Here is a 228,938-nt window from a genome sequence, read left to right as displayed (position 1 = left end):
AACCGTTCGTGCATACATAGTTTTTAGCCCGAGCGAAGACTTATTGCATCATCATGTCCGTCTGTGACATGTTAGCGGACGAACCTATGTTCACCAAGTTAGAATAAGTCTTAAAAGTCGTATCTAAATAAGATTGGTTCGGACTCGGGCAGTATAAAGTCTGAACTTTAAGCTACATCATGCAACCTGATTGTCATGAATTGAGTTCACATTGCGTCTCATGGCTCAACCATCGTAAGCGTGCCCAAATTTCAGGGTGCCTGCAAGAGATTCAACCCTTAGATGCAAAGAAGTACGTAAGCTGATGTATGCATGTCTATCTATTAGTAAGCGTCTGAAATGTCGTGGTGGCTAACTTCTGGAGAGACTGAAAAAGAAGGTGAAACAGAATCTCACGAAAGTCCTTTAAACTTTAAAGACCCTCTTGTGAGCAGGGGTTTAGGTTTAGGAAGCGTAAAAGAAACAAGTTATTACCCATTATGCCAACCAGCATGTCGTTAAAATTTTTTGGTGCCTTTCTTCGTTCTTCCATTCATTACAAGGGCTAATCGTAAATGTTGATCTTTGCATTTTCTCAACTGACATCAACTCAGTTTGTCCCAAGTGTATTGGGGAAGGCAACACCACGTCCCGAGTCAACTCAAGAATAGAATAGGAAAGGAAGAAAAGAATAATGAACAATGGTCAGAATGCATTTTATTTCTTATTTTTAAGTGAATGGCATAAGGACAATCTTCAGGGAATACAGTTGTCGGTTAAATATTTTCAAGACACTTTGTCTTTCATACAGCAAACTATGAATGTACAACGATACGAGCTAGACTGATACCTATATATTTAGATATTAAGAAATGCATGCAAATGGAGGATTAAACTATGCAGAATTTCCTATAAATTACTTATCGATTGGATATTTACTATAGATAAGTCGTCTCATCATTACTCCTCGTGTAACCAAAGAGCTTTCTAGATTGGTTGAGAAGGGTTGCACATTTTGTCGAACATGCTCATTCTTTAAGATCTCACAAGAAGATCTCTCAACCTTAAACTTGAGATTCAAGAGGTCTTCTTGGTTCAATCTTTCACTCGGAACGTGGAAGCTCACTGATGAAATTTGAGCTCTTTTTGAAGGTTGTAATATTGAAGTAGACATATTTTGTTTTACAAACATGATTTAATTTTGTCAATTTTATAGTAGCAGGTTTACCGTTGAAATTACTAAATATTTAAAAGAAGGATAAAATAGTGATTGTGATTACTCTTCAGATTGGTGGTTGCGGGCATATTGGACTTTTCCTTAACCTTTCCATGTTGCGAGCTTTATTGGTCTGTACATGTTGTTTGAGAGTCCACGTTGTTGGCTGGGATGCCTTCTGTGTATGTCATCAACTCATTAAGAATAATGACAGAGTTATGTAAATTCGAGGTGGGATGAAAGGAGGAGAGATTTGTTGACTGAGGGAAGGTAAGATGAGGAAGAAAGAAGGAAGGAGGAGAATGAGGGGATAATTTGAGAAAGTCGGTCGTAATTGCTCTGCACGATGATTATTCTTTGAAGTGGGACTCCTTTCCTTAAATTAGTAGCAACTTTGTCTTTTATCTAATGAACTTACAAGAGACTCATTATTCTCGCAACTCAGCTATATGATTCTACAAAACAAGGTCTCGATTCCAAGTGTGCTGCAGTTATACGTACGTACAAAATAAAACTGACTGCCTTCCGGTGGCCCTGCTTATGTAACTTTCGTACACGTATATTGGTGGTATAGTTACATATATATTGGTTCATCCTTGCAGACTTTCTCCCTTCCCCACTACTTTTCGTCAGGGTGTCCAACTTTCACATTGTGTATAAATGCATTTCATTTGGGAACAGTATTTTACTATTAACTGTATATTATTGTGAATGGATGGCACACCCTGCAATCAAAGTATGCAGTTGAGTGGTATCAGTGGTATAGATGCATATGGACGCTCCAGCCATATAATTAGGTGTCTCTTTAATCTTTCTTTTCTCCAGAGAAGGAGGAAGGAAACTCTATCTTCATGTTTAAGGTAAGTTCGGAGAAGGTTTCATAGTTGCTGCTAATTGCTTCTAAGTTGACTCAGTTCTTTAAACTCCTTCAGGCTCAACAACATTTTTACTTTCACGTTATCAAATCTGCTTCATCTTGTTTTCACCAAGTCAGCTCATTTCGTAGATATTCCAACCCAACTTTCCTCCTAACATTGAGCTTGTGGAGGAAAAGTTGAGTAGTTTGAGTCACTTATTGGTGAGCGTAGTTATGCACTCAAAATTTGGTTTAACTTTTCTTCGTTTAATCGTGTATTTTCAAATGATGGGATAAAGTATCTTGTAAAGTATCTAGGTAAGTAACTGGTGGGATTTGTCATGGCTTCGTGGAATTGATACTGCCAAATATTTTCTTCCTTGCTCTCCATCTTTTGTTTCGTGTCACGAATATTTTCGAGTTAACTTGTAGAAATTGTCGCACTATTCCTAATAAAATCAATAATCACTCATTTTTAATCAATTTGGGTATCACATATCCTAGAGAGCATTAATTGTATTCTATTGGTCTGTCACACATTTAATATAATTATTTAACGATTATTAGTCGGTTGCATAATTACTTAAAATAAACTATTTATTCAATCAGTGTAAATATGCATTTTACATCAGTCAGGTTGTCTCTGTTGTACTTCTTTATTTCATATTTGGTGTGACCCTAAATGAGCATATCCCACCACGCCTTCCTTATCCAGACTGTGTCTGAGAAAAAGTTGGTGGGTATAAAAGAGTGGTTGAACCCTACTCATGTTTATGCAAAAGCAGTGAAACAAAAGACCTTTTGCCATGAAATCTGAGTCTAATGAGTCCTCATTTTATTTTATCCCCAGTCGTAGAGAAAATACTTTATGCTTTATACTTTAGTCAGAGAAAAGTCCAAGTGGAAGAGAAAAAGGAGGAACAAGGCGTTCCAACGAGGAGCACGATGCTCGCAGTGCCTTTTAAAAGTTGAGTAGTCGAGTTTCAATAAGTTGACTTTATTTCCAAGAGAGCACAAGAGTCTAACATAAGACAAAACAGTTTTCCTCCTCCGTTACGCTCTAATTGACTTATTTCTGCGTAATTTGTTTGTCTAAGCTCATAAAGACTTTGCCCTCTCATCAACGAATTAATGAATTTTATTTTATGAGCTGCAAACAAAATTATTTTTCTTTGAAATAAACTGTTCTCATTATTGATCATAAAGAAGCCCTTTCATTCACTCTTAAAAAAAATTCCACGCAATAAGTTATTATCTTACTGAGGCACATCTGCGTAAAATATTTAGTCTAACTTATTTACATTCTAACACAAAAACATAATTTATAATTACTTATAACCAATTATATACAAAGTAATTTTACATTAGAAAACGTCGAGCTTCTGCCATCCGCTCCTTCCGGTCTGATCTTTTTTCTTTGTACTCTAAACCTGATGCCAATGCCGCCACCAGAGCTATAATGCCAATAAGAACCCCAAATGTTTGCAGAACTGCGTCCCCTGGAGTTAAGAAAAGCTTGACTCTCCAGGTCATGGTGGTTTCGTGAGAGTCTTGCAAAATAGGATAGCTCGGAATCGCATAGATTTGAGAGTTTGGAATGATTTGACGCGAGTCGTGGGAGAAGGATTGGTTGGAGGTGAGACTAAAGCAGTATCCGAGGTAGAAATGGAAATGGTCAACGAAGTTGGGGGAGTGTCCGATGCCGAAAATTGTGTACGGCACGTCCTAATAATGTATGTAAATAGAAAGAATATTTAAACCAAACTTTGACATTTTACACGATTACGAAAATGATTTACCAGCGTGGTATAACCGGAACGATAACCCTGTGTAGCAATTGATGTCTGTGTCTGTCCCTCCACGTCTTTCATCCTGCATGGTTCAGATTAATTCAACTTTTCAGCATTGATGTGCACAAAATCAGAAAATGGAAATAAATTGTTTTAATATATAATGTCGCAATGTTCCTCACGTGTATCCGACAAGGGCTCCCGGAATCAGATTGCCGTAAGGCACATCCTTTTCTAAGCATTGCGAACAAGGTCTACCAGAAAGAACTAATGCTTTAATGAAATAAGAATCTGCGTTTGAACTGGTTTCGAACGCACGGACAATGTAATTTGGGTTTTTAACGTCAGGATGCTTTTGATCGACTGATTCCTGCACAATCAGAACATCCAGTATACCATTCTCCTTGAGATCAAAGAAACTTGCAAAAGTGACATTTTCGTATTCTTGTAAAAATTTAAAGTTTGGTTCAAATGTTCTTGTAAATGGACATCCTAAATTGAATCCCTCCGTATTGCAAGGAACATTTTCAAAAATTACAGCCTTCTTGAGAATCTCAGCTTTTAATTTTGACTCTAGAACCACTAGCAGATCCGGATATCCGTCAAGATTATAATCACCTGCTTGCATTACTATGCTCCTGGAATAAAAATTCTGTGTCTGACTCTCAAAATTACCATTTACAGTCATGTTCATTAGTTGATCTTGTTGTCCAGGCTGGCTTGCTGGCTGGTTTATAAAATTTATTTCGATTTGTGGATTTATCGTATCCTGGAAGTGAATGGGTTCAATAATTCTCCATTCATTGCCACCAAAGTTGATAGGACCAAGCTCAATTTTATGAAACTCTCCGCTCTTATCATCTACAAGAATCCCCCATTTTGTCGAACAATCTTTTTTAGCACAAAATGGAATGATGTGAACCAGATTTGAATTTCTTTCCAAATCGATGAATAATGGTTGGCCTAATATTTCAACAGTCTCATTTTTAAGAAGAATTGGTTTTCTTGGACTCTTGACATGAAGACTAAGATTTGAAGAACTCGAGTCATATATCACACTGTAAATTTCTCGAGAAAAATTGGCATGAGATTCTGTTTGTGATTGGTTTGTTATTAAAATTAGTTCTGGAATAAAATCTCCATCGATGTCCACATACGCATTTGACGATGGGTGGGACATCGGAAAATTCAGATGGTCGGTCGATCCTAGAACGAAAGTAATCAAGAATTGACAAAATTGAGAAAATTATTTAACCATAACATTCACATATAGACACGTTTTTTTAGCTTACTTTTTCCATCAAATATTCCTTCCTTATATTTTGCTGCTGGTCTTCCTTCCTCAGATAACCATACTGCCTTTACTTTAACCAGCATTGGATTTGGGGCGCACATATATGTTTTATTATCGATAGTGTAATTCGTCTTAGTATTATTATTTTCCATTCCCCATATTTCTCCCACCAAATCTAAAATCATGTCTCTGTTTAAATCGACTATTAGTGGCTCTTGAACCAATGGTTTTGATTTCTCATGGTTCGAACAATTGATAGATTTCCCATTTCCAATACAAAATATCAACTCGATAGCAGGAACTTTGTAAGTAAAGTGTAACGTAGCATTTGTGTCAACGGGATTATCTTCAATGTGACTTAGATTGTGACACGAAATGCTGAAATTTTGCGTAATATTGACACGTGCGCTTGTTGTAATCATTAGGTCTATTAAACCGTCGCCCGTAAAATCGCCCATCGTCACAGAGTTGATTTTTTCAAATTTGCTGTCATGTTCCTGATGTTCCGTGAAATTCCACGATGGTCCAAGTTTCATGTATGGAACTTCCTTACTTGCTAAATAAATTGTCACTGTGGTTCTGTTATTATCAATGGTCACAATATCAGTTAACTTGTCCCCATTAAAATCACCGTAAGCGGCGGGGAGTATATCAATATTTTGACCAGTTTTAAACACTTTGTTTGTAATATCTTGTCCGGATGGGGGACTGGGTATTGATTTAAGAGATATAAAATCGCTCCTTACTTTAGAGGAGAGACCAATTAGGAGGGTAACTAACAATGAAATTTGCTGCCACATTTTTTAATAAATACAAGTCTAGAATAAAATAATATTAGTTAACTTTGAATGTATGTATGCATGATATTTCTAGGTGAACTGGCCAAAGTGACAATTGAATGCTAACAAATATGTCATTAACAAATCCTTCAAACATAAAATACACACACGCTATCTGGCTCAGATAATGAAAATGGGCGATAAAGGTTGCAGTTGAACATATAATATAAATAGTAGATACGACATTATGCTTGAGTTACCTTTGCTCAGGATAAACTGTACAAAACATTTTTAAATCCAGACGATTCTGTCACCTTCAACTGATACTAACAAGTTCACTGCATATTAAAATGAACATTAAATGGATATCGTAGATCCAATTATGATCGACAACATAAATATTGTCCATAAATATTTAGAGGAAATGACTATTTGACAATGTGGACCAGCAAGTGGTGAAGGCACTCATAAAGATTTTTAGTTTACATATTGCGGATTGAGAAATACTTTACGGCATTCATTTTTGTGAACGCCGATTTAGCTTATCAACTTGTGTGTAAGAAGATAATGTTTAACTCTGTGCATGCAAGTATTAGTCAAGATATTCATGGTTATTTCTCATCCCGCCCAAACAAAACCCATTGTATTCATTCATTAACTTCTTCCTTCCACTCCGATGAAAGTGATAACCAGTGATTAAATGAGATGATGGTGGTAGAAAGGTACCAAGCAGATACGCAAATCTATGGGCATGATATATGTAATGGACGAGCTGCTACTGAATAATCCTTCCCAATTAATGAAATGTGATCCAACATAGAAGTCACTCAACTTCATAAAGAAGAACTGAACACAATAGTTCTTGTGGCCCGTTATTGCTTACCAACTCGCCCCGCGGATGCCCGACTCGTCGGATGGTGTGGTAAAGATAATCATAAAGTAATTAGAGAAGACAGCACACAGAGTCTCCATGTGTCTTGAAGACACAGGGAGAGAAAACCATTAATGGAATTAAAAGGCTTGGCAGGTGGGCAGAACTCGTCTAATTGATTGCAAATTCATTAAGGAAATCCATTTCTTGCTCGTTTAAGTAATTAACAAGTGCAAAGGTGGAGGTGGAGGGAAGGAAATTGCACTTGGGATTCACACTCTGCTTCAAAAACAGATAATAAAAGCATTGGACACGCAAACACCATTATCGAAGCACGGCGCAATAAGAGACAAAACTCATCACTTAAGTAATTCATGTATGCTTTCCTTAAAATGGTCTCATCTTCTTCAGTTTGTTTGCATTGCCTTATTTTGAAGGTGATGATTTTCACTAATTAATGATTGTTATTGGATAATATGCTCATCATCAGCGACTAAAAGGCTCAAAAATTACAAATGCCTAACTTACGTAATCTCTTTACCAATGTTAAAACCGTAATATGTTAATATCAGTGCATACAGAGACATCCTTATGCGACTGGAGCACAAAATCAGGAGAAAATGTCAAATTATCTTCTTTGCGAAATTCATGCTTTTCAATATACCAAGTCTGAGGTAGAAATAAAATGAGTCAAGGCCCATGCAAAATGAACTCACCAAAGACATAAAATAGTATTGACGATGGATGAAGAGAGGGAAAAGGTCAGTCTGTCTCTTTTGGCATATAAAATACACATTTTATGAGGCATATCAAAGACTTCTTCTTCCACCCATTCACTATGCGAACCAAGTCAAGACTTACACGTGTGTGTGGCATTCTATCACAATCGTAAATTCGAATCGAGCTGCTGCTGCTGACCCCAACACTGGGTTTTCTAACCCTGAACACAACACTTGTTTGCAACAACGTCGCCGTCCCTCTAATAAAACATTCATTTGTCTTCTTATACTTTCTCCGAATCCGCAGTAGAACAAAGCTGGCAACAACCAAGCCAAAATGTGATGACTCTGAAACCACCCTCCCCGTGCTCCGTACTGTATGCACATATATACGCCAAGATATACCTATATATTCATCATTATTATGTTGTACCGGACAGGGATAAAGTTCCTTTTATTTGCAAAATAAATTGCCTGCTACGTCCGTCTTGCTACGATTTAAGGTGTTTGCATTCTATACGATGAAATGTATCAGTCTCAGGTTGGGTACATTCTGACATGATGTCTCACCATAATAATTTAGTTACCACCATCAAACCCCGTTTTGAACTGGTAGAATTTTTTGCAGGCTGATGCAGCATAATGTTGTCGTGTAATTCATGAACAGAGTTTCGGATTGTGTGTATTTTTCCTATCCGAATTATTACTTGATTCTGTATTAAAATTCACCAAATAATTGATGAATTGCCCTTTCTCCAGTTTCATTCGAGAGGAAGTTAAGGTTGGGAGGAAATACCAGATAGCTAGGTAAACATCGTATTCTTACCCTTACTTGTGAATTTGTTATTGCTTTGCCATGTCCACCCATATCCCAATGATAGATTGCACTTGATCGATATCAGAAACTAAGCTGAACAAAGTAAACATGGGATCACCGCCTAGTGATGTTACATGCATAGTGAGTGCTGCTTGTGTCCCATTAAAATGACAAACCAAGTCCAAGTTAAGATATGGTGCATACATAGAAACAGTAACAGAGTATGTGTCAGCTTTAAAAGCTTGGAATCCAATAAATTTTACAACGTTTCAACGACCACGGTCACCGCCCGCCGCCCTGACTGATGAACGAAGTTGGCAAAATGCGAATTTCGCATGGTTCGTATGCCACAGAAAGTAAATGCTTTCCCTCGCATTGATGGGATTTTTATGCTGCTTCTCCCTTCTTTTATGGCAGATGGATGATACAAATGGTCACTAAAATTGAGAAGTTGTATTGGGATACGTATAAAGGGAGCGATGGTCTGATGAAGTCAGGTTGCAAAATACTCGGAAATGTTGAAGCGAAAGTTAAAAAAATCTTGTGCCAGAATACACAAGAAGTTAAATATGAGTAAGGGATTCACGTTATATTTTCGCAATATTTTCGTATGTACGTATGCACGAGTACATAAAGATTTCATACATACATACCTAACATACTATAAAATATAGTAGTATCACTGTGAAGCAATTAAACTTTGTAATCAATTTATGCACTCAGCGCCAGTACAAGATGTTCCATTGTACTTGCTATTTTTTAGGACGTCAAAACTTTTCATGTTACGATTCTGCATACATTGTTAGCATTTAATTGAAGAAACTGAATTAATTTTGTAATCTTGGTTAGTCAAATTGCAGAGAAATAATAACCAACAGTGCAGTTTTCATTTAGCCCGAGTCAGAGACAGAGTCCACCTCTAAATTTTTGTCAGAATTGACCGGACTCAGTGATGGTCGCAGCTTTGTTAAATATTTTCTCTTATTTGGTTTTACACCAAATAAGTTTTTAAGTATGTACAAATCCTGAACTTTCAAAATTGTATTTGCTACGCAGAAGCCATTGTTAGCCTCCACACCAAGTTTCAGCTAAAAATAGTAAATTTTAAAACCGGTATGGGTCGCCCTCCAGGTCCACTCTGATTGTACTTTGCTCTCTTTTAACTTCTACCGTTCCAAATTTCAACTTTTTAAGACTGAAAATCGATATGGGTCATCCCGTAGCCATCAGAAATCTGTGAAAAATTTCAGCTTACTACTTTGAAATTTTGAGCATGATACCCACGCATATACATGACCCCCATCGGTCAACCATTTGACCGATTTTGCTCATCTTCGAAATTAACTTTGCCTAACATTGATATGTTCCAAGCTTGAACTCAATCGGTTCAGCCGTCGTGGCTCTATCAAGTCTCGGATGGACAAACATGCCGATTCCATAAGTCCTGACTCGGGCTAAAAACTCGCCATCAATTTCGAATCGTGAGATAATTCAATTTCCATCCATCCATCCCAGGTGAGTTGTTTCACCTTTTCCCTTTAATTATTAAAGAGTATTAAGGCAGTAGTCGTCGGAGTAAGGAAGGAAGGAAGCAACGGTGGCACATTAGCTTTCACCCATCTGCAGAAGGGGAACCCATGCATACATTATTATCATTGTAGCTAAAGAAGCAACAGTTACCGAGCAAAACTACACATTTGCATTTGCTTGGTTATAGTGCTTCTGGTCCGAGGTCTGGTTATCTAGTGATTGACGAGTGATGGTGAATGGGGCTATAATGAGACACAGTGAACGACGGGGAGAAGAAGACAAGACACGCACGCAACCCGTAAAAATTTGTTTCTCTTGGTCGTACTCAGACATTATTCAGAAATTTATGAAACAAAAGACAAGGAAATTATTCCGTTTTAGCTAATGAACATTCACAGCTCCTGGACAGGGCAGGCCAGACCATCACCACCTGGGATGAGGCGGATGGCATAATTATTTTCATGTTCCTCTTCCACGTACTGTACTACGTACGGTTATAGTTATGTCAAAGTGGGAATACAAATTGGGTGTGGTCCTCCAAAGCTACTGCTTAAGTCAAACTTGGGTATTGCAAGACAAAATGAGAGTAATTTTTATTGCAGACATTGTCGTTACTTTCACCGCCATTAGCTCATCATCATCCAACTCTTTTCGGCCCGAAGCTCTTTTACTTTATCACGTTCACGAAAAAGATTATGATTGGCAACTGTCGGCAAAATTAATTAATCTTGGCCTGCTTTGTTTGGTTCAATAATGCTCATGAACGTGGATGTTTTGTTTGCCCTGGTTTTAGTAGTTATTTATACCAAATAATATTTCTGGTAAATTGTTCTTCTGGTTTTTTAGCTACTAGACAAATTTTCAAGAACTTCACTGTGAAAACCTATAATACACATTAAAAGTCGAATCAGGACACAATTTTATATTTCATCAATCCATCCAATTTTTTGCTCCAAGTCTTACCTTAATTACTTAAATGTCAAAGCTAGTTTTGGGTTGTCCATACTAACATTTTCATTAAATTATTAAACCAAAAGGGCTCAGTCTTGATCAAACAATTTCAGACGATAGATTGATTTTAAGGGACGCCTACATCTGAATTGCTCACTTTCTAACTTGACTCCTAATTTGACTTGTATTTCGGGTATGTCTATTTCTAGTCAATCGTTTGAGCTCAGACAGACCTTTTGATTACATAAGCTCTGGCTTCCTACCAACAATTTATTAATAATGAACAACCAGTAGAAAGACAAAACTTTTCAGAGAGTAAAAAACTAAGGTATTATTCTTGTTAAAAACTATTCTTGGATAATATTAGCATTTCCCCTTTTTCTTGCATGTCAAAGGCCATTTTATTATGGTCTCCGTCAAATAAGAACACCATTTACCCTTCGACTATACTTAGCTATTCCGCTGCACGTTCTTGCCTACGTAATGAAGCGTTAAGTAATTGAATTGATACTGCGGTTGGTCAACTGAATTAAAAAGAAGAGCACTTAAATGCTTGTCCAACAGGTATCCATACGATGCCGTGCATGAAATTAAAGGGTTTATTTATGTTTTTGTCCTAATTGAATTAATTCCTTAATTGTTGGGTCCTAGTGCATTTAAATTATAAGATAGATCTTGTACCTCAGATACATATGGATTAATTTACTTGCACTAAAACTACATAATCTACATTTACATATTTTATGGGATTTCTCCGTATAAAATTCTGTATTGTGCATCAATCACGAGTGCACAAACGAATGTATACGAACTACGCATCACCCCATTTTCAGGACATATTGTCGATCATGCAAAACTAATTAACAACTTTAGCTATTACTGTGAGCAAGTCTATTGGAATTATGTAGAAAAGACTTTCTTTGTGGTTTGCATATTGCACACACAGGCAGATAATATTTGTTGTTGCGGAAAAGCTGGCTGGTGGCAGACAAGATTTCTTGACTTCTTTGAGAGAGAGAAAGAAGAAGGGAAAGCGAGTTGAAGTGGCCGCAGTCATCTCACATGTGAAGCAAATACCCAGCAGGGGTTCTCCTACCGAGTGAAACTTCACCACACCCTTATTCACATCACCACCACCAGCCAGCCAGCATTATTTCTCTCCCTCTTTGTCTCATTTTCTCAGAACTTGTAATACTTATCTATGTTGTATTCCTCCATGTGTGGCAGATATGTAGGTACATACGCGACTGACTTTAACTCAAAGTCAAACATCTTTTACTCGCCGTTTTCTGTTTGGAACTAACCTCAGCATGATGAGAGAAGGAAATCTGATTTGATTAAGTGATTTCGATCCCAGGAGTATGGATAAGATGCTTATGACATAATAAGTAGTGGATGGAAACCCCTATGTGCATGTGCCCCCTGCCGTAATCCTGTGTTTGCCGTCTCTCCAATTAAACATTAGGAATTAATGCACATGCTTTATGCATGAGTGATATGACAAGTTGTACGTGTGCAGATGTGGAGGAAGGTTTGAAGAAGATGTGAAGCAAAGGAAAGTAAAGTGGAAAGTTTTTTTGCTCAGGGAGAGGCACCGAAGGTATAAAGTAAAGTTTCGGAAGAGTTGAACTGAGATTGGAGAAATTATTCCTCCCTTTTGCCCATTCTACCGACAACTCATTAATGACGACAAAGTCAAAGTAAAAACTCATTTCTGGATTGAAACACACCGTCGTGTGTGTCATCATGCAAGAATATCTCCCCATTTTCACTTGTTAATTAGTAGTCCACACCTACTTATTATTATTAAGATGACGCAGATTCTTTAATTTTATGAGAGACATGAATTATTATGTATGTATGCAGGGAGAGACGTTGGGTGATTATGCTTTTTATACAATTATACAATGCATTGGAGTTACGCAATTTTAGAATTTTTGCCGACAACTAACATCTCTTGTTATTTTGGGAATACCATTGATTGCAATTACCTTAAACGGGATACGATGGCATCCTAAATTTCGGCTTAATGTTTGAGACACTAATTGGTAAGACGTGATTCATAATAATGTATTCCTTTGATTTTAATTATAAACCATGATCAGAGGATGACGAAGCATTCCGAGTCACATTCATACCACTCTCCTCTTTCTATTCTATTCTATTTAGATATGAATGCGTGCATATTAGAAAACGGTATCAAATTCCATGTAAACTTTGATCGTCGTCTCAATTCAATCCAATGTTTAATCTCTCTCGTCTTCCTCGTCGTCGTTCCTTGATATCGGTTGTCGGAGGAAGGAAGGACGGAAGCAGGGAATTAAGTAGTGGGAACAAGGACAAGAAGAACAAGATGTATTTGGCCTTTGATGCTGCCTACAACTTCCTCCATGTACAATATTTAGTGGCGACGAGTTGCTACACCAGGACTGCTTTGGCTGCTTACTTGACAGCCAGTGCGGTTTCAGGTTTCCATCCGTCGTCGAGGAATCAAATGGGGCTAATAATATAATTCCTGGAGGCGTCTCCCCATAAAGCCTCAAGACGAGAAAGGCAAGTCTCTGCACAATTAATTAATTCTTAACATCAAAGACAATCTGGAAGACGACCGCAGTAATCTCTTCTGTCCGCCTCTCGCAATTAAAATTTGCTTCTCCCACTTACCACTCACTAACCGGCAGCCAGGCCGAGTCGGATGAAATCCTCTCCTTCCTTCCGTTCTTATTTACGTATATTCTCACTGCCTGCTGCTGCTTACTCCGAAAGATGGGTTGGCATTTTGTATGCAAAGTCAGAGAGAAAGGAGTACACGCTATAAAGACAAGACAAGCACAAGAACATAATAATAATCCTTCTAATTGTGCCTTCAAGCTCAACAACCGCCAACAACTAAAATGAAGCCAAATGGCTTTGTTCAGCCCTATGCACATAGCTCGCTACTTGTGCGACTACATCCCTCTCACTCTCTCCTATTTGAATTTTGAATGCTCTTGTTCCAGAGAAGAGCATCCGGATTGAAGGAATAATTTGAGATTTTCAGAGAACATGCAGACACTAGCAAGTTCCTTCTCAAACATTGCTGCTGATGATGGTCGTTCAACACGATGACGATGATTTAGACAGAAGATGCAGCCTGGAATTAGGGGAAAGAGAAAATGAGACTCGGGAAAGAAAGTGTGGAGACTAATAACGTAAAATGGTAACGAATTGAAAATATGTGATCCGTCTCCATCTAGGGAGCGGAGGAGCAACGAAAAAATCTAATTTTTCTGAAATGCTTTCTCCTTAACTTTCTCTTTTCTTTTGTTCATCTCTAGATAAGATTTTTAACATTTCTCAGATTTATTTGTGAGACTGAATATCATGATTTATTTGAACCAAGATAATTGATTAGAGTCATATGAGGAACGTGGAGAAAGCGGTTTATTCTGTTCGTGGAAGAGAGTTTGATTTAATATAATACTCAGTTTCAACTGTCTCGTCCAGTTGAACAGCATTGTGTCCGTCCATCAGACTGGAAGCTTAGGAAAGTAGTTGAGATTTTAGTTTGGTTGTGGTGTACATACATACATACTTGACAGGAGAAACTGATTTGGGTAGCAACCGTATGCCCCACATATATACATCTACATGTACATTTGTATGTATATACGTGGAGGCATAATGGGCTACCTATAGAGCAAGTTCGGATTTGAATTTAAATTTGAAACACGAGCATGTATGTGTGTGCATATGAAGTAACGGACAGAGGAGTAATGACCAATACCACCGCCAAGCCAAGAGAGAGAAAGCTTTGAGTTAGAATTTCGTTAGAATTTTGGTCAGCTTCTCTTTCAACTTTCACTGTCCAGCCAACACAAACCAACATCCTTCTAAATTATAGATAAGAGTCCAGCTAAACTCTCTCTCTAATAAATGAGGAGTGGTCGAGGAGACTACACAGTCTAACATAATGAAGCCTATATGTGCATGCATACATATGTTCATGTAGGCACGTGTATACTTTAGAAGTTTGTAGTCTCTTTCTTCTCAGGAATGGGGGGGACTTGCATGAAACCTTACAGCGTCATGGCAAATGATGACATTGCAAGGCGGCTTTTTGAGACGACTTTCACTCGAAATGGAAAAAGAGCAATGCCGAGATTGGATTTTTAGCTGAAATAACTAATGTGGATGGTGTGAAGCACCCCTCGGCTCTCCTGGTGGTCACTTTCTACTCATTGTCAGCCTCAGCGTCCAGTTTGCCACCAAGCACACTGCTCTGTGTGGGCTGCTGATTCGTTAGAAATTTAGACTTTGGAAGCAACGAAGCGATGGTGGTTTGGTGGTGGGCAGTTGGTTGTTGGTCGGTTGGAGAATATACGTTCGTATATGTGTGTGATGTGATGTGAAGCGAAGCTTAAGTTTCATTAGTGAACTCTTTGGCTGGACATTTAGTAGTGCAAAGCACTTTCTCTCTCTTTGTACTTTAAAACCTCAAAATCTCTCCAGGCTCCCGATCGATAAGACACACACGTTCGAACAAACTTCCACTCTCTCCTCCACATTATATTATTATGCCACCAAACAATACTTGAATGCCATGCCTGTTGTTGGGTGAGATGTGCGATGTCCAGTCCAGAAATCCACTGCCTCCACGGGAAAGATGCAATAGTTGATTTCATTTATGTACTTTCTAATGAATTACGAACTTTGCTCGGTGTATGGTCATTCAAACAAACGATTTTCATTTATTGCTTGACATTGTCGTATAGAAATTTCGGTTATAAAGTTGAAGATTGCGTAATTCCAAATTGACCAAATTGAGTACAAGCGGTTCTAATTTTTTATCGTTAACCTGAGCTACACATGGCGATAGTGAAATCATGAATACCTTGAAAGATTTCGTTGTTGATTTTGTGGTATGTACATTAAAAAACACTCATGAAAGTTACCTATGTAATTTCAAAAAAATGCCAGGATAAAAAGTATTAGAGGTTAAATTCTTCAAGGCAAATAAACTATGTGTGTGTGCACATGAGAATGTATTCGAAAGATTGTTTCTCAGCTCGTCAAATCTTCTCCGTGGAGTAGAAGGGACAATATTGGATTTCTCTGCAGATGAAATGGCGTCTAATTAAGCTTCAAGCTTAGTCATTCCCTTTGACTGGGAGCAATTGCGATTGGATTGTTCTTGGTTTACTGCCTGTCCAACTTTCATTCCCTTCACATATTCTCATGTACATATGTACAGTATGCATATACAACGCTCGAGCAGCTACATGCACACATTCATGAGATTTCTAATGCAAACTGAGACAGAGCATGCGTTCGTATGTGGCTGGCACTGCTCACATCAACTTCTTCACTTATTTATACCTCTTCTAAGAGCAGGATATTTCGACTACTATCAAAGTGCAAAGTCAAAAGAAATGCATATTCATGTTTATTTACTCCATTTCGTCTTTTTAAATTAAAGAAGTGGTTGTTGAGATTTTTTTTCGAAAGTTTGGCAGAATATGCTCGATTGCTTTAAACTTATACCTACCTAAATATATCATTTCTCAAAAGGACTAGACAGGTAAATTCGCAGGTATTTAGCTTATTTTTAACATTGTGAGGATGAAAGGAAATCCGTAATAATAAAATTTAGATTAGATGCACGCGGTTTAATGAAAGTGTGAGCACATAATCAAAGCGAATTCTAAAAGTAAATGGCTTGGTTGTCATCATCTCCTCGTCCTGCTCATTTATAGAATGCTGACTGTAAGTAACTACTCAATTCCCTAACCTCAACCTCCTAATACTAACTGTTAATGGTAACTATTATAAGGTTTCATGTCCCACATATCTGTGATACTAACTTCTCGTCATACATACATGAATGAGCCTACGTCTCATTTCAAATCTCCACTCAATCCTTCCATCTCTAAGTGCTTAATCTCTGAATCAAGTTTACGGACCTACACGAGTTTCATATCATGCAGACATATGTACATGGATGTGTCGACATCTTATGCAAGTATACATATAAGCAGTCAAGTATAGAATGGGAGAAAGTGTGTACGCATTAATTTCTCATCAACAATAGAATCAATTTCTCTGCGTTAAAATTGATTAAAGCTACAACACTTGCCCAACATTTATCAATGCAACCCGCGCAAGTAAGTATATGTGCATGTAAGGTGTGTCGCAGGTCGCCACGAGGTATCCGCATCACCCATGCTCACAGTTCTCACAGTCTCAGAAGATGAATGAGCAAAAGTGAAACAGAATTGAAAATTTGAAAAGGTCTCCAACTCCAAGAGGAGTTCGCATTAGATTACTTTACATATTAAATCAAGCACACACGTAGAATAACAGCCTTCATGTGACTGAAGCAAGTAATGAAAGGAGAGCTGTTCATGCTAGTTTGCTGATGACTTGAAGATTTATCGATTCTCTTCTTGTGTTGATATCATGAAATAGAGAATAAGCATATGTGGCCTGAACAAAGACGGCGAGTGCGGAGTGTGCTTGGATTGAGGGAGAGAAACGACGGCGACGAGATGACATTTTCCTTTCGTCGTCGTCGTCGTCGAGTTTGTACTTGCACCAAAGTTTCTGAAAGTGCCAACTTCCAAGAGAATAGAAAAGAGACATTTATCAACCAGCCAGCCGAATCTCCTGAGCTTATTGCAAACAAATTCTCCTCATATGAATGGAAACCTTTTGATTTCACTCACATACTTAGATATCAAGTGATGAAGTATTGTTTTATCCTCCCAGTCGTCCTGCTATCCGTGAATGCTATGGAGAATAGTGAAAGTTGTTTTCATACATGTGCCCTGCAAATTTCCTATTCTCGTCAAGTTGAATTTGCCTTGAATGCTTGTGCTTTGTTTTGTGCCTCCACACGAGGGAAGGAATCAAACAAATTCCAAAATAGTTTTCAATTAGCAACCTTAATCAAGTCCCAGATTCTCATATAACTCACAACTCCTAAGACAATAACAGATTGCGTGCCATTACTTTCTAGCCTATCTAGCTGAACGAAACTGTATGTATCTTTGTTTTAAATTCCAAACATAAAACAGGATTCCTTCGTGAGCTATAAAGTTGCAGACTTGAGTTGATTTCAGGCCATCATTATGATTTCATTAAGCTATTCCTCCAAACAGAATGAGTGAGGATAAGTAAATATGTTGGTGACACACTTTTTCCCCATCTGACAAGGAAATAAGTTGAATGGGAGTAAAAGGGGTAGTAAAAGTTCTTTTTTCTGAATGAATGCACCGACCGAGTACAGGAATAAAGAAGGGAGGATTTTCCCCAGAGCCAAAAACTCACCCCATCATCATGTACCTAATCTTGAAAGCTGGAAAGATTTATTATAAAACTTTCCCCTCCTGCGTATACCAACCTTGGCCTTCCCACTTTTTCAGTCCCAACCTGTTTGGGTCTAATTTTATGGAAAAGAAAGCACTTCACCTTACCAAAAATAGCATAGAATGATTTACCATATTACCTACATATTACATATTAAATATTAGGCTGGCTCGATTAATTGGTTATGTAGCAAATATTAAATATCTTAATTGTAGTACTTAAGGTACAAGTAGTTGTCGCATCCAAATTCCAACTACGAATTATGCTTGTCAACCTCATCGCATTATTGAGTTGCTCATCTCTAAGAGACACAAGAGTCCGTGGATGGCTGGGACGACTACTGGGGCGACTGTTATTCGGGCGATGAGGGGAAAAGGAGTAAAATTCGACGCATGGCAGAGTTTTTCCTTTTTCACTTTCACCCCAACAGCCACCCTTCTTTCCATCCGCAGTACTTATGTATAATACGTACCATACTTTTGGTTCGCTGCTATTCCAATCATCACACCGCTTCCCAGCAGCAGCCCTGCATGCAATGGATGGAAAAGTGAATGGATGAATTTTGTTCAGCAGTTGTACCATTCTTTCAGTTTTTATCTGACTCTCTCCGCACTCGGTTCAACCGGATTTTTCTCTCTTTTCACTTTTTTCCCATCCAAAAAATCTCTCGTGTTCTGCTCTGATCTCGTGAAAGTGAAAGTGAGTGCATTCTACACGTTCATCCGCCTCCTTCAGTTTTGGCCAGTTGGTGTTGGTCAGCCGCCAACTTGGTCGAGCGAATTTTGGGTTGGGCTTTGCTGGTCAGCATCCTCCTCCATCCAGTCCGAGAGGATCTCTTCTTCTTCTACCAAGGTGCTGCATGGAAGTGAGTGTTTTCGTTAATTTCGGACTTTACTCGGGTGACGCATATGCAATCAAATGAAGCACATGTGAATTACCACCACCACCACCACCTCCACTATTACCAACTCGTGTCATGTCCAGCAGACAGCGGAGAATTAGTTTGTTCATATATACCGATCTCCTGTCTCCGGGTCTGGCTGGACCATGCATGCTGCTCCCTACATCCTAATGGACATCTTGGATTCGCGTCCATCTCTTCCTCCACACCAGCAATCTCCTCTGTTCTGCTCATGCATATTCACCCGAGAAACGAGAAACTTTCTCATTTTAATTGATCCCCAGCCTCCCACCCACCCTGCTTGCAAGGGGGTAAGTAAGTGGACGAGCTTAGCTGTAACATAAAGAAATGAAAGGCATGGAGGAAAACGGCTTTAATTTTGGATGGGACCATCCGCCTGAACTGTGTATATGCATACATACATATGCATGTCCATGCTCCGACCAGTTTTCACCCCTCATTCCTACGAATTTAAATTATAAAGTTGAGTGGTTGCTGCTGTTGGGTAGTGGACCACATACGTACTCGATAGCCACTCTTGCTTAGATTTTGAATTTAGAATTTGGATCGAATCTTCACCTCCATCATCGTCATGAGCAGGCAGGATTCCTCCCCTTTCTCCCATACGCTCTAAGTTAAGCTTAAATTTACATGTGCGTTGACCATTCCGTGGGGAGTTTGGGCAAAGAACAATCCTGAACTTATTGGAAGAAGACCAACCTCATCGATCCATGTGATTCGGTTGTCTTTAAACTCGATTTATTCCCAACGTAATCTCGGAGGAGGAAAATCACTTCCATTTTGAATTCGATTCTAAATTTTGTCTAAGTGATTAAGAGACATTGGTGTGGAAAAATTGACAAACTAACGAGATATGTGGCCATCATTTAACTCATCATATTCATTGAACAATATTATAATCTATTTATATACCTACGCATGATACATATGCATGTACGTACTTACATGTGTACGTTAAATAATATTTGCGTGTTGACCACGTATATACTTTCATGAAGACCTATTTTTTTCAGGATTTGTCTTACCACTGACTAATCGCAAGCTGATGAATGTATGCATGCACGAGTCTGGCTTTCCCTGCACCGTCTTTGTATTCTCACACTACTAAAATCGCATATCAACTCCCTGCACTGCCCAACATCGCTCGAGGGATCCATTATTCTCTTTCTTATCTGAGAAAATCCATATTCAAATTTCTGATTCACTCAAAACCCAAAGTTCTCTCCTCTGCTATCTACTTTCTCCCCGTTCCACGCACACTTACTTCTGCAAGCAATCTACAATAAACAAACAAACCGCAACACAATTACTCTGCTATTCTCTCGTCTAATGTGGACTTGTGCGGATCTCAAATCTAAATTGCACTCCATTATCCATTATTAAAGGAGTAGGGTGGTGGGTGGGTGGATGGACACTGCGAGTCCAACAACACTAATATTATATTTAGGAATGAGTTCCTCCTTCCTCCTCGTGTGCATATGTAAACCTTTCCTTTGATATTTGCCCTATTCATCTGAAACGTAAAACAGACACAATTTCTAATTCTCAGCATCGGTCTTGTGGTATAATTGCAATCCCATGGGCTCCCGATGATGCGTCCTATACATGGTCCAAGTTAACTTATAAACTTGTATACTTGCACAGGTCTCGTTTTGCTCATCAAACTCGAACAAGTACGTATACTTATATAACATACATATACGACATTCAGAACGATATAATCTTTAAGGAAACACAACCTTCGGAGTATTCATACATTAACCAAAGTATAGAGAATCAAGAGATGCATGCAATACGCCTTTCACAGAGAACGTTATTACTTCTTGCATGATCAGAAAGTGTGATTATGATTATTGTTCTGGTACACTGGCACTGGGATGGAAGGTATGCAACTTTAGATTTGAGATAGAATTTCCTTTACAAATCTGTTCCTTTTGTTTGGCCAGATCTCTTGAAATGTTGCAATTCGACATTTCAATATGTTTCATTTCCACTGCCATCACCATATTCACATCCGTCCTGCAAATCAACAATTCATAAAAGATTTCATTCCACACTTCACTCACACTCTCATTCGCATATTATAACCTGAGAGCTCGAGACAATAAGAGAGTATTATTACTGAGATTTCTGGAGAAAGCATCCAATCATTCCTTTTCACATGTCTACATGCAGTATCGTGCATTCTACTTACATGGATTTGTCTTCCCTTTTGTGCCTCATTCCAAAAATTTATGCATCCAAGTAACGTCAGACATCATGGCCATATTTATTTAAACTATTAAATATCCCATTCAGATGTGGCAACATAATAGCAGCAGAGATCATAAATGTAACTAATACGTTTATGAGTCGCGACGACGATAACAGAGAATAAAACATCTTCTTACATACTTAAGTTGAACGAATCCATACCCACTCTTCTCATACTTAAACATGTATGGATGCACTATTTGTACTACATGCACACATAACTGAGAGCATGTTTAATTTCCCCTTCTTTATGATTACGATTGCTTTAATGTCTTCACATGTGAGGTGCATATAAATATAAACTATATCGGATCTGAGTGTTGGTGGGTAATGGCACACGACTTAATGCAATGCATTTAAATTGAATTGGTCGTTCTGCTCCTCGTTGCCTAGATTAACTTGGTTGCTGCTGAAGAAGGAGAGAGATCTTTTAACCGTGTAGAAATTTGATTACTTTGGCTGTGATCGTGTCGTAGGTGATTATTTTGAGTGATAGCACATGATATGTGAGAAGCAATTCTGCTTCGTACATATGCATACTTGTGCCTTATTATTTACTCGGATACTACCCACTTGGGGGAGGAAGAGGCGAGTAAATGCAAATCGTCATCAGCACAACATACCACTTATTGCATGCACTTTGTTTTACTTAACTTTGAATGCAAGAACGGGGCACACCGCCGTCGTCTCCTCATCCTTCTCGTCATCTGAGGAGGGCTGCTCATGATGAGGAGAAGATTATTGAGATTGCGTTGACAAGAGGAGACTTTCTCTTTGTGTAAGAGACGAGTTACTTGAGTTGAGTGGTGAATTTCTCCCGAAGGAATGAAGACAGAGGGGAGTGAAGCGAACTAAAGTTTCCAGTCCACGTGTGCTGTCGTCTAATAACGAGGAGAAACAGGCATACATGCAATCAAATGGAATCGAATGGAGCAAGATTATTAAAAGGGTGAGATGAAAGATGGTGTTGTATTTTCGATCCATATACGAGATATACAAGGTATCGAGTAAAGGAATACTAAATAGGAGGAATAAGGTGTGATTAAAATACTCATTCTAAGTGATGGAACTTGAGGTGATGCTTATTTAAGTTATTTCTCTCTCAGTAACACTAATAGGGTGATTTTTTTTCATTGATCGCTCTTCAGCTATATATATGTATGTATATACGCAATGAAATATAAATATGCACATATGCAAATAATACAAGATTGTGAAGTATCAATAAAATTTCTACAACATTTTTTACGTGAAGGATGGCCTTGGCGAATAATTATTTTCGTCTTTGACAAATACTTAAGAGAGTATTTACAATAATGGACAAAGCTGTTTGGTGAAAGATACGGCAGCCTTATTTATAGGAAAGGGAAACCATGCTCAGAAACGCACTGCGGTTTTCCACGGATAAACCAAAACATTTCAACCACCGCATTACCAAAATTCGTATTAAACCCAAGGATTTTGGTGTTCCAGGATCTCCGGATTTCTAAGTTCCGGGTTAATTCTCCTCCAGCTTTCTCCAGATCATTTAGGATCTCATTCCAAGCAGCAGATTTATGGACTTGGTTGGCAGATTCATCCACCTTATTTTGCATTTCATTTCGTTATACCATCGTAACCAAAACAGGCAATCTGTCCCCCATAATTCTCTCGAAACTCACTAAATACTCCTTCAATCGAAATTAACCAAGCGCTGCATTGACCGATGCTGCAGAAAGATAAATCCACCCAGAGACAAACCTTGAGAGGATAAACTGATTCAAATCCAAATCTGAGTTTAAGGCTTTCCACAAGTTCTCAGACATTTCTCACTCTTCGGCGTGTGCCAAGCAGGCTCAGCATGAATCTGGTTTAGTCGCGTTGGTTGGGTACTTGAGAACGCTCGGGCAGAATAAGCTTTCCACAAATGAGCCAAGAGTCACTTTGTCAAACTAAAAGATAGAAAATAAGAGAAAGGTGTTGTAGCAAATCACACAATGTGATGCGGGTTGTTCCGAACATTCATCAATGACTAAATAGTCCTTCCCACCTTTAATATGACAATTTCAGAATAATATAGTCTTAACCCAAATAAGTACTTGCTGCTCTTAAGAAGATTATTCTTTTAATTCCTGCAATTGTGCTAATCATATTCTCCTATTAGCAACTTTTGCCATCATGAAATGTCTGATTGACTCCCGTAGAGCAGTAGAGGAGGTAATGCAAGTTGAATAGATGGATAGATTGGACAAAGTCGTGGGTTGATTTATTGAATAGATCTTCTCCAGTCTCCAGCCAACCAAGTCGTTCTGCTTGCTTATGGCTAAGCTGAATTCCTTAATAAATCAGTCAGGAGAGAAGTCACCACAAATGTTATTTCCTCCTGGTTTAGCAGCCCGTCCTCGCTCCATCATCTTCTCAATTTGCTATTTACACACCGAGTTGACTCCCTGCAAGACGTGTACGGATTGCCAAATGATTTATCCGCACTGACAGCAAATCTCAATTCATCTTTACCTCTGGTCTCCTACTTCTGCCGCTATGTATTTCCTCCAGATACACTTTCTCCATCGCAAATTCCTCACATTTATTTAATTTCACCACTATTACATGCAATAATAATAGGAATAATAATTAATAGATTGGTTACCCAAAATTGAATCCTGGAACAAATGTAGAATGGAGGAAGCAAGTAAAATTTATGTCAATTTCTTGGGAGCAATTGTATATAGCAATACCTCATCAATATCTACAGACCGTTAGTTTCGACCACAAAACGCGTACATTAATCCATTCATCTTTCTTGTGACACGGAGCGTAAACTGAGACGATGATGGTATATGAGTGTGCATAGTTATGAAATATAATAATTGGGCAGGAGTGGTGTAATTTGTACCGATCAGTGATTAGATGAGATTAGACTGAGACGTAGTCGACCCTTGCTGCAGTGCGGAGAAGAAGCAATAAATCATGGTAGCACACTAATTACATCTTCTCCGACAGTCACCCATAATTCCTCAATTAATCCGCTTCCGTTTGACAGCTCTTGCTTATTCTATCCTTCACTTTGTGAAATCTTGTGCACATTCTGTCCATTCATTCCGTGGAAGTGGACCTGCATTCTGATGTTCCTTCACAATAATGAATCCATGATAAGTGCAATCCTGATAACCAATATGCATGATGAAGACTAGCTTATCTGTTGAAGTACTTATATGCAAATATGTACATACATATAGTCTGGTTATATAAGCAAAATTATATAACAAACTAAAACACGTTATATTCAATATTCACAAAAACGTCATCGCTATAATGTATAAATTTATGTGCAAAGTGAATGTGAAAGTTTTAACTCTTATTTATGCAGGAAATCTTATTTATGCAGTGAAAGCTAAAATCGTGACTAATTTATAGGAAATGAGGGTACATTGGCATCGTCCAACACTTTAGCTTCCAGAACATCCTTTTAAGGTTGTCCCCCTCCTTCTGGTCAATCAAAAATGCCACACGTGTGGGTGATTTTGCATCTTCCTCCTTCATGCCCTCCGTTTCTGTAAAGGGTTTCTGATTCTACGCCAACTGCAACAACTCTCCCCTCTCACAACTTATTGTTCTGGACATTACTGATAATACTTGAATACATTTGCTCTCGCCTCTGATGCACATCTAACTTAATAACAATACAAATTAAATTGAGTATGTAGTTCATGAATATTTTAAAAATCCCATTTGTAACAACTACTACAATAGGAACGAATGATTGCAATGTGCATGTCTACCTTCGTAAGGTTATAAAGGTTTTTGCATTTGGGGATTAATTTAAACTCATTTCGCCACCTTTTCGCTTCAAAAATTGGCGATTTCTTTAGTGAACATGAAATTATTATCCATAAATTAATGCACAAGCATTCTTATGTAATACTTCGTAATCACGATGCGAGTTTATTTTCGAATTATTATACAATTGGCCAATCTTGAACAAAGAAGAAAAATTCCAACTTATTGTTGACAGTGCTTGCCATCCGGAGTAACGACATATCCAGCTTCACACACGCATTTGCTGTTGGTTAATTTAATGCATTGTTTAATGGGGACGAGTAATTTACTGCACACTGTAAAAGTAAATGTTAATTACCTGGTCAGCAAATTACATGTTGCATGCTCAGTGCAGTGAGGTACAAGTCCTGTAAAAAAATCAAAGAAACTTAACGTTTCCCACAAATTTATTTCAGATGGTGATTTTTTTTCTGTCAGACCTGTGCATAGCTGTCCTACGAATCCTCCACATACTCCTTTCGAAGGGACATAATCCCCATTTTCCTGATAAACCCCATCGCCACAGTTTCTTGTGCACTGGCATCTTCCAAGGTCTACCTGTGAGAGAGATTATTGAGTGGGGTATATGACTGGCTGGAAAACAGGCATGTGTGATGTATAACATACTCCAGCTCCAGTTTCACAATTGTCTGGGGCCCCTGTTTCGTTGGAAGGGGTACGACGCATGCAGGCGACAGTGTTCGATTTACGGTCGCATTGGAGGAGCAAACCGTTGCAAAGGCCACCGTAGTCAACACCACTTGGAGGCTGAGTCGTGGGCTCTTGGGCGTAAATAGCTGCCACAAGGACGGCGAAGGCGAGGACGGCAAAAGATTTCATTTTGTTGAAATTATGTATCACAAGTGCTGAGAGAAAAAGAGAGACAGAGAAAGGGAACAATTAGTTATGACCCATTGCACTCTCGATTTATATCCTAATTTGAGAATTTTAATCAGAATTTATTTAATCTGTACGTTATTGTACCATTATCATTATCAGGATGGCGGCTGGTAAATCCCCTGTCACCTGTCGTGTGAAGTACATTACGTACATACAAACATATGTAATATGAATATGAGTATGTAGTTTCTATATACTATTTTAAGCATTGTTGATCGATCGGGTGATACTTCTGACACTTCGACAAATATAGCAAGAGATTCAAAATTCCAGCATGAATTACATATGGAGGTATTTGGCAGTTTACATCGATCGAACTGGATCAAGTTGCAATATAAGTTATCACCTCCTCATACATTGAATAAGTACTTATATGTTGTAAATCAAGATAAAATGCAGCATTACATACGCAGGTAACGCCATTTTGACAGAATATGATTGATTGAAATCACCAAATACACGGTCATCATGAACAAATCCTTGTATTTTAATGTCATTGACGATTCCATTGAAACATAATTACATACTTTTTTGGGAACGACAAACACTTTAAATTCATGGAGTAAAGCCCAAAAACCACAACTGCAATTTCAATAAACCGAACTCAATATGTAAAAATACGGAAACTTCCTCCGTTGATTTAATCTCTCTTTCCTTATACAAACCGCAATTGAAATGAAAACGGCATAATAAGAATGCCACATCTATTTATGACCATTGCATTCTGGAAATGTAACTTAAAAGAATGAATCCTTTTCCTCGTATTTCATATCCAGTGGAAAGCCCATGTACGTATTTGGATATTTCATGAATGTACATACTGTTTTTCAGCAACTTAGTTTAAATTTCTAACTCCAACAGTATTTCATCAACATTATCTTATTCTGCATACCAGGGTCAGCAAATATGTCGGTTCTAATTACATCCTCTTTGTTGTGTCTTGTTACAGGGACCATTATTGGTCAAACTGAAGCTCGTTATGCAAATTCTGACGGCGAAAATGGTTATTTTGACCGTAATCAACGTCCCAAAAGTTGCAACGAGTGCAATTGTGGGGCCAATTACCAACCTTTTTGTGGGTCCAATGGAGTAACGTACTCAAATCTTTGCAGCCTCGAATGCGCAGAGAATTGCAATCCAGGTAACTTAGCATAGTCTTCACCTCTCCGACATGTATACATGTGCATAATTTTATAAGGTTTTGAAAAGTGCTGTCGCATCTACACATGTCAATATTGTAGGGCTCCGGATTAAATTCGAAGGAGTCTGTCCGGTTCCGTACAACTGGAGAGAGGAGAAAGTCCATCACCACCAAAAGGGAGAGCGTCGTCCAGTAAAATCACCAGCTTTTTATGAAAATAACTTCCCCACGACAAGACGACCCTTTTTTCCCCCAAGCACGCCCGCCCCTGCTCCTCCTCCTACTCGTAGGACTACCCTGCGATCGCCAACATTCAAACCAACCGTTAACCCGTAAGGTTTCATGAATTTAAATATCAACATGGACATAGCAAAAAGATTATTCCTGATTTATAAAAAAATAATTAAATTTTTACATTCGAGCAGAAATTTGGGTAATGACCGATGTATTGGTTGTGCTTGTACTTATGACTACACCCCCATTTGTGCTAGTGATGGCGTAATTTATGGCAACGAGTGTCAATTCAGATGTGCAAAAAATTGTTATCCAGGTAATTACATAGACCCGTCAACGAAATTCTAAGTTAATAAATCACAGCATATTATTTTCAGGTCTAACTCGTCAACCACCAACCCAATGTTGGGAGTGGGCAGAATCACCAACAACTTCGCAAAGGACATTTGTTCCCCGTCCGACAACGATTCCACGCAGATATCGCCAATATGGATAAGATTATAGATTTTGGGGGGCTGTTGGATAATCTAAACTATAAACTAAGTGTCCAGTCTTTGCATATTTTTTAAATGGGGTGCCAACCGCATATTTATAACCAAAACTTAATTTTAATGCAATAAATTACACCTGCTAACGCTTGAAACAAGAAATACTATACAATATTATTGAATCGTACATTTCTACTTCTTTGACTCCTTATTAAAATGAGGACGGCTGGGATATTCAAAAACTACAAGTTTTATTCAATTTTTTTTTATTATCAGTCTTTGACGTGGTTTTTAAGTAACATTTTATAAATTTCGGTATATAAAATAGGGTCAATTTTATACCATCCAACGAAAATTTAGTTTATTCCAACCAAAATTGCTGGAAATTGGTGGAAATGCCTTGATTGTTGACTAAATATTTATACCTTCTTATTTATCGTAAAATTTGAAGTACTTAAGGACAAGGAATTCGTTTATTTCTTATTTGGAAATTTAATTATTTTGTTGTGCATTTTAATGAAAGTTGTTGCAAAATAAATCAATTCGTTGCCCATTTCATAATTGGCGAAATTATTAATTTTGGTTGGATAAAGCTATATTTTCGTTGGACGGTTAAATTGGCACCCTATAAAATATTGTATAAATTAGGAATTAAGATTCATTATCCTCTGCCATTATAATTTGCATACTATGCAAATATACAATAAGCAAGCACAACAATAATATTATGACAAATTACTAAATAATGCATACATAAATAGTATACAAATTATGAAATGATGGTAGAGAGTAGTATTTACTAATATATGTATAGTACTAGCATGAAAGTTAGAAGGAACAATTTTTTAGCAAGCTGTTTTAACCTTGCTGTATAAAAGTAATAACAGTCTATCTATAAGTACGAAATACGATTGATTGATTTGATAATCGCTCTCCAATAAGTAGTTGTAGCATCATGATAATGATTGCATCCCCAATAATTATGCATTTCATCCAAATGTATAACATTCCAAATATTTTGCTGAAATAGCAACAAAAACAAAAATTCAACAAACTATATAATTGGGTTCGTATCTACAAGCAGGTAGAAATTATAGGTTAAAACTGGCGTCGATACATGTTTGGAGGATTTGGGGATGGTTTGGGATTGGTAATGTTCATAGTTCTATCCCAATTTGGAGGAATTTGAAACGTTTTTCCACGTCCAGGAACAAATCGTCCTCCTCGTCCTCCTTGTTGAGCTAGCGGAAGTTGTTGTTGTGCAGGTGGTTGCTGTTGTTGAAATTCCTTTTGATATTGAGTCAGGGGGGGTTGCTGCTGAGGTTGAGGGGTGTTGAACAAATTTGAGCCACTACGTTGTCCACCACCCATAGCTGAGTACATGCTGCTATTCCCTGAGGGTTGCTGGTATCGACTACCAATTTCATAATCACCACTCCCAACGCTAGGTCGGTTAAGTGGTGGTGGCGGCGGAGGAACAGTGGAAGCAGCCCAACTGGTAGCTTGAAACTCTGTCATCTTTTTTTGTTTTTTCTTTTCAGCTCGTTTCAGACGACGAAGTCCTCGTCTTTGCTTTTTTGACAGAGTCTTCCCACTTTCAATATTCTGATGTTTGAGGAGCATACATTTCTGTTCCGCAGTTTTCATATCAAAATCAATACAGGAAGCTAGAGAACAAAGTAAAAATAAATTATTGATTTGCCCCGATGTAGATACATGGGAATATGGGAGATATTAATTTGTAAATAATTATTGTATAAACACTCAAATCAATAACTTACCAAGCCACCGTTTGAAGCAGTATGTTAAAAATTGGGTGCCCATTTTATTGTAGAGTTTTCTAGAAAACAACCAAATTCATACGTATTAAAAATGTCATTTATGTATTATTGTCTGGAGGTATGCACAGCATACATCAATTATATAACGGAGTTTTTGCCTACCCAAAAAATTGGAATAATACAAGCGTTTCATTTTGAGTTGATAATCCCTTGTCGAACGACATTTTTACATAAGGACGACATTGTTTGTTCAAATTGGTGTAGTCAAGAACAATAGAAACTTCCACTTTGAATCGTAAGTTTTGACTTGAACAAACCAAATGTGCAGGCACTTCATCCATCAATACTTTAAGCATCGGAGTGGATTGTTTTCGAATAAATTTCGTATTCCTGAGATCACTTGGCTGCGCATGGGTTAATAGAGTAGATAGTTTCCCAGTACTTTGACAGAAAAAGGTTGTAGTGAAGTTCTCTTCAAAGCATGGAACAGAATTAAGTAAATCGGTCATTTTTGCAGATTTCTTATCCCCAAACTTTGCATAATCTGCGGGGCTAGTATCTTGATAGGTTGGATCCAATTCAATTTCAAACCCAAAACATTTTTTCCAAAATCTGCGTATATGCAAAAGATAGATTATTTCACCAAGTTCGAAAACAAATTTTACCTTTTTACCCTTTCGCAATATATGGTTTCTTACCTGTTGTTAAATTCCTTCATAAATTGAAGGAATAATGTTTGTAATTTTCCTCGAATTCCATAAGCAAAGTCATTCGATTCAATAGCTTCACAAAACAAGTTTTTTATGAAAGGGCACAACGTCATTTTTGGAACTGGATATGGATTGAGAAGTCTGCTATTTTCAATAGGCTACAAAAGAAAATAATCAATATACAAGTTGAAACTTTACAAGTATGTTTAATGTTTGAATATAAAAATAAAAACATTTTAATGGTACAATGTACCATTTCATAACCATCCTCTTCTTGCTCGTCTTCTGAGGATGAGCTATCGTCGGAAGTTTCTGAGTCCAGAAACTCTGTACTTTGTCGTCTTGTAGATTTACCATGGCTTGCGTCCTCTTGGCTAAAGGCAGTACCATCCTCATAACGTAATGGGCCTTTCGTAGCAGTCACGCCCAATGATAAATGATCAACAACATAATCCGATACTCCTCCTCCCTGAGTAAATAAATAAAGAAATAAAAAATATCAATTGGCTCACAGCTATGAAATTACTAGATAAATTGGTAATGATTTATGACTCTCGTGTTGATTGTAGGAAAGTACAAACCGCTCATTACAAACCCCGCATTACAAACCGCTCCTTTAAAACCCGGCTCCTTACAAACCGCTTATTACAAACCTGCTTACTACAAACCCTGCTCATTACAAACCCTGGACACTATAAACCCGAAAAGGTGATTGGTGAGTTGTAAAATAATCAAATATTCAAGATATGTTTTTACAAATCTGATTGCATGAATTAATTTTTATATAAAACATGAAATTTTGCGCAAACTTTTTATAAACTAGTATGTCCCAAAAATATAAATCAATGGAAGTACACTCGTAGGAAACTGAGATTAAATTATTACTGGCCGAAGTATATGTACATACATACATAGACCGGTATGGTATGGTAATAACGAGCGTTACCGTTTGAAAATTTTACCATTCAGAAACAGACTACCACCAACTCGATAGGAAATTACCAATCCAGTATGGAGGATAAACGTACATAGACGGTAAAACATATGGTAGCGTCATATACGTACTCCGGCCAGTGATGAGCCTAAGAGCGTACATATGTGAATATCCCGGATTTTTTACAGTACCTACATATATGTTTTTTAAAAATAATTATTACTAATAAAAATAATTATTATTACTACAAATTTTTCAGAGGTCTTTTGACCTGGTTCCGCAGAAACCCAAAAAATTTTACGAGGCTAAGAGGCCTCCTCGCACAGCAATGCAAAGTTTCCAAGGAGGCCAATAAGCCTCCGTACGTTTTAAAAGGTTAATTTGTACTTGAAATCACAGTATGAAAATATGAAGAGTGCACAGTGTGAGGTATATTTATTGTTATTCCGTAATCTATTTAGCTCTATGTCCGTAACACTTCATTTCATTTAGGAGTACGCTCCTTTGAGAAGTCTAAAATCTAATTTTTAAAATGAAATGAAATCCTATTTTAAAAAAACATTGGGAACACTTGTTTGAATATTTAGACATTTTACTAACTTAATTTTTGGGATTATGTGCCCTGGGTTTATAATTAGCAGGGTTTGTAATGATCCGGGTTTGTATTGAGCGGGTTTGTAATAAGCGGTTTGTAAGGAGCCGGGTTTGTAATGAGCGGTTTGAAACGAGGGGTTTGTAACAAGCGGTTTGTACTTTCCGCCGACCCTCGTGTTCATCAGCATCACATTTTTCTTAATCTTACATAATGCTGCATGCGTGGATACTTTGGAGGAGGAGGAGGTGGTGGTTCTTCAGAATATATTGACAGATTTGGGTTTCGAAGAATTGGCATTTTCTGTGACGGGGCTACAGGTGCAATGGGTTTCTTTTGAGCATAGTTGAGAAATGAAGAAGGGGGCTGCAATGTCGGTTGCTCCAGACTATAATTACAATAATAATAATTTATTATTTTATTTGACCTTATTTTATTTAATGATAATTTGTTATGTTACTTAACTTTTGCTAAATTCTTCCCACTCTGTGTTAAGCCAATCCTAAAGGTTTCAAAAATAGTGTGTGAGAATATTTACTCTTTCAGTATCACTGTGGATAAAGTAATAACTTACATCTTGGTCCATCTTTTTCGCATCCTTTGGTGTAGTAATAATTGCATTACTTGTGTTATTACTAATAATCCCCCCAGGTTCACGAATCGGGTCTCTTCTAGTAACTTGGTTTGATGGAAGTGTCTTGTAACGATCATCGTAACGATCATCATTATTAGCGTTATTCTGATTTGTATTATATCCATTAATCTCCTGCCTAATTAAACTGGCGGTGTTTGTTGAAAGATTACGTCGTGGTCCAAGTGGAAAAAGATTTGGATTCGTGCTACTGTCCCCAAACGCCGTACGAGTGTTTGCTTTGCTGAAAGTTGGACCTGAATTATTCTGGGGCGCTACTTGAGGTGCATTCCATTGATCTTTTTGAAACGGTTTGTGTCGCAATCTTTCTGTTCGATCATGTTCTCCTTTCAATCTCTGGTTTTGAATTGGTTGTTGTTGCTGTTTTTCCAGCTCTCGTTGTCTTTGGAATTTCTGTTCTTCTTGTTGTTTTTGAATGAAAAGCCGTTGTTCCATCTCCTCATTTTTGATAAACCGTTGTCTCTCTTCCTCCCTTTCCCGTTGAAGGCGACGCCTCCGGTCATCGTCCTCTTTTTGAAGCCTTTGCGTTCGCTCTTCCTCTTCACGAATTTTACGGCGTTGCTGCAGCAGCTCCACGTGTTCTCTTTCACGCTGACGTTGAATCCTTTCCTCTTCTTGTTGACGATCTTTACGCTGCTTTTCTTCCAACTCTTTTGCATTTTTTATCTGAAGTAAACGTTGCTGCTCTTGCTGAACTAATTTGTGCATTTCCTGAAATTGTCTCTGCTTTTCGGCTTCCCTTTCTTGCTCAATTCTTTCATCTTCAGCAGTTGTAAGGAACATGTTCATCAAAGATGGTTTGCTAGAGTTCAATACACGTTCAAGTTTTTCACCGGTTTTCCACGCTGTTATTTGAAATTTCTTCATTCCATCATTGTCAATATTAAGGGAAAGGTTTAAACTTGGATCAAACAAATCTTGAACACAAAATTGATGTTCTGAATCTCCAAAGTTAAGGCTCTTTTTACAAATATCTCCATCTGGACCTATTCTTAGCTTTGTTGCAAAATCGTCGGGTAAATTTTTTTGATTTTGTGGAGTTAAATCGGCCTTCTTAATAAACTTGCCATACCATAATGACAATGCATTGTCTTTTAAACTTGCTATTCCAAATCGTTGGAAAAAATCTTGCATCAAGCTCATTGTGCTCAAAGCCATGATAGACTTATCCTGTAAAATGAGTGTATTTGGAGCAGGAAGTTTTGACGTATCGGTAGAAAAAGACAGATCTATTCCTTCATGAATAATTTTCCTATCAGGTTTCTCGCTCTGAAGCTTAGCCAAAGTAGGAATTACATTTCGATTGGACAAGTGGAATAGCATGAGCAACACTAAAATTCGCCCATTGGTATTTTCAGGAAGCGAGTCCAGAATTGTATTTGTCGAAGACCAATATCGTATTAATACCAATAATGGTCGAACTCGGGGATCGATAGTACAATAAAATTTCAGCAGGGAGGCTTCTTGGACAAGTGCATATCTTGGCGACGAGATGTTCAAAGTGACAATGATTCCTGACTCTACATGTACAAAATTTATAATGTCTTCAGTTTTGGAAACTTTGGAGCAAAACCTCGAATTATCCTGTTCCACTTTGAGAATTTGAAACAGATTATTCCAATGTTGAGATGAATTTATTTCCCAAGGTTGTTTCTGAACGGATAGCACATTGTCTGAAAGTGACAATGACATTATTAATATGCATACTGACATATGTATATACATATACATATAGTATACGCATGAATAAAGTCAAATTGAGGAGCCGACTAACTTACCAAACAAATCAACAAAAACATGGACTGGATCAGCATTATTGCCAATTCCTACATGATCCATCCCGAACGGAAAAAGGGTGCATTTAGGATACCTGGATTTGATTAAGGCTGACAATTCTTGCAAAATTTTATGTCGTCCTTCCAAAAATGGCTCAGAGAGTATGATATTCTTGCAAAAGGTTTCCAACTGATCTTCGAGTGTCATATCTGATAAAACTTTGGATAAATGCTCAATCATCTTTGTACTGAATAAATCATGGTCGTCCTCCTCAGTTTTCTTTTGTTCCTTTTCATCCGTTCCTCTTTCTTCGTGGATCCCTGGGTCAGGTGGATCCGCAGCCACCGATTCTTGATCTAGGTTAGTCTCACTCTGTGGGCTTTTCAAAAGTTCTTCTTCCTCCTCCTCAGTGTACATGGTCTGAAGAGACTCCAATGCCGTCGGATCATCGTCATCATTGGACTCCCAATATTCTGACGCCAAAAGTCCAATACTCGACACTGCTGGCCCATTTGCATCACCGGTTGCACTATTATTCAAATCCTGGGCTTGATTTGATCGTTTCGCTAGACTCGCCAACTCTGGCATCCCTTGGGCGTATTCATACTTTCGACGGAAAAATATTTGCTTCCCTTGAATTTGATGAGCTACTTTCTTTTGACCCGTCAAAATTTTATTGACTGGTTCTCTAGAAAATAATTACAATTAATTAAAACAGGTGACATTTTCAGAGTTTCAAATAGCTGATAATATAGTCAGATAAACTAACAAATAACTAAGGTCAATAACTTACTGAGAATCATACTTTACGAAATAAAATTCCGTCCTTCTTTCATCTTGTTGTCTAACGAGGTCAATTATTGTTCCAAATTTTGCAAGATATGCAATTAACGACTGAGTGCTAATGTCCTTTACTTCAGTCACTTGGAGGCAGCAATCCTTGTCCTCAATCCAGGCCTCGTGACCGTTGTCCAAGGACCCAACCTGGGCCTGATGTGATTCCGAGCTGAGATGGCTCAGCCAGTATTCGTAACTACTAGACCAGAGGTCACACGGTACGCACTTCAAGGGACGACCTGCACCTCCACTCCCCAACAGCATCTGTCATATTACAAAATAAACAATAATTCCATGTTTTTAAATTTAAATCCAATGGTTTGTTTTCAAAAATATACTAACCTTGCAAGAAATGCAATTTTTTACGGCAAATCAATTTAACGTGCAGCCTTATTATGTAACTAACCCTAAGTCACATCCACAAACTTCACTTGTAATATTGTGCAAATTAACGTGATATTTGATAAACACAGTTTTAAGTTTTTTTTACAAATAATCAACTCGGCCGGACTCGAGTGCATGGAATAAGATATACTAAACTTCTCCCCAACTCACAAGTCGCACATCGCCCTAAATGTAATGCAATAACGATGTAAATAAATACTTGCTTGCTAGATTAGCATGAGCAATATCGATAAGACAATACCAGAAAGAACGATTTCGTTCAAAAAACCTTTATTCAACGAATCATTGCTGCTAATTTACATTTAATTCAAAAGATTCAGTATTAAGATTTGCGTTGATCACAACTATTCACAACCACCCCTCGTGGTGAAGTTCGCCATTCTTAAACGAGTCCAAATGGGAAGATATGTTGAAAGGGTCTTCAGGATATTGATACTCTGGCTCATCTTCTCCCTTGCAATAAGTTCCACGAGTTTTGATCATCAACTCCCTCTCAATGTGGGGTGTGGCATGGTGAATAAAAACCTCCCATGCAACCTCTCCCTGCATGTTTAAATAGCATGGTCAATAATTACGTAATTTGTAATTTGCATACACGTAAGTAAATCTGCATGAACTTACGGATGAAAGCACGGTTCGTTGCTGAAAGTCGACCAGCACGTCCTTATTGTAGATGAAGTCCAGTAGCATGGATCGGTCTTCCAGGGTCCATCCCTCATCTTCATTGAAGTAATCGGTCCTCGTTGTTCCATCCGAATTGAGAGTCACGAGGGGATTGTAGGAGGGTCCAAGGCATAAGGTGCATCGAATCCCTGTGCCTATCAGGGCAGCGACGTGGTCGGAGCGCAGAGGACGGATATCCTTGAGAGCGACGCTAATGATGTCACCGTAGTCTACCAGCTTGACCTTATAAAATACGATACACAATAGCATTTTTTAGGCATGTAACATGTTATAAATTGGCATATATACATATGAAAGATGTATAAAAAGTACCACTTACCACAAAAAGATCACGGCCAGACGAGTCGTGGTTAAGGAAAACTGCCCGGTGCCAGGCTCGGTCCAGTGGACGCAAGACAGCCAACGGTTGACCCTTCTCCATTCTGTCCAAGTCCCCAGGTCTCTGTTCCATATGATCATAAACCGACCTAAACAAAATGATAAAATACACGAGCATTGAATGAATTATTTTAATAATCATAATCATGCAATTGTATAAATATATAATTTTTCACTGAAACTTACTGCATTTCCTCCATCAAGTGCTCCAAATTATTCCATTCCGATTGTAAAACTACGTAAAAGTTTCCAGGAGAGATGACCTCGCCAAGGACGCAGACAAGTTTGGCTCCGGGTTGGACCAAATCGTCATAGTATGTAAACTTGCTCATGTTCCTAAAAATATCTAGTAAATATCTCGTAAATATCTAGTAAAATACTAGTTTGGAATTTCACTGGTTTTCGCCCGAAATTTACTGAACATGAGATTACAAGACAAAAATAATATTTACCTTGTCACAGTTAGGACTGACTATTAAAATGTTTTAATGACGTATTTTTACTTTTTGAAGTATTATTATTGTTATTATTATTAAATATGTCCAACTCAACGTTTCCGGAGCAGAAGTCAGAGTGGTAATGAATTACGAACTCCACAATAGCTGAGAGTCCAAAACCAGATGTAACCTGAGTGGTCGACTGTGCGACGCTGCTAGTGGAGCACGACAGTGTTACGTATGTAAGAAAGAATGCGTATTTATCACTCGGGTGCAATCTTTCCTTATTATTATTATTATTATTATTTATGCAAATAAACTAATGAAAATCCCACTCTCTCGAAGAAATCTAATTTCTCAGAAGTATTTTTTCCAGTTTTGTCATATTTTTTAACAATGAAAATTATCTTTTTCATACAAATCAAAGCCTGATTTTGACAGGATATGGAATCGATAAACTTAATTTGGCCGTGAAACTTTAGTACTGGCAAACACTATTGTTAGTTTTAATAATGCCGTTAATATAAAGCACAATTGTTGCATTCTGATGTCATAAAACTAGCAGTCTGTTAATGCACTTTCAATTTCATACTAGTGCAAGACTAGTTATATCCAGAATGTACAGGAATTTATCGCCTTCTTTGAGAGCCCCACATTTGGGGTGGTTCTCAGTTGTGGTTAACATAATTATAACTATAATTACAACTGTAGACTGCAATGATGATGTGCCAAATCAAGGTTAGTAATAATGTTAATTAAAAAAAAGTATATCCACAAATATTTTAATTCATTTAACTAATTTGATTCCAACAGTCTCAAATCTGGATTTTGAAGCAATTCAAGACAAAGTATCAGATTTAAAACGAATAATATTGGATGGACTGGAATCAATAAAAGAGGATGCATTAGCTGATGAACATGTAGGCACTGGTAGGACAATTGCTCGTCTTGTCGACAACGCAATCGCCACTGTAAATGAAGCTTGCGAAATCATAGGTGGGGAGATAAGGGACAAGAGTTTGACAAAAATCTCAGCAAGGACACAAATTCACAAGGTGGAGAGAGAGCTGCTTAATTTGAAGAGTCGAGTCGTTAAAGAAATACAAAACTTAAATTCAAATACAGTCGTCAGAATTATTAACAAAGCAATTACATGTTATCAAACTGTTGTAAAAGTTGTCCATGAACTAGATGACCTATTGGATAATTAATTTGATACCTATGAATGTATATATGTAGGTTAGGTGTATACGAAGTAATTATAATTACTGCGTAATAATTGCTCAAGTAGGAATATTAAATCTGGCATGCATTATAAAGTATTTAGTTACAATGTTTACAATCCATGAGTTTTATTAGTTTCATCGCTTACACCATTTTTTAAGGTATCTTTCTCCTCAACTAAATTTGCAATTTGATTTGGTGCAACCCATTTCCAAAGTGTTAAAAAATACTCATTTAAGCATTCTTTTTTGACTGGTTTATCCCTGTCTAAATTGCTCAGTTTTATTGTCAAACTAAAGAATAATCCAAAGAAAACGGAGCCGAGCACACCAATTCCGTGGAACAAGAGATAAGATGTGGAAACGAGCTTAATGTAAGGAGAATCATTTTCATGGCGTTCCTTCCAATCAAAACCTGGAGCATATGAATGGTTCACATGTTTGATGTTCTCCAAGTCTATTCCCGACAAGTAGGCGGAACAATTTTCTGTAGAAACTGAGAGTGACTGGTCTGGTAAAAGTTTATTCATTCCAGCGATTGATGAACCGATTGTTAATAATCCTGTGAACATGAAAGAAGAAACCACCCCGAGGAAAGCACCCTGTACACACGGAAAAAAATAATCAGATCATATATTATTGTCATAATTTTGCTGTGTATTACAACGTCGTGTATTTACCCACGAATTTGCGAACGGAAAAATAATTCCTAGCGTAAAGAGGCCTGTTGTTGGACCCATAACCATCCCCCCAATCGAAATTGCTACCTAGTTTAATTAATTATTTGTAGAAACTTAAGCATTACGGGTTAAATATTTGTGACATTAGATATAATAAATTACAGGATAAATATTTCCCATATTCATTGCAATGAAGACAAATCCAAACGAGAGAATCCCTGACACAATAGAAACAATCCTGGAAACGTTCAGGAGCACTGCGTCCGATATATCGGGTTTAAACTTTCTCACATAATCTTCCTAAGATTTATTTAATATTGAGTTCAATAAATTTTTAAGACTTTAATATTATTAAAAAAAGTTATTACTGTGATTATAGCTGCTAGTGAATTTAGTCCACTGGAAACTGTACTAAATTATTGGAACATGGAATGATTTATACAATTAGGGAAATCAGTAGAAAATTCGCCCTTCACCTGTAGATAAGCTAGCACACGTAATTCCAGCGACAAACACTCCACTCAATCCGGGATAGTCGCCCAATATGTCCATCACCAAGAATGGAATTGTTTGATCAGAGGACTCGATCAACTGAAAATATTCTCATCTCTTAATAATTATCTAAGCAGTCAAATATATGTAAATACATATATATATATTAGCATTTATGGTCATCGTACTTTCGCTGAATATGGGTCACAATGAAAGTACTTTCCAAGAATAATTAGTCCGCTCATGACCACGCACGTCATCATTACAGTTAATGCCACGTAATTGATTAGAATCGCTCTGCCAGATTTGAATATTTAAGTTAAATATTCCAAATGTGCGTTAAATAATTTAACACGCCATTTTTCATCCATAAATAAGAGTAGCAATAAATAAGTACAGGGTGGTTTAAATGTCAGAGTACAATGGAAAATTTTTCAATGGGAAAAATTCGTAAATTTCCATTAGTTACAGATTTGGGATTGAGATTTTTATTAATTTTTATCAAAACTTATGGAACACTGATGATAAAATTATTAAAATATTGGATTTCAGGTGCAAAATTTCGGTAACTAATGGAGATTTGCGAATTTTTCCCATTGAAAAATTTTCCATTGTAACCTGACATTTAAACCACCCTGTATATTTGAATGACTCACTTCCTCACAGTCTTCAAATCAGGCATGGATGAGTACCGTTGAATATTTGCCTGCGTTCCGGCGAAAAAATTCAGGTACCTTAAAATTTTAAGGTACCTTAAAAAAAGGTACTTAAAAAGGTACTTTATTAAAGTACCTTAAGAAAGGTACTTAAAAATGTACTTAATTAAGGTACTTAAAAAGGTACTTAATTAAGGTACTTAAAAAATTAAGGTACATGAAAAATCCTCCAAAAACAATGGACCAAACTGTGTGCCTCGTCCTAGGGTCAGTGTCAAATCGAAAAAATTCTATACGGCGTGTTTCCTCCAGTTTCTCCCATATTGATTGAAATCCTTCATCCGAGAAACCTTTGATATTAATTGCCAACATTGACCCAATCATAATTATTGCTTGCAATGCATCCGTCATCAAAACGGCACGAAATCCTCCAATTGACGCGTAAAATATGCAAACGGCGAATATAATGGCAACCGATAAATTAATGTCGAATCCAGTCACTGTTTAAATTAATTTATCATGACATAATTATAAAGCTGAGTATTTTCTGCATGTATTCAAATTTATGTATCCAACCTTGGTTCAGCGCAAGACTTGGGCCATACACCACAAGAGAACAATACATTATCTGTAATATAGAGTAAAAATAATATGGTTTTCAATTTTATGTCTTATCCACAAAATTAGCACTTTAAATTTAAACTTACCAAGTAAAGAATATTAATGATGGAAACAAGGTACCGAACTGCAGAATTAAAGCGAATTTCCAGGTACTGTTGCAAATAAATGAATTTCTTACGCTTTTGAAGGGGTTGCGAATTACTAAGCCTACAAGTATTACCGTAGCCACCTAAGGTAGGGCAGGCCAGAGACCAAATTTACGGTCCATGGTTTTTGTTTCTCGTAAGATGAGACAGCCCTACCTTAGGTGGCTACGGTAATACATAATGTTACTATACCTCGTATGATGAAGTCAACTGCATTTTGAAATACACGTTGGCATACACGTAAATGAGCACAAAGGTCATTGGGATGAACGAAATAATAACGGTTAAGTATTGTGTTCCATATAAATACACTTCCATAGGATTTCCCAGCATCGCGATAGCAGAAATAAAACTGGACATCAAGGATAAGGCAACGGGGACTGCTGACATTTGTCTGCTACCTAATTTTGTATGTAAATTTTAAGAGAATTTTTCAATCGTTGATTTTTTTTTCATATGTATCCTATATGTATTACATGTATCTTTATCATAGGTATTAAATATTGCAGTTTACCCATGAGATATTCGTCTTTGCTTTGCTCTTTGCGTTTATATACTCCATAGAAAAGACCAATCCCTGTTGATAACACTAGTACAATGGAAAATACCGTATATTCCTCCCAACCAAACTTGTCCTTAAGGGTCTCAGAGTAATTTGATTCTTTATTCATGTTTCTAATTTTTGTTAAAAGTAAATTGACACTAAAACAAACGAATTGAATTTGAAAGACTGTTGTCTGATGGTGATTGAATTGTATTTTGATTATGAGATAAGTATAATCTAGAGATACATACATATGCACATATGTATGCATATAATTATTATGCTCATAAAGTATATATCCACATATGCAAATGGGATGAAATCTGACGTGCTCGTGATAAAACAATGGGGATTTATCGATACATAAAAGAATGCACAATGGGAATATGATTGACTTTAATTTAAAATAAAATTCAGTTTCCACATGATTAAAACATTTAGGAAGTCAAGTGTGTATAATTTTAAGGTTAATCATTGAAATCATTTTACAAATTCTACAATTTTAGGCACGTATGTACATACGTATTATATGTATGTACATACATATGCAATATGTGTGCTATTTGTACATATTTATATTAATAAAGGTTACAACGGCTATAGTACAACTACTGGTGCGAAAACATCATTAACTGTCATATATAATTCATAGCGTTTTTACGTGGTTGTTGTTGATGTCAGGTTGTCAATTTGTCACAAGTTATATTTATGTAGGTTAACAATAATGTCTCGAGACCGATGTTTGTAAACTAGTTTTGGAGGTGTAAACAGTAGTAATTATTTCAATTGCAGTGGGCAAATAATCAATTTTCTCAATTTTTACTTCAAGAATGGAACAGGCGGACCCATACACAGGTTCAGATATATTTAGAGATGTTGATATCAAATTTGTCAGTCTTGAACCACCATTCAATTGTGCACTATAGCGCTCCCGAATTGTTAGAATGTCAAGAACTCTTTGCATTGCATTGTATTTTCATAATGATGAATAAACTGCATAGTTTTCATAACTTTATTGGCATTGCATAATGCTTCCGTCATGCATTTTCCATTTCAAACCAACGTTTATTAGACACACCGTCCAAGTAAAATCCAGGAGTTGTTTGTACACATTCGAAAATGGGTGTTCTACACATTGCTCTATTTTTTATTGCAACACTTTTTGAAGCACATTTTGCCGCAAGCAATAACAGCTTCAATAATAATGTTAACTTGTTTATTGGTATTTCTGCCAACATTAGTCTTGAATCGGAAAGTTTAATTGTACAATTTAGTACAATGTGCAACGACAAAAACGACGACAATAACAGGAAAAGCTATCAATCACTTACACTACAATCAACGAGTCTACAGTATACGAGGCTTCAGTTTGTCCATCAAAGATTTTTGAATGGGTCCATCATCATTTTTATGTCCTTAAATTTGGGCGAGTTTTCAAAATTTTGGAGAATATCTTTCCCAATGATGCAATATTCTCGTGGAATACTTGTCGTAGACCAGTCTTTGAATAACAAATCTAAAGGTGAAGAGGATACCTTGCAGCAGATACAAAAAATCCAGCCTTATGAACAGTTTCTACCACTTATCATAGTCCTGTTACAAGGCGTACATTGGGCCGTTTCTTGTTATCAAATTTCCTGTAATTTAGGAGCATCTACTGACGGCACAAAACCAATCACTATCCCTTTGAATCAGTCAAATATAATAGTCCAATTAATCATTTCGTCATTTTGTTCGTCATCACCAAATTCGTACCTTCCTGGGAAGGACAAAACAAGGTCAGATTTCATGGGAGCTGAAGTTTTGGTTCAAGCTGGGGTGGACGTCGTGTGGGAGAACATACTTGAAAAGTCACTTCAAGACTTATCTCAAACAATTGGATTGGCTACAATAGAGGAACGAACCATTAGAGGAAAATATCAACCAGCCGGCTCACGTCTCTTTTTTATTTGGGCCATTCTTCAAAAGAAACTAAATTTTACATCACTTCTACTGGAACGAGCTGTATACTTATTAAAGATCAAGACAAATTTGACAAAAACTCAAAAAATGGAGTCAAAAATACACGAAGACAATTTTGCGTTAATTACTGACTTTCGAGGTTTATTTCTTTGTATTCATTGCGCTTTACCTTACGAAGCAAAACCACGGTTTGTGCAAGGTCTTAAATTAGTGACCACGCTTACAAACTCGTTCCAATTTCTGTACTGTAGAAGCTCATTTGAAATTGGGAGAATAGGCATGTTTGACATTTTTAAGAACAGTTTCAAATTGTCAGTGTGGCTCATACTGTTAGGTTTCTCGATATTTTATGGATTATTTCATCGGAATACAGCTTACTGTCTTGATTTTTGGATGATTTTGATTGGTCACCATTTTCAGAAAAAGTGGTCTAAAATCCTGCAAGCAAGTTTGGCCGTGCTGCTGGTTCTGCACTATTCTTTTTCAGGAATGCTGACCACAGAAATTGTTGTACCGACTAATACTGATAGAATTCAATCAATGGCACAGTTTTTCTCGAAAGGTTATAAAATATATGCTCTCAACATTCACGAAGCTTTTGATTTCGTATCGGAATTTCCCAACCAATTTTTAAAATTCGATCTGACTGTTGACTCCCCCGATTCAGAATATAACAAGCTGTTTGACATATCTGAAAACGGGACCAAAGACTGGCCCGTGGCATGCGTCGCATATTTCGCAACAAGCCACGACCCCAAGAAATATGATGGAACAAAAGTTGGATCGAAATTTGCACAGCAAAATATGGACGGTGTCGAATACTGGTCGAATGGAACTGCTCAATGCCACATTGTCGATGAAGAGTTTGCAAGAGGAATCTATACGTTTTGGATTCGAGGTCTCCATTCCGAGATTGCTTATCAAATAGTGCTGAAAGTTCTAAAAAGTGGGATCCACAACTTTTGGGAAGACCTATATTTTACGGGTGGAGAGCGATATACAGCGAACCTAAAAAGGAATATGAGTCTAAATGGAATTCTTGGCTCGAGTAGTATTTCGAAAACGTTGTCCTCTTCATGGAAATTATTTAGAATCGTTCAGTTGCATTTACTTCTCTGTTCAAGTTGCATTATAGTTTTGGTTGGAGAAAGTCTCATTTTGTGGTTCGCTAACAAAAGAGCTTACATTTCATCACGAGGAAAGCGACACGGTGGAAAGTAAAAAGGAGAAAAGTGAGACATTTAGACCCTAATTCATAAATGTACGTATAGAATTGTACGCTCTACTTATACCTTCAGCTGTGCTTCAGCTCATCCTTAGAACTCAATAACAGTGAAGTGAAACACACTTCTGTAGTTATTTAGCACAATAATTTACTCTCGAATAACAATGTAAAAACAATTATAATGACGGTATCAAGTTACTGGACAAGGTTAGGCATCCTCCTGTGCACAATCATAATTAAAGACGCTAGTCTGGATTTAGTGGTAAATGTTCGCAATCAGGTAACTTTATTTAAACTTGGTCAACGTCTTAGGAAATGCAGTAGGCAGAAAGTAAATTGACTTTGTTGAATTACTTTTTTTAGGGGGGAGATATTTACAAGGAAGAAATATTGTCAGATGTAAACGAAGAGACGATCAACTTATCATTCGAATCTCCAGGAGATGGCTCAACCGTTTTGTTATTCATTGATTTCAAAAATGTATTTAAAACAAATTCGGAACTACTGGGTTGTAGCATATTTATTTATCAATTTTCTGATTCAAGGAAATTCAAATAATCCAAACGGACGTTCTAGGGGAGGAAGAACTAACCGGAGATCCTCCATTTATGAGTTATTGCTTTGGTAAGCAAAGTAAAGTACTAAATGTCTGGATCAAGAAAGCAGTAGAAATTATTTATTTACTATTATCTGTATCGTTGTAATTGTTTATATTTGTGCTTATTCAATAGTTACAAAGTTTATCAAAGGTGACTTTATTCCCCCGGATGCGATGACAAAATTACGCCAGGTACATAATGCACACATTTTTATGAATATGGTTAAATATATTAACCGCTTGAAATTATTTTTGTGTTTGGTATTTATTTAATCTGGACTTTACACAGAAAAACCCTTGGTCAATTCGAATTCCTGAGCGACAACTTTCACTATCATCGTCTGAATCTGACGCCACACACCCCAATTCCACGCTTGACAGTTTGCTCGCTACAGGAAAGCACAGGTAAGCACTACAATATTATATGGCATAAAAAGTATTTGTTTCTTGGATAGAATTTTTCCACTTTCAATATTCTGATGCTTGAGAAGCATAGGTCTATAGGTTTAAATTTATTATTTTTTTATTACTTCCAGCGACTGGATTTCCCCTCATCTGAAAACTATATGCAAAGAGTCGGTCACATATGTCAACAAATTGGATCTCATGAGTAACTTTCACGAAAACGGGAACAATTCGGAAAGCTTTCTTCGAGCGGTTCGTCCAGTGATAATCGCAACGTCGGACTGCTCCACGGTCACCAGAGCGAGTGGGGTGCCCTGCTTATGTTCCCATCCAGTCTGCGTAGGATGGTTTCCCTGTGCTCTGAAGGTAATTATTTTATTGAATTCGTCACTCTTCTGTAGTAAATATAATTTCTTTTTTAATGCTCTCACAAGTACTGTCGGAACAAAGGAGATACCGGCGGAACCGTTAAGACGTACCGATGTGGTATTCATACATGCAAGAGTTGTAGAAACTATCTTTTTCCCGTCAACAATCGTTTTAATTGTTTATAGGCTTTTATACATTGAATAGTCATTAACATAGTATTACATAATAAACTGTTACTATTTTTAACTTCCATTTCCGTGTGGTCCATATTATTTCAAATTCAGTATATACATACATATGTGCATATACCTTTTACAACGGACAGGGCTATGGGAATTATTACATATTATAAAAAAATCATGAAACTTATAAATGACAATATTTCAACTCACAAGGTTTAGTTCTTGCGATTTGCTGAACAAACAGTTATCAATTGCTGCTACTTTGCGACAAATTTTTGATTCGTCGCCTCCACCCGGAAAATCTTTTTCTATATCGTAGTGTATTGTATTTAACACTTTAAATTAATAAAGTTTTATAGCTTTAATCGATTTAATTAGTTTCGTTAAAAGAATACCAATTTTCATGTTGCAAATGTCCCATTCCTTCACCAAGTCTTTTCTAATTGCGTCCGTTAAGTTGCCTCCTTGGTAGAGTTTTTCTACAGCTTTTAAGTCTGTTTTGCCATCCAGAGTCAACTACCAAGAAAATTTAGGATAGAAAGAAGTTACGACCAATTTATTGTCACTGGGAATCAATAATTAACTCTTACCATGTTTAACTTCTCCATTAAACACTTACTGAAACACTTTGTAGCATAGCCCGATGTAATAAATGAATACATAATTAGGAAATGACATTATAGACATATATAACTTTATGTGATTTTTACGTAATCCAGAGTCATTCGTACATACCTTATCATCGAATCCATTTTTAACCATATTTTTATAATACTCGTCCAAGATATCCATCGGTGCATGCAAGTCAGGAACGTCTGTCAAATGCAGTTCATTTTTGCAATTGGCAAACGCTTTCTTTAATGCGGACTCCATATTCGCTACGTAGACGCATGGTGGTTTACTTTCATCGTTTAGTGGAGCGTTCTCAACTTGTGCTCGGAACAACAAAATTATGCCAAAAATGTATGCGAAAAATAAAAGTCTGACAGTTGCGAAACCTGCCATTATTATGCAAAGTTATTGAATTAATTACTCGAAGATTTACGAAAATTATATATTTTAAAATGCCAGTCTGAACGCCTTTTATAGAATAAAAATTTATGACAAATCATCAGTAGGAGCGATTACCATAAAATAGTAAATGACTCATCAAAATTAATTAATTTATAATCATTATTGAGTCCAATGTAAAGCCCATGATGCACTATCCAAACTAACAAATTGTCTCAAATTATTTTATCTCGAAAACAATTCCGAAATAATTTCTGCAAGTTAAATGACATCCGGTACATTTTAAAATTTGTTTTGAATGACAAATTAAGCCACGTGATATGTGATGCAAGCTCAAAGTCCTTTAATTATAAAACCTCTCCATCACATCCGCTTATTCGTCTATTGTGCTCAACCTTGTCAATAATCCAACCACCTATATTGGTCATACCTTTGAAAATTTGCATTGCAATCGGATCACACGTTGTTAAAAATGAATGGAATCCCACCACAATCCTTAATTGCGATCCACCTTCCATTCCGTAAGGCGCATAATGTTTTCCTTTAAGGTTAATGTATACCTGTATTCTTCAATTGTGTACACGTTACATGTGAATTGTAAATCTGGGGTACGTACCACGCGTGGGAATTTTCTATATAAAACCGGATTCAGAATCATTGAATCTGCATTCAAATTGTATTTTCTTCTGCCTCATGAAAATGTGTAAGCGAAATAAGATCCACCCCACACTTTACCGTGGTAAGTGTCATTAAATAGCGTGAGGAGCATGCAATTGCTGGATAACCACCACCTAACATGGATTAAATGATTCTGAACCTGCTTTTAGTTGCCAGATTCTGGTTCACATCACTGGATTTTACACTATTTCGCAATCATTACTTCGTCTCCCTATGAATGTATATGTGGTCAAGCTTTGCAAGCTTCTACTTTCTGCTTCTTGCAACTGGATGTTTGCAAGTCACTTCAGTAATTCTAGAGATCTTGGTCTACAAAAGAGAATATTTGCATACATATACATACATATAATGTATCCTTTGTAAAAAGCATTAATTACGAGAGTTTACTTCCTCTTTGGTTCATATTAGAGTTTTATGTTAAAAGTTAAAACCCTTACAATTTTTTCGAAATGTCTAAAACAGACGAAACTGAATCGTGGGGAACCGTTTGTCTCCAAACGGTTTTAGCTCTATTTGCACTAACGATATTCGCAGCATTCGTTATTTTTGTGTGTCTTCCAGTATATTTATTTCGTTTGTTAGCGTACTTAGCAGCTCGTCTAATTCGTCCAGACCTGGATAGAATGTTGACCCCTCAAAGGTACCAAATTATGCAAAATATTACGCCAAACTGTTATGCTAATTCCATTCGTACTGATCATGGACTCATTTTTGATAATAAACTTTTTTTTCCTATCAAAGCAATATCATGGCCACGGACGCCATATACACGAAGCCGGAAGGTACTTATGTCACCAAGTTTTTGCTGGATGGTGAAATTGGTAGGAAGGAATTGGAATCCCGACTACAAGTTGCTATTTGCAATGAAAAATTTAGCGTCCTTTCTCAAACTTTGGAAAACTGGATGGGTTTCTACTTTTGGAAACGATTTGACGAAAACAAACCTTTCCAACTCAATGACCAGTTGGAGTTCAATGAGGACCAAGTGTCAACAGATGAAATCAAAGATATTCACAAATCTTTGGTTGACAGACCATTTAAGAAAAACCAGCCGTTGTGGGAGTGCATCGTATACACGAATGTTCTCCCAGAGAAAATAATCCGGAACGTTACCCGACAAACTGTAATTTTTTTCAGAGTGCATCAGTCACTTGCAGATGGAACGAGCTTCTTTAGTATTTTTGATGAACTTAAAATGGTTCCAGAGCATCAAGTCATGCTCAACTTATTTATGGGGAACCAGAATTCAATAATGAGTTTAAAGGAAAAGGTCAAGTTTGGCCTTAGGGTGTTGGGTTTGGGTCCTTTTTATATGGCGTGGGACTGGGCGCATGCAAGGGTATCACAGTCTGACAACAATAAAATGTTAAGAACGCTGATGAACAAACTAGAGTCCAATACCGAGACTAAAGTGATTGAGGAAGTATATTTGGAAAATGCCAGACGAATTGCAATGTCCAACATGGCTCCAACAGGTGAGGGCATAAGATTAATTCTGCATGACTGTCAATTAATTATAATATACACATACATAGTAAAGATAATGCGCGTTGGTATATTCATTGGTATAAATAATCACTTGAACCTTTGCAATTTTTTAAAGCACCGAATAATTTATCTCTTTCCATTTTAGGTGCCTTGTCAGTTTCGATTGTGACAGGGATTGTTAGAAGAATTGCTGATTGTGATGGACAGGAGGACCTCAAAGTTACCAATGTTCCCAATCTGTTCAAAATCAATTGTCCAATGCCAATCCCGTTTCCTGCTGACAGAATCAGCAATTATGTGTAAGAAAATTCGGCTCGCGTGAATCTGAGTTCGCGAAATTGATAAGCGTGTAAAAACTGGGCACACAAGTAAATGTTGATTTTATTTACATACACAGGGCTCTAATTCCCATCGCAGGGGAGACGGCCACGACCCAACCCATCGCACGTCTTGGGGCCATGTTGCAATCCATAGGAGACATGATCTTTTCGACGACTCCATACATCACTTTTGGTCTCGTGCTCTTGATCGGTGGTTTAAACTCCTATCTGACCAAATATTTTGCCCGATTACTTCCCCTAGGGTCCGTTATACTCAACATCTTTCCTGGATCAACTTTGAGGCGGAAGTTCTTGGAGAAAGATGTTTCTGCAATCACAGTTCAATCAGGTTGTCCATCATTCCTGGGAGGAGCATGTTGTAACTTTAACTCCATCATGTACAAAGGGGAACTTAGTGTCAGCATGACTTGCCCTAAGAATCTGAATGTCAAAGATAAATTACTAGAGGAATTTAAACTATGCCAAGCTTCAGCTAATTCAAATGCCGGATTTTTTGGGATGAATTTAGGAAATTTATTAAATGCTTTAACATAATAACGAACTTAAAGCTATACTATAATGTATATTTTTGTGTGATGCGACAATTTTGAACAAGCTACAAAAAATAATTTTCAACATGTATCTGTCGATCGATTTGAGTAAAATAAATAATCTTATCTTTGCGTCATTCTACACTATTGTGTAGTCTACGACTTTTCAGAGTTATTTTCATTAACTTTAGACGACGAACCCAAATCTTTAAACCATCCAGTGAACGATTTTTTCTTGACACGATGTCTGACTTCGCCTGAGCTGTTTGTATTGTGCTCTGAGCTGGATATACCACCAACAACTTTCTCCAAGTCTTGGTCACGTTGGGTCTCATTGGCTTCTTCCATTAAAATAAGTTTTTCTAATTCCAAAGTAGTTTGTTCCAGTACCGAGTCTGATTCTGGAGATCCACAATAGCTGAGATTGAGATTGTTATCGTCCTCTGGATCTTGTTCAATAACATCTATTGCTTCAAGTTTTATATGACTAGTGGTCGTAGCAATAGCAGTGTCTTCTTCTGACTTTGGCTGTGCCGACAGCACATCTTCTGACTCAGCCAAATTGCTACCCAAAGAATGTTTTCGGGTCATTTTTTTGATTGAAGGTTGTTCCGATTCCATCTGTTCGTTGTTGGCAATCATTTCTTCATTAAAATTAACGCTCAATATGCTAACTAAACTATTGGCTGGAAGCAACTTGCTGTCATCGTTATAATCTGAAGGATACGGTGGAAGTGGAGGAAGATCATTAATGCTTCCGATCGAAGGTCGCGGAGTATGGCTAGCACTATAAGACCTCGACAACTTAATTCTACTATCTCGCTTCTCCAAAGGAGGTGGTTTCCGTAATTCTGCAAGATGATCATGTTGCAAGATATAATTTGCAGGATTTGACGTTGGACTTGGCGTTCTTGTTCTAGCATCATTGGTTGCAGGTTCCAATTTAATGGATTCCATTGTTTGCGTTTGTATCAGATTCCCAGCGGTTTGGAAATGCAAGGGAGCTTGTTGTTGGACATGAGAAGGGCTTTGAATTGATGCAACTGATGACGATGTTACATGTTGATCAATTAGGTCGCATGCCTTTCCTATACATAAATAAAGGTAATTTAATTTCAACCTTAAACTATTTATTACGAATAATTAAAATGACGAAAAGCTCATTGACTATCAACTTACCCAACAAAATTATGGAATTCAATGTCCTAAACGTGGCCAGTGCTATAAATCCCAAGAATGTCAGCAATATGGTCCCCATATCTCCGTGGCTAATACATGGTCTCAAAACTCTGGCCAAAACAACGGCTAAAGGCAAGGGCACAAAACCAAGTCTTCGTCCAACCATGTCAGAGTGATCCGAAAACGCCTTCCGTTGTTTTGTTTGTGCTAAATCGTAAGCAAGTGACAAGGTGTACTCTCGGTACACCTAACAAATAGTGTAACACAGAAACATTAATTTAAAAAGGACCTAAACATTCATATGTAGTAATTAAGTACCTCTGCAGGAATCTCGTTAAATCTTGTGATGAAGGCATGTTTCAACCAATCTACGACGACTTCTGACAGTAAAACCATTACGCAGTCTGGAAATAACACCCAGAATCTGGATTCCTGAAATAAATTTAATTTGTGTACCAATAAGTCTGCGAATAACTAATCCTAAGAAACTCCAACATGGGATTATTATAGTGACAAGGTTGTAAAAAAATGGTTTACCTCCCAGGAATATTCCCTCATCGTTTGTAGGCACACGACCAACAGTAGAATGAATAAGTGAAATCTTTCTCTGACATCGCTGCAAGCAACCTACAAATTTAATATATATTTCTTGTTAATTATTATTATATTTCTAATTTCCCTTAATTTTACCCAATTTAAGGAATTTTTACGAACTTGAAATAGATTGATTTTATCAAACTTTTTGAACACAGCTCCTTTCAACTCTACGAAATTATTTGACATCATGACAGTCAACAAGGCACGGTTGTTGGCATTTATGGCTACTGATAACGTTGTTCCTTGCAACAGAATAACTAACGCGTGCCCAAAAACTGAAAGAATGGTTAACAATAAGTGTGACGTAAGTCCCATGGTTTTGCTCTTTGATTTTTTGGGACATTCTTCTGTAGCCGTGAGAAGCAGCGCATCTACAAAATCAACCTCAATTAGATTTACAAATCACTAATCAGACAAAAAGATACATAATCATGATCAACTAGTAAAGATCATCAAATATTCTTAAAGCTTACCAATTGTGTCCTGAACAAATGACGCAAACAACCTATCGCCAACTTCTAACATATTGAAAAATATGTACAGCTTGATAACTGACTGAGATTTAATCACATGGTACAGCACACTCGTGTCGATATATGTGAATAAGTACACACTGACGATTAAAATACATAATTTTAAGAGATCGCATCGATCGGCCGGTCGCCATTGGCCATTTCCTTCCTTCGTATTGGTTGTTCTACAATAGTACGTACATATGAATTAAAATCAGACATTGATTGATAACTAATAAATGATTGCTTGACCTATTTTCAAAATATACCCACCTTCGGAACAGAGATTTAAAACAGTACGTAAGATAATGACAAACTTTGAAGCCAACTCTTAAAGGAAGGTATGTAAAAAGGAAGAGGAATGCATCTGCACATTGAAAGAATCCATATCCCATGAGTCGCTCCAACTCGTGCGGAATTGTCATAAACATGTACACCTTTAAAATGCGTTCAAAAGTTTATAAAAACATGAATTCAAATAATGTCATTTTAATATTTCATTCAAATGAGCAAAAAATTCCTACTTTTTCTCGCCTTGCTTGAAATCGTTCCTCTTCCAATTCCAGCTGATAACCCCGTGTCACCTCAGCCTTGACGTAGTCCAATAATTTCATGCTGCTGCTTCGTGCCATTCTAATTGATTGATAATTGATGGCAGTTTACTTTGAAATCTTGTGTTTTCTTTTACAAGTCCAAAATTCCATTCTACATTTGCACAAATAAATAACTTTACACTGCTGAACAGTAGTCGTTTTTTAGTAAATTTCACCTTTCCGTGATGGAAGGACAGAAACTTCAAACAGATGTTATCGAGAAGAAAGATAAGTGTTCATTCATCACTTCGACTCTGAAGTCTGCATTCGTCGCGTGTCATCAAATGAAAGTAAAATCGCCGCTGATTCACAACAATAACAAACCGTGCAATGCATTTCACCCCGAACGTAATGATTTCAAGCCGGTCGATCAATGTCCTTGCACTTTGTAAATACGTATTTGCATGTGGCTTTACTAGAATTTAATTTGCATTTAATTCGATTTTGGTCCATTTGTTAGCTCAAAATTGTATTTACATACTTTACATATACAAATTCAGAACGCTTTTTTAATTCGTACTAAAACATCAATGGACAAATTCACGAACAAAAGTAGTATGTGTGAAGTCAGCCAACACTGTTTTTTATATACAGTATAAAGTAAAAATATATTTATAATTTAAAGTACATTATTATAAACCAGCTTTTCAAAAATGGAAGAGTTCTTTCCCGAATGGAATTGGAACACAGCGGCTAATTGTAAGAATTTCAAGATTACAAATTTTATTTCATATTTATTTGAGTTTTTTTTTACAAATCGCTAATTAATTTGTAATTATTATTTTTTCCATGCACTTAGACTGTGGCTTAGGTCTCGGAACGGTTGATGCTGTTGACGATAATCTTGACTTGGAATTGGACGAAATCCTCAAAGAATATAATGAAGCACAATCTCAATCACAAGAGAATGACCCAGTAAACCTCACAGGAGCTGAAGCTACAAGGAATCTTCAAGACGATCCGTTAGTATGCTCTTCGTCGACATCCTTGCCACCACAAACTTCTCCTTCCTCCTCCCTCTTGAAAATTCCGATTCCGGAAATAACTTCAGATTCAAAGTTGGTCGATATCAAGGGATTAGCTTCTTTTGTCCAAGAACTGACTGATGAACTTGAGATTATCTTATTTTATCATCGAAAATGCTATGCAAGATTCAAATTCTTGATTATTCATTGTTTTTTATTGCTGTACTACTTGAACTTTTCAAATAATTTACTGCGTTTTGTTTTTATTACAGATAAAAAATTTAAGCAATTCCAATTACATCCGACAAGCACCAATGTCTTCCTTTAGTCAAGTTGCCACTGATTTGAAGCATAAATTTAAAACGCCATATATTTCTGCAGATACGGAATCTGGATTTTTAACTGTGCCTTCAAGCAACTGTGGTCAAGAGAAATTTCCGTTTGTTCATGAGAAGACTATGGAATGTAAGAGTTCCTTGCACCAGCAGACATTATTACTCAGATTATGATTTTAAGATTATATTTGTAATACTTTTTGTGTTTCATAGGGAAATCCTGTGATCTCAACAAATTAGAGTTATGTGTTTATAATTCGTATTACCATCGACAACTTTTCTTCATTGATGGTCGGTTTCAGCAAATGATGTTAGAAATGGGATTTTCGTTGGAAGATTTGAACCAAATCCACAGTATTAAACGCGATATGGATCAAGAACTTTGGAGTGTAATGAAAATCGATCGAATGGCAGAGTCATTAAAAATCAACAAGTTCCGTATTATCCTAAACAGGTTTATGAAGATGGAACTCAACTTGATTGAAGACTTAGTTGCTCAACATGAAAGGGATAAAACTCCAATCAAAACTTTTCTTTTGCGTAATGTGGGAAAAGATGGTCAAAATGTTGTCATTGATCTTAAGGATTTGATTGCGTGGAAGCAGCACGAATCTCAAGTCCTCTATATGAAACGAATTTCTCATGAGGAAACACTGGACGTGAAGGATGTAGACTGGCTGATGGTTGAGAAAGATATGGTAAAAATTAAGCTATAAATATGCATACATAATTAGTTTAAATGACCAAATATTCATTAATTACTACTTTGTTGTTGCTTCTCGTCGTAGTTTATGCTGACCAATCGCACGGAGTCAGCAGAAGAGATGAAGAACATTTATCGGTTTTGTAAAAGTAGTGAGTACAACCATAGTCAAATGTCAAAAACAGAGTTGAGTAACCTGAAGGTGATTCATTTCCTTTGATTTATTTGAAAACTACTTCATTAACTGCTAACCATAATTCAATTTTGTTTATTTTAGCTCTTGATTGGAACACAGAGTGGTGTTAAGGGGATTGATTGGGCAAAGGTTGCGAATGAATTAGGAACGAACCGCTCTCCTATTAGAATATTCCAGGCTTATAAGAACTTTATATGCAACACAGATACAAATACCTTTATGCGCAATTACGACGATAAACTCACCGCATTTCTTCACATTAAACAATATGTTGGTCATGTCCCTCGAATTGTGCACCGCCTGACAAAAAAGTTTGGACCAGTTGACCTCTTGTCATTTGGTATTACATGGCAAGAAATTAATCCACGTTTCGCAATTGGGAATTTTTATCCTGCCGAAGACGCTGCACTTTTAGTCGTAATGGAGTTGCACAAAGACGCTTTATTTGCCGGGAAGAAGTTTTCCATATTGCAGTATCCACTTCCTTGGAGGCATTGCAATGTTTGGCGGAAAAGGGCTGAATATTTATTCGGAAATTATGATAAATGGACATTGTGAGCTTATTCTAATGAATATTAGTAGCTTCATTAATTAGCTATTAAAAATACTTATATTTTTTGTTTGTTTTTTGGTATTTAGTGAAGAAGATCAGCTCTTGTTGTACTCAGTAAGGAAGTACGGGCTAGAGTGGAAAGGCTTGGATAAAATATTTCCATACAGATTAAGGAACAGTCTTCCCTCGAGATATCGTCTACTGCGCAGGAAACTGTCGAACATAACGCTGGCACAGGTATATAAATAGATATAATAGAACTTTAAGATTGTTTCAGTACTAATCATATTAATTATAATTAGATTACTTTATCAATTTGTGTTTATGAATGCATTACAGTATCATTCCATTTACTACCGAAGAATTTCTAAATCAAATTTGCTACTTCTGAGCAATATTATTAATGTTTTGCGTAAAGTAATCGGAATCGTCCCTACAAAACAAAATGGTCAAGAAGTTCCAGATATTAGTGGAAACATCGAGGATGAGGATGAGGATGATGATGATGATGATGACGGTGATAATATAGAAATGTGGAATGACCAAAAACTTTCAGCAACCGGGCAGCCAATAACATCTTCCACCTTTAAACTGGAACGCGACTGGAAACCGTTATCTGCCCAACCAACAACAGCTAGTAGTTCTAACCAAATTTACTCTGCAAGTCCTCAAGATCAAGAAGATCTTGAGCTTTTGGAAGATATTTTGTCTTCTGGTCATGGAAGTTTTTCAAAAAAAGTACAACCGGTGCAAGAAGTTTGTAGTGGTTGGAAAACTCCCTCTCAGACTAATATCCTGCGTTACCTAAAAACTTTTGACCGCTCAATAATTTTACACACCATAGAGAGACTGGAATCATATATTAATTCCCAACAGTCTGATGCAAGATCTTTATTGAGTAGCAGTAAATCCGCTGAACTTGTGCTTAGTTGCGATAGACGTATGACCTTTACACTCATTATATATTACTGGAGCAAATTTTAACCATTTGAATTTTGACTTCAACAGGAAAGTTCTTCCCAATGGATCCTGTTAGTGTTGCCTCAGCCCTGCAACTACGACGGGTGGAACTCAAGCCAATTACTAGCGATGTTTGGCAAAATCTGAACGATTTTGAAAGAGCTGTGTGTCAAGCTTATGGCGCTTTTTCCTCTGCTTGGAGAACAAAGAAAACTAGTGCACGACCGTCCCTACCAAGTGAACTCTCGTTATCATTTTTACCTAGTGTTAAGAATATAATTAAAACTCCAAGAGAGTTGGCATGTGATCCTCCTACCGTTTACACCACAATATCAAGTCTTCCAAAAACAACCATCCAACAAGAACAATATAAAGCAATATTTGTTCCTGGAGTAACGTAAGTCTATATTTGCCATGTGATAAAGATTAATGAATGTGATACTAGTTTTTAATGCTTTTGATTTTCAGAAATTACAACATTGCATCTACTCCCATTGATCCTGTCATTGAGGAGACTTCAGAAGTGCAACTAGTAGTACCAAATGCTACAATGGTCGAAGCTCACAATAGTCTTTGTCGTAGAGTTTGGAATAACAACAATTCTATAAAAACGAAAACAAGGAGCAAAAAAGTTCGTCGTAGAGTTTTGAATCTTGCTGCAGCCAAAATCCGTTGGGACAAAGAAGTAGACAAATTAAATCTGGACACTGCAATGTCGCAGAAGAAGGAACGTGAGAAAAAACGAGGCCTATGGTACGACACGTTATTAAAGAACTATGGCGTTGAATATGCTGGAGGTTTTGAGGAACACTTAAGTGTCAACGACGAACATGATCGATTGGAGGAAATGGATGACACGGTTATTGAAGGAGCTCGCTTATTGACGGTCCTTCACGACCATGGCTATGCCAAAGGTTATGTCGAATCCGTACAAACCGTTGTTGATAACATACGGAGAGTGGTACTGAAGTCCAACGTATCTGGTGGGGACGACGGAGGTATGTGCATAAATTTTGTTAATACATATCCACTAATGAAACTAATGGGTGTTTGTTTTGTTGTCTATTTTCTACTATTTAGACTCGGCAAAAGAAAACTCATTACAATTACAGTAATTACGTATAGCTTTTTTCTTATGTTTTACATATAATATTTGTACATATGCTAACAAAATGACAAGCTTCAAAGCAACTTGAACCAGTTTTTACCTTTTTATGAACTCCAAATATGACAATATATACCCGAATTAAATACAATCGCATTATCGAAATAAATTCTTTGAATTGCATTTGTAATACATTTTTCACACAAAGCCCAGTGCACCACCACTCCACTTTTGCGTCATCACATTGGAATGTTAAGTGTATTGTTATTCTGTTTAGATGTTCTTTTAACACACAGTTAACAATTTATGTATTAACCGTTGACGGGAAGTAATATTGTGCAATTCCATCCTGTTTGTCTAACAAATGAGATAAAGGTTGAAACTTTCGTAAATTGAGCATGAACAATATGAACATGGTGAAAAATATATAGAACCCGTATTTTAGACGTTGTTTTCAGATGTAAAAACAAATCTTGAAAAATTAATTAGCTCGTTTATTTGAGATTTTCTTATATCAAAAGAATATCTAGAAATATTGAAAAGATGGAAATTTAGACACAAAATGACTATTTGTAACGACAAGCCTAGTTATAATACAGTTCATGATTAACAGCATGTATATTGAACACAAAAATAAGAGATCATAAATCATAGAAGAGATCCTAGATCGTTGTAAAAACTGCCAAATTGGGATTTACTATGATTTGGCTAGTATCCTAAAAAATTCATACTTATGCAAAATTATTATTCTACTAAATACTAAATATGCATGTATGATGGCAGGAAAATGAAGCATGTTAATCTATTCATACTTATCATTATCTTCATCATCATTATTGTTGTTATTGTTATTATTCGCAGTTATCCCTGAGGAGTCCTTTTCCCTTATTCTCTCCTTGTTGGTTTGTCCTTTTGAAGTATTTGTGTTAAACTCTAGTGAAAATGATTGTCTGTAACTGGCTCGATTTTCTACAACGGGTACGACTAGTTTTGTTTGTTGACTGCTGCTAAAAAATCGTCTATTGGATGGGATATTCTCTCCACCAGCCACGCCCCCACCCCCTTGAAAATTCTTCCTTGTGAGATTTGGACTAGTAGAGATTGATGATGATGAGGATCCTGCGTTGTCTTCACTGTCCGTCTCATCTTTCCCCCTGTGTAACATTGTAACATTTTAGAAACCTCTCGCAATTAGTACAACTTAGGATTAGGATTAGCTGGAACTAGGATTTATTGATAGATACATCATTTATCACTTATTAGCCGGAGCCAGGGCTCATAGAACCACAATGTCCGTCTGTCTCGCGATAATTCTCGTTAAACTCATCGTATCGACTTGGAATTTGGTACACCCATTTAGTATGGGTCAAATGAGGAATTAGTTCAGAGATGAGGAAATCCGGTAAAGTGGTTGACTGATGGGGTCATGAAGGTTGGTGCAGAATATTAGGAATAATCGTAGAATGAGGCTGATATTAGGGGTATTGGCCATAAAGTGAAAATACCATGTCACAACGACCAAATTATTACTAGAAAGACCCAGTCCTCACTGGTTTTTTAAACTGGGCGAAATTAGCTGAAATTGTGCTGGAGTATGGGATCGTTTTAGAAAATAAATTGATATGGAATACCCACGCCTCTTTCGTTGCATTTTATTCATGCTTAGCTTCATATTCTTTCATGAAGAGCAATTATGCATCTCTACCAAATTTTAGCTTTCTCGGATAGTTTCTAAAACTCGGTGGGGGTCCCTTTAGTGTCCCTCCAGTCATTTTTTTCAATGTTTCTATATATTTCAAATTTATACCTCCATTGGGATCATGGTGCCAAATTCTACGACTATTTCAAACATTCTGCACCAAACCCCCACCCACGCCACGAATGTGACCCCCACCAGTCCAAAATCTCTTTTGATCGAACCCAACTTCGAACTCTAGCCCAGATGTTTCTATCAAATTTGGCCAAGGTCGATCAACGCCTTCTTGAGTGATAGAAATACAGAAAGACAGACAGACTGGCGGAGATAAGCCCCGGTTCGGGCTAAATAAAATAAAACTTTGGCATAATACGAACATATTTAAATAATTAGTTCATGTACTTAACCTGGTATGATCGATATGCGATAAAGACGCATTTGTGGAACTGCATCTATTGAGGTCTTCGTAAGCATAATGACCACCGTATGGAGATGTATGAGAATTAGTAGGCAGATAACCACCAGCTTGATTATTACTCGCATGCTGTTGCTGCTGATTCTGGTGAAAGTTAAAGTTGTGAGGATTAAAGTATCCACCATAATTATAATGAAACTCTTCGTTGAGCTCCTTCAAGCCCAAAGAAAATGGGACATCTCTTCCGCTTCCGGGAACATGAGGAGAAACGGTCAAGTATGCCGGAGTTGAGGTTGGAATAGAAATTGTACTACTTTGTCCCAAATTCCCCACATTGTCCCCAATAATATTGTGCTGATTCATATTCAATCCAGCGACGGTTCCACTGCCGCCTCCACCACCACCCTCGCCAGCAGCACCACAAATTTCCGGTGAAAAGTTGGACAAAGGAGTGTTCGTTCCATTGTTACCATTTCCTGTTGTGGATGAGGCTGAAGCCGAAGACGACGACGCAGCAGTGAAAGCCAACGCGAACAATGCTTCTGGGTCGCACACAAACTTGTAAACGTACCTCTCGCCTGCCACCTTCTGCATTATCCCTTTTTCATAGCTGAAAAATACACGGAACAAGTGGGTGTATTTACATATGACATGAATATATTAAGTTCTGAATGATTTTTGGCATGAGCTATACTGTTTGAATTGGATGCTTACTAGTAGCGAAGAGAACGAGACAATTTGTCGTAGTTCATGGCAGGACGATCTGTATGTATATTATAAAATGTATTAGTAGAAATCAACCTTCTGTTCTGTCCACGAGAAGATACTTGAATACTTTTGCATAAATAAAAAGAATATAAGTATCATAAACTGTCCTCACAAGCTAAATTGCTTACTTTTAATTTGACCCCAGCGTCTCGCAACCTGCAACATGTTAAAACGCTATGTTTGACTTAATTGTTCATGAAAAACAATTTTCTATCCAACTATTTTAAGCAAATGTGTATATCTGTATAAAGGACATACCTCTTCTGGCTCAATCAGCTTGAACTCCATCCCACGACCGGTCCATGAAATGCAAGCAATGTTGGCCGGGTCATCCAATAAAGTGACCAAAAACTGCCAGAGCTGAAGTGAACCTCGACGCTGGTGGTAAGATGCAGTCGTAGGGTTGGAGGAGGAGGAAGGGGTCACCGTCGGTGAAATTCCGACCCCACCGCTTCCTTGGTGGTGGTGGTGGTGCTGTTGGTTGGCGAAGGAACCCTACATGTAAATTAAGAATTATTTGTAAACACCATAAGCAATATCAGAAATCACATGCGTCACGAAAATATCGTAGAGATATATACATAAATAGATATTTACATAATACTCGGATAATTCTATGAGTTAGATGAGGTTTTTATTGCAATTTTTGTTAGCAGATTTGGTTCAATAGAGAAATCCACAACCTTTCTCCCAGTTTTGTTTTCACCTCATCTCGCTCAGTTGTTTGTTGCGGAAAAATATGGGCGGAAGTGGTTAGATTGGAACTTACATGCAAGGATGTCAACTGCTGAGTAAATGAGACTGATGTGGAGGAGAATGACAAGGACCCCCATTGCGAGTGAGGGGCAGCACCAGACGTCGACAACAATGAGTTGTTGCTTGAACCTGTGGACGAGCTCCGGGATGAAATGCCATCCCCTCGATCTTTGTGAGAGAAAAAATCAATCAACTTAAGTCAGCATTTTGTACTAAATCAAGCAAATTCTTTACCCTGTGTTACATCTATTCAAATGAAATGCACGTAGAGAATAAGTGATTACATGAGACTCTTTTTATTAATAAAAAATGTGAAATGTTAGTTCATGGCTCAAGAAACTCCTTGGGGGCACTAAATATGGAATTGAATGAATTTAGTTGTCGCCCGCCTACTCATCAAAAACTACTTGGATCGCATATATGTATCTAAATATACACAGCCATTTCAATCAAACTGACATTCTTAGAGCAGCGAGCAATTAATTGAAGAAAGGAACAGGTTCAACGTGTTGGTAACTAAATGTAAAAAAACGTTCAAAGTAAATCGGCTTAAAACAAAGGACTTAAATCAGCTTATGCAAGAGAGAGAAAGAAAGATCGTGGACGGAGAAGATTTGAAATATGTAACAGTTTACCAAGACTTTTGTTAAATTTTTATTTTACATGCCCAGGAGGAAGTTTCATCATTTATATTTTTGTGAGAATTGTTCTTTTAAAAGCATATTTAAAATTCTGTGAAATCTGCCAATTAATAATTCACCCAAACTCATATCGTCGTACCAAGGAAAGTACATAGCTTCACTTTCCCAGCCAAGGATTTTTTAATGTTTTTTTAACAAGTTGGAAGGATTTTTCCGTATAAAAAGTCCATCATCAGCTTCCCCAGCATTATCATTCTTTCTCGGAAAGTGAAACAAGGGAAAACCTCAAAATCCAACAATCATGATATAAGGGCATGTTTTAGTGCACATGTATATATGTAAGTGCGGTTGGTGAAAGTGAAACATGATTACCAGGCTGAATGATGCATACGTACATATGCACTATGAATGTGATACCATAATTATAAATGCAAATCCCGGCTGGCTCGATCCATTCTATGCTTATTAATTAATCTCCCTTCAGTTCTTCTCTCTCTCTCACTCTGTGAAAGTTTACTTATAGCCACCAACACCAAGCACCATCCACTATTATTCACATCGTCATTCACTCAGCTTTTTATTTTGCTGCAGAGTTCGTGAAAAGACAAGCGAAACGAGGAACATTTTTGGCTTGGTGAACCCGACCGACGAGAGATGAGAGAAACCATCACATCAACAGCTTGATTCACTTTGTTGGTTGGGGATTAAATTATTAAAATCCTTTTACTTTTAATCGCTTACTTGACTTTCTACAATCTACATGCTCACCTGGGAGCTTCTGCCCTGCCAGATAGGCTCATGCCTATTGTTTCTTATCCTGATGCCCAAGTAGAATTTTTATTTACTCGACCATTCTTCTCAAACGTGGCAATGCATAATGACCGGGTCCCGTTTTTCGGTGCAAATACAACTGATAAGGTCATCTTTGTGGTATGATTTTGAGGGTTTGAGTCCCAAATTAGGCAAGATCTTTGCATATGTATTATGTCCAATGCATATATTCTGATGGTATACAATGTACACTGTTACATTGATGCATACACTAATGTAGTATGCATGCATGTAAACTTCTGTGGAGCTTTCCATTAATTTGAGTAGGGAGTTGAGCAGAGAAGGGGAAAGTTTTTTGTGATTTCAACAAATTTCAACAAGTTCCTATTTCATTTGAGCTCCCATTGGGATTTCTGACTAAATGCTAGCGTTAAAAGCTCCATTTATTATTTATCCATGCCTAATTAACCTTTGTTCTGCCAACACTAATCAGTTCATTCGATATAATAGTCTTGTTGCAATCATTTTCTCTTCAGTAAATTTCTAGATAATTTTCGTAATCTAAATCAATAATCAACCATTTTGCGAATATATTTTACAAATAATTAATGAATTGAAATAAGTGTAAAATAAAAGCATGCAAATTTTTTAATGGTGTAGCTAGTTTGCATTTTTTATGAAATACAAATTCTTAGCCACTCTCATTGTCTAATTTCGGTTACGTATGAAGATATATGCCCATTGCAGAAAATCGAATGAAAAATAAATAAACCTTTTGAAAATATGCTCAGGCAGAGCTCTTTCAAAATAAATTTTGGCTTCCCAATAATTATAACAAAGCTTTGGATTGAATAATATTCGAATGGTTTATCTCGCTATCAAAATCTTTCTCTTCGTACATAATTCACACACATCTTGGTCACTCACAGGCTGAATGAGTGTTTGTGGGGATGATGAAAACCGGGATTAGTTTTTAAGGAAGAGAGAGAGAAAAGTAATTTTTACCTTGATGAGTTCTCTCCTCGTTCGTAGAACACTGCGAGTCCTCGTCTCCCCTATGAACTTTCTCATAAAAGTTGGAATAGGGTGGTTGATGGGTAGTGGATAAGGAAATTGGTTTTGGGTTTAAATTCAATGACACCTGTGCCCCTGATGAACTCTGATGATTTCTAGAAAATTGTTTCACCATCAAAATATTAACTACGTTCTAAATAAAGTTATCAACTCCAAGGATTTTAAAAGAGTAATTAAAAACCTGAGCCAGTTTCCACTGATTTCTTCCAACTGCTTTCCACCTCCGATGTCTAATTTCGAGTTACAATGAGATTTGTCTGAATTTCCGGGATTTGAATGCAAGTCAAAATTGGAAGCTGTAGCGACAAATTGACCATTAAGCAAGTAGCTGTTTGCTGGTAATGGGGGCTTGAGGACGACCCCTTCTTGCTTATCGTGTGCGTAATAGTGATGAGGATGTTGGTTGGGATTTGTATATGATGCGAGTTGGTGGTATGTTTGGGTAGCGGTCAATGGAGCCGAGGAGAAAGTGTTAGCATTTCCAGGTGCATATCTGCCAGGATGAGGTGGTCCCCCTTGGTAAGTGGAAGGAGGTGGGTACAAATATGGGGGCAATGAGGTCATTCCTTGTCCTCCCCCAGTGGTGGATGGGAAGGCCAACAAGGCTTCCGTTCCTCCTCCTGGGGCAAAGGGAGACTGGTGGATTCCATTATTGTTGAGATTTCCGTCAGAAGAGGTTGAGATCCTGTGGGAGGAGTTCCACAGTTGGGATGATTGGGCTGAGTTCGGAGGCGCTGTTGGCGAGTGGTGACCACCGACCATGGGGCGATGATGAAGGGGGACCAAGGAGGGTCCCGGGTGTGGTTGGGGGTGAAGATGATGGGTCGGAGGAGGGGGAGGAGGTGGTGGTGGGACAACAGGATGAGGAGATTGACTGTTTGGATTGTGATGATGATGAGGATGGTTTCCTGAGAGAAAGTTGTCCATAACGGAGAAGGTTGGTCTTGGGGACATGGGGCGAGATGAAATTAACGGTTTCTCCTGTTTTATGTTGTAGGGGTGAATAAGCTGTTTATATGTTCCTGGGAAAATGTAAATCCAGAAAAATATAAGGCTTTAAAACAAATTCAGTTTTTATGCAAAATTATGAAATTTAATAAATAAAATGTTAATTAAAAATATTTAAAAAAAATCAAACCATGTTGATCCTTTATATTTGTGTGTTCCCCATTTACGATATAAATAACTTTCTAATTATTATATCTACTTAATTAAATTTAATTGTACACACTATAAAATTACACAACGAAGTAAATCACATGAAAACCCAGGGTCGATGATATGTGAATCTGTACTAACTAATGAACACTTAAAATTGTGACATCCGGTGGCATCATCACGTCATGCAGATAAGCGCCCATGTCGTTGAGACTATGCTGATGATAAAAGATGATTGTTGTAAATGCAATCTGCTTCTGCAGACTGATGGACTGGTTGTCGATGATGCACACGTCTCATCTCAAACATCCGCTCAAAAACAAACATGCTCCGTTAGGACTAGGCTTCGTTATTTTGCGTGGATTGGCTCAGTATATTTTGCAAACAACGCATCGTCCACGGATAAGTCAGAATTGTTATCATTTTATGTGTTTAATTGACAATACAAACAACCTTCAATTCACCATCGGAGCAAAATCACACCGACATAGTTGATGCACACCTACGCACAAGGATGAACTATGTATGTATGTAGGTTATATGCTGGTTATGGATAAATGGTGATTACGTTTCTTAGAATCGAGATAAAGCAAGATAATGAGAGATAGAGATTACACCAATAATATATTAATGATAAGAATATGGGTCAAAATTTAGATGAACACGTACATATTTGCCAGGATGATACACTTTAATAAAGACTTTGGCTACTTTCCAATACATTATTTTTGCAGTAGGAGATATCAACAAAAAAGTTTACAAACAGTGGTGGCCCAGAGCAAATCCATATTGTAAACGGTATCATTTCCATAACATTTTACGCCCAAGTTATACCGTGTTGCAATATAGCCAACAACAGTGAGAAGTCGTCTGACGATTTGTTCTGGCCAAAATGACAGAGAAAGAAGGGTTGCTTCGATGTGATTGGGGTGAAGCCCTCTGCACATTCTTGCTATGTGTTACGAGGAGAGGGTGAGGAGAAAGCCAGTGGGAAACAGTATACATTGGAACGAATGGAAAAGTATCATTTTGCCTCCTTTTCTTCATTTCGGTTAGCTTGGGACGTTTAGCTGGAGTAGAAATGAGCTTTTATTTGTTTCTCTCAACCAAACCCATCCATTTGTGGGGACAATTGTTCTCAATAATACTCCAGATTGAATAAAAATCAAATTGAAACACAAACTAGTACGTTTATTAGTACTTTATCCCGTTCAGAACCGACAGCCACGCGAACAAACTGCGGCAATAATAATATCATCAGTCCCATGCTATAAATTTTAAGCATGACATTTTGCAAGAGTATATTTAGAAGCCATATTTCATTCTATAACAATAATCCAAAAATTGTGTTCTGTAATTAATACATACAACGTCGAGCGTATTGAGTTTTTTCTCAAGTTGTCCAGATACCTACTCTGGTGGATATTATTATCAACTCATGAAAAATACATCAATGATACACAGATAAAGAGATGAGTAGAAGGCACAGACAGGGAATTTCGCGTTATTATTTTCCACATCAAAATAAAAATCCCATTGCTTCTTTCTGCCGACTTTATTAGGGTCGTACGATCGTATGTGTCGTGTTATTGGTTGGGAAAGTCAACGAGGCGAATCGAATCTTATTCCCATTCAGCGATTTTCAATCGACTCGCCTTTGCGTCTTTGCCTGCCCAATTATCATCATCAGTCCCATCCAACCGTTCCAGTGACTTTGGGAGCTACTTAAATTTTATAAGTTTGCAGTGACAAAATCACAAAGGGAACGACAGTTGTCGAGTGCCTATTTTTAGCCGAGTCGAATTTATTTCTGTGGCCTGGCTGATTTCTGATTGTGGAGATTCTAGCACTGCCACATACAAATACATGCTATTTAGTACATACATTCATGAATCGTGACCATGGCTAATTGATCTCCTCATTCTAATGCGGATAGTGAGGTGTCTATTTGGAGCGAGGGATAATGTCACAAAACTATTATTGCAGCTGCACATTTGTAAATAAGTATATGTATAAGGAATAGATCGATTAGAAAATATGTAGTTATTAATCTGCTTGATACCACAAAACGTCATTTATGTATTCATTATGATGAAAAACAGTTGAACTTTGCTGAAATACAACAAAATTTCTCAAAAGCACATTTTAACAGAAAAAGTTGGTTCATTATTGATCAATTTTGAAACAATAAGCCTTGGAGCCATGAAATGTTTGCTTACAAGATGTTTCATTTTGTAGAGGCTAAGAAAAGATAGCCATATCCGTATATGTACGTATGTACTAGTGGCAGTTGGTCTGTATGTATGTACATACGCAGCCCAGGTTGATCTCAATTCGAAATTTGTTGACAAAAGATGAGCCGTGTAAACACAAATGCTCGCTCTCGTAGCAATGAATTGTTTTGGATTTTGTTTCCTTTCGCAATAATAACGCCAAGGATGATGTGTTGTTTGATACTTGTTTGGACATTCGATTCGATTGGATTGTTTGCTTTTTGTTCGGGCGAGAGATGCTCCACCAGCCAAAAGCAATTCAATTGAGCATCCAATTTTGTGTATGCTCAGTCAACACTCTAAACTAAACTGTTGCTTCTCATTTGATGATTGAAGTAATTAAATGAACAACCCTTATTCCCTGCTCAGTTGAAAATACAAAAGTTTGGAAAATTGTATGTGCAGGAATTCGACGGAAATATTGAACGAGGAAGGTTGTGATTTCATATCATGATTTACACACATATGTAACAGTTTTGCACAACTCAGACACTATTATATGTATCCTACATACTAGGCCAAGTAATGTATGCATCCTTGTTCTGCCTGAAATTTTAATTTGAAAAATATTTACATCGTCTGAATTGTTTCACTTTTCGAATCCAATAATCCTTTATATAAAATTAAACTAATAAAGCCTAATATTCCCCAAGGGTATTGGTTTGCTGTAATAAATCCTACAATTTTATTTTGTGTTCTTGATAGCTGGAGGGTAGATTGACACGAATGTACGTTGTGTGTATCCAAGTTGCGAGTAGTACCTAAGGTTGATGCCAAAAACGAAGCTCATAATACGTGAAATATCGTGAGAATTGAATGTCGACGACCGTTGTAGGAAGGAAAAGATAGTATCGAACGTACGCGTATACCATTTGTTGAGCTTGAACATAATCTTCTGTGATCAGTAGCAGGCATCGTATTATTGTCAAGAAAGTAGAAAGTCAAAACCTTTAGAGTAGCATATTCTTTGCCTCCGAGATGAGTAAAGTCAATAAAAATGTGACTTAAGCTGACGTTTGACCCTGCTGGATAAAAAGTGATCTGGGGAAAGTCAATTATGGGGAAAGCTATTTGCAACCGCTGTAGGTGGCCCAACCCAAAAACACAACTTTTGTTTTCATCTTTTTATTTTAATCTACAATATCCAATGGCTTATTCCTCTTTTCACTGCAGATGATGTTTGATGTGCTGTGCTGTGTGTTTGCTGTGAAGCTATGTTAACATGAATAATTTGGTGATGGCATGATTCAAGCTTAAAATTAAAATATTCAACATCAGAAAGATGTGCATCTGTACAATTTTTACAAAAATTAAAACTCTAAAATCACAGAATCAAATCCAATGAATAAGTGTCAGGAGGCATACTTATTTAATACCTGTGTTTAAAGAAATAGGTCGGATATAATTTAGGATAATACAGATAATACTCGTTCAATACGTATGCAAACTAAGAAATATGTACGAGGACTTGGGATGGAATGTCGAAAGTGTTATATAATGAAATACTATAGCCAACTAATGTGTGCCTCAAAACCAACATAATTTTACCGTAGTAGTAACATTTTGTTTTGTGAGTCCCTATACTTTCTTCAACTTTTCACTTAGCGTCATTTCTTTGGATTTGGTTTTGTTGTCCATTTCATCCCCCTAAAAGATGCTCACTTGTTGATTAGCTAATTGCATTAAGAGTATTTTCATCCTTTGTCGTGGTATCTGAGAAGCCTCAGTCTGAGCACCGAGAAGCGTTAGAAATATTACGAGCATTGTCCTCCCATTGTGTTCCTTGCTCTTTGAAGTAAGTCAACTTATTGTTCTGCCCCATTCAAAAAGTAAGATTTGATTTAATGGATTTTGCTACTGAGATGGGTGCCAACTTTCTCAACTAGTTTTCTTTCGTAACGAAAATTCATCACAATTTCAACATATTTCACCTTTCTGCTCTTGTAAATTAATTATTACATACGTACATTGTACGACAGGTTATTGCGCTGGATGCGCGAATTATATTTATGAAAGTGATTTTAAATAATTGATAATTAGAAATAAAATTAACAATAAAATTTCTCCAGCTAAATTTAATCATAATTGAGTAAATAACTAGCTTTCGCTTACCTCCATTCATGACATCGGCAGTATTCATGTACATAGCATGGAAAACTGTGCTTGATTCTTTTCTTGTTATATAATTTCACTGTAATTGAATTTAGGTCTATGTACATACGTACGATAAAATATAACACACAATAAACCAAACCGAGTTATTTCTGATAAATACAAACACAGATAGTTCTGCTTCCGTCAGACTGATAATCATACCCGAAATTTTTCAGAATTGTAAAGTCGCAATTATTGGTGGAAATCGTGTTGATAACACCTTTTATCTGTTGTCAGATAACCCTCTGGTCCAATAGTGAGAGTTGATGAGTGGGGAAGTTTGGGTGAGATGAGACTCTGCGTGTTTGGGGAGCTGGTCGTGTATCGGGGTTGGAGTGAAAGAGAGAATAGAGAAAGCAGCCACCCCGACGACCGGGTTCGCTTTCTTCACCTCATTTGGCTCACTCCGTCTCATTTTCGGGCTCTTTTTCATCCCATTCAGCCTCCTGTTAAAATCAACTCACTCATTCAAGAACATGTAGATAAACACGCGTACGACACGATTTCCTCGGGATTTTTCTGGCGACTTTGCGGTTCATGAGTATTCAACAAGCAACTCCTGCAACGTTGTTGACTCGCATTGAAATATATTTTCATACGAACTACGTGAATTCAATTCAGCAAAAATTCTGCCCCTCTTTGTGCCAAAAGAAATTGATTGCGGGTACAATATGGTTCGATAAATGTGTCCAATTCTATTAATTATTACTTCCTCCACAGATTTTTTGTATACATGGACATATATATCAATGTGTACAACAATCTACATATGTAAATCCTAAAGTTTTCTGCGTCAAGAATTGCAGATTTTTCATAAACTCTGCAACTACACTAACCACTAAAATCATGAGGTTACATGCATATAATAAGTACATACATAAATAATTTAAAATAGAGTCACAAGAAATGTAAATAATGAACAAACCTATATGTGTTGTTTACTCATATTCTTATATAGTCTTATACTGAATAATTGTCATCATTAAAAATATGTAAATAGAAATTTGTAATTTGTAAATAAAAATAAAAAATAATAAATAATAAATAATAAATATGTACATAAGTGTATTTATAAGTTAATAAGCAGATCAAGTTCGTAAATTAGTTTGAAACTAGGAGTAGGTCTTCGTCCCCACCTGAGGCCGCGACAATTAATGGGATCGCAATGGATAGCCCAACAGCCACAAGAAGAATGAGGATCAGAGCTGGAATGAGGAATGGAAGGAGGGGGCAGAGGAGGAGGAACAAAAGCGACACTCCCATACAGATACAAATTAGTTTGAAATATGCATACAAATATAAACATCCTTTAATAAAATAGGCTGCAAGGATAAGTCCAAGGCCACCACGATTCGCCACATTTCTGGAACGACGGAGCTGGGAAGAGGCCACATTTGGTAATTTTGGGGTGGTTTCGTTCGCAGTTGACAAACTGTTGCTGATATCATAAGTTTGACTCCCTATATTATCAAATATTATACACATGTTAACAAAATGGTGTAATAATCAATTAAGTGTTATTTAAGACTTTTTGGTACATTTTTCCAAAGCTCCAAAACGAGGCGTAATCGGAAAAACCAGGGGTGTTGATGAAACATGTTCTCCAGAAACTGTACTTAACCCAAGAAATACTGCAATAAGCAACAAAATTTTCGAAATTATGCACATTTTGAAAATAAGAAAACTGTTCTATACTGCTTCTAAGATTATGTTGACACATGGATTGTTTAATTCGCACTGATCAGTCTAGAAACAAATGGAAGGCTAATTTTGCAGAGAAAATATAAAAAAAATGGGTAAAATGTATGACAAAAAGATGTGAAATGAGGTAAGTTAGGAAAATTTGGAGCACATCAGTAGCCATCTTCTTGTTGAATTTGCTGACCAACAACGATTCTAGGGCAAATCTTGATTAAATTGGTCCACGACCTTTTTTGTCAATCTCAGGTGTATTGGAGGAATAGAAATGGATAAATCGCAAAATATAATTGTCTTTAAAATCAATAGATAAAATTAAAATAATATTCGTGTGTTGCAAATCAATAATGCCTTCAATGTCTACCACCAAATATAGGAATACCGCATCACAATATCATTTACGTACATTTCAAGTTTTGAGTATTTGTCATTTGCCATATAATTCTGCAAAGTCACCGTTTCATCGGACAAACCCCATCTTCACTTTTAATTACCTGCTTTTTCTACCACTCATCACGATTCACTACTTTCAGTCACCCAGTTTACCAAGAATAGCTATTGACTGAGTCATGAAAAAAAAATTATTCACATGTGCAAGTTGTATGTACATTTCATTAAAATTAATCAGACAGTGGGAATATACATACGTTTTGATTGAAGATATAAACCTGTAAATTATTCTATTCCTTGTTACTCAAAAGCCATGATCAGTCATGATTTTGAACTTGAAGGAGGCATACAAAAATCAAAACCAATATCTTCTTGTTGTTTTGTGGCATACACAAAAAGATTGCTCATTCTGAATCAAAAGGCTAGAAGAATATAAACTATTTGAAACTGGGATCAATCCATTGAGAAAGATAAACCCGTAACAATTTGTGTCTCATGTGTGGTACGTACGTAGATATAAATTTATGAATATTGCGAATTAAATTAATTCTAATATAAAGCTTTCTCAAAAAATGATGGTTCATTTTCTTTTCCCATAAAATTAGGGAAGAGATTTTATAGATTTTATAGAGACTTATTTTCACACGTTGACAATACAAAATAAAATCGTTTTCTCAGTATCTTTTCATCTGGTCACTCTTTACTTTAAACTTTCTTTCATTGTTGTAAAAGATTTATTTCAGACATTACAATTGTAGCCAAAAAATAAATTGCAGTATTACTATTAATATGCAGTTGTACGTACACAATATGTACTACATATGCACATGTACTCCTGCAGCTCTCAATAAAAATGAGTAGCAGCATGAAAAGATAAATGTCACAAACTATTCGTACCTGGCTTTTGAGTTCTCATATATGTACTAATACATGCATATGTATGCACATATGAATATGTGTACAATGATGACATATACCTTAGCTGTTGAAAAGTGAGGAAATGTGAGACGTGTAAAAAACTTGTGTGGACAGAGATTACAAAAGTTATATTATTTTCGCACTCCCCGATTAATCATTGCTTGGCGGCTTGTCACAATAAGCTAAATCACAATAAGTCTGTAACCAAATTGATCACAAGTCTGTAAATAATGATTAAAAGAAACTAGCTGCAACCGGTCATCGTTAAACTTTTATCTAAAAATAGAAGTTACCGTATAAATACATCACTCGAGTCTGTAATAATGTGTCTAAAAATAAAAACTGAGACATGACATTGCAGTTTGTCCCTTTCCTTTGCAGAATAAATAATTCGGTTACTTTGACTCGGATAATATGCAACAATGCCATTTTAAGTATAAAATGATACAAAATGATAAAATAAACCGCGACACACATTCAACTCAATGACCAATTAAATATAAATAAAAATGAAAATATGTACAAGTTGAGCTAATCCTATTATTCCATTCAAGTAAAGCAGCATGACATTCGTCCATCCGATATGATTTTATGAGTCTGCATTGTAGCAATTTTGAAATTGCTACATGATACTTGCTAAATGGACATATTAAAAAATCTACATTATTTATCAAACGTAGTAGACCAACAATTTCATATTATTTCGGAAATCTTAAATTTTCAACTTTTATGATTTATAACTTTTACTCACTGTATAAAATTACAAACCAGGGATTGAGATATTGCATATTGCAAGCAATCGTTTACAACAAGTCAGTATGTACATGTGTGCATACAAATGTACATACAACATATGCAAAAAAATTATTTTGTGCATGAATTATCTGCATTTTCCGGATCGGTGTCTTTACTTTAAATATTCTTGACCTCGCACACTTCTAAAACCATGATCACATGTCATTTTCTGTAGAGCAAAATTTCAAATGACAAGTTCTAACACGCTACTGAAGTACGCTGGTAGTACATACCATGCATAATATTATGATACATACGATACGGCACAGCATGGTCATTAGAAATGCAACAATCACAGTGCATTGAATGTTGTATGTCCCATTACGAGCTTGCTGATGCTGATGTTGCGTGAAAGACGGATGTCAAAAACTTCCTATGAAGTCCTCATCATATTTTACCTCAATAGCCGCTATTGATATAAAATTCTATGCTATTTTTACATTCGCTGTTTGTAAGGCACCCAAATAAAGCACAAAACTAGACTCACGGTTCCAAAAATAACCATAAGTAGAAGATTATGGTCTCTATAATATCACGATATGGCTTGAATTTTTTCTCAGTTGTGTTTGGTAGTCGGTGGATGAAATGTCGAGACAGGTAGTAATTACAATAATTAGAATCCAAGCATATTTTCTTACGAAATGAGGTGGGGAAACCCACTGCTCAGTATTTTATTAAGTTTACGCTATACAACTATCCATGTCGTGGGACAATTTTCTTCCTCTGGACCATACAAGAACACTAGTCACCATTCTGGAGATCACAATTCCAATGGCTACAACCACCATAAGAATTCAGACTACTCGGACAATTTTTTTAATCGGACTATAAATTGTGTTGATAATAATTCAACACTGTGCAGCCAGCATTACTGGCAAAATAATCACGCGTATCAGTATAAAGAACCGGTAGGTAAATATTATAATTATGGCTGGAGTAACAATGATGACCGATTTAAGGAACAAACCGTAAGCTGGTTGCAACATCAACCAGTTTACTACTACGTAGACCCAATGAGGTAAAAATGCTTAATTAAGCTAAGAAATAAATATTTTGTATAATATTAAATAATACATTGATATAATACAGAACTAGTAAAATGATGATTTTATTCCAGATCCAAGGTGGACAAGGCGCACAGCTCAGAGTCTCATTCTGAATCGAAAGGTCACCATGACTCGATGTCTAAAGCCCACGGTTACGGGCATGAAACTCATCAGCACAAAGAGAAAGGTTGGGGTTGGCCACACCATCAAGAACACCATCATCACCACGACAAGAAGAAGAAAAAGAAGAAGAAAGGAGTCCTGGGAAAGCTTTTAAAGAAATTTAAGCCCCACAAAAAGCCGGAAAAGTTGATCTGGAAAGAAGTCCCGGAATGTGACGGTTTCGAAAATTTTATTAAGGATCTAGAAATAATTTCTTGGATCTTTGGATGGATTGGTTTTGCAAAAGCCACGCTTGGACTTCTTTTACACTTTTTAAATCAGGTCTACCTCACATTCAGTGTCATCAAAGGTAATCTTATCTTGAATATGAAAATTTGAAGTAGTAAATATTTTGAAAGAATGCTCTGATAACATTTGATTTTTTATATATTTATTAAAGTTGGCCTCCCAGAACGAATTTTAACCTTCATCGGTGAGCTAAAAAATTGAATATGTGGATAATTCTTACAACACGAACTTAACAATTAATAACTATGTTTCCTCTGTAGAACTACAAAATCCGGGGACAGCACCAGAACTATTAAAAATGATTACAGAAATAATTGGACTTATAGATTACGTGATAAACTTGTTAGTCTCCTACCCATTGGGAAACAAAATTGTTATAATTGAATCTATCGCGGAGGTTTTAACCATTATCAGTCTGGCTCTGGCTACGATTACTATATTTGACGATATTGTAGAAGAAAAAGTTTGGACAATTTTTGGAATTGACTTGAGAGAATTGTTCGAGGGCTACGGATGTGATAACCTATTCAGCAAGGAAAAGAAAATTGAGCAGTTTTTCGAAAAGTTCAACAAGTGGTAAAGTATGTACTACATGTGCGTTTAATTCATGCCATGCAGTTTATTTATTGTTAAAATTGACATATAAACACTTATTGTACGTATCAAAAGAAGTAATTTCAATCGTTGTAAAATATGAGAATAAAACCATTTGACAATACAAAATAAAACCTTCTTCCTTTTGTAGTCGTTGCCTATGTAAGAGCAATTTTACACTTAATTTATGTACAAGGCTGTTTTACACTGTTAAAAATCACTGTAATAACAGATTTTGTAGACAATCGACAACGACAAACTTATAAATATCTAGTTAATTTTGTATTTTGTTCTTAAAATAATTATTTTAAAGCACGTGTTATGACGTCATTAAAACGGAAAATGGTATACCTTATTAGTCTATTGGTACTTTCAGTACTCACACTACTGGGGATAAGCACTCAATTACTTGTACAGCAGAAGCTTAACCCTGCTTTTCGAAAATTCTTGGGGTGTGGCAATACTACAAATAGGCCAAAAGTCCGTTTCGATAATCAAGGGCGATCGAATTTTACCAATGTGTTTGACAACTTTCTGTGGTCCAACTTTACTGCGGCCATAAAACAAGAAAACCGTGAGGACATCTGGACGTACGTCAATGATCTCATCATGCGACTCACTCCTTATCTCACGAGAGAACCTCCCATTCCAATCAATGAATCATGCATAATTCAGCCATTAAGAACAAAAGACCAGATTGAATGCGAAAAATATAATGGAACGCTCTCCGCATACTCGGAAAAGAAAATCGGACTTCTCATTCAATTCGGTAATGAATGACCTTAGTACAAATTAGTTAACTAATTATTTATAGCACACTGAGGACTGACAACCATTCAACTACATAGGTTTCGAAGTCGACACGTTAGAAATACACCTGAACGAATTGTTTGACGTTGTGGACATTTTTTTTATTATCGAATCCACGCATACTCATTCAAGATTTTACAGGAAACCATTAATTTGGGAACGAATTAAGTATCAGCCACGGTTCCAAAAATTCCAGTCCAAGATCGTTTATTTCTTGATTGATGACGCATCCTCAATAACTGCCATGATGAAGATTCAGAATTCTACTGATATTAATAGTTTCGCTTCAGAGGATTTGCAAGAAAAGCTTCGTTGGAAAAAATTCCTGGAATGGAATAATGCCACGAAGTTTTTTAACGAGGAAGATTTACTAGGTATTTTATATAATTGTATGCAAAAACATGTCCATTGAAAAGTTATAGTTGATTTAAGTATTTATGCATATTAAGAAGTTCTGATTAATATAGGATTTGGCGATAGTGATGAAGTTGCAAGTCGTGAAACTGTAAATTATTTAAAACATTGTGTGCCAGAATCTGACCCAATAGACATTGGGATCTGGTAAGGAAAATTCATTTGTTTCCTCAATTTTTATTCAAAATGATTTGCTCAGCAGGGACAAGTAGTAAATCAATCCGATACTAGGTTTCCATTCGGTGCAATTGATCAAGCATATTTATCAGACTTTCCTGTATACGAACATCCATTCACAATTGGTGACCCCACATTCTGGACATTAAAAACAGCTAAGGATATCAATACCTTGGCTCATTTCAACTTAGCCGGGTTCGTGCAGAATTTAAGAAAACAATATTAAAGCAATATATCGTATTTAATTTTTGGAACTATTTGTACGTTTTTGTTTTGACGTAGATATCCAACCAGGAACCGAGGAAGGTCTGCAGCTCACTTGCTCGGTGGAATGCATATGACGGTACCAGATTTTTAGCCATCAGTTCCATAGAAAACAGTTTTTTATTGATCGTCTTCTCTTATCCATCTTATCAAATAATTTCAGCATTACGGGTACCTTCCATCCATACTTATCAAGCAACTCACTCTCTCGGAAAGTAGTTATAATTACTTGAAGCAAGTCGCAGAGCTCCCCCTGCATTTTAAGAACAAGGATTTGGAGGAACTCCAAGCGTTTTATCGCGAACAATACTACAAAGACATTAAATATCGCATATTAAACTTGGAGAGAGTAAAAATAATTGACCCCGAGAAAGAGAAAATTGTTGTATTGCCTTGGTTCTACAACTGCAATCGAGATCGATATCCTTCATGGGAAAGGAAATTAGACCCAAGACTGTATTAGTTAATTTTACTCATTAGCAATTTTTACTAATTACCTGTTAGACACCATCATGCCAATATATGGTACTTATGGTGAATGTTTTCTAATTAAACTTTCCATTATGATCTACATGTATGGTGTACTTCTCTCACAATTGCTGTACATCGCCTTGGTGCAACGAGCAAAAGCCATTCAATACATTAAAACAAAAACTGTAGATTTTATTTTATGGATGAAGTTGGGATTGTCTCAATTGTATATCATTTTTAATTGCGTTTTAGATTTCAGTACCAACGGTACTAGTATTAATGCATTATTATTAAACGAAGACGAATACCGCTACATGGCGCACTAAATTTGCACCATTAATATTATTATGTGTGCAAAAATGAATTTCGCAGTAAAAAAAAGTTCTGTAAACTGCAGTGAAATGTCCAGGACTTGTATTGGGATACATATGTATAAAGAATGCACTCGTTGTACGTAATGAGTTGGGGAACCATCATTCATTGGTAGAGGATCATTGACCATGATTATTTACCATAATCACAATCACGTTTCCGGTTCATTGTTAGCAATTAAACCTGTGTGCTCACATTTTATAAGTTGACATTTTTAGGAACTAACCCTATTTATACGACTTACTTCCTTTTTATTCCAGATTATAGAAATTGAATGAAAGTTCGTATGCTGCTAGTTTGGGCACCTGTGCCGCACCAAGCGAAGCTTAATAACACGTCACATATCGTGCCATAGGGTGTAAATAAAAATGTGTATGTATAAGCATATATATAGGTAAATAAGTTCAAATTATCCTAACAGCAAGCGTAAATTATATCATCGTAACCACCTAAAAGTAAATTAAAGTGCAATTTACAATGCAGATTAGTTAAGGATACATAAATTTGAAACGCTGCATGTGGAGAAATTTTTATTTAGAAAATGTTTGTCGAAACTGTCGAAGCGATTATTACTGGAAAATTAAGTAAGCAAATTCATTTAAAGTTTTTAGTTGCTTGAACATGTTTGTGGACGACACAATTGGACATTTAACCTTTGTCAATCCAAAGCTAGCAAATAATAAGCAAGGCACGTTGAGGAGGTTCGGTACAGCGAGTCACACTCTATCAAATCTGATCCTGAGGATGAGTTGGCCACCATTATTAACCATGCCCATGTGCAAATTCCACTAAATTTATGTATTTGGTGAATATATGTATACATTGTCGGAGCCCCAAGAATAATGCTATGGACAGCGAAGCAGTGTGATGAACGTTCACTGTATAATTATATATTTTTTAACGAAATTATAGCATTACACAACTATTCTGCTAGGATAGACAACGCTGTTGACTTTGTATGCAGTGATCCGTACAATAATGCTCAACAAACCTACAAATGTACATCCTACTCTGCCGTAAAGAATGCAGACTACCAAATCTGCGAATGAATACAACCCTGTTCCGTCAGTAATTCGTTGTTTGTTGTGTGAGTCGCCTCGTAAAAAGTAGCGAATGGCGAGCGATATGGTCACTTGAAGAGAATTTGACTAAATCTGGATTCAGCTTAATTTTGCTAAAATACAAACCAGAAAGTTCGGAGCGTCTCGTTGTGGCTTCAATAAATTTCTAGTCGTTCGACAAGTTCGGTTAATTTTTAAATTCAAACCGTTTTTGCGAAGGTTCTGCGCTGTTAAAGTGCCATGCAACCGTCACTAATTTTGCTACTACTTTCATTTTTGTTGTTTCACACTGAGGTAATTATAAACAAGTTATTTGATTAATGTTATATTGGTGATTTAATATCAGTAGGAAAGTCAGAAGACATACGACAATGCAACGAAGATGTGTTTAATGAATATCTATACTGATAAATATTAATAGATCTGCAAATCTATGATTCCTTTTTTTCATTCTAGGGAGATAGTCAGAGCACAAACGGTGGAGAATTATTTGGCAAGGAATTTTTCGACACCACTGGTAAACACTCTGGAATATCATATTATTTGGCTTCCTATTTACTTGTGTACCTCCTTTGTTTTATCCAATTTATTATTGCGGTAGCAAGGTGCAAGCAACCGAATCCAAGCTGAATTCTGTAGTCTATGTACACATATATAAATATACTTGGATTGCATAATTGTACCTTCAGCAACGTTAAGTCGAATTCCTAAAGTTAATAACTTATTTTTACACGTGTCGGTCTCGATGTTTCCAAGATTTTGCAGAACTTGAACAAAGTCAAGGTCGTCTCGTAAAAATATGATGCCCATTTTTACCATGTTTAAACCTATTTGTATTCATGCATTTTCTACCTACATTTTGGGAAATTAGCATTATATTGTACGCTTTATTCATACACACATACGCACAAATTACTTAATTCACTCTTCATGTTACTCACTCCTTATTCTTATGCTTATTGGTATAGGAAATTGGGAAGAAGGAGAAGTTCACATCTTTGGATATGAGACTGGTAAACGAGCTCACCGGGCAAGACGTACCTCGGACAATAATTTGAATCGCATTAAAATAATTACTGGAGACAAGCAGATCGACATTAAGCTAGAACCTGACCCTTCGTTATTAAACTCCGTTGTCTTTAAAGATGGGGATCACGTCACCTCATACTCGTTGCAGGAGTCAACCAATTGTCATTGGAAAGGGTATGTCGACGGAGGTGGCACTGCCGCATTTTCAACATGCCAAGAGCCAAACTCTTTGGTAACGTCCTAATAGATTTATATACATAAATAGTTGCAAGTCTAAACAGTTAAATACGCATCTACTTAATTCTGTTGCAGACCGGGATCGTAGTAACTGAGGAGGGCTTGTGGCTTATTAAACCAAGAAACGACGAAGGGAGTTTATATCGAAGCTTTAATAAATCTAGATCTAGACCACGCCGGAAAACTAATAAAAACGAGCAAATATTTTCGCACTTGATTATGTCCCCTGAATGGACAACTACGCATCTTTCTAATTGGATGACTGGATCTGATGGTAAAATTAATAGTGCCCTTGACATTCGTCTCGTAACTCATCACAATAATTTCGAAATTAGTTGCTCGTGTCCCCTTGAATGAGTTGGAAGGCGCAGCACGTCTTGCTGCGAAGGATGCACAACAACGGGAATCTCAACGGCAACCTGTCTACGATGATGATCCATCAATTTCTCTCGTGTATTCGACAGAACAAGATAGTTTTGGACACTACGCATCTTATTTTCCGAGCTGGTTCGGATGGGACTATTTCAATTATGACGATGCAGAGGAAGAAAACCAAGATTATGGCGGATTTCGTCGTCCTCCCTCGTTGTTTAAATCTGCTTCTGCTGCAACCCTTCTGATGGAAAGGAAAATTCGCGAGTTGGAAAGCAAGAAGAAATGGGTGGAAATGGCTTTGTTCACAGACGAGTCAATGTATCAACGAATGGAAAAAAAGTTTCCCAATGACACGTTGGTCAAGTTGAAAGACTACACTACAACGATGGTGAATATGGTATGTACATATTTACATGCTAACTGCCATCATTTTGCAAATTTTTTCCCGTCCTTATAATAATTTGGCAAATAGATGGACTTATTGTATGGTGGAAAATCGCTTGGGGTGGACATTGGCTTTCGTCTGGTTCACCTGGAAGTGATGAAAAAGACACCGAAAGAGCTGGACACCAACGGAGGGAAGGCGAAAGCATACTTGTCGTCATTTTGTGAGTATGCAGGAAATCAAAATTTGAACTCTGGCTTATGGGATCATGCTTTACTCCTTACCGGCATCGACTTGCATGAGCAAGGGCTCAAATCTACTGCAGGTAAAATTATCGGATGGAGCTAATATAAAACAAATTCATATGTAATTCTGCAGGAACTACAAAATATTTCTGCATGTATAAATCTCGAATCACATCTTATATGGAAATTATGTATTAAAACTACATTGTGCATGTTGATTGTTTATATTTTCCGAAATTCTTATAGAAGGATTGAGGGATTTTTTATAGCCCCTACAATACAATATTAACTTGTACATATTTCAGGGCTTGCTTGGGCCGGGACTATGTGTTACAGATATTACAGTTGTTCAGGTATATTTATGCATATACACGCACACGCACATGTAAATGTATAATGTTTATTGAAATTCGTATCAATTCAGTTGCTGAGGGAAATAGTTTTGGTTCTGCATTCATCATAACTCATGAGATGGGTCACTCGCTCGGTAATCTAGGATATGACAAATAATTTGTCATTTCATAATTATTATGAAATGACATTATATAGGAATGTGCAGCAAAAATGAAATACGCGTAGCGATACGTGTGATTCATAATTACTTTTTATTATTGTGTTTTCATTGCTTATTGAGAACTAAATATCTGCACGTAGGGATGGAACACGATGGGCTTGGTATATCAGAAACATGCGACCGGGATAAGTTTATCATGTCGCCCACAACGGGACCAGGTAAAGTGACCTGGTCCAATTGTTCTAGTAAAAACCTTCAAGATTTCATCGAGTACGGTACCAGCGAACTGAGGTCCAAGAAGTATCCCTCTCAAATGCTCTCAAAACCTACTTGTCTCTCAGAAGTGGTGACGAAAGGAAAAACGTCGACAACAAAACAAAAGCTACCAGGGGAGAATTACGATGCGTACTTTCAGTGTTCCTTGGGACTAGGGCCAGACTTTAAACCGTACTTTCAAAGAAATAAGACGCCTTTTAACGTGAGTACTGCTATTCAAATACGCTATTTTTATTAAGAGTACACCATTTTATGTTACATTCCTTAGAATATTTGTTGGATTTTGTACTGTGGAAATGGAACTCACGCAGTGTCGACGCACCCAGCCATGGAAGGCACCAAATGTGATAAAAACAAGGTCCGCAGTCGTCACTAAATATTATTAAATTCTAGTTTTAGCCCGAGTCAACATTTACACATACTCCTATTTTTTATATTAACTGAAATTGAAGATTTAAGTAATACTTATTTGATCTGATTAACATTTTTATTTGCACAGTATTGCAGAGGAGGGGAATGCGTGAAACGTCCCCAGCAAAGATGATGCATATTGGAGGAGTAATTCCACCGCTTGCTACGTTACAGATTGCTATTTATTGATCCCACCTGTACTTACTATTCATTACTATAAGTCATATATCCAGTTATTCAAAAGTACTAAATAAAATAATAATTGGATTACACGGAGTTAAGTGGAAAAGTCGAAGAAAAAGTTGTGTTTTATTTTGTCAATATTTCGAATGCTATCTGCCATTCATTATCAAGACATTTACAAGAAGATGGGAAATTTGTTACAATAAAATAGACCGTTACCTCAGATTTGTCACTGAGCAAACTTGCTTAGGTGTATCCGTCATTCATTTTAGCCGATTTATAATATTCTTAATTATTACTCATGTCCTCGTCCTCATGCATCTAATCTTAGTAGCTAAACGAAGGTTTCGTTTAATATTTTTTAATAATTTTTGACTAATAGTCATTTAAAGTATGTAACATGTAAAGTATGATAAACATATGCATGCTTGAGTATAAAAATTAAGTCTGGAATCACTGGAATCAGTCAATGTGAGCAGATTTCCAGTTGTGGAATAAAAACTGTGCATAGTCCACCCGCATATATTTACCCAATAATATATTTTCACTCTTTACAACTAGGTGAGAATTTTTCGAATTATGCAAGTCTTGGAATTTTTAAATCAATTGACTTGAAGGCGGATCAAAAAGATCCGACAGCTATCAATAAATTTTGTCTTTTGAAAAAATGTCCTCCCAAACCGTGCAAAATAGGATATTAAATTTTGTAATACTTAAAATGGATTAAAGTGGCACAACTGTAGCAATAGTAAATTAATCCCCCAGGTGCAAACACCAGGGGTGGCCCCGTATTTATTTTAGAAATTAAGAATGACAAAGAGAATGACCGTCTCGGACTATATCTCGTTTGATACCAAAACTTTGCGCACCACTGATTTAAAAATTATGATCTTAGTTCATACTAATTGTAAGTAGTAGTAAAATGATAAATAATAGTAATTAGACGACGATTCTGTACAACCGTAATAGAGCAAGTTCCTAAGATACTGAAAGTCGTGGGCATGGTATTTAGTCAATACAACAACATCGGCATTCCTTGTAAGAGAATTGAAGCAAAGAGTGGGGAAATTTCTTGATTAACTAACTCATAATGAACATTCCTCCTGAAAACATTTCCGACGAGAAAGCTTTGTCTGTAGACGAAAAGCTTTTGACAAAACGCGAAAGTAAAAGCAAATTACAGCCCACATTTCCTGAAGTTCACAAGTTCGGAAAACCCCAAGTCCTTTCGTCAGAGAACAATACTGGAGTTTCTCATCCTATAAGAAGGTTAAATACGAAAACGATTGACAAGACTGAAATATTGAAAGATGCTCTGAAACCAGGCGAATTGAATACTGCAGCCTTGAGCAGTCAACAGAACCCGATAACTAATAAGCATAGTCAACCTATAACTGTCAAAGCGGATGGTCGGAATGGCAAGGGTCATCCACATGATGATTTTATACAAGAATTCAATACCCCCAATGTCGTAGTGAATCAACCAAGAAGTTCAAATGCAAATTCATCGGGGGGAAATGCATTGAAGAAACGTTCGAGGGAGGATAAATGCTATTATGGCGGAGACGCGGATCAATTCCACCGAACATTGACCTGTCCTCCACTAGACCATGAAGGATTTGCTGATTTTGAACCAGAAAGTTTAGGCCCAGATTTCTGTATAACGTGTAATTAAGCAATTGACTTTTCCTACTTGTATATTTAAAACATGCAGGTTATACACGGTTAATTATATTTGAGGATTTTTTAGTCAGACGAATGCTCAACTACAAGTTTAGAAATAAAAGCGGACATATTATGAACCTTCTGGACAGTTTGAATATGCTATGCGTGAGAGCTTTGCCTGATGTTCCCGTTGGTAATACTTTGATTTATTGACTTCATTTATTGTATTTATATTGCGTATTATTTGTTTCAAATAAGTTATTTTTCGTGCATTTGTCTATTATCAAAGCCATCGAATTCGCAAAGGAGGTTGATCAAAATGCAAGGATGCGTCCACGAACATTTGCCTTGTGTGGAGGTACACACATTAGTACTAAGGAGCATTTAGATTAATGCAGTTAAAAACCGTTACACAATGATGAAATACATATATGAATCTTGTTATTTTTTGTTCAGGAGAGGACATGTTGCCAAAATACTACGCTGTAGAATATACACCTCCGAAAACTGCATTATTGAACTGCATATGTTGCATGAGCTGTTTTCGTCAACCGTTTAATTTGGCAATTTTTGGATTGGATGGCGAACTTGCTTTAAGAATAGTTTCTGGTCATCTCGAAAATTGTTGGCTTCTCCGCTATTCAAAAGAATGCTGCTGTCATCAGGGTATAGTGAAGGTGGGTATAATTAGCAATGTTGCGAAATATGAAAACCTGTTGAAAATTTGACAATTCTCTAGCGACTATTGATAAAAACACCTGATGATGCCGTGATTGGCAGTTTGGTGGAATTTGGTCACTGTTTTATGACCCAGTGGCTTCAAATTCACCCAGGAGTTCCTCAAACTGGGGCTGATTTAGCGGACGCTGCTGTGGTCCAATTCCAGGTACTCAAATATATGGTTCAAATTTTAGCAAAATCAACCCCGTTCCAAATATTAACCTGACGCCATTTTTTGTCATGTCATGTGTCCCCAATTGCAGTCAAAGTGCAGGTGCATGGACTCATTGATGTTGTACTGTGGATGTAAAACAGACCCAGACACCGAGGGTGCCATGATTATGGCTGACAAGGAGGGTCGAAAGTAGGACGATATTGCTATTCTCAATTGAGATATAATGGTTATATAATTACGCAAAATGGTCATTTAATTTTAACCAGACACGTCTTTTAGATATGCAACTGCAAGACCCTGGAGTGGAATAACGTCAGAAGATTCTTCGTTCCTGTTCACCGTTCGTTTTGCAAAAAATTGTCCGGTGGAAATGAAAGCGTTAGCGTTAGCTGGGTCGTTTATATATGTAAGCATTTTTACACACATTAATTAACCAGCTACAATGCTATTTAACGAATTTAATAATTAATTATCTTGTACTGACAATTCAGAACAACTTGAATTGGGAGACAAGATCGGATCTCACGTGTTGCATGCTTATTTCTTGTCTATTCTGCACACTCCGTTTATATTATGACGGGGGACCAGTTACGTACGATTATGACAACTGGAGTAATTTGCGGACCAGACCTGCCACTGCCTATATTCCATGGTTAAGCGTTAATAGGCCAGCCGTTGTAAATTATCGACGATCTTAATTTAAATAGTATTTGTAAATAAAAGATTCATAATGTTCTTGTATACTTAATTTACTTGTTTTTTATAGTATTTAAATGTAGTAGCTCACATAATAAATATGGCAAACGTAAACTTTATTTAACGTATATCGGCTACTAAAAAGGCATTTTGTATGACACGATGAGAGGTATTTTAATTTGATAAACTATGTAGGAACAGATGAGGAGTTTATATAGGCAAGATTATGCATTTGGCTGACATCAATTGTCCTAATAGTCAATAACGCATGGATCTATTTATCCAACATACCGATGCATATGTGCACTTTGTGTAGTGTGGAAGGATGTAACAATTAATAGTCCTACTCTCAGGACGTGAAATGACAATTTAAGAGTACAGAGTTTTTTCCACCCACTCCTCCAAGGTAAAATTTACGCTTCGGTCCCCTGCAACCTCTTTTTCACGATATATTTCTGAAAATTATATGCACAATATATGACGTGATATATATTTACGCAATATTTATTTTATTTAAATAGTAGAAAGCTTACCAATCATGCACTTTAGTTTAACGGCACACATGATGAAGTCGTCAAACATAACCTGTCCCTGAGGGTCTCCATATCGAAGGACAAGGGATTCAAGTACTTTGTTATTAACATGATACCCAGCAGATGTTAAGGCTTGACGAAGTTCAAATGATGATAAGTGACCTGAGTTATCATGGTCATAGATTTTGAAAACACTCTATAAAAACAACATATAACAATTTTCCAATCTCAATTCCATATCTTTATAATTCTGTTTAAAAACAAACCTTCCAAGTCCTGAAAAAAATAGTGCATAACACAATGAATAAATAATTTTGAAAAAAGATATTACTGCAAAAATATACCGTATTGATTTCCACAAAGATACAAATTCATCCAAGCCGAGTTTTCCTGAACGGTCAATATCCTATAAGAACATCTTATGTAAATACATACATATATTCATAAAACAAGCAGAAAAGATATTAATGCATTCATATATTTCCTATTACCATCATTGCCACCATAGAACGACACACTTCTCTGCTGAATCCCTCAAAGGCAAACTCTGTAAGTATTGTGCAAAAAATTAATTTTATAACTTTTGCGCATTGCACGTCAATTTAAAATACTCAATGAAGTAAATACAAAGGAAAAATTGCATACAAGCATTGGTTGAGTAGCGAATATTAAAGCTACTACAAAAATACCAAAAATACCCTTCACCACCATTTACAAAAAGAATGTGACTAACTAACCACTATTGATAATATCGATTAGAAATGTCAATTTATATAGTTGAATTTAAGAGAATTAACGCCACCACATACAGAGAGTGCATTTTAATACAGCTTTTATGTAAGTACTCAATACCGAACCAGCGTGTGAAAATTGCCATTAAAAATAAGTGAGACCCGCTACCAATTTATACTGTCAACTGTGCGAGGATTAGTTTCAAGTCCCAACAGCGTCATTAGAAATTTTCTGGCACTCTTACCAAGATCTATCGAAAGAGCATCAAATTTGTAATGATTTGATTGCGTCATCAAACACGGCAGAAAAAAAAATTTCGACACCAGTCACGGGTAGAGATAAATTCGAAGAAAATCAAAATTATTTTCTTATACAAGAGACAACCGATAAGTATATATTCGTGGAGGGCAGAGTTTTTGTATATAGGGAAAAACCATAGGACACAAAATCATCCAAACTTATTTCATGAAAAAATATGGCTACATTCGTAAAATCACCATAAAAGGAAAATAAAAGTGATCAAAGACCTGATATGCAGTAATTTATCATTCTCGTACCTCGTTTTAAGGCTAGATCCAAAACCTCTTTCAGTTCAGACCAGTCAATTCCCATGTCATCGCCAGCAACGGTTTTGAAAAATTGTTGAACTCTTTCAGCTGCCTCAGCTTCTTCCGGCTCTGTCTCCTTCACCTGCAGAAAAGCGTCTTATTCAATAATTATCCACATAATCACACAAATTAACAAGATGTATAAATCCATGTAGAGAAAGTATAGTTCTTGAAAAGTGCAAATACATGTTCATAGACATTACACTGATGAATAATTAAAGCGCATATGCAAATCCAAGTATGTAGCATTGCATGGTCATGTACACACTAACATGCTTGCGAGTAGTTAATAAGTTAATAAATGTATATAAAAATTTACATCATAATCAACCAAAGCATCTGAAAGTAATATTTTGCATTTTTTCCGTAGCACATCTCTTGTTGGGTTCTGACCAACGAGTGCTGCTTTATTATCAGAATTCGAACTTGTGTGCGGATTATCGACGGGGATTGCTTTATCACCAGCACAAATAGATGGCATTGCTGATTTATTTTGTAGTGCAAGCACAACTCCACGAGCAAGTAATCTTATCAGCAAGGCGTCGATACCACAACCACGAGTCGTTGTCTTGCTTTTACCACTTTCACCGTTCATTTTGGAAAAATTGTAAAATTCTTCAACTAAAATTCAAACCAAAAAATAAAATACTTTCCCTTCTTCAATAAGTAAACGCAACTCTTTATTGGTTAAAGAATTTTTCCTTACTCATTTACTAGAGGTGTTTTGCTCGCGTTTTTGTTGTGTTGACTAATCAATAATCCAATAAAGCGAGTTGCCGAAGGAAATAGTTTATATGCATAGCAAGAAGTCATGCTATGCATAAGACATTTGTAAGCTATAAGCTTAACAAAAAATCATTGTGTACGTTATGTGACAGGATTATTGAGTATTCTGAACAATGAATAGCATTAACACCCAAGTTCCTTTCATCTAAGGCCACAAGACGACAATACACAGAAAATTGGTGCCACATAGGTCAATTTGGTAGTCAATTTGGTTTGACCAGATTGGTATGGTAAATTTGGTCTTAATTAAAATTATTTCAATTAACTAAACTCATTAAGGAAATTAAGCATTTATACAATTGTAAGCTTATCACAAATTGTTAATTTTTGCAAAAAATGAATTGCCTGCCATGGGATTAGTTATACCACGATCGTAAAAGACCAAATTGACTGTACTAAATTGACCGGACGCCCAGAAAACAAATTTAGAACTAAGCTAAAGGGAAAGTAAGAAGAGAGAAAACGTAAAATTTCTTTGCTACTTTTTCTACCTTGTCGCTACCACCACTATTACTAAAACCATCATCTGCATTTCCAGAGGAGTCACCAGCACCTTTAATCTACATACGGCAAAAATATACTTAAAGGGTTAAATACAAGCAATTTTACAGGTTCAAATTAGGTTTAATGGTTATTATTACTACGTTCAATCATGCACATGCAAATCTATCAATGTAATTTGTATCAAAATCTTCAAATCAAAACATTTCATACATATGTATGTATATTACGCAATTATTAGTATGTATATTTATGCGTTTTAAGTTTAATTTATTCCCCATGGACAAGGAAATTGATAAGCTTTACCTTATCATCGATTTCCCCGATTCCAACGTCGCTGTCATTTTCTCTAACAAATGAAATCAATTTCAGTAAGATAATTGAATTTCACATTGCTAGAATGAATAAAAAGCATTACGTCATTGAATTTGGCCCTTCCGAGAAGACACGGATAATAAATTCTCCTTCCTATTTTCCATAATTAAAATTTCAAAAATTGGATGCAAGAAAAAAACTTAAAATGATACCTCATTTGGTTCAAAAGTCGACGGCACGACCACGTATTTTCCTGGATCTAGTTTAAATCTACTACACACCTCACGCAGATTAATAAATGTAGGTGACCGAGCAATACTGGCGTTGTATTTAAAAAACTTGACAGGAAGTGGAGACTGAATATTATCGCCTGTTAACTGTGTTAAAAAATTGATTTATGTAAAAAATGATTGAACAGTTGCAAAATGACATCATAAAAAATTTACACTATAAATTGCGAAACCGATTGTTAGACAATCCATCCCCAGCTTGCGTTGTGCTCTGCGATTTTTCTGCATTAATGCAACAATTACAGTGCACTTTGATTCGTCGTCATCTTCATCAGGGTCCTCCAGGTCAATAATATATTGAGGATTATGCGCAAATGTTTCTATAATGAATTATTAACGATTCTTCGTGAGATTACGGTTTATAATTCATGTTCGAAATATTAGTATGTATCTAAATGGTACCCAAATAGTTTCGGCAACCACCAGCAGTGGCTGTGGACAGATGTAATACATAAAATATACTTATACATGTACTTCTTATGAACGTATGTATATTTATGTACCTCCACGAATCCACGCTCCTTCATATACGTTCATATTCCATTTTTTCTTTCCTGGCAGGTCATCTACAGCCAGGTCATCGGGACTCAAATTGCAAATTTCAAGACGGTCAAAGTAGGTCTGAAAATCCTTAAACGACATCCAAAATTCGCCATCGGCGTCGAAAGTTAGACCTATTTCTTCTTTTGTGTCGTCATTGATGTACGACCATTCGGGTGAACTTTCGACGAGAAGAGAATGAAGTGTAATAAAATGGGTCTTGAAATACCGATACTACACATCTTTATTACAAACTGAACATCATGTATTCATACCCGTCTGACCACGCCCCTTTCCACTCGGCTTCATTTCCCCAAGGATTTCGAATTCGTAACAATGGAATTTTCCCTTTTACTCTGGGCGTTTCAATGTCCACCAATTTTACGTCAGTTATAGAATATGCCTGAAACCATGTTGTAGATTAGTACATACATAACTACAAACTCATCTACTACATAATTCAGTTAACTAACATGCCCACGAATAAGGCCCATCGGTGTCTCCGCTTCAACAACGTTTGGATCGGGCTGTTTCGAAATCAGAACGTCTTGCATTACAAAAAGCTTTAATTTTTCCAAAAATAGTTGTTGCAAGCACCTCAATAGAACAACCCAGAAAACTGCTCCTTTCATACGCTTTCAAAATCATCTGAAATAGGTTTTTAGGCGCAGTTCTAATATCGTACATTTCCGTCACGCCCCCTGTGAAATCTTCACATCAGACCAGAAAAATTAGTTTAAAGTTTGCATTTACTGATGAAGTAAAGATTTTGATCAACTTTGCCGTATGCTAGCCTCGTCAGACTTTAGAAGAAACTTACCTTCGAGTGCTTCACATGTCGTACCCCCTTTCAATGCTTCGTAAGAACCGTGCAATCTATGAAAAATTTGAAGGTTAGTTATCGAAAATATTCCACAAGCACAATAATGGATATGCACACTCACTTGGCATATGCTTTCTCGAACAATGCACTCCACATCTCATTTCTCTCCTCAGAGTGCATGAACATTAATTTACCCCCAAAGGTTGGCAAACGATCATCTACGACGACATCTACCCATCGTCCATACTGCCAAAATCTATCATAATCACAGCATAATAAGTAATTACATATATATACATGTACGAGTATGTGCCAAATACATAAGTACACATTTTTTACATCAAAATGACACTAATTCAAATTCGTAATTACCTAAAGTGGAAAATTCCAGCATAGTCATTAATAAATGAATTATCTTCAGGGACAATTTGATGAAACAAGGCTGGATTCAGTGTTAAATTTGCTACTGCTGCAAGCAACCAGCAATCCTAGTAGAACAATTTCCGACCAATATAAGTCTTACCTAACACGAATAATAAAAATCGCACTAACCCCAAGTTCACCTTGCTTCACGTCAAATCTAGTTGCCCCTTCGACAAAGAATTTTGGGTCAGAACATATTTCCTAACCATCCAAAAAAAACTGTAGGAATTATATTTAATTTTTAAAAGTATCATAATGCATATCTTAATGTCATAATTTTTTTGACTCTCACATGAGGTCTAAGCCATTGGAAATTCCTTCGACCACTTCGCGTAAAGAAAACGCTGGCATCTTCAGCTGGAAATTCTGAATCTTCGAATAATACACCCCGTTCTAAGCATTTACTTTTCAGTTTCTCATAATCTTGCACAGCCTCTGCACCCCGAGGTTCCCCATGCTAAAACAGCATTATATAACACTAGTTTAATAATGACCAATACATACAAAACTATTTACATCTATGTACATATCCATTCTCATGCATCACAATCGGCTTTTAGAATTATTTGCTCCTGCCAGCCAAAATGTTTCACCGGCCAAATGTTCAATTATCATTACAAGGTCAACAAGAAGTATTTAGCTTTAAGAATATGTATGCTGACTTTTGACTAAAATTCTATAAATAGCAAAATGACTCCTAAAATTCTTATGTGAAGTGATTTTGCTGAATTTTTGCATACTTGGGTGAGTTTTTGGCTATTTATCGTTGGCAATAAGTATGACACCCTTTTCATGTGCTTCACCTAAGAAAAATAATTCATCTGTCTAACAAGGGAACCTTAAGTACTGTCACATCTCGATTTCCTTTCGGATGGTCTTAACCTTTAGGATCCCAGTCCACGAATGTCATGGAATTTATTAATTTTCCACTACTAGCCAACTAAGTGTATTTCATAGTTTATCAATGTTTATGTTAATAATAAATTTTCCACTTAAATCCCATGTACACAAGTGTCATGGAATTGTAAAAAATCCCCCAAATCCCAACTCCATGAATGTCATGGAATTTTGAAATTTGGTCGTGTGTCCCAGATACACGAATGTCATGGACACACGACAAAATCCGTTGAATCCCAGATACACAAATACGTGTATTTAAAAAAAAAAATATTTTGCGACTACGAAAAGTGATTTTGCAGGTCAATTTTGCCAATTCCAAGATGTCAGACGGTAATTTTGAACAAATTCATATATATTTAAATATCATATATGTATGTGCATATACATATATTGTATACGGTGCAGAAAGCGATTCAGAAGAGCATTTTCATGATTCGGGGTCTGAGGAGGAGGATAGCGACAGTGCAACACAAAGGGATTCCGAGGACGATTCAGATTCGTTGGATGGCACTGCGAATCGCGACCCCACCGTAAGTCCTAATATTCCAATTTTATGATATATATCCTCATACTTACATTGTATGATCTAGTTCAGGGAAAATGAGCTGTTCGCCCCTGTCGTTGAAGATTTTGACGAGTCCGAAGACAAAATCCGCCCGGAATTTGGCGTTTCAAGAAGGACGTCCCCTCTACAAATGCTGCAGAAATTCCTCACTGACGGAATCATTGGGGATATGGTGCGAGAGACGAACCGGTACGCAGAACAGGATTAGACAAGGCACCCTGCTTCATACACGGATTGGAAACCGGTCGATTTGGCGCAGATTTGGCAATTCTTAGCGATTACTTTCATGATGGGGCTGGTGAAGAAGCCGTCCATTCGAGAATATTGGAGTACCGATGAGTTGATTCAAACTCCGTTCTTTGCAACCGTTATGTCTCGAAATCGGTATGATAGGGTAGCATGAGATAAATAATGGTACATATGTACATACATAAAATGCATGCATAAATTCAACTTTACAGATTTCAAGGCATCCTGAGAGCTTTACATTTTTCAAACAATGAGAATTACACAGGAAGAGATCGTTTTTGCAAATTGGGCAGCTTCATGCACGATATTTTGGGCAATTTCTCCAGTGCAATATTACCAGGCAAAAATATTTGCATTGATGAGACTCTTCTTGCCTACAAAGGACGATTGTCATTCCGCCAGTATAATCCTAAGAAGCGAGGTCGGTTCGGGATCAAAATGTTCGTCTTGTGCGATTGTGCCCTCAAGTTCGTCCTGAATATCTTGCCATACCAAGGGAAATCTACTCCTCTAGCTGATCGGACCTGGGTGAAGGATCTCGGATTTGGTGGCGCAACAGTACTCACTCTACTGCAAGGTTATCTAAACAAGGCTCATCGTGTCGTTTTGGACAATTGGTTTCTGGGACCGAAATTAGCCAAAATAATGCTCGCCGAAAAGACTTATGTGCTGGGCACAGTACAGCGACGTCGGAAAGGGATGCCGAAGATGAGGGGGAAACTGGCCAAAGGACGTGTTGAAACCTATTGTGATGATGAAATTTTGATTGAACGGTACGCTACAAGTTTATGCATTACCCAAGAATAATAATACCCCAATTATAAGAATAACTATGTAAATAGCTGGAGTGACAGGAGGGAGGTATGCATGTTGAACACTTTTGTCCCCCATTCCATGCGCATTGCAGAGTCGTCCAATCCGAGGAACACCAGGGAGAAACCAGCAACGGTGCTACTTTACAACTCAATCATGGGAGCTGTCGACAATGTTGACAAGAGTATCAAGCCCTATCAGTCCGTTCGGAAATCGTACAAATGGTATAAGAAAGTGGTGTTTAATATGATCGATGTAGCTACCTACAACAGTATGATACTGTACAACCACTTGCATGCTGACCAGAGAGCTGTACCCTACAAAGATTTTGTCATGAAGATAGTCAGAGAAATTCAAGAAAAATATCCAACCCTCAAGAAACCAATTAGAAGACCTCCAACAGTACCACGAACTGAAAATCCAGCCTTTCCAGTTCGATTGAAACCTTGTCACCATATTGCTGTCAAACACTTAGATAAAAATGGAACGCCATCGTACTCTGACTGCATTTATTGCAAGCACCACGCTGAATACTCTCCGAAACGCAAGACGACCCCTTTCAGCTGTGAGATTTGCAAGGTTCGGCTTTGTATTCAAGGAGGTGACTCTTGTTTCAAGCGGTATCACACTGATAAAAAGCTGAAGGTAATTTCCATAATTGTATAATGGTAATGACGATAATACCAATAATAATTTTTGCTACATTGTAGAAAATCTCAACCACTCCACAAAATACGCAGAGTCAGCCCCACACTCAAATATCGCAACCACGACTTCCCGAAGACATTGATACTCTGGGCCCAAATGCAGTTCAATTTATTGTAAGTCCTAATCATGAAATCGTAGTATTTGGTGAAGATGGAAATCTGCTCACTGGTGCTCAATTTTCGGACGAATCATCTTTGCCACCCATTTAAATTAAATATTTTTCATAATTATGTTTACTCATGAATCGTAGTAGTTTTTCTTAAATATCGTTGCATGTGATAATACGAACATATTCTGTTGGTTTTTTCTTGAAAATAAAATTCGGGTCCGTGTGGTCGGAAAAGATTCATCAGCTTGGGTGCGTGAAGACAATTTACTGACAATTATTCGGGCCTGAAGGATATTTAATTGGAAATTAATTAGGGACTTAGTGATACGATTTTTCTTGACAACATTTTATAAATGGGATCCTAAAGGTTAATTGATAGATAATTTAGTGTAACCAAAACTTTGTCATAGAACATGGGGTGCAAAATCACGTTTTTGCGAAATATTTGGCGAAAGGTGCACCAAAACGTGTAATTTTTCCAATGCTTTTAACATAGATAACAGCCTTCGGAATAATGAAATGAAGTTTATAAATTATATGTCTGTCCGGAATTTCATGCTGATCACCAATATGCAGAAAACGATGCAAACATTTGCCAATTTTTTTTCAAATTGCAAAAATCTGCAAACTGTTCTAAATTTGAATTTTATCGCTTTTTAGAAATGTCAATAAAATTGAAATGTTAAACTTCTTCTAAGCATGGCAAAAAAGTTTTCAAAAATAATTTTTTTCTCAATTCAACTATTTAACTGGGCGAAAATTTCAAAAATTGAAATTCACAGTTTGCATGAAAAACGATATCATGACCAATGCTAGTCTATTTTACTTAAATATTTTTCAAATTTGTTTGCTATGATTATTTTTGCAAGTTGCACAAAATTTTCAAAATTTTATATAGTCAGTTTTTAACATATTCAACAAAATAACATTTCCATACTTCGAGATTTTAAGCCTTTTCCTACTATTTGCGATTTGCCATTTACGATTTTAAGCCTTTTCCTTCCTTTGCCTACGACGGTCGTATATACATGCAATAGAAAATTTTTCCAGTTTTCCAAAAGGCTTAAAATCTCGAATATTTTTAAATCTCGAGTATTTTTTGGTGCACCTTTCGCCAAATATTTCGCAAAAACGTGATTTTGCACCCCATGTTCTATGACAAAGTTTTGGTTACACTAAATTATCTATCAATTAAGACCATCCGAAAGGAAATCGAGATGTGACAGTACTTAAGGTTCCCTTGTAAGAAGTGTAAATACAAAATCTTCATGAACCCTCCTGAATTATTTCCTTGGGCATTTGAACAAGTTTGATAAAAGTGATAATATTTTTTTAATTATGCAAATAGAAATGAGCTCATTCGGGTAATAAATAGATGAAATGATTTTCCAGTTGTCCCGTGCGTTGAAGGTTATTTATAAAGTTCGTGATCATTGCTCATATGCAAACTCTCATTGTTACCATCAAACCGAATATATGTAAAAGTAAATACATACACATGTACATAGGAAAACTTGGAAGATGTTTGCATGCAATATTTTGGGCAGGAGTCATGCTCCCACGTGAAATAAACATCAATTTCCATTAATCGCTAGATGCTGAATGTTCCAGAAATTCGTGTTATTGCCAAACTGGAGCGAGGCCTCATATATTGATAAGCAGTGAAAAAATAATATCTCTGATAAATAATACTACGCAACAGTCTTAGAGTCAGCGTCACACTCCTAATCAATCACAAAACACCAAACAGTTATTAATATTAGCAGAATGTAATATTTACCCGTCCTGTTCGCAATGGCGAATGAAACAGATTGTCGGCACCCTGATGGTTTGATAAAGGTAGAACGAAAACAATTAGATTGTGCTCCATATTAAATATTTTCTAACTGGTGAACAAAAATCTCAATCAACTTTGTCTCTAATACGAATTATTTACTCACCCTCTCAACTGGCTTCACTTTAAAACTTGATTTTCCTCCATGAATTTTCCTGCCTCCAACAATGGTCTTGATAAAGTTGTCAACAAAACTTCCATCTGCATTTTGCTCGTTTCTGTAGGGGAGAAGCCAAATTTACACATTTATGGCTATAGTTATAAACAAGAATATGTTAATTTGCCTTGGCGTATCGTCTCCCATTCCGTGTCCAATGATTTCCGCAACTTTCAATATGCCCGGCAGATATTTACCAACACTTCCGGGAAGAAATCCCCCAGTTTGACCTTGAATAGCGTTGATGATATTGCCAAGATTTTCCAAACCAGATTTACCACTCCCACCTCCACCGCCTAATAGACCCAAGACCCCTTCAATGAGTGACATGTCCACCTGTAAAATACGGGTATTCATGATAAATGATAATATGCAACGCATGCATCATGCGCACTAATGACATATGATAATCAATGTTTGTGTGGTGCTATATATTTCACCCACATATTGGCCATTATCACTGTTTGCAAATTACCTTTCCACTATTTTCACCATTCTCACCATCCTCAACACCACCACCCTTTTTGTTCACAGTCCTGTCAATTTGGCGACCAATTTCATTCTTTACTTCGTCCTTGATCGTTTTGAAGAATCCTTTAAACGCCATATTCTACACGTTGTATACTTGTAGCTGACTCCTTTGTTTAACTGTGATTATATATCATCTAGACTAAATTCTTCAATAATACATATGTACAAATGCGAGAACAAGCTCTATTTCAGATCAGAGTGCCAAGTGCGAATGCAGGTATCCTTAGATTGTGTAACTCGTAGCACAACTTTCTCCAGCCACTTTTCTTCCTCGATGAGTATAAATGAGATGAGTATTTAGTGAAAACTTAATGAAAAGACATGTTTATTTGAGATTCTGTGTTTATGCCAACTCTTTCGCAGAATTGCACACACTAAAATATTGGGTTGCAGAGCGACGAGTGCAGATTGTGTATATAGTTATGTATGCACATAGTGCTCGGCTCTTTCAAACTTTCACACATCTGCTCGGCTCGGTTATAAATTCTACGAGACCGGAGAGTTGGTTGCTCTATATAAGTAAAAGAACTGGAGTAAATAACTCATACTTGCTTAGGATTAGACTTCACCAGTTTAAGAGGCGAGTTTATCTTCAGACTCTTGTTATATAATCGATATGACGTAATTGTTTACTACCTTTATCCTGATTTTGGCATATTTTTTGCATCTTCATGATTTGGCTTAGCATCTCAACAACACCGCTGTATGTATTGTGTGTATTGTGTGTATTGTGCTAGGAGACTTCTGTCGTACATTGAATTGCACCCAAAACTCGACGAGAAGTACATCATGCTCATCAAAATATCTATCATACGTGTACAAATGTAATAAACGGATTTATGTGAATATTAATGGTAGAATACCAACTAAACAAACTGATGATGGTTGGTAGTTCTATTCGCAAAAAATGTTTAGGATGTCTACTTGGGATCTGCAATATAGAAAATGGATCCAATTACGAGATTGTATGTCCGTTTTGTGCTGACTACATAATGGCCTTCCAAGGACAAAGACAATTAAGGTTATACTGCAGACTTGTGCTAGCCTGACAGCCCGGCTAGCACATGAAACCGATATGTACAATAATGTACATACGTATGTATGTATGTACTAAAACGTGCTGGATATTGACATCTCTTGCCCTTCATTCCGTGTTATTCGTGGATCCAGTTTGCGTTTTATTATAACATGGTTTCATTTAATTTCGTAATATGCATTACATTTGCTTGATTTGTTTGATAGTATCGACATCGCCAGCAGCGAATCCTTAGAAGTTTAAATGATAAATTATGATTACGAGTTAGTACCTACTTATTTTAATTACTCTTTATAAATAAATTCTAACACGTTTAAAAAATTCTATGCAATTCCAACAAGAGTGATGTGCCAAAAATTTCACTATGTCCTGCATAACTAAAACTTTATAGGGATACTGTATGACAACCTAAACACTGACATACATATACCAAATACCATGCTCCGAATCCCGGATCTATCGGTTTTGCACCTAAGCATGTGTCCTTAACGTACGTACGTGCGTACTTATTAATGTCGTAGCAGGTATTCTACTTGCTGTAGCGGCTGATCCATTCGAACTACGACAGCCCGAATGAAGAATTTGAAAAAAATTAATCCGAATTAAGGTGACAAAATAAGATGACCAACTCAATCGGTACAAGTATGTGGTCCAGAGTATTTAGACTTCGAGGAACAGTAATTTTACACATATGGTGGCAAGTGACCCTTGTTGTTCTTTTCACAACAGGCATTATATTCATTCATCTCAATAAATTCCCCATTCATTTTCCAATGCCAATCTTAATCGATATTATGGGAGTTGTTACAGGTCTTTTACTGGCATTTCGGACGCAAACTTCATATGAAAGGTTTGTCACTATTTTTACTGTCGGTTCAACAGTTCCTCATTACGTTCTAAAATATCTAATTATTATATACGAATATTTTATGACTCAACTATGTAGATACTCTCAAGGTAGTGAGCTCTGGTGCCAAATGACAATCTACAGTCGCAACTTGACACGTTTAATCTGGACTGGCGTCACCCCCCACGACTCTCAAAACATTGTAGAAAAGAAGAGTGCAATAAATCTAGTCCTGGCTTTTGCAGTGGCTACAAAGCATTACTTGAGAGAGGAATATGGCTACAAATACGCAGATCTAAGCAATCTCTTGTCTCATATTACAACAACCCATGCTACTCCAAGAAATGTGTCTATTTCTCATAAAGAGACATTTGACGACGTTATTACCACTCAAAGAGACGTCAACTGCACAAACATACCTTTGGAGATTTCCTACTACATTGCCAGCTACATCAAGTATTGCCAGAATCAGCCATGGGACCAGCCGAAATGCGATGCCATTGTCATCACAGCCATGCACAAATGTATTCAATTAAACTAAACTGGACTTTCATTACATGATTTTTTAACTTGGGCATGATATTACAGATCTCTCTCAACTTGTTGGGTGCCTAACGACGTTTGAAAAAATCAGAAAAACGCCGATTCCTATTGCATATTCTGTCCATCTCACTCACATCACTTGGATCTACACATTGGCAATACCGATCCAAATTGTGTCCAGATTTGAGTGGAATACGCTGCCTATTGTTGCTCTGGCTGGATTTGCGTTGCTGGGAATTTTAGAGATTGGTCAAGAAATTGAAAATCCGTTCAGCTATGCGGCGAATGACTTGCCACTGGACCAATTTTGCGAAGACATCCGATTGGAGATGGAGCATGTCTTGATGCAAAGTCCCGTTCAAGCCAAGGATTGGATTAGCTCGGACAAAAACATGCCGTTTTACCCAAAGAGTTTCCAAACTGCCTCCGAACTGATGAGACGCAGTCCGGAGGAGTTGGAAAATATTATGAGACGACTTGAAACAGGACCACAAGCAGCAGCAGGAAGAACGGCTGTGTAGCCTATGAATTTAGTGCACTTGGAACAATATAAACTTCAGCGCTTTCAAAACACAGTATTTATTTATGTATACAAAATGGTAAATATGTATGTACAATCAAAAATATAGCGTGATAATCTGTACATAAAAGTTCAAAGATATTTAATAAAATGACATTTTATTTGTTTGCTTACGCTCCCAATTCATTGATCCAATCGTCTATACCTACACATTATTATTTGATATGCCAATTTAATCACTCTTTAATAGTGGCTTGCATTAATAAATAGTTAAATAACTCACCCATCAATATATTTAAATAGTCGGTACTGCTAATTTCTCCATCTCTTTTGAATCCAAGCTGACTTTTACCAAAATATGCCAAGCGAACAAATATGTAGAGAAGAATAAATCCGCAAAATCCTCCAATGAATAACTTGATGTAGGAAATACATGATGTTGGTTGATTTTCACAAACGTTACTTGGACCGTCGTTAATAATATTTAAATTGTCAGTAGAGAAATCGTGATTACTGCAAAAAATGATGTGTAGAAATGTGAAAAATACTAAACAAGAGAAAATTAGTTTTTGCAACATTTTTGAAGTCTAAATAATTTTGCTCCTAGTGAAGAGAAAAGTAACCTATTGCATGGTTTTGAGGTTAATTATTGTATGATAAATATTCATGCATACAAAAACACCATAAAATCATAATAATTGATGGATAGTGTTATACTTTCCACAAGTATGTTCAAAATTCAGCCGCTATTCCTGAAAATATAAATAAAATTTAGCTTGTAGATACATAGCAAATTTGAATCGTGATTTTGGCATTTTTCAATTTGACAAAACACTTTTTTTGCATTGTTGTTTTGCATTTTTTGAATTGTTGTACCTTTCAAAACTCTGGCCGTAATAAAATCCAGTGTTCCATCACCCAGCGCCCTAAAGCTAGACGGATAATGTGCCATGTAGAATATGATGGTTCTCACAGCTATCCAAATCAAGATTCCGCCGCAAATTACGATTCCAATTACGTAGACTGCGGGGTACACTCCATGAAACCAAACTTCTGTAATTTCTTCCGAGGTTGAAGTTCCATCAGGTCCACTGGCTTTTCTTGCACTTATTTTCGTATTCCCACTGACCAAATGCGTGTGTGATAACAGCAGTATTGTTGATAGAAACCATTTTATAGCAAACTTGTTCAATAAGATTTGCATTCTAATTTAAGGTGCAAGTTCTTTCAGGAAATCTGTTATGCAGGGAATGAACGAACAGTTCAGAATGGTAACTCATATTGCCAAAAAGTAAGTTATTTATAATTCCTCGGCTACTGATTGACAAAGGAAAATCATTTAATGGGCGAACTAAACCACCATTAACAATGTTGTATTTTGAAAAAAATAAAGTAAACTAATCAAGAATCCGTAGAGTATTAGAGGTGCTAATGAAGATGAGCTAATTTTTCTAAGTAATAATGATTATTGTATGCAAATATAAATTCTATTTTTGGATTTACATTTGAGACTGTTGTCGAAATGTTTAAGATTATTAAAAAAAGCTCGTTCTTCTATTTTTCTCATTTCATTTTTCTCATGTTATCGTTGAATGTCAAGCAGGTAGGTTTAGGTAGCCTTTCGAAATAGGAAGATACGATAAGAAGCATTAGAACCGACTCGGAAATATGTGTAGGGGAAAAGAAAAATGAACAAGTTTTACAATTTTCATTATTGTTGTAACGTGATTCCTCCGCATAACTTTTTCCCCATGTCCCCCAAAGCGAACTATTTAAAGAATATATCAGTATACCGGATTTTACTATTCCCTGCCTTATAAGATATATATGCATATGTGGATGTTTATAGTGTAACACATTCATGACTCAATAACGACCATGTCATCCACGAAACGAATTAGTCATGAGAACATGTTTACGTGTAAAGTATTAAGTGCCCTACCATCTAGATGAGAAAGTAATAGATATCATCGTCATGAGATGCATCATACATACATCTCATGGCGACATAAAATTATAATCGGATGACAGTTTGTTTTAAGTGGGGCTTATGATCCCAAAAAACATATTTATACTTGTTTACCATTTAAAACTTATGGAATCATCAGCCATAATTTATGTAAATATTTCATTTTGTTGTATCTACATATATGTGGCATGAATGTTAATAAGCTACCACTACCCGACCATTTGCTACAATGTAGATATTTGTAATAAGCACAATTTGGATTACTAACTCACGGTGTTGCTTATGCCGTCATTTCATTTGTACGAGTGTGGTGATTGTATGTATGATGTTCTTGGTAAAGTTAAAGCATTCTACCTGTCATTTGCATATGTGTGTGCAGATGTACTTATTGTGCTATACTCTCTTTTGTCCTGATTTATCCTGGAAGCTACACGCTACACGAAACTCAACCAATTTGTGTCCATGTATTTATTGTGAATGTATGACACGAAGCCTCTGAAATCCATATGAGCATGAACTAAATGAATCATTCTCTCACGTTCCAGACCCAGAGGGTGTATCATAAATGTATTTACTTATATGTTTGCACTGCAATCCGGTTTTTTATCGTTTCAGTAAGAAAGTTAGCTTACGAATGTGCCTGAAAGTCCTTGAGAGTTGCAGAGCTCATTTTCCTTTTACTTGCTTAGAAAGAGTGAGTGAGATTATTATGCTATGTTAGCCATAGTTCCTATGAGCAGTAAAAGTTGTTTATGTCAGCAGTAATCTTGTGCTGGCAGACAGTACAAAGAACCAGAAAAACCTTATAGGCGACTAAAAGTTCTACGCGTAACGAAATTCGGGTGTGTATGTACATTGTAGGGTTAAAAAATTAAGGAAGATATAAATAACCCGGTGCATTTATGTATTCCTTATACGTAATTTTCCTGGGTATTTTATTGTGTCACAATCGTTATTAAATAATAGAATCATAATTACTTAAAACCACACTCTTTACATTGATATTTATTGTAACTACACTCATTCGGCATTCAGATATACCGAGAGTTTTTGGTTGGCATTTTCACAAAGTGTCTTCGCGTTACCAAACGATCCAATCTTTAGTAAGTTTTTGTTGTTTGAACAATCTCATCGAAATTGTATTGCATATTTTAACAAAACTTTTATCTGTGGTTCTGTGATATTTGGAGCTGATTTCATATTCCGTGTTTAACCAAAAAAACAGATAACTCAGTTAGGAACTGCTTATATGTATGTATGTATTGCCATGCATAATATGTAGGACTGTAGTGTAGTGGTTTATTTGTCAACAGCTTTTATGCGTTATTGGATGGATAGATATTTCCGGAGATAAGGTCTGTTAAACTTTTTACCCGTAAATCTGACTCATTTATTCATGCGTTCGCCTTCCTCCGGCAACTAGAGACTCACGCACCGGACTACATAAATAAGCATTTGTCTAATCAAATCTGATATTCAAATTTGTTGTGAAAACAGGAAACCTACTGTTATGATCGCGATATTTTAATAAACACAATTCAACAATTTAAGTTAAAAAAATTGGGTTGAATAATTTTAAGAGTAGAGAATAAAATCCGTTAAGTGAGAAAATATTCTAGTGAGATTTTAAATAGTGTACTAAGAAAAATGGAGCAAGAGGACTCAAGGCAGGGACAGGGGGGTAATTCCCCAGCCCCAGCCGCGTATTCATACTCCAATCTCGTAAGAACTAAAATTACGTCAAAAACTGAATATGTTTCTAAAATCAAGCGCTTAAATAAATTTACTTGATACATTTAGCGTCAATTTGTTCGTCAAAACTCTGAGAAGCTTGGAATGATAGCAGAAGATGTGATTCTACCCGTGAACAAACGGAGCATAAAGCGTCAACTGAGCACCATTCATGACCCTGCAGTCGAAGTGATTGATCTGGAACAGAGACACACACCCTCGCCAACCACACCCACTCCATACGGCCAAACTACGGTCATAATCCCAGAACCTAAAGCTGCGCCTCTTAAAAAATTTTTTCCTATATATATGATTGCTATCTCATTAATCCAGGCAAATACCCGTTTTTTCTTTATACTTTTAGTGGCATTGATTATAATGAATGAATGGATTTACTTTATAATCCATCCAGCTTGGTCTTTTCTACTATTATGGCGACGATACGTTGCTCCTTCTCTTTGGATATGACCCTTACAGACGGCATGAACTTTGGAGATATGTGGTAAAAATAAAATTGGTTCAAACATTAGTAGCGTCCGATGCTAACTCTCGTTCAAAAATTAATTGTAATTAAATAATTTAGACGATAATGCTGGCTCACTCCTCAACTTCTCACGTTTGGGGGAACGTGCTATTTCAACTAATTCTAGGCGTCCTGTTGGAAATGGTACATAATTGGAAGAGAACCTCAATAATTTATATGGCGTCTGTTGTGGGAGGTTCGTTGCTGATCACGGTCATGTCACCCACAGTGTATGGCGTGGGCGCCTCGGCTGGGGTGTACGGGTTGCTTTTCGCACATTTGTCGACAATCATTTTAAACTGGACCGAAATGGACAGGAAGTGCTGTCGCCTATTTTGGCTTTTACTGTATATCGGATATGACATTGCCATCAATTCATATGTGAAATTTGGACTGAAGATAGAGACCAACGTATGAATTTCTCTCCATATTTAATTAGTCCAATAATCGTATTTACTAATCTTTATTAAATCTTTTATTGATTGATACAGACGAGCCATGCAGGTCAGTTAACATGCAAAATGTTTTTTTCTCCCCTTGCCTATTGTATATATTTGCCTATCTTGCGTAGAAAGTTTGCAACTTTTTAAATATTACATACTTACAACATGCATATTCCTTCACGTCATCGTTGATTATTGACTGAAATTTTGAGTGAAATATTTTTAAGTGGTAAAAGTCTATCCTCCTTATTAATGACTTTTACCATTTCCTAGCATGGATAATGACCCTGCATAAAATTAATGAATGTTGGAAGAAACAAGAAGTATTTAGTAGAGTGTTAAACTTAACGACGATGATATAATGAATATGCATGTTCGTACAAATAAGTATTTAGCTACAAAACAATAAAGTTTAAAATTAATTTAGGTCACATCGGGGGAGCCGTGACTGGGTTCCTAGTATCGATTTTGGTCCTAAAGAATTTTGAGAAGAAAGAATGGGAGATGAGGATGCAAAAAATATGTGCTGGATTACTCCTAGGATTCTTTGTCATAATTGTCTTGATCAATGTTTCATTCCCCAGTTATTACCTTCCTACGGAATGGAATTTCAATTATGAGTCAACCTACATTCATCATATTCTTGAAGCCATCAAAGATTCTCCAGAAGATTCGAGCGTGAGAAAAGTATGTGAAGCTGATCTGGAGTGCAAGACAGTTTTGGACCAATATATCCATAACGGGACAATTCCTGCAATTTAAAGAAGAATAATTTGCATAATTCTAATCTCTTAACAATCCATCCATTATTTAGTTTTTAACTTTGATATTCACTGCCAACTCACCATATTGCATGCAATTGCTCGACCTTCGATACTCACAACAATGAATTTTTACCTTTTGCCTAAGACAACACTTGTCGTATAAAATACTTATGACTTAATATGATAATTAATATGAAACTTGATTGAGTTTAAATAGATTTATTGTTGAATAAGTCTAAATTTTAGTAATTGAGCCTCTTATTAATATGGTTGTGCATGCGTATGCAAATATGCATGATACGTGTCTTATGAATTAAGTTGGTTGTGTAGCATGTCAAACTGCATAACATTAGTTTGTTAAAGACTCGAATAATCTCAAGAATCAAATAATCAAAAAATATTGTTAAATTGCATATTTTACCGAAATACAAATGGTTGATATTTTAAAAAAAGTTTATGAAGATTCGAGTTTATTAATTTCGCTTAGTGCTGCCTATTTTCAAGGGAACTTCCATAAGAAAATGTTCGTCAGGGCCATTTGTTTTGATACGAACCTGCCAAACAAAAATATTGGTCATTAGTTATTACATAATGGAGGATATATCAGTAGCTCCATAGGTTGAAATTAGGTAGATTTATACACACCTTAAGAAAGTGCGAAATTTCAATAATTATCCCACTTTGTGACACAACTATTCCATCACATCCATCCATGATGACTGAATCTGCCCATAAAGCAGTTGACCCTTGCAGCACTTTCGTTTCTATACTTCTGATTTCAAACAGTTGTACTTTTTGAGTAGTTCCGGAATTGTATGTGAATTTCTGAACAAGTGTCACACTACTTGCAACAATCTCATAATTTCCAGGATTACTCATATTCAATTCGAAAAAGATACTTTCCCCTGGCAGAAATCCAGATTTTCTTAATCGAAGTGAAATTTTAAGCCTTGATTTGGAAAGGACAGAGGGAAATACGCTGAGGGACGAAGACTTTTGAAGTTTCTCGTATACGACCGGGGTCATTAGTGAAGGTTCAAAGACTGAAAGATTCAAAAAACCAAGAACACTCACTGATTTCTCAGTCTGCCTATGACTTTTGTTCTCTTGCTTCAGATAAGCCACCAATTTATACGTGATGAAACCATGCGAAGTTTGCATACTTCCTGGCAATTCTCCCACTTTGTTCTGAGGGTGAATTGTTATGGCAAAAGAAAGATGATGTTCTCCACATGCAAGTATTTTTCCTGTACAAGATGAAATAGTTACATGAACAAAATGGAACATGAAAATGACATATGTAGCATTTAAATATATACCTTGACCCAAAACGTCCACGCCTATTTTCAGAAAATTGTCAGGTTTTGATTTGACTTTTTCACCCTCTGACGTCACAATGGCGTATCCTTCCAAGACTACCCTAATTGCTGTTGAGTAATCAATAATATTAACCGTTAATTACTTTGCTGCTGTAAACTATCAATTTTGTGGTACCGTATACGTAGAATGGCTGGGATGTATTGAGGAGTAGATGACCGTTTATGGTGTCCCCAGCTTTGTATGATGACGGTTCATGCTCTCCAAGAACCAATTCGCAGGTCATTTGTGGCAATTGATCAGAATTTTGTTTCGCCCAGTTCAAATAACTCATGGCGTTAGATCACTGTTAATCTTTCATATATGAAAATTTATTGAATGAGAAAATAATATAAAATGCTGCGACGTGAAACTTGTGCTTCGTCAGTATATTTCGCAACTGTGTCCGTCCACCGGTTTCTTGGATAATTCCAGGATATCATATTGTGCATAAAAACTCCTTGGTTCGAGTGTTTCGAAACTTGTACACAACTTTGACATGCATGCATTATAGTGTTCTGTTCAGATAGAACATCATTTGTAAAAGTTGGGTGACACGCAAACTTGGGTGGACTAATGTATACATACATACATACGCGTACTTATGTATGGCTGTCGTATGCATCACTAAATAAGATACATATTTAAGTATGAGACCGATTTTCCCCTGTATGCTTCTTGGTTATTTTGTTCAAAGTAGAAAATAATGTAATATGACAGTTTTTTCATAACCTATCCCCAATACAACCCTACTTTACAATTTAGAGCAAACACTTTGAGATGTATCGATTAATTGATTATGTAGTAATAAACAAAAACATGATACAAACGAACTCCTTTGCGTGTTTTGCACAATACATTAATCTGCTCGCGAAAATGACCCTAAATAAAACTCTAAAGTAACAAGTGTCTCGTATAGATACAAGAGACACTTATACATAATACTGATATACTTATGATGACATATTATGCGCCCTCCCGGTTATAAATTGTTATTCAATAAATTGTAACATCTTTAGCCATATTCATTTGTATTAGCCTTCAATTCTTTTCACAAGCCGAGGAATTGATAAACACTAATTTGCCGATTATTCGAGCAATATACCAGTCTAAATTCTGAAATAACAATTTGATGTTGTCAATCACAGTATAAAATCAGTTACATTCATAGTCCTACCTTAAATATTTCATATTTGTAAGTAATGCAATCTAAATACAACACTAAATTCATGTCACTCGGTACAAATTCAAACCATACAAGTGTGCACAATTTGTGCAGCACAAACTAAATAAACTCTACTAAAAATCGAAGTAAGATCGAGTAATGAAAAGACATTTTTTGATATACAAATGTACAGTACTCGGCAGTATTTTTTCTATAATACAGTGAATTTTTACAGGGAATATCTCAATATTTAAGCAGTTCTAAGTAGTATATACATATTTCGACTTATTTACATTCGTTTGATTACAAAATAAGAATTCAACTTGAAGACATGCTTTTATTTTGAGCTTCCAAAATGTTTCCAATTCTGAGGTTTTATTTTCCAGGTTTCTCAGTCTAGTTATTCCATTGAATCTGAAATAACATAAAATCAACACATATTATGGCATAAGCTATCTTACAACAACTGAATTCTATCTATACTTTTATATACACTACCTGGTGGTGTCCCTGAGGATCAAAAAAGTCCCAAAGAAGGAGTTGTCGATTCTTCCGCGACTTGTCCTTATTGTCCTTGGGAGGAAGCATCTTGATGACTCCAAAGGCTCCAATGCCACCCAATGCAAGAATAGGGAGCTGTGTAATTACAAATCAGTCATTATGCGGAAGATTAAAATTATAGGGTTACTTACAGCCGCTGCAGTTTTTGGTCGGAGGGAGGCATGTTCCATGAGACGAAGGGTGGCGAGGGCCATAGGTCCAGCCGAGGAGGACGCAAAGACTGGACGATTCATTTTGCTTGATTCCACACGCTTTTGACTTCCACCCACAACTTCAAAAATCAAACGGGACCCTTTGTCGGTAGATTAATCTCGAAAGGAAAACTGAGTCGAAATTAAATGAGATATTCGATATTCTCACTCAAGCCACAAAGAAAGATTTTGACACTGGATTACGTACTTTTACTTTCACTCCACAAAAATTTCGTTCCTATGGTGAGGAATTTTGTATGAGATAAGAATTATTGTATGAGATGACTCACATAAATCTTTAGGAGTTCTATCTATTTTTCCTTTAATGAATCCGACGCAAAACTAAAATCGCAGCCAAAACTTTGTTATTATTTTTGATACGAAGATTCTTTTGGCTATACTCCAATGCTTTTCATGAAACCACCATACACTATTCCAACAACACTTTTATTTTCTATTCGCAATGTTAATGATCATGAGCATTTATTTACGTTAAGTACGATTATGTGGAATATGCTAGATGTGCTTTAATATGAACTTCATCATCGCCTTTCCACCTGACAACAACAATAACAAAGATGCTATATGGAAGGTCGAGAATGTCGAGATGAGAGATTCTGCTGGAGCAAACTTTGCTTTGTTTCTTTGGCCTTAGAGTAACCCTGTTTTACGCAGTAGCTGAAATACATATGTAAGTATTTATATACATATATTATGTATATCGGGATCGATGCACTGGGATATGTGACCGATGGCATGCAATAACTGTTTGGCATGTTTTTGGCACAACTCTTAATTTAAAAGAGCATAAAGTCTGTGCAACAGAAATATTGCCTGGATTATTAATCCTTTAAATGTTCGTATAAATTATAAAATTATTGAGCTGTAGAGAACTGATGAAATGAGAATCTCATTTTGAGACTATTATCCTCAGCATAATTGTATATATAATTATTGCATATCATTAACTCTAATCAATCATGGTAATTGAACGTCTAAGAATAAATATTGTTAAGATGCTAATGAGCTTTAAATTAGTGTCACAATGTAATTCGTCTGGTCTGGACGAAATATTAAGAAAAACCTCTGTATATGTAAACCCCATATTTTTGACCCAGGAATTTTTTGATTCCGATAACAATTTATATACATACATCAATTTAACAATTAAGAAATTACAACAATGCGAATTCAATTTATTGTATTGGTTTACGCTATACTTATTTTAATTCCCTTATTCGGTATGAATTATAAATGACATATCTGAGAAAATTTTGTTACGTAAAATATACGATTCTTTTCAGGAGAAAGCTGCATGTTTTCCACAATCAGAAAGGCTTCCAAACCCACATCAGGCAACGAAATTTATCTTTATACATATTTATTTATCGTATATATTTTGTATACTATTTATCTATATTTATCTATATCTGTCATTTATTTTGCTCGTAGCTCCAGGCACAACAATAACAATATCAACAACTACAAAGCCATTTGAAGCTGAAACAGATATTGATGTCCGATTGAACGGTCCAAAGGAATCGATGAAGAGTTGTAGGATTTCACAATAGATATTTCTTTATAATTATATTAATTATATTAATTATTAAAGTAATTGATGTTCTCTACTTCTCTCCTAGCAGTAGCAGTTAAGAACTATCCAAGTTCCACAGCTCCGACGAAATTAGGAGGTTTCTCATTTTAAAATTTTTTGAACAAAAGTATTAAATATTATTATTCTTATCGCTTTTATGAGTAGGAATCGTCAATGGCGTTGGGAAACCATCTTCGCCCTACGAGATTGACGAGACAAAGCATTTACCGTCTGTAGATTACAAAACATTTTTAAAGTAACATTGATAATGAAACCACACTGTGTGATCTCAAAAAGCTATTGATTGTAAGGCGTAATGTGCTTTATCCGATATGCTGTTATTGTGTTTTCTGTAATAAACCTTGTTCCAAGAACTGGATACCCGGAACCCCATTGTACTTTCTAAGCATAATTCTAAACATCAACAACTTTTAGTATATCTGTCGACAAAAAGTGGTTGATACACATTCTATATGTAAGTTAAGTAGGTATGGTATTGACTTGTGTCCATCATTGTACTGTGACCTTTTTTCATCAACAGTATGTTAAAAAATACAAATTTTTGTGGCAGAACATATTGTGTAGCTCTGTTGTATTATGCGATCATCAATTTGTTTAATTTGGCAAATGTGAATGGAGCTTATCAAGGTGAGGACGTTCCTTTAATGGAAATTAGGTAAAATATATGTTAAATTGCTATATTAATTTCTCCTTCAGTTAAAAAGGAATGCCATCCGGATCATGAAAAACTCCATGGGACGACAATTGAAAATTTTGAACTGATTTCGGATGATTCCAAATATGGAGTGAGAGAAAATGCATTTGTTAACACCTCGGATAAGATTAGCGATTTTAAAGAAGCAAAAAAATGTTTGTTGCATTATTATAAATGTTCAATTAAATATGTGAAAATTGATCATGATTAGAATATTTTCATAGTAAAACTGATCAGTATGTACATACAGATTGTGAGGATATGGGAATGCAGTTAGCAGACATCAAATCACTAGATGACTATAAATCAATAAATGAATACATGTGTAAGTTCACTGATACCCGTAATTATGTATATGCAGTTAAATAATAATTAAAAAATAAAACTGGAACCTGACATGTTAATTGATTCTGACAAACAGTGAAAAAGTACCCCGATTGTCAAAAATATCAGCATGTTTGGTTAATCGGATCATCTCAAAAACCAGGAGACACTTGGTGGTGGGATTCTGATTTAGAATCAACAAAATTTCAAATGTTCCTAGCGTTCGAACCTTTCAAAGGAAAGATTCCTGTGGACCCCAAGTGGGACAGAGATTACGTGGTATTAATGTGCGTAACAAAAGATGACGATATGCAAGGGCCTACTTATGGGCACGCTTATCGGGACACGCCCCACGGTTGGCGTTACAATCTTGGTAATATTCTACATTTAATTTTTACAGATTTAGAGATTTTAAAAATTAAGTGGTACCAACAAAGAATCAAACAAATGAAAGAAAAAGCTAACAACGTAATTTTTTAATATTTATTACAGGGATAATTTGCCAGTTCCACGCCGATACCGAATGCTATACCAATAGCAGAGAAAGTTGGTCCATCTTTGTTGCTACTTGTTCAATATTTTTACTTACATATTTATTCATGTAATACAAATTAACCATTGTAGCCCAACAGAATGAAAAGCATGAGGATAAATTGTGGAAACTTGGGGAAACAAAAAAGCGGAAATATTGGGCTGGATCAGGACAGGTATAAATATTTCATCAATTAATTGATACAATATCAATTAAAATAGTTATTTAAAATGAAATATACTGTAAAAGAAACGGTTTGAAGACGCTGAAATTCATTGCAAAGAAGGAGAGGAGCATCCCATGCACCTACTTGATTTAGAAATTACTGAACCCGAGGAAGCCAAGGAATTGTACAAATTAATGTCGGAATTCATCAAGAAGCATGGCAAGTATTTTCCCTGATCAACTCAGGGCTACTAATACCTAGAATAATTGCCTACAATACCGTGACAATATTTCAGATGTTCTATCTTCTGCGACATCTTTCTTTCTGTCTGGCTCGTTTACTAAAATGTTTCAAGGGGATGAGTCTGTCCCTTTCCAGTGGGAGTGGATTGACAGCCGCAGAGAATGCAACGTTGATAACTTTTACTTTAATTACTTCAAAACTCAACACAGTAAGCAGGGCAAATGTATGTCCATCGGAGCCTTGTACAATGACAAAGAAGTCTTCACAATCTCTGCCGCTTTCTGCAATCTTATCCATTGGTACATTTGCTTCGAGGAGGAAGGCGTGACAGGAGAAGCTCAGAAAGGTCGCTCCTTCGGCAAACGAATTGGAAGCTCAAAGTCTTCTGTCAGAAGTGAGCAACGTTTCCCCCCACCCAACAAATTTGGCTCACACAAAGGGTCGACAAGATATTTGGCAAATTCTGAAGACGAATATCACAACCCCATTCGGCAGGAAAATGGAATTGAGTCAGGCGAATCAGAATCAAATTCTGAGTCAGTCGAAAACGAACCAAGGTTTAACGGGAAGCCGAGACCCCTAAAACGCCCACATCAACGAAGCGTTTCTGAAAAACATTAGCCTTTTATGTCTTATTTATTTATTCCAAAATAAATAGTTCAAATATGACATCGAAGCTATGTACATAAATATGTGTACTGCATAAGAAATGCATTATGCATTGTCATGCATGCAAAATACAATGCACCTAATTACGACATATATTTCGTGGAATAACATGCGGAACTTGGTTGGTACATGCATATATCGTTTAGCATATGAATTCGTGAAGAATTTCTACACCGCAATTACATACGTACATTATTAGAATCATTATTAAGCGATATCAATATCGCCTGGATCTGAGATCTTTGTATTTTAAAATTAAGTCCTCAAAATAATGAGTGTGCTCGCTTTTAAACTTAAGTATTTTCATTTAATAATTTTTGGTCATTTATGTAGTTTTTACACGGTTATTTAAGCTGGATGACCATCTCAATATTCGAAGCATACATACATGTATCAAAATTATTTAAAATGTGGTTAACTTATCATTTAATATGCTTATTTTCAATGGTCGAAAAATCACTAGGTATGCAGTTTTATAATACCCATAATTATCTGAATATTCATTTCATATTGTATTTTTTTAGAAAGTGTGACTTGCCAGTCAAATTCAAATGATCTGAGCTCGTCTATTTTTGAACGGTTTCATTCAAACTCAAAATATGTCTTTGGAACTAAAGTTTTCGATTTTGCAAAAGCTACCAGTGACGATGGAAGAAAATGTTGGTGGACAATTATAATTTATAATTTATACAACCTGTAAATTATGCATACGCATAATCAAGCTCAGGAAACTATTGTGTTTTTAGTGTATGATAACAATGGCATGGACATTGCCATGATAAAGACAGTTCATGATTACAGAGCAATCGACGATTTCTTGGGTACTCTAATTGTCTAACTTATCATAAGTTATTAAAATTTGGGATACTACTATTCATTAATTTAAAATTCATTTGTGTAGCAAAGAAGGACCCAAAATGTGACAGAACAAATGTAATATATTTGATTGGATCATATAAGTTAGTTAATGAGAGCATGTTGCTTGACGTCGACGGAACCCGCACTTCATTTCAGATGTTCGACTTACTGGAATTGTTCGATGAAAATTCTTTTCAAGTATTTTTTAATACAATAAAAATGATTGATATAATTTCATAATTATTGAAATTATGAAATTCATTGTTTTAGTCGAAACTTAGTGATTACGGTTATATGGCAGTATTTTGTGAAAAACGAAAAGCAAATTTGCTAGGGGTTGATATCGGGCATATCTTCTCAAATGTTCCACACCACAACTTTCCTTTGGAGTACTCCATCATCTGTGAATTCAAGCACGGAACCCCATGTTTCGATGAAAGCGACGAAAGTAAGTATAATTTCTAAACTTTTCACTTGTATTTGTATGCATGAGATATGAATATTTATAATATCAGCCAAACTGAACAAAGAAACCAAAGATGAGCTAAAGTATTTGGGTGAGAGTACAACTAGAGAGTACCGCATCTGTAGCATTCAGGTGTACATTGTTTTTTGTAATATGCATAATTGCACGACGATAACTAACAATTAACCATAATTATTATACACACGCAGAAAAACTGGAAAGATGCTTATACGAAATGCACAAATGAAGATATGAAATTATTAGACCTGGAATTTTCAAGGGATACAGAAACCACTGATTTATACAAGTTACTTTCCAAGTTTATTATTGATAATAGTAAGCACCAATAATAAAAATTTTAAAGTATCAAATTAAAATCGGTAATTGTAATGGATTGTATTTTCCAGAATTCTATTCACAAGCAGTGTCGTTTATAACTTCAGGAAAATTTTCAAAGTTATTTAAAGGACCTTCAGCTTCTGGTTTCAACTGGGACTGGGTCGACTCATCAAATGAAACCGATCCATTGTTAAATTTTACAGAACGTGGCAGGCCTGGAAAGTGTATGTCTGTTGGAGCTATTCATGAAAACTCGACGAACTTTGTACTTGTCCCGACCATGTGTCATGCCATGCACTGGTGCATTTGTTTCAAGAATAAGACTTTCCTGAACGCAATCAGAGGAAGATCATTCACCAAATATCACAAGAGTGACCACCACATCTCACAAGAAAATGAGGGCTGGGGGGGGCAATAATGGCGAGTCAAATGAAGGATTTCAGTGGTCAGGCGACAAACCGGAAAGCTTGAAATACACTACCGTTTCACCCCCAAGTTACGACATGTCTAAAAAAGCTGACCTAATATTACCTCTCTCAAAATATGCTTCTAGTCATACTAAGTCAGAAATAAGCAAATGTAGGTTTATGAATGCAGATCAGATCAAACACTATTAAAAACTGATCATCTCTCATGTTCTCTTTCAGTGGCTGAGGATAATAAGCTCTCAATTGCACTAGCAGATCTGCCTGATAGGCAAACTTATTCTCAACTTTCACCCGAGCAAGTTAACACCTTTCAGAACAATGAATGCCAAAATTACGGTGATTTCTATTACCATTCATCGTACGAAGATGATCACAATTATCCGTTTTATGAGGACAATTACTACGAAGAAGACGATTATTATGAAGAAGACGATTATTATGATCAGAAATACTACGACAGGTCTTATGAATATTACGATGATGAAATTTATGATGAATATGATGGGCCATACAGCAATATGCCTACTGACAACCTGAGCTACGAGTCAAGCGAATATTAAGTCTGGCAAGATTTTGTACTAATGTTCAGCAGGTAATTAATTAATTTAATACAAATTATCGTTCCCTACACACATTAAATAATTGTACTTATTTGTGTACATACAGGATCGGGGTAAAATCTCAATTTAGTTAGCAGCAAAGCAAGTAAATCTTTACTCTACGTTTTCATATTAGATGGAATTAAGATTTTAATCATACATATACATATGCAAGCGATATGCATACTTATTACCAATTGGTAATAAATTTAATTAAATAAAAATTACAAATATAGTGAAGAAATGTGAAACCTTTCCTTACAACCTTCAAACTTTATTATCAGCATAAAAAAATCCTGAAAATTGGATTTGCATTTGCAACTTTCCCACTTTCCATTCATATAAACTGATACAATATTATTCTCATTATCTTGAAGTGTGTAAGTAATTAGTTTATATTGGTCGGCTTCAATTTTCCAATAACATCTTTAATATTAGGCCGGTTTGCAGCATCTCCCAAGTGTTTGTAAACTACTTGTCCAGTTTGGTCGAAAATTATGTCGCCGCCATTCTGTAGAGGATCGTCTCCTTCATAATGATTATCCCCAAATGGCTTTGGGATTTTCTTCAAAAGAAAATCTTCTACATATGTGGACACGGCAGATGAGAGGCATACCTGAAGCAAATTAGGGACTATCTGTAGTGAAACTATTTGAATATATGTAGAATAAAGTTATATGTACGTGCATTTGCAAACCTTCGAGAACGACCGGTCCATGCTAAATTTTGCATAAGAAATTCTATCAATATCCACGTACACAGGAAAGTTGAATGCATGCCCAACATCGGTTTTCCAACATTTGGCTGAATCCACTTTTCCGTACCCAATGATCACCACTTGACAATCAGATTCTGTCAGCTTTTGCTACATTCACGAATAATTAAAAATAATAAAAATATATATTTATACATATCTATACAATATTTTAAAATAAATAAACCAACAAATATGCACAACAACCTTGACAGACTCCAACTGTATCAAGTGATGACATCAGGATAGTCAGGCAAATTTTCTCATATACACGGCCCAAGTGAATCGATTATTTTTGCAAATATCCTTCATATTTGTCACTCCACCAAGCAAATCTTCAAGTTCAAAGCTGGCATCATTTCGTATCTGCCTTGCATGGACTTCAGTTTTTCGTAATTCTTCAATATATTTCCTGTCCAAATCCGCTACAAATCTGTCCCAATCTACAATGGTGTTGAAATATGCATTCGTAGCCGTTACAACGTCTTCACATCGACTGGCTTGTAAAATGTTGTCCACTGACGCAAAATCAGAGCATTCCAATTGGGCCAGCAGATTGTAACAATGAGTGTAAATCAGGAAGACTTCAGACATGTGATTCTCAATCAAGACGTCCAATCCATTCTCAGAAATAATTTTCAAGCTCTGAATTAAATCCTTTACAGAAGTTCCGAATTTTTCAAGAATCTCAATAATAGATTTTGAGTCGAGTCTCTCCATGATTTTGCACTTTGAAAGTTCAAGAAATAACAAATAATTAAAATTTGAGGGAAAAATTTAACACAAATTGGTTGCTTGCATTGTGTAAAGTTAATTATTACAGTTGAACTGCGAACAAGGGAATGAAATTGAACTTTTATTTTTCAATCAGATAAACACAATAAAATGCGTTGTTTATTGATTAGCTTATTATGCTGCTCCATATGTATCATATCTGCATTTGTATGTACATATATGTATCATACACATATGTATATGCAAATAAGCTGATTATTTATTTGTCAACTAATCTTCGTTGTACTATCAAATAAATAAAGTCATTGAACTAATGATCTATAAGTGACCTTACGGCATACATCATCTGCGGACTACGGATAATTGGAATATAATTTGTTCATTCATGCAATCCTATACATATCTTCATAATATCTTAATGATCCGATGCAGCAACATTAAGGAAATAAATAAATAGGAAATTGAGGGAGCTAATTGTATAAATAATTAGTAAGTAATGCAAACTAATTATAACATAGAAGGAGAATAAATGTATCATGGAAATGTGAGTTGTCCAATTTTTGAAGCTTATGAGACAAATTATTTGCAAAATTTGTATTTTTTGACATGGATATTACATATACTTGGGTTTTCGTTACATTAGCGTTAGCTTTATCTGTAATTCAAATTAGTTTAGGAATTACTAATCAAGGAGCCACTGGGGCCACTAAAAATGTTGACGATGAAACCGACGCATCTCTAGTGGATGACTGGATTAACCGAAAAAATACCCCTGAATCTCTCACTCCTAAATCTGATCTTAACGAAACCTCAACAAAGAAGGGCTGCCAATGCGTAAAATATTACATGTGTAATTCTGTGAGTGGTGGGCCTGTGAATAAAACGCATAGCTTAAATGAAACACAAGCTGAAGATCCACAAGAAATTTTGGGCGTGGTTGACATTAGAAGACCGAATTCAACAGGGACAGAGCTTAAAGTAACAAATGGTGGCTGCAAACATTACTTTGAGGTTTGTTGTACGGTGAGTAATTTTATTGGATCGATGTATATTTTTAAAATTTTGTTTGGTCTAAAAATATTTTCTGCCAGAACGTGAAAACAAGCGATGAGAAACCTCAACCTCCAGAAGATCCAAAGCCAGATGTATTAACCGTTAACAAGACCTGGGTCCACAAAGGCTGTGGTCAACGGCACGAAAATGGTATTGGATTCAAAATTACTGGAGCTACGGGTGGCGAATCTCAATTCGGTGAATTCCCATGGATAGCCGCTGTCGTTGAAGAAGAAATTGTAGAGGAGGAACGACCTGATGGGGTCAAAGTGAATATGACCAGAAATGCTTTGCTGTGTGGAGGTTCATTGTTACACCCCCAAGTCGTATTAACGGCAGCTCACTGTGTGTATGAGATTGCGTAAGGTTGCATATTTCAGAGATTGACTATAAGTGACTAAATTATAATGATAAAAGTTTCGTATAGAAATTCGCCAAGATATCAACAACTCAAAGTTCGATTAGGTGAGTGGGACACTCAGACCACAGATGAGCCTTATCCTTATCAAGATCGTAAAGTAAAAGAAGTAAGAATCTTTGCCATTAATAGCACAATTGTTGTGTAACATAACGGATATGTTTTTATAGGTAATAATTCACAATCAACTCCTTCGGAAGTCTCTGTATAATGACATTGCACTGCTTGTACTTGAAAAAGGTAGTACATATTCTTATACAATTCCTGTAATGTGATTCGTGATCCAGCAAATTCAAGAAATGCACAACTCGGCTTGGTTAAAGACCAACAATCATAGAAAGACATTTTGTCACTGTTAGCACTTCAGCAGCTCTGTGATGTATTTCATGACCAAGATGAGAGTTCAATATTGAAACGAGTTTAATTTTTTATACAAAAGTTGCTAGAGCTTGTTATTGGCAATTTCATTAGAAGGATCTTTGAATATTATTAACTTTGAAAGTGTATCTTTGGATCACGAATCACATGCTTCACTGTATCACAATTATCACAATTAATATGTGCTTGAAAAAGAGGTGAAACTTACGGCAAACGTTGATACCTTGTGTCTACCCCCAAAGTCGTTAACTCCAAAGGATTTTGATGGTCAGGTTTGTCTATCGTCCGGATGGGGGAAGAATAGTTTTGGTGAGCTCGTGGTCCGGCGATTATGTATTTGTACCGGAGGTCTTCGATCAGAATATTTTCAAATGTACGAAAAGCGAACAAATGGTCAATGTGTGTTATGCATGTATCCGAAATCTAGCAAACTGAACGGACTATCGTATGTATTTATGTATGTACTTATGCATGTACAATGGAGTGGGCATGATAATGACAATTTATTTATACTATTTACATATGTACTACTTGTCCGAAATTCAATATTCTGATCAGAGACATAATGGTCGAATTAGTTATTCAGTCAATCCCGTAGATAATATAATATACTTATGTGTATGTATTGGTAATTTTTACATACAGGAGTTGAAGGTCGATACCAGGAAATAATGAAAAAGACCGAAATTCCTATCGTTCCAAGAGAGGATTGTCAAAGTGCTCTCAGAAAAACAAGGCTCAGAGACAAATTTTTATTGTACTGCTTAAATACGTATCATACCTTACATGGACTGTCACTGTACATTTATTTATATGACACTGATTTGCATACATATAGACACGAGTCGTTTATTTGCGCTGGAGGCATTCCTGGGAAGGACACTTGTGTGGTATAATATTTATCCCAAAATATTTTGTCCTACAAATTACTGATTGAGTCTACTCGTTAAAAAGGGAGACGGAGGCTCGCCCCTTTTCTGTAAGGACCTCAACTCACAAAACTATGTCCAAGTTGGTATTGTGAGTTGGGGCATAGGCATGTTCAACATAATCTCTGGTTATGCTATGCAAATCTCTTTATCTAATACATACTTGCATGTATTTAGGTTGTAATTCTGAAACGCCTGCCGTTTATGTCAATGTTCTCAATTTTATACCATGGATTTTAGAAAAGATGAAGAAACGACATTTGGATACTAAATTTTGTTCATTAGAGTAAATACCGGAGCATATTTATGTTTGTTTCTCCATATTATTTCAGAAACAATAAACCTCAAAAGCAACAGGTTAACCTCGCTCAGTTTTTTTGTTGACTAGACAAGATTTTTAACAACTTCATCAAATCTCGTGACTACAAGGTATAAAACGAATGTCAATGTGATCGTCGAGGTCGAGTCGAGCTGTTGTTCTGTGCATATTTCGCTGTCCAATTAAGTACTTATGTAAATATATGGCTGGAGTGCAGGGTTCGCTACCCCGGGTTTTTGTGGGTTGGGGTTTTTGGGGTTTTTGTGGGTTTTTGGGGTATCAAATCTCCGGAAAAACCCTAATGCTTAATGGGGTTTTTGCGGGTTTTTGTGGGTTTTTGTGGGTTTTTCCGGGGTTTTTGTAGGATTTTGAGGCAGATTGAAACAAAATCTCTTAAACTACAACGTAGATCAATGCTAATTAACTTTTCTGCTTCATCTTGAAATTTTGAGAATTTTCAATTGCGACTTAAATTTCCAAATATCATTGCATATTTCCAGGTTTACATGTCAAACATGAATTTTCGATGTAAAAGCCCAAATCAATGATAACGGTTAAAATTGCATGTTAAAATTGTATACTAAATTAGTTTATCTCTAATATATAATTTTAGGAATTCTGGTTCAACCTGCCCCAAAATCTACAAAAACCCACAAAAACCCACAAAAACCCAAAAACCCACAAAAACCCCGGAAAAACCCCCGGGGTTGGGTTTTTCTACAAAAACCCCGGGGTTTTCCGAACCCTGCTGGAGTGTTGAAGTTTATTTATTTAATGCGCTGATTTTTTGTGAATAACAACTCCACACCGAAATTAAACTCGGCTGTTTTCCAGCACTCTTCTCATTTATAAGTAGTCTTTATTTTGTAACAATTACTCAAGATGTGGATAATATTATGTACTGTGGTATTATTCTGTCTCCTATTTCGTTCACAAAGGAAAAGGTAAGCACGTAAAATGGGCCTATTTTCCATTTGATTGAATCAATAAATTGATGACATTATTTTGTTCAATTTATTTCAGAATTTTCGCTAGCTTACTTACCCGAACTTCTATGATTCATAATGAAAAAGTACGGCCCCAAAAACTTGAAATGTTCGGTCAACTTAAAAGTATCAAATCTTGTGACCCCAAACTTCGTGAGTCGAATGAGATTCGAATCTTGGAAATAGGAGCTGGAACTGGTTGGTTGGATTATCGTATTAAAAGTTAACTCTAATTAATAACTTCACGATATCTTATTTTATTTTTCAGGTGCTAATTTTGAATTCTATCCCAAAAATTGTCGACTTGTTGTTGTCGAACCGAACTCTTTTTGCGAAAAGTTTTTAAGAGAAAATGCAGAAAAGGTTACATTCTTAGTTCATATTACTTTTTTATAGGAACTTGGCTTACAACAATTATTATCATCTCTTAACCATTTAGTACCCCGGAATTAAAATAGAAAAGTACGTGGTTAAACCAGCAGAAGAAATTACTAACGACGATGTCAAGTTTGGGAGTTTTGATGCTGTCGTTTCTACATTAGTCTGTTGCAGTGTGGACAATCTCTCAGCTACCTACCAACTAGTGAAAAATGCTTTGACCCCGGTACTGGACATTCATTAAAAATAATTCAATTTGGTTTTCTAGTGAATGTAAATTCACTTTGTGTTAATTATTATTGCTATATTATTTGAAGGGTGGAAGATACATTTTTCTGGACCATATTCTACACCCTCCACCAGCAAAACTTCATTATGTTCAACGATTCTTAGATTTTACGGGCATTTGGGGGGCGATCTTTGATGGTTGCAAATTGTCAAGGAGCTTGGAAAAGACTGTTCTGAATCAAGGGTTCGATAATGTGAAAACCTATACCTTTTACCTTGAGACGGATACACTTCTTAGTATTTGGAGCTTCGTTAAAATCCATGTTTATGGTACTGCCTTCAAGCCAAAAAGTAATTCATAAACTTATTATTTCATAATTTTCAAACCTTTTTAATGTGAATTTACCAATACGAATATGATATGAAAATAAATTGAGAGAAATCAGCTTCTCTCGTAATAAGCATAGAAAACGTATCCGTATGGTCTTTATTATTTTATTGAATTAGGTCTATTAATGGATTATAAATCCTTACGTTTAGCCACACCAGAGTTTTACTGGTGTCAATATAAATATTAGCTAAACTGTCAGATAATGATAATCGTATGCTTTCCTCGTTAATGAGCATGAAACATGACAAAATCCTTAATCAATAATTCATCCCTCCCAACTATCATGCATGAAGGTATGTCCAATTAATGAGATGTGTTGAGTATTTAATACATCTCACCGTATATTTAATACACGGTAATACGGTGTATATGTATTTAATACATCTCATGCTGCACCGTACGTAATTGATTTTTTTCCCAACAATGCAATCATGCTTCTTACACGGCGGATACAAACACAATAATGCCTATGCATCATCCAGTGTGTCCATGGTGCCCAAACTGCCCAATCATTCAAGGCCAAGTTCAAGGCTAGATGGATGCCCGGCTTCAAACAGAATTTGCTCATTTGTGGTCGTCCTCGTCGTCTCACTTCAATTACATTCATTCAACAATTCAATTCCATTGTCTATTCAGACATTTCGCAATAATTTTCTGGATCACATACATCACCCTTAATTTCCACAATATTCTAAATAATGTCTGGCAAAGTCGCGATTGTAACGGGGTCAAACAAGGGTGAGTAGTCCTAAAGTTAGTACTTGTAAAGTAGTATCGTTGTTTTCGAATCAATTACGAAAAGTTCTGAATTTATTCACCTACCGAATACCGATATATACATTTGAAATATATATTATATAGGTATTGGCTTTGCCATTGTGAGAGCCCTTTGCAAGCAATTTGATGGGGACGTTTACCTTACCTCGAGGGATGAAGGACGAGGAGTTGAAGCTGTCGACTTGTTGAAAAAAGTACCAAAATCATTCTGCAGAATTAATTAATTAAGAACTGATCTATTAAGCACCTTCAATTTTTTATAGGAAGGACTGAGCCCAAAATTTAGCATTCTTGATATCAATTCATCAGCGAGTATTGCAAAATTTAAGGATTTTATCCAAACCACCCACGGTGGAATCGACGTGCTTGTGAACAATGCTGGGATCGCATTCAAGAACAATGCTACAGAACCATTTCATGTCCAAGCTGAAGTGACAAACGGCACCAATTATTTCGCAACCAAAGATTTTTGCAATGCAATTTTTCCACTACTTCGACCGCATGCAAGAGTTGTGAACGTTTCCAGTTCGTCTGGTAAATTGTACATTCTAAAGTTAAAAAAGAACTCGTGATGATGTATAATTGCATACCTAATGTTTCAGGATATTTGAAGAAAATAAACGGCAAAGAACCAGAGTCCATCGAATTGCAGAAGCGATTTGCAGATGTAAACTTGACGCAAGACGAACTGTCTGGAATGGTCAATAAATTCATCGAGTGTGTAACAATCGTATATTTAATCTTTCTAATACAAGTTAGGCATTCATAGAAAATATGGTATAACGTTTAGATTAACTAAGACGGGAAATCATTTTGAACACGGGTGGCCCAATAGTACCTACAGCGTTTCGAAGGTAGCCTTGTCGTCGTTGACAAGAATCCAGCAGCGTGAATTGGACGAAGCACGACCTGGCGATGACATTATCGTCAATGCTGTCCACCCAGGTAACCTAACCTAACCAAACCTTCCCAAATTTGTTAGCATTGTGGAATATAAAATTGTACTTATTAATGTCACTTCTAGGATACGTGGACACAGATATGACGAGTCACAAGGGTCCACTGAGTCCTGACGAAGGAGCGATTGCTGCCACATGGTTGGCGTTATTGCCTCAAAATGCGACCACTCCTCGAGGGGGTTACGTGTGGCACGATAAGACAGTTGTAGACTGGGCAAATGGACCAGCTCCAGGTGAATATTAGAACATGCACAAGAAGGATGGACCGTAAATTACGGTCCGTAATCACGCCGATTTCATTCACCTCACAAATCCTGTCAATAATAATGTTGATTTTTGTGTTACTATTTTCTGTTGGTTAACAATGTGAATTATTTTATATTCCATGTATGCATTTTAATATTCTTTTCATAATTTGTTCATGTTTAGAATAAAAATGGGTGAAACTGAAATTTATATAATAAACTACAATTTGAGCTGAATAAGCTATCATAAGCATCATTACAAGTATGGGCCAATGCATGAAATTATGCAAAAATATAAAAATCAATATTTTCTTTGTTTGCAATAACGAAAATCTTACTTCAATATGCTAAACTCAAATGCAACCAAGGTCAAAAGAAGGGTATTTTACATACATACTTTCTATAGAGTTGTAGAATCTCCTACAATAGGGTATAGATAGACTGGAGTTGGAATGATTCCATGCCCATAGCTCTTTCTTTGTTTAACTACCACCAAAATATTGTCCAGCAAAAATAAGTTTACTTAGTAAACCCTCCGTAATTTTGCAAACAATGTCTAAAGTAGCAATTGTCACAGGATCTAATAAAGGTATGTATATATACTATATACTTATTTTTGCAATAACATGCACATATGTGACATGCCTATGCCTATTAAATTAACCAAGAAGCAATAACTTCACTTAATGAAGGAATATGGAATAATAATAAAAATTATAACTTGCGTTTTTACAGGCATTGGTTTTGCCATTGTGAGAGCCCTTTGCAAGCAATTTGACGGGGACGTTTACCTTACCTCGAGGGATGAAGGAAGAGGAGTTGAAGCTGTCGAGTTGCTGAAAAAAGTCTCAAACACATTCATTGAAATTATCATTGAAGCGATTAACATATTGTAAACTTTATTTTTAGGAAGGACTGAACCCAAAATTTAGCATTCTTGACATCAATTCATCAGCGAGTATTGCAAAATTTAAGGATTTTATCCAAACCACCCACGGTGAAATCGACGTGCTTGTGAACAATGCTGGGATCGCATTCAAGAACAATGCTACAGAACCATTTCATGTCCAAGCTGAAGTGACAAACGGCACCAATTATTTTGCGACAAGAGATTTTTGCAATGCAATTTTTCCACTACTTCGACCGCACGCAAGAGTTGTGAACATATCTTCTGTTTGTGGTGAATATGATGTACAATAATTTCCTGCTATTTTGGATTTGTTAATTCGTTATTACATTTAATTGATGTTTTATGATACAGGATTTTTGAAGAAAATAAATGGGAAAGAACCCGAATCATTGGAACTCCAGAAAAAATTTGCTGATCCAAAGCTAACTCAGGATGAATTATCGGGCATGGTCAACAAATTTATTGAGTAAGAAACAAATATGTAAATCGAATGAGTTGTACCTACAAATTGTAGGCTACAATCATTTTTGTGGCACTTATGTGTGGTTGATAATAATACATATATATACATGTTCATCTCAGGTTGACAAAGACAGGAAATCATTTTGAATACGGTTTCCCAAACAGTGCTTATAATGTTTCGAAAGTAGCTGTGTCGTCGTTGACAAAAATTCAACAGCGCGAGTTTGATACGTCCAGACCTGGCGACGATATTGTTGTAAACTCGGTTCATCCTGGTATGATTTAAACAATACAAGCCATATTCTTGACCAATTTTCATTAACATGGACGATTTTGTGCACGTAGGATACGTGGATACGGATATGTCAAGCCACAAGGGGCCTCTAAGTCCCGACGAAGGAGCCATTGCTGCCACATGGTTGGCGTTATTGCCTGAAAATGTGACCACTCCTCGTGGGGGTTACGTCTGGCACGATAAGACAGTTGTAGACTGGGAAAACGGACCAACCCCAAGCGAATATTAATTACATGTATGCAATGATCATTAAATAAGATTTCTTGCTGTTTGATTTATAAACTTTTTATGACGATCATTTATTGGCGTTAAATTCACAATTCATTCATTCTAAGGTCTCAGTTAGACTCTGATAACAATAATGGAAGTGCCACTTCCTCATCTTTTGTCTGCCGATGATACTTCATGTTTTATGATTATTAACAACAAGTTGTATAACTCCGTACATTTTGTTTAGATTTTGCCACGCGCCGTAATTTTTTCTTATCCTTTTACGCAAATTCTTACAAGCAATTTCACAAACGACAAAGATACATACGGTACTGCGTTCCTGTTTTAAGTAAAATAACACTTGATCAATTAATCAAGACATGCAGTTAAAATACCATTTAGTAGTACTACATGTCTTGCAAGATATTATAGACGATGCTATCGTATACTCGTTCTAGATGCTAAACTTTACATACCTACTTTGCATGTTTAGAATAAGTATGGGCAAAGTTAAGTTAAGTTATGTATGTGTGCCTCTAATACTCTTCCCTTGACCATGACCACATCGTATCACAGTGCATAACAAGTGAAATAGTAGTGACGCATTACATATAATTTTCACAAACAACAATACCCTGCCTTACATGCTATGTACATATGCTATGCGCTTCTCAAAACATGACCTATTGTTTTATAAAATGCACAATCTTCAATATCCGGCTTATGAATTGCAAGAAATATTATAATTTGATTTAAAACTAAAATTGATTTATTGTCCATAATATGTCCATCATCATCATCATCTACTTAAGTAGTTGCAGACATATATAAAATGCATTTTTATTCGATACATGAATTATGTAATACATTTTAGTAATCTACAAAACAGCTACATATGCCCTGTCCTACCTGCTCTAATTCAATTGTCACTCCGGATATGAAAATGAGTGGTTCGCAATTATTCGTGCGTGAGTGGCAAGAAGCAACAATATTGGTGCTTCTTGCACGTAGACTTGTTGCAAAACATTGCCTGACTTTGTTAGGTTTATAACGAGGCAAGAAAATAACAAAGGGAACTTGATTTTGCACATTATGTATTTTGCCAAACAATGCCTGCACAATGTTTTGGGTGCCTCATATGCAATTAAGTAAGAATATGTAACTTGTTTACTGAAAATATTTGCGGTACACACTTATTTTCTTTGTTTTCTATGCGTGGTAATCTATGACGTTTAGCAGTTGCTACTTCTGTACATTTGAATCATATTTTCTTTAATTCTCCATTGTTACTTGTGTGAACTTGCGGGATCGGATGCTTGTCATTTTGAGACGGGTAAACATCTTATGACGTAGAAATATGAATAATTGACCAGAGTAAAAATGAATAAATTCTCAAGCGACACTAATCCGTCGACCCATTACAACTTTTGATATCAGTCAGTTACCATTGTAAACTGACCCTAAGAACAAGACACTTGACATAAATAAGCGAAAAACATAAATATCTTAAATAACCACACTCATTGCTAAACACTCATTGCTAAATACTCATTGCTAAACACCAGAAAATGGACAACGAAGCGTATTGGAAGAGCTACGGAAGCTACACTAACACTGCCTTTGTGGGCTTAAAATCAATTTTGGACATTCAGAAATCGGTATTAGAGAGCCCGTGTCTTTACAAGAATTACGGAAACTGGAATGACCTTTGCTGCTTCAATTGCCAAGAGTCAGCGGATAGCTATCCTGCTGTGCAAGTAAAAAATGGGTACAAAAGTTATAAATCCGGTGGAAAATTGCGTCCAATTCTATTCGACATGAACATGAATGTGAAAAAGGGTTCCATGTAAGGAGACTCAAAGCACTATAGAAGTTAAAATTACTTAACTGTGTGTGAATTAAAATGTTACCAATTTAATTTCAGTTACACCCTCTTGGGGTCTAGCGGCTGCGGAAAGACGACCCTGTTAGAAATGATTGTAGGTCTTCAACATTTAGACTCTGGCGAAGTTTTGATATCCGGAAAGAAACACGGTGAAAAAAATGCAAGAGTGCCTGGCAGGGGCATCGGCTATATGCCTCAAGTAATGACAGACTTTATAAGAGAAAGCCAATTAAAGCTTGCTTCTCGTACTCATTAAAATAATAAAATGGGGGTTTTTGGTTTTAAAGGATATCTCATTGTACGGGGAGTTTTCAATATTTGAAACTATTACATATTTTGGAAAACTGAACGGCATGACGAAGTCCAACGTAGAAAAAAGTCGCAATTTCCTAATGGAACTGTTGAGTCTTCCTGACCAAGATAGACGAGTCAAGACCTTGAGGTAATTAAATGCTAGATAAATAATTAGACAGTTTCCATAAAAAAATGTCTAAAACGTGCTAAAATTTCTAATGCTGGTCACAGTGGTGGGCAAGCCAGGAGGGTGTCGATGGCTGTGTGCTTGGTCCACGGACCACCCCTACTTATTTTAGACGGTAATAATTTGAGCTTATAATTAAGATTAAGATGATGTAACTTACTGATGACTCCGTTTTCCACGTAGAGCCCACGGTTGGACTAGACCCTTTGTTGAGGGAATCGATTTGGAAGCATTTAAAGGGCCTGGCAGAAAATAAAGGGACAACCATAATAGTTACAACTCATTATATCGAAGAATCCGTTCACTCAAACACTGTGGGGTTTATGCGTGGAGGAAGGCTCATTATAGAAAATTCGCCATCTGAACTCTATGCCGAATATGGACTTAATTCTATGGAAGATATCGTTTTGAAATTGTGTCACGAAGACGAGAAAAATGCAGAAACCTCTTCGGGAAGATCACGTTCTAAATCATCAGGGAACATTATAAACGTAGAAATTTCGAAAGACATCGACAAAGTGCTGCGTGAGAAGAAAACTTGTCAAAAGGAAATAAAGGAATTCTTTTGCTTTGACCCCGATGCAGTAAAAAATTCACTGACCAGAATAAAATCACTTGCTCGCAAAAACTTTTATGTGATGATGCGCAACCTGATGTGAGCCCCATAACATATTTTTCTTGTGCGTAGTATAAAGACTGACATTAATCGTGTAATTTAACACTTTCATAGTTTACTGGCTTTCATCATTATCATGCCTGCGGTCCAAATTGTCCTTATGGGGATGTCAATGGGAGACCTCCCAAAACAGATGCGATTGGGTGTGGTTACCAACGAGTCCTGCGATTATCTACTAAACTCTAATTCAGTCGTTCCACTTGACGAGGAGGAGGAATGCCAAATTGCTAATTTGAGTTGCAGATTTCTATCAACCCTTCCAGACATTGTAGAATTGGTTAGTCGTCGATAAAAAGAAAGGTCAAATATTATAGTCATGTGGTGCACATAAAGACCTTTCACTTTAATTTCTATAGAGCTTTTATTCATCTGCGGAAGAAGCAAAAGATCAGATCAGATCAGGACTTATTCGTGGTTTTATGCAGTTCCCAGAGAATTATTCGGATTATATATATGAACGTTCTAGTAGTGGAATCATGCTTGACAACAGTACTATTTCGGGCTCAACGATATCCTTTAAAATGGATGCATCGAGTAAGTTACACAGTTTTTGTGAGTTTTTCGTGATGCGTATTATGCACATACATACATAAATACATTGTCGAATTGTTTAGACGCTGTGATGACAAAATCTCTGCAAAGGGTATTGTATGAAACGTATTCAAAGTTCGTGAAAACTTTGTTATCAAATTGTGGGATGAATCCTGAACTTGGAAATATTCCAATCAAGGTGAGCTTAGGATTAATGCTAAATCTTTATATTGCTATAAATCTTCTTACATTACAATTGCATTAATTTTTTGTGGGTGTAAACAGTTCGAAGATCCGATTTATGGGAATTTGGACATGGAGCTTCAGCAGTTTGTGGCTGCAGGAATGGTTGTCGGGTAAGCCAATAAAATTTGCACCGATTTTATAGAACCAATCCAACCAATTATATATGTTAACCCTTCTTTATAATTGACAATTGCAGGGTAGCCCTATTTTTTCCTCTTGCCAGTAGTACCATAACTTATCTGAGTGATAAAAAACAGGGGACCATGACTCGTGCACGTGTGGCAGGAACGCACCCTTGGGAGATCCTCATATCGTACTTTCTTACGGAGGGAGCAGTTTTAGTCTTGCAGACAGTCCTCTGCCTTTTCATATTTTTGTCCGTCTTTAGTGTCCAAATTGTGGGATCGATTTATCTCGCCTTTGCCCTCGTTGTCTTCAATGGCTTTGCTGGGATATCATTAGGCTTATTGCTGGCTTCCATTTGTGGAAAAGAGATTGAAGCAATTCTTCTAGCAATGGCAATCATGATGCCAAACTTTTTTCTGGCTGGTTCAATGTGGCCCATCGAATCCATGCCTGTATTTCTCCAAAAACTGTCTTACTTTCTCCCAGCAACTTTAGGCAATGAAGCATTTAGATCAATTATATTTCGTGGCTGGAGTTTCTCACACTTTTCTGTGTGGACTGGCTTCCTGTCCACGATTGGGTGGATATGTTTTTATTGGATTATCAATATTTATGTTCAAAAGTTCTCTTCAAAGAAATAGATTGTAAATCCTATACTTTCACCAAATAGATATTACGTATGTATATGCCAATAATGTGTATTTTTTTGTACAGTAGTTAGCGTTGTCTAAATATATGCATACTTATATTTACTTACATATATTTATAAACTTGACTGTACTAATTTTAGCTGAAATATATTATTACTGATACTACACTATTGCTGACTCATCCCTTGCCAAAACATCTAGTTCTTCGAGGCAACCTTTAAGAAATTCTTGAGCATCTTCTTGATTAGACAGATAATTACTCAATCCTCCCACTGTCAATCTTGCATTCCCATTGTATGTAATCGCCATAAGACAGTATCCTAAATATTCCAATCGTCAGCACAACTTAAATATGGACTAAACTATGTACTGGTATTTAGATTATTTATTTATTTTTAAAATACCTGATGGCGCATCCACTGGAGCATTCGAACCCACCCGTAAGCCTAATACGAAAAATTGACCTATTTTCACCGGCTCAGCAGGTCCCAATAAATTCGTAAAAATCAGGGACGGTCCATATTGACCACCAAACTTTCTCAACAAGGTTACAAGCACCGTTGGCAAAGACCCGACTAGTCCTAAAAGAAAGAATGTGGTCCATGGCAAGGTGGATTTCCGTAAAGCCATAATTCTCCGGTGAATAAGTTGCAGTCTTTTCATTCCGTCGGGCTCAGAAATTGGAACTCTGATAAAACCGTGTGAACTGTAATGCATACATTTAATTTAAATTTATATTCTTGTATTACATAATTTTGTGTCATTCCGTAGAATAGAAGCATATTTCTCAAATCTTTACTACACATACGTACATATGGTTTGTAAGCGAGGATGGATGGCCAGGCATTGGCAAAGGGAACATAATTTCCACTTCCAGTGGAAGATTTTTGATACCATTTCCAATTTTAGATATGAAACGTCGACTCCCTCCAGCGAATATTGCAATGAGGACAGAACTGAAGTCCACTTGATGCAATTGCCTTACTTGCTTTATCTTAGATACAGGAATATCGTTTGAAACAATTCCTACCAAGCGTGATCCTTTTCCATCCCGGTCTGCAATAAATTATTTAAAAATACAATCTTAGATAATACTTAAAATTTGAAAAATTTTCCAAGTGGTAAGAAACTACCGTTCATTTTCGGAATAATCCCCGGACTAGGACAGGATCTCAATAATTCACCCAAAATATCGTATGGTATCCTCAGGCAAAATATAAGCTTTCGCAGAAAGATACCTTGACACGTGCTGTTCTTATTAGCATGCAAGTTTGATTTTGCAGCAGTTTGCAGTACATGTGAAAATCCAAAAATGTTACTCAGAAATTTGAAAATACAAATTCCATCGCCTAAAATGTGGTGCATTCTAAATAGAAGGATGGATCCTAGTTGTTCATTACATTTACTGGAAGTATCAGGACTCAAAAGGTTCTTGGGGATGTTTGGAATTATAATAAAGTCCCATAATGGCCTTGATGGTACCCAAGTCTTTTCTCTGACGAGATGTAAAATGTATAGTTGTAGAGCGTTGTTAGATTCAGTTTTTAATTTCGGGAGGCTAAGGTTAAGATCTGTGCATGTATTTCAGATTAATTATTCGTAGGAACTAAATATGTACGAATAATCTTATTATTTACCTTTAGAGCAGTAGACGTGATTGCGAATATTGAAGTTTAGTGCAGGAGTCCAAAACAAAAACCCCATCCAGGACTTTACCGTTTCTTTCAATTCAGGATATAAAAGAGCACCTGTTGCAGAATTTACTACTTCCAAACCATTCTTTTCCACACAATGCGAAATGTAATCAACTCCTGGCGATGGGATTGATAACTCTATTGCGGCAAAGGACGTAAATGAGCTGACGCCGAATATATCTTCTGCTCCCATAATGGCATTCGTAGGCGACACCATTTGTCGTAATTGCCTCGACATGAAACATCTTGCAAGCACTGATATAATCGCCCGGTATGTTAGTAAAGGAAGAATGAACAGCAGAAATCCAATGATTGAAACAAACAGAAGCACGGGAGTGAAAACAATCGTTGCGAAAATTTTTAGGAATAGATTTAATTCCATTATTACTTTATTTTATAGTCCATGTGGAATCAAATGTGAAAATGGAATGCGTTCTGCTTACGAAAATGCAATCCTTACAATTAGTGAGACACGACTTGGACAAACGGAATCTAAGTAGTCCAATAACACAGCCAAGATTAAGAGGTTGGATTGCATGATGTGTTAATAATGACCAAATTGCTGAAAATTTCCACTGTACAATTCTTCTCATTTGCATTGATTTTGGATTTTTGCATTCATTATTTTATATAAATCAAGTCATCACGGAATGAACTGAAGGTTTGGTTATGGTGCGTGTTGATTTGAACATATTTCAAGATTCTCACAAGTGAACCAATTATCGTTATACTTTCTGCTAAGGCTATTCCATTACCAGCATTAGCTTATAATTATGGTCATGACCGATTACCCCTTGATCATATAAAGTCAAACGGTGGTGTGTATTATTTTTTTCAATTCTTGGTAATGCATATATTTCGAAAAACGCAAAATTCTAAAAAGATGACAATTAAATTTTAAAAATATATGATGAATCATCCCAAAATGGAATACCTACGTATGCAAAAAAATGTTTAAAATTCTTCAGGAGAATGGACAACGTGATATACATAAATGATAACAAGCATGTCAATTTAATTAAATAAGCTAAAAAGGTGAGTCATAAATTAACAAGACTTGCATTAATTTAATTATACTTGAACTCCATGCATTATTCAACTGTTTTTGCATATTTGTGTATATGCATGCATGCGCAAAGGAAACTGCAAAATAGAGCAAACCTCTCAAAAGTTTCTATATTCATTTTCTTGAATTACGTTTTCTTATGAGCTGGTTGTCTCAATTTTGATTCACAAACAGACAAATTATGGTTCTTAACATTTATAATTCTCGATCAATTGTACTTTTTGATATAATTGGTATGAAGTAAAACTGAATTTCAAATAAAAAGACTTATTAAACATCATTTGAAAATTGTGTGAAACTAATTCATGTATTTCAGGCTCGATTGTCATTGGGGGGTTGGTAATTTTCGCATGGCTTTCAGTGGATAACCCGATTCAATATGTCCATCACTCGTCGAATGTAATTGGTGCTGCCGATGGCAATACGTCGTATTTTGGAGAAGGTCGGGAATCGGAAAGGCGCAAAGGACTAGAAGGTGATTAAAACTTTTAATTTAAACTGCCGTGCTACTGGGCTGGAGTTTAAATTAACCATTGTAAATACGTCCGTAGGGTGTATCATTACTTGGTGCTTGACTATTTTGCTTGGTCTTTGTGGATGGAGAATCGTTTCAGCCGTCATCCTGACTTTTGCGATTCGACAGGTGAAAGTTGAATGAAAGCTTATTGAACTTACAAATTCAAAATTTCATGTATTTTTATTTAATATAGAAATCCCTAAATCTGCTGCAATATTGGATAGGATATAAATCTCTTGTGCTGGTCATGTCGATTTTTCTCTTAATTTCAGCATTGACTTCAAAACCAGTAATCCCAAGCGCTGTGGCATCCTTCATATTGGACATGACAACATGCTATTTTGTCCGTATTTTAATACCCGAGCTGGCTTTAATTTCAAAGGGAAGCGTTCAATAGACCACCAAGTCAAATTTACATATGCAATTTAGTTGGACTACTTTTGCAGAAAGAACACGTGAAAAATGTTTACATTCTCTGAATAATGAAATGTTTCGCTTTAAACATGTAGATACAGATATAAAGTTTGGTTACCCATTGGCCACTCACATTAATTGTATGAAAAATTTTGCAACTGGCATTCCAATTATGTTTAAAGATTTACGGTGGGATTTATCACCACAATGAATTTAGTATTTAGAAACTTTGCGATTGTTTAACTTGGTAAACCTAATCCGGGGATTATGCTTATCTGATCTGATGTAAAATATGATACCAATTAAAATAAAAGAACTCGTGCACCAAAGTTATAAAGTCATACTCAAGTGTGGCAAAGTTTGACTTGTTATATGCCAATTTGTATATTCACTTAAGTGAATTAAAATTTTGCATCATGTCTTCAGAGGTAGTTTTCGCGTTTCTCATAATAATTATATCCTCAAATTTAATTGAACCAAGTTATTCACAAACTACCTCTGAAGTAATTTTGGAGGCTGGAGTCCTTGGACAAATTCAAGGAAAGATTAGCACAACAATTGGCAAAAGTCCTCGACCTTATGCACAATTTTTTGGGATACCATACGCAAAGCAAACCAGATTTAGGGTTCATACAATTATTCATATTAAATTAAAGTTGTCTTACTCTCACCTCATTTGGAATTACAAATCTTGACAGCCTTCAGAATTGCTCCAAGAATCACTTAACAACACGGGGTCACCGTTTAATGCAACACAATTTGGACCCGAATGCCCACAACCCCAAACTACTGGAAGTGAGAATTGCTTATTCCTTAACATATTTTCTCCTCAAGTACGTATCCACACTACTTCGAGCTGCAACTTATCAAATATTATTAGACAATGTTGTGACGCTATGTATTTATAGATTGACCAGAATACTGCTGTAAAATATCCCATCCTCGTGTTCGTACACGGAGCAGGGTTCGTTTCGGGGAATGCAAATATGTACGATGGGGCTCGATTACTAAATAAAGACATCGTTCTCATTACGTTTAACTACAGACTTGGGGTGTTTGGTAAGCCAGTTTTTATCAAGAAAATATTTGCTCGCATGACCGATTAACAAAAACAATTCGAGCAGGATCTTATAACTTGGAAACGCCGACTGCCCCAGGAAATGCAGCTCTTTACGACGTGTTATCAGTTCTAAACTGGGTGAAAATATTTGCCCAATATTTCGGTGGAGATCCTTCTCAAGTCACCCTTGCGGGTCAGAGTTCGGGTGCAGCCACGGTTTCGCATATGGTAATGTCCCCCTTGTCCAAGGGTCTATTTCACCGTGCTATTGCTTCCAGCGGAAGTGCCATCGACATATGGGCGACATCTGCAAATCCTCTGTCAGCTTCACTTCAAGTTGCTGTGTATGCAGGCTGCTTGAACCCTGAAAATACCTCTCCAAACAAGACTCAAGTGATGACCTGCATGTTAAACAAAACTTTGTCTGAATTGATCCTCGCCCAAAATACATTCCAGGTTGAACTAATGAGCATTTGTATCTGTATATATTACTCGAAATAATTTGTCAGGTGTTTGCATAACCAGGCTTGCATTATTTCATAGTTTCTGGACATGAAATCGGGATCAATAGGTTTTGGTGCGATTACTCCGTCGGTACAAAGGTTTACCTTCCCTGAAATCGAAACAATTGTTCCGCAGCATCCGAAAGCCGTTCTTGAGTCGGAAAATCAAAACAATGTGTCTCTAATGATGGGTACGACAAGGGACGATGGGGGTTTCGCTCTGAGATTAGTACGCGAAGGCTACATCTTGGCAAATAATTTGGCAAATGATACCACTTTTATGAAGGATCGGCTAGTTCCAACAATTTTTAATGCTATCGGTGAGCAATATATATACATACAAATTACGTACTTTTAGCAAGGGATTACAAGTTGTTCCTCCCATTTATTCGAAACATGTAGGAATTTCGGACCCCGCAAATACCATTGCAAACACATTCAAAGACATTTACGTAGAAAAAGAAGCTGGACAAAGTGGAAATTTTAGCCACATGGTGCCATCCTTAATCGACGTAAGATTTTTGATTAAATGATAAATATGTGTCATTGGTTTATAATTTTTTGTTGTTCTTTCTAAACAGATGCTTGGAGTATTGTTCTTCAAATCCGCCTCATACCAAAGTGTCCAACAACATTCAAAGATCACGAAAGACACTTATTTTTATAGCTTTGACTATGAAGGGCAGTATACTCGCCATCCTGACAATGCCGGATTTCCTGGTGGGGTAGCCCACGCAGATGACCTGCAGTATCTATTCCAACTACCTGGCGTTCTTAATGAGGAGGAACAAGAATTGAGTGATATCATGGTTGATTATTGGACCAATTTTGTTCATACTGGGTGACTTAAAAAATTAGATACACTGCTCGATAAAGTACATAAACCTGGATATTTGTATTTGTAGAAATCCCAGCAAATACCCAAGTGAAAGTGCGAATACAGTTCCGACCTGGCCAGAATTTGGAACGTTGACCAATGAGTATCTTTTAATAAGCAATGCGGAGATCAAGCAGTCGTCAAACTATCCGGCCAGTTGGGTTATTGCGAACAAAGAAGAAATACGTGTTTGTCCAAATCGGTCCGATTCAAATATGTTCAACCCTGTACTCATTATTTTTCAATTGCTACTGATCTTTACCTATGCACCAACCATAAAATATTAAATAAAGGCTATTCAAAAGCTCAGTTGCAATTGCAAGACATTTGCATAAATCGCTTTGATACATTTGTCGGAAATCAGCGTTGGTGAGAAATGAGGTTGATCATTGCGGGAACAGGTCTTCAAAATGTGCCGAGTATTGGATAGACGTGGAAAGAAGAAGTGTACATATTTTTTTTTGTAATTGTTAATTTCGCAACCTTCGTACATAAATAGCTTTTGTTACTTTCTACTCATACTCATTTGCTAATTAGTCCTCTAATGTTTAATAAATGAGTTCAGTATTGCTTGTTTATTCAAGAAGGCGAGACGAGAGGTGTTGAGCTGTCGCGACGCATTAAATAATACCATTTTCCATTCCATACGGCGGAGAGAAATTGCAAAAATAAGAAGGAAAATGATACTGTAGATATTGCAGCTGGAACACAATTGTAGTGTAGCAAGTTTGATTGTGGGTGTTTCAACTTTCCAGTTGTGCTAATCAAACATTCTTCTACATTTCAATCCACAATCTACAATAGATATAAACTTTTAGCCTTGTTTGATAAAGAGAAAGATCATAACAATAATAATAGCTATGTCGTCTGATGCCCAAGGCCAACAATAATGATAGCATAAAAAATAAGTTTTAATTGTACTTCAGTCAAGTATCAATCAGCAACAATAAAACAGGTTGATAACATAAACTATAAAATCTGATAAGAATTTCGACATATGTGTCGTACAAACAAACACATTCGTTTATGTACCTTGCTGGTAACGAATAGGAATTTCACATTATAGATCTGCCTAATTAAGCTACATATTTTTACTGATAATTAAATGGCTAATGGTGTAAATGATGACCATTTTTGGAAGGATCTTCTCGGCTCAACCGCTACATTTACAACGATATGTCAATTTCTATCAGGAATGTAAGCAAGCTAATTATACCTTAACTGGTCTTAACTTGTGCGTCATTAAATTAAATTTAATTTCAGGTTCACAGTTCACCGAATCGTGGTGAAGCAGGGAGGAAGTGTTGGCGACCTCAGTCCAGTACCGTACTTGATGGGCGTCGTTGGTTGCGGGGTTTGGCTCTTGTATGGACATTTGCGAAGTATGTATCAGCTAAATATCGGTTTTTAATTAATACTGCATTACAACGGTTACGGTTTTATTAATTTCTAGACGATGCAACGGTAGTAAATTGTAACATTGTTGGAACTCTTCTAAACGTCTTTTATGTTCTCGTTTTTATGAAATTTAATGTGATAAAGGTATGCAAAATGCTACAAGATAATATTATATGTATGTGTAAATATATTTATGCATTTATGTGGTATATGAATTTAGACGCTGATCTACAGACAAGTGTTATGTGCCTTGGTGTTTCTTTCCCTAACCTTGGTGTATGTGCATACTTGGGATTCTGGAGCGTTGGTCCACAATGGGGATTCGCCACTTGTTCAGAACATTGGACTTCTTTGTATTGTGATGGGCATTTTAGGCTGTGCTTCGCCCCTTGTGTCATTGGTAATATTTGCTCGTGTTGATTGTATTGTACTGACTTATTACAAACATCCTTTGTACGTTTTTAGTAACAAGCGGAATTTCTCAATTTCAGAAAGAAGTGATGCGAACCAAATCAACAGATATGCTTCCATTTCCCCTTATTTTGAGCATGTTTTTGGTTTGTACACAATGGTGGATTTATGGTATTCTTGCAAAGGATCCATATATGCAATTCCCAAATTTCATGGGGACTTGCATCGCCTTATTACAACTAGGACTATTTTGCGTGTACAGCAGCACTTCACCCAATAAGGGATTAAATGCGGACTATAAAAAACTGCATAATGTAATATAGTCTGAATTGAATGTACACACAAATTTGTATTTTTTCAGCCATGGAGTATTTTAATTTAGGGTTTTTAAGTCAAATTACTGGTCAGTTCGTAATCCTAGAGCCTCACCTCAAGTACATGAAAAGAAAAATATGTATTTTTTTCTAAACCGAAAATATAATTATTATAAATTTAACTTACTGTCCATTCTTTGTGTGTTTGATTCTTATCATCCCTTGCCATCTTTATTCGTTCCATAAAATGACAATAATTTCTAATTTATTTAGATTTGTTGAATGCATACGTCCGGTATGTCATCAATAATAAAATGAAATCTTATGCCTGATCAATGCAAATGTAGAACGGTAATGTCGGGATATTTCTAAGAATTGTGAGTAGTGCTGATAATAATGGCCTCAGGGGTCATCGGGTGCGGACTTTTTTTTTATATTTATGATGATGACACAGAAAATTCATATTTTGACCCTTTCGTAATTTCCTTTCGAAACATGGCATCGTGTGGAGCGTGTGTAACGACGCCAGGTGAAAACGAGACTCCGGTACTTGTAAGTTTTGACGTCCTTTCGCCTGTGGGTCTCCTCAATATTTTGTACACGAAGATATCTTTTCGACGATGGGGTTTACGTTTAGGTGTCAAAATTCAGATGTTGGGTAGAAAAGTGGCCGCGATGGGAATCACGCCAAGGAATGTGAGATTTGGAACGATGCATCCAGACAATTACAGCTCAAAGCAGGCTTCACATTTGTGGACAAAATCAATTGGATTGTCATTAAGAATTGATGCAAGCTGTCCTTAAATTATACCGAGGTTGAACCGCTAACACGTGAACGTTTTTGACCTTAAATTACTGGTTGAACGGCTTGGAGTGGAGGTCCCGAACATTTTTTATGCTAAAGCCCTTTTCTCGAGCTACAAGTCGGTATCGGCGATTTCAACTTTTGTACACTGATTTGACCATGGCGAGGTCAAGTTTAGACCACTCGTCTCTCAAAACTTTCCAAACTCCGTCAAAAGTTTTTGGGTGGCGGAGAAAAGATTTTATTTCAGATATCCAAAGCCGAAAAAATCCATGGGACTTACATAGGGTGACTTAATAGGTATTTCACTATCCTGGATGATTGTTATCCCGAGTCTAGCTTTTAAGTCCTTGGCGTAATCCTGGGTCAAAAGGGCGGTGTGCGATGACGCTGCGTCGTGATGAACTATCACTTTTATGGTGTCCTGGCCATTTAGTTTTGAGACATAAATCTCCAAAAGCGGTTTTAAAACAAAGTCAATATAGTACTTCGTAGTTACCTTCACTTTTTGTGGAACTTTGATAAGTGGGAGGACACCACGATCAGATAATGCACCTACCACCATGAACTTGTTGCAAAAGTTTTCCGTGTGCGGGATGGCCAATCTTCTGGAATTATTTTCTCCTTTGGTTGTATAGTAAATTTTTCTCTGACTGTTGGTATCTTGTAAGGAAAATAATTCTTCATCCAATGACACTAAAAAGCCACTTTTATCTTTTGTCAGGTAATTCACGTAATTTTTTTTGCAGGTCAGACGACTATTTTTTTATGCTTCCCAGTCAGCTGATTGACTTGGATTTTTCTTCTTTTTGGCTGCCCCAAAATTGTAATTGCTCGACGCACACTAGTCTCTGACACTTTAGTTAGACGTGCCACTGCTCCCTGGGGTGGTGGGTTGTCCTTAGAGGTCAATAGGTCAATTTTCTTAAGCACGGGCCGAATTAGCACTTTTCGGACTCGTGTTTGAGGTATGATGGTTGTCCTTTGGTACGAGCTTGTCGTTATTGACCTTCATTTTTAAGTACCTTATGTATCTGGCCTTTCGAAACTCGTTGTCCTTGAGTTTTGAAGTAGTTAATTATGTATGTGTACGAAGAATTAAGTTTGGAAAGTGTTTTTATGGTACCCTCTTACTCTAAGGTCAATGGTCGGGTCATTTTTGAATCTAGAGAGCTAATTTTTTGCTCAGCCCTTGTCAACAATCACATGTCGTTATGCTCAAAATTTGGAACCGAAACTCCAACCCGTTTCGGAGCAATTCAAGATCGACCGCGTTCACGTGTTACCGATTCATCCTGTATGTCTGTAAAGGGAATCGTAGGCAAATAAATACTTAATTATCAAATAGACAACATACTTTTTCATTTCTATATTTTTTATTTCACATTTTATTTCTGTTCAACACATTTTCCGAAGCTGTTTGATTCATCAAATCTGTCGATATATGAAGTATAACAGATTCCATAATAATTTATTTAAATGTCTGTCCTTGCTCGTTCATAAGTAATAATCTTCAAAAGTCTTTAACCTTTCATCTTCTTTTAACAAAATTTTCATACCAATATTTTAATTTAAACTTCTCCTATTCGTCATGTGCCAATACAAGATTTTGATGGTGTACATGTAGACTTACAACTAAGATCTTCAGGTGGGTGGATTTGCTTAAATGAACGTAATTAACTTAAAACATACGATTGTGGTTGTGAATGTCATACGTACATAATATGGAAATCAACCGGTATATGAATAGTTCCAAAACTATTAAAATAATACTTTTCTAAGTAAAACATATAAAAGTAAAATATCTAAAAGTTAAAAAAAAATGAACACATGAGAGAAGTATTATTAGCAATTAAACTCAATTGATAGAATATACGCAAAAGCGATTCTTATAATGTACATACATACATACATTTGTATGGCTGTTTATCAATCCAAGACCATCATCCAAATTGTTGTCAACCATACACACCCATTTCATTAAAACTTTGAATAAATCAACAAATTTATAATATTACAACAGATTGGCTACTTAGCTCAATGGTCCTTATACATAACTTTATATAACAGAAATATACAGTTGAAGGCACTGTCAGGGCTTTTGTATTTCAAAATTCGTAATTATTCATTCATACCGTTTTGCTAAATATTTAAACAAATTGAAAAATATTTTACACAATTACTAAAATTACTAAATAATACCATACATGTACGTAATACAGACATTTAATGTAGGAGCATTAAGTAATTTATAGTTCTGATTCATATAGATTGAGGCACATAATGATGGGTGATTGATTACTGATTATTGAAATCATAAAGTATAAAAAAATAGTTTCTCCCTTGCCTAAAAATATGTGATTTATGAACGCGTTCTATGGCGGATAGAAGATGTACATACATACATAAATACAGAAAAATTCACAAGTGTCTAATCACCATTTAAAACAATTCATTAAATATTCTGTACATTTGTACATGTAATGTACATTCCGTTTTACAGCTTTACATACAATTTCCTTTCAGTAAAATTTGATATTTGCTCATAATAATAATAATAATGAGAGGCTTTATTATATGAGGCACACTTTTATATAGCTTCAAACCTGAGAAAATTTTTTTGTTTAAACATTTGGAAAATTTTGGGTAACAAAAATTGAGGAATTGAAATTGGAAATTATATTTGTTCAAGTTGAATTGTTTTTGTACCTCAAAAAGCACTGGTTGTATCAGTCTCGCTTATACATAAAGTCAACCTCAATCACAATCTCGCCGCAGTATCAACAATTATCATCATCCACTGTAACTAACTACATATATGCGTAGAATCTTTGTATTTCAGCGTGATTAATTTAATTAAATGCAATAATAACAATGATTGTCTACGACGGCGACGGTGACGACGAATTTAAATGAGTGGAACTAGAGGTAAATTTTCTTCACTGTTTTCTCCAGTGTGTCTGTCGTATTTAAATTGTTCTTTAAAGGGTTTTTGGGAACATTCACTACAAAATCTATTGGCTTGCTGGTCAGCCTTTGCGACTCGTTTAAAGTGGCTGCCAACTGGGCATTTGTTGATGTTGGGGTCTTGCTCTGATGGTTGGCGATAAGTTTACAAACTAAGAAGCCCAACGTGAACCCGACGAGAAGAGCCAAGACGGCAGATGAAACGGTAGCCAAAGCGATTGACTGGCTCGTGACGTCGCCGCGCACGTAGGAAGTCGTGAAATCTATAAGGAAAAGCACGAATAAATCAAACTTAGTTTTCCGATTTAAAAATTTAACATGCGCTTATACTAAGCAAGCAAAGTGTGCAAAGTGTGCAAGTCAAGTAAAAAAATAGAACAGAGATTACTAATTATTTAGATATACAAGCTTTTGAAATTAATTTCGACGAAAGTCAAATACAGACAGATTGCAAAAAGCTTCAATTAAGTATTACAGGCAAATGGAAGAGCCAGAAAAAGGCTATACTAAAGATAAACCTAAATTGATTGGTAAGATGATAATGGATATGTGATCAATATTACAAACAAACATGAGATTTGTTCAGAAAATGATTAATTGAAAATTACAACTACAAGAAATTGAGTAATTTTAAGACATTGGAAAAATAATGGAAAAATTCGAATTTTCAAGATTCGTGACTCATCAATGGATATTCTATACCCAATCGTAGTCTTACCTAATTCTTGATCCATGTTGGCGTTTGGGATTCGGGACACATCATTCTCATTGTTGAAGAATGATTGATTTGGTTGAGGTCGGATCACGATTTCCAGTATTTCGTTTTCGTTACGCCCTTTTGATCTGGACGACTCAGTTGTTGAAGTCGTCGTGCAAGTGCAACACTCTCCATCAGCTTTCGAGTTCAACTCTTTATATAAAAAATGTGCAAAAAAACCGTTTAGTTTTAAACTAAGTGGAGAATGGATGAAAATTACGTGGAGAGAATTTCACACGACGACATGTTCTTAATGAAGTCGTGGTTCGAAAATATATGTATGGTCGTAAAGATATATGTAATACTTGTAAATCATGGACTGAACCTACCTTCTTCAATAATACTTTTAAGATGATTAGCATCTGCTACTATCTCGTTTCTTGCTATGTCCTCTGAACAACCAAAACCAAACCAAAAGCACATATAAAAATTTATCACCACACATAAATATATTGAAATGTAAGCAGACAAGCATTGTAAAAAATGCGTAGCTGTTTTCGTACTCGTCAAAAAAAAGTCAATGCAAATGAAAGATACAAAGGAAACAAATGATTTTTAACGAGGTGGAAAACAGCGTTCAGAAAATTAAGGAAACTTTACCTGCAGGACAAAGATGAATTGAACCCCCACTGATGTCCTGGATAAGATTCTCATCTCTATCTTTGTCAGAAATTGAAGGATTTTTTGCCACGCATTGAGAACTCAGTTTATCCCAACCGCAATGTGGATCTCTTATCTCCAGGCATTGTTTACAATTAGAAAACTTTCCACAATTATCAACTCGAATAACAGTCATTTCGCTCTCTGTGAGGACAAGAAGTCTGTACGGGTCGAGGAGACGGACGGATTTGATTTTCTGGTTCGGAAACATGTTCCATGATTGCGAAATGACACTAAAATCTTCAGAAAAAGTGTTCAAATCAATCAGTCGGGCTGAATCGCTGGCATTTACTACAGCCTTCAAAACTTTTCCAGATTCGGTGCCAATATATATGATGTGGTATGGTGCCACATCCGGGGAGTGGTCAACATCAATGGAAGTGAATTTATTACTGGATGTAAATGTCAAAAGAGGAGTGCCTTGAACGCTTTCGTCCATCAACGGGTGACCCTTGAGGAATGCGACCGAAGCAGAGTCTGGTTGACTATTTGGGTCATTGGAGCATTTTCCTGGGCGTGGTGATGGGACTTCGTTATCTGGAACTGGGAGCCAATTTGAGTTCAGCGACGTATGACCTTTAAAAGGACCATCGAAGGCTTTTAAGATATCTCTCATGTAAAAGGAGCACACTGCAGAAACTCCGATGCTGTTTGGTGGGGTTGTAAATACAGCGTAGAGCATTTCTTCTCGGCGCTCATTGTTCATGAAGATGTCGGTAGTTCCCTCTGTATTATAAACAGGTAATTTTTAGTTTTGATAATTAAACATCATCTTCCTGTTATTATGTTATACGTGATAAAAATTAAAAAATACGGTATTCATGTTTTCGAAAAAATGGTTATTTTGATGGAACATTGAAAACACAAACAGCTTCCATATGCAATTCTATGTAGCATCTGCATTTTTATTCTAACAAAACCAGTCTCTGTGCAGACGACAATCAAATTTACTGAATGTGATTTAAATTATTGGTTATTTGATGATATCTTATGGGGATTTTTGTACGCCTACTTCTTCTAGTCGGTCACCTGGGTCAACTTTGCTTATGGTTATTCAATTTTCGTGTTCATTAATGCCATTGTAAAACCAACCCTTCAATGAAAATCTGTAGATGAACAATTTTATAGTCATAATATGCGATTTTCAATTTCCATCAAGCACAACACACCCTCAAATTTTATAGAATAGAGAAGTTTAACTCCACCGATTGGTGTAATAATGGTGCCCAGGTGTTTGCGATTGATGTTTGTAGGAGAACCAATAGTCCAATAATGGACCATGATTGCTTTACGATGAAGCCATTCTTTACCAACCTTTAGATTTACACCCTTTAACGAAGCTCACGCAGCCGTTGATTTATAATTTAAGTTCAGTGTTAAGGGAAAAAGGACATGTATGTTGAACAATGAAATAAATCGACAATCAGAATCGGGTTTCTTTTCCCAGTTTTAGGATTTTTTCAGGACAGGACCCAAATCAACCCATTCACAAATTTTTAACTCAAAAGGAACAAGTCCAAAAGTTTAGAGTCTTAAAAGTTATGGCGTCCTTCATTTAGCTGAAGGGATAAACCCAGTGAATAGAAGTGAATAGGACCATTGAGCGTTGTCAAAACTGTCAAAGATGAAGCTGAACAATTGAATACGAATCGTTGCGTCTCTCCAAATGTCACAATTGTATGTAACAGGAAAGTGAGAAACGATGAATCATGAAGAAAAGGTGTAAAGTCAAATCTTAAAAATCATATAAAACCATTAACTAAAAACTTAAACTTGAACTGTTATTTTTCCAATTACGAGAAAAAAAATTTGAGAAAGAGTTGAAAGATGTAAGAAGTTTGCCAATAACAAATTATGTAAGATGCAGTTTTTTTCTTTTTTGGGCCCGTTTTTTACGTGTTTTCAATTTATTTTTGTACATACATGCGTATTTTACGCTAAAACTATGTCGGTTAAACTAATTGGTTTTTGTATATTAATTGATTCCAATAGCTAACCAAGATTGATTCTATTAATAAAATATATTTCTTTAGTTCAAACATAACTTACGTATATGGTCAAAATAAAACGGGTACTCTCCAGGGATGGAGCAATTCAGTCTCGCTGCAATTGAACATCATATCATCGTATCAGTATCAATATTCAAGTCGGACATAAATTATACAACATTACCTTTCAAGAATGTGGTGAATCTGTCATGCTTCCGGCTCCCATTGTCGTGTCGACAAATTCTGGCCACTCGGCTGAAAACTGCCTTTCCACAATTTCCATGTTCCACTGCTGCCTCCCTAAAGAAGAAGAGGGCTAAATCCCCAAAACTTAGGGAAGACACGAACGCCGGACCTACAAAGCATTATATGACACAGATTAACCATTTTACTGTCACTACATTCTAGCCAAACTAGAAATGGAGACAATCAATATCACGGAACAAATTAAGAATTTTTAGTAAGAAATGACAAATTGCTCGAACAGGAAACGGAACTGGCTTTTGTCAATTGTGTAAAAATTCTTTGACGGAAAATGCATTGAAAAGCTTGTTTTGAAGTGCATTTCATCATTGAATGTACGCATTCTGTCTGACTTATTGACTCACTGTTCAAATGGACGTCAAAGTATTGTTCTGTTCGCAAAGGTTGTTTGTAAATGAGAGCGTCCGTGCCACCAAAGTCGGCGACTGTGGCGGTGTAGACGGAGTCGTGGTGGAGGACGGAGGTGGAGGGGTGTGTGGGGTCGAAGGGGGAGTAGCCAACACCGGGAAATTCCTTCGAGTACGTCTCCAAATTTGGCGAATACCATCGGCACGTTGGTTTGAAGGCATTCGTCCCGCAGACGAGATATTGACCTTCGTTCACTTCCCGAAGGCCTGAGTTGGAGCTGGAGCTGGAGCCGATGGCTGCAGAAGAAAAGGCTAATGCCTTGGGCTGGTGATTTCCGTCGATATAATGAGAGTTGAAAACTGGGCCGTGAAACACGCGGATGAAGTTGTGACATTTAGATTCATCTTGTCCCTTGATTTGACATGTCTCCACGAAAGCATGTTGAGATGTCCAGTTAAGCATCTGTAATTACATAAGTCAAATTGTAGATAGGAACTCATGTTTGATGTAGCATTTTGTTTTCTTGATATTTTGAAACTTTAAGAGGTACATATAAATATATATGTGATATTGTAGAGCTTCCGTATTACACACACTGCCGCATATGAATCAGGTTGCTATCTCTCTTGTAATTGACCTTCTGTTCAAAATTACTTTGTTCATTTATCGTATATTACATATACAATAGTGAAAAGTGCGAACCAACTCTGTCTGACCTCTACATTATTCAATTTTTCTTACACCAATACAGATCATCATAAATAATCCATATACTTCTCCATTCAATAATAGGAGGACACCATTTAGTATTGTCATTCAGGATTTTTTTTATTGTGGTGATAATTTGGCATGCAGAATGTGCAGCCAACCATCAAATCGTAATAAAATTTATTGCCCGTCCTCTTGTATTTAAAACACCACCAGCCATGTTTGACCTCACAAGACGACACAGCAGGAAAGAATAAGAGGACCAACAAGAAGGGACAGGAAACAAGGCAGTAAAATGAATGCCGGGTCTGTGTGAATCGCAGAATTATAAGGATGAATTACGTGTAAGAAATGAGATAAGTATTGAAATCCATAGACGATCCATTGTCCAAGCTGCATATATCTAAAAGACCCAAGCCAATAAGTTCCACCAGCCAGAAATGAATAATAGCTTCCACTGGTTCTGTTTTTTATTCATTTTCATATGTCACAAGTATATTCGAACCTGTCCCCTCTTCAAAGTGTGCTGCACATGTATGCATGAAATTTATTGACAATACACCGCATAGTAGTAAAACTACCTACTAGTAAAACGTAATATTAGCATACACCATTTATATGGTACTTATATAAAAACCAATAATTTAAAAAATGACAATTCATAAAATCGAAGAGTGCCCTCTAAAAAAATCCTCCCCACTGGTTTTACTAGCCTGTTGTTCTAACCGTACAATAGCAGGTGACTAGCCGGTGGTCAAAGTATATAAGCATCTGATAATTACACCACAACCGGACGACGGCATAACCCCAATCAACTGGTACATACATAGAACAACACCTTTTTAATATTTTAATGCCTTCATTATAAACCCTTTATTGTTTTATTGTTAGAGTTTAATTACCCAAAAATTCAAACTGTCAAATAAATATGCACCATTATAAACAGGATCAAGAGTGTAAATGCATATGTACATTTAAGCTAACCAACCAGTTCAAGTTTAACTAAATTGACGCATTCGGCTAACCACAGAAATAAACGGTTTTCATGGTTCAGGAACTGCGATTTAAATATTCGGGATAAATATACGGCCCAATAAACTAAATATTGCTCAACTGTTAAGAATTCGAATGAAATTTAATCGGTATATTATTTGCCTATACAAAAATTGAGATTTAATTGAGACAGCAATTTACAGTTATTATTCATTAATTAATATTACAACAACAATAATTCTCTCCCAATTTTCCTCTCGTTAGTCCGTTCATTAATTATCTTGCATATCTACTTTCATTTTGGTAGATACAATTTTAGCAGAACGACAGAGCCAAGATTTACAAAACCATCATCATTTGTGCTGCTAGATTATCGGTACTGCCGTATAGGAATTAAAAACATGCAATTAATTTGCATGAACATGATGTGCGTTACATAGGGACATGCTGGTCAAAATACATTTAAGACAAACCAGAGATGATGGGGTTGCGCTAAAAACTGTGCATAAACGAATGATTGATTGATCGAAATTACTGTCGTTGATTGACGCCGTAATTTGCTCCTCGATCTCATTAGATGGTGGAGGTGTTGGAGTTTGAGTTTGCCGTGTAATTTATATGATACAGTTGACTAGCAAAGATGAAGAAGGATAATTATAATTACACAGTTTAAAAAATACTTAACTCTGCAGGGGTTGAGTTTATGGATATCGGTAAATTGTATGTACAACACAACCCTAAACCAAGATTGCTCAAGAAAGGAAAACATTTACAAAAATGGCTCACCACTAAATACAGTTTATACTGACTTATAAAACGCAAAATTTAATGACAACATATTTGCGCACAGTACAAAATCTCCAAATAAATACTGAATTTACCATATCCAACCCCCTTTTCCAAAACTCTTGATACAACTCGCTCATACTTATTTATGCATAAAAAAGATGCACATACATACATGCGACATGCGTGCATGAAAATGTGCTGTCAATCAAAATCATCAACCAACTGGAGCCTTATATTTATAACCCCGCAATTTTCTATAAAAATTACTAAACATGCTCCAGGCAGAAAATAATAATGTAAACTAACCAATGTATGCAAATTAAGAACTCCGTACCAAATTAAAGTTTCTCCATGACATGAATCAAAAATTTTGCAACGCGGTGGATTAACTTACCGAGTATTGAGTGAGATCATTGTTTGAAAAATTGTATAAGGCGTCCCTGTAAAGAAGAAAGGAGTTAATAAATATTATTTCATAATCAAATATTCGAAAAAGTTTGGAAAATTTATTACGAAAAAGATGGTTTTAAGACTAGATACTTATAGAAATTCATAGATAACCAACCTTGCCCCCACCACCACGCTCTCCCGTGTCAACCTCAGCAGTGTTAAGTGGTCCTCTGGATGACCTTCAAAGCTTCCCAACTTGTCAAGTTCATCTGCAATAAAAAATAATTTTAATTATTAATTTGATCAACACAACCAGAACACCGATACTATTTCTACCAGTCATTTATTTAAAGATAATAATTACAGAAAAAAAATAACTTCAACCATCAAATAAGTACATGACAAAGAAAGGTCAAACCAATAATAAATAAAACTCAAGAGTTTTTATATGCTTATTATTCAACACTTTTTAAGTTATTCAACTTTAACTAAATACTGAATAATTACAGGCCAAACGAAACTGATGTTCGTTACCAGTTTAAATTTTAGGAAGTCAACAATCAACGTGGGGCCAGCTACCTCAAGAAGTATCCGCACAAAAATGTGGTGCGATATATATTCAACTCATGTCATAAAGCCATAAAGTACTGTTGTTAACATGTCTTAAATTTCATGTTTGGGATGAAAAAAAGTAAACTTGCCCTCTCTTCCTCATCATTTTTCAGCATCTCTTGACCAGAACGAATAAAATTCGAGTCGCCACCCGCAAACATTTTTCCAATCGCATACAGAAGAGACGCAAGCGCGTGATCTTCACCGTTGGATAGGTTTCGAAACTCCGAACTTTTTTTATGTGCGATTGCAACCATAAATATTAATGTAAACGGTGGTAAGTGCGTGCTTGTCACACTAACACTCAGCTTACCTTCGCAAACCAAAGCACATTTGTTTGGGTAACCCTTTAACGGTCTATTTTACCCAATGGTAGAAGCTTTAATGCTACTTTTTACTTACGATGACGAGAAATATTTGCTGATGAATGTGCAATTTGTTGATTTTGATGACTAGAAAAGAAAATTTGGGTTGATTACATTACAAAGTGAGTTTGTAAATATTCGCAACGGTCAATTCAAAGGATGAAATTGCATTGCAGTCATTTACCACCAGTGCAAACAGAATTTTAAAAAACTCATCAAGCATAATGCAATGAATGAATTTCGTTATGTGGAAAATAATAGAAATGAACTAATTTTCAACAGAAATTAATCTTTGACAATAAAAACGTTAGTTGTTTGAGCACTCCATATTTTGAACTGAATAATACAAATGACCAAATAGGTAGCCATGCACTACCCAGGCGAGAAGATAAGTAAGCAGTACCAGTGCCCCAAATCTTTCTTCTTCCCAACGCATCAGAAATTTATCATATTTATTTTGTTACTACTAATGTTGATATAAAATAAATTAAACTTATGTTCTGTTTTACTTTTGAAGATTGAACAGGGGACTTTTTTTTACTTATACAGATTTTCTGACCAAATTTGATTTGTAAAAATCAAAATTGATGACTTAAGCCACTGTCTTGCACTGACCGTGGTATGAATATGTAGGTGGCTGCTATAATGCACCAAAGTAATCGTAAATTTACTGATCATGATTGCTGAATAGTGAGACGTCATAAAGTCATAACTACAATGTATATAACGACTTATAAGCTGCGGATCGCTATCAGATTTGGATATTTGGGTTGGTATTCGGTAAACCGGTTTCATTTTTACATGTTTTTCATCACTATGTAAAAACGTAAAAATTTGCAACGATAAGGTTAACGGTACATTAAAATAAAAGCAGTGCCCGGTCTCCGAGGAAAACTAGTAAGAGTAGAAGAACCAGATTTTTAGACCAAGTTCAGAATCGCCAATTTTTCAGGTTTGAAAGTGGCAGATTTCAAAAAAGTTTAGACAATGCAAATGCGTGTGCAAAAATAACATGCAATGCCGCTTCTCGTCGTTTTTCATGTGCAAATCTTTTGTTTTTAACTTTGCGATGGCATTCCTAAATACCAAGCAAATTTTTAAGCATGATTTGTAAATACCATCAGATTACGATGATTTCACAGCTAGCCAATAAACTGCAAACGAAAAGACACGCGTGTGACCATCGATCGTACTTTCGGTGGAGGCGCATCATTCCATTTTACGACTTAATTCCAATCATTATCAAATCAAGTATTGACAATCTATAGTTCCGTTTCGTGTAGGAGATTTAAAAAAAACATTTACATTGGAGGACATGCTTTCCTATTAGTGGATGATAAGGCAGAAAATGACCGTTACATTTATTTTATCGTTAGCAGCGCTATATGTTCGCGTCACCGCTTCTATTTAAAATACAATAGAAAATAAATCACTCCTTGTTAGTCCCATCTTTATATCTTTTTGCGTTAATAACTTTCTGAGCTAACTCCACGAATTGCAACTGATAAAATCTGGGGGGATATGAATTTATGCCATGACAATGGTGACAACATTTGCTGAGATAGAGGAAGGTAAGTTCTTGGAATTCGGCTTTATGACTGTCATTCATAATCATATAAAATGAATAAATAAATAAGAACATGCACAGTTATTCGCTGCACTAACTAACAACAGTGATTTAAGCACGTAAGATGGGAGGGGCTAATGGCTTATTATTTGTAAATAATGATGGATTACAGACTAAATAATTCAATTATTTATCAAATAAACAAGTGAGTCAGTTATGGTATTACATATTTCCGAGAAGAAGCTGCGAATAAATGGATTATTCCATTATATTTACTATTCAGTAAAATAGATAATTCAATATTTTATCATCCTTATACAACCTACATACACCTTGTATGGGCCTCATGGGTTTAGTCAACTATTCATGATAGATAAATACATATTATATTTTGATAGGTAAAAGAATGCATGGTGGGTCAAAGTGATTTCTTCACTGTTAAAGTCCGTTTAACCCAACTAGGAAAATCTGTGAGCGAAATCGTAAAGATTTTTGTGATGTTGTCGATCGATGTTTTGTCGGATCGGTGCATGTTGGTCTCTTCGTGCGATCAGTTCACTCGGATTGGGAAATCGTGAGTTTCGAAAAGTGGATAACAATGAAGAGCAAATTGGAGTCGAGTGATTTTATTTTCTTTTTTACGACAAAATTCAACCCGAGTAAACAATAAAAGTAAAATCTCTGCTAGTAAATACATGAGTCGAACTAGTCGAACATCAAGGAGAAGAGGGGATTAGAAAATAGAGATGCCTGCTTATATGTACCTATTTGCCATCAACTATAGTAATTTTTTAAATACTTAATGCAATTCGCTCGCCCAGCCAACTTTATTATCAAGTTCAGGGACGCATGGTTTGGAGGAACAGAGCAAAAAGGTTCATGTCCTTCCTCTTGAAATTAGGATAGAAAATAGACGCAGCAAATCTGGTTGCATGATCTGATTACTGATTTGATGTCATTCATTATTCTATTCGAGGTTGTAGTCTGTTCCGTTCATTACTTGATAGACATCAATCAATCGCTGCCATTACGCCGATACCAAGGCAGGTATGCCAGCCTTAAACTTTGGGATTAGAGTTAGACCTACATTTTTCAATTCCCCAACAATATTAAAAAACACGGTTTCCATTTATTATGTAGGTAAAATAAATACGAGCAGTTGGCTTCCTCGGCTTATTTATTTATTTCTCAGTAAGCCATTAAATACGTACGATATAGATCAAGCTCACCAAAAGTAGTTTTCGGTGCTTCTTATGTCTGTGTGAATTTTTCTTGAATATTTTTAATGTCATGCACGCCGACACAATATATTAGGGTAGTAATTTTAAATTCAGTACTCAAGATTTTATTCTGCACTGGTAACAACAACTTGAACCTGAATTGTAAAACCACCAAGATGATGGAGTGCTCTTATCTAATTCCTCTGAATTTTTGCAATATCAATCTAATCCATCCTACCACGTAATGTTTTTTGTTGTTGATTTTTTTTGCTCCTAACTTTAGAATTGCAGATTTGATCTGATAAAGTCTATTCTTGCAAACAATAGATGCACACTACTGATTTTTTAAATCGTCTTCATAACTATGAATAACTTCCTACTAAATAATGCTGGATTATTCTCAATCATTTCTACAAGTTCAGTAACATAAACAATTGCAATACACCGAAAAATTTCTTTTACGATTGCATACATTTGTGTTTTTCCCATCATCCGTAAATTAAATCAATGTCCTTTCAATAAAGATTCAACAATGTCCAATCGGCAATTAATTATGTTAAAAAAGCGTCACACTTCACCACAAATAGTTTACAAATTCGCTTGTGGTGACACAAAACAGATGCCAACAGTCAAGTTAATGCGAAGGAAAAACGGCATGTCTCGAAATAATCTCTCATCATCACTTGTGTTCACTGTGCTAATTCCAATTCATTCATTCAGTCAGTTCTTTCTACGTAATACAGAAACAGTTAACACTTTTGTCACCTTTGTATAGCCACCCCCAGTTCATGCCAGTGAAGTTCATGTCTTGTCTGTCATGCCATTCGCATTCATGGTTTCTTTGGACGTGTATTGACTTGTGCCACAGATCACGTCAAGCAAATGCCACGAAGAGCCAAAATGACGATAATGGTTCCTCTCTGGTCTGGGGGGAGATTGTTTGCATTGTTATCTCGAAATGTTTCGTTTGTTTTTCATCCGCCAACATTACTTCCCTGTCAATTGCTTTCGGAGTGAAGATCCAGCCAGCCAGTCATAGGCATCATCTCATCGAGAATGACTTGGCTTGACTGACTTATCGTGGCTCAAATTAGAATTCTCAAGTCCCGTTCACCGAGTTTAAATTTGCTCTGCCTACAACTCAAACAACCCACAGTCAGCCAACAACAGCAGCCGTGGGGATGTTTATTGCTGGCATTTAGCTTCTTAATGTTATATCATTAGGGTGGCGGTTGTGGTCTTTATTGCATTAATTTGGCTTGGTTTTTTAGAGGAACTGACTGAAGGCTCAATCAAATCTCGTGCTTTGGCAAAGCAATAAAGCATGGTTTTCACATGGCATCTCTATGCATGCATCACATGGGAAATGTGAAACTTTTACACAAAGACATCCATCCATCTCAACAAAGGAACAAGAGTTTGAGATAGAGTTTGTTTTTATTGTTAAAATTAGCAGAGAAAAAATAACGTAACATTAACCCTCGCAATAATGCACGATACCCTGTCAACGGGTAATAACGGGTCATAAAAACAGCCGAAAGTCATGACATGTTGGTGTCTTGCTTTTGATCTGAATAGCATGAATAATTTGAACGAAATATAATAAATATGTGACATTGACATAATAGGATGGGAAGAACTGGATTTTTATTGTTGAGCAATACCAAGACAAATAACGACTGCATTACATATAGAAAATGGACAAGGATATCTATCTCTAACATAAACTTGACAAAAAATAAAGTAGGAAAGCCGGATTTTCAAAGAAAAATACACAACTGTAAAACAAATAATGGCTTTTCAATGTGGATGTTACTTTTACCACATGTATGCAAAGAAATTACTAAAGATGTCAATTCTACAATGGCAAACTTTTTCTGCCGTTGTCCATCTGTGAAAAATACATTTTTTGTCATTCTCTGGCAAAAGTCACTACTTTTATTACAATTATGTAATTTCTTATCTTCTGTCAGAAATCAAAAATTTGTTCGGAATATAATGACAATAAAGAAATACCGCTAATCCGATTGACACTGACAATGACAAACTATGTGTATATGTAGATATGCACATACAAAGGTTAGTCCTCCTCTAACGACAACAATAACTTTGACTTTTCTAAAACTATTAATTGCAGCGCAAAACAATGCAAGCAGTCTTGTGTAAAAATTAAGCTGCTGCTATGTAACGATTTCCTTTCCCTAAGCAGCAGCGGAAGCACAATTGACATTGGCGAGTGACAACGTCAGTCGCAGCAATTTATTCTTATAAACTTGCTCGTCATGCTGTCATCAAAATCAAGAGTAACTGACCAACAACAATCAAAAATGGTTTTTTTCTTTTGTTTTACGTTTGCAACTGTACTTTTAATAATAAAAATGAAATGAACGTTGGTTGAACTCGTACGTTTGAAATTGCGTGTAAATGTCAATCTGCAAAATCCAGCTCATCAAGGACGAAATGTTTTGAAAATAATAAATAATGTTTAATAAGCTACATGCTCCTCACCAACATGCCCATTATTGTATAACTTAATTTGAGATTAACTGTTCTTCACAAGTTACTAACGAACAACGCCAGGATTGCATTTACCAAACTTTGATTGTCATTGCTATTTTTCTGGCAAATTTTCCGCATTCATTCACATGTCAGAAAACGGGCCTTTTATATGGATTATGTGTTATACAAGTGCATATATGGCTGTGTGTACGAGTAAAAGCATGCAAAGTTTCATTGTAAACCGTCACATCGAAAGAAAAGGAAAGGAAGAGATTGAAACTACAACTAATGAGCACTTTTATTATTTTACGTCAGATTCTTATATGTAACAAAGACATTCTTTCCAATGTTACCCAACATGCATGCCACACCACAACCAGAATCACATGATGTAACAAAAATCATTTTGATCTTGACTCTTGACAGTGGAATATTTATGTACGTAGATGGAATGAAGTACCACCGCCATGATTAAGAAATTGAAGTTGACATGACAAGACTTTTGTGATTTTAGCGGTACTAAAAAAGTTGCTATTGCAGGCTCATCAGGAATCAATATCATTATTCAATCGATCAGATTGGAAGAATAGGAATCCGCTATGTTATGATATCTACCTGCTATTTTTTACAACTCTTTTGACGGGCAGAATCATAATTACGATGAGCGACCTGTCGCAGAAACAATAAAAATCAAAAATCAAATGGTGCTTTTCCACCTCTAGTCCCGACTAACGAATTTACATGTGTGTAGATATGTGCATGTAATCTTATTGACTTGGCTTAGGAGGGGAGCTTGCGAGGTTGATAATAACAGATCTCGATGCCCTTTGGATATGTGGTAGGGACCCATGAGTGTACTATAACCCTGAAGTGGTTTGACTCCATGGCCCCATCTGCGCCCGCCACACCCACTCAAAAATGCCCAAAAAACGCTTTCACTCCAGTTTTCACTCACTCAAATCCACGCCAAAAATCCAATTTTACTCGGATTTTGAAATTTCTTTCACCATTACACTCCCAGATAGTTGCTTTCTTCAATCCAATATCAAACTCAATTTTGCTGATGACTATTTCGCAGGCATAATTTGCGTTGTTGATTACTACAACAATCCTCATTCCGAATTGCAATTTTTTAAAATACTAAAAATTTCGAAAAAATTGAGTTTGATATTGGATTGCAGAAAGCAACTATCTGGGAGTGTAATGGTGAAAGAAATTTCAAAATCCGAGTAAAATTGAATTTTTGGCGTGGATTTGAATGAGTGAAAACTGGAGTGAAAGCGTTTTTTGGACATTTTTGAGTGGGTGTGGCGGGCGCAAATGGGGCCATGGAGTCAAACCACTTCAGGGTTTTAGTTCACTCATGGGACCCTACCACATATCCAAAGGGCATCAAGATCTGTTATTATCAACCTCGCAAGCTCCCCTCCTTAGAAGTCAAGCGACTCTGAGTATATCCAGTTATTATGTAAGAGATTCACTAACTCCACGAGTCGATGAAATGCAGCTATACGAATGCACAATGGATTCTTATAATCCCTTTGTCGGCATGTTTCTTCTTTAAATACCAGTCTACAAAATCTTTTGTATTCGGATTCAGGAAGATTTTTAAGCCTAAACACTTTCATTCCAATGCATAATGATGTGACACCAGTACAATCTGTGTAAAACTCTTTCTAGCTTGTGCTTCATGCTTTGCTATGGGCTCGTCCATCGTTAAGGTTAACAGTTCGATTTAAGCATTTACCTTCCCAGGTAAATGATAAGCCGGGTTCTGTCAGGTCAATAATGAGGAAGTGAAACTGTGGAAGGAAATATTATGAAGAAGGAATTCTAACTTTGAGCTGTGACGCAAATGAGGATTACAGAAGATTGGATTGCAAGCACAGACAAAAATTTGCTCCTGGGCAAAATAAGGATTAATTAAATTCATTATTACGCAAGAAAAAAGTGTACAGAGAGACTGACAAGAGCAATTGAGCACATATTTTTTCTGAATTTTTCTAAACTCATATTTATAAATCAAAACATGGGCTAATCAAACTTGATACTACTGCAAACTTGAGATTCCTCTCCATGAACCAGCAAATGAACAGGTACAGTCAATGGAAAAAGTATTGGCAACCCCCACGCCAGCTAAATAAAATTGGCTGTAACGTTGGAATGCATTATACAATTGGCATGAAAATTTGTAGGCCTTTAGCAAATATAATGTAGTTTTCGATTATAGTCATGTTTTATTGATTAAAATTAGATAAACACAGTTTTTAAATAATTTGTTGGAAAATTTGCAAAAATTTACCCGCAAAAAGTATTGGCAACATGTGGCCAAATTAATTACGCAAAACAATTTTCTTAATCAGCTACCACATTTCATTACGGTAAGTTAATTTGGTGAGGAAATATGACGTTAGCTACATTTTAAGTTTACAGTTATGTTGTCTGGAGGCAAAATGGCGACACCAAACGAGCTGTATTTGCCGCGAGAAATAATCATGTCTCTTTCACAAAAAAGCTTTCTTATCGAAAATTCAAAGAGAAAACATACTTTTCCATATTTACCCCAGGTTTATACATTGCATTATCATTGCTTTATGTCACCATGGCGTTCTCACTCCGTCCTTCTGTGACCATTTATGCTTATTTACCAATTATTTGACCATTCTCCTCCCATTCGCTTTCTCTTCCAAATTCTCCGAAGAAAGTAAAAATTGAATTTTTCAAATTACGAAAAATGTCTTCATTTAATCGGAAACTTTTAATTAAAATTATCTTGGTGAGGAGGGAGAGACTTCGGGCTCAAAGAAAAGCTCGAGCAATGTCTATCAGACCAATTTTGTTCAATCGTCTGCTGCATGGCGAAAGTTTTCTTGTTCACGAACTTCGCAATGATCCCGACTACCACCACAAATATTTCAGGTATATTTATATATATAAATTTTTACAATTAGATTTTTCAATGTACTAAATATTTAATAAATCTAGGATGACCAAGAATAGTTTTGATGAAATCCTTCACCTGATCGAACCCGATATCACATGTAAGAAGACACACAGTCGCCCAATCATGCCCATTGAAAAACTTGCCCTAACATTAAGGTAACCCAATAAATAATGATTCTGATAATTATTCAAATTATTAACGAAGATTATTGTGTGCAGATACATGGCATCCGGGAACTCTCAAGTTTCACTAGCCCTAAGTTACCTGTTCTCCCCATCAGCGGTTTCCGGTATCCTCCGTGAAGTAACTCGAGCAATTTGCAAGAAATTGGGACCACTGTACTTGCCAAAACCAACTGAAGAGATTTGGAAGGAGAATGAATCCGTCTTCCGATTGAAGTGGAACCATCCCAATGCGTGTGGCGCTGTCGATGGGAAACACATCAGAGTCCAAGCCCCAGCATTATCCGGATCGACCCATTTTAATTATAAGAATTTCTTCTCGGTCGTCCTCCTAGCAATCGCAGACCCCAACTACAAGTTCACGGCAGTACATATTGGTGTTAGTGGATCTCAGTCCGACGGTGGGATTTTCGGACGATCGTCTCTCGGCATGGCGCTGGAAACTGGGACACTTGGTCTGCCGCCCCCAAAGCAAGTAGGAGGAAAGGTACTTCCCCATGTACTCCTGGGGGATGATGCATTTCCTCTTCGAAAATTTATGATGAAGCCTTTTCCTGGAAAATTTTTGGAGAAGGAGAAAAGAATCTACAATTATCGGATGTCACGGGGGCGAATAGTGGTCGAGAATGCCTTTGGGATATTAGCGGTCAGATGGCGAATATTTCTCACCACTATCATCGCCGATCTGGAGTTTATAAAGAAGATTATTGAGTTAGGAACAATTTTACACAATTTTTGCATGACCAAGATGGACCACAATGGAATCACTGGAGACACATTTGAAGGAGAAGACAAAATTCCCGGAAGCTGGAGAGATGAAAATACACAGTTACAAGGAATTTCTCAGCAAGGCAGTAATAGGGCGGCGGATGAAGCAATTGGAATTCGACAAAGTTTCTGCGATTATTTTAATGGAGAAGGGTCAGTTCCGTGGCAGGATTAAAAAATCTAAGTTAAATTTTAATTGATTTACGAGTGCATGTTATTTTCAAAACAAAATTTATTTAAGTTATAAATTCATTACGGGTTGAATTATTGTGTATAAACTGTAAAAATTGCAATCTTAGTATAAAAATTATATTCATAATTACTATTCTAAACATTTCATCTCAGCATTATGAATTAAATTATTAATATCATGCTGAAGCTCCAAAAATAATTTGCGACCTTTTTCCGAAATAATTCTTAATTTTGGTGCCAGTGACTTTGCATACAATTCAAATTCATCCTCCTCTGTTTTCAAAATGGCCAGCAATTCCTTGTCAAACTGGTCGACTTTTCGCTTCATTCCAAACTTGGTATGCGATCTTGAAGTCGATAGCTCCTGATAACGGGGCACAATTGTAGTTGTTTGTCTTCCCTCAACGTCAAGAAGTTCCTCGATCTCCACCACCTCGGACGACGTGGTTTGGACTCCGTCTCCAGCGGTCACATCGTCGTCAACGTTTGAGAATGTCCTACACATCACCACAATTTCATAAATTACAATTTTTAAAACTATCTGGAATTGTGACTTACGTTTCTTCAGGCTCAATCTCATCTTTCAAAAACCTCATGGATTTTTCGTGGCGAAAGAACGGTCTGTTTCCTGCACCCTTCCCACTAGGATTTTTTAAACGCCGGAGAAATCCAGAAAACTGTGACCTCAACTTTTGCCAATGTTTCTTCAGGGATTCGGCTGAAATTTGCAAGATCAGAATGGCAATTACACATTCCTTTCAATTAATAACTAATTGAACTTACCAGTGAAAGTATCATTCTCGAAATTTGTGGCGATCTTTTCCCACTTTTTCTCTTTCAAATTATTATTTTTGAATTGGGGATCCTTCTTTGCAAATAGACATGGCTCCTCATCCACTAACAATATCAATTTTTCTTCCACCGTTGTTGTAAATACCACCGACATAATTAATTAATCGCAAAAATTTAATTATTTTGCATGGAAATCTTTACATTCGCCTACCGTAGTTAGGATGATGGTCTAATTCGGAGGAGAAGAGAATGCGAACGCGAAACAGGGGAGAAGAGAAAGTATATATGCATTTTCCTTCGGAGAAAAGATTCGCCGGTGAATGACCGGGTCATGACAACAGAATGAGAAACTGAAGTATGCACCGAGAAAGTCACCGGCGAATCGTCGAAGGACGGACTAACGGCGAATGTATAAACCGGGCGTTACTATTGAAAACGTAGCCAAGAAATATAAAATGACAATCTCAGTTTCTACTTTTCCATGGTGCGGAAGAAAAAAGTCACCTACGCCCACGAGCCACTGATGAATCAAGAAAATTATCACTAGAGATCGGAAGATTTCAGCTCCCAAAACCATGTTGAATTTGAGAACCAACTGTGGCGTCAACATATCATGCAATATTGTGATCAATCAAAAATCATGCTATGGGGTTTCAGGGTCCAGAAGCCCGACTGAAGCGAGGGTCCCCAAAACGAACCAACTCAATAAATTCGAATGGACTAAATACCACCCTGAATAGACTTCCAATGAATGAAAAAGGTTCTGCTGGTCTGACATAAGCATATTTTACTTATTCGGAGCCAATTGAATGGTTCAAGTCTGGCGGATGCCATAATAGGCTCAGAAAAACGAATATGTTCCTATGACAGCTAAACACAGAAGAGGAGCGATTATGGTTTGGGGTTAAATGACTAGGTCGTGGCGTAGGTAGCTGGTCATTATCGATGGAATCATGACCAATGAGGTCTAAATAATCATTCTAAACGATAATTTGAAATTATTTGATAAAAATCTGACCTATGAAGGAATTTTATATTCCGAAAATTCAGTGACCCCAAACATGTAGCCAATTTAACGATGCAAGGTTTTGGAGATCGAAAAGGTTAAGCTTCTTTCGTTGATTGCACAGTCTCCCGATGTGATTCTGATTGTCCGGATTGAGAAAAGAGGGACTGGTGGGAAACCACTCTTCGAAAAACGAGCTTGTCAAAAGTTCGAAGGAAGTGTGGGCAGCCATATAGAAAAGCGTTGTAAAGAAACTTGTTGAATCAATTCCACGGCGTATTTGTGCTCGTATTGCGTCGAGGGGAGGTGCTACGTAATACTAGAAGCAGTTTGTCATAATAAAATTGGCGTTTCTTTGATTTATGATTTTTTAAGTTAAGGGTTGCCAATACTTTTTGAGGGTAAATTTTGCAAATTTTCCAACAAATTATTTAAAAACTGTGTTTATCTAATTTTAATTAATAAATCATGATTATAATCGAAAACTACATTATATTTGCTAAATGGGTACAAATTTGCATGCCAATTGTATGATGCATTCCATGGTTATAGCCAATTTTATTTAGCTGGCGTGGGGGTTGCCAATACTGTTTCCATTGACTGTATTTAGGAAGTTTATGTATACTTAGGAATCAAGAGCAGCCTCATAAAGTAGTCTTAATTCTACTGTTTCATTTTGTAAGGGGAAATTGCAATTGAGAAGAACTCGATATCAGAGAGCTTAATAATCGACTGTTGCCTCATTTAAGCTTGGTAACGAATTAAGACTTCAATCACAGCCCATCGTAATAAACTAAAAACATGATGAACGAATTTGAATAAGGAAACCAAACCAGCTTTGTATTTATCATTAAGAAGTTTTGCCACTTCACTTTGTCCATTCTACATTTTGCAGACTATTGCACATTGCACTTATGTATGTACATGAATACTTGTTGCTAATAATTTTACACCAATAATATGACTTGAATAAAAAAATGATGATGTGATGTATCGATCAATATTCACTGCCCCTCGGTCAAAACTGGATTGTCAGACAGACTGACACTGGCTGGCTGGGTACTAGGGCAAAAAATAAATGTGTAGCACAAAGTATGAATTACAATTTCAATGGAACAATGTAGAACAAGCCGAGAAGATCAGTTTAAATGTGGACGAAGAGTGCCACTGATTAAGTTTAACTTAACCAATTCGGGTGACTGACCCCAACTCATTTAAAATTATGGAGTACAAATCAACATATTGTAAATATGTAAATTAATGGTGTATGTGTATCAATGTCGCCGATCAGTCTGGTCTGGTTCGACAACTGAAAGCAATCACAATTCAATCTAAAAATCTCTACAGAATTTTAATTTTAAGCACAAAAACCTCTTTACCATGGCAGCACGCCAGCTCACGTTCAGTTGAGATTAATTTTTTAAAGTTCCTTAAGGTTTGGAACAATTTTAAATTACTAGACCTTCGACATTTGAATGAGTGAATAAATGGCGGATGCGTCTGACTGACATTGACAACGCAGAATGAATGGATAAATTGCAAAGACCAAATCAGAAACAATAAAAAGACATGCAAAATTTAATGGGAAAAAGCGGCACAATAGAGATTCGATGACAGATGAATAAAAATGGAGTAAATGCTAACAATATAACCAGCCATGACATTCACATTGATAAAAATAAATAACATTTTTCTCTCGTTGAATTATAGAAGCCTGGCCTGGCCTGTAACTTTCGTTCGCTTTGTCTGTCTGGTGTAGGTTTGAAACACACTTACTTCATAAAGGTGGCATAAAAACAAGCCAATTTTTCACCCCTCTCGAATTCACAGAAAATCGGATCTATTGTAATAAAGGGCATTGTTGTAATGTAATGCACTCTTTCCAAGATGATGTCAATCATCACACATAAAATCAAGTAGCAGTGACGACCTTAAAACCCAAAGCTGCCAATACGTACAGGCAAGTTTCCTGTCCTCCTTTAATCAATCAAGTCAAGCAGTGAGAAGTTTGCAGTCAGTGAGAATCAAGAAGAAAAAGAAGAATGCAAAAAGTGAACTGATCTCTTTTAAACGAGGGAGAAAAGTCAAAGGATTTTAACAGGATTGACGAGAGAGACAGCGAGACTTTAAATCTGACACACTTTACTTGTCTCGTCAGATGAACGCATCAAGTAAATTTAATGTCAATTTGAGATATCGAGATCATGCGATATACTTGTACTTAAGTACTTTGCGCTTCTGTCAAAACATTGGGAAAGGGAATCACATTACTGCGGGTATTAACCTGCCAATTATTTTTTTTCAAATAGTGAAAAATGAGTAGGTGTGGTCAACATTGGGTTCTTTTTGGACAAGAAACCTGGTTAAGGTTTCCACATTTTAATGAGAAAATTAAGTGACAATTATACAGTTGCTGTATTTTGTGCGATCGTGTATGTATGAAAGGCCGTCAACTTTGAGTACAACAATGAAATTGCCTTGCCCTTCCTGGTCTAGTCATTCATTATACAACATGATGATAAGAAATTTGGAACAAAAAGCTATTATCCTTATAAAAATGGGCAATACGTTAATGAGTCAAGTGCAAGTCAAGTAACCCAATTTGGGACAACTAATTAAAACCATTGAATGAAATTAGGTAGCGAAATAAAATAATGAGTATCAGTATTTGCTTTATCTTTATCATCTTAAATTGTATTTACGACAATGTGAGAAAAGTGGTTTGCTAATGTATTATCAATTTGTATGATGCAGCATTCCTAAATAGAGACTCATAAACGCCAGGGAGAAACAGTCTTGAAAAAAGTACTTCATCATTCCAGCCAAGATGAATGATTAAACTAATTATCTCTGGTCAACCCTCATAATTTTATCAAGTCCATAAGGAAGCTATTACGCAAGTAAGTAATTAAACGGCACAACATTTGGCACAACTCAAGATACATAGTCGCAATGACAATCGGTTGAAGAAAACCAGTAGCAACTAACACAGCTTATAAAATGCATTTCATGTATGTCCAATTAAGTGACGAAGAATAGTGACAGAGGCAATTAAATCAAGTAAAAATGAGTATAAGAATAATGTTCTACGAGCCCAAACGGGGTCATCGGTTGGAACACAATTCATTTGGTTAGCATTGTCATTGTCAAATTCTTCTCAAATCCAAATAATCAAAGATCTTGGGTCGTAATAAACCCTTACGCGGTGGTTCCATTTATTTACATTATTGCAGATCATCTTTGACTTGACTTTTACAACTGTTGTCCTACCACTCTGTTCTCGCGATCCAAGACAAAACAATACAACGTTCTCCACTTATCTCTGAATTGAATTAAAATTTTAAACGGCCATTACTTATAAGGACTTGTCGCAAAGCATGATCACATAAAAGTGCACGACAAATTAGCTCTCCATTCGTCATCTCAAATCAAATCCTATCAAATCAAGTTTAACAACCTTCCTTAAATAATGGATTTAATGGATTAGTCTTTCACAACTCGTACATCAATTTCAGACATTCAAAATAATATAAAGTTCTAACAAATCTGGTTCGTCACTTCGCCTCATCACGAACTTTGTACAAGTCAATTTATGGAGAAGCCGTGATCCTAAAACTATTTAGGGAGTTACACATTATGATTATTACACTTGTTATACAATTAAAAGTTACCGTTATGTAAGATCACAATGACAGGTGCATAAAAAAAGTATAAAACATGCTCGTCCCACAACATTACAAACTATATATAGCTTGTATGCATGCATATATATATACGCTAAATTTAATTTACTTGCATCATTAATTCGTTTGATAAAATAAAATGTCACGTCGTCCAATTCAAATTAATTCTCAGAGTAGAATATACACATTGCGTAAACCAGAGTAATTTATAGCTTAAACGAGTCAATAGAATGTGCTGAGAATAAAAATGAAGCGATGCATCAACAAATCAATATTGCGAATTGGTCCTGAATTGTGATGGAAATTGCTACGAAAAGCACTCATTTATTGCCTTCCTGCTACCATCGAACCGTTGCAACTGTATGATCATGCATTCACTCGACTCGATCATTACTACTCATCAAATTGCTATTATTACTAACTTCGCCAAGGAACAATGCCCCTGTTCAAATTGTCATTTCATTACGGCAATTCGAGTTTTTAGCCCTGCATCATCCCAACGATTGGGGCAGTCGATGAGATGGAGAGTGAGATCCTTGCCCTCTGTCTACCTGCATCCACTCGCTGGTCCACATAAGACTTTTGTACGCAACAGAATGAGATTCTTCTTTTGCACCTGTATTTGTGCTCACTTGTTACAATGCAGATGCGTATGTGGCAAGAACCTGAATTGAATCCAGGCCTATTTAATTTACGGGTGAAAATCCCTCACCTCCTTAATTCAACTTTATGAAGCCGTGGTAATTTTTCACATTATGCAAATCTCGCATACATACAGGAACAAACGACCCGTCCACCTAATGGATGCGATGCTGCATTGTTAAACTGCGTACGTAATGTATGCAGTTGGGAAATGAAACGATATGAATGAAATGAATCCAGAGAAAAATCACATGGTCATTCGTTTGAATAAGAATAAGTACACCGGGAGCAATTTGTTGACGATGATGGGTTCCACTCTGGCAATCATTGTTTATAATGAAAAATACTTCCTCAATTCCTCATCCTCTTCGTACATTATGTTGTCAATAGAACAACAACAAGTTCATGCAAGGCAGACTTTGGAACCGAGAAGATGTATACATGCATGCATTGAAGCCGAAAGAAAATGTAAATTAAATTATACGCTATTCCTTAATTTGGTGGAAAACCTGCCACTTAAGTATAACGTGGTTAGTCGGTTCTCGTTGTGCGGGCAGAATTAGGAAATAAATCAAGTTTTAAAATTTAACAAATGTGATCATGGACTGAGATTTATTGAAATTTTATCAAACTCGTATAAAATCAATGGAACCATGAAATTTCTCATGAAATATAAATCAAAACGGTACGAGAAAATTCAGAAGTTCGGGACAACACTCAGATCAAATTAAACCCAGGCCATTATTTGTGACCCTCTAAAAGTAAAATGCATTCTGTGCAGTAGTCGGAATCACTGGTGATAATAAGGAAACCATAATAATTGAGTGTCTTTTCCTCCTGTCTCATTCCCAGTAATAAAATGCTCAACTAATGCTACTGAAATGGAAGTGGGCGGATTAAAATTTGCCATCCAAATGAATAAATGCAACGGTTCATCTTCTTTTGGATAATGAATCCCGGTGCATAATCGATTCTATCAATCCTTTCCTTATTGGATTCCACAAGTGGGATTCGGCATTCGCGTCTCCGTATATCATATCAAATAATCTGTTTTTTTATATTCACTAGGCCAGGAAGGAAGACAGATAAGATGGAATTTCAATTTAATCCCTAGTCTTCAGGTCAGATAAGGGCTTAGGATTAGTGAAGGACAGAAAACCAGCTTGTTAATGAACTTGACTTTTACCTTGGCCAAAAACTGCATGAGTCCGTCATTTCGAATATGTATGTATGTTATTAACTAGATAATATGTAGTTTGCTGCCAATTTGTTTTTGTAATATAAGCAATTTCTGTATAAAAAATCTCGATAATTAAAGTGAATTCTCTTAGGATTAGTCTGGTGATGGATTACAAAAGTAGCTCATCGTCATCCTTTTTGTATCTGTATCACTCGATCGGATCTCTCTTCAGTGTAATTGCATTTGCATGCATGCATGTTCATCTGTACATATATCTCATTTTCTCTCTTTTGCGCTTATCGTAACGACCATCTGAAATACTCTACTGACTGACTATTTAGCTGGCAATTCCTTTCCGTGCGTTTGCTATCGTAAGTGCAGATTCGTAAATATATATAACATTGCAAACTTAATTTGATTAACTTTTAAATTAAAAGGAGGGACATGTTGAGGTTTGACTTCCGCTATGAAGACCAAGGAAAAGAGGAGCAGAAAGAAAAAATTGAGAAAATACGAAAGGAAACATGCAATCATAATAGCATCACCTTAATAACAACGAAACATTTACTTTGTCTCATGTTTAACTCAAACTATACCAACGTTTAGCCATGCACTATCTTTTGTTGTTGTGCAGTGGGAATAAATTGTCTTGCCCTAGTCTATTCTTCTACTTACTACAAGTCAAGTACATACATACATAGATAACAAGAGACTAATTATAATTGCACGCGATGGCTCCAATTTCCTTTGCGTAATTCAGAAGCAGCAGCAGTTGGCTTTCTGTATTAATTAAGAAAGGAATCTAAATAAGATGTCGATACTGAACTGAAATAAAGTACAGACTGATAAACTTGATGGCTTTTGACCCATTTAAAAATATATAATTATCTGAACAAGTAATTAACCTTATGGATATGAACCAAAGATTGCTCATCAATACAGTTTCGAAGAAAAGTTGCAAGGCAGTAATTAATAATTTATAACAGTACAAAGATCGTAGAGTGAAAATGCACCGGTTATTTTACATATTCATTGCTACCATATGCAGTTAATCAACAGGGAAATGATTCAATTTGGAATTTGTCATCGCGATAAAGTCCTAAAAATGTTTCGCTTATGTATAATTTTTGTAACGGGCCAGGTCTAAAATAGGAACCGACCCGCAACAAAATAAAATGAAACTTGTAGTTTGCAACGAGCACAATTGGCGAGGAAGGGCGTAACTTGTCATACGCCGAGCAAACATAAAACTTTTGAGTGGATTCAAATTGTAAGTTTTATGGTAGATTTGAAGCCCTTCTACATACACTGCTGGTCTATTTTTGAATACTATTTACAAAGTTTTATACTTTACGATGAGCCCTCTTACTATATAAATATGTTGGTAAATAAAAGTTGAAAAGTCAAAACACTGTTGCAGTAGGATTGTTTTTACGTGGGTTGTGGTGTTCATGCAGGTTCTTAACGTTTAGGTTGCAATTTGATTGTACATATTTCTGTGTGGAGCAGATAGAAGAGTTGACAGTTTAATTAAGCTTGTAGGTGGAGGGTGTGGGACAGATTGAAAATATAAGTCTGATGGGATGCGCCGAATTTAATGATCACCTTATATACGGATGTACACGGTAAAGCTTGAGTATCCTGAATGGTTTTTGGAATATGTGTGTAAGGGAGGAACCATCACCGCCTTCTTGTTTGCTGTTTTGTCGGTCGGTTGGCAGAAGTGCAAAATTGGGTACGGAAGTTCCCTAATTTATTTACATTTCCATTATCTTCACAATTTGTAACAGCATGACGATTAATGGCAGAATCAGAAGCGCATGGGAGTGCTAAATGTGCAATAAAATGTGGTGTCCATCGGGACATCTTAATTATCGACAGTGTAAACCTTGCAATGTATTTACGGAATTTCAAATAAATTAAATAAATCATATCATTAAACACAATGTAGGACTTTGGGAAGAATCAACACTTTATTCATTCAGTGAAGCCCACATAATGCTTTGCTTTGATTATTGCCAACCCGGCCTTATAAAATTGACGACAATACTATCCTTTTCCCATTATGCTCCCCACAGAGTGAGTTGACAATCTACTTGCGAAAGATCAAAATGGAATTCGTTTTCATTTCACGTCAATAATGATATGCACATCCGTTTGTTAAGCCTATCTACATAATTCATAGTGCACAATTGATAACGATGATAAATAAATAAAAATGTGTGCCACTCTTCGTGAATACATAAATACACACACTGTAAGCGAGTGGATGTAATCGAATCCGCCGTTCAACGCATTCTTCTCTAAATGCGACTCAATTTTGAATTGAATTAGGGAGCATCTCCAATTCATCTATAATCAATAATGATACTGACTGTGTAAATATGGCCACAGCGATAATTCAACAGTTGACAGTGCGAATTCCTTCTCCATTCATTTGATGCAGTGATTCGCCAAAATTGCGCATTCTCCACAAGTAAAATATATATTAAGCTCATGTGAAAGTAATCCGAGGTCCATCATGTGCCAAGTCTACAATACGTGATTAAGCAAATTGTCCATTTTTATACTATGCCACATAATTTATTAATACTTGATCATCAATTTTTGACACTTTCATCAATGCCCATTAAAAGATTTCTTTTTCGTTCGTACTTATTTGGTCAAAATCAACTCTGGTCGCTTTTCCATAATATTCTGAATAAGTCATCGGTAGCAAAGATAATATTGATACGAAATAAGCCGTATCTTTGTGGGTAGAATTACATCAAATTAAGTTGGGAACAGGACCAGCAGACAATTAGGTGACTCTCAGGATGCAGTGAGTGATTATATTTAGCATGCTGAAATTTCTACGTCAATGGTCTGGTAAAAATGAACGAACACCTAAGAGGAAGTTTGTTTGCTAGAAAAACAATCATATCAATTTCAACTGCGCACGAACGACATGTTCAAAGCACAAAATCCTCGGGTACATTCCATTACTTGCATAGCAAACAATCTGAAAAACTGATTTAGCAAGGGTTTGCTTGATTAAACAAATAAAACTGTTTACGCAAGATTAAAGTGACAATGCTAACCAATACTAAATACAGTATGCGAAGAGAAGAATTGACACTTTCGCTTCCTCCAAAGTTCACAGATCTCTTGTGAAAATGTCATTTTTTGCAATCGGAGCACATGAAATGGAGTGTGTGACATCCCTTGTTTTTGCAACTTAAACAAATATGGCCATTTCGATTTACCTATTTGGCTAAGTTTTACAAACCATGCATAATGCTTTTACGTCTTTTTGAATAAAAAATGACTACATATGTTGAATTAAAGTGCTTAATTCATAATCAGTTATCACTCAAAAAGACAAAATGATAATCATTTGATTGCATAAGTAGGTACGTAATCTAACTAGACATTTTCTCTTCGTTTATCATCTTAAGCTCTGATACTTCAAAGTTAGTCATTTAATTATTTATTATCCTGGGACAAGCACAATGAACGTAAAATTGTGATAAAAAGTTCCCAAAATGGACCTTCAAATTTACGAGTGAAATGAACCATGGTCAAAATTAATTTGGGTCCAACTTGATATTGTTTCAATAACTTGCTTCAGTTCAAATCCTTTGTTATCGAACTAGTGGAAATGAAGACATAAGCGCAATCCCACGCCACAGACATTTTATAACTCAATTACAGTCAAGTATATTCCAATTATGAATGACCGAGTACAATAAGTGCCTACAATACATACGAGTCATACAATTTACGATTGGTGTCTAAATAGGTGCAACTTGAATGGCCTCCTATATTATATAATGCCTTTGTTCAGGTGTCAATTCGCTTTCCTAAAATAATTCTAAAGTTTAGCCACTAACCATTAAATTTAATAATAATGAGATACTTGGTGATGAATGAGCTAAAATTAAATTATAGAGTTACATACGTGCATGCATATGTATGTATGTACATATCTGTCAACAAGGAGCTAGCCTTTACTGGTATTTATGGAAGTTTATGAGGCATGAATGGGATCCTGTGCTTACGTCTTTTATATTCACAAGTCATGAAGTGAAGGTCCCACTCCTTAATAATTAATGAAATAGCTTGATTTTGCATTGACACTCGCTTAAAAGTCAAATTATCAATAACTCTTCGCCACTAAACTAACTCACTCAGATTCAAGGGGAGAGGTGGAGGTGACGAAAAGCCATTTGACAGAAGTTTTTAAAGCCCATTTCTCAACAACAAATCCATTCAAAGATAACCCCTTTTATTTTAAGGAGTTTAATGGGTAAGACCGTGCGTGCATGTATTAAAGAAGATAACGATACCAATGCATAAGGACACACGGTTCGATTAAAAAACACCTCATTCTGCGCTGTGCTCAAATGATCGACTGTCATAAAATTTATAATTTCACTCAAGAATTCATTTAATAACTTTAACCTCATTTCCGAAGGGGCGCTGTGTGAAAAAAATTTAATTTGTGAGACCCTTGTGAAGATGACACTTGCAATTTTTATCATTTGCTGGCATATCAAATCGTTTTTACACCCACAATAAATGCAACAAGACGAGAAAGATTGTAGATTTAACATAAGTAAATACAAATTGCCAAGTCAATTTCAATTACAGGTTGTATAAATCAATCATCATCTTTTGTTCAGTCAACCACCACAAAATGGGACGTTTGAGAATTTGCCAACATATTGTTATCCTTTATTTCTACATACAAGATGCAAAATATTGCGTGGTACGCCAGGTATGCACTTATGCGCAGGTGACAAAATGACATTTGACAACTGGCAGCAAGAATGTGAACATGCTTGACTTTTATGTGGCATGGTTGGATAATATATTTACTTACTATGCTATACTTTGACGATTGCGGCCAAAACAAAACAAACACCTACTTAAAAATTAGGATGACAACAGGCCCATCAATTTATTTGGGCAATTCAATTATCTCTTTAACTTCCCATAAAATTCAATGTGAACCGTTTTGTACTAAGCTCGTGCATATTGTATTCTTTTGTTGCGTTGGGTTTGATACTAATTATTCTAATCATGATAAAAATCTTAAAGTCTAACTTCCATCTCCTCCTAGTATGAAAATGTATACATGTATCTATGAGAGCACAACGACGACGGCGGCAAAAATGTGGTACTTCTGCATTAAGAAGGATAAATGTCAGAATTATAGGTTTGTTGGTTAAACATTGATGAGTTAGTATTTAGTGGTGGGATGAGGGGACAGGAAGGAAGAACATTATATGGAAAGCTTAAAGTCAACTCTTGACTTGAAATTTGTCTTCAAATTCTCACTCCTAAATATTTATTCCGCATCGGCGTGACGTGCGTCAGTGTAATTTTTAAATTTATTTAAAATTTAAAATTTGAGTGAAGACATGGAAGGCAGATAAGTAGAACCAAAGGAAATCTACGTCAATATTTTTTCACTTTTCACATACGATATTAATATTTGTGACTGAACATTAAAATTATAAAGTTGTAATGACAGGGAAGGGCCTCGTCTAAATGAGCCTATTATGATATCCATAATTTGGTTTACATTTATTATATTACACAATTCCAATACATTTCTCAACTCAAACGATGGGAACAAGTTGGTCAAAAACTCACAAGAAGTCGTCAAAGAGAAACGAATTGTGCACTGAAGGCAATTGCTGATTGCAGCATAATGATAATCATTATGAATTCATCATAAGCGAAGGAGTAGTGGAAGATGATGCTGGTTGAGATAAAAGTAAAAATAAAAATCTCACGCTAATCTTTCACCCGTGTATGTACCAGGCACCACGTGATGTTCCAATATCAATGCTTCGATTTAAACTTGTTCCCCATACGAGCGAGCTTAGACTACCTGTAATCTGATTCTTATAAATCTGTGGCAAATCGTGGGAACTCACTTGCTCGCATATCATAAAACTCCATGTAAAATATTTTGCTGTTTTCTAATTAAACTAGTCAAACAACTTATTTATTTCAATTTTACTGGATATGGATTTATGGGAATCCTGGATTTTTATAAGAGCATGAAAACGACGCCGGTATATGTTCGCGTTCATAGTTTAGTATTTATTTACTTTGCCGGATGTAGAGGCTCGTCCATATTGTAAAGTGTGCTTGTAACGAATTATTCACGATTTAGAGCCGACGTGTCAATTATGTATTCAGAGGGGGAGGAGATTCTGTAAGGGAGGAGGTTTGGTCAATGATATCGGTGGTACAAACAGTACACGTGCATATGTTCGTGGGTATATTTTTTATAAATGAATAAAAATTGAGTCCTGACATCAAAGCGCATTGCTTATAGATTGTGTTCGTAAAATAATTTTGGATGCTTTGCCCAAATTATGAAAAAAAACTTTCTACGTTTCACCATTTAAATCACTAATTACACATTTTATCACTAACCTTTTACCCTCTTAATTTTATGTTTGGGCGAGTTAACCTCTTTTGGCATCTAACGTTTTGGCAAGTTGATACTGCCCATAGTTTATTGTGCCACCATGCTTAGGGGAATCACGAAATGCAAACTAATGCCTTATTAACTTTGTTGTGAAGCGAGTGAGTAGGACAACAATGACGAAGACAAAGGCAGAGATGACGAAGAGTGTGTATGTAAGAACAAACCAATCCCTTTCTTATTTGCTTGTCAACTCCCCTGTCAAAACTGACCCCACTTAACTACAATTCTTCTTTTGGACTGATCCGGTCAACGGTCAACCATCATAACAACAATGCCATGCAGAGAGGGATGAAGACACTTTCACCCTGAACGCAACTCAAAATGACAAGACAACAAATCTCTATTGACAATTACCCACTAGCCTATTGCCCATTAATTAAAATGCTAATAAATCGCAAATTCTAATCTCGCCCTAAAACACATCCGTCTATTTATTATTAGCTAGTAGTAGTGCATGTATGTACATTTCCCATTGTCTGTTTGCAACATGCGGGCATTTTTATTGAGATTGGGCTTTAAGTAAACTTGTGTGTCCATTCAACTCCCGATTTCCTCTCGTATTGCACACATATCGATGTAGCTTGGGGTGTTTTATGACCGAAATAAAATAAATAGCAAACGAAACAAAAACAAAGGCCACAGCGCAGGGTTGGGTCAGTCCTAATTGCGAGTGGGAAAAAGAGTGCATTAAATGAAAGAGCTCATCTCAATCCATTTTTATTTCTCATCCATAAGGAAGACAATGGTCGAAAGGAGATAAACAGCGAGCATAAAACCCATTAGGAAAAATAAAGAAAAGTAATGCGCAAACTCTCAACCAGCGTAAGCCATAAAGGGTGATTTATTTCCTTAGATTTAAGGTTTCAATTTTTTAAGGAGGTTAAAGCAAGTCTCGGTCGGGCCAAATCTCTGTCAGTGTCATTTCCCATATGCAAGTAAAAGTAATTTGTTTTTAGAGTTGGGCCACGCAAACAGATTGTTACGAGGAGAAAATCTCCGTTTTATGCATGGCGTATATGTATCTCGTCTCAAGATAAGTATATACTTGCGACTCTTGTACATTTTATCACAGGATGCATGCAACAAATCGAATCCATTCAAATACTGGGTGACCCTGTGACCCCCACTGATAAGAAAATACCAAGCAGACTGATATGGAAAATACATTTATTCTTGTAATCATACTCAGTGTGAGTTGACCAACTTAAATACGGCTTATTTTACAAATGTGCGTATGTATATAAATATTCTGCTGTTTATTCAATGCAAAATCTTCAGGATATTATGTATTGCAGTTTAGCGAGGTACGGATGCATTTATCTATATGGACTTTCATAAATCAGTTGGACAGTTCAGTTTGACTTATTAAAGAAGGTTGGTTTCTTAATACAAATTCCTGTAATTTTGTGAAATTCTTGTCCTTGCCCGAATAAGGTCACCTGATTTTTTTACAGCAGCATTGTACAGCGTATGTAGGTATGTACGTATCTACTGAACACATGAAATTGATCTTGAACTGAGACCTGAGGTTCAGAAACAACAAATTAAGACCGTAATAATGATGAGAAGAAAACTAACGATGGTCTGGGTAGATTTACACAACAACAATAGTTTAAACTAATTTTGACAAGTGTGAAGAACAAAATGAAACTTTAGTGAAAACGGCTGAAGATTTGAGCCAAAGTCATAACAATACAAGAGCAAGTAATGCTTATACCCTACTTCGCTTAAATGATGCCTTAGTTATGATGGAAATCCATGGGAGGAGGATGATCAAACTAAAAACACAATATTCTCATTCTACACGGTCATTTCTGCCTCGCCATCAAATCAAATCAAAGACCATCAACATTATTTACGACTTTTGCGTCTTCCTCTTTCAGTCACAGAACTTAAATGAGCCAAAAACTCACAATTTTTGGCTGATATAAAATAAACTAGTATTTTTCATAGTGCTCCACTCTTGGTCATCGTAGTTAGTGGTAGATTGCTACAATTGTAAGGATGAGTTCTCACTTTACTAGAAATTGTTTCTGAGGATGAGCCTATTACGTGGACGACTCTTACTGACCCTCTTAGGCATGTTTACTCTGAACTACACAATAATTATGCATTTGTCTCTCCGGATGTGTATCACGTACTCATAGCTGGTATGGGTTTTCATACATTCATCCCCACACTTGTTCATACTCCTACCTGTTCGCTACTATACCGCTCATCTAGTAACTCCACCCGCTGTTTTGACAAGTTGTTTTTAGTTCGTTTGTCCTAATTTTAATTTTTTTTAAAGTTTGTTAAAATTACTCTCAATTAGTAATGTCGGGGTGTTTGTCGAAAGGAGGAAAGGAACCTGTGTACGCTACTAATTATTATGCAACTAGTACTACAGGTACAAATATTTATTTCTTGTTTTATTTTTTTAATAGTGAGCCACCTATTTTTAACTGCAAATGGACCCCTTGCAAAAGAAAGTTCACTCTGAAGTTCTTGTTGGAAAAGCATGAGATATTGTGTCCACATAACAATCTCCTACAACCCACTTTGTCCCCAGCAATTTCGCCCTCATCAGTGACGATTCCTACGTCGGAATTTCTTTCCACACCCACCAGCTGTACATTTGCTGCTTTGACTCCTCCACCCACGCCTGACAGTACAGGGTCATCTTCAGCAAATATGTATGTAAATGATGAGGTTTTTTTATTCATATGAGTGATCCTGCATGCATTGTAGTGATAAAGTTTACATTCTTTTAGAACAACTGGGCGAAAAAGAAAGTCGGATGGTTCTCGAGTTTTGTTGTCTACTCCCAAATCAACTTCTTCTAAGTATGCACATTATCAATTTGTTTATGTATTAATGAATACTTATAATCCATTGTTACTACAGGCCTAAAGTAAGTTGTCCTAAACAATGTGGAAAGACATTTTCGAGAAAATCAGAAGCAACACGACACAGAAAACTTTGCGGACTGACTGACGAAGAGAAAAAGAAGGCTATTAAAATCAGGTTAGTTAGTGTGTTATGTTACATCGATTAAGTTATGCACTCATTTATTCTAATAATGACAGATTTGGAAATGATCCCACACATGTATGTTGCAACTGTGGAGAGGTTTTTGAGCAAACAAATGGAAAAACGGCGCATGAAGACAGGTGTGCTCTCACGGTGGACGAAATGAAGGAAAAGTAAGTTGGATAGAGAGAAAGAGAGAGAAAGTGAAAAATTATGTATGTGTAAGGATTATGTACATGTCTTTCCTTTGCTAATAGGTATAAAGATGACCCTGGGCATTTCTGTTGTAATTGCGCCCAGTTCTTTATTGATACGTCGAACAGACAGCAGCATGAAAGAAGTTGTGGCGTGACAAAGGAGGAAATGATGGAGAGGTTTGTAAGCATATGGTTCATTCATTAAGTTAAAATAAGTATGAAATGTATTCTCGTAGATTCAAGGACAATGTACAACATTGGTGCTCGAAATGCGACTACTTTTCAGTTAATGTTAGCAATATGAGTAAACATAAAGCCGCATGCAACAAAACAAAGGAGGAATTAATGATAGAGTGAGTACAAATCAAAACATAAGAGTATTTTTTCATAACTGATTCAAAACTTATCATTAAACTTATAGGTATAGAGATGATCCGAAACGTTGGTGCTCTAAGTGCGACTATTTTTCTTTTGATTTAACCACTTTGAGTAGACATGAAGCCGCGTGCAGCAAAACCAAGGAGGAATTAATGATAGTGTGAGTACGGATATAAATATGTGAGTATTTTTTGCATAACTGATTGTATAATTTATCATTAAACTTATAGGTACAAAGATGATCCGTATCATTGGTGCGAACAGTGTGGACATTTGTTCTTTTCTGATGTGAGGAGTCAAAAACTGCACAAACTTCGGTATCACACACACATTGATGTCAGAACGATGTGAGTATTTCAAAACAAACGCAAATTTTGTAATATTCTGTTTTGTATGGGGCAAATATTTACACTTGTATTTCGTTAATTTTAGCACACTGCAACAAATGAAAGTCGTTCATCCTTTAAAACACAATAACGACGGAATCGGAGAGGAAGACCCACTCGACCCACTCGACAAGGAAAATTTTGATTTCATTGTTAAAAAGAAACTAGAATGGGCCGACACATTTGCTCATAACAAAGCGGACACCAACTTTGTCTACAGAGCCGCATGCCTGTCACACTCATTCTCCTCATCATCAACTACATATTCTGATTTCGTGGTGGGTCATCCTGAAGAAGTTGGAGCATATTCAGGAGTGAAAGGAAAAGTGGAAGGATTGGACATACATAATTGGCACAAATATTTTCCCCAAAAATCAAAACCAGGTCAAGCAGCATTACGGGGTCAGGAGATTGTATTCTTTGGGCAGACTTGTTTCAAAGGACAAGACAGTGCAACACAAGCGCGGAAACAGGAGGCTCTCGAGATTGTGAGTGTTTTTATTTGACACAATTTACATATTGTTAACACTAGTACAAAAATATACATGTTATGAATTATAGAACTATGGATTCTACGCCAATAAGTACAAAGGGGAGAAAATGTACTACATCAATGTAGAACGAGAGCTGACCAATTTGTCATACAATTCGGATGCAGCCATTATGAAAATGTTGAGTATGGCAGTAAGAGGGGAGCCGAGTTTTTGTCACAAAACAGAATGTGAATGCCCTGCATACTTTCACTTTGAATTGGACAAGATGAAGAAAGTTGAATTCAGCAGCATTGACAAGACCCGTATCAAAAAAGAGTCTCCTCCTCGACTACCACCACAGAAAGCACGCCCCCAAACTGAGGAAGATCTCAAACGAGAAATCGACAGACTGTTCCGAAGCCTTAAGGAGGAAATGAGGCTGAATTTGGAGACCAAATTCAATGTATACTCGGTGCTAATAGTGAATAAGGCCGATTTCCCAGGCATGTCAGATCCTTGTGAGATTTTGGTCGCATTACGGACGCGAAAAGGACTTGTCGTCTGGTGTTACAGTGGAAAAGGGGTGGAAGCAGCAGATGGTAACATACACGCCCACCATCAGTATGGTGAAAGCACCATCATGAACGAGTTGGAAAAAGGGGACAAAATTGCAATCAAGATCGCAAGAATGAGATGCTCTTGCCAGAGAGATGCGGAAGAAAAAGAGGCATTTTTGCAAGTAAGTTGCACATTATTAATAACAATGTGATTATTAAGTCGTCCCAATTATATTTCAGTGTGTTTATATTATTATTTAGTACACCACAGGAGTATCAAGTAGGAAAAAATCCCATGGGATTCGCATCGTCCCTATAAATATTAGGATGGAATGGACCGCTTGGTTAAGATTGTCCGACCCCATTAGAAAATTGGCTCAAGAATGTGGGGAACTTGGTACTAGTCTCTACTCGTTTGCAGATCATCCTTATGCACCTTTGTATCAGGAAGGGGAATTTGTATACCCCATCGACGTAGCACGCCAAGTCGAAAAAGGAGAAGTCGCGATTGTTAAATTTGTTGATTGTTGAGTTATCTTTTTTGTTTTATGAATTTTAATTATTTTATATTTTTTACTGTACATATATGTTGTACCCGGTGGTACTGTTGTGATACGAAATGAACTGTTATGTGTATCAAACATCGTAATAAATGCTCAACATAAAATAATCTATCCAAATGGAATTCCATAAAAATTTGAATGGATTCGATTTGTTGCATGCATCCTGTGATAAAATGTACAAAAGTCGTAAGTATCTACTTATCTTGGGATGAGATACACACAACATGCATAAAATGGTAGATTTTCGCCTCAGAACAATCAGAACAATCGCCTCAGAACTGAACGATGACCAATCACTTTGCACTCATATTTTAGATTGGGTTTCAGATTTTCAATTTATCAACAACTTTCGGTCCATTTTTGCAGCAGAAAAAAAAGACCCAAAGATTACAGCCTGGTTTCGAAATCGAATCTTATTGGAGAAACATTTGGACTCGGATTTTCACATCGCTAAATATCTTGGTCCAACTGCATTCTGCTACACTTTGTGTGTGCAGAGATGAGAATTTGAAGAATAATTTAGACAACTCACGCAACCCACTACGTGTCCATAGGTTCAAAATATTGGTGGTGAATTTTACACTTGACTTGGCATAATGCGAATGGATGGATTATTGGCATAGAGTGAGTATTGATGTATTCATTAAAATGAAAATATTTAGACATTGCCAATGCATACGTAGGTACTCAGGTGGGCATAGTGGTATGTGCAGATCATTCATCATACGTATTTACGCAAGCAGGTGCAGCGTACAGAGATTAAGAAGATTGAAAATCTCGTGTTCGTTTCCTGTTTCACCACTTCAATAAATTCAAAAAACCTCACACTCGTCATTGTTATTGAATATCTGAGACAACGAAATGTAGGCTCCGCAGAGTAACAGTACCACTGGATCCATCAACCTTGCGTAGTTTATTAAATTATAAATCACACGTCCGCCAAACATGTAGCATCTTATATACATATTTATCTTTCAAATCTCGCTAATTATTTGGTTCCCAATTTCATAAGTTTTTCCGCATATCCAGCCAATGTGAAAAGTATTTTCCAGTTCTCGTACAATTGAATGACCTATTGAGTAACTATTAAATTGTATACGAAGATCGGCTAGGCTGCCAGAAAATGTATGTAAAAGTGTACTTCTAAATACAAACATCACTTCAATTCAGGTAACAATGCAAACCTACAATATAAACCTCATTGTAATAAATTATTACAAAATTAAAAATCTACGCACATTTTGCACACTGCCTAAAAAATAGTAAGTCACATTGACAAATGGCAAAGATGATATAACAACAGTCCATTAGAATATTCTAATGTTTATCAGAAAAAAAGAACAGGATTTGTTTTCTGGGTTACAGCCACGCAGCTATCTGTTGCCAGTTAAGCAGGCAGGAGGACTGTCTCCGCATCATAATAATTCGAAAGGTTAAAAAGGCAAGCAATCCGCAAGCAGTAACAACCAGACGGTACGTACGAGTACACTTTGTGAAGATATAGACGACGGATAGGTCGAACCAAGAAAGATGGGTCGTCGGATAATACATTGTACTACAAGTTGAATTTGCTCAATGCTAATTGCTTTACAAAGCTGAAACAGGAAATCTACAGCTTGCTATTCCATCGACATCCATCCAAACAGTCATTAGCATTTCCCTCCCAGCAATGATGGCATCGCATCGCTTGTTTTCTAACTAACGAACTCAATGCAATTCACATTCAAGACTTTAACCCACTGCACACTCCACTGCACACTGCCGACGACGTCGACGGGCCCCACGAACCGATATCAAATGCTACTTGCTGTTCACATAATGTGTTCATCAGTTTATAAATCCGACCAAAAATAAGCATCAAGTGACGTCCATGCAGGTGTTGGCATTAAGAAAATATTTACAGTAAATGTAAAATGCTTCAGTAATTAAGTTTTACGAAATCGCTAAATTGTGAATTTTTAAACAAACAAACATGCAAACATGTCTCAAATTTCGTATCATATTAAAATTGTACATATGCATGCATACTTCTCACCTGTCGAGGACCGATTAATCTAACAGAAATGTCTGTCAATGGCCAAATTATTATTAGTCAATGCACATTCTCAACTTATCAAATTGACATTTCTCAACTTTAATCATCATATATGTAAAAAATCATCAGATATGTAAATTTATTTAAATAAAATTTATCGCTACTATTTAGCAAAAAAAACGAGTCAAGTGAATCGAATGAAAATTAGCATTAACACATTAATCTCATTTTGTTATTGAACTCTGACCAAAAGTTATCAATATTTGAAATATCAAGGCAATTTAAAAACTCATCAATAACGACAAATCCATCATCAACCAGATGGACAACCCAATTTCAACGTGTAATCATACATTACTACAATTATAATGAGTATGCAAGTAAGTAAGGAAAACTGAAAAGAAGCTAGTGACGAGGTTTTTTAAGGGAAGATGATTCTGAATAATAAACGCAGTGCCAAATGTTGAGACAAACTTAAATAGTAGGTCAATCAAAGCATAAAACATAAGAGCAACGATTTAATGACAGCTGTGTGCTGTTGATGATATGTACCAGGATTTGGGGATGGTGTTTAATTTCATGCAAATTTCAGTAGCACTCAATACACGTTTTGTTTTCGACTCATTCATTTTAATTCAATGGAAAATGCTGTGATTCAATACTTTGGTCTTTAACACATTTGACGAAGGTACTCATTACTCCACATTCTCAGTTACAAATTATAAATTTTTCGTGATTCCGCTGTAAGATAAACCTGCCATTAGATGGTCGATGGTTAACCTTGTCTAGTTATACACATGTATAAAATGCAAAAATGCATAACCAGACTGGCAACCTGATCTCGAAATAAGCAAAATTGAATATTCGATAAAAATTCTAACGAAAGGAAATCATAAGTAAGCTACGACAGGTTATTGTAGGAATCCATGTCACATTGGTCTCCATTTTGTATATAAATCATTTATTTTAATCCAAGCTTAAGTCCAATCTAATGGACTGCTAACATTTTTATGAAATTAGACATAAAACTTAAATGGCGAGATTTTGTTCCACGTAATTGGCTTAAACTTGAGACCATACTCATCCATGACTCAGTCTCATAAGACTAAAACGCTTAATTGTCAAACGTGCATTTGTCACTAGATTATATTACACGAAGCTTAAATTCGGCTGAAAATGATATTCTTCGTCTGTAAATCAAATTACCTCTTTCCTCTGATATTAACCAAGTGCGTCAGAATATGTAGGTTTCAATCTAAGAGGATAATTTGCAACCTTCTTTGATGGTTCCTTCCCAGTAAAAATAATAATCCGATTAGATTTGCCCACCAGACTTGCATAGGGACACCATTTGCTTTGTCGTTTGCATTCGGTTCGACTAAATGTTTAGTCATCCTCCTCCAACGTCTTTTCTTCCGCCTAGCGTATTTCTTGTATGGAGTAGCACAGATTTATTGCATTATTCTCCCCTCAAAAACTGGTACTACGTATGTAAAAACGTGCAATCGCCAATCTGGATAAAAAAACACGATCCACAATGTGACTCAGGTACACACCGAAGAGGTTCGATATACATACAGACTTGTGTAGTTCAGCCAAACCCTACCAAAAGTAAGATCGATCTATGCATACGTACTCGTGTACATTGATTTACCAGAAGATCAAGTCTTGACAAATCTACCTGGTTTAGTTTCAGGTGGGTAGAAAAATGAGTTGTGGTGCAACACATCAGAGCATTGTTCTCTTCTCCACAACTTTGTTTGACTCAATGAGGTGAGTGACTGTTTACTTACTCGCCTAAATATCAAGATGAGATAAATGACTCTCATCATCATCAGTCTCATCCTCATCCATCCAATGACTCAACCCAGACGTACATGCCTTCTTTCTTCATCTCATTTTATTATATTTCGTAGATGAATAATGCCACCAAAACTTTATATCTTGCATTCTATCAATGATTCTACATTTTTTAAACCTTATCTCTCAGCATTTAACAACTCAATCTCGTTGGCCAAGTCCGGAGCATTACGTGTGGAACGTGAAAAAATACAAGCGAGAAGTCCACAAGAATACTAATCAGTCAATGCCACATAATAACTAGAGCAGGATTTGAGGATTAAAAATTGGGAGTCCTGTCTCCGAATTCATTAAAACTTGACAGGTCCGTTCGACAGACACCCGCAGATTTTCACGACATTCGTTCTTGTAACGCTTCACACTAAAGCTTACCCCGACACCACTGCCGCAGGAGTAGAAAAGTTTGATCTAATCAACATTTACTGCTTCTTGGCTTCAGGAAATGTCAACATTTGATTTCATCTCTTAACACTAAGCTCACTCGGACTACTGCGTGTCGTGGACATTCAATCTGACATTTTTACTTGTGTAGCAATCAATATCCGTTTCGAATTTTTGAGTGGATAAGATTCTAGGAGCTGGCTTTAGAGTTTAAAATAGATATCTATACGTACATACATAACGAGATAACATAATACCCACATTTCACCATTCGTACCATAAATATTATTAGTCATACGTAATAAAGATTCAAAAAGTTTAAAAATAAGTTGATTTATAATCTTGTCAATTTCCATGTCCAAACAAAACGTAACAACGCAATGACTCACACACAATATGAAATTATTAGTCTAGGAAATGAGTCACAATAAGTACCCAATTCTCTAACAGATGCACGTCCCTTACGTAAGGTTTAAAATGACGACTTTATATTTAACAATCTACCCCCAAAGATGATGAGCATGCAAAAAGTCACTATTTGCTCTTTTAGTCAAGTCCAATAAATCAAAATCAAGTTCATCGAGTGCATTCAATGTCCAATTTTATTTTTTTAACTGGGTTATGTAACACATTTTATTTTTAGCTGAAAGTATTTACTTAATCATTTAATGATTGTTGTGTGTACTGATGTGCATTCTATTGAAGGATGATTCAAATTAGCATAAATCTGATTAAATTTAAACCTAATTCTTCCTCCTCCTTGTTTTGTGTGTTAGCAGTGACGGAGTGAGCGACGTGCGAATTTATTTATGTTTCAATGCTTGTTAACCTAATGCTTTTAATACTATTTTCATGATTGCATGTAGACAGATGCCGACCCATTATTCTCTCCCCATTATAAATCGACTTGTAATTAAACAACAAACTCCAAACTCGTGCTAAATAAAGACAAGCCTGACTTTAGCATGTTTCCTTAATATCTCTGCATTGACGGTGTGTCTTAAAACTTAATTTAATCCCAAGTGATAAAATGAACTGTAATTAGCATTTAATTGATAGACCAAATCAAGCTAATACATTTAACTTACAAGGGATACAAATAAAACAACACGGCCTCGTTAACCACTTTTTCACCACTCATGACTCACGACCACCTTTGCCAAAACCAACGGGATAGGAAAATAAATTGCGTTTGATATAAACGGCAAATTGGTAATAATAAAACAATACAAAACTCCATCTAATAATAATTACTCGGTGACAAGAGAATAATCGCAACAGTCTTCAAGCCAAGGTGTGAAGATAATAATAACCTTAATTGTTTCGAATTCAAAGAATAGCCGGAAAATATAAGCGATAAGGTTAACTACAATTCTGTAAAAATCAGAGGAAAATAAAAATGTGGATATCCTCTCCCATCCCCAGTCACAACATTTACCATTTTATTAATGAACTTGTGGCATCGTGTAATAACTCGGTTGGTGGAAATTAGTTAAACGTGTAAATAAAATGTCACCGTATTTCAATCGTCGTGAGAGTTTAAAAATTTCTCAAACTCAAATATCATCGTCACAATACAAATTAATAATCTAACTTTGCATCACAACTTTCTTTGTTCATTTTTCTATTACACATCATCGATACACCTCATCGCTTATGCGCACTTAATGGTTAAGCAACAACATTATTGCCATTGTTGGCTGTCATTTATCGCATTTAATAATTTACTCCTTAAAGGTTATTCTAAATGAATTAAAATAATTGTTCTTCAAAACTGTGATTTAAGTACCTCCGACGACAGAACCACTATTAAAGGATTTCTCCACTTCACCGTGTGTATTATAAAACAGACTCAAGTTCACAAACTTTTCCCACACGTTGAACAGCATACTCATGTGTGTAATGCATGTACATAACAATTCAAAACATCCACAACCAAGCAACAAAGTTTTAACGACACGTAACCACGAAGAGAACTTGACAAAAGACAGACTGCATTTCCTTGCGAGTTTAGCCACTAAATAATAATTACTTAACAAGTGCATCCTCTCTCAAAGTAAAGAATTAATACTTATCTTTAACTCCCATTCATCAAAACTTTTGCTACACAATGCTACTGACATGGTACGACAACACTTTCTACCCGCATTCTCCTCCTCGTCCACTTTATTCGATAATATAATAATCGTAGCAATAATCATACTTGTGAGAGAGAGGACATCACGGAACGCAACATGAACAATGGCAAGTGATGAAGCCAGTTAGTGGACAATTTAAAAAGTAAAGAGAGGCTGACTCACGAGTAGAATGCGAAATTTGAAGCCGAATTCAGAGTACAAACAATAGAATGCACGTGTCATGTTCCTCATAAACAACCACCAGAAGTACATACAGCCAAGTTTCACCCTCTTGAGCGAAAAATTTCTAAATTTTAATACCTCGTTATTACGAGAAGGACGCAGACAGATTAATGACGGATTATAGTGTTTAAATCCAATTTTAAGACGAAATTGTTGTTAAATAAATGCGCGGAGTAATTGTTTGGAGAAAATAAGAAAAAGTGATTAACGGAAATTATTAATGGTCTGATAAAAATGTTGGTGTACAAAAAAATTGTTTTTTTCAAACTTTTCTGCTATGCATTTGTTTGTAGACACAGCAAGTTAGTTATTCTTTAGCTTTGACATTGACCTTGACTTTTCCACCATTTCAATTTTGTATCGTTTGGTCAGCAAGAAATTTTGCATCTGATAGGATTCATTGAAAATTCTGTATTGTATTCCTTCACGTTTGATTGGAATAAGGGCTCCAACGAAAGGAGATTGGACGATCAAGAAAGATTTTAATCGTTTGTTTAGTTGAACGAGAGAGAAAGGATGTGCAGTCACCATCCTTATTTCATGTAAATTTACTTTGAATCTATCTAGCTTTATTTTGCTATGTATTTTACGACCCATGTCATCGCCGCAAATGCAAAAAGTGCTAAACAATGGAAAAAGGATGACTTGCAGAAGCATTGAAAAATGTTTGAATTTTCCGTATTACAGCTTGGGTAATAATGTAAAATTGTACATATGCACATAAATACTGTATGTGTAAGTATATGAGATCGTTGTCCGTTCTTAAGTAAAAAAAAATCCAGCAATAAATATTTAAAAGTGCAACAACATCTCACTACTACTCCCATAGTGCTTTCTTCGTGGATAAGTTTTTGTTCTGGAATACAACACCACGAGTTAAATTGTTCTTTCAATTCAATCAAACTTCCAATTGCTACAATTCTTCCATCCCTCGAGAACCCTCACTCTTCACCATCCCTCTTTCGCCCCCTATAAAAACCGAACATACTGAACGTGGACCATTGTGATGAGACAATGCAATTTAAAAGAGATATTGTACTCCTACAAGTTTATACGTATATTCCGAATGTATTCTACGTCAACATAATGGAGGATGTTATCTATCCTTCTAATTTCAAAGTTGATTGAAAATACAAGCCCTCTGCTTCACTTACTCTGCACTTCACAGAGTTAGAAACTGAACTTGTGTTGGCTGAACGAATCAATCAGCAGAAAAAGGTAAAACTCATGACCAGAAGAAGATGAAGCAGAAGTAAAAGGCATGAATGATGAGAAAACAATTTCATCTCTGAACAGCACAGCAGACTCGATCAACGGTTAAAATTTCAATTTCGGATTCTTGAGAAAATGTGCAATGTCCGGAGGAAATGAAGAGGAGGATCCACATGGAAGGAAATATGGAGGGATAATGGTCAGCTGCATTCTCCAGAAAGAAGAACGAACCTTAACTTCAATTGAAAAAACAGATGTATATATTTATACATATGTCCACTTTTACTCTTACCACAAAAATTACCCAATAGACAACCCCTGGTGGTTTGTAAAAGTGGGGAGCTCGTACAATTTTGTAACGGGAAAGACAGGAAAAATGTGCGTGGAAGGAATACTGGTAAGTCGATACCCAAAGAATCACCTCGCCTGGAACCGTTTACAAAAGCAAATTCTAAAAATACGTGCATGCATATTTGTACGATGGAGTCAAAAAACGAGAACATTTGATTGTTTTTTCAGTTACATTACCACCAAACTGAAAAAAACATGAATTGAAGAAGCTTCATTTTCCGGTAACGTATTTATTCTTTATCATACTATGTAAATACTTTAGTTCCAGGTGTTGCGGAGAAAAATTTCTGCGTCATCCCTTTACATACGAAGTTTAGCTCAAAATTAGTCATAATGGAAACAATGAAATTAGTCATCTGAAACGTTTTCAAAAGGGCTTAAGTCTAATTTTTTGCGACCCAGACAAGTTCATAATGAGTGGTACCGTGGAAGGCGTCATATACTTAAAAAAATCAAAAGTTATTTGATATTTATCTCTTTAGTGTCATAAATTTTCTAAAATCTTAATAGGATTATGATTTTTTGCATATGTTGAAGGTACATGCACTGCGTAGGACAGTCAACAGTGAGGTGAGACAGATAACGTGAGTATGAAGGTAAAGACTTGAATTTATGGATCACGTTTAATTTGTTATTATGAAACAATTTTAATGCCGTCTAGTTCATTTTTATGATCAAGCTAGGTCACTGGAAAGGAACAAATCTCTTGCAGGTATGATGGAAGGGAGACACAACTACTTCTTATTCTTCTAAATAACTTTACTTGGACATTACATATAACAGGTATACATCCAAAGTAAAATACAATAAGCGACTTTAGAAAAACCTGATTGTCCCGAGTGTCCTAATTGACAGTGACATGACAGATTACGGATCAAAAGATTCTTAATTGTCGTAAAAAAAGATGATCACCTCAACTTCCACTTGTTTAGCTCATTGAGCTCAGCCACTTAATAATAATAATAATGAGACTTGGAGGAGTAAACAATTGTTTACTCCTCCAATTTCGGTACCTTTTCATTAACGAAGTAGCGTTGCATTTCGGTACCTTTTCGTCGGCGCCTAATCGTTACATACTGTGTAGCTCGGGAATACTCCAGAAACAACAAAAACTGCTCACTAAACAAAGATTAAGAAATTCCAGCAAATACAAACAATTAATGTTGGCATTGTGAAGCTATAGCTTTGCAGTTTATAAAACAACCGCATGATGGACAACCAACCAAATAATAAATGCAAATAAATAACACAATCAACATTGACGCTAAATACTGGACATAAAGAAATATTATTCAATTCATCTTATTACGCCATATGTTGCAAAAAGTGAATGTCCACCTGTTGATTTTGACATTATACGCCAGTGTAAAAGCAATTAGGTGTTTGAGAGAATTGAACCCAACTTTCAAGATCAGGATCAGATCAGCTAGTCCTCAATCCTCATGCATCACTGTAACATGCCAATTGCCTAAAGGCAACAAGTTCACAAATTTTCGCGTACAATTCGCAGGAGGTTGTTAAATTTTGTACCTAAGACCCTGCATCTGTCCAATTCTAGCAAAACTTTTCCCATCCATCTTTCTGATGACGATTTATCGAAAATCAACCTCGACAGAATAATTTACAATCTCATTTCGGAATATCCCATCGTTCATTCATCTTCTTTTCAACTCAAAAAATAATTCAAGTTCCACCCATCAGTCTAGAATCCATCCAGTTCATATGATTTTGAATAAAATAACGAACTAAATATGAATCGTAAATAATATCCTTTCTCCATAAGTTACATGCAACTTTTGTGCATAATCACCAGCTACAGCTTCCAACAAGGTGGAGAAGAGTGCAACAAGCGGAGGATCCCCATCCATGGAAGGATTTCCATCCACTCCAGCAGTTTTTCTCCAGTCTGCTATCTTCAATTCCTCAAGAAAACGTGCTCAGCTTAGAATATTTTTGTCTGTGGTAATTTTACTTTCATATATTTCAAACTCAGTATTACGCATACTCACATTGTGAAGCTAGCAATGCAACCTCATCATCATCGATACCCATCCATCCACGTCTGAACCAATGCAATACCTCGAGGGCATAGCTTCAAGTGCAGGGCAAGAAATCACCACAACCAACCACCGCACCGCAGATGGGGATGAAGTTTTTGGCCTTGGGTGGATAATGGACGTGAAGAAGAAAGGAGAGACGAGATGCAAGTCAGCGATACTGCCAGCCATAAATATACGTAATAGGAAAAAGTAAACCTGGCAACAGCCGTATAGGAAGTCTTCTCATAGCCACCCCCACCACTACCTTACCTCTCTTACAACCATTATTAGAATACAATGCCGCCATTTAAGGTACCTACTGCTGGAAAGTGTAAGAACCTGAGATTCTCAACGCTACAACCCCCCAGCCGTACATTCGTCCGTAGTGCTCTTCTTTCACGCACTGTCGCATCTTTCTCGTCTGACTAGTTTGAAACCTATGTGCCTTTCTTTCATTACAGCTCATTGGACGCAAGCAGCGAGTTCATACATGGGCGCAAGCATCCACTCTCGGAGAATAAATGGACTTGGTTTTTTAATATGCATTATCTCAGCTTCTGCTGCAACTCTGCCTGGGATGCAAGGAGATGTAAATGTAAGGGGATGAACGATGGAGGCAGAACAGCACTAGCAATCTAAACAGTTTTTTTGTGCAGCTATAAAGGTGAAGCCAGTAAGACACTCTGTTCACATGTGCACTTTACAAGATTCCATGTTCATCCATTTTCCTGCATCAACAAGTTTGTCTTCATTATTTCTTGCAGGGAAAACTTTTTTTTAAGTTGTACGCAACATATGCATTTAGTTTGCAAGTATTTGTTATGACGCAATATTGGATATTCCTGGAATTTTGTAATATTTGTCCCTTTAGATAATCCAGCAGTAGCAACCAACACGCCTTTACACGTTAATCAAGGAAATGAATTTGACAAATTTCAATTACTGGAATGCTGTTCACTGGGGATTGGTAAGCTTTTACAAGAAAATGGGATTTATGTAGTAGAGACGCTTTCCCACCTTGCCAAGAAATGCACTATTGTTACAAAGCACAGAAATTATAACCATGTTAAATATTGCTTAACCATATCCTTTTGATGCCAAATGAGAGGTTGTTCTATTTGGAGAAATCTCATGAATACCACCGCAACACATTTAAAATAACAATGAGATGAAATTGGACGTTGGGAACTTTATTATGCGTATGTATATTTAGTACTGCAATCTGAATACAGTCTGAATATTTTAGCAAGATATACGTGCATGCATCACGTACATATGCATACACAGATATATGGAAATGGAAATACGTCTTTACCACCCAACCACAGGATCTTCTTGTAAATCAATCAAGAATAGAATTCCAAGCTGAAAGTTTTAGTTTAAGCAATGAATTTCCTTCAGGAATGCAGTAAAATTTAGATGCCACTTTAATGCGAGCTACAGGGTGTAGAATTTAATTGTCTACAGTTAAAGAATTTATTTAAAATAAAAAATGTTTACTTTCGGGATTTAAAATCTCGTTTTTCAGTCCCCACCTAAATCAACATTCACTTTGTTATTGCAACCACCAAAAATTTAGTGGCACGATCTAAGCCTCTAAAACGAGAACAACAAAGACAAGCCAAGACACGATACCAACATTACGTGAGGTGACACATAATACGTCGTGACCAACTCAGGATGATAACTAAATAGTCAAACAGCTCAAAACAATTAAAATTGCTTCTTTTTGTATTCCTTACAAAGCACCCGTTACTGTTTACTTTTACACCATTTGCAATTGTTCCACCGTTATGCAATAAAATAAAATAAGTAAAACATTATACACCTTCTTAATAAAATGATGCGCTATAGAAGAAGAGATGATGCTATTTTTGTACCAAAATTAATGATCTCTTCACACACACACAAATATATATAGTTCGTAGTTACATACATTCGTCTTACTTTTCTTGCGTAAGGAATTCCCATTCCTACTGTGAAACCTAAATAAATAATTGCCAACGCATCCGCCGTTGGTGTAATTGAATGGATCATGCAATGAGCAAACAATTAACTTTAGAAAAATGACAATAAGATACTGCACAACAATTAATAAACTCTCTTCTGCGTCTTCGCCAGAGGATGCAGCATGTATGTACCAATTGGGTTAATCAATCAATTACCCCACAAATTCGTTCATAAAAGTGCTCGATGATTAGCTCAGAGAGCAATGATCAACGTACATATATATTCATAAGTATATACACATGTATTTATGCAAGTATGCATAAATGGTCTTATTCAAGAAGTATGTAAGTGAGCTCTATGTGACTTTCAATTCCAACACTCTGATTAATTAAATTAATTACAAAGTTAGAAATCATCATCAAGAACTAGAAATCCCAATCACCAATTGTTGATAGGAACAACAACCTACAAAATTTAATTAGCAATTATCTGAAAAGGTTTCATAAATTATTAATTCTTGTTTAAAAGATGTTGTGCGCTATGCAAAAAAAAGTTTTCTTGTTTTTGTGACGTAAATGGGATATATTTCTACTCAAATTGACTGGTTATTGATTTTCTCTTCAAATTAAATTATCATAAAATAAAAGAATATTTTCACGAACCTTGTCTGAAAGAGGATTTTACTTGAGTCCCGTCCTGCCATGAGGCGGACACCCCGACAAGAACCAGTTGAGAAATGACCACAGTGAGGTAAAAGTTGTAATTGGACTTCATTTTACTGACTCTGCGTTTGGATTTTGATGGATATTTAACCTCTTGATGAGATGTTCCTCTCCCTCGAATTACATTACTGGTTGGTAACTGATGACCGTCATCCTCGTTTTCATTGCCACCTGTAAGCAAATAAAAAATAACCACGATTAATATGGAATAAATACAAACAAGATACAAACATTAATTATAAATCATACATATTTAGATGTAAATTTAACAAGAATAAGTAAGACAGCTCATGAGTAGTCTTCAAATTTTAAATGAAAAGTCACGAGTCAAGAGTCGCAACTCAAAAACTCGCCATTTTAATCTTCCTCAAAGTCGAAATTCATTTTAAAGGTTTAATTTAATAATATGTCCAGTCCAAGAGTAACAATTAACTCTCTTGATAAAAATTCTTCCGTGTGTCTTTGTGCTTTTCATTGCTTACATATTCGTCAGAATATGTGTGCACAATAATCGTAATAAATCAGTAGTTGGTCAGTGATGCCTTGTTGTTTGTGTTGGTAACATTTATACAAATTGTGCATACATACAATTCTGACGTATAGAGGTCCGATATATTTAATAATAGTAATAAAAGAATTGAATGATATACACAGACAGATGCATAGACACGTCTGATTATTATTCTTCACAGTATTAACAATATTGCATATGCAAATTCTCTACATTCGCGAGTGAGTGATGACATTCAAAGAGGAAAGAATTCGCTTTTGAGAAGAAATCCTTCAAAATCAACAAGATTCAATAGCTAGTAGAAATTCTTTCTGCTTTTTTGTTCCCGTGTTGATTATGGTGATCCAGGCAATAATGTGAAGGGAGTATTATACAAAGCACAATTTTTTTCACGTATATAAATAATGAACACCTTCATGTACTAAATAATCCACTAATCAAACTACTTCCATAATCAGTGGATCCTCAACAGCCTTAATTTTTAATTGTGTTGGCCTTCAGAATTATTTCAGCGACGACGACGACGAGCATCACATTTTTCATAACGTCTGCATAGCAGCCTGAGCATTTTTGTAGACGACAAGAATTAGACGAAACGCTTCAATTCGTCCTGACTTTAAGTTGAAACATTGATTGCAGTGTTTACGACAAAGATCACGTCTTGATAAATTATTGTGATTATCATCCTCCACGTCATTATCAAGATTGGCGCAATTGAAAGTTGCAATTACTTTTTTACCCCATCAAAATCAAGTACAAAAGAGACAGAGATGCATGGACATTTTTCTGGGACTGGATATCTACACATGTTCGCATGTAATAAGCGACAAGAGAAAACCAAGTTCAGTTGTTATTAAGCCACTGCTGAAGTGATAATCTGCAAATTACTTTACAGACCTCGAGCAGCAGTCCTGTGGAGTAATGACAAGCAAAAACACGCTTCCTCGACCAAAGCTACCTAATAAATACATAATTGTCATTTACCAGAATTAATGTTATGGCTTGTGGAGTGGACAACAAAAGTGTCACCATCCCAAATAAAAGTATACATTTGCCATGTCTGCTCACCCTCCCATAAAAACACCCGTCTTACTATTAAATGGCTTTATGCTTAGACCATCCTACTCGAAATTACAGTATTATAACTTGTTTCCAAGCCTCATGCACGAAATTTTGCTCATTGGTTTGCAAAACCACTTTTACAGAATAAGTATAGTTATCGGTGTCCAGTCGAAAAAGTCGTGTCAATTGCCATCCATCTCTTCAACTGTTTAATTTACATGAATATAACTTATCCGACACACGTACGTGCAACTCTCCAGCCAGATTGGACAGATGTGACAGCTACAAGCCCAAATCCTATTTATTTTAATTTCGCAATATAAAAGACCACACATAACACACGCCGTATGTCGTGCCACACATAAAAATGCATTAAAGCGAAACGCTGTGCACTTTTACTGTGTTGCTAACTTGGACAGAGTGCGAATTACATTATTCTGCACATTCATAGGTACGCTAGCCTCTAATCCAAATATATTGTTGCAACTGATTTGTGTTAGATTCGCTCGTTTGTGATCTATTTATCGACACAGAATTGAGTACAACTTATTTCCTCCTCACAGTTGGTCCTTATTTCGTGTAGGGCTGATCATTATAATTTATTTTCTCATTATATATATTCAATCACTGTATGTTTGGTGTGTGTATATATGTTTTTAGATTTGTTTGACCAGCACCCCCATTATTATAACACAATGAAATTTGATTCATTGAGGTTCTTTAAGCCTTCGAGGCTTGGAAATGATATGGATCGAATCACAACAGAATGAGTTAATGAATTCAATATCGTCGCTACGAAAGTTTAACCCAGCCCAAATTGACTACCTGGAATCAAAACTGAGGATGAAGCATGATGGTGGAATATGGCACACGCCCTGCCAAATCCACCACAAACTAACATCCTACAATTTAATGACTGCCTCACTCAGGCATACATTTTAAATTGTATGAATAAACATATCCTAGATTTGACATAATCCAATAATAAATGCAATAAGCGAGATTTTAAATAGTTTCGAGTTAAGTACTATTTTTATTGGGATTTGTTTTAATAAAGTAACTGCGAATCAAGAATGTTCAGTACCTGGAGATTTAAAAACGCATATAACTGCAAAGCAAATAAACAATGATGAAACACAAAATTGCAGCATGCATATGTACATGTAAGCGATAAAGTCACTGTGAACATATCACTTTTCACCTTCATTATGCTATTCGTGTGAAATGATGGTGGTCATACAGAATATAAATTATGGCATTACACGTGCTGATGTCAAGTGATGTTGCTGTCTGTTACTTATCGCTTTTTTCTCTTAAATAATAAGGAATTCGACAAGTCTCCCGCTGGCCCATTATCAACGTGATTCATGTTCAGCAAGAACTATTGACAATCAAAATCTTACATATAAATGATCAAGTGTTCGTTTGTTTCTTGGTACGTGCTACCATTTAAATTGGTTATTCATTGGTTATCCGAGCTGTACAATGCTTCACAAAGAAATGTACAACTGTGCATAAAAAATGGACACTGCAATGTTAATCATGGGTGAATGAAATGCAATCAAACCCAACGTACCAAAAAACGCACCAAGGTGAAGTCGTACGAGATAATAAGGGGCTGCTAAAACCAAGGTATATGCAGATGCATGTATGTTATGACTAATGCTACACAACGGCTAATCATGCATGTGCCACGCCATGACAAATAATGCCAGTGGCAAATGGCGATAATGTGGTTGTGGCCACTTTAATTGTTCCGTGGAGATATCTGAAACGGTTAACTTGCAGGCAACAATTGCCCATTATGTTTGTTTTATATTGTACGTGCAAACTGATCCTGTCTGGAGGTGAAGTGTATACAATTTTACTTCGCGGAACAATTTTCAGATAACAATTACAGGATATGGACGATATTTAGATTATTTGCTAACCACGCTGAATTACCATAAGATATTTACTTAATGGTTGTTTAAGAAAGATAGATAAACTGATCCGCAACTTATATATGCATATGTGTGTACGTTAAAAAGTATGAAATTACTTGACGCGACAGAATATCCATATGCAAATGTCCATACACACATGTGCACTTATTATAGACTTAACGACACATAATAATCACAATTTTTTGTCTTGTAAATTGACACTGATCAACCGAAACGTGAGTAAATATGTACAGTACCACATTCATTTTAAGAAAGAATTATTTGACCCTGGAATTTGCCAATCATCAAGTGCCTAATTTTGTACTTGTCGCCACAAGCGTATTGCGATAATAACAATAAAGTTCAAATTTCTCAGTGATACGAAATTGAAATGAGAAGAAAGTTATGTTACTGATATTTAGAAACCCAAATAAGTATTTTACAATGGACGTTTAGAAAAAAGTCAAATAAATCTTTTAGTTTTCAATCACTAAACTACGCATATTGTGGATGCAAAAAAATCTTAAATAAATTACATAAATATTCTGCTTAAAATTAATTACTCGTCTGGCCGATATCGATTTAAAAAGTCATTCTGGTAAATTGAATTGGCCCCCGATCAAAAATTCTAAATAGTTTATCAGCTAAAACTACAAATACTTGACCAGGCCCACATATGTACATACACATGTGCATAAATATATACATATGTACATACATATATGAATGAAAGGAATAATTGTACACATACATACATCTCTGCGAATATAATCTATACTAAAATGAATAAACTATATTGCTACTATATGAATACCAAACAACCTCATATCTCTCCCGATAAAAGGACCGAAGAAGTACTTTATTTATTACCATTCAAAAGAAAGTCGAGCCCAACCCCAATAAATTCACACACAAACCCAGAGACACACAATATTTATTATTCAATTCACTGCTTAGTTCTTCTTAACTGAAAGGGAAATCAAAATCAATTCAACACAAGTCGATCCTCAATCGAATTCCAATCAGTAATCAGTGTCCATCCCCATCCCATTCTTGCTTCATTGTTTTAACTACTTGCCAGACTGCACAAAAACAAAGCATCTTATTTTTTACTGGCTGGTGGTCGGTGTGGTAAGAATGGCCTGCGTAACTAGCAACTAATTTACAATTACGTCGCCTGCAATTAATTTAAAAATTTAGTTTATGAATAAATGCAATAATGGGCAGAACCTCGAGCCAACTGTTGGCTATTGTTTTTTGAATGGTGATTTGATGATTTCAATTGGATTCGTAATTTCAATTGACGGTGCATTTCGTGTTATGTTTTATGCATATTGATTGCATTTTATACACATGCCGTAAAACATGTACTGATTGATGCACGTGTTCTACGGCGTGTAATGTGCCTGCTGCATGCATGCAACAACCCTACAAGATCAGTCCCATTTCTTTAATTTAACCATTTAATTGGAGTATCAACATTTTTTTGGATTTTCACTTTTATAATCTTATTCTAGCAGAAATGCGATGTTTCTCGTCGTCGGCTCGAGCCATTTAATTTCCCAAACAATCGATTGTTCTACCCGTGGCTGCATATATAATTTCTCAATAAATGATTGGATAGCTTGACCAACTGACTGAAACAGAGCCAGGTTGTGAAATTGTAGAAATCCGATAAATGCAATTCACTTAGCATAAAAAGTGGAACTTGACCCGTGCGCATATATTATTGCGTAAACTAATTTATCATCTTTTGAAATCGACAACCAATTAAATAAATTGCTCGTGGAAAGGTTGTGAATATATTTAGTGATATCTGTGTACCCGTGTAAGAGCACTATGTACATATATAAATATTGAGCTATACCAGACATTGGTCAGACAAAATCTCCCCAGGTTTTCACTCGCAAAAACCTTAATATGCAACATGCGACTGACTGCAGTATAATAATTCCGGTTGTTTCTGGTGGAGTCAAAGGTGAGCCTCGTGTTGTGCGAATTAACTATTCGAATTCGTGTAACACGACAAGAAAAAGTGTAGAGTTGTATAATAATAATAATATACAAAATAGACTTTTCGATTTCATGTGTCAACCACCACCCAGTCATTTTATTTAATGCATCTTTGCAAGATCTTCTGTGCAACGCAAAACAAAATTGCACCGAGACATTCAAAAGTTTCAACTGACAACATGCAATAATAAAATACCCACTCATTTTCTATGTAATACAGAACAATATGCAGTTAATTTACAACGTTGACAACATTCAACAAAAATTAAATTAAAGCAGTTATTAAAGTTTTTACAAAAGAAACACGCACTCAGTTCTGGTGCATCCAGAAAATTTTGCAATTACGGAAGACCACACCTTTTGGTTTTGAATAAGAAATTGGCCCTTGCATTTTTAAATTTTAAAACGTACATTATATTGTAAATTTAAGCTATGAAAGAACATTTGTTGTGACGGTGGTTGGCTACGCATTACCACGGAGGAATATTATTTTGTTTCATCCGTCGAAATTAGTTACGTGAAAGATTCATTAGCTGAAATCATCTTAATTCATGCATGCTTCATTTTTGTTTACTCATTTATCTTTACTCGGTACCAAGTTAAATCTAAACTGTACCAAGGAAATTCTGCTCTTACAAACAGTTACGAGTGCAATATTTTTGTCATTATGCAGGTCTTGCCAGACAGTAATTGTCAAATTCTAATGAAAAAATACATTAGCTACGTAAAACGACCAAAAAGGTATGTACGGTTTGTGATTGTCATCTTTCAGCCTGATGACTAAATAAAAAATCTCAACGCAACAATAAGCAGACGGTGCATGGTGGTGAAGCAAGGTGGACATGTATTAAATTAAGAGAACCGAATTACGTTGACAGCCTGTTAATTCAGTTGATTCACCTCCACATACATACGTACATATAAGCTAAAAAAACAACCTCGGATTACAGCATTGCTACCACAATAATACGCAATCTGTTCTTCCATGAACCTTCCTGTTGGTAACTAAATTTAGGTTCGGGTATGCTATCAGATCCACACCCAGGCAAATGATATTATTCCAACGAGCGTGTTAATCTAGAACAAGAGGAGGCTGGTTGCTTAATCTCTTTCCAATTTGGAGCAGACGAAACTAAAACCAAAATAAGAAGGACAGGAAGCCAGTCATTTGTTTGGCGTGGCGTATTCAGTTGAAAGAAAGTTTGTAACGTGATTTTGGTTCAAGGATCTCCCTTCAACTTAATCAACAGGTTGGATTATCAAACTTGGGTTGCACGAAAGCTCTGAAAATAAAACGGTTCCCAGATTTCCAGTTTTGTTTTCTGTCTGCTGGACGGCTGTGTCTTGCCTGCTAATGAGTTGTTGAACATTTGTTGCCCTTGGTAGACAGAGTTCTATATATATTTCTACATTTTTAACAATAGGTGAAGAAATGAGCACTATCAGTGCTCGTCATCTAGTTACGAGTAGAAAAAGCAACGTGCATTTGATATTTCATCAAACTACAATATATTTTTACAAGATACATATTTTTTTCTAATTCGGCAAAATGTTGTACGTATGGATAAGTGTTGCGCGATTTCATTGTCTTGGTTCTGACTCACAGTTCCTATTACTGCCAGACTTTAGATGGAAAATGCAACAGGTGGCTTCTTCTTTACCTTCCATGTCCTCAATAATGGATCAACCCAGCAGTCTTTTGCCACATAGTAAAATAGGTACAAACTCTTGAGTATAAAGGTACTGGCCAAATAGAGGATGTTAGACTTTCTTTATTGTGGGTCATAGTTTCGCTCAGACAAGTATTATACACTTCGCTCAGATCCTTCCCTTTTATTTGTTTCACTTAGCAGACGCTGGATAAAACATAGGAACATATATAAATCTACGAAGCCAAGTTTGCCGAACCAGCCATCAATTTACACCTGAAGAGAAGATGCATTTAGTGAAGAGAAAATTTCTAGACTTTATTTTATTCCATTTAATATTCTCCTTCGCGTTGGTTTAAAATAATTTTACTAAATGTCCAGTAATAAGCCCATGGAATTGAATATGTAAGATGTTAAGCTCGTACTTCGCACTTTGAACCCGGTCCAAATGATGTTGATTTTATCTCTTTGTACATTTTTGCTAATTCAATTAGGCATTACATCTCTACATGGAAGGAGCTATATTTATTCCTTCCATGCACGGTTTAATTTTACACACTAGCGATCTTTTCCACCAGGTTTTCACTTATGTATGTACTTGGCTTTAAATTCCCATAAGTATTATTCTGATTTATTTTAAATGACTTTGTCAGTTAGTTATCAGTCTATCATAGACATATGCCTTCTTGTTCTTCAAGCATCGCATCCGCAAGTGATCTACTGCCAAAGGTCTCAAGATGGCAGCATCCGAAGATTACCCACCATTTGAAAAGACTGAATTATTCATGTGACAAGTTAGAAATTAGAAAGTAATTTAGCCCAACACCACTTTTTGCTTTAAATGTCCCGAAACATGAAAATGCATGCAAATTAAATTAAATTTAAAATGCATCCGGTTTTGGTTTTCTACCGCACACTGAAAGTGCATCCACTTTTATGGTTGTCACTCACTTTTTTAAACGCGACATTTTTTAAAGGAAGAAACCTTATCTGGTCCTGTCTCTCAGTTGCAATACGTCGTTGCAACACAGTGACGACTTACGATTCTCAATAGAGCTGTTCATCATTGCATCTTTACCGTTTTGTATTCTGTAAGTGCACGTCTCTCGAGAGTATGGAAAAATTCTAGGAATGTCAATTGATTCAACCCAGCAATAAAACTGTCTCGTTGACCACAGCACCACCACTTAGCCATCCAAAGGAGCCATAAATTTTCAAATTGATAGCCCATTTGCTTATTAGCTACTTACATTATATTAAAGTGAATATGTGATAAATGACTTTTGCGCTGAGCCAGTTCGCTGGTGGCTAAACAATAAAATTCTTTAGAAGCTGACAGGGGAGAAATCTGTGATAGTGGCATTGATGAGCAAGAAGGGAGATAAAAGATAGCAAATAAGAATTTTGAACCGGATGCCACACAAAGTCGTTCGTTTCTTCCCTACAAATGATGTCTCCTCGTAACTAAAAGCCCGTTGGAGTTGAAACCATCAGACATCGGAAAGATAATCTAAATCCTGGCTGCTGGTCTGGCAGATAAACGATCTCTTCTGTCATCAATTTCTGCAAAGAAAGGACACAAACTTCGACCTACTGCCAGTAAATGTTGGCGATGATACAGGTAGTGAATCAAAAATGAAGAATCGCATTTGTTCCACAAACTATGCACAGAGCATACACTGTGCCATGTATTAATCCTAAGTATGTAGCTAGAAAGGTGGTGCTCACGTGTAAGTTTAAACATCACTGAATAAAATGGCAGAATTTCCCATCACCATAAAATGCCGTTTAGTTAACAAGACTAAGGAAATCTTAAATGGAAAATTTGATAATGCGGATAAGCTGTCACTTAACTTTCAGCATAATTTAAACCCTTGAGAGTGAAACGAAATTTGGAATAGTTTATCTATTTGAACCTGCAAAGGTTTGGTTAAATTGTTCATTAATCATTTGACCGACAGACAATGTTTTGCATTAGGTTGTCCACGTTTATGTGGAAGTAGGCAGAGGTGAAATTAAATACACTGCATCTTTCATATTTTCTCCATCAGAGATCCCATAAGTTAGTTATTGGCATCATTTGCATTTTCGATTGGAAAAGTAGGTAGACCACAACGCATGTCAGACCGTAGGCAACAGTACCACCATAATCATAAACTATCCAATAAAATCAATGTATTTGCCTAATCAGTAAAGCCAAAACTTTGCGAAGCACGTTATAAATTTTGTTCTATTGTCCTATAACTGCTCTAACGAACGGAAAACCATTCATACGTACATATATAAATTTACACAACTACAATATAAGATCTGACACTCGGAAGAGTGGGCCAGAAAACACATGTACCCACACAGCTCATAACAAATATGAGTACAATATGTACTGAGGATTTAAGGTTTTACAAATTTCTCTTGTTTTGTTTTCTGATAAGCATAATACAACTGTAATTAATGCAATACCAACCCAGAACTTGACTTGACCACCATCACTTGGATTTACGAGACAAGACCAAAATTGATATTTCTTGGTACATAATTCGTCATTTAATTTAATACAAATTGATAATAAAAAAATTCCTGCAACATGTAATTAGCATTAAGAGAGCGAAGACAAGGACAGGTTTCAACTTAACTTGATCTAGTGCTTTGATTTTGTATGTATTCTCATTTACTTTGCTAAATAAGTTATGCATATGTGCATACACATCTACTAAAATTAAGTTATGAATGTGTTTCATTAAGTCTGGGTGTCACTGGTAGTGGTGTGGCATATGCCAACAATTAGGTTAAAGGTAGGTCACAGTTGTGGTAAATCTCTTGGTTACATGACTAAAAGTGTATGCTAATGGTTTTGCATTTACATTTTACAACCCTATCCACCAGCAGCGTGAGATGTTGCAATGCTACATCTCATGGTGCTGCAGATGCCAGGATGAGCTAAACCTAGGCTAAATAACTTTATTGCCAAACTATACAACTTTAAGGCTGGGATAATATAAAGTAATATGTATGTAGTGCACTTTAAATTTCACGGGTGTAAAATGAACGTCTAGCCAGAAACTGAAATTTAAATCCAAAACTGTGCCATACAAAGTCGTCAAGAACGATATATTATTCTTACAGATCTGAACTTGGGGATCCACAAAGTGACAAATAAATTTTATAGCACAATAAATAAATCGTTTTTAATTTATTTTATTACAATTTTAAAAATGAAACCGGGCCAGGTACAAGTCTCTCTTTAAGCACAAAGTTGCCAAAAATTTCTACGAAGGATTTCTACTGTAATTTATCTAAGGTAGACGTTTAGCAAAATCGTCTGAAAAGTCTGAAATAAAGTTGTTTCTAAGATTTTATCACGATCCTATCAGTGTTTTAAAAAGGTAAGAAAGATAAAATTTGGGTTGATTTCTAGAACAAATATTGTATGTTTAAACAATAAGGATTTTAGTGAAGATTCTTATCAACGTCAGTCATATTGGGATGATGCCTAAATCCATTAAATATTAACCAGGGTAGGGGTTGAGGTTACAGGATCTCAAGTCGAAACTATTTCCAAGCTTGACATTAAGCATCAGAATAGCAGAGACAAGACGGTCGCCTATGTATTTATGTAAGTCATTGGGAGACAAATTCATGTCCAACTCCAAATGAAGTCAGCGTTCATCCAAACCAAATAAATAAACCAACACGTATGTATTTAGAAACGCAGATATATGTACGGTATACATGCATAAGTCTGATATTTGATTTAGCGATTTTATGGCACTGTTATTGTGACTAAACCTGCATGGGTTGATGACTGAAACCTGAAAATGGACTTTCTACATTTTTGTGGTTTCCTTCAACATTAAGGATCTCAAAAGTTAGTAAAATACATACGTATACTCTAAATGTGTGGGTGTGTGCATTATTTTGGTTTGGTTTACAAGTACAAAGTTTGGAGGGAAACCACTCTAATTTGAGATATGAAAAAAATTGTGTATTAAACAATCCTACTTTACTTTTCTCCTACTGACAGATCCTTCCTTGTTTATGTTTCTGCCAGTCTTCTTATCCCAAAGTTTGAGTAAGATTTTAAAGCTTGGATCCCGAAGAAGTAAACGTAAGTAGTAAGGAGTGCCCTATATGTGTAGTTCCATAGTTAGTGTAACGGTACACAAAACAGACGCACATCTCATGTACGTATACGTAGGTTAATGTGTAGGGTCGTAACTATCAAGAAATCTATCGCTGCTACAGAAATCTAGACCCTATGGATTGAGATTGATGAGAGCAAAGTAAGGACTCTGCCCCTCGGTCATTAAAGTACCCTTCAATTTCTTCACAAGGCATGGCTGGAAGCAGAAGAAATGGCGCCTCGAAAACATCAACAACCAGCAACAGGCACACAATGAAGGACCCTTTCAGGATGACTGCTACTACGCCAGGCAACCATCGTCCTCCTCCTTCTCGCCCACATAAAATTTAAAATCTGGCAAGGCTTCTATTTCTCAGCTTTCAAAATCAAGATTGACTCCTGCCTTTCTACCCGGCCCTTTTCCAAAGCTGTGTAACAGATATTATACGATGCCTCTCTCCCCTCCTAAAATTGGATTCATTACATAAGGTTGCTTCCTAACTAGCCAGTTATTATTAAAACTTAAATACGCTTCTATATTTGGAACATGTACAGAAGCGGAGCAAATCCATCCATCGTCTTGAAGCACACGCCTCAGACAGACAGAAGGGAAATGTGTGTGGAAACTTAAACCAAAATACACAAAAGATGATGCACTTTGAAACAGGCAGGAAAGAAAACTGTCTGTAAAATCACAACTTTTTTTAGCAGCAATAAAATAAATTTTAAATTTTAATTAGATTTGCCGAACCCTCATTCAATTATTTTTCAGTCTCGTTGGTCATTCACAATTTATTCTAATCTAATATTGCATACCCAAACATGGAGCTTCAACCTAATGTTTGTTTACAGCATCTCTCTGCACTCTAACCGTATGCATACAATCGTAAATTAAATTCATTTTTTATATTCGACTTCAAATTGACTTGCTAAATTTTGTCTGAATTTACATAAGCATATAAATATAAATGTAATAATTTTAAATCTGCAGGTGTGCATAATCATGCAGATAGTAGATTATAAATCGCTTCAAGTACAAATGCCTGCGTAGAATTGTTGTTACTACGGTTTGTAAAAGTGTACTGCAGGTTAGATAAGTAATTAAGATTCTGACTTCAAATGGTGAAAAACGACATTGAAACAGGAGTAGATCTCAGTCATAACATAGCATTGGCACTACCGTAAAGGGGACACAAATGGATATGAAAAATCTCCTTCACTTGCTTTGTTTATGAGCTTGTTGTGGTTTTTTCAGGTGATTCTTCTGGTTCTATTCTGTTGATTCACAGACATTTCGTCTTTGTACTGACAAGGAGTTTATTCATTCCAAATCCAGTTCCTCGAGCTTTATTCACAACTTTATAAAACATTTGCATATGAAACAAATTTCCAAGTGGAGTCTAATAGTGTGTCACATTTACATTACAAAAAACGAGTATCACACATTTATGAAGTGATGGGGTGACATATTTCCTTTGCAGACAATTACTTGGAATTTCGTATGAGCTATATGCTCATTTCCCATTTGAGGGAAAAGAATGGTTATCATGTAAATTTATAATTTTAAGGAAGACACTACTAATCAAAAGCGTTAAGTAAGTAATTGGCACAATTTGGCAAGGCCAACATTTACAACACGATTTCTTTGGTACATGGAATATTGTTTGTATTCGTGTACATATTTAATAATAAAATGCAAAACATGATATTTGAGAATGTCTAATTGAGTTGGAATTTGTATTGCTAATGAAATGCTGATATTAGTGTCCAGGATGTTTAATGTACGTCATCAAAAAACTAATGGTCACGTTTATCCAGAAGCAAATATTCCGTCGTTTAAAGAAGCAAGAAATTGGTTTGCTAAAAAACATGCAATCGTGTCGCTTTGAATTTTCCATGTATGTATTAAATTAGGAGTAAATGAGAGTATGTATTTGCATGAGATTTGCACGACGAGTAAGACGCAGATACAAAATTTCCTATATAGATATCTATGCAAGTAAGAGCTATAGATTTCACGGTAAGGGGGATGCACGATGACTGTATATGCGACACGACTACATACATCTGTATATACAAATTACGTAAAATATATGACATTGCATTGCGATCAGTCAGTAATGCAATCCTAATACTTTAATTTACTAAAACCTATGACGCAGCGCATGGGCTCAGATTGCCACGACTTATTCATCAATTTACTTCTTCTTGGTGACAAATGACACCTCAAATTCATCCCATTGTCACCTATAGATGTATTTACAAGTTCTAGATATACGTCCATCTACTTGAAGACGAGACATTGAGCAACATTGAGTTTTACTTCTTGGTAATCCCATTCCAATTTTATTTACTTCTCAATTTTTCAACAATCAGTAGTTTGCATTGTAATAGTGCTAGCATACGAAATTGTAAATTGCTCTTCCCAAACTAACCATCCAAAGTGGTAGATAAATGGATATTTAATTTCAGTTTCGTCACCATTCACCAAACGACTAACTACCCATCACAGACACCAATTATATTCGACTCCTAACTGGGATCACCCAGATGAGATGGCAGCTTCAGGTTGATGGTTATTTATTTACGAGTAGTGCTTGTAACGTGTGAGGTAACTATCATATTGAGCTGAAAGTGTTATGGTGAGCGCAATGGCGAAAGTGATCTTCCTGTGATGGGAAGAAGATGAAGTATTACTTCAACACTTATTTCATTCCCAAATTTTATGTCCATTTCTGCTCTCATGTGTTACTCGTAACCATTTCAATGAAGTGAACGAGCTAATCTAAAATTTATTCTGTTTCGTATTTTATACATATTGCGACTGATCACGCAACTTTAAGTAATCCCTGTATTACCAACCCATTTTGTCACACTGTACTGATCCTAATACTCGTGGGACCCTCACACATTTGACCATGTTGTTAGCATTAAACAATGAAATAAGTGTGATGCGATGCGATGCTAGTATTTTTGTAAAAGTGCAAGTCAGCATCTTTACTTGATCACTTTTACATCTTTTGAATTTTGTTCATTCTACATTTTTAGTGAATAGTCACTCTTGATCTCGTGCATATTTAATGTTACATACCTACCAAAAATCAAAAACATAAGAGATATGCTGTTGAGTATATTTAAATGTGAGACTTTTAAAATTAATCCAAGTTTAGTTCGAGGAACTTAATTTAAACTTAATTTATTCATATCAGAAAATGGCTTGAAAATTTCAGGTACTTATTACGACTTGCCAAAACTTTTTCACAAAAAATTGCAACAAATTTGACAAATCGTGATCATGGTTTTGAGATTATCTTATATTATTGTGTAGTCTGGAGTTTCTTTCTGGAGTGGGAGCTTCATTCTTATGCAACTTGAGACGTTATGGGGGTTTCCTCAGTCCTATATTAGTCCTATTATATAAATATACTCGTACGTATCTCATGGTATTTGTACATAGATGTAATGTTAAACACAGTTTTATTTCTTAATTTATTTTACTGCTTTTCCCACTTTACATTTATTCATTCTCGTCAACACAGTTGTGACTTTGTGAGAAAGTTGAGAGGATGTTCGATATAAAAATGGTAACCAGACTACGTATTGCATGAATATATAGGGTGAAATAAATCAGTTGGTTGGTAGGTTAGGGTGGGAGTTTATTTCTCCATTTTATTTTTGTATATCTACTTGACTTTCTGTCCTGCTGCCCTTAACACCAGACGGACGCACAATATTATATTGTTGTCCTATTGCGTAAAATAAACTTGTTTCAGTCCATCCTTCCCCTCTCTGTACAGTCACTTGTTCATTAATGTATGCCGAATACTGATGGGAAATTTTGACGTCGACGTCTCTTCTACATAAATGAGGAGTAGTGTGGTGGGTAACTCTGATCATATCAGAAAACCTTCCTTCTTGTTCTGGGTGGAATTTATGTAGTTGCTGGTCTTGTCTATATTTCAATATTTAACGTGAATAATTTGCCCCAAGTTTTATTCGAAACTGAAGTAAAAACCATAAAGCAACAGGTAAAGTAATCCAACGTGCAAAGAAAAGTCTAGACGGGTGTCGGTTTTCTTAACAGTTTTTAGAAATGGCCGTATTAGGCAAGAAAGAGAAGCCGCTTACATAGTTGCATATGGCGTATGTGGTTTAAAACCCGAATCAAATGTTTGTTTTATACGTACCTACTTTACATAAAATTCTCCTTATTTGTTGGATTGAAATTGAAAATCTAATATAAATGAGACGATGCTGAAACTATTATTATCATTGCGGGCAGGGCATTATCAACGTAATTTTATTTAGTAGTAAATATGTAGAAGGGTTGCGTGTATGATATGATACACCGTCCAATAAACAATTATGCTCTTTATAGTATTTCAAAGAGAAATGTTTTATCGTGCCGTACCGCACCACAAATAGCCTCAGGTTATGTGAGATTAGTTAGTTAAAATGGACAAGAATAGCATTTTGTATTCCCTTGGTCCATGCACTGCACCGCCAACAAAGCCGCATAAGATAATCCAGCATGGAGAATGGAAAAGTTGCTTCGTTAGTTGTGTGCATACTTATATCCGAAAGATGCATACACACATTGCTAGCAATATTTTTCATCCTGTCCGCAGTCAGCGGTCGTGATATGATACGAATTATGATGGTACTTCTTTTTGTGTTGCATGTGCACATAATAATATTAAGAATAATGCCTAATGAAGTTTCTCTACCACGGCACGCCATCCGAAGGTAAGGCAGCTCAGAGATGATGATTTGCATATTATGCACCATCAATAATTCTGAGACATTGGTCGCTATTTATAATACCCCAACAACCCTGGACAATCCAACAATTTGTTACATGCACGAATGCCCTGGTCTTTAGTGTCGTAAATTATTGAAAATTAATAATTTATTGCTCAAGATAACTCGAGCATCCAGTAATTTATGTGAGCAGATAACATTTTAAACCCAATAATTCTCTTACTCTAGGACTTTTGGTGATAATGCATATAACAGATTAGTAGATTTGTACTTCTTCATTTAGCTAGATCAGCTTCCAGCTTTGATTTAAATGAAAACTGTTGTGAGAGAGAGTTTTGGTGAGGATTAAGTGGTTGTAGGTTCCTCCATTGGTGCCAGATTTGAGAGATGCACTGTGCATACACTTAAGTGAAACTACAATGCCGTGCCTACGTACATATACTACGTGGAGTTTTAAGGCTCGAGAGAGGTTTAAACTTATGTACGTGTCCTGAAATAAATCTGAAATCGTGTGGAAGAAAGGACGCTCGCAGGTGTGCTCTCCAAGTTCAGAAAAAGGAGAAACAGCCATCATGGTTGTTTTCTTCTACTACTGGCCCATGTATTTTCCTTACAACAGACTTCTCCCCATCGGGGTAGGGGGTAAAAGTCTACCTATGTAACTACACAAAAGTCTAAACTACAATTCAGTTGAACCCATCTTTTCACTATGGCTTGGCATATTGTTCCAATGTTAACCTCGTACATGTTGTTTTCTTAGGAAATTGTAGCACATTTCTTGGATGTAGAATTGTTTTTATTGCGTAAAACTTAAAGAAGTGTATGTATATTTTTCTCCAAAAGAAAATGTGAGATTTGAACGAAACAAAATCCTCGCTTTTGAGGTTGACCAGTTCAGAAGAAATAATAATAAAGGTCTCTTTTAGCTAAGCTTGTGAGTTGTTGTTTCCTTTCTTGCTCACCCCTTAAAGGGAGGAAATTGGAGATGAAGCCTTTAAAATTGGGAAAGGTTGACTGACTGACTCAGCTTAATCCCTTCGTGACAGGGCATTATCTGTCGTCACACACACGGTGAGAAGAAGAGTCAGTTGCTCAATTCAATTTGAGATTTAACCTCAGCACCAGCAATATTACAAATGTACATTTGTTACAATCCAGCAGAGGAGGGGTGGATGAGAGAAGTTAATGGATAAGATTTTATTCCCAAGGTAAACCAACCATGCATGCCTCCCTTTAGTGCCCATTTACCTACAGCCAAGCCAGGCTAATGGGCAGGGAAAATAAAATGGTTAAAAGTCAAGTTGAAGCTGTTCTCGTTGTCCCTTAACTTGAATTAACCCCAACCAGATTCATGCTTTAGATGAAGAACCCATAAGAATAAAGTTTATAGGATAGAGTTCATCTTGCCCTATAAATATTCATCTCCATGCTTTATGTATGTATGTATACCCTTCCTTCCACCCTCCATTATGTATAACCATTGTTATACAGTTTGCATCGTAATCCAATCCAGCTCTATGGAACGTCCTACCTGTTCCTCTGTCAAAGGTTTTCTTCTTTATTAGCATTTAAATCTCCGAAAATAAATCGTGTGTCCAAGAACGAAGAAGGCCGTCCCTCTGGGCAGGCGCGTACATTGCGAGAGATTTATTCATTTTTATTTCATTCCCTCGTTTCATCCAAACCTCAGAGAGAGGAATTTATACGTATGTATCAGCAACTTTTCACAATTTAATACAAATTTATGAATTTTGATGCTGCCTTGAAACCTTGAAATTGTTGAAATGTTGAAAAGTGGAAATAATTGGAAGCGCTTTTCAGGTCCGAACGTAAATATGTGGAGTGCATACTTTTTCTCCAGAAAATGGTTGTACACAATTTGATGCATTTAATAGAGACGTATGACTTAAAGTCCATCTCTTTCTGCATTGGAATTAGGAATATTAACCCTCCATTCCACATCGAATTATCTCTAAAATGAATTTAAGAAATAATTTCATGTCCAATAGTCAAAAACATCATTAAAATCTGCTTTTTCTGCTTGAATACTAAAGTCAATTATCACATCACACATCACATAATAAGCCCAAAACAACCCAACCTCCTTATGCTAATGAGTAATTTAATCTGGTGAACACCAATGTTGCTTTCCAGATATTCCAAAAGTAAGGGAATATTATTAACTAATTAAAATATCTTATCCGTGCTTTCGTCGTGGGTAAAAACAATTGTTTTACAATGTTTAATTCTGGTGAAAAAATACAACAAAGGGAAATATTTAGAAAATGTTGGTTTATTTCTTCAGAAACAAGCCATTTAAGTTCCCTTAAAACCGTTTTAGTGGTGGTTCTTATTATGCGTGTACTTATAATTATTAGGCTTTGCACCATTATTACACACAAAAGTTTTAGTTTATGGGAGGGTGTACCTCTTCCTCATCAAGCATCGTGAGTTTAATTTTATTTGCTCTAAAAGTACAACAATTCATTGTTTTTGCTTCAAACCAAGTCGTGACACTACTGCTCTTTTTATAGACTTAAAAAAAACTCAACATTGTGCTCCTGGTCTTAACTTTGCTTTACAATTGCAGACTGGTTTACAATTTGGGGAACTAAGGAATTCTTGAAAGGATTTGGAATAAAAGCGCAGTTGGTGGCGCAAAGCAGTACTTGGAGTAGTGCAGGTACGGAATAATATTTTGAAGTGTATGACCATGGCCTAGGTTGCCGATGACGGTTGATGGTGAACAATATTGGTGTAAGTAGTGAGCAAAGCGACACTGACTACTTGGCTTTTGACAAAGTGTCATTTCCGTTAATAAATCCATAGAATAAATGTGCCATATTGCGCGTTAAATTAGAAAAATCAAGGTTAAGTTTTTAATGGACGTCAAATTAAGCACAATTTAATTTTAAAAGTACAAGTACTTTCCTTCCTTCTTGAATCATTCACAGGAACTATTTCATCTGATAAAGCAAGCATTAAAAAATTATACTCGATTGGAATGAAGTGAAATTGCACAGAGACATCGCATGTTTGTTGATTGCCTTTACTTGTAAAAATAAAACAAACAAAAAATATAACTATTTAATTGAGCAATAGATTTTTGTCCATTTAATAATAACCCCACTTAATCATCTCTGATTTACGTGAATGACGACAAATTGCAAAGTAATACATTAGTTTAGACCTCAATTTCTAATTCTCAGTTTGAAAATATTCTCACCAATCTCGAGAGTATGTTATTAAATGCAATTTTTCCATTTATTTTCCAATAAACAAAATTAATTGGCATATGAGCTTGGGTTATTCTTATTAACTGCAAATCGTTGCGTGTTGAAAATCAGCAAATCTAAGTTGTCGTGATTCCAGACAAAATCCGTAGAAATAGATTTCTTGCTGCAAGCTAAAATTTACATCAACGCTAACGAGATGATTAGGGGTTAATTTTAATTAAGTTGGGATTCACATAGAAAAATCAGGTAATAATTACATCCTCTTTTTCTCAGTGAAGGTAGAAATGTGTAAACGAACCCTACATTTTTTCAATACATTTATCTATGTGGGTGCCATTGGACTTTGCAATATACAAAATATGAATCATATGGAAAACTTGACTATTTCATGCCAAATATTTTATAGTAATAAGGAATTTAAAATGGAGGTGAGAAGATTTCAACTTTTCCATGATGGGACATACTATCTGAGAATATTTAAAATCTGCTGGCTATGAGAATTTGGGCATATTAGCCTTGGCGTCGAATACTTACAGCATTGAAACGAGATATATGTATAAACAAGTCTGTGCGTATGTAAAGATGTATGGAATTGTAGCATTGCCTTAAGGGCTACTATTTTTTGTTGACTGGAAATGAAGGTTGGTTGTAGAACTTGGTTTTACATGAGCGTTGAACAAGTGGTTTCAATCTGAATTTTGACATAATTATGACCCTTCACCCTTTCCTTTCTTCCCTTGCGGCTCGACGCATAGAACTACACATGTGCATATTATGCATTAAAATGAGTCGTTTCATATTTAGGCTCGAATGCATGGGCTGAGAATTTAAGGATTTTGTTCATTTGAATTTCTTACATTGTTCGTGAATTTTGAAGAAAACTTTATTTGTGCAGAGGATTTTTCTAAACCGCCAATATTTTCGAGGTTGCAACCGTAATCCTTCTTCTGGATACATAAATCAGTCTCGCATCTTACTCACGCATAAGAATGCATAATTTTTCTTTCATTTGATGGCTTCCAGGCACAAATCTGTCGTGACTACAAGAAGGAAAGGACAAGGAAAAAGCATCTGTGGTTGGTTAATGGGCAGAGGGTACTTATTTTTCTCGGTTCTTAAGATGGTGGCAAGTGTTTTCTCATGAGCAACAAGTTGTGTACGATGGGGTGTAAGGTTTACATAAGAACTTGTACTACTTGGTATTAAGCTACCCTTGAAGGTTTGTCTGAAAAAAGTTTACAGGAATGGAGGAGCTTTCTTTATTGGCTTGGCTGCTGAGGGTATATGTAAAAAGCAGGTGATGGGAAGATTGGGAAGATGCTCCAGCTCTTAAATCTTTCTTTCCGTGTGATTTATAAGAGTCGGAAGGTAATTACCAACAGATTACGATGTTTATTATATAGAGGTAGCATAATAGATGCCATGAGAAAAATCATGAGAAAGTGCTCTCCACTTCACATAAACTACGGAGTTGAACTGGACATTTAAACCTTTAAAAATTTGTGTATAAAGTTCTGGCCAATATGCAAAAAGTGAAGGCAATTACCGGTAAAACGATCCAATCCTTCAAGTTTTATTATTCCCAGTATTACGTAGTAGAATACGATGTAGTTATATGTGTGTAATATAATACGACGCGAATTTCACACCATGGTCTTACTTGGCTGAAATAGTACCAAATTTATCACAAATTCTGGACTCCAGTCATACTAATGTAATTATTTCACGGATAGTGGGTTTCAACGAGAAACAGAAATCCAAGGTTAGATTTTATCAGGTCAGTCTAACAACACAACAAAATTAATTTACAATGCCAAAGTTGGATTCGAATAAACCACAGCACAATTCAAATGCATCACCGTGAAGAGTTATCAAAAATGCACTTTGATTTTTTTTCTTTACGTAATTTGTACTTTTCAACGAACCCTTGAATTCAACAATTCCAATTTTTTTAAAGTATTTAATTCAATTAGTTCCAAGGCGGTTTCACCTTTGAAGGCAAATTATAGACCGTTTACTCGCCCTTTTACTTGCTATGTGACCACAAGGGCGAGATTGATAATTCGCAATTTTAAGAGTTAACTAGCCGCTAAAACACATTACTTATTCCTACTTTGCTCTTGTGAAGGGTTCTTATTGAAACTTTACTCTTATTGTTCAGCAAATCAGCATGCATGCACTTTCAACGATAAGCCAACGGTTGTGATTGGTTGCGTGTTGGTCGCAGTAGTAAATTGTCCATTGAGTTTCGACTCTTGATTTAGAACAAAGGTAGAAATTAGGAGACAATCGGGCAACAATTGGCTATTCATTCGTCTCTTCTACCTGCACTATTGAATTGTTGATAAAGTTAATCATTCATAAATAGAACAATACTCGGGCACAGTATTAACATCAGCAGCTTCTGGTTCTTAAATTTCTTGCTTGATTAAGGATTTCATAAGGAACAATAACAAGTCCAAGTGTCATGCAAAGATAATACACGCAGGAGTCTTACATAGTCTGCTCAACTGTTGCAAACTCGCAATAAATGTACTGCTGAACACATTCACAACGTAGCTATATCTTTAATTTGCTCCCACTCAGCAAATATTATCCGCAAATTCTGGTCAGCCAATAATTCCAAAATTGCTTCAGTAGCAAACCAAGTTTATGCAAACGTGCTTAATGAAGATGACGAAGAGTGATGATTTTTCAATCCAAAAGATAACGGACAAAACTACCAATGAATGCAATTTTGATTGAGTTTTAGGGACACAGAAGACTAATTAGTGTTGTAATTAATTTTGTGAAGCTCAATTAACAAGTAATCAAGAAGGCACAATTTATCAGACTTTTCCACTGTGGTATACAATTGCATGAATGTCCAAATTTTTGCCACGCACCAGGCACCCTTCAAACGCCAGTACTACAACAGCACTATTCCCGTAATTGTCCAGATCAAGTTAAAAAAATAGGTAAAACACTTTGTTTATTCCCCAATAAGGCACACACCACTATTGATGATACGAATTTAGTTAGCTTAAAAACCAAGTTGGCCAAACGGCGCAATGCATGGAAGAAACAGCGTCAATCTCTCAGAGCGTCGCACGGTGTCCTCGTCGAATGAGTTCTGAGGCAATACTAAACCAAACAACTAACCCTTCTTGCCAACTATTACGCTGTATGCGAGAGGGAACGCGCTACAAAAAGTGGAGACCCAAACAACGCATCATGCATTTGATAGTAAGCAACCAGAGAACGACGGATGCACCTTTGTTGCTATATGTTGTATGTTGGGGGAGTTTGCAGGCAGAATACAATTTGGAGTTAACTTTAATACACGGAAAGAGTATGGATGGACAAAAGGATGACGATGGAAATGCATGGATAAAAAACATGATAACATTCGTTAAGGTTTCGGATCTTATAGTAACCAACCAACTCAGACATTGGGCTTCACCTTATTTAGTTGGGCTGCATTTCATGGAGACTTATTTAACTACTGGTTTGTTTAGGTACGACGAGTGTATGTTTGATGGGTCTACTTTTTCTGTTACCTTCATCTTTGCTTCTTGTGCACTTGTACGAACGCGTATTGGAACCAGTAATTATACATATTCAGGCATTTTTACTACTAGTTTACGACATGGTTTTACTATTCTTCCTGGATATAAGGCATCATTCAACACGACCGTGTTTTTAATGACTCGTTAGACTAGCACAATAGAATGCCATTATCAAATTATTATTGAACGTCAATAACATTCTATTGTAAAACTTTGTGTTTAAGGTTTTAGTTATTTTCATGTTGTCGTCTTACATTATAAAATGTCATATATAATTTTCGAAATTTTATACGCTGGTTCACAATGTATGGTGGTTTCCTGATGTTTTACTACAACATAGGTAACATACATATATGTATGTATATGTACCTATATATAGGTACATATGCATTACTTATATGAGATGCGCTTTTATTATTGTTTGTTTTGCCTCCACCATGCTTTTTACCTTTTTACCCAATCAAACAAAGCCAAAAGGCACTGCAACTACTTTTCTCTCATATACCAGATAATAAACGCAAAGAGTGACCATACTGCTCTCACCAGCCCCACGTTATCCTGGTGCATGGAATGAGAAGTATGTATGTCAACAAGAACGCTGGAGGCTTATCGGTTGCTTGTTATTACTCTGAACTGAATACAGAATCAACACAGTGCTTCTGCCTGATACAAAAATGAGATTGAATTGACATGGACTTTGGTCTCCATGCAAAAATGTAAATGCAATATGTTCCGCATTTCTTAAATACGCGTCAACGAAATACTTAAATGGTTTATTGAAACTGGGTAGAGGGTAATGAAAACGATTCCTAAATAATACTAGAGGAATTATCACGAAATTATCATTACATTCTTACTTGCTTATCATGAAGTTCTCCCTTTTCGGCATTTTTGTAATAAATATTTCTTTTCAACTCAGATTAATTTTCAGGTTGATACACCTGGATAATGTTCTTATAATGTTGTACAGGTAATGTTCATACAAAAAGTTTAAACCTCATATTTGCATATAGTAAAATAAACGAAATATAAATATAAATATGTTTGTATATATTTTACATATACATGTGTAATATTTGAAAAAAATATTTAAATAAAAATGTCATGTTTGCCCAACCAAACCGTATATTTTTTTGTTCCACTATAGAGACGGAGACATAGAAGCCTCCCTTTTCCAGATTAGATAGCTTCAAATCCTCACATATACATAAATATGTATGACCACGAATAATACAATTAAATTGTATCTCATACAAGAATTGCTATTAATTTTTTGTAACATTTTCCCTCCCGTCATGTTCAGGGATAGAACGTTCTAAACAGGCTGACCACCAACCCGACTAATCATGAACTTGGCGAGAATTTCAATAAAAATCGAGAGTAAAATAATAATACGGAATTTGTTGCTCCTCTCCAGTCACATGCTCTCTGCCAACAATCGACCTAATAAATATTCAAAGTGGATTCTCGACGACTTGTGCAAAAAAGTAGTTGTATCAAAATTCAAACTCTTCCAAACAGATTTGAATTTCGAAATCAAACCACTTTTCCTACCAAAGTTATCTACAAATACTCCTTGTTTTTATGCATTTGACAGGAATCACATTACTCAATACCTCTCACGACATTCCGGAACGTAGAAACCTCTTTTTGCATCTCGAGCTATCGTAGTGCATTCATATCATTCTTGGATATCATTCTTGGATAAATGCAACAATGAAAACTCATTTTGAATCAAATAAATAAAATTCCCATGAGTTTGACATTTGGACTGTGGAATGAAATGCACAATTTATTGTCATTTTTTAAATACAGCGAAATGAACCATTACAACGCTGAATGTTCAAGTGCCGAGTACTCAGTCACATCACATTAATCTCCATTCCAACCAAGACGATATCATTGTTGTTGGTCGCCATTGTCCAGTGATGGGTGTCTTGGATCGTGAGAATAAATTTTATGTAAAGAGATAAATATGCAGCATATCCTTAAGTGCATCCCTGCCCTTGATGGAGTCAAAACTGCAAAGATATGCAAATGAGATGATTTTCAAACTTACAAAATTTCCACACCTTTGCAGAAAATTATCAAACTTATGTATTCATACAATTTCGTTGGCTTTTCATCCATTTTAAAAGTGTTCAAAATCACTTTTCCAACTGAAAATTATTTCAACGTAACTTGTGCCGAACCAATTTTGGTTGTAAACAATGATGATGATGAATGGTTCTATTTCATTTGATTTCATGATCATTAACATGTGGATATTATAAAAAATGTGAATAGAAGGAGCCTTCACTTTTACAAAATCGTGGTTTAAACTTTAGTAATGTAGAACTTTGTACAGGGAAAAAATGTGAAGACTTTGATGACTTTTCATTACTACGATGATTACTTTTACTATCATAATGTTATATTATTATTAAGTGCATGTGTTTGGCACGTTAAATCAAAAATTAAGATTAATTGTCAAAAAACGTTGCATGCTCTCAATGATAATATGATTATTGCCAGTACAAGAAAATGGCTCAAGGGAAAGTAATTCGGCAATGCAAAAAACTTGTGTGTAGTTTTTGCTTTACTTTATTTCAACAGCAATTAAGCAAAAAATGTACCCTGGGTCTAAGACTTAAGTGTGCAAAATAATTCCGCCTCAATGCTTACATATCCTTCTCGAACGAATGGTTTTAAAGTTTAGCTACACCATAACCCTCAATTTTCAATGATTAATTGTTCAAATATATAGAACATGATAAATGTGAAACATGAATTTCGTGAATGTCCAAGACCATAGTCAACGTTAAAAGTTATGGGAGTTCGTTCCATTTTTGGTTGTGTAATTGTTTCATTGTCATAATGATGGTGTGTATGTTCTTACGTTGTCAGTAATCATACATCCTCCTTCTTCATATTCATTTCATATAGGATTCAGTTTCACCAGGGTTGAAGCAATATTCCTTTGTCTTTGATGCTTTAATAAATTATTCGCAATTCCCCACGAATAAAATATTCTTAATGGAAACAGAAAAAATGTCATCATCACCAAATCGTGTTAAAGAATACTTTTATTCGCAAACTCGATAAATGACTAGATCAAGATTTGTTTATAAATACTGATGTTTATCTAAGAAACAATGTCAAAATATTTAGCCTTGATTGATACCACGACTAAATATTTTTACGTGTGTATTATATTTACAAGTTTAATTAAATTAGGTCAGATTTGCCTTACTCATCCGTGGGTCTCAATGATTTATTCCGCAGGAGGACCATGTAAACTACACTAGCTATGACAATATTCTGCACATTTGACACTTGAATTGACAACAATGCAACCTGGAGCAGACAAGAATACGTAATACGCCAAACTGCATATAATTAAAGAATTAATATCGTGATTAAGTAATCAAAGACCAAGCCTAGAAAAGTTCAAGATAAAATCTGCAATCCCTTTTGCTAATGTAGTAATTGTTTTCCTGTGTTGAGAAAATAATAGGCTTGATTGGATTATAAAAGGAGACTTGTAAATAAATCACTTATTCATTCATCTTTAATATGAATCAATATTAACACCAACAACAACTTAATATTTTACTTCACAGTTTGACGCTTTTTTTGAGTGGGTAAGGTCATCTAGCTTGTCGATCATCAATTCAATTAGCTAAAGTGAGCAGAATTAACTTAAGTACGGGATTAGAACCATTTAGTTGGCTGCAAATACGTTAATTCTTAACATGAAAATGATGTCAAGTAAAAATATATGGACATATGTAGGGGTTCAATCAAGCATTGAATCGTCAATATGTATACGTATATGAATGTACACATTACATACATGTATTTTAGACAGTTTTGTTCATCAGGTGTCCTCTATTTGTTATTTTGGCTTAATACCATCTCACTCGACATCTGATCTTGACTCTTCACTCTTGAATTTAAGTGGCGTTTATTGAATCATTGAGTCATCTACATCAGCATTCTGATCGAGTTTTGATAAGCCAAGCCATACCGAGGGAGGAGATCTAACAGCATACATACATTTGCTCATAACAAAAAGGGACTGCACAGCACCATCTTATACAATTGTTTGCATACACACATATCGAGTCGACCCAGGTTGCTCTTGTCATTCATCAATTTAAATTCTCAATATAAACAGAATAACACTCTCCCGTTTGAAAGATTTTTATTATTTAATCAATTCTCAATGTATTGTGTACCTAATCTAGATTGACCAACCACACCTGCAATTTGCGCATTATGGACATCCAATTCCAAGGACAGACAAGAGTATATTTAGATATTTAATTATTTCTGTATGCACTATCCATCCTGCTAAGATATACATTAACAATTAATGCGAAAAGACATGCAAAAATTCAGACTTTCTAGATGTGTACATTTCGAAAAATTCAAAGGAAAGAAAGTGGGTTTCGGATAATTTGGGAGCCGGATGGTAGAAATATTTAGTAAAAGTTGAGAATTTTTGCAAGTGAGTTGCTTAAATGTGCTATAAAGAAGAGACGTAAAGCAGATTACCCTTTAGTGCGTCAGCGACAACCTCGTCAGATGCATTTGCTCGTCTAGAACTGCACATTACTTGAGATATATTGGCTTTTCTTGAGAAATCTAAAATTAACTTTTTATGTTTACCAATCTTCTTCGCTATCTCTATTTACTTGATAACGTATGCATTACGGATTAGAAGAAGTATGCATTAGAGCAAAAACCAGTTACATATGCATGAAGACAACAACTCGTCACGCCAGGCCAAATTTGCCAATGTAAAACATTAAAGCTGCCTATTTTCAAATCTGAAATTAAACCGACGGACACTAAAATTAAAGGCATTTTTTATCGAGTGCGAGGAACTTCAATTGCGTATAATACTCCAGACCCGATCTCTAATTAATTGAAATAAAGGTCATGTGTAAGTTCGATTGGCCAACCATGGTATCGTTGAGATTTTAAATTACATTAAATTAGTAGTCACTTTGAACACTATTATTTTAAGGACGACTGCAGAGGATATTTTTATGATGTAAAATACAAAATAATAAATAAAATAAGTATAAGGTAGAATGAAGCTAGTTGCCTTTAAATATGACCATTTTGAGTAGAAGATTCATTCGAAATAGCCACGGGTCCCTGTATACGTAATAAAATGCGAGTAAATCCAGCCAACTGCTAAATTTATAATAATTTATTGAACAGCTTACACACAATGTTTAAAAACATGATAAATACTGTACTCTTGAATAGAATAGATTTTATCTTTTCCACGCAATTGCTATTTTAGATTGGCCCTTTTACATGCATATGCAAATCAATCCATTCAATTCAATTAATATCAAAATACGATCATGGTCAATAATGACTGACCATGATGTGATCTTTGTCATGTTAAGTGCAATTTTAAGTATCGAGGATTGCACTCCAGGGAACCAACTCAATTTCTAGATAACCTTCAACTTTGCTACGTCATCCAACTATTTAGTGTAAATTTTTATTTTCATTATGCACAGATCTACATATTCTTCAGTCTGACCACACCGCAAGAAGTCAATCGATCAATTTAGAAAATGTAATATGCATCTATCATTTCATTATGTAACTTAAGATGTTGTTTGTGTGCCATCGACGTTAATTTTTGAAATGATGAAGCAAGCGAGCTAATTGCGTACTGGGAGACTAAAGTGAACTGTATCAAAGGATGGGTTGCGTGGGGTCTGCCAAACCAATTGTGATTTATTTGGTATTCTTTATGTGAATTTTTTATCATTGCAAACGACTATAGGATGATCAGATAACAAAATTATGAATTTATTTCAGCATGCTTTAATGTTCCTTAATTCCAGGTATGCAAGTAGTTAATTTGCCATAATTTGCAAACCAAAATATAATACCCCATACAGTCAACAGTTGTTTCTGGTATAATCCGTTGCGCAGTATGTCACTTATCCTTAATTGAATTTTAATTGAAACAATACAAATGGTCAAGGAAAACATTTAACTTGCACTATAGTTATAATGTGCCTGCTACGGATTTTGTTTGGATTTCATGTTAGGGCAAATAAAATATACGTACATATACATCAGTTCTATACGGGGACTAATGCTTATTATTTTTACTCGCCCATCGTGAAATACACACATAGTAACCTGATGGATGAAACTTATACACACGAGCTAGAGACATAAATACCTTAAGCATAATTACTTAATTGATATTTAACAATTTAGAATATATGTATATGTATTGCTTATACATTAGAATCAATACCAACAAGTTTGGTCTACAATTGCACCTAAAATATTAGGGTAACTTCGATCAAGTTCTAAGACTTTCATATACTGTATAATATTAGACATCTTGTTTTAGCAGATTCCAGTAATTCGTTTAACAGACAAATAAATATATAGTATACAAATTTCGCAGTGAAATGTCAATCTACAAGTCTCATTGAAATTTTATTTGAATGATATTAAGTTATCTTTTTGTATGATTTTAAAATGATAAAATTGCAACATAAAAATCCAAAACGAAATTAAATGTTACTTTATCCTCGTATCTTTAAACCTCACGAGACACTACACCGCCTAAAATTTAGAAAATATTCAAGATAATTCCCGTGTTAATTTATTAAAATTCGTGAATAAAGATGCATGAAGCTAGTGCTAGCTCGGGGAGCCAAGCTATATAATGACAAAAAAATGGACCATCAACACGAGCAGATTTTACTTATGGGTGGCTTCCCCGTGAACATGTTCTTTGCAACAAATGTTACTTTTAATCTAAATTACTACGATTACTTTTACTTAATGAGTGTTGGTGATGTGACTCTAGAAGCGCATATGTGCATACATATGTATGAAAGAGGAAATTGTGATTCAATTACATTTTCATTTTTACTGCAAGATCATGGTTACAGCCATACATACATTGAGATTCATTGATATTCTGCGAAATTAAGTTCATTCTCTGTAAAATTGTGTCTACTAAAAGGCTGGCAAATTAAATGATTAATGCACGTTGAATTAAAGCGGTAGATTTAATTATGATCTTTCCTAGTTCTCGTCATCACAAGTGAGTGAGATATATGTCGGCTCAAATTAACAGGATGAAAATTCAGTCGTTGTCCACGCTAAGGAAAAATCTACCGTGAATGAAAAGTGTAGAAAATATTTGTAACAATGATGTTTTTTGCGTTGGTATTCTCCTGAGGTAGTATGCCAAATGTCAAGTAATTAGAAAATAATGTGTAAAATTAGATGACACTTTCCATTCCATAAAATTGCACCTCGCGTGTGAAGCATTAATTTTGGGATGTGAATCACACTGCACTTTGGATGAACATATGTAGGTGCCTGTCATTTAATTGACTTTTGGTGTGAACATGCATTTTGCTAAACGCCTTTGTTTTAATACGAAGAGTATAAGTTTCACTCTTAGAGTATTCTGAGGCCTAGTTTTACAGTGCGGTGATGTGTTTTTGTGATCATTTGTATGACACATTTTTTAAAGGATGGCTTTGTTGTGTGGTAATTTTTTGAGAAAGTGGAAGTTTGCAATGGCTGCACCTACGAATGCTTGCACTACACTTTAAACAACCAAAAAATTACCACAAGCTAAAGAGGATTTATTTTTCTCATTTATTATAGTGAATTGAGGTAAAAATACTATTCTAGTACATGTTCTCATTAAGTATTTGCCGTATTTGTAGCTACATTTTTGTCCTGCTTGCAAAAGTACGAGTATTATAAGTGTATATTTATATACTATTATGTACATAGGCAGTAGGTAGCATCTCAAAATTGTCGAAATGCTCACCACTTAACAAAAATATTATTTAACCTTGACAAAATTCATGACTTGTGAAATCCTGGAATGATAAGTGTTTTAATTTACATAATGAATGGATTGCGTTGATTAAAGTTCTATCCACTAATCTCAAGTAATGTTTCTTCTTGATAGTCTGCATACATAAAGATAAACTCATCATGAGGTGCTGACAATATTAATGATAAGTTTAATTCCAGGTGCAGGACTCCTATGCTGAAGTACAAATATTACGTCTATTTATAAATGTCAACATATTTAACATATTCGATGGTAATTTTGATCATCACTTCCACGCCCGAATTCAGTAAAAGGTCTCAACGCTAATGTAATCAGTTGTCATTTATCACCCCTCCCACCTCGCATAATTTTGGTCAACGCAAAGTAGGTTTACTTTGTACGTTTGAAATTATTTCGCCAGTCCCATACATTTTCAATATGAATACAAAAATTAGCACAAACTAATTGAATGTCGTAATAGAGCACATACAATCACTTGATATTCAACAAATACATACTGTAATAATGTCTCACGGTTCCTATGACCCACGGCTATTTCACACTTTGAACTAGTAATTCTGAAAACATAATGTTTTCCAAGAATTTGCATAAATGAATTGACGAGGATGTGAACTATCAATCAAATTTGAAGTACGGCATTAAAATCATACGAAACATTGTAAATAGTTATTCAGTCAGTGAGTATTCGTAGAAGAATTTCTTGGACAGGATTTTTATGTACTGAACTTAACCAGTTAACTTTATTGGGTGCTTCTTGATTGTACATAAGTCATGTGTGTATATATGGTATGAAATATATTTATTATGTGTCGAGTTCCTCAGTTCCATGACCTGGTCTACTCTACCACTAACGTCATGTTTCCAAAAATGGCAATATATTACCCAATGTGTTATGCTGTTAATTTACATTTGACATTGTAAATTGAAATATTGCATATTTAATGAAGTGGAAGTTTTGTAAATTGCCTGATACAAGCTAAGGCCTTGTCTATCGAGTAAAAAAGAGGGCTGATAAACAGGAGCGATTGAAATATATAGGTGGAAACTTATTCCAGATTGATTTTAGCTTGGGTTTTAACAAAGTGTGGAATTATTCTTATTCACAACTACTAAATTAAATTGTGTATATGGCCGTGTGACATAGATTTCTAGGTGTTTGAGTATTTGTTAAGTGCAATGTCTCCATGTCCGTTTAGGATTAATGCTTATAGGCATATGTAACTTAATTCAAACATTAAACTTGAACTAATTTTATAAAATTCTCCTCGTTTTCACGTACGCGTGAAAAAATGCAGATATCGCTTCATGTTTTACTTATACTGTTTTATGTTCATATTTGAAACCATATTGTTCTTGGCTGCATGCAAAATGGTGGTGCAATGTCACATGCAAAAGCATCCCGAGGCCTTTGTAATGAAAATTCTGTTATTTCGCTGAATACCACTTTAGTGCTCTATATTTTAGTTAATTCATAATTCCCATATTTAATAACTACTGATAATCATATTTGTTCTGGGCTTTGTGGTTTCAGTTGCCCGCAGCGCAACATGTGCAGACATACCTACATGCATATGCAATTTTTCTTTATTTGCTCACTCGTGCCGATGTTGACTTCAAGAAACATAAACAATCTGCTACTACACTCCAAACGGTAGACAAAAACTATGGGAGACGATGCAATTAAACACGTAACATAAATAATTTGTTTACTCAATGATGAAACAAGAAGAATGCAATGGAGCAGAACTAGATCAACTGCTTAATGCTTAGCATTCGAGCAATTTGCAAACTTGTGGCATAAGCGTTTCAAAAAACAAATGAATCAATGAATGGACTTGAATTTGGGAATTCACAAAAGTATGTACACTCCTAATTGAACACTTGTTTGCAATAATGATAAAACAGATTTACTACGCAAATGTATTGGCAGGAAATCTTAATTTTTTCTTCTAAAGTTTCGACACGGATGAGTTTTTACAACAGTAATAATCTGTCAATGTCGCCAAAACCTTAAACCCACATTTTATTTTGTGAATATATGTTTACATTGTCTTACCACAGAAGCATAAGTATATGTCCGTATATCATGAAGATCAGCAAAACTAGCACATTGCCGAAGGGCAATAATTCCTTACACAACGATAAATGCAAGAACATATTTATGTAGATATGTTGGCATTTATTTTATATCAGAATATATTCTATCATTGATATTACTTGTATCTTTCTAGTAAATTATCTGAAGTTTTAGGTTTTAGAGTCTTGATGTGTTTGATTTGAACTAAATAATCTCTAATTATTAAAGTACAAAGTGTCCTTATGCATGTGCAACTTTCAGGCTCAATCAAAACTAATGTTGCAATATGTACATTTGTCATTGTTTTACGGCATCGCAATTATTAATCGTCTTCAGTCCACCAAATATACACACGTACAATTATATATGTATGTTTGGTCGTAAAATTTATTATACTTCGTTACAATTTGTTTTATATATTGGCTAAAGTAGTCGCAATTAATTAATTGACCACGAGACACCCAAACTTGTATGTGATGGGTTATGATCTCTTGGACTCGTTATTTTTTATAAGAAAAGTGAAACATCGAGATGACTTTGCTTCAGAGCGGCGTCATTGTCCACTTTTTTGTAATGATCAAGGAAACAAATAAATTCTTGTCGTCGAGTGAATCTGGGGTACTCAATTTTTTGTCAATGAATTATTGTTCATTATCATGGCTTGGATGGTGAAACATAAAAGTTGGAAAATGTAATTTAACCCGGTTGATTTTGCAAGTCGACACAAAACAACATAATCGTCTTTCATCAATTTAATTGTGACGCTTCCACTGGCACTGGTTACATGCATTCAGAAAGCACTGTTGTTGCACCACGCAGGAATTTTTCATTGTTGCACTGCATATTTGGGGAGATTTTATCTAATCCTAAACGCTGAGGATTAGACAGACACTGCCTCCAAGTCTAAGCAGGGCACATAAACTTGATCTCATAAATCATATTCAGTCACTCACTCGCTCAAATTAAGCCTGGAAGAAATTCCACTCTTTCTTTTATTATGCAGGTGCTCGGGTATGATTTTCTGGTAACCTCTTTGTGTGTAATATTTAGTAACTGAACAGTTATAGTAAAATCATATGTACATATCTCATAATACGGATACTGGAAAACATAATATCATGTATTTTGTCTAGCCTTAAACTAAGCCCGATATGTACCACATGAAATCGATACGAATATGCGCACAAGCATCCAGCCTTCAGCTAAGGGTTTGTAATAAATTAGAATTTAAATTTAGAATGAAGGCGGTGCGTTATCCAGTCATCGTAAAATTGTAGAAGATACTGAAGGAATAGTTTACCTACCGCACAGATTGTACCTACAAAAATGTAGGTGGGTACTAAAAGTGCATACTGCGTTAGCATGTACATATCTACCGCAGTATCAGTATATGTTGGTACATTGCGATGTGCTTATATATCTATCTACTAGTAAAGAATGAACTTTACAAATTCCATCCACATATTTATTTAATTTTTGTTTGAATTTAATTTATGTGTGCCTTAATCAAAAATAGTTCTTTGATTACGGATTCACTTGTGCAAGAAAATTTGTAAAAAATGTTAGTTATGATAAGGTTTGAATAAAGCTGGTACTAAATCCAATAGTTTGGATTGTCCAGTCGCATTAATAATTTGTTAACATCCATGCACTAAGCAAGCATCCATCCAAATAATGCACTTCTCTTATGGTGGTAATGAAGATAAAGATGATGATGATGCCAAAGGTCAGCCCATTAAGACCCATGAAATCACCATCTTCACCTTTTTCTAGGCATTTTCATTCCCTAAAATCTCATCATCCGCCGTACAATGCCCGACTCCATCCAAACCTTGCCATGGATGCATTGTTTGTGATATCTTCTTTGTCTTACGTTCGTTTAAAATCCAACGCACAATTTTTTAATTAGCATATGTACACGTAATAAAACTCGCATGGCCAAAGGATTCATGGGAATTTTAATTGGTTTTGAGATAATTAATGAATCCCTAATATTGTTTTTAACTCCATCTCAGATAAGTCTCGACATAAATATGTATCTTCATGTCCAGAAATCACGAGTTTTGCATTAATAATAACAATAAGTTAATGCATTATGTATCATTTAGTGGCACAAATAGATTTAAGTACAAACTGAGGCATACGTGTGTATCAATGCAAATCGTGTGCTACATAATAGGAAAACTTGATCTATAAAATAAAATATTTATTTTATCCCATATTTCATATTTTTCGTAATACCTGGTTGATTTAAATGCGCTTTTATATTGAAAATATAATGTTGTTGTTGAGCAGTTGTTACTTTTCTTTTCTCATTTTGGTACAAACGTATGTAATATTTTGTAATAATATTGGGAAGCGGTCAATTTTGCTTTACCACTTTACCACTTAACTTTTGGCCATTGTCATTGTTATTGCACCTTCAAATTGCACTATCAATACCAAGAAAAGGTGGTTTACTTTTTTGATATGCACATGGTGATTTGCATATACGTACATATGCTTTGCTAGGAATGGTTACTTGAGGTACACGCACACACACAAAAGAATAAATGTTCTAGACAAAAGTGACTTTGATGTTTAGAAATCACGATTTTCGTTTCATTATGTAATTGGTAATTCAAGTCCATTTATCATGTAAAATATCAATGTTGAAGTATTCACGCTGAGTAACAACACGTATCGTATTAGATAACTTGGTAATACAAAACTAATTAGCAATTTGTCATGTGGGAGCTACTTAATATAATATTATGACATTTTATCATATTTCCATATCTTCATTTCCAGTTCAAATCTAACTGGGTAATCTGTTATCTGAATACAAAATGACGCAGTTGCATAAAATGAGCACAAGATAATAAAGAAAAAAATCTACCCAAACGTATACAAATTCTTGCACCAGTTTTAGCCGTATCTCAAAATCTCCAAACACATGAAATCTTTCTAATTTCGAAATAAAAGAATAAAATCCACACCTCTTAAAAATGTAACAAAAATGCCACTTTTCATACAACTACTTAAAATGAATCTGCGAGTGACACGACATTTTAGCGTTCTTCAATCACGAGACACTCACATTTTACTTATTTGATACATACTACTTTATTTGACATCACTTACATACATACGTGCGGCATTTTACACTCTACTCACGCACTATGTGAAGCAATGCACTTTGAACGAATTTTACAAACTATCCCTCAAATTAACTATTTTCATTGGTACTTGTCATCATCTCGAATCAACTTCACTTTTCATTAGTGCAAATCATGGCACTCTTAAATCTCTGCGAATTTCGTAATGTAACGTAATCGTTCCAAAATTTGTACTACATCAACGCAGACAAAATATTTTATGAATGTGTGCAGTGAGAATATATTGGTCCTTTGTGTCATACAGAGTGGTCAAGTGAACTACTGAACGAATGAATGAAAGGTTGATAAGCATGACCAAAATTTATGTATAACAACGGCGGCATACATACATAGTTTCACATTGATCAGTTTTTAGTTCGGTGTTATTTAGCTACTACTCGATATGTTCAATGCTCATAAAATTATTTTGACCACCAAACGCCATTATACACTCGAGGATATGTATGTACATGCGTGTCTCAAAAATTTTAGGATACACACTTAGGCGCATTATATGC

At 36.0% G+C, this 228,938-nt stretch overlaps 35 protein-coding genes and 6 long non-coding RNA genes across 63 annotated transcripts; 27 read left to right on the top strand and 14 right to left on the bottom strand.

Moving 5' to 3' along the window:
- Window positions 1-3,019: 3,019 nt before the first annotated feature.
- Window positions 3,020-6,056, bottom strand: LOC110843372 (T-cell immunomodulatory protein). Its single transcript, XM_022089335.2, has 4 exons — window positions 5,134-6,056; window positions 4,024-5,047; window positions 3,851-3,923; window positions 3,020-3,776 (listed from the first exon to the last, which is right to left on the bottom strand). Exons 1-4 carry the CDS (start codon window positions 5,933-5,935, stop codon window positions 3,411-3,413), a joined length of 2,265 nt encoding a protein of 754 aa, XP_021945027.1. The 5' UTR covers window positions 5,936-6,056; the 3' UTR covers window positions 3,020-3,410.
- A 12,648-nt stretch (window positions 6,057-18,704) lies between these two features.
- On the top strand, window positions 18,705-28,057 carry LOC110843371 (serine protease inhibitor dipetalogastin). The gene is made up of 5 exons (XM_022089334.2): window positions 18,705-19,014; window positions 26,972-27,163; window positions 27,264-27,495; window positions 27,589-27,713; window positions 27,775-28,057. The coding sequence occupies exons 1-5, from the start codon at window positions 18,705-18,707 to the stop codon at window positions 27,891-27,893; spliced, it is 978 nt and encodes a 325-aa protein (XP_021945026.1). The 3' UTR covers window positions 27,894-28,057.
- Window positions 25,215-26,038, bottom strand: LOC110843817. The gene is made up of 4 exons (XM_022089859.2): window positions 25,750-26,038; window positions 25,563-25,680; window positions 25,442-25,490; window positions 25,215-25,366 (listed from the first exon to the last, which is right to left on the bottom strand). Exons 1-4 carry the CDS (start codon window positions 25,960-25,962, stop codon window positions 25,306-25,308), a joined length of 441 nt encoding a protein of 146 aa, XP_021945551.1. The 5' UTR covers window positions 25,963-26,038; the 3' UTR covers window positions 25,215-25,305.
- A 77-nt stretch (window positions 28,058-28,134) lies between the features above and the next one.
- LOC110844039 lies at window positions 28,135-35,697 on the bottom strand. The gene is made up of 11 exons (XM_022090148.2): window positions 35,510-35,697; window positions 35,124-35,431; window positions 34,333-35,018; window positions 32,477-34,227; window positions 32,367-32,404; window positions 32,113-32,290; window positions 30,630-30,845; window positions 30,365-30,534; window positions 29,829-30,278; window positions 29,667-29,725; window positions 28,135-29,552 (listed from the first exon to the last, which is right to left on the bottom strand). The coding sequence occupies exons 2-11, from the start codon at window positions 35,429-35,431 to the stop codon at window positions 28,984-28,986; spliced, it is 4,425 nt and encodes a 1,474-aa protein (XP_021945840.1). The 5' UTR covers window positions 35,510-35,697; the 3' UTR covers window positions 28,135-28,983.
- A 128-nt stretch (window positions 35,698-35,825) lies between these two features.
- On the bottom strand, window positions 35,826-37,292 carry LOC110843370. Its single transcript, XM_022089333.2, has 5 exons — window positions 37,087-37,292; window positions 36,821-36,980; window positions 36,576-36,723; window positions 36,194-36,478; window positions 35,826-36,115 (listed from the first exon to the last, which is right to left on the bottom strand). The coding sequence occupies exons 2-5, from the start codon at window positions 36,964-36,966 to the stop codon at window positions 35,921-35,923; spliced, it is 774 nt and encodes a 257-aa protein (XP_021945025.2). The 5' UTR covers window positions 36,967-36,980; window positions 37,087-37,292; the 3' UTR covers window positions 35,826-35,920.
- Window positions 37,293-38,397: 1,105 nt separating this feature from the next.
- On the bottom strand, window positions 38,398-41,633 carry LOC110844893 (sodium-coupled monocarboxylate transporter 2). Its single transcript, XM_022091220.2, has 12 exons — window positions 41,404-41,633; window positions 41,082-41,290; window positions 40,830-40,895; window positions 40,699-40,750; window positions 40,340-40,622; window positions 40,123-40,200; window positions 39,655-39,763; window positions 39,451-39,565; window positions 39,343-39,380; window positions 39,137-39,274; window positions 38,975-39,061; window positions 38,398-38,896 (listed from the first exon to the last, which is right to left on the bottom strand). The coding sequence occupies exons 1-12, from the start codon at window positions 41,558-41,560 to the stop codon at window positions 38,408-38,410; spliced, it is 1,821 nt and encodes a 606-aa protein (XP_021946912.2). The 5' UTR covers window positions 41,561-41,633; the 3' UTR covers window positions 38,398-38,407.
- A 3,051-nt stretch (window positions 41,634-44,684) lies between these two features.
- On the top strand, window positions 44,685-46,244 carry LOC110844126 (out at first protein). The gene is made up of 7 exons (XM_022090256.2): window positions 44,685-44,900; window positions 44,984-45,100; window positions 45,166-45,244; window positions 45,352-45,410; window positions 45,508-45,623; window positions 45,755-45,989; window positions 46,058-46,244. The coding sequence occupies exons 1-7, from the start codon at window positions 44,802-44,804 to the stop codon at window positions 46,175-46,177; spliced, it is 825 nt and encodes a 274-aa protein (XP_021945948.1). The 5' UTR covers window positions 44,685-44,801; the 3' UTR covers window positions 46,178-46,244.
- LOC110844127 lies at window positions 46,138-47,231 on the bottom strand. Its single transcript, XM_022090257.2, has 5 exons — window positions 46,910-47,231; window positions 46,765-46,800; window positions 46,570-46,690; window positions 46,385-46,482; window positions 46,138-46,319 (listed from the first exon to the last, which is right to left on the bottom strand). Exons 1-5 carry the CDS (start codon window positions 47,177-47,179, stop codon window positions 46,305-46,307), a joined length of 540 nt encoding a protein of 179 aa, XP_021945949.1. The 5' UTR covers window positions 47,180-47,231; the 3' UTR covers window positions 46,138-46,304.
- An 856-nt stretch (window positions 47,232-48,087) lies between these two features.
- Window positions 48,088-50,290, top strand: LOC110843369. Its single transcript, XM_022089332.2, has 4 exons — window positions 48,088-48,503; window positions 48,605-49,338; window positions 49,497-49,650; window positions 49,749-50,290. Exons 1-4 carry the CDS (start codon window positions 48,313-48,315, stop codon window positions 50,224-50,226), a joined length of 1,557 nt encoding a protein of 518 aa, XP_021945024.2. The 5' UTR covers window positions 48,088-48,312; the 3' UTR covers window positions 50,227-50,290.
- Window positions 50,182-53,421, bottom strand: LOC110844563 (transmembrane anterior posterior transformation protein 1 homolog). 2 transcript variants are annotated; one of them, XM_022090791.2, is made up of 9 exons: window positions 53,280-53,421; window positions 53,035-53,215; window positions 52,784-52,947; window positions 52,472-52,695; window positions 52,116-52,369; window positions 51,939-52,028; window positions 51,720-51,833; window positions 51,402-51,648; window positions 50,182-51,310 (listed from the first exon to the last, which is right to left on the bottom strand). In XM_022090791.2, exons 2-9 carry the CDS (start codon window positions 53,140-53,142, stop codon window positions 50,379-50,381), a joined length of 2,133 nt encoding a protein of 710 aa, XP_021946483.1. In that variant the 5' UTR covers window positions 53,143-53,215; window positions 53,280-53,421; the 3' UTR covers window positions 50,182-50,378. The 2 variants fall into 2 exon arrangements, with proteins under 2 accessions (XP_021946483.1, XP_021946484.1); XM_022090792.2 differs by having other exon boundaries at window positions 53,035-53,398.
- A 39-nt stretch (window positions 53,422-53,460) lies between these two features.
- LOC110844913 lies at window positions 53,461-58,103 on the top strand. Of its 2 annotated transcripts, XM_022091241.2 has the most exons (11): window positions 53,461-53,802; window positions 53,903-54,249; window positions 54,341-54,533; window positions 54,617-55,101; window positions 55,192-55,308; window positions 55,384-55,856; window positions 55,942-56,092; window positions 56,195-56,795; window positions 56,864-57,212; window positions 57,284-57,813; window positions 57,896-58,103. In XM_022091241.2, the coding sequence occupies exons 1-11, from the start codon at window positions 53,757-53,759 to the stop codon at window positions 57,928-57,930; spliced, it is 3,327 nt and encodes a 1,108-aa protein (XP_021946933.1). In that variant the 5' UTR covers window positions 53,461-53,756; the 3' UTR covers window positions 57,931-58,103. The 2 variants fall into 2 exon arrangements, with proteins under 2 accessions (XP_021946933.1, XP_035703374.1); XM_035847481.1 differs by lacking the exon at window positions 53,461-53,802 and having other exon boundaries at window positions 53,935-54,065.
- Window positions 58,104-58,393: 290 nt separating this feature from the next.
- Window positions 58,394-65,446, bottom strand: LOC110843368. 2 transcript variants are annotated; one of them, XM_035847482.1, is made up of 9 exons: window positions 65,180-65,446; window positions 64,223-65,063; window positions 63,973-64,136; window positions 61,569-61,723; window positions 61,058-61,294; window positions 60,928-60,955; window positions 60,746-60,794; window positions 60,024-60,641; window positions 58,394-59,074 (listed from the first exon to the last, which is right to left on the bottom strand). In XM_035847482.1, the coding sequence occupies exons 2-9, from the start codon at window positions 64,993-64,995 to the stop codon at window positions 58,723-58,725; spliced, it is 2,376 nt and encodes a 791-aa protein (XP_035703375.1). In that variant the 5' UTR covers window positions 64,996-65,063; window positions 65,180-65,446; the 3' UTR covers window positions 58,394-58,722. The 2 variants fall into 2 exon arrangements, with proteins under 2 accessions (XP_035703375.1, XP_021945023.2); XM_022089331.2 differs by having other exon boundaries at window positions 64,223-65,446.
- Window positions 65,447-70,301: 4,855 nt separating this feature from the next.
- Window positions 70,302-73,168, bottom strand: LOC118434497. Its single transcript, XR_004834081.1, has 2 exons — window positions 71,165-73,168; window positions 70,302-71,086 (listed from the first exon to the last, which is right to left on the bottom strand). It is a non-coding gene; the product is annotated as an uncharacterized LOC118434497 (long non-coding RNA).
- A 782-nt stretch (window positions 73,169-73,950) lies between these two features.
- On the top strand, window positions 73,951-75,628 carry LOC110844474. Its single transcript, XM_022090686.2, has 4 exons — window positions 73,951-74,445; window positions 74,545-74,945; window positions 75,036-75,068; window positions 75,145-75,628. Exons 1-4 carry the CDS (start codon window positions 74,069-74,071, stop codon window positions 75,462-75,464), a joined length of 1,131 nt encoding a protein of 376 aa, XP_021946378.1. The 5' UTR covers window positions 73,951-74,068; the 3' UTR covers window positions 75,465-75,628.
- LOC110843367 lies at window positions 75,461-77,809 on the top strand. The gene is made up of 6 exons (XM_022089330.2): window positions 75,461-76,247; window positions 76,327-76,662; window positions 76,756-76,849; window positions 76,934-77,074; window positions 77,162-77,222; window positions 77,307-77,809. Exons 1-6 carry the CDS (start codon window positions 75,800-75,802, stop codon window positions 77,604-77,606), a joined length of 1,380 nt encoding a protein of 459 aa, XP_021945022.2. The 5' UTR covers window positions 75,461-75,799; the 3' UTR covers window positions 77,607-77,809.
- Window positions 77,810-78,974: 1,165 nt separating this feature from the next.
- On the top strand, window positions 78,975-82,800 carry LOC110844402 (A disintegrin and metalloproteinase with thrombospondin motifs 16). 2 transcript variants are annotated; one of them, XM_022090594.2, is made up of 11 exons: window positions 78,981-79,341; window positions 79,504-79,564; window positions 80,016-80,308; window positions 80,389-80,587; window positions 80,649-81,085; window positions 81,161-81,398; window positions 81,624-81,671; window positions 81,743-81,805; window positions 81,973-82,310; window positions 82,377-82,466; window positions 82,608-82,800. In XM_022090594.2, exons 1-11 carry the CDS (start codon window positions 79,288-79,290, stop codon window positions 82,650-82,652), a joined length of 1,866 nt encoding a protein of 621 aa, XP_021946286.1. In that variant the 5' UTR covers window positions 78,981-79,287; the 3' UTR covers window positions 82,653-82,800. The 2 variants fall into 2 exon arrangements, with proteins under 2 accessions (XP_035703655.1, XP_021946286.1); XM_035847762.1 differs by lacking the exon at window positions 81,743-81,805 and having other exon boundaries at window positions 78,975-79,341.
- A 1,686-nt stretch (window positions 82,801-84,486) lies between these two features.
- Window positions 84,487-85,960, top strand: LOC118434256. The gene is made up of 5 exons (XM_035847252.1): window positions 84,487-85,044; window positions 85,107-85,253; window positions 85,351-85,451; window positions 85,542-85,668; window positions 85,754-85,960. The coding sequence occupies exons 1-5, from the start codon at window positions 84,799-84,801 to the stop codon at window positions 85,958-85,960; spliced, it is 828 nt and encodes a 275-aa protein (XP_035703145.1). The 5' UTR covers window positions 84,487-84,798.
- Window positions 85,961-85,995: 35 nt separating this feature from the next.
- Window positions 85,996-98,026, bottom strand: LOC110843542 (calpain-A). 2 transcript variants are annotated; one of them, XM_022089506.2, is made up of 26 exons: window positions 98,012-98,026; window positions 97,320-97,886; window positions 96,972-97,180; window positions 96,794-96,905; window positions 96,634-96,675; window positions 91,802-91,966; window positions 91,639-91,710; window positions 91,459-91,574; window positions 91,208-91,342; window positions 91,084-91,139; window positions 90,861-90,973; window positions 90,737-90,790; window positions 90,539-90,666; window positions 90,227-90,444; window positions 90,126-90,155; window positions 89,880-90,043; window positions 89,646-89,810; window positions 89,537-89,586; window positions 89,425-89,467; window positions 87,781-87,913; window positions 87,468-87,473; window positions 86,983-87,038; window positions 86,836-86,897; window positions 86,758-86,767; window positions 86,492-86,687; window positions 85,996-86,413 (listed from the first exon to the last, which is right to left on the bottom strand). In XM_022089506.2, exons 2-26 carry the CDS (start codon window positions 97,449-97,451, stop codon window positions 86,328-86,330), a joined length of 2,553 nt encoding a protein of 850 aa, XP_021945198.1. In that variant the 5' UTR covers window positions 97,452-97,886; window positions 98,012-98,026; the 3' UTR covers window positions 85,996-86,327. The 2 variants fall into 2 exon arrangements, with proteins under 2 accessions (XP_021945198.1, XP_021945199.1); XM_022089507.2 differs by lacking the exons at window positions 87,468-87,473; window positions 98,012-98,026 and having other exon boundaries at window positions 97,320-97,964.
- On the top strand, window positions 92,498-93,196 carry LOC118434389. The gene is made up of 2 exons (XM_035847782.1): window positions 92,498-92,939; window positions 93,000-93,196. The coding sequence occupies exons 1-2, from the start codon at window positions 92,730-92,732 to the stop codon at window positions 93,180-93,182; spliced, it is 393 nt and encodes a 130-aa protein (XP_035703675.1). The 5' UTR covers window positions 92,498-92,729; the 3' UTR covers window positions 93,183-93,196.
- On the top strand, window positions 93,223-95,093 carry LOC118434386 (piggyBac transposable element-derived protein 4-like). Its single transcript, XM_035847764.1, has 4 exons — window positions 93,223-93,358; window positions 93,436-93,996; window positions 94,066-94,681; window positions 94,747-95,093. Exons 1-4 carry the CDS (start codon window positions 93,261-93,263, stop codon window positions 94,951-94,953), a joined length of 1,482 nt encoding a protein of 493 aa, XP_035703657.1. The 5' UTR covers window positions 93,223-93,260; the 3' UTR covers window positions 94,954-95,093.
- Window positions 98,027-98,397: 371 nt separating the features above from the next.
- Window positions 98,398-100,503, top strand: LOC110843366 (UPF0187 protein sll1024). The gene is made up of 3 exons (XM_022089328.2): window positions 98,398-99,261; window positions 99,358-99,782; window positions 99,847-100,503. The coding sequence occupies exons 1-3, from the start codon at window positions 99,032-99,034 to the stop codon at window positions 100,320-100,322; spliced, it is 1,131 nt and encodes a 376-aa protein (XP_021945020.2). The 5' UTR covers window positions 98,398-99,031; the 3' UTR covers window positions 100,323-100,503.
- On the bottom strand, window positions 100,365-102,247 carry LOC110844741. Its single transcript, XR_004833976.1, has 3 exons — window positions 101,198-102,247; window positions 100,605-101,073; window positions 100,365-100,526 (listed from the first exon to the last, which is right to left on the bottom strand). It is a non-coding gene; the product is annotated as an uncharacterized LOC110844741 (long non-coding RNA).
- Window positions 102,248-102,839: 592 nt separating this feature from the next.
- On the top strand, window positions 102,840-106,203 carry LOC110842904 (rhomboid-related protein 1). The gene is made up of 6 exons (XM_022088772.2): window positions 102,840-104,012; window positions 104,091-104,354; window positions 104,434-104,523; window positions 104,605-104,955; window positions 105,036-105,048; window positions 105,415-106,203. The coding sequence occupies exons 1-6, from the start codon at window positions 103,938-103,940 to the stop codon at window positions 105,747-105,749; spliced, it is 1,128 nt and encodes a 375-aa protein (XP_021944464.1). The 5' UTR covers window positions 102,840-103,937; the 3' UTR covers window positions 105,750-106,203.
- On the bottom strand, window positions 105,886-119,640 carry LOC118434387. 5 transcript variants are annotated; one of them, XM_035847773.1, is made up of 6 exons: window positions 119,504-119,640; window positions 108,965-109,104; window positions 108,771-108,908; window positions 107,246-108,686; window positions 106,397-107,178; window positions 105,886-106,305 (listed from the first exon to the last, which is right to left on the bottom strand). In XM_035847773.1, exons 4-6 carry the CDS (start codon window positions 107,400-107,402, stop codon window positions 106,225-106,227), a joined length of 1,020 nt encoding a protein of 339 aa, XP_035703666.1. In that variant the 5' UTR covers window positions 107,403-108,686; window positions 108,771-108,908; window positions 108,965-109,104; window positions 119,504-119,640; the 3' UTR covers window positions 105,886-106,224. The 5 variants fall into 5 exon arrangements, with proteins under 5 accessions (XP_035703666.1, XP_035703665.1, XP_035703667.1 ...); XM_035847772.1 differs by having other exon boundaries at window positions 108,965-109,156; window positions 119,504-119,635; XM_035847774.1 differs by lacking the exon at window positions 119,504-119,640 and adding an exon at window positions 109,233-109,683.
- LOC110842902 lies at window positions 110,390-113,267 on the top strand. 4 transcript variants are annotated; one of them, XM_035847766.1, is made up of 9 exons: window positions 110,390-110,578; window positions 110,665-110,715; window positions 110,784-111,488; window positions 111,584-111,658; window positions 111,755-112,030; window positions 112,150-112,203; window positions 112,282-112,364; window positions 112,439-112,574; window positions 112,651-113,267. In XM_035847766.1, exons 4-9 carry the CDS (start codon window positions 111,595-111,597, stop codon window positions 113,217-113,219), a joined length of 1,182 nt encoding a protein of 393 aa, XP_035703659.1. In that variant the 5' UTR covers window positions 110,390-110,578; window positions 110,665-110,715; window positions 110,784-111,488; window positions 111,584-111,594; the 3' UTR covers window positions 113,220-113,267. The 4 variants fall into 4 exon arrangements, with proteins under 4 accessions (XP_035703659.1, XP_035703662.1, XP_035703663.1 ...); XM_035847769.1 differs by having other exon boundaries at window positions 110,668-110,715; window positions 110,784-111,658; XM_035847770.1 differs by having other exon boundaries at window positions 110,668-111,658.
- On the top strand, window positions 113,390-116,136 carry LOC118434388. The gene is made up of 9 exons (XM_035847777.1): window positions 113,390-113,926; window positions 114,014-114,088; window positions 114,169-114,323; window positions 114,396-114,573; window positions 114,641-114,723; window positions 114,801-114,927; window positions 114,999-115,509; window positions 115,578-115,950; window positions 116,025-116,136. The coding sequence occupies exons 2-7, from the start codon at window positions 114,031-114,033 to the stop codon at window positions 115,346-115,348; spliced, it is 951 nt and encodes a 316-aa protein (XP_035703670.1). The 5' UTR covers window positions 113,390-113,926; window positions 114,014-114,030; the 3' UTR covers window positions 115,349-115,509; window positions 115,578-115,950; window positions 116,025-116,136.
- LOC110843365 (phenoloxidase-activating factor 2) lies at window positions 117,651-120,595 on the top strand. 2 transcript variants are annotated; one of them, XM_035847765.1, is made up of 9 exons: window positions 117,651-118,457; window positions 118,538-118,860; window positions 118,927-119,026; window positions 119,088-119,157; window positions 119,491-119,604; window positions 119,941-120,052; window positions 120,134-120,185; window positions 120,250-120,331; window positions 120,402-120,595. In XM_035847765.1, exons 1-9 carry the CDS (start codon window positions 118,053-118,055, stop codon window positions 120,512-120,514), a joined length of 1,371 nt encoding a protein of 456 aa, XP_035703658.1. In that variant the 5' UTR covers window positions 117,651-118,052; the 3' UTR covers window positions 120,515-120,595. The 2 variants fall into 2 exon arrangements, with proteins under 2 accessions (XP_035703658.1, XP_021945019.1); XM_022089327.2 differs by having other exon boundaries at window positions 117,651-118,469.
- Window positions 120,555-122,608, top strand: LOC110843916 (methyltransferase-like protein 7A). Of its 4 annotated transcripts, none has more exons than XM_035847780.1 (6): window positions 120,555-120,737; window positions 121,334-121,487; window positions 121,567-121,727; window positions 121,798-121,892; window positions 121,969-122,133; window positions 122,225-122,606. In XM_035847780.1, exons 2-6 carry the CDS (start codon window positions 121,426-121,428, stop codon window positions 122,495-122,497), a joined length of 756 nt encoding a protein of 251 aa, XP_035703673.1. In that variant the 5' UTR covers window positions 120,555-120,737; window positions 121,334-121,425; the 3' UTR covers window positions 122,498-122,606. The 4 variants fall into 4 exon arrangements, with proteins under 4 accessions (XP_035703673.1, XP_035703672.1, XP_021945665.1 ...); XM_035847779.1 differs by having other exon boundaries at window positions 121,326-121,487; XM_022089973.2 differs by having other exon boundaries at window positions 120,560-120,729; window positions 121,326-121,487.
- A 432-nt stretch (window positions 122,609-123,040) lies between these two features.
- On the top strand, window positions 123,041-124,733 carry LOC110844333 (carbonyl reductase [NADPH] 1). The gene is made up of 6 exons (XM_022090511.2): window positions 123,041-123,264; window positions 123,388-123,497; window positions 123,567-123,837; window positions 123,906-124,020; window positions 124,094-124,248; window positions 124,328-124,733. The coding sequence occupies exons 1-6, from the start codon at window positions 123,225-123,227 to the stop codon at window positions 124,504-124,506; spliced, it is 870 nt and encodes a 289-aa protein (XP_021946203.1). The 5' UTR covers window positions 123,041-123,224; the 3' UTR covers window positions 124,507-124,733.
- Window positions 124,734-124,937: 204 nt separating this feature from the next.
- LOC110844332 (carbonyl reductase [NADPH] 1) lies at window positions 124,938-126,472 on the top strand. Its single transcript, XM_022090510.2, has 6 exons — window positions 124,938-125,096; window positions 125,243-125,352; window positions 125,417-125,687; window positions 125,769-125,883; window positions 126,000-126,154; window positions 126,225-126,472. Exons 1-6 carry the CDS (start codon window positions 125,060-125,062, stop codon window positions 126,401-126,403), a joined length of 867 nt encoding a protein of 288 aa, XP_021946202.1. The 5' UTR covers window positions 124,938-125,059; the 3' UTR covers window positions 126,404-126,472.
- A 1,305-nt stretch (window positions 126,473-127,777) lies between these two features.
- On the top strand, window positions 127,778-131,117 carry LOC110844254 (ABC transporter G family member 20). The gene is made up of 10 exons (XM_022090410.2): window positions 127,778-128,230; window positions 128,309-128,468; window positions 128,557-128,711; window positions 128,795-128,865; window positions 128,934-129,405; window positions 129,481-129,703; window positions 129,783-129,960; window positions 130,041-130,156; window positions 130,243-130,313; window positions 130,400-131,117. The coding sequence occupies exons 1-10, from the start codon at window positions 127,953-127,955 to the stop codon at window positions 130,968-130,970; spliced, it is 2,295 nt and encodes a 764-aa protein (XP_021946102.1). The 5' UTR covers window positions 127,778-127,952; the 3' UTR covers window positions 130,971-131,117.
- Window positions 131,012-133,109, bottom strand: LOC118434385. Its single transcript, XM_035847763.1, has 5 exons — window positions 132,617-133,109; window positions 132,113-132,550; window positions 131,792-132,035; window positions 131,384-131,685; window positions 131,012-131,299 (listed from the first exon to the last, which is right to left on the bottom strand). Exons 1-5 carry the CDS (start codon window positions 133,053-133,055, stop codon window positions 131,142-131,144), a joined length of 1,581 nt encoding a protein of 526 aa, XP_035703656.1. The 5' UTR covers window positions 133,056-133,109; the 3' UTR covers window positions 131,012-131,141.
- Window positions 133,110-133,858: 749 nt separating this feature from the next.
- LOC118434464 lies at window positions 133,859-135,018 on the top strand. Its single transcript, XM_035848066.1, has 4 exons — window positions 133,859-133,972; window positions 134,056-134,214; window positions 134,291-134,382; window positions 134,450-135,018. The coding sequence occupies exons 1-4, from the start codon at window positions 133,921-133,923 to the stop codon at window positions 134,651-134,653; spliced, it is 507 nt and encodes a 168-aa protein (XP_035703959.1). The 5' UTR covers window positions 133,859-133,920; the 3' UTR covers window positions 134,654-135,018.
- A 10-nt stretch (window positions 135,019-135,028) lies between these two features.
- Window positions 135,029-137,419, top strand: LOC110843364 (carboxylesterase 1E). The gene is made up of 8 exons (XM_035848064.1): window positions 135,029-135,296; window positions 135,369-135,503; window positions 135,579-135,729; window positions 135,795-136,186; window positions 136,274-136,553; window positions 136,636-136,745; window positions 136,815-137,074; window positions 137,139-137,419. Exons 1-8 carry the CDS (start codon window positions 135,087-135,089, stop codon window positions 137,395-137,397), a joined length of 1,797 nt encoding a protein of 598 aa, XP_035703957.1. The 5' UTR covers window positions 135,029-135,086; the 3' UTR covers window positions 137,398-137,419.
- A 120-nt stretch (window positions 137,420-137,539) lies between these two features.
- Window positions 137,540-139,415, top strand: LOC110843988 (sugar transporter SWEET1). 2 transcript variants are annotated; one of them, XM_035848065.1, is made up of 6 exons: window positions 137,540-138,065; window positions 138,177-138,307; window positions 138,374-138,492; window positions 138,564-138,652; window positions 138,729-138,908; window positions 139,000-139,415. In XM_035848065.1, exons 2-6 carry the CDS (start codon window positions 138,216-138,218, stop codon window positions 139,240-139,242), a joined length of 723 nt encoding a protein of 240 aa, XP_035703958.1. In that variant the 5' UTR covers window positions 137,540-138,065; window positions 138,177-138,215; the 3' UTR covers window positions 139,243-139,415. The 2 variants fall into 2 exon arrangements, with proteins under 2 accessions (XP_035703958.1, XP_021945758.1); XM_022090066.2 differs by having other exon boundaries at window positions 137,541-138,307.
- A 1,977-nt stretch (window positions 139,416-141,392) lies between these two features.
- LOC110842951 (semaphorin-1A) lies at window positions 141,393-214,925 on the bottom strand. Of its 2 annotated transcripts, XM_022088830.2 has the most exons (11): window positions 213,344-214,925; window positions 192,461-192,691; window positions 150,078-150,171; window positions 149,907-149,952; window positions 147,019-147,484; window positions 146,595-146,765; window positions 146,472-146,525; window positions 144,363-145,148; window positions 144,092-144,154; window positions 143,724-143,915; window positions 141,393-143,268 (listed from the first exon to the last, which is right to left on the bottom strand). In XM_022088830.2, the coding sequence occupies exons 2-11, from the start codon at window positions 192,570-192,572 to the stop codon at window positions 142,961-142,963; spliced, it is 2,292 nt and encodes a 763-aa protein (XP_021944522.1). In that variant the 5' UTR covers window positions 192,573-192,691; window positions 213,344-214,925; the 3' UTR covers window positions 141,393-142,960. The 2 variants fall into 2 exon arrangements, with proteins under 2 accessions (XP_021944522.1, XP_021944523.1); XM_022088831.2 differs by lacking the exons at window positions 143,724-143,915; window positions 144,092-144,154.
- Window positions 150,208-151,387, top strand: LOC118434275. Its single transcript, XR_004833894.1, has 2 exons — window positions 150,208-150,791; window positions 151,241-151,387. It is a non-coding gene; the product is annotated as an uncharacterized LOC118434275 (long non-coding RNA).
- LOC110842952 lies at window positions 176,234-179,721 on the top strand. Its single transcript, XM_022088832.2, has 12 exons — window positions 176,234-176,398; window positions 176,471-176,719; window positions 176,798-176,869; window positions 176,931-177,050; window positions 177,113-177,229; window positions 177,314-177,430; window positions 177,490-177,606; window positions 177,675-177,791; window positions 177,862-177,978; window positions 178,064-178,505; window positions 178,579-179,229; window positions 179,309-179,721. The coding sequence occupies exons 1-12, from the start codon at window positions 176,361-176,363 to the stop codon at window positions 179,576-179,578; spliced, it is 2,427 nt and encodes an 808-aa protein (XP_021944524.2). The 5' UTR covers window positions 176,234-176,360; the 3' UTR covers window positions 179,579-179,721.
- On the top strand, window positions 184,342-189,066 carry LOC118434274. Of its 2 annotated transcripts, XR_004833893.1 has the most exons (4): window positions 184,342-187,855; window positions 187,978-188,267; window positions 188,347-188,405; window positions 188,493-189,066. It is a non-coding gene; the product is annotated as an uncharacterized LOC118434274 (long non-coding RNA). The 2 variants fall into 2 exon arrangements; XR_004833892.1 differs by having other exon boundaries at window positions 187,978-188,405.
- On the top strand, window positions 194,279-195,162 carry LOC110842954. Its single transcript, XR_002547385.2, has 2 exons — window positions 194,279-194,544; window positions 194,754-195,162. It is a non-coding gene; the product is annotated as an uncharacterized LOC110842954 (long non-coding RNA).
- Window positions 202,608-204,539, top strand: LOC110842953. 4 transcript variants are annotated; one of them, XR_004833891.1, is made up of 6 exons: window positions 202,608-203,063; window positions 203,195-203,372; window positions 203,436-203,545; window positions 203,702-203,785; window positions 203,876-204,289; window positions 204,356-204,539. It is a non-coding gene; the product is annotated as an uncharacterized LOC110842953 (long non-coding RNA). The 4 variants fall into 4 exon arrangements; XR_004833890.1 differs by lacking the exon at window positions 203,436-203,545 and having other exon boundaries at window positions 203,200-203,293; XR_004833888.1 differs by lacking the exon at window positions 203,436-203,545 and having other exon boundaries at window positions 203,195-203,293.
- Window positions 214,926-228,938: the final 14,013 nt, after the last annotated feature.

This window comes from Folsomia candida, unplaced genomic scaffold (assembly GCF_002217175.1).
Source record: "Folsomia candida strain VU population unplaced genomic scaffold, ASM221717v1 Fcan01_Sc002, whole genome shotgun sequence".
Classification (NCBI taxonomy): domain Eukaryota; kingdom Metazoa; phylum Arthropoda; class Collembola; order Entomobryomorpha; family Isotomidae; genus Folsomia; species Folsomia candida.
The sequence above is the reverse complement of the archived record's forward strand: the minus strand, read 5'-3'. Positions and strand labels throughout refer to the sequence as shown.

Bases quoted from the DNA above. Each gene is read 5' to 3' on its own strand.
- LOC110843367 (XM_022089330.2), top strand. From the start codon at position 75,800: ATGACGTCATTAAAACGGAAAATGGTATACCTTATTAGTCTATTGGTA. The intron at 76,663-76,755 runs GTATTTTATATA...TGATTAATATAG, and splicing joins TAACGAGGAAGATTTACTAG to GATTTGGCGATAGTGATGAA. The intron at 77,075-77,161 runs GTTCGTGCAGAA...GTTTTGACGTAG, and splicing joins GCTCATTTCAACTTAGCCGG to ATATCCAACCAGGAACCGAG.
- LOC110843372 (XM_022089335.2), bottom strand. From the start codon at position 5,935: ATGTGGCAGCAAATTTCATTGTTAGTTACCCTCCTAATTGGTCTCTCC. The intron at 3,924-4,023 runs GTGAGGAACATT...TGAACCATGCAG, and splicing joins GGAGCCCTTGTCGGATACAC to GATGAAAGACGTGGAGGGAC. The intron at 3,777-3,850 runs GTAAATCATTTT...ATACATTATTAG, and splicing joins GTTCCGGTTATACCACGCTG to GACGTGCCGTACACAATTTT.
- LOC110843370 (XM_022089333.2), bottom strand. From the start codon at position 36,966: ATGAGCAAGTTTACATACTATGACGATTTGGTCCAACCCGGAGCCAAA. The intron at 36,479-36,575 runs GTAAGTGGTACT...GTATTTTATAAG, and splicing joins CTGGCCGTGATCTTTTTGTG to GTCAAGCTGGTAGACTACGG. The intron at 36,116-36,193 runs GTAAGTTCATGC...TTAAACATGCAG, and splicing joins AACGAACCGTGCTTTCATCC to GGAGAGGTTGCATGGGAGGT.
- LOC110842902 (XM_035847769.1), top strand. From the start codon at position 111,595: ATGGGAATGCAGTTAGCAGACATCAAATCACTAGATGACTATAAATCA. The intron at 112,204-112,281 runs GTTGGTCCATCT...TAACCATTGTAG, and splicing joins CTATACCAATAGCAGAGAAA to CCCAACAGAATGAAAAGCAT. The intron at 112,575-112,650 runs GCAAGTATTTTC...ACAATATTTCAG, and splicing joins GGAATTCATCAAGAAGCATG to ATGTTCTATCTTCTGCGACA.
- LOC110844126 (XM_022090256.2), top strand. From the start codon at position 44,802: ATGACGGTATCAAGTTACTGGACAAGGTTAGGCATCCTCCTGTGCACA. The intron at 45,101-45,165 runs GTATTTAAAACA...TTCTGATTCAAG, and splicing joins TATTCATTGATTTCAAAAAT to GAAATTCAAATAATCCAAAC. The intron at 45,990-46,057 runs GTAATTATTTTA...TGCTCTCACAAG, and splicing joins GGTTTCCCTGTGCTCTGAAG to TACTGTCGGAACAAAGGAGA.
- LOC110844332 (XM_022090510.2), top strand. From the start codon at position 125,060: ATGTCTAAAGTAGCAATTGTCACAGGATCTAATAAAG. The intron at 125,688-125,768 runs GTGAATATGATG...TTTATGATACAG, and splicing joins GAACATATCTTCTGTTTGTG to GATTTTTGAAGAAAATAAAT. The intron at 126,155-126,224 runs GTATGATTTAAA...TTGTGCACGTAG, and splicing joins TGTAAACTCGGTTCATCCTG to GATACGTGGATACGGATATG.
- LOC110842904 (XM_022088772.2), top strand. From the start codon at position 103,938: ATGGAGCAAGAGGACTCAAGGCAGGGACAGGGGGGTAATTCCCCAGCC. The intron at 104,355-104,433 runs GCAAATACCCGT...TAATCCATCCAG, and splicing joins TTGCTATCTCATTAATCCAG to CTTGGTCTTTTCTACTATTA. The intron at 104,524-104,604 runs GTAAAAATAAAA...TAAATAATTTAG, and splicing joins ATGAACTTTGGAGATATGTG to ACGATAATGCTGGCTCACTC.
- LOC110843542 (XM_022089506.2), bottom strand. From the start codon at position 97,451: ATGGCGTTTAAAGGATTCTTCAAAACGATCAAGGACGAAGTAAAGAAT. The intron at 91,967-96,633 runs GTAAATATTACA...ATGCTGTTTTAG, and splicing joins CGCCATTGCGAACAGGACGG to CATGGGGAACCTCGGGGTGC. The intron at 89,587-89,645 runs GTATCATTTTAA...TATGGAAAATAG, and splicing joins CGACTTTTGAACCAAATGAG to GAAGGAGAATTTATTATCCG.
- LOC110843369 (XM_022089332.2), top strand. From the start codon at position 48,313: ATGTCTAAAACAGACGAAACTGAATCGTGGGGAACCGTTTGTCTCCAA. The intron at 49,339-49,496 runs GTGAGGGCATAA...TTTCCATTTTAG, and splicing joins GTCCAACATGGCTCCAACAG to GTGCCTTGTCAGTTTCGATT. The intron at 49,651-49,748 runs GTAAGAAAATTC...TTACATACACAG, and splicing joins GACAGAATCAGCAATTATGT to GGCTCTAATTCCCATCGCAG.
- LOC118434464 (XM_035848066.1), top strand. From the start codon at position 133,921: ATGGTTCTTAACATTTATAATTCTCGATCAATTGTACTTTTTGATATA. The intron at 134,215-134,290 runs GTGATTAAAACT...ATACGTCCGTAG, and splicing joins AAGGCGCAAAGGACTAGAAG to GGTGTATCATTACTTGGTGC. The intron at 134,383-134,449 runs GTGAAAGTTGAA...TATTTAATATAG, and splicing joins TGACTTTTGCGATTCGACAG to AAATCCCTAAATCTGCTGCA.
- LOC118434386 (XM_035847764.1), top strand. From the start codon at position 93,261: ATGATGGGGCTGGTGAAGAAGCCGTCCATTCGAGAATATTGGAGTACC. The intron at 93,359-93,435 runs GTATGATAGGGT...TCAACTTTACAG, and splicing joins ACCGTTATGTCTCGAAATCG to ATTTCAAGGCATCCTGAGAG. The intron at 94,682-94,746 runs GTAATTTCCATA...GCTACATTGTAG, and splicing joins ACACTGATAAAAAGCTGAAG to AAAATCTCAACCACTCCACA.
- LOC118434389 (XM_035847782.1), top strand. From the start codon at position 92,730: ATGTCAGACGGTAATTTTGAACAAATTCATATATATTTAAATATCATA. The intron at 92,940-92,999 runs GTAAGTCCTAAT...TGTATGATCTAG, and splicing joins CTGCGAATCGCGACCCCACC to TTCAGGGAAAATGAGCTGTT.
- LOC110844039 (XM_022090148.2), bottom strand. From the start codon at position 35,431: ATGCTGTTGGGGAGTGGAGGTGCAGGTCGTCCCTTGAAGTGCGTACCG. The intron at 34,228-34,332 runs GTAAGTTAGTCG...TGTCACTTTCAG, and splicing joins TGTTTTTGTTGATTTGTTTG to ACAATGTGCTATCCGTTCAG. The intron at 32,291-32,366 runs TTAAGTAACATA...TTGTAATTATAG, and splicing joins TGGGAAGAATTTAGCAAAAG to TCTGGAGCAACCGACATTGC.
- LOC118434388 (XM_035847777.1), top strand. From the start codon at position 114,031: ATGGACATTGCCATGATAAAGACAGTTCATGATTACAGAGCAATCGAC. The intron at 114,324-114,395 runs GTATTTTTTAAT...TCATTGTTTTAG, and splicing joins TCGATGAAAATTCTTTTCAA to TCGAAACTTAGTGATTACGG. The intron at 114,574-114,640 runs GTAAGTATAATT...TTATAATATCAG, and splicing joins TTTCGATGAAAGCGACGAAA to CCAAACTGAACAAAGAAACC.
- LOC110844563 (XM_022090791.2), bottom strand. From the start codon at position 53,142: ATGGCACGAAGCAGCAGCATGAAATTATTGGACTACGTCAAGGCTGAG. The intron at 51,834-51,938 runs GTAAACCATTTT...AATTTATTTCAG, and splicing joins TGAGGGAATATTCCTGGGAG to GAATCCAGATTCTGGGTGTT. The intron at 51,311-51,401 runs GTAAGTTGATAG...ATTTATGTATAG, and splicing joins GAATTCCATAATTTTGTTGG to GAAAGGCATGCGACCTAATT.
- LOC118434256 (XM_035847252.1), top strand. From the start codon at position 84,799: ATGAATCTTGTTATTTTTTGTTCAGGAGAGGACATGTTGCCAAAATAC. The intron at 85,254-85,350 runs GTACTCAAATAT...CCCCAATTGCAG, and splicing joins CTGCTGTGGTCCAATTCCAG to TCAAAGTGCAGGTGCATGGA. The intron at 85,669-85,753 runs GTAAGCATTTTT...CTGACAATTCAG, and splicing joins TAGCTGGGTCGTTTATATAT to AACAACTTGAATTGGGAGAC.
- LOC110843366 (XM_022089328.2), top strand. From the start codon at position 99,032: ATGACCAACTCAATCGGTACAAGTATGTGGTCCAGAGTATTTAGACTT. The intron at 99,262-99,357 runs GTTTGTCACTAT...TCAACTATGTAG, and splicing joins ACGCAAACTTCATATGAAAG to ATACTCTCAAGGTAGTGAGC. The intron at 99,783-99,846 runs GTATTCAATTAA...ATGATATTACAG, and splicing joins CATCACAGCCATGCACAAAT to ATCTCTCTCAACTTGTTGGG.
- LOC118434387 (XM_035847773.1), bottom strand. From the start codon at position 107,402: ATGAGTTATTTGAACTGGGCGAAACAAAATTCTGATCAATTGCCACAA. The intron at 107,179-107,245 runs GTACCACAAAAT...ATTACTCAACAG, and splicing joins CCAGCCATTCTACGTATACG to CAATTAGGGTAGTCTTGGAA. The intron at 106,306-106,396 runs GTGTGTATAAAT...TTTGTTTGGCAG, and splicing joins AAATTTCGCACTTTCTTAAG to GTTCGTATCAAAACAAATGG.
- LOC110843371 (XM_022089334.2), top strand. From the start codon at position 18,705: ATGAATTTTGTTCAGCAGTTGTACCATTCTTTCAGTTTTTATCTGACT. The intron at 27,164-27,263 runs GTAACTTAGCAT...TCAATATTGTAG, and splicing joins CGCAGAGAATTGCAATCCAG to GGCTCCGGATTAAATTCGAA. The intron at 27,496-27,588 runs GTAAGGTTTCAT...ACATTCGAGCAG, and splicing joins TTCAAACCAACCGTTAACCC to AAATTTGGGTAATGACCGAT.
- LOC110844474 (XM_022090686.2), top strand. From the start codon at position 74,069: ATGAGGTGGGGAAACCCACTGCTCAGTATTTTATTAAGTTTACGCTAT. The intron at 74,946-75,035 runs GTAATCTTATCT...TATTTATTAAAG, and splicing joins CACATTCAGTGTCATCAAAG to TTGGCCTCCCAGAACGAATT. The intron at 75,069-75,144 runs GTGAGCTAAAAA...TTTCCTCTGTAG, and splicing joins ACGAATTTTAACCTTCATCG to AACTACAAAATCCGGGGACA.
- LOC110842952 (XM_022088832.2), top strand. From the start codon at position 176,361: ATGTCGGGGTGTTTGTCGAAAGGAGGAAAGGAACCTGT. The intron at 177,051-177,112 runs GTTAGTTAGTGT...TAATAATGACAG, and splicing joins AAGAAGGCTATTAAAATCAG to ATTTGGAAATGATCCCACAC. The intron at 177,607-177,674 runs GTGAGTACAAAT...TTAAACTTATAG, and splicing joins AAGGAGGAATTAATGATAGA to GTATAGAGATGATCCGAAAC.
- LOC110843988 (XM_035848065.1), top strand. From the start codon at position 138,216: ATGGCTAATGGTGTAAATGATGACCATTTTTGGAAGGATCTTCTCGGC. The intron at 138,308-138,373 runs GTAAGCAAGCTA...ATTTAATTTCAG, and splicing joins TGTCAATTTCTATCAGGAAT to GTTCACAGTTCACCGAATCG. The intron at 138,653-138,728 runs GTATGCAAAATG...ATATGAATTTAG, and splicing joins TGAAATTTAATGTGATAAAG to ACGCTGATCTACAGACAAGT.
- LOC110844893 (XM_022091220.2), bottom strand. From the start codon at position 41,560: ATGAATAAAGAATCAAATTACTCTGAGACCCTTAAGGACAAGTTTGGT. The intron at 40,623-40,698 runs GTTGGATACATA...TAATTTAAACAG, and splicing joins AAGTCTTGCGCTGAACCAAG to TGACTGGATTCGACATTAAT. The intron at 39,381-39,450 runs GTGAAGGGCGAA...AATTTAGTACAG, and splicing joins GTGTGCTAGCTTATCTACAG to TTTCCAGTGGACTAAATTCA.
- LOC110844913 (XM_022091241.2), top strand. From the start codon at position 53,757: ATGGAAGAGTTCTTTCCCGAATGGAATTGGAACACAGCGGCTAATT. The intron at 54,250-54,340 runs GCAAGATTCAAA...TTTTTATTACAG, and splicing joins TTTATCATCGAAAATGCTAT to ATAAAAAATTTAAGCAATTC. The intron at 55,857-55,941 runs GTGAGCTTATTC...TTTGGTATTTAG, and splicing joins AATTATGATAAATGGACATT to TGAAGAAGATCAGCTCTTGT.
- LOC110844402 (XM_022090594.2), top strand. From the start codon at position 79,288: ATGCAACCGTCACTAATTTTGCTACTACTTTCATTTTTGTTGTTTCAC. The intron at 81,399-81,623 runs GTAAAATTATCG...TACATATTTCAG, and splicing joins AGGGCTCAAATCTACTGCAG to GGCTTGCTTGGGCCGGGACT. The intron at 81,806-81,972 runs GTAATCTAGGAT...ATCTGCACGTAG, and splicing joins TGAGATGGGTCACTCGCTCG to GGATGGAACACGATGGGCTT.
- LOC110842951 (XM_022088830.2), bottom strand. From the start codon at position 192,572: ATGAAGTCCAATTACAACTTTTACCTCACTGTGGTCATTTCTCAACTG. The intron at 146,766-147,018 runs GTGAGTCAATAA...AATGCTTTGTAG, and splicing joins CTTTGACGTCCATTTGAACA to GTCCGGCGTTCGTGTCTTCC. The intron at 145,149-146,471 runs GTAAGTTATGTT...TTTATAATACAG, and splicing joins GTTTTATTTTGACCATATAC to AGGGAACTACCGACATCTTC.
- LOC110843368 (XM_022089331.2), bottom strand. From the start codon at position 64,995: ATGTCCCCAAGACCAACCTTCTCCGTTATGGACAACTTTCTCTCAGGA. The intron at 64,137-64,222 runs GTTTTTAATTAC...ACAATTTTCTAG, and splicing joins ATCAGTGGAAACTGGCTCAG to AAATCATCAGAGTTCATCAG. The intron at 60,795-60,927 runs GTAAGCAATTTA...ATATACATACAG, and splicing joins ACGCTGGGGTCAAATTAAAA to ATCGTCCTGCCATGAACTAC.
- LOC110843365 (XM_022089327.2), top strand. From the start codon at position 118,053: ATGGATATTACATATACTTGGGTTTTCGTTACATTAGCGTTAGCTTTA. The intron at 118,861-118,926 runs GTAAGGTTGCAT...AGTTTCGTATAG, and splicing joins CACTGTGTGTATGAGATTGC to AAATTCGCCAAGATATCAAC. The intron at 119,158-119,490 runs GTAGTACATATT...TGCTTGAAAAAG, and splicing joins ACTGCTTGTACTTGAAAAAG to AGGTGAAACTTACGGCAAAC.
- LOC110844127 (XM_022090257.2), bottom strand. From the start codon at position 47,179: ATGGCAGGTTTCGCAACTGTCAGACTTTTATTTTTCGCATACATTTTT. The intron at 46,691-46,764 runs GTAAGAGTTAAT...TTTTCTTGGTAG, and splicing joins TAATGGAGAAGTTAAACATG to TTGACTCTGGATGGCAAAAC. The intron at 46,483-46,569 runs GTATTCTTTTAA...ACTACGATATAG, and splicing joins CATTTGCAACATGAAAATTG to AAAAAGATTTTCCGGGTGGA.
- LOC110843364 (XM_035848064.1), top strand. From the start codon at position 135,087: ATGTCTTCAGAGGTAGTTTTCGCGTTTCTCATAATAATTATATCCTCA. The intron at 135,504-135,578 runs GTACGTATCCAC...ATGTATTTATAG, and splicing joins TTAACATATTTTCTCCTCAA to ATTGACCAGAATACTGCTGT. The intron at 137,075-137,138 runs GTGACTTAAAAA...TTGTATTTGTAG, and splicing joins ACCAATTTTGTTCATACTGG to AAATCCCAGCAAATACCCAA.
- LOC110843916 (XM_035847778.1), top strand. From the start codon at position 121,426: ATGTGGATAATATTATGTACTGTGGTATTATTCTGTCTCCTATTTCGT. The intron at 121,488-121,566 runs GTAAGCACGTAA...AATTTATTTCAG, and splicing joins TTTCGTTCACAAAGGAAAAG to AATTTTCGCTAGCTTACTTA. The intron at 121,728-121,797 runs GTTGGTTGGATT...TTTATTTTTCAG, and splicing joins GGAAATAGGAGCTGGAACTG to GTGCTAATTTTGAATTCTAT.
- LOC110844333 (XM_022090511.2), top strand. From the start codon at position 123,225: ATGTCTGGCAAAGTCGCGATTGTAACGGGGTCAAACAAGG. The intron at 123,265-123,387 runs GTGAGTAGTCCT...TATATTATATAG, and splicing joins TGTAACGGGGTCAAACAAGG to GTATTGGCTTTGCCATTGTG. The intron at 123,498-123,566 runs GTACCAAAATCA...AATTTTTTATAG, and splicing joins CTGTCGACTTGTTGAAAAAA to GAAGGACTGAGCCCAAAATT.
- LOC110844254 (XM_022090410.2), top strand. From the start codon at position 127,953: ATGGACAACGAAGCGTATTGGAAGAGCTACGGAAGCTACACTAACACT. The intron at 130,157-130,242 runs GTGAGCTTAGGA...GGGTGTAAACAG, and splicing joins TTGGAAATATTCCAATCAAG to TTCGAAGATCCGATTTATGG. The intron at 130,314-130,399 runs GTAAGCCAATAA...TGACAATTGCAG, and splicing joins GCTGCAGGAATGGTTGTCGG to GGTAGCCCTATTTTTTCCTC.
- LOC110843817 (XM_022089859.2), bottom strand. From the start codon at position 25,962: ATGAAATCTTTTGCCGTCCTCGCCTTCGCCGTCCTTGTGGCAGCTATT. The intron at 25,681-25,749 runs GTATGTTATACA...TCTCTCTCACAG, and splicing joins ATTGTGAAACTGGAGCTGGA to GTAGACCTTGGAAGATGCCA. The intron at 25,491-25,562 runs GTCTGACAGAAA...ATTTTTTTACAG, and splicing joins CGTAGGACAGCTATGCACAG to GACTTGTACCTCACTGCACT.
- LOC118434385 (XM_035847763.1), bottom strand. From the start codon at position 133,055: ATGGAATTAAATCTATTCCTAAAAATTTTCGCAACGATTGTTTTCACT. The intron at 132,036-132,112 runs GTAGTTTCTTAC...AATTTATTGCAG, and splicing joins GATTATTCCGAAAATGAACG to ACCGGGATGGAAAAGGATCA. The intron at 131,686-131,791 runs GTACGTATGTGT...TATGCATTACAG, and splicing joins TCCTCGCTTACAAACCATAT to TTCACACGGTTTTATCAGAG.